Below are 224624 nucleotides of genomic sequence, written 5' to 3'. Positions count from 1 at the left end.
CCACAAGTCACATGGGCAGCAATATTAGAAGCCAAATGCTAGCCTAGGCCCAGTTGCAGGAGAGGACTTGTCCAGCGAAGAAACTTTGGGAGAAAGTCCTGAGGCTTACTCCAATTTAAGCAAATCACCACGTCTAGCAACAGATTTAACATGAAGTGGTGGACCCCACCGCTTAGCATCAAGGGATTCCTAGACTCCATGATGCTTGGTCTCAGACTTTGAGCTTCAATTATCAAGCTGTCAAAGGCAGTTTGAAGCTGGATGGCAAAACGCATTCCTTTTGAACAGATGATCCTGATCCAGTAGATCCCTCGGAGCAACTGTCCAGCGCCCCTTTTGGAATACCACATCTGCCTGGATCAACCTGGAACACTGAAATGCTTTTCATTCCAAACATGCGAGACAAACAAGGGAAGGAAGTACTGAAAGTCACAGGAGCATCCTACCAGAGGACCACTGCACCTGAGCCAAACCTGCCTAGACTTTAGTTTGACCTCAGGGGTTCCGTAGTCAACCTCTGAAGTTGCCTACCTGGTACACACCCCCAGGAATAGCTCTAGGGGTAGAAATCAATCTCAGAGGTTTAGGCACTGCTTTCAGATGCAGTCTGCCTGCCAAGATGTATACATGGAATGCTCATGCCTGACAAGGCTGGAGCCTGACTTTTTGCCAAGGATACCAATCTAGCCTTTTGCTACTGCAAAACTCTGAATCCACCACAAAATTGAAGTACACCACCTTTATGACATAATCCACTCACTTTTGGGAGGCAGGCTCCAGACACGCACAGCTCTTCTGAGGAACAAAGCTCTGCCTGCACTGCTATATATGGGGCTAGTTAGCACCCAATTTTTCACCCCAAAAGATCCACAGAAGGGGCTAACTTCCTTATCAGAGCATTTACCGTCCCAAGGTCAGGAGGTCAGGAACTGCGCTTACAGGAGAGGCTGAACCTGACCGGAAAACCACCAAAGGTTGCAGGTAAAGGTTTCTTCTCCTCACACTGGCTGTGAGTTCCATGAGGACAAAAAAGGAAAATGGGTTATTGTGCGGGTGTTAACTTTTTATAGCTATGCACTGGTCCTGTGGGCGGAAGCAGGCAGGGCTACTATCATATGTATGCTGCCATGGAGGTACCAGGAAAAAGTTTTGCCTTTAGTTCTACTTTAAACATGCTAAGTCATATACTATATCAATCATTTAAGCGACTGTAAGGAGATTATTTTGTTTTTTTGTTTTTTTTTTATTTCAAAAACAAACATGTCATACTTACCTGCCCTGTGTATTGGTTTTGCACAAAGCAGCCCCAATCCTCCAATTCTGCTGTCTCTTGCTGGTGCTCCTGGCTCTCCCTTCTGAGTGCCCTCATAGTAAGCCATTTGCTATGGGGTAAATTGTGCGGGCTCGCTGCCGAGCAGGCTGCTGTGTCTATGGACACAGCACAGCTTGGCCCTGCCCTCTGAACCAGTGAGGAGTAAGAGAGAGAGCAGTGGATGATGCTCTCGGGCACAGCTCTGGATCGAGATTGGCCTCAGGTAAGTATTTAGGGTGGGCTGGGGGGGAGCAGAACTTAGAATGCTTTTACCCTAATGCAACAGCTGTTGATCTCTTGATTGATCTGGATTTCACAGGCTGCAGGTTTGATTGTTCTCCCCTGCCTTCTAGAGGCCTCTAGAACTTAGGGGGTGGGCAAGTCAAACAGGAAGCACAAATATTTAATGTACTGCAGACAATCTCTGGAGAGATGGGTCAAGTGGGTGGCTGAGGGACACATAAACAGCTTTAGAACAGCAGGGTCTTCCTTTCAAAGGGATTCCACTAGTCAGTGTTGCTAACCTACCAGATTTAAATTTACTGACACAACACCCAAAATTTTCTGGCACAGCCACGTTTTTATTGGCATTTCCAAAAGTTACAAAATGGCAGTTTTAAGTGCAAATTTGAGTATTTCGGCTACAAACATACAATATTCAATTAGCAATATGATTTAAGGTAGATAATAAGGCAAAAAAACATATTTCTTATTTTATTTTCGATAAAATATGTAAGTAGCTCAGGGACAGGAGACAGGAGGGCAAGAATTTAGAATGGGCGCACACACACATAAAAGTGACTCTCACAGTGACATGTGACAGCAGTGTGCAGCAGAACAGATGATGATGACATCTCACTGACACATGTCCCCTCCTGAGTCGCAGTAACAGTCTCTCTCCAAGCCAAGTGGTCCCTCCAGTCCACTCCAGTCTAAACAGCACTGAAGGTCCAGGTCCCAGCCTGCCTTGCTCCCATACTGCAGACACGAGACTCTGCTTGGCTCCATTGCACCATAACATCACACGACATGCTCAGGCACCGCCTCCTCCAGAGCCGCCCGATCACACTGTAGCAGGCACTCGGATGGTCTCAGCCGGCTCCGGACCAAGCCAAGCGTCACAGCCATATTCTTTACTGACAACCCTTTACTTTTACTGGCAGGAGACAATTGCCTGTTTACTGGCTGCCAGTAAAAATACTGACGGTTGGCAACACTGCCACTTGTCTGGGGGTGGCTACCCATCCTCTACAGAAGGTTCTACTGATTTAAGCTGCTGTTCATCAGGGTCCCAGCCATGGCAGAGCCCAGGGACCTGCACCTGAAGTTGTTTCTCATACCTCAAGACTTCACCTAACAAATCCAGTCTGCAAAGCCTCACTGAAAGGCATCTGGAGGAAGCTGCTCCCTGGCCTTTTCAGCATTTACAAGATCCTGGTCACTGTGTAGTATCGGGATATCTGAGCCAAGCAGTTCTTCTATGGGGTCTCTACCTCTGGTCTTTCCTTAGTCTCTTGAGATGGGATTGTATACTGCAGTTTAGCTGAAGACATTTCTGAAGAGTATAATACAGAGAAACGTGTCCTCTTATTGAACTTTGCAAATATGGAGTATCCCATACCCTGCAACCTTTCTTATCATTCAAGTTTCTTTCAATGAATCCTAGGAGGGAGCGCCAGTGGGGGACTGCCAGAAGAACGGAAGATTGTATATTATCAAAAGTTTACTCACTGTTTAATAATATCACAAAAAGAAAGTGTGGATGACACCAGTGTAAACACTGTTTACTTTTTACATGGACTCTATGTCTATTTCAGAGGTTGCAGAAGGAAAATGGAGAGGATCAGTTCCTGTATATACCACCCCTGCTGTGCCCTCCTGTCCGAGTATAAAACAGAATGTAACAGGGGGGCTGCATGGAACTGAGCGTGGGTGGGGTAGCGATTGTGACCCATGATGCTACACCAGTGGTTCCAGTGGTTGAGGGTGTGTGATAAAAACACGTCCCCAAACTGCAAATGTAAACAAGCCCTTACTGTCCTGAGCCCCCTATAAGGCTGTTTTCACATTGAAGCGCTGAGGTTTACTTGCACTGCAGGTGCAGCACACTGCACCTGATGCTTTCCTATGCTTTGTCATAGAGTTTCAGGAGTTTTGGTGCACCAGAAAGTGCACCAAACCCGCTGGATAAAATAGAAGTCTTTGGCTCAGTGCAGCTAACCCGCAGGAGCGTTGCACTGCAGGTAAACCATAACGCATCAGTAATGCATGAGTGTGAAAGCAGCCTAATAGTTGTTAACCCTTTTATAGGTGCTAATACAGTATATGCCCTTTGCTATTATGCCCAGTGTATGTGTTGTTTATTACACTGACCAGTAGACCTCTTCTTTTCCTCTTGCAGCTGCTGTTGGCATCACTATCCAGACTGCTAGAAGAGATAAGAGGCAAAGAGGGGTTAGTTTCACTCTGCCTGGGACAGGAGCCGGGCACTACAGAGGAATCCAGCTTATGCAGCTCTTGTACTCTCCGCACTGCACTCTGATGCTCTGGGATGGCATGTCAGCAAGTCCGAATTACGACTGGTGGATTGCTGACCCCAGGCATGCACTTCCTTGGTCTGTTTTTATTTATTACAGGTACTTACATAGCTCTGTCAATTTACACAGCACTTTTACACATATAGATTGTACATTCACATACCGTAAGTCCCTGACCTCAAGGAGCTTACAATCTAAGGCATAGCTCCCAACTTTCCCTGATTTCGAGAGACTGTCCCTGATTTGGAACAATGTCCCTCTGTCCCTCTTTCCTCCTCATTTGTCCCTCATTTTGGTCTGATGTATATAGTTGTATATAAAATGCACTTTTTTCTTTCAAAAAGTGTTTCCCAGTGCTAAACCTTTTATCAAAATTCTAAATTGCTGCATTTGTAAATTTTAAAACCCAGTATAAAGGAATAGTAGTGGTTGAAAAGTCCTTGTGGATTTAGTTAACTTTTTTTTTTGGTTAATTCTCCTTTTAAGAGGGTTTGGCAGGGGGCGTGTCCTATGCCTACATACGTTTGGTAGTAAGTGTCCCTCATTCCCATCTCAAAATGTTGGGAGGTATGTCTAAGGTCCCTAACTCACATTCATATATACTAGGGCCAGTTTAGACAGGAACCAATTAATCTAATAGCATTTCAGAGAAAACCCACCCAGACACATGCAAATTCCAGGCAGGTAGTGCTGTGGTTGGGATTGAGGTTGCAGGCCACATCAGACGGCTCTGAGAGCCATCTGATGGACAGGGGGACAGAGGAGGAAACTACCATGTCCACAGCCTCTAACCATGTCCTGTCCACATTATCTGAAAGATGGGTTTCAAATGTTTTGACTGGGGTGCAGTTTCACTGCTTGCCATAGGCGCCATTTTCACTAGATACGCCTCTGTATATCCCTCAACCCAGTAGGGTGATAGCAGATTTATGAACTGTAGAGATTCTCTTAATAGGCCCGGCCCACCCTTATTATGATTTTTCTTTTAGTGTATATCATTCTCTGCTGTCTTTGGCAGATTTACGGGAAGGATCAGGGTCTTTTAAAGGAGATTCATGGAGGCATGGCCCACTAATTCTTTATATATCCCTTAACCTAAAAAAAAAACTCACCTATAAGTGCAAAATCTGAGGAGCTGAATTTAAAATTGGCTGCACACTGGTACATTTACTTGTTGCATATGGCTGTGACGGGAGTCACTTTGGGTGGGGGGGCTTGTGGAACCCAGCTTACCTTGGAGAGCACTGGAACCTCCTTGTCCAGCTCCCCCAGTCCCTCCTATGTGTAATTCACCCTGTGTCTATTAGGGGCACAGGGTGACCGAGAACTAGGGATATAAGTTCGACTGGAACATCGGGTGTTAGCCCGTTCACCGAAGAGCGAACATTATGGGGTGTTGGCGGCAAATTTAAGCGCTGCAGAATGTCCCATAATGAACTGCGAGAACGCAGTGCATTGCTGTATGATGACTGGCCAAAGCATGCACCTGACCTGCATGCTTTAGCCAATCACAGCGCCCTGTGCTAAGAGAGCCATAATTGGCCAAAGGTGGCCGTGTGTAGTGTTGTTGGTGTGGACAGAGAGATAGCTTGATTTAGATTAAGCAGGCAGGTCATTCAGTTAGTGGCAGTGTATTTGATATATATAGATATACTGTATATATATATATATATATATATATACAGTATATACAGTATACTCTGCATTTAGCATAGACTATATATTCAGTGTTTACTCTATATTCAGTCAGTGCATTAAATAAATAAATATATATATATATATATATATTGTGGCAGAGCGTTGCCCTGCCAGGGTCTAGAATAGAGTTGCCACCTCATCCCTTTAAACCCGAACACCTTTGAATTACACAGATTCTGAGGCTAATTAAATGCAGATAAGGCACCAAGTGAGTTTAATTACCACCTTAATCAGCCACAGAACCTGTGTAATTCATATGTGTTCGGGTTTAAAGGGATGAGGTGGCAACCATAGTCTAGAAGGAGGAGAATTCTCAACCGGACGGGTTGATGGGCTCCAGGGAGCTTGTAACGTCAAGAGGAAACTGGCCTTTCAGTTTCCTCAGTGTTTTGCAAAGTCCACTTTTGGACCTGGAGCCTGAGAGATCCGGGTGGGATGAAATTCCTAGTCCTGGGTCCTGATATTGAGAACAGCCAGCATACTAATTGGTCAGGTGTGTGCTGGACTTTTATGCCTCATTTCCACTGAGTGGATCGGTTCGGGTCGGTACAGTTTGGAAGGCCTAGAATGGTCCAGCCTATTCAGATGAGCGTTTCCACTGCAAGTCGGACCGCCAAGGGCCATACGTGGGTTTAGAAAAAATGCCTAGCATGCCGTCACAAGTCCACCAATCAGTGGAATGTATCGTAGCTCCGCCCTAACCGAACCGTACCATTTTCTATGGCCCCACATTTGAAGCAGGACCCAAAATGGTGCGGTTCGGTTGTATGGGCCGCTTTCATAATGGAAACACTCAAAATAGCGTACCGTACCAAACCGATCCGCTCAGTGGAAACAAGGCTAGTAACAACCTGACCATGGTTCTGGGCTCCACCCCGGCAGATAGGAAGTCTGAGTTCCAGGAGTCAGGAGGGCTCCACGTGGGAGCCAGTGCAGCAAGCGGCTGCTAGCTATATGCACCAAGGTGGTTGGTGAAACAGTCTGTACGAGACAGACAAGGGCCTGGAGTGTAAGGCCAGAGCAGCAGTGCTGCAAGTAAGAGCCAACTAGGCTGAATGTCATTTTGCTGATGGAAAAAGGAATGCTGAAACCCCCTGCGAGGGAAACCTATGTTTGTTTGCTGAACTTGCTTTTAATAAAAATGGGCAAACAAAGCCCTTAAAAAGAAGAACAAGCGAGTGGCAGTGTCCTTAAAGCTCTACATTTGACGCTAGTCTTTTACACGTGGTGGAGAAGTGCTTTGGGCACAATCTGAGATCCCTACAATCAAGTAAGTTCATCTGTTATATGAACTGTGTTTTGATGCATGAGATTGCATAATCTATGTGTGCAGGTGAGGAGAACCTGCAAGAGAAAGGTAACTAGCCTTAAAGAGAGTGCTCCAATGTGTTGCTGAACTATGCAAAGTTATTCTGGAGTGACTGTGAGTATGGGGCGGTCAAAGCTCCTAAAAGAAGCAAAGATGGCTATGATGATAGATAGAGCTCTGTGGCTAGAGGGGTTGTTACCACCTATACGAGCCCCATATATGCCTGAACAGAGTTTGCCAAGGAGAAGGAGGGCTGGTGTTGTCTCTAGCAACACTGGTGCAATGAGTGCACAGGTGACTGCAAGTATGGAGAGTCCACCAATGTCCGCAGTGGATTGGTGCAAGCGGCATCTGGCAGCACTGAACCAAGTTAAAGAGGAGAGCAACCCAAACCTTAGTGTAAGGAGAGAGCGGCTGGATGCTCATACCTGGGAGAGGGGTGTTGTTGCCTCTGGAAACGCTGGTGCAAGTAGGCCAGCTATTAAGGTGCAGAGGCCTAAGCTTGAAAGCAGATGCAGTGTGGGAAGCACTAACAAGACATGGAACCAAGTGCACTGTTTGCGGTGCAGTGAGTGGGGCATGCAGTCTCCAAGTGCCCTTTGTTCCAGGCTCCAGTGCAAAGTTACCAAGCAAGGCAAAGGTCTGCATCTGTGTTTGAGAAGCCTGCTCTGAGTGCCAGGAGTGAGCAACAGGCTTACCAGAAGTTTGAAAGGAGTGCAGTTGCCCAAAGCAACCCCTATGATTTCAGGTCAGAGGACTGCAAGACATAGATATTGCCTATAGAGGATCGTGGCAAGTTTAAAGTGACACCGCTTCATAGAAAGAGAAGTCTACGGGTTTGGGAGAGCCAGCAAAGTGCAGCTGGGAGAGCACCATTTCCGTTGGCAACTAGAGAAAATGTGCCAATGGGAATGAGGAGCTACAAGGAAGAGGTGGCCCACCATCCTCATGGAGATGCCAGTGAGATTCTGCATGTTGGTAGAGTGCCATCTCCCTTAGCAACAGGAGAAAGTCGCCAAGTACCATGCCAGGAATGTGGTCAACTGGGGCATGGGATCTTTTCTTGTCCCAGCTTGTGGAATACGGCTGCTGATATTGTTGATGGGCTTAACTCTTCGCCTGCAAGCCCAGATTCCTGTGTTAAAATGTTTGCAGTCAACCCTGGCAACAGAGAGGAAATTCCTGTTGTGCCGGCTGTAGTTTCATCCCATGGCCACCAGAGGGAGTCGGCCAGTAGAAGGGCAGTACAAGAAAGTCAAGGGTACCCAAATGAACATGGCAAGACCCGTTATTCGGATGGGTAAGACTGTTGCTGTTGAAGTCATGGGAAAGACTGACTGAAGTGACACACTGAAGTGGAAGTGACCCCAGAGGGGAGATTCACTGCTGGTGCAGAAAAGGACTTGTTTTACTGCAGTGCCCTGTCCAGTGGGGAGGTAAGTGTTAAAATTAAATGTGATGATGTGAAACTTACTGAGGAGTATGATCATAGTGGTATTAAGTCAACTAATGCTGATAATGTGATGCTTAATGATGTAGGGGTGATCGCTAAGCAGGATGGGCTATACCCCTTAGTAACAGTATATAAGGCTGCAGAGGTGTCCCTAGAAACCTCAAAGGAGTTCTGTGTGTTGGAGCCAGAGGTTGCCCGGGACAACTGTGGTGCCACTCTGATGGATAAGAGGGTACTTGACCTTGGTGATAATGCGTCAAATGGTAAAACTAAAATGTCTGAAATTAATTGTGGTGATAATGGGTTACTGCGGTTTGTCACTGCTGACAGAAAAAGTCTTCATGAGTTTAATGAAGCGCCACCCAAGCAAGGTGGTGAAGTTATGGTATTGCAGCCTGCTGTGTTTAAAAATGTTTTGCCACAGGTTAGTTTAAACAAAAGTGATATGTGTAATGTGCCTGCTGTGGAGCCACTCTGTCCTGTGTCTCCTTTGGCAGTTGGAGCAATACTGCATAGTACCTCTGATGGGAGCATAGAGAAAATAGACTGGGACAGATGGGCAACAAGTCTGTTGGCTTTATTGAAAGAAGTCTCAGTGTGTAACAATGGAGCGGACACCATTTCTGCTATGCTAAATGGAGGGACTGCAGAGCAGCTTCTGGACCAGGGCTCACTTGCTGCTGTTGCAGAGGATATTCCTCAGCAGATGCAAGGGCCAAGAGAGGTTAGGCACATAGCAGAGGTTGTGTCCACAGGCCATAAAGGAGTTATTGGTGTGGTATACCAAACTAATGTTATCCATAGAGAAGACCAGGAACAGATCATTGACACTGAGCCTGAGAGTTTTGTGGTGACTCCCGCACCTAGCTGCGCTCTAGGAGAGCACCAGGTTATTGTATTGGATACCTCCAGTGAGGAGGTAGCTCATTTAAGAAGTGCCGCCTCTAAGGCATCAGTAAATGAGTCTTTCCACATCCCTAGTGACATGAAGGACCCCAGGAAGGTCTTAGATGTGGAATCACACTGCCTTTGTATGACATATATGCTGAGAGAAACATTAGAATGCTGGAGTGTACAGCCGGTGTATATCCTGCCATCCTCTGCCTTTGGAGAACTTGTACCATAGGGCATGCATAAATGGAGCTAGATGTTACAGGCTGTACAATGCAGAGATTGCCAAAGTTGGATGCATTTAATGCAATTATTGTTAATGTGGAAAGTTGTCTCACAGTGTGCTGGATTGCTTCATACGGAGGTTGTGTATGAGAGGCACTCTGAGGTACTGTTGGACAGGACAGAAGTCTGGGCGGAAGTGCCAGAGGGCACAAGTATATGTCATGTGGTTGGGGGTCATCAACCCAAAGCTGAAAATGGATGATGATGATCAGGTATTAGGACAATTGCTGGAAGAGGATCATGTGGTAGTGGAGTTGAGGGTTAGTGATGTTGCCATGGTAGACAACAACTCCACTTGTGCGATTCTCATCCAGACACTGCCTTGCAGAACACTGGTGAGATGAGTTCTGATAAATGTGGTGATATTTCACACAATGAGGAAAAGTGCAACACACTGGTAAATGTTTCGGTTACCATGGGTAACAACAAAAATAAGGGTAGACCTGATGGTCAAGGTGATATGGTTGCTGTTAATCTTAAAAAATACAGGAAGATGAATGATAGTATGACAGACACAGAAGAGGGAATAGGTTCAGTAGAAATAGGCCCCATACAGGTTCAGCAGTTTAATTCTGGGAAAGATTTCCAAAGGTCCAGGAACCTACCAAGTTGCAAGTAAAGAGAAAATGATTAGGAAAAATGTCAAAGACCTTAGTAAGTCCCCTAGTGTTAAAATGCTTAAAGGTGTGGCCCCAAAGAAAATGAGCAGATGGCGTTTTTGGATGCGCACCCGTAAAAAGGAACAGGGGTATATTTTTAGTACCCAAGTCAGTGTAGCAGGGGGACACGGTGAAAGTCACCTGATAAGACTGGGTGTGGCCCTTGTGGGTGATAGCTGGCACAGAGGTGCCAATTTGAAGAAGTTTGGCTGGTGTGTTACGCCCCCTCCGGGGTGGAAAGGGGGGGGGGGGGGATATGTGGCAGAGCGTTGCCCTGCCAGGGTCTAGAAGGAGGTTGTGACTAAGAATTCTCAACCGGACGGGTTGAGGGGCTCCAGGGAGCTTGTAACATAAAGAGGAAACTGGCCTTTCAGTTTCCTCAGTGTTTTGCAAAGTCCATTTTGGGACCTGGAGCTCAGGGATTTCTGAGAGATCCGGGTGGGATGAAATCCCTAGTCCTGGGTCCTAATTTTGAGAACAGACAGCATACTAATTGGTCAGGTGTGTGCTGGACTTTTAGTAACAACCTGACCATGGTTCTGGGCTCCACCCCGGCAGATAGGAAGTCTGAGTACCAGGAGTCAGGAGGGCGCTACGTGGGAGCCAGTGCAGCAAGAGGCTGCTAGCTATATGCACCAAGGTGGTTGATGAAACAGTCTGTACGAGACAGACAAGGGCCTGGAGTGTAAGGCCAGAGCAGCAGTGCTGCAAGTAAGAGCCAACTAGGCTGAATGTCATTTTGTTGATGGAAAAAGGAATGCTGAAACCCCTACGAGGGAAACCTATGTTTGTTTGACTTGCTTTTAATAAAAATGGGCAAACAACATTTGACGCTAGTCTTTTACACGTGGTGGAGAAGTGCTTTGGGCACAATCTGAGATCCCTACAATCAAGTAAGTTCATCTGTTATATGAACTGTGTTTTGATGCATGAGACTGCATAATCTATGTGTGCAGGTGAGGAGAACCTGCAAGAGAAAGGTAACTAGCCGTAAAAGAGACAGTGCTCCAATGTGTTGCTGAACTATGCAAAGTTATTCTGGAGTGACTGTGAGTATGGGGCGGTCAAAGCTCCTAAAAGAAGCAAAGATGGCTGAGATGATAGATAGAGCTCTATCTATATAAATAGTCGGTTAGGGACTGCATACTCCTCCCTGGATTCCCAGTTAAAGTCTGCCTTTTCTATGGCGGGTGCCCTTACTCAGCCTGCAGTCGCTGCAACAGGCGTCTGCCAATCCCTAAAGGACCAATTTAAACAGGCCCTTAGAAGGCTTCCTGTACAACAAGCTTGGGATTTGGAGGAAATACCAAAGGCATTATGCTTTGCCGCAGATGCCATTAAAGATTTTATTCATCTGTACTTTTGCCAATAGACCCCCTTATAGAATCCCTACCGCAACAGGTAACCCCAATAAGGGTAGTAAGTTAAATGAGATATTTAGGTGTTAATATTACAAGAGACCCTGGGCAGTACATAACGGGAAATGTAGTCCCACTTATGATAAAATTAAAACAGAAAAGTTGAGTGTGGGGCCGCCAATTAGGATGGTATGGATGCCACAAATTTTATATGTAATACATAACTCTCCAGTATGGATTCCAAAACACTGGTTCAAGAAATCAGACAGTGTGTTCAGAGAGTTAATTTGGAAAAAAGGGGCGTCAAGGATTCGCTTGCAGGTGCTGCGGTGGCCGAGGGAGGCGGGGGGCTTAACATTGCCAGATCCATGGAGCTATTTTCTTGAGGCACAAATGCAGCATATGAGAGGTAGTAATATGCCAGAACAAAGGGGAGTAGGAAGTAATATATTGAGGAACGACATTAAGCACGATACGATAGTAGAGGTGGTTGAAGTGAATTCCTTAAGTTCTAGTTGTCCGTCAGTTCAGTTAATGGTTAGAAGTTGGGATACCATCAAGACCGTGTTGGGTTACGCCAGATTCTCTGAGTTCTCTCCGATATGGGACAATAAAAATCTAAAAGAGCTTAATGTGATGGGGAAAATAGAAGAATGGGACAGGAGGGGCATTCATTGCTTGGTACAATTATACAGGGCAGGTAGGTTGAAGTCGTTTCAGGAGATAAGGGAGGAGTATGCAGTCCCTAACCGACTATTTTATAGTTATCTGCAAGTCAGGCATGCCCTAGAGGCACAATTTAGTGGGAAGGAGCCAGAGTGGTGTGAAATGCCCTTGCTTAGGAAACTGGTAAATACTAGAACTACTAAAGGATTGATTTCTGATATGTATGGGAGTATAAGTATGGTGGGCCAGGAAGGAGTGGTAGAATCTAAAAATAGGATTAAATGGGAGAGGGATGTTGGTCCAATAACAGAGGAACAATGGAAATTATGTTCTGGCATTAGGGCCCAGGGCCTCTCTCTCTCCCTCAGTGTGTATCCCATCTGTATTTGATATATAGGTCATACTACACGCCATTGAAATTGCATATGTTTGGAAAGAGGCCCGACGCCGAATGTCATAGGTGTGGGGACAGGAGAGGTGATTTAATACACATGTTCTGGCAATGCCCCAAGCTTTATAGGTATTGGAAAGGCATAATTGATAAAATAAACCTTGTGTTTGGGGCATCGCTAGGCATGGAGGCCAGGAGGTGTCTTATGGGTCTGATGGAGAAGAAGGGCATGTTAAAAGATACACAGACTGCAATAATCAGATGCTTGTTCCGGGGGCGTGACCGGAAGCCGACCTGAATGGACGTGTGAGCCTTTAGCTCCCTCTCAGCCCACAGCTACCAGGCCTAAACAGGGGACTTTTTTACGCCTGTATATGGGTGGATCGCGGAGAACCCGATCTACTAAAGCCCGGGGATCATCTCAGCCTCCGCCCGGCACTTCGGCGACACTCAGAGGCTACTTCTCACCTCCTTCCATGCCGGCCGGCGGGATGGACAAAATGGTGCCGGCGGATACCTCCGCCTCCTCCACGAGGGCTCCACCATCAGGATACCAGGCCCTGATCCATCCACAGGAATCCCCCACAATGGACTGGATGTCACCCGGCCCGCAGGCCGCAACGAAGGGCACAGTGAGTCTCTCACCCCACCTTGTGTCCCAGGAGACGCTGCTCCAGGGGACACAGACCGCCACACTAGGCCTCACTGGAGCCTCCTGCACACAGTGCACGGGCGCCTTCCCCTGGATGCTGCGGACGGCTTCCAACCCGGGAGTCTCAGCAGTGGCACCCAGCTCCCCCACCTCCTCAGAGGACTCGGAGGAATTTCCCCCCCTGCCAGCCCCCTTTACACGCAGGACTCGGAGATTACTCCCACCGGCCTTCAAAGGCAAGGCACGCCACAACAGGCCTACAACCAGGCCCCAGCTTCTCCTAAGGAACAAAGACAACCTCGCTTGGGGGGTCCAGGCTTAACGGGGGGATCAGGATTGTGTCACCACCTATGCTCAGGCTGCTGGCCCCCCGAGTACCACAGATGCTTGGAATTGCAAAGGCAGCCCCAGACCTTGGGGGAGAACACCATTTGGGGCTTTCAGCTGAAGCGTGCAGCCCAGGCCCAGCCAGAGACATTCCTGCAACATCAACAAACACCTGCCTCTCAATATGCTCCACGCCAGGTGACACCAGACTCTCATATCCAATCTCATCTTTCATGGCATGACTACCTTCAGGCCATTCCGACCAAAGAGGATTTCAAACAACTAATTGAGGACGTTAAGTCTACCTGCCGAGCCGAAATACAGGTACTTCAAGTTAACTTTAAACACTTAGATGACAGGGTGGAGATGGTGGAGGAAGAAATTCAAGAAACCAAATTAGCAGTACATCGCACCCAACTGCAGGGTGCAGATCATCGCATGCTTTTGAGGGATATGCAACGCCACCTAGAGGATTTGGACAATAGGGGGCGCAGGAACAACATACGAATCAGAGGTTTACCCAAATCAGAAGGTCCAGAAGACCTACATGACACCCTGCAAACCCTATTTAATAGCCCCTTGGGAGATCCCCCAAATACACCCATAGAAATAGACAGAGCTCATCGTGCCCTACGTCCCAAGGGACCGCTTCCTAAACCACGGGATGTTATCTGCAAGGTCAACTCATATCCGCTAAAAGAGGATATCATGAGAAAAGCCCGATCCACTAGGAAAGTGGTCTTTGCCAATACCCAAATCCAGCTTTACCCAGATCTATCATGGATCACAAACAATAAGGATTTATTCCTGCGCTACCTTGGAAAAAATGGTATACGTGGACAGCTGCAGACACCGAATGGGATCAAACAGGGCCCATAGGCAGTGTAAGGCTTAAAGGAATGGGTGCTGCGCGAATCCAAAAAATGAGAAAATGTGATAGCTTATAAAAATGTAAATCAAATAAATGAGGTATACGGGTAATGCGCTTGTATGCACAGTGTCCTGTGATGAATTCCAACAGTGTACAGTGTATCGATAGCTAACCTATATCAAATTAACCTTATGTGAAAACTGTGACAGCACAGTGTGTGTAGGGAGCCAGCCTCATACACACATAATATCGTTGTGACATGTGCAAAGTAAAGCTTAAAGTGCTAATGTGCCCCTGTGCAATCCACAATAAAATATAATCATAAATATGTGTACAACGGACATTCGTATTGTAACAAGAGATAGGACAAAAAACATATAATAAATCTACCACATGTATATATGATACCTAAATAACATGTGTAGCACAATAAATAAGTAAAAAGTGCAAAACAAGCAAGATAAATATTTTAGAAAAAGTGCAAAACACGCATCTGTGCAAATAAATGTGTACCATGTATCTATAAGCCACAAAAAAACGAGATAAAATATATTAGAAATTGTACAACAAACGCATCAGTGCAAATGAATGTGTGGCATATATTCATAAACCACAAATGAAAATGCCATAAAAAGTGACCACAAATATTGTCGTGTAAAGTCCAGACACAGTCCAAAACACATCCAACATATGTGCCAGTGACAGCTCTAACGTGCAATATATAGTGATCCTTTGGATGTGCAATAAATAACCAGTGGGGTGCCGAAAGAGAGAGAGAGTGTGTATCCTCTTCGTGCTTGAACACACACACAGGTGGGTAATGGCCCCTTACCTTGCGGCAATGGGACAACCGCATAGAAAACAAATGGAGATGGTCTCTCTTTGGGGTCCCTGGACCGGAGCCGGTGGTCCCTGTGCTTTAGTCCCTCAGTATCAGCATCAATAACAGCAGAGCATAAGGAAGAACAGAAGGGTACCAGATAGTGTAGTATTTTGAACAAATCGATGTCTTTATTAAGTTTAAAAGCATGTACTCACATGAAGTAAATACACATCCTGTATATCTCCTACGAGCGGCGAGCTCGTCAATCCGAATCTCTGTCAGTGCCTATCCCGTCCCTACGCGTGACGTCACCCAATCACGTGACTTCATCAGGGGATACTAGGGGAGGCACATTCATGTCCTTAAATAGTGTTTAACATTGTGGTGAATGAGCGGCCATTTTCTCGTGGCCCAATGTGTTATTATGGCAGCCATGTCTCGAGAGATCAGTCTCCGGCCGTGTGCGCGGCCATTTTGTTGGTTGAGAGGCACATCATTAGTGCCATAGACATCAGTGGTAGATAAGCGCCCATTTTCCTGTGGCCTGATGCGATGTTTATGGCGGCCATGTCTCGGATGATCGTATGTGCGGCTGTTAACCTAGTTGAAAGGCACATTGATAGTGCCATATGCTGTAGTATATGTATGTACGCAAGAACGGGAACAAATTATGAAGGCTACTAAATACAAATAGTGCTCTTATAAAAGAACCTTAAAATGACAGCTAAACAAGCTATGCCAGAGTGACTATAAGCACTAATGTGAGAAAGAAAACTTACACTGGCAGCTCAACATAGCACTCTACAGGGGTAACGTAAAAAAGTGACTCACATATATTTAAATTAAACCTAATTAATAACACTGTATCTTTGATGGGACCTTTTTAATACAAAAAATTTCCACAGGGCTCTGTCAGTATTTAGCTCTGGCATAGCTTGTTTAGCTGTCATTTTAAGGTTCTTTTATAAGAGCACTATTTGTATTTAGTAGCCTTCATAATTTGTTCCCGTTCTTGCGTACATACATATTTGTTTTCTATGCGGTTGTCCCATTGCCGCAAGGTAAGGGGCCATTACCCACCTGTGTGTGTGTTCAAGCACGAAGAGAATACACACTCTCTCTCTCTTTCGGCACCCCACTGGTTATTTATTGCACAACCAAAGGATCACTATATATTGCACGTTAGAGCTGTCACTGGCACATATGTTGGATGTGTTTTGGACTGTGTCTGGACTTTACACGACAATATTTGTGGTCACTTTTTATGGCATTTTCATTTGTGGTTTATGAATATATGCCACACATTCATTTGCACTGATGCGTTTGTTGCACAATTTCTAATATATTTTATCTCGTTTTTTTGTGGCTTATAGATACATGGTACACATTTATTTGCACAGATGCGTGTTTTGCACTTTTTCTAAAATATTTATCTTGCTTGTTTTGCACTTTTTACTTATTTATTGTGCTACACATGTTATTTAGGTATCATATATACATGTGGTAGATTTATTATATGTTTTTTGTCCTATCTCTTGTCCGTTGTACACATATTTATGATTATATTTTATTGTGGATTGCACAGGGGCACATTAGCACTTTAAGCTTTACTTTGCACATGTCACAACGATATTATGTGTGTATGAGGCTGGCTCCCTACACACACTGTGCTGTCACAGTTTTCACATAAGGTTAATTTGATATAGGTTAGCTATCAATACACTGTACACTGTTGGAATTCATCACAGGACACTGTGCATACAAGCGCATCACCCGTATACCTCATTTATTTGATTTACATTTTTATAAGCTATCACATTTTCTCATTTTTTGGATTAGCGCAGCACCCATTCCTTTAAGTCTTTCATGGATCACGTTGCAGAAACGCAGGCTCCTACAACCTCTTCTCCTTCTTCTGCAGGAAAAAGACATTGCCTATCGATGGGGTTTCCCCTTTAGTCTGACGGCCAGGAAAGACGGACAATCAGCTGTACTGCAATACCCTGAAGACCTGGAGGCTTTTTGTGACACACTGGGGCTCTCTGTCCCCCGGCTCCAGGATTGGGACCTGCTGGCCACTCCACCCCCTCCCCCCTCGATCTGGCAGAGGGTTCCTCCGACTAAAGGATCTCGGGGTCAAAGTTCGCCTCAAAAATCTGCCAAGTCTAAAAAGGACTGTAGAGATCAAGTTCCCTGTACTTGACTCTCTCAGCCGCAATAAGAGCTTCCCTAAAGCTGCTTACCCTGGTTCACCCATTACCAAATGTTTCAAATTCCCCTAGGCCTCCATACTGTTTTTTCTGTTTCCTGCAAAATTTATTGGGCGCTTCTGATCGAAGAACTGAGAGTGGTTGCTCTTCTGCTCACTGGACCCCCCTGTGGTTTACTCCCTAGAGTTCCTTCACAGTTTAACTTCCTTACGTCCCCCCGGCCTGTTGTTTTCACTTTGGACCGGTGGGACCTATTGGAACTCAGTTAACTCTGCGTCTTGCAGAATATGCAGAATTTATATGCAATGTTTATTATGCACATTGTTAATCTGTCTTTATCTTTTTTCTCTATTCTCATTTCTCCTTCCCTTATCCCTCCTTCAGCTCATTTCAGGACCCTGTCAACCTCCTACGCAGCCCCTCAGCTCTCGGCAACCTCCACACCTTGGCGACCTTGGCCTCGGGCAGCTGGATCAGATAAGTATCTTTTTTCTTGCACATACCCATCACTATGGCTAAGGTAATGTCATTGAATGTCCACGGATTAAACTCCAATAGGAAGAGACATCTGGCGCTTAATAAGTGTAGGCACTCGGGAGCAGATATTATTCTGCTTCAGGAGACTCACTTTTTAACAAAGGGGACTCCTTTGCGTTCGCCTCCAGGCGATACTCCCAAATTTCTCAGGCGTTTAACCCTTGTAAACGCGCAGGAGTGGCCATCCTTTTCAAACAGGGTTCACCCTTTCAATGCTCGGAATCTTATATTGACCCGCGAGGTCATTATATCATATTACGTGGTCAATGGCAGTCACTATATGCAACCTCTATGCCCCAAATACCCATCAGGTCAACTACCTTACTAAAGTATTCGCACGTCTATTCCAATCACCACCAATTCTGATAGTTGGAGGAGACTTTAATTTGTCCCACTCATCGGTACATGACAGCCACACGGTAGATCCCCGGAATTCACAGGACAGAACAGCCAGAGAATCGAAACTCTTTAGACAGATCACTAGACGGTATGCCCTGTTTGACTCTTGGCGAGCCTTTCACCCCGGGGACAGACAATACACGTTTTACTCCGCACCCCATCGCACGCATTCCTGAATTGACTATCTCTTTGTAAATAGTGCTGCATTGTGGGTAGTTACCGACACGCGGATACACCCGATCTCCTGGTCGGATCATGCCCCCATTTTCATGACACTGAACTTGGGCGCTTTAAACCATAGGCCTTGCCACTGGAAACTCAATACTTTTCTCCTACAGCACCCTCCTTCCAAAATGGAGCTAGACTCGACATTGCAGTACTATTTTATCGAGAATACAACCCCAGAGGTTTCTCCTTCCGTCCTTTGGGAAGCCATAAGGCTGTCCTCCGGGGCCAGTGTATTGCACTAGCCTCGGCCATGAAGAAAGATGCGATGGCTGTTAAGGTGCGGACCGAGCGAGAGCTTAAGGTGTTGGAACGGAATCTACAGATTTCTCCATCGACACAGCTTCTTAAAAAAATTGTATGCCTACGCACAACTCTTAAAGACTTGGCTATTGGCAAAGTGGAAAAAGCGTTACGGAGATTGAAACAGCTTTATTATGACAAGGGTAATAAGGCTCACTCTCTCTTGGCTCGCAAATTAACTGAACGCTCAAACGCAACAACTCCCTATCGAATAAAAAAACACGGAGGGCGACCTAATTTCCCATCCCCATGATATAACTCAAGTCTTCGCGGAACTCTATACCAAGTTATATAATAACTCTGAGATCCCTCGTGACTCTACCTCCCCCGAACTTAATGACAGATTGACCCAGTATCTGGAACGAAGCGGGATTCCCCGACTTCAGGTCTCGGACCTCCTTTCACTTAATGCAGACATATCTGAGGAGGAAATTACCTCTACTGTTAAGTCCCTGCCCACCCGTAAATCCCCAGGCCCTGATGGACTCCCATATGAATATTATAAAACTTTCCTCCCTATCCTTCTACCACACTTGTGTAAATTATTTAATGCTTTTCTCCAACAAACACCCATACCCTCTGACATGCAGAGGTCCTTCCTCACAATAATCCCAAAGCCAGATAAGGACTCTGCCCTTTGCGCTAGTTATAGGCCGATAGCACTCCTGAATTCCGATCTAAACATTTTTACAAAACTCCTCTCTATACGACTGAATGCGATATTGCCATCCCTGCTACATAAAGATCAGGTAGGCTTTGTTCCCCTACGCCAAGCGGGAGATAACACGAGACGGGTCATTAATTTGATAGATGTGGCGAACAGGGAGGGTCAAGAGTCCCTGGTTTTGGGATTGGATGCAGAAAAGGCATTTGATCGCCTTGGCTGGCCCTTCCTGTTCACCACGTTGAAGCACATGGGCTTTCGGGGGGCCTTTCTAAGGGCTATCCAACACTTGTACACTAACCCTACATCCCAGGTTAAGACCCCTTTTGCTATGTCCTCTACCTTTTCGATAGCAAACGGTACACGCCAGGGATGCCCGCTCTCTCCGTTATTGTTTGCATTGTGTGTAGAGCCCCTGGCGGCGTCCATTCGCGAAAATCCGAACATAAGGGGGGTTTTGGTTCGAGGGCGGGAGTTTAAATTGGCCTTATTCACGGATGATATCATACTTACCCTTACTCAACCTCGGATATCACTGCCGAATCTAAATGCTGAACTGAACACTTACAAATCCCTTTCCGGATACAAAATTAACGCATCCAAATCAGAAGCACTGCCAATTAACATTCCGGATGCAGAAGTGCAACATTTACAGCAATGTTTTCCCTACCACTGGAAGACTTCAGCCTTGAAATATTTAGGGGTCCAAATTACCCAGTCTTATGCATCCTTATATCAAGCAAACTTCCCACCCCTTTTCCGCCACATAAGAGACCTTATACAAAAATGGAAAACCCATCATATTTCCCTTTTGGGCAGAGTGGCGTCTGTAAAGATGACCATTCTCCCCAAACTTTTGTACCTGTTCCAGACACTGCCCATTCCAGTACCATATGGACAACTGCGGAAGCTCCAGGCAGATCTGGTGCGATTTGTCTGGAACTACAAGAGACACAGAATACCCCGATCAGTACTGGTTGCGTCCCGGACAGATGGTGGGCTGGCATTCCCTGACCTGGTGAAATATTACCAAGCATCTCAACTGCGGGCTATTACCTCCTGGTTTCCCCAATGGGCATATAATAAATGGGTGGAAATTGAGAAGATATGGCTAGCTCCTATACATCCAAACAGTCTGCTATGGAGTGTGAGTGCGAAGGTGGACCCGGAGAGACTCCTGGGGTCAATGACCCTACTTAGGTCGCTCTGGAGAAGACTGTCTCATGCCCATGGGCTCAGCTCAGAGCAGTCACTTCTCACCTCCTTTCTTTATAACCTTGACCTGCCTGCTGGTTTGACACGCCAGATGTCTCTCCCCTGGGCAACACGGAATCTGTTTCATTTGGGCCACTTGGTGGATCCCAGGACACGTAGAATGCTATAGTTTGCCCAGTTACAGACAAAACATGACTTGCCTGGCCAGGTGTTTTATGGATATCTGCAGATACGTCACTATGCCCAGTCTATTGCCCCGAACCTCCAATTTTCAGCGCCATCCCCCTTTGAGAGCATAGTCTTGGAGGGTACAGAACGCCGAGGCTTGATATCTGATATTTATCGGTTGCTTAACTCTCATTCCATTACCACCCACGGCAAACATGCGTACATGCTCAGCTGGGAAAAAGTCCTGGGGGAGGTGATCCCAGAGGGGACGTGGCGGGCGATCTGGTCTCAGGCGGCAAAGAGCTCTTACTGTACCCTCTATAAGGAGAACGCATATAAAATTCTCTATTTTTTGGTACCTGACACCGGACGTTCTTCATGTCATATATCCCTCATGCTCGGATCGGCGGTGCTGGCGCTGTGGGAGAGAAAAAAGACACTCTCTACCATATATACTGGAGTTGCCCCAAGATTGTCCCTTTTTGGACGGAGACTCAACTATTGCTGTCCCGCTTACTGGGTGTGCAAGTCCCCATGACACCAAAACTGTTTCTGCTAGGGGTATCTCCCTTACGGATTTCTAAGTCCTCTAAAAAACTGCTAAGACACATTTTAACGGCTGCTCGATGCCTGGTTGCCCTACACTGGAAAAGACGTCCCCCCCCCCCACCCTCCCAGGAGGACCTTTATACCAGAATAAAAGATGTAGAACTAATGGAAAAAATGACAGCTAGACTACAAGACAGGCTAGAAGCACATAATAAGGTCTGGGAGGAATGGCATAGCCATGAGGATCCGCCTTGAGCTGAGGGTCGAACCCCCTCCCCTATCCCTCATACCTTCCTTTCCTACCCTCTCTCTAGTCCTATTTTTCTCTGCAATCTCTGCACCATGTTTCTTATCCTTTTTCACTCTTTTCTTTCTGCATTTTACTAGCTATATAATAACGTGTAGTAGATGTTGTTTGAGAATTCATAATTTAAGCATTCGACCAGATATGATGGCATGTCACTTACAATGCTATGCTCTGATACAATGTACTCATAGGCTGAACTGTGACTGTTATGTCGACTTTTGTACACTCCAATACGCAAGCTATGTCTATCTTTTGCTTTATAATCAAAACAAAATAAAAATGTTATTTGAAAAAAAAAAAAAGATGCTTTTTCCAAGGAAAGAAACTAATCGCTCGGAGGTGGCAGGCAAAAGATCCCCCCGACGGTTGTAGAATGGACGAAAGAGGTTAATGATGTGATTGGGAAGGAGAAATTTATCTATGGGAAGAGGGGGTAATATGAAGAAATATGATAATATATGGAAGCTATGGCTGGTATCGGAACACCCCAATTAAAAGCATGATGGATATGAAGGCAGGAGGGAGTGAATGAAGGAAGAAAGGAGGCTGTATGTAGGTTGGAAGTGAGGTGAGAATGGGTGGAAGGGAAGGGGGGGGGAGTAAAAAAAAGAAAAGTGGTTGGTCTTATTTATTTATGCCTTTTGTCCTTTTTTATAAATTATGTAAAAATTGTTATGGTGGGGGGGAGGACTTCTACAGTTTTCAGACGTCTGGAAAGAGGAAATTTAGGACAGATAGGTCATCTCCACAGTAACGCTGGAATTTCAGGACTTTCTACTGTCTTGCTTCCTGAGGTCAAGTGTTCCCAAAGATCCAGAGAAAAGACGATCTCTGTTTCAGGCACTAGACCGATTAATATCACAAAGGGTGATCATACAGATCCCCACAAAAGAGCAAGGTCTGGGGTTTTATTCAAATCTTTTCATGGTACCAATACCAAATGGAGACGTCAGACCCATTCTAGATCTAAGAAATCCATATCAGTTCCTGAAGATCCGCTCCTTTCGCATGTCCCTATATTTCCCGCTCAACAAAAGTTTCTGCGGTTTGAGTTAGAACAGCAGCATTTCCAGTTTGTAGCCCTGCCCTTCGGGCTAGCCACAGCACCCCGGGTGTTCACCAAAGTGCTGGCCCCACCTCTAGCCAGGTTAAGGGCACAGGGCATAACAGTCATAGCGTACCTAGATGATCTATTGCTAATAGATCAGTCGTGGCTCGTTTGGAGCAAAGCGTACGCACTACAACCAACTATCTGAAAAGTATCTAAAATCTTTTCATGGTACCAAAACCAAATGGAGACGTCAGGCCCATTCTAGATCTAAGAAATCCAAATCAGTTCCTGAAGATCCGCTCCTTTCGCATGGAGACGATCAGGTCAGTAGTTTCTATCCTTCTAGGAGGAGAACTTCTGGCATCAATCAACATCAGGGATGCATATCTGCATGCCCCTATATTTCCTGCTCATCAAAAGTTTCTGCGGTTCGAGTTAGAACAGCAGCATTTCCAGTTTGTAGCCCTGCCCTTCGGGCTAGCCACAGCACCCCGGGTGTTCACCAAAGTGCTGGCCCCACCTCTAGCCAGGTTAGGGGCACAGGGCATAACAGTCATAGCGTACCTAGACGATCTATTGCTAATAGATCAGTCAGTGGCTCGTTTGGAGCAAAGCGTACATACTACAACCAACTATCTGAAAAGTTTGGGTTAGATTCTCAACCTAGAGAAATCTTCCTTAATACCGCTAAAAAGGCTGGAGTACTTGGGTCTGATCATAGACACAGTCCAGGAAAAGGTGTTCTTGCCTCAGGCAAAGATCAACTCTATAAGAGCTGATGCGGATGGTCAGGTCAAATGGCGATCCCTCCATTCACCTTTGCATGAGGTTGCTAAGAACCATGGTGGCTTCATTCGAAGCAGTTCCCTATGCCCAGTTTCATTCAAGACTGTTACAAAACAGTATCCTGTCTGCTTGGAACAAAACAATTCAAGCTTTAGACTTGCCAAAGCAGCTGTCCCCAAGAGTGTCCCAAAGCCTCACTTGGTGGTTACTAACCCAGAATCTGCTGAAATTAAAATCCTTCAGACCGGTCATCTGGAAAGTGGTAACGACGGATGCCAGCCTTTCAGGCTGGGGAGCAGTACTAGAAAAGACAATTGTCCAGGGACAGTGGTCAAGAACCGAAAAAAACCTTGCCCATCAATATCCTAGAGATTCGGGCAATACATCTGGCTCTAAAGGCCTGGACTTTCAGGTTACGGGATTGTCCTGTCAGGATTCAATCCAACAATGCCACAGCTGTGGTCTATATCAATCACCAAGGGGGCACCAAAAGTGTCTCAGCGCAGAGAGAGGTGAACCATATTCTAACTTAGGTAGAAAGGAATGTTCTGTGCCTTTCGGCAGTCTTCGTTCTGGGAGTAGAGAATTGGCAGGCGGACTACTTTAGTTGCCAGCAGTTATTCCCAGGGGAATGGTCTCTTCACCCCGACATATTTCGGGCTGTTTGCCAAAGATGGGGGACTCCGGACATAGATCTTCTAGTGTCCAGGTTCAACAAGAAGTTAGTCAACTTTGTGGCCAGAACAAGGGTTCCATTCACATGTGGAACAGATGCGTTGGTGAACCCATGGGATCAGTTCTCACTGATCTATGCAATCCCCCCTATTCAGTTGCTGCCACGACTTCTTTGAAAGAAAACCTGTAATTCTGGTGGCACCAGCATGGCCCAGAAGGTCATGATATGCAGAAATCGTAAAGATGGCAGTGGAGTGCCCATGGTCCCTCCCACTACGGCCAGATCTGCTCTCACAGGGACCGATCCTTCCTTATGGTCTCTAAATTTAACGACTTGGCTATTGAAACCTACATTCTGAAGAAACGTGGGCTTTCCGGGTCAGTTATCTCTACCCTGATTAATGCAAGGAAGCCTGCTTCCAAAACTATATATTATAGAGTCTGGAGGGCTTATGTTTCCTGGTGTGAATCCAAGGGTTGGCACCCTCATATATATATCGTAGGCAAAATTCTTGCCTTTCTACAAATAGGGGTAGAAATGAAATTTACCTTGAGTACTAATAAAGGCCAAAGTCTCAGCTTTATTGGTCTTATTTCAAAGACCACTTGCTACTCATTCTTTAGTCCGGGGTTTTATACAAGGGGTAACCGCCCGTCAAACCTCCCTTGAACCCTTGGGACTTGAACTTTAGTTTTGTCTGTGTTACAAAAACAGCCATTTGAACCAGTACAACAGATTCCCTTAGTCCTTTTGACAACTAAGTTGGTATTTTTGGTTGCTATATCCTCAGCAAGGAGGGTTTCGGAATTGGCTGCTCTTTCTTGTAAAGAGCCATATTTAATTTGTTATGAGGACAGAGTGGTGTTACACCCTCGTAGAGACTGTTTGCCAAAAGTGGTTTCAGGTTTTTTTCACCAGAACCAAGATATTGTCCTGCAATCGTTTTTTCTAAAACCATGTTCCAGGTAAGAAAAGACACTACAAATCTATTTAAAGACAACTGCTCAAATTCGTAAGACTGATGTCTTATTTAATCTGCCAGAGGGTCCTAAGAAAGGACAGGCAGCGTCGAAATCCACTGTCGCTAAGTGGATTCGGCAAGTGATAATTCAAACTTATGATTTAAGGGGTAAGAGTCCCCCTTTTCAAGTTAAGGCGCACTCTACCAGGGCGGTTAGTGCTTCTTGGGCAGTGCGCCGCCAGGCCTCCATGGCTCAGATATGTAAGGCCGCAACTTGGTCTTCAGTGCATACATTCACAAAAGTTTATCAGGTGGATGTAAGGAGGTATGAGGATATCGCCTTCGGGCGCAGTGTGCTGCAGGCAGCAGTATAGATCCTATATTCTGGGGGGACCCTCAGCATGAATGTTCCTAAAAAAAAATTTTTTTTAAAATTTGGAAAATTTTACTCACCTCTAAATGGCTGTTGCTAGGGGGTCCCTGGTAGTCTGCCTCCTTCAGTGCCTGGGCTGGTGACATCACTTCCCCTCAGCGCAGGAAGGGCTCAGCTCTGCCCCCTTCCCTCTTGTCAATCATCTGGGACACATTACAGGACCCAGATGACTGAGCAGCCAATCACGGCGCGCGGCGCAGCTCGCGCATGCGCAGTGGGTGCCCGGCTCTGAAGCCACAGCCGGCGCCCACAGCTGCAATGCCGGCACCGCCGAATGGAGGGGGAGACGAGCGGAGCTTCTATCCCCCGCATCACTGGACTGTGGTACAGGTAAGTGTTTGATTATTAAAAGTCAGCAGCTGCAGTATTTGTAGCTGCTGACTTTTAATTTTGTTTTTAAAATGGGAACTCCTCTTTAAGCAGAGAACAGTACTGACCTTGAAATGCCTTCATCAACTTTTATTTTCAGGTCACCATCTGCTTGGTGGACTGAGATATTGGCTCAGAAATGACAGACCTGTAAATCCTACCTCCTGCATGGGATTTACATGGGAGTACAAAATAGTTTTACACACAAAACCTCTCACCTTCTGAGCTACCTGAAGTTAAAATGTATGGTCTGATGAAGTCTTCAATGAGGGAGGGGAGATTGAGGTAATGTTTCCTTCTATAATATTGTGCCTCTTAGCAGGGGCGTAACTAGAAATAGCAGGGCCCCATAGCAAAATGTTGTATGGGGCCCCCCTGCAAACAGCCCCCCCCACAGCTGCCCTAGTGTCAATGCAGCGTGACCTGTGCCACATAGGGCGTGACCTGTGCCCAATGCAGCGTGACCTGTGCCCAATACAGCGTGACCTGTGCCCAATACAGCGTGACCTGTGCCCCATACAGCGTGACCTGTGCCCCATACAGCGTGACCTGTGCCCCATACAGCCTGGTCAGCCTGTGCCCCATACAGCCCCACCTATGCAGAGGAAGAGGCAAGCCACCCGGATCAGCAGAGAGCGGGATTGCCCGCTGTAATAGCTTTCATTTGAATTTCCTGTCTTCCCGGGGCTCATCGTCACATAGCCCCACCTCTTGGCCCGATGCCTTTGATGACGTCACATGTCCCGCATTGGATCAGCATTCTGTCTATCAAAGGCACCGGGCCAAAAGGTGGAGCTATGTAACGTGAGCCCCGGGAACACTGGAAGTTCTAATGAAAGCTCTTACATCGGGCAATTCAGCTCTCTGCTGATACGGACATCTCGCCTCTTCCTTTCCTCTCTCTTCCCCTGGCTGGGAGACTGTGCCGGCAGTGCTCTTATCCTCACTGGGCCCCACTCGGCTGCGGGCCCCATAGCGCCCGCATGGGTCGCTATGGTGGTAGTTACGCCCCTGCCTCTTAGCCTAGGCACAATCTGGTAGAGTGTAGGGCTGTTTTTAATGTGTTTTTTTTTTTTTAAGCAAGTTTAGCAGAGTGTTACAACACTGTTTTTAATGTTTAAATAATAAAGGTACAGTGTATTTTAATATGGTTGCTGTATATGGTCATATGTCAGAGATTTGTGTATATATATATATGTCAGGCAGTATTGTATAATTACTGGTAGACAATCTTTAAACAGGTGGCTTTGGTGTTCTTTAAAAGTAATATACCCAAGGGAACGATGCTCCATATCTTTTGGGATTGTTCCAAACTTAGGCCCTTTTGGCAGGCAGTGATCGATAACACCTGACCAATGTTGACCTCGACGGGAACCCTGCCACCTGCCTGTTGCATCTCTCAAACCATCCTATTAAGAAATATAAGGCTTCACTCATTATTCAGCTACTGAATGTGGCCAATGCTTGCATCCCCCTGTGCTGGAGATCTGAGAATCCGCCCTCACAATCCTTGTGGTTTTCCAAAGTGATTGAACTTAGGGACATGGAGGACCTCACAGCTACTTTGCACAACTGGGAGGAGACCTTCCGTGTCACCTAGAGATCGTGGCAATACTTTGTGTACATGGATGCTTATCTTCAAGAGGTCTCGCAACCTGACGGATCTCCTGGACTTAGACCTCTTCCCTGGGCGAGAGGCTATATCTTTCTCTTTTTAAAACCTGTTCTCCTTCTGTACAAAGGACGTCTGGATCCACTACTTGTAACCTTCTTGACAACCTTCTATTTTTCCCACTCCCCCTCCATTCTACTTTCCACCCCATTTTACCTGACTCAGTTTGAGGCGCTATTTTTTAATACAAATATGTGAATATCCTGATATGCATTAGCTCAATCTCTCCGCCTTCATTCTGGGTCCAATTGGCCACCGGGAGGCACGCTTCCCAGTACAAATGTATCATTTTAATGAAATGAAGTTGCATAGCTTCAAGCACACAAATCTATGTTACTGGTTTCTCTTACTACTACTCTGCCAAACAGGTTGTGTACATTACGACCATTTTCATATTCAATTTGCTCTATTTGACTATTTATATTATGTTATGTTAGGCCGGTCAGCATGTGTTCTTAACAGAGTTTGCATTGTTATCTGACTGTGCTGCGTTTCTTCATTTCTCCTTTGTTTAACTGTGAATTTCAACTTATGGAAAATAAAGGAATTGCAAAAAAAAGTAATATATCCAGAATCAGGGCTGCTGAGAAGCCAGTACAACTGGCCCTGTTGTACCAGGCCCCGGCCAGCAGGGGGGCCCGGGCAATCTAAACAGAGAATGAAAGGATGCTGAGTAATAATAATAAAAAAAAATAAAAAAAAATTCTCCAACAAGCACCGCCCGGTTTCCTCTGTATAGATGTTCTTGTGGGAGGGACTATTTCTTGTAATTTGGGCGCATGTAACTTCTGCAGCCGCTCCGCATATCAGTGCTGGCTCAAGTCCCAGCCTGCATTTGGCCTTCCCTGACAGAGTGATTTATCTCCCTCCGCTCATTGCGCTCTGCTCTCTTCCAAACTCGGCCTGAGTCTGGAGAAGAAGCAGTGAGTTGAACAGTGGCGGTGGCAGCGGCAGAGGAAGCAACTCAGCTGAGCTGACAATTGAGAGAGGGGTAGAGAAGGAAGCGCCACCTGAGTGTAATATTAACAAATGATGTTTAATGACACCAGGTAAAAACACACTTACAGGATAAAAACATATAAAAGGCTCATCTGTATAGGTATGTGGTCCTCGGTGTTCCCTCTGATCCTGTGGTGGTGATGCTGCAGGGATGCTGAGCTGCAGAAGGTGGATTACCAGCCGGGAGCTCCTTCTGTGGCCATCAGGAAGAGACTAGGAGCCGGCGTGGAGTGCATGTGGAGCGTGCATGACGTCACAGGTCGTCCGTCTGCTTCCGGGTTCAGTATCCAGGGGAGGGATCGTCCAGGGAGGAGGGCTAGCAGGGAGGTTGAGAGAAGGCTACGCGCTCGGAGCCACTGCTCCTTCAATAGGCCTCCGAGAACGTAGCCTTCTCTCAACCTCCCTGCTAGCCCTCCTCCCTGGACGATCCCTCCCCTGGATACCGAACCCGGAAGCAGACGGATGACCTGTGACGTCATGCACGCTCCACGCCGGCCCCTAGTCTCTTCCTGATGGCCACAGAAGGAGCTCCCAGCTGGTAATCCACCTTCTGCAGCCCAGCATCCCTGCAGCGTCACCACCACAGGATCAGAGGGAACACCGAGGACCACATACCTATACAGATGAGCCTTTTATATGTTTTTATCCTGTAAGTGTGTTTTTACCTGGTGTCATTAAACATCATTTGTTAATACTACAATCAGGTGGCGCTTCCTTCTCTACCCCTCTCTCATCCATCACAGAGCCAGCTCTCTGAGGACAGCAGCCGCCTAGCCTACCAGCCTACTTTAACCATTACATTACCGGTTACCACTTAACCCTTGAACTTCCAGCCTGTCCCCTATGGACTAAGTTGCTCAGCCCTTTATATCTCCTGTTATATATGGACTTGAGTGTTTGCGCTTACAGTTACCAATACTCTGAGCTGACAATTGAAATTGCGACTCCAGGCAGCAGCAGGATCAGAGAGGAAGAGGGCGGATGGTGGGGCTAACACAGGTAAGTGCTTGCTTGGGGCTAATTCAAGAGATTTACTAGATGATGATGATGATTGATTACACACTGTATCTGTCTGCAACATCTACACATTATGGCATTGGCAGCATGAGTGGCACTGTCTCTGCAGGCAGCACATGCATTATGGGCCATAACGCATGTGCTGCCTGCAGAGACAGTGCCACCCATGCTGCCAATGCCATAACGCATGTGCTGCCTGCAGTGACCGTGCCACCCATGCCATAATGCATGTGCTGCCTGCAGTGACAGTGCCACCCATGCTGCCAATGCCATAACGCATGTGCTGCTCTCAGACAGTGCCACCCATGCTGCTAATGCCATAACGACATTGGCAGCATGGGTGGCACTGTCTCTGCAAGCAAACACATGCGTTATGGCATTGGCAGCATAGGTGGCACTCTTGTCTCTGCTGTTATGGAATTGGCATGAATGGCACTGTCTGCAGCACATTATGGCACTGGCATGTCCCACTGTCAAGTCGTTGTTTGCCACCTACTACTAGCAAAAATAAATAAAAAATACATCCCATAGTTTGTGGATGCTATAACTATTTCACAAACTAATCAATATACGCTTTGTGGGATTTTTTTTTTACCAAAAATGTCGCAGAATACATATTGGCCTAAATTGATGAAGAAATCCGATTTTTTTTTTTTTTTTGCATATGTTTTATAGCAGAAAGTAAAAAATATTGATTGTTTTTTTTTTTTTTTTTTTTTTTCAAAATCGTTTTTATTTTTCTGTTTAAAGTGCAAAAAGTAAAAACAGCAGAGGTTACCAAATTACACCAAAAGAAAGCTCAATTTGTGGGGAAAAAAATGATATAAATGTTATTTTAAGGCCGGGGTCTGGGGAGGGGCCAGGGGTGGGACCAGGGGTGGGGCTGAAGGAGGGATCGGGGCGGGGCCAGGAGTGGGGCTGAAGGTGGCCCCGTCAGGTAGGCTGTACAGGGCCCCATGATTTCTATCAGCGGCCCTGCTCAGAATGTGAACTGTATTCCATAACATATGCACACAGTCAGTCCTCAACTAAAGTTAGGGTAGCAGTGAGACTCTCCAGCTTTTTTTTTTTTTGGCTGGACCACCGCCTTCATTTCTCTGATTCAGCAGATGGGTAAACACAGTTTATGTGCAGTGAATTTGTTTAGTCAAGGGCAGAATGTTGTAAGCACTGAACAAGCAAACATGTAATTTCATTAACTGCCAGGTTATTGAAAGGGCTGAAATTGCCATCTCTATCTGAATGTGACCTTCACAGCCCAATGCAGCAATAGTTGAGTCAACAATCAGAGTACATGAAAAATTACAATAAAAGATTGTGTATATATTGCAAAAGGCCAAACATTTGTGAACCTCTGACCAGCACACCTACTAATTAGACAATGTGTGCACACCCCTCCAAATTGCAGAGAACAGAATTTTGAAGGTATCCCCATTGCTCCAGAATTCAGCCTAGGTACACATTGAAGGCGGGCTTGAAATCGCGCACGTTTTCAACACGGCAATGCAGTCAGACTTTGGGGGCGATTTGACAGACATCTGTGCGGGTTCATGCACAGATGTCTAGGCAAATTGCACCCCGAAGTCGCAAAAGTAGTACAGGAACTACTTTTGGGAATCTGTGCCATTGCCAGTGTTCTGTCGAAGTGCCCGCTATCGAGAAGTGCCTAGGATGAACAGCACATGCGCCGTACGGAACAGCACAATGATTTTACGATCAGCTGTTGTGACGGCGCCTGCGCACAATAGCCGACAGAAGATTTTCTTCTGTCAGATTGTGCCCTGCTCTCCCATGTCGAGTTAATGTCGGCGAGGGGCTGTTTTCTACATTTTGTGGGTGGATTTATAAATGATGGGCAGTTGGGGGCAGCATTTTTTAAAGATGGCCAGTGCTGCAAAACAAAACTTTTTATGCTAAATTCGCCCTGCAAACCCGCTCATCAGTTGGCTAAACACGCTCTGCAAGCGTCCAGAAAGAATAGCATAAAAAGTTTTGTTTTGCAGCACTGCCTATCATTTATAAATCCACCCACAACATGTAGAAATCTGCCACTCGCCATGGGAGCGCGGGGCACGATCTGACAGAAAAAAGGTTTTTTGTCGGCTATTGCGCGCAAGCGCCGTCTCAACAGCTGATCGTAAAATCAGCTGTTGTGCTTTTCCGCAAGGCACATGTGCCGTTCATCCCGGGCACTTCTCGATAGCAGGCACTTCTTGACACAACACCAGCAACAGCCGCCAATTTGGCATGCAATTTGACAACTATGCACTTCCAGCCTTGTGACAACCAATTTGCGACAGCCCTTTCCAGTTTTAGTGTGACTGCACCCCAAGGCATGTAAACAATAACATGGTTTGATGTGGTGGAGCCTAAACTTGAATTCTAGGCATGGCAATTTTACGAAGATACATTGGTCCAGCTTGGATCATTGTAAATATGTATGTACTATAACTGTGGAATCCCCCTGGAAGCTGGAAATCACTGTAGAAGACACTGCTACCACAGCGATTGCCCCTAGTTCCCCAGTCCTGTGCCAAGCGGCTGTGCTTCTGTAAATTGATCAAAAAGGGAATCACCTGTTTGGCCTGGGCACCATTCAGAGAAAACTTTTCTTTTTACACCGCGTGGACAAAGTGGAGAGTGTGGCATCACTGCCCCGCCTCTCCAGCTTATCCAATCTTTTCTATGCCCTCTAGACCTTAACAAGTAGTTTATCCTTGCAGTGTGGGTACAGCCCAGCTGCAGGGGAGAAATTTTACATTTCCTGGAATTGGGATTTAAAAGTATGTGCTGCCACCACAAAGTGACATCATTGGTTGCCAGCAAAGAATGTTGTTATATTACTATGACCTTTTCATGTTTAAGAAGCATCATAGTCAGGATAGCTAATATCAGACTTTTTACTTCCCCCATTTGCTGCATGGACCCAAGAGGACTAGCATGTTTCAATACAACAACCTCCCCAGCCGATGACTGCGGTCAGGACAAGGGAAATGCAGAACAAATTGAGCTTGATTCGAACCAGTGGGGACGCAGGTATACCCATCTAGTGTCTGGAGAAGTCAGGCCAGAATTTTCATGAAAGAAATGCAGCCAAAGAGCCATACCTCTAACATGGAAACAAGGCTAAGCGACTCAACTATACAATGAAATCATAGGAACTGGAGTTCAGAAAAATAGCAGCAGGTGCTTCAGACAGATGAGTCAAAATGTAAAATTATTGGTTGTAGTAGGAGGCAGTTTGTTCCCCAAAGGGCTGGAGAGCCATATAATAATCAGTGTCTGCTAGCTATAGTGAAGAATGGTGTGGGTTCCTTGCAAATTCTGCAAATTGACTTGTTTAAGATCAACGGTGTTCTCAGGTCTGAGAAATACAAGCAGATACTTAGCCATCACGCCATACCATCAGGGCGGCGTGGAATTGGCCCCAAATGTATTCTGAAAGAGGACAGCAACCCCAAAATACAGCCAATATCATTAGGAAACATTTTTAACAAGGAGTATTGGAAGCGATGGTTTAGCCCCTGATCTCAACATCGAGTCGGTCTGGGATCACATGGAGACAGAAGGATTTGAGGCATCCTACATCCACAGAAGATCTGTGGTTGGTGGTTCTCCAAGATGTTTGGAACAACCTACCAGCGTTTCTTCAAAAACTGTCTGCAAGTGTTCCTAGAAGAATTGATGCTGTTTTGTAGGCAAAGGTTGGTCACACCAATTATTGATTTGATCTGGGATTTCTCTTCTGTTAATTTAAGGGGTTGTAAACCATCTGTTTTTTTTGTTTTTTTTTGTTTTTTTTTTTAAATAACAAATACTTACCTCCACTGTGCAGTTCATTTTGCACAGAGTGGCCCCGATGCTCATCTTCTGGGGTCCCCCAACGGCGCTTGCGGCTCCTCCTGCATTGGGAAACCCCCTAGGAGAAGCGCTCTGCCTGGGGGTTAACGTGTGGGCGTGCTCCCGAGTTCAGCATTTGCGCCCTGCCCCCAGTCATTGGATTAGATTGACAGCAGCGGGAGCCAATGGCTGCGCTGCTGTTAATCTAATCAAGAGCCGAGACGCCGACCAGAGATGGTGTGCGCATCTCCGGCGTGAGAACGAACAGATTCAGGTGAGTAAAATGGGGGGGCTTGTCAGTGACAGAAGTTTTTTCACATAGGATGCATTAACCACTTCAGCCCTGGAGGATTTGGCAGCTCAATGACCGGAGGACTTTTTACAATTTGGCACTGCGCTGCTTTAACTGGTAATTGCGCGCGATATTTGCGTCCTTTTTTTCCCACAAATAGAGCTTTCTTTTGATGGTATTTGATTGCCTCTGCGATTTTTATTTTTTGCGATATAAATGGAAAAAGACCGAAAATTAAAAAAAAAATTATATTTCTCTAGTCATCTTCCAGGACGGCACACCTGAGACATGAGAGGCTCCTCCCTACAAGAAACACAATCAGTCGACAGCTGTTTTAAGTCCCCACCCTTCCCCTTGATCCTCTGTTTTTGATTGTGTTTCTCCCTACACAGCGAAACCGTGTTTTTTTCCAAATGACCCGAAGCCTGGGGCTGGTGGTCTCCCCCTGGGAGCCAGATCACAAGCTCAGGAAGCCTCTGGGTCCGGTAGGATATTCTTGTCCTTCCTGGGGGGTCTCCCTATCTTTTCCTCAGGGGGAGCAGCGATTGGAAGAGCTCCCCTGAGAGCTGAAGGACCCTGGGTACAGTGGTGTACCCACAACCTCAGGGGCCATTATCCTGCCTTACCCCTTACCTGTCCGTTCAGATGGGGTGCTAGCCATTGGTTCTTTCCAGGGGGGAGCGCATCCCCCGACTTCTGTTAGCTCGGGAGGGCGCCGCACGTCAAGCAACTGCGTCATTTTTGGACTTCAGGAAAATGGTGGCGTTCTTACCCAGGAGGGAAGGCTGAGAGTCAGCAGGAGCCCACATCCTCCTTTCGCTAGGCAAGGAGGCGCCAGTTCACTACGGTGGACGTCTGCCTCAACCACCTCGGATGGGAATGAGGAATGTAAGGCATTGCTCCCCCGTGTATATACTGACTGGTACAGTGCAGGACACAGCCTAACCTTGCAGCTCCCTATGGGGACAGAAGTTGCGGGGGGAGGCACTTTGGCGGCTATCCTCCTTGCATGTGGACCATAAGGATGGAAAAGCAAGCCCGGTGGCTGTGGCAAAAGGGGAAGACAACGGTGAGTACTTTCCTTTGCCTTGGGAATTTAGCAATCCCCAATTCCAGCCAGATGGTTTCTGGGCATTTGAGATAATCTCCCCTGGGGTCTGGATTCAAATAGCCCAGAAGCTTCTGCTAAAAACACCAGCCGCAGCTCCCTCTTACATCAGAGACGCTGTATGGTGGACAAGTGGTGCAGAGGAGCGAGTGTGCCTAAACCACCTCAGATGGGAAAGAGGTAGGTAAGGCATTGCCCCCCCCCCCTTCCCCGTGTATATACTGACTGGTGCAGTGCAGGACCTGGGGTCTGGATACAAATAGCCCAGAAGCTACTGCTAAAACCACCAGCCACAGCTCCCTCTTACATCAGAGACACTGTGGTTATCGCAACAGTAGGTTGTCAGCCTCTCCCTACATGCCCAGTTGTCGTACATTAGTAGGGGTGACTATAGCGAAGAGGGGGGACCTGGTAGATACAAAGAGTTCCTTACAGGCCAGTTATACAACTGAACAAGTTATTAATTGTGCAGTGTTAGGAGGATTCAGGAGTAAGCTCCCCTGGTCAGCAGGTGCACTAGGTTACCTGCCCTATTAGCCCAGCTGCTAGGAATCTGAAGTTGCTCCAAGATGCTTAAAAGCTGACCTAACTTTCAACGATGTGGCAGGGACCAAGCTTCTGTGTGGCACAGTAAGGGTTCCCTTGTGACAGATCCTCCTTTTGGTTGTTGCTTGCTATGGGTAACTTTTCATAAGCTCTAACCTCCCACTCCACCTTTACACTGTGGTTATATTATAGTGCAGGAGGTAAGAAAAACCTTTTTGTTGGTTTGGGCTACAGTCCACTCAGTGACAGATCTAAAGGCGATTTACCATAAATCGCTTCCAACATCCTTTGATTGAGGATTTTCTGTGCAAGCCTATGCAAGAGCTACATGATTGCTTGTTTAAGGCCTGCAGGTAGCTATTTACCTCCAGGCCAAATTGGTGACCACCTCTTCTAGAGGCTGTCTTAATTGGTCTCTAGGGCTGGGCTCATTAAAGTGGATGTAAACCCGAATTTTTTTTTTTTGTTGATGTCATAATGTAGAATATAAGATTTCCTATAATTTGAGCCCAGTCTTGCCACAAAGTTAATTCAGCTCTGAGCAATCCTCTTTTATTGTTCAGTGAGATAAAACTTGACAAACAGAGAAAAACTTTGTCAAATCCTCCCCCTTGCTGTGAGTGACAGGTAAATTACATATCTCGTGCACTAGCCTTAGGGTCCTTTCACACGGGACGGATCCGTGATGATCCGCCCCGTGAACATCCGCTTGGTTAGCGGGGATCACTGCGTTGATCCCCGCTGAGCCGGCGGATGACAGGGCGGTCCCTTCAGACTGTGCAGGGACTGCCCTGTCAGATCTCCGCTCTCCCCTATGGGGGGGATCGGATGAACATGGACCATCTGTCCGTGTTCATCCGATCCGCTCTGCAGACGGATAGAAAAATAGGATTTTCCTCTGTCTGCAGAATCGGACCATAGTGGGGATGGATGATATCGGGTGTCAGCGGATATTCATCCACTGACACCCGCTTTCCCATAGGGATGCATGTATGTCCGTATTTCATCCGAAAACGGATGGATGAAATACAGACATACTGTCCGCACGTGTGAAAGGGGCCTAAGACATGCATTATTTTTTAATTCCCACCCCCACTCCTTTCTTCAGCAGCTCTGCAAGGATTGGCTGTTCCACACCTCAGCATGATTTAGCATGCTGAAGTCATGTGGTTACTTTCTTATCTTTTCACTGGATGTTAGAGATCATAGCAGAAGTTCAGTGTTAGAAATACACAGGAGAAAATGCATATTGACAAGGGGAGTGTAGAGGTGGGCGGGGAGTCTACTGACATCACGACTCCACCCACCGAGCTCCAGACAACAGACCCACCCACAGAATATGCAGTTTTTCGGGTCTAATAACAGACAGAGGGGAGTCATTTGACAGGTAAAGATACATGCAGGAGGCATGTATATCCTTATAGATAACCCCTATGGCAGTAGTTTAGAAAGGATCACATTGGGTTTACATCCACTTTAAGACTTTAGTTGCTGATTTGCCCCACCTGTGTATGAGCTGGCTAGTGTTTGCTCATTCTCAGGGAACGGAGGTAAGGTAGGACAACAGCTACTATAGTAAGGTGTCCAACCATTTTAGGATTTGTTCCTTCACTGGTAGTGAAGAGTTAGTATCTACAGTCCAGGCTATGCCTATGAAATAATTTGCCCCTGTTTGGTTATTTCATAAAGGGATACACCATGACTACTTCTTGGCATGCACACCAGTAGACCTCAGTAGTAAAGGTTTGTCCTTTCTGGGATGTTTTGTGGCACAGCAGAAATACACATTGAGATTTGTGACATCTCTGCTCATAAGGGGTATATTGCTGTACATCAGAAATGCACTGTACTGAAGCTTGTTTGGTGTCCTTTATATACTAAAGGTACTGCTTTATTTGGCTACAGATCACAAAAATACAACAGTGAAGGTGGCCTGTACTTTCTGGCTTTGTGCCGCATGGCAGAAATGCACATCATTGAGTATTGTGACATCTCTGCTCATAATTGTTATATTGCTGCACATCAGACATACACAAGATTGAGGTCTGTCTGTCAGGAAAGTACTTACCGAGGCCGAGATGCCGAGAGCGGTTCACCCTTGCGACTAAGCGCAGTCCGCCCCCTGGAGGTGAAACAGGGAGTGGATGGCACAAAGAGGCACAGGCTATCCAGCAGGCAGGTGAAGACTGGAGTGGTAGTCTTGGCAGGGATGAGCAGCTGTGCAGAGACTGGCAGATGAGATGGCACACTGGAGTAAGGTAACCAGAAAGTCCAGAACCAGGCTGAGGGTCAAACACAGAAGAACTGGATATTCAAACACAGGCTGACGTATGGTGTCTGGGAGACACAAGGCAAGTCCAGGTCACAGGCTGAGGCTCAAGGGCATGGAGACAGTAGGCAGGTCCGGGTCACAGGCAGAGGGTCAAACACAGGAGAGAAGCAGAATCCGTTAAACAGGCCGAGGGTCAGGTCGAGGAGAAGAACAGCAGTGTCAAGATCAATCCGGGTCACAGCAGGCAATCAGGTATAACAAACAGGATCAAGGAACAACAGGAAGCTGAAGAGGAACCAGCAATTTGTCTGAGTACCAGAGCCATTTATATAGGCCAACTTAAGGGTCACGTTGGGCGTGCGCCAGCGCCGGGCCGCGAATGCGCCGTAGCGCCGTTCCGCTGCACATGCGCGCAGGAACATGGCCAAGATGCCTGGAGGAATTATTCTCCTGACAGTCTGTGGGTTTTTGTGTCCTGTAGTACTGCCTTATTGGTTGCTTATCAGAAAGGCAGCAGTTAAGATTGATGGTCCTGATTTGTTAGGCTACATAGCAGAAATACAAATTGAACCTGTGCCAGGGGTAGTACATATACTGCCTTTGGTAATCGGTGCAGCACCGCAAAGTGGCGTCGTACCGATTCAGACGATGCTATTAACGGCAATGGCTGCCGATTTTAGGCATGCGATTTGACATGTTGAGTCGCATGCCAAATCACTTCAGTATGGATGTGCTATCTCTATTCAGAATTGTTATATTGTTGCACATCAGACATATACAAGATTGAGGTCTGTCTGTGAGGTTTTGTGTTTTACATATATACTGCCTTTATTGGCTGCATATCAGAAAGGACACAGCAGTGAAGGTTGCTTGTCCTTTTCTGATTTGTTTTTTCTGATCAGCAGGGAGACACATTGAGGATGGTGGCATCTCTGCTCAGTTTTAGTATATTGCTACATATCAGACATACAAAGATTGAAGATTGTTTGTTGGTGTCCTGTATGTCCTATATTTACTGCCTTATCGGCTGCATATCAGAAAGGCACGGCAGTGAGCGGCGTCTTTTCTGTTTCTCATTGTTCTACCTTGCTGCTTCTAATGCCGCGTACACACGATCGGACTTTACGGCATACTTGGTCCGGCGTACCGGATTTCGTCGGACAATTCAATCGTGTGTGGGCTCCAGCGGACTTTGTTTTATCAAAAGTTTGACGGACTTAGAATCTGACGGACTCGAGTCCGGTCGAAAAGTCCACTCGCCTATATGCTAGTCCGACAGACAAATACCGACGCTAGGGCAGCTATTGGCTACTGGCTATGAACTTCCTTGTTTTAGTCCAGTCGTACGTCATCACGTACGAATCCGTCGGACTTTGGTTGATCGTGTAGGCAAGTCCGTTCATTCGAAAAGTCTGTCGTAAAGTCCGTCAAAAAGTCAGCCGGGCAAAGTATGCCGTAAAGTCCGGTCGTGTGTACGCGGCATTAGGGATACACAGCAGGGAATTGTTGGCTGCACTCCTCCAGGGAGACACAGCATTATGGACCCCTCGCTTGTTCGACCTGAAAATTGCAAGTTTTTTCCCTGCGACCTGTTGAGGTCTGTGGATCCAGAAAGCAGGGACTGCTTGGAGGTGCTGCGACCTGGAGTCGCACAGATACGAATGGTACCCATTGGAAGCCATAGTGTATGACTTTTCTCTTGCGTTTTGCAGTCCGGGGTTGCAGGTTGGGTCGCACGGGTGTGAGAGCCCTAAGCTTATCTGTCCCTTCTGGTTGAGGCTTTGCTACACAACAGGAATACACATCATGGAATTATTGCCTTACTTTGCACACCAGAAAGATCGCAGCTGTGAAGGTTGTCTGCTTTTTTCTGTTGCTGCACAGCAGAAATACTCAACATTTAAGCTTGTTGGTGCTTTCCGTTTCATATTGCCTTACCTTACTGCACTTCAGAAAAAGACAATGCTGCAACTTGCCTGTGTCCTTTCTCAGTGTTGGTTCTGACTGCACTACAGAACTGCATAAAAGAAAAGATTGTCTTGTGTTCCATATTATTTTACCCTGTGGCACAGCAGAAATGCACAACATGGGGGTTGGTGTTTTTGTTTAGTTTTTTCCGTGTTCATATTGATCTTATAACTGTATTTGGTGGTTCGTGAAAAATACGCAACATAGAAGTTTGGGTCTGTCTTATATTTATGGCCCTGTTTTGCTGTACATCAGTAAAACACCACAGTAAAGGGTGTTCCCGTCCTTTCTGTATTTTATATCAGTTATGATCTAGCTAGCTGCACTTCAGAAACACGCAGCATTTAAGGTTTGCTTGTGTCTTAATGTTTTTACATATTGGCCGCACATCAGAAAACTAGACTGCGAGGACTGTTTGTCTACATTGAGGTTCAGATTTGGGTCTCTTCCCATATTTGATATGTTGGTTTAGCTAGCCACACTCAGATACACAACATTATTGTCTATGCTATATGCAAAGGAGAAAATCCGGACAGCCGCACTCCAGGAAGAAGTAATCCAAGTTTCTTTATTTTAAAATCAGGAGCACATCAGATACAGGACATCATGGACAGAGTGTACAGATCATAGGCTGACGCGTTTCGCACTTGTCCAAGTGCTTACTAATAGCTGACTCATTTATTATTGTCTATGCTTTTGTCTTTTCTGTCTAAATCTATTGTGCTGTGCCCACAATCTATGACCTTTTTATTTGTGATATTAATAATGCATTTATCACCTTTTGTATTTCAGCCCTCTTTTCCGTGGAGTGGCCAGGAGTTCTAGCTGCAGACGTTACATGTCAGAAAGCCTCAGCCCCTTACATTCAGGGATGCCAGAACCATTTCCTAGGGTTGAAGCCCAGTAGGGTTATAGGACATTGGAGGAAAGCGATAGAGAATCACCCTGTTTCGTAAGAACTTGGGAAGTTCTGTTCAGAGGAGTATTATGGCCTGAAGATGAAGTATAAAGATGTATACCTGACTGAATAGGTTACGGCTCGGTGCATGGCCTTCATTTCGCCCTTCTAGCAAAACTAGATGTAGTAATATGAGTGTTCTGAAAATATATCAAACGAATACATAAGTGGCTCAAATATGTGAAAAATTCCAAAATGTGTGAAAAATTCCAAAAGTAGTGTTCAAAAAGGAATAAAAAGTTACAAAAATGCAACAGAATAAATTCAACTAAAAAAGGTTACAATGTGTAAGAAAATGCAAAAATCTTTAAAATCTTCATAATCAGATAGGAGAACACAAGACATGTTGACTGTTGTTCAAATTGTAGAAACATTCCTTCAGCGTGCTCTCAGAACTCTTACCTCAGGGGCATAGATAAATGCCTTAGTCCATTACATGGACAATCGCCTCGATTTCAGGGCCCAAAAACAGTCAGGATAGGAGATGGGTGATGGATGGAATAAGTATGTGTCACCTCCAGTCAGATGTCCGGATCCACATGGAAAAAAAAAAAAAGTAGCCTCCAATAGTGCATTACCCCAAATAACAACGTTTATTGAATAAAAAATGTGCTTACATAAAAGTAATGGAGGATATGCCAAAAAAAGACTAAAAGCCTGCGTTTTCCGCCACCTCATGCGTCACTTCCGGTCCGCGGTAACAACTTCTGGTTCACAGTAAACTACTTCCGGTTACGTTTTTGCATCCTTCCGTCCTACGCATTGTCACACCCTCGTGACTTCCTCAGGGAACCGGATTGGTTGGAAAAACCATCCATTTATATCCAATAGGCAGGAAGTGACAAAACCGCCATTTTGTTGGAGACCAAAGGTTGGATTAAACACTACCAAGAGTGGCCATTTCCATTCTTATAATTAATGGAAAATATATAAAAAAACAGAGAACTTTTAATAAAATAAAAATAAGTTACTTGGATAGAATACTGAAAATAAGGGTATTTCAAGTAAAAAAGTGTGGCTTCCTTATATCAGTTAAAGCGGAGTTCCACACAAAAATGGAACTTCCGCTTTTCGGAACCCTCCCCCCCTCCGGTGTCACATTTGGCACCTTTCAGGGGGGAAGGGGGTGCAGATACCTGTCTAAGACAGGTATTTGCACCCACTCCCGGCATAGACTCCCATGGGAGTCTATGCCTCTTCCCGTCCCCACCGCGTTGTCTGCTGGGAACACACAGCTCCCAGGAGAGAGCGGGGACCACTAGGGACGCGCAGCGCGACTCGCGCATGCGCAGTAGGGAACCGGGAAGTGAAGCTGCAACGCTTCACTTCCTGATTCCCTCACCTAGGATGGCGGCGGCAGCTGCCGAGAACCGAGCGGGTTCTCGGCGTCCCCTGCCGACATCGCTGGACCCTGGGACAGGTAAGTGGCCATGTATTAAAAGTCAGCAGCTGCAGTATTTGTAGCTGCTGGCTTTTAATATTTTTTTTTTTTGGCGGTGTGGGTGAACCCCGCTTTAACAAAACCATTCCAAACAATGCCATCTTGTGGTCATTTGAAGGAATTGATTCTAAAAAATAAAAATAAAATAAGATGGTAGATCTTCTAATTGAATTCAGGCCATCTTGTGGAAATTTAGAGGAATGACTTCCAAGGAATACTACATATTCAAACCAATAGATCAAAATCTATATAAAATATAGAGACAATATAAATATTCTATAAATGAAAAAAGATGTATATGCCGATACTTCTAAAAAACCGTCGCAGCCCAATCGAAGTGTGTAAACATACGAATAACAATAAACATTAAAAATAAAAAGTAATGCACACCGGAAATCAAATATGAGGTTCACAATAATAAGTTAACAGTCACTTATAAAACAGTTCAAGTCAAAATCGATGTTTAACCCATCAGGTGCCAGTGTTTTCATTTTATATGCCTGGTTATGCCAAAAATAATTATTTTTAAGAGAAAACTCAATGCATTTTATAAGGAACTTCCTCTGCATGCATTTTAGATTACTATACCTTCTCAAAACCCACTTTGTGGCTTTGCATGCTTGGTGATGTTTAATAATTGTGTACAGGGATGAAACATCCGCTGTTGCTAATAAAGTTCTTCCTTCTAGGACTGGTGGTAATTCCAATAACTGTAAAACATACTTAGTATCCTTAAGATAGGATGTGGTAAGTTGTATAGCAGGTTGAATAAAATTATCAATATACTGACCCATTCTTGATGTCAATGAGTTAATCCCATCGACAATGGGTCTCCCTGGTGGATTTTCTCTGTCTTTATGAATTTTGGGAATGGTGTAGATCACTGGTATTCTACATGAATCTGGAACAAGATATCTGGCTTCCTTGGTGTTCAATATGTCTTTCTTCACTCCTAAGTGTACAATCTGCTCTAGTGCTTTTTTACATTGCATTGTTGGGTTTCCCAATAACTTTATATATGTGGTGGAATCTTGAAGTTGACGTTTGATTTTCTTCTTGATATTTTTCTTTAGTTTGAAGCATGATTCCACCACCTTTGTCCGCTGGTCTGATTACTAAGTCTTTCCTAGCAACCAGGGACAGTATACCTTTTCTGATGTGTATAGGGTCATTGACTTTCTTGATCTTCAATTCATCCAGATCTTGCAGTACAAGGTTCTTAAAAACCTCAATATGTTGATTATCGTGAACCTGAGGGTTGAAAAGAGATCTATTCCGTAAATTACTATGTTCCACCATGCTTTGATGCGGTGGTAGGACAGTGCCCCTAGATTTAGGGTTACTCAAAATTGCCTTCTTGATGTTAATTTTCCTTACATATTTGCGTATTCCGATGTAGGTATCGAATTTGTTTAATTTTTTTGTTGGGGCATATTTCAAGCCCTTGTCCAATACAGCAAATTCTTCCATACTCAGTTTGTCCGCTCAAATTAAAAATGCCTTTACCAACTATTCTCCCTTTTTTCTTTTTGAGTCTCTTTCCCGCTCTACATCCCCTCTTCGTTCTGGTGATCTTCTTGGTTTTTCTTCCTGTTGTCGTCTCTTTGGCGAATGTGGTGCTGCCTATGGGAGTCTACTTGGGGAGTGGTATGTTTGATCTTGTCTCCGTCTCGGAGACTGCTCCTTCCGACCACGGTCTAAAAAATCAGACCTAGTTCTCTCTTGTTCATAGTATCTTTGGCGACAGGCCCGGACTGGCCATAGGGCACACCGGGCTCTCGCCCGGTTGGCCCGCGGCCGCATGTCCTGGTATGGCCAAAGCAGCTGGGCCCGCGCTGCTTACCTGGCCTCTCCCCGGCCGGCTAGTTCAGTTCCGCCGTTGGGCCAGGGGGGGGCGGAAACTACACGTCAGGTGATCTGTGTGAGCATGACGAGGGAGGGGATCTGGAGGATACACCAGAACTTAACGAAGGTAACGCTCCCTGTGCGCCTGGATAGGAGGAGCGGCGGGACGGCTGCATAGAAGAATCAATCTCTGTATTTTACTCCTGCAGCCTCTTAAAGCCAACTTATCCTCCTCCCTCTCTCCCACATTCAAAGGCTGCAGGAGGAAGATGGAGAGATTGATTCTTCTAAATCCTCCCATCCAGCTACTTTCTGCTGCCCCATCTGTGCTCTCAGGTGCCCCCATGTACTCGCCACCACCCCCCCAGTGCTCTCTGACCCCCCATGTGCTCTCCTAGTGCTTTTAGGCTCCCCACCTCCCTGTGCTTTTTTGTCCCCTGTGCTCTCAGGCTCCCCCTGTGGTCTCCAGGCCCCCTAGTGCTCTCCAGCCCCCCTGTGCTTTCAGGCTCTTCGCCCCCTGTGCTCTTCAGCACCCCCCCCATGCTCTCAGCCCCCCCACCCTGTGCTCTCAGACTCCCCCTGTGCTCTCCAGCCCCATGCTCTCAGGCTCCTCCTGTGCTCTCCAGGCCCCCCAGTGCTCTCCCCCCCTGTGCTTTCAGGCTCTTCGCCCCCCCCGTGCTCTCCAGCCCCCCATGCTCTCAGGCTCCCCCTGTGCTCTCAGCCCCCCCGCCCTATGCTCTCAGACTCCCCTCTGTGCTCTCCAGCCCCCAGTGCTCTCAGCTCCCCCCACGCTCTCAGGCTGCCCCCTAGTGCTCTCAGGCCCCCCACCCTGTGCACTCAGACTTCCCCCCCAGTGCTCTCAGGCCCCCCACCATGCACTCTCCACCCTCCAGTGCTCTCCCCCCTGTGCTTTCAGGCTCTCCACCTCTCTGTGCCTTTTTTCCCCCGTGCTCTCCAGCCCCCCAGTGCTCTCAGGCTCCCCCTGTGGTCTCCAGGCCCCCTAGTGCTATCCAGCCCCCCTGTGCTTTCAGGCTCTTCGCCCCCTGTGCTCTCCAGCACCCCCATGCTCTCAGTCCCCCCGCCCTGTGCTCTCAGGGCCCCCCACAGTGCTCTCAGGCTCCCCCATGCTCTCAGGCTCCCCCTGTGCTCTCCAAGCCCCCTAGTGCACTCCAACCCCCCTGTGCTTTCAGGCTCTTCGCCCCCCTGTGCTCTCCAGCCCCCCATGCTCTCGGGCTCCCCATGTGCTCTCAGCCCCCCAGTGCTCTCAGCTCCCCTATGCTCTCAGGCTGCCCCCTAGTGCTATCAGGCCCCCCGCCCTGTGCACTCAGACTTTCCCCCAGTGCACTTAGGCCCCCATGTACTCTCCACCCCACCCGTGCTCTCAGAACCTCCCTATGCGCTCTCCACCCCCCCAGTGCTCTCCCCCTGTGCTCTCAGGCTCCCCACCTCCCTGTGCTTCCCCCCCCCCCGTGCTCTCCAGCCCCCCAGTGCTCTCAGGCTCCCCCTGTGCTCTCCAGCCGCCTAGTGCTCTCAGGCCCTCCTGCCCTGCGCTCTCAGGCTCCCCCTGTGCTCTTCAGCCCCCCAGTGCTCTCAGCTCCCCCATGTGCTCTCAACTCCCCCTGTGCTCTCTGACCCTCCATGCACTGTGAACCCCCCCAGTACTCTCTCCCCCTGTTCTCTCCAGCCCCCTTCCTGTGCTTTCAGGCTCCCCACCTAGCCATGCCTTTCACGCCCCCCCCCCGTGCTCTCCACTCTCCCCCCATGCTCTCAGAATCCCCCTGTGCTCTCCAGCCCCCTAGTACTCTGACCCCCCACCCTGTGTTCTCAAGCTCCCCTCCTGTGCTCTCCAGCCCCCCAGTGCTCTCAGGCTCCCCCCCTAGTGCTCTTAGGCCCTCCGCCCTGTGCTCTCAAACTCCCCCTGTTCTCTTCAGCCCCCCAGTGCTCTGAGATCCCCCATGCTCTCAGCTCCCCCATGTGCTCTCCACCCCCCAGTGCTCTCTGACCCTCCCTGTGCTCTCAGACCTCCCCCCATGCGCTCTTCACCCCCCAAGTGCTCTCCCACCTGTGCTCTCCAGCCCCCCTATGCTCTCCACCCCCCGTGCTCACCAGCCCCCCCCCCCCCAAGTGCCTTTTACTCCCCCATGTTCTCCAGACCCCCCATGCTCTCTAATGTCCCCTTGTGCTCTCCGCCCCCCCCCCCCCCCCCCCACCACCACCAATTGCTCTACGACCCCCTCTTTCACGGTCCCCCTTGCCTCCATTAGGATGGCGATTGGGGAAGGGGACGGTAAATAAGCTATGGGCTGCTCAGTCTAAAATGCCCGGGCCTATTTTTTCTACCTGTCCGGGGCTAGTTGGCGATAAGAGTTTGATTCTTTGTGGTTTCTTAGTGGTTCAAACCTATTGTATGTAGGTATTGGACTCCTCTCCCATCTTTCTTATTGATTATAATGAGGCTACCCTCTATAGTCTCTGTAGTAGCCTTCATTATAAGGTCTTTCTTGTTGAGGTCTTTGATTATAGCCTTCATTAAAATATGGTTTCTTGAATGTTTTTTTGAAAGGTCTCTTTCTTGTATTCCTAGGAGTCTGATGCCAGTTGTTATAGTGCCCCTGGTACTCTTGATTTGGTCTGGGTGTATGATACACTTCTCTCTTATATCCACTCTGTGGTGGAGGTTGTTGAGACGTACCCGCCCCAGGTTCCTGTATTCTTACTTCCCACTCTGGTGTAGAATAAGCTGAGGGTAGCACTGGTTCTTCCAGTTTACTTTGCCATTTAAAGACCTGATCAGCCTTGTAGTCCGAGATATCTCTTTGGTACTTCTTCATCTTCCTTTGTTGTACCTCAATCTTTGGCCATGAGATCCTTACTCATTTGATTGGCTAATCTACTAAATTCAGTGGATTCCTTATGGGATTCTAGTTTCAGTTTCATCTCTTCTATCTGCTGGTCTATATATTGCATTTTCCTCTGTTCTCTTTTCAGAAGAAAACCTAGGCACTTTAAACTTTTGCTATTAAAAACTCATACCATTCATCAGTAGATTCCGTATCCATAAGGCCATCATTGGGAGGTAATTCCCATCTCAATCTCCTGAGTACAATATTTTCTCTAAGGTAACGTTCAAAGGTGTTGGTGTCCCACCATAGACTAACTTTTTTCTCCATAGTATGTCCCAGTTTACGCACCAAAATTTCTAGATCACTATTAGTTTTGGTATGGGTGGAAAATATTTCATCTAGATTAACCTTTCTGTGTTCTATAAAAGTAAAAACTTCCATAATGGCTGCAAGGGTGATATAGTGATGAGTGAATGACAAATTTTCGTGAAGGAACCTCTGCGCTATTACAGTGAACTAAAAATAAATAAGTGCGGAAATGCTGCCAAATTTAACAGTGATCACAAATCACCTAATAACAGTATAGTGAATATAAAGAATTATATGTGATCTTGCGCATGACCTCGATAACTAAAATTACTAAACCAAAAATATACAACCAAATAAACTGATATATAAAAGGTGATAGTAAGGGGTATGCAATATACCCTGTGCTACTAAAACCAACAGGCTAGTATGTGCTGCTAGAACCAACAGGCTGGTATAAAGCTTCCCACCATTGACAAATTAGTGCAATGAAAATATATCAAACTAATACATGAGTGGCTCAAATATGTGAAAAATTCCAAAGTAGTGTTCAAAAAGGAATAAAAAGTTCCTAAAATGCTACAGAATAAATAACAAAGTTCAACTAAAAAAGGTTACAGTGTGTAAAAAAATTCAAAAATCTTTAAAATCTTCATAATCAGATAGAAGAACACAAGACATGTTGACTGTTGTTCAAATGGTAGAAACATTCCTTCAGCGTGCTCTCAGAACTCTTACCTCAGGGGCATAGATAAATGCCTTAGTCCATTACATGGACAATCGCCTCGATTTCAGGGCCCAAAAACAGTCAGGATAGGAGATGGGTGATGGATGGAATAAGTATGTGTCACCTCCAGTCCGATGTCCGGATCCACATGAAAAAAAAGTAGCCTCCAATAGTGCATTTCGCCTCCTCATACGTCACTTCCGGTCCGCGGTAACAATTTCCAGTTCACGGTAAACGACTTCCTGTTACGTTTTTTGCGTCCTTCTGTCCTACTCGTTAAGTCACACTCTCGTGACTTTCTCAGAGAACCGGATTGGTTGGAAAAACCATCCATTTATATCCAATAGGCAGTGTCATGGACGTACTGCGCATGGCTCTGCAACTGGCTGCGGGTGCATGGGTCCATTGGGATCTGTTCCAGTCCATAGGCATTCAGCAGTAAATAGACATGCGCCAGTGCGCATGCGCACATCGCGGACACGCGCACAGTAACACAGCTTTGGCGCCCAGTGATCCTTAAAAGGGGCCTCATCCTTGCTGTCTGATCTGCAGCTCATCCTGTACCCGATCCTGAACCTGCATCTGCTCCAGTGCTACCCGACTTCTCCTGACCTCGCTGCTGTCTCCAGTCCTGACCCCTTGGCTTGCCTTTGACCTGTTCTGTGTTCCTGTTTGTTTGATCTCCTGTTGCCGATCCTGCCTGGACTTTGACCATTCTCTGCCTGCTGATTTTGTCTGATTGATCTGCTGCTGTGACCTGGCTTGTCTGACCCTGCTCCTGCCTGCAGCCCTGCATCTGTGTGCATCTGCCTACAAGTCCTGCATCTGTGTGCATCTGCCTACAAGTCCTGCATCAGTGTGCATCTGCCTACAAGTCCTGCATCAGTGTGCATCTGCCTACAAGTCCTGCATCAGTGTGCATCTGCCTTCAAGTCCTGCATCTGTGCACACCTGCCTGCTACTTCTCAGTGTTCCTGCATCCGCAGCAATCAAGCCTGTTCCTGTCTCCGCCAAGCGGACTCCATCTTTAGTCAAGCGGAACCTGCAGGCTCTCCTACCCCGTTGTGCTCCGAGGGTCACTGTTTCCACTCCAGTGATCCCGGAACCAGAGCCGTACGAGAGGTCTCCCTCTGCACGTCAGGCTCACCTCCAAGGTACGTGACAGTCAGGAAGTGACAAAACCGCCATTTTGTTGGAGACCATAGGTTGGATTAAAAACTACCAAGAGCGGCCATTTCCATTCTTATAATTAATGGAAAATAGATAAAAAACAGGGGACTTTAGAAAGAATAAAAATAAGTTACTTGGATATAATACTGAAAATAAGGGTATTTCAAGTAAAAAAGCGTGGCTTCCTTATATCCGTTAACAAAAACATTCCAAACAATGCCATCTTGTAGTCATTTGAAGGAATTGATTCTAAAAAATAAAAAGAAAATAAGATGGTAGATCTTTTAATTGAATTCAGGCCATCTTGTGGAAATTTAGAGGAATGACTTCCAAGGAATACTACATATTCAAATCAATGGATAAAAATCTATATAAAATATATAGACAATATAAATATAGATATTCTATAACTGAAAAAAAGATGTATATGCCGATACTTCTATAAAACCGTTGCAGCCCAATCGAAGTGTGTAAACATACGAATAATAATAAAAATAAAAAATAAAAACAAAAATAAAAAGTAATGCACACCAGAAATCAAATATGAGGTTCACAATAATAAGCTAATAGTCACTTATAAAACAGTTCAAGTCAAAATCAATGTTTAACCCATCAGGTGCCAGTATTTTCATTTTATAAATCCATTTAGATTCTTTTTGACTAATAATTCTGACTTTATGGTCACCTCTCCATGATTTATTATATCTCTCTATACCCCAAAAAGTCAGTTCTGCTGGATCATTTTTATGTACTGCAGCAAAATGTCTTGATACACTGTGTTTAGCAAACCCTTTAATTATGTTTTGGACATGTTCTTTAATTCTAACTTTCAAAGCCCTTTTGGTTCTCCCTACATACTGCAATTTGCACGAACATTGTAGAACATAAACTACCCCCTCTGTGTGGCAGCTAGGGATGAGCTTCGAGTTCGAGTCGAACTCATGTTCGACTCGAACATTGGCTGTTCGCAAGTTCGCCGAACAGCGAACAATTTGGGGTGTTCGCGGCAAATTCGAATGTCGCGGAACACCCTTTAAAAGTCTATGGGAGAAATCAAAAGTGCTAATTTTAAGGGCTTATATGCAAGTTATTGTCATAAAAAGTGTTTGGGGACCTGGGTCCTGCCCCAGGGGACATGGATCAATGCAAAAAAAAGTTTTAAAAACGGCCGTTTTTTCAGGAGCAGTGATTTTAATAATGCTTAAAGTCAAACAATAAAAGTGTAATATCCCTTTAAATTTCGTAGCTGGGGGGGTGTCTATAGTATGCCTGTAAAGGGGCGCACGTTTCCTGTGTTTAGAACAGTCTGACAGCAAAATGACATTTCGAAAGAAAAAACCCATTTAAAACTCGCGGCTATTGCATTGCCGCTCCGACAATACACATAGAAGTTCATTGATAAAAACGGCATGGGAATTCCCCACAGGGGAACCCCGAACCAAAATTAAAAAAAAAAAAAATGACGTGGGGGTCCCCCTAAATTCTATACCAGGCCCTTCAGGTCTGGTATGGATATTAAGGGGAACCCCGACCAAATTTTTTTTTAAAAATGACGTGGGGGTCCCCCTAAATTCCATACCAGACCCTTCAGGTCTGGTATGGATTTTAAGGGGAACCCCGCGCCAAAAAAAAAACAAAAATAAAACGGCGTGGGGTCCCCCCAAAAATCCATACCAGACCCTTATCCGAGCACGCAACCTGGCAGGCCGCAGGAAAAGAGGGGGGACGAGAGTGCGGCCCCCCCTGAACCGTACCAGGCCACATGCCCTCAACATTGGGAGGGTGCTTTGGGGTAGCCCCCCAAAACACCTTGTCCCCATGTTGATGAGGACAAGGGCCTCATCCCCACAACCCTGGCCGGTGGTTGTGGGGGTCTGCGGGCGGGGGGCTTATCAGAATCTTGAAGCCCCCTTTAACAAGGGGACCCCCAGATCCCGCCCCCCCCCCCCCCCCCCCCGTGTGAAATGGTAAGGGGGTACTTACCCCTACCATTTCACTAAAAAACTGTCAAAAATGTTAAAAATGACAAGAGACAGTTTGACAATTCCTTTATTTAAATGCTTCTTCTTTCTTCTATCTTCCTTCATGTTCTTCTGGCTCTTCTAGTTTTAAATGGGTTTTTTCCTTCGAAATGTCATTTTGCTGTCAGACTGTTCTAAACACAGGAAACATGCGCCCCTTTACAGGCATACTATAGACATCCCCCAGCTACGAAATTTAAAGGGATATTACACTTTTATTGTTTGACTTTAAGCATTATTAAAATCACTGCTCCTGAAAAAACGGCCGTTTTTAAAACTTTTTTTGCATTGATCCAGGTCCCCACTTTTTATGACAATAACTTGCATATAAGCCTTTAAAATTAGCACTTTTGGTTATTCATGTTTGTGTCCCATAGACTTTAATGGTGTTCGAACAAACTTTTTTCCTGTTCGCATGTTCTGGTGCAAACCGAACAGGGGGGTGTTCGGCTCATCCCTAGTGGCAGCTAATAAAATCCTTTGCAGCATTTCCGCACTTATTTTCAGTTCACTGTAATAGCGCAGAGGTTCCTTCACGAAAATCTATGTCATTCACTCATCACTATATCACTTTTGCAGCCATTATGGAAGTTTTTACTTTTATGGAACACAAAGGTTAATCTAGATGAAATATTTTCCACCCATACCAAAACTAATAGTGATCTAGAAAGTTTGTGTAAACTGGGACATACTATGGAGAAAAAAGTTAGTCTATGGTGGGACACCAACACCTTTGAACGTTACCTTAGAGAAAATATTGTACCCAGGAGATTGAGATGGGAATTACCTCCCAATGATGGCCTTATGGCTAAGGAATCTATTGATGAATGGTATGAGTTTTTTAATAGCAAAAGTTTAGAGTCCTTGGTTTTCTTCTGAAAAGAAAACAGAGGAAAATGCAATATATAGACCAGCAGATAGAGGAGCTGAAACTGAAACTAGAATCCCATAAGGAATCCACTGAATTTAGTAGATTAGCCAATCAAATGAGTAAGGATCTCATGGCCAAAGATTTAGAGGTACAACAAAGGAAGATGAAGAAGTACCAAAGAGATATCTCGGACTACAAGGCTGATCAGGTCTTTAAATGGCAAAGTAAACTGGAAGAACCAGTGCTACCCTTAGCTTATTCTACACCAGAGCAGGAAGTAAGAATACAGCAACCTGTGGCGGGTACGTCTCAACAACCAAGAGAGAAGTGTATCATACACCCAGACCAAATCAAGAGTACCAGGGGCACTATAACAACTGGCATCAGACTCCTAGGAATACAAGAAAGAGACCTTTCAAAAAAAATTCAAGAAACCATATTTTAATAAAGGCTATATTTAAAGACCTCAACAAGAAAGACCTTATAATGAAGGCTACTACAGAGACTATAGAGGGCAGCCTCATTATAATCAACAAGAAAGGTGGGAGAGGAGTCCGATACCTACAAACAATAGGTTTGAACCACTAAGAAACCACACAGAATCAAACTCTTATTATCGCCAACCATACTATGAACAAGAGAGACCTAGGTCTGATTTTTTTTAGTACGTGGTCGGAGGGAGCAGTCTCCGAGTCGGAGACAAGATCAAACATACCACTCTCCAAGAAGACTCCCACAGGAAGCACCACATTCCCCAAAGAGACGACAACAGGAAGAAAAACCAAGAAGATCACCAGAACGAAGAGGGGATGTAGAACGGGAAAGACTCAAAAAGAAAGCGAGAATAGTTGGTAAAGGCATTTTTAATTTGAGCAGACAAACTTTAAGTATGGAAGAATTAGCTGTATTGGACAAGGGCTTGAAATATGCCCCCAAAAAAATTTAAACAAATTTTTCCTACATCGGAATACGCAAATATGTAAGGAAAATTAACATCAAGAAGACAATTTTGAGTAACCCTAAATCTAGGGGCACTGTCCTACTACCGCATCAAAGCATGGTGGAACATAGTAATTTACGGAATAGATCTCTTTTCAACCCTCAGGTTCACGATAATCAACATATTGAGGTTTTTAAGAACCTTTTACTGCAAGATCTGGATGAATTAAAGATCAAGAAAGTCAATGACCCTATACACATCAAAAAAGGTATACGGTCCCTGGTTGTTAGGAAAGACTTAGTAATCAGACCAGCGGACAAAGGTGGTGGAATCATGCTTCAAACTAAAGAAAAATATCAAGAAGAAAATCAAACGTCAACTTCAAGATTCCACCACATATATAAAGTTATTGGGAAACCCAACAATGCAATGTAAAAAAGCACTAGAGCAGATTGTACACTTAGGAGTGAAGAAAGACATATTGAACACCAAGGAAGCCAGATATCTTGTTCCAGATTCATGTAGAATACCAGTGATCTACACCATTCCCAAAATTCATAAAGAGAGAAAATCCACCAGGGAGACCCATTGTCAATGGGATTAACTCATTGACATCAAGAATGGGTCAGTATATTGATAATTTTATTCAACCTGCCATACAACTTACCACATCCCATCTTAAGGATACTAAGTATGTTTTACAGTTATTGGAATTACCACCAGTCCTAGAAGGGAGAACTTTATTAGCAACAGCGGATGTTTCATCCCTGTACACAATTATTAAGCATCACCAAGCATGCGAAGCCACGAAGTGGGTTTTGAGAAAGTATAGTAATCTAAAATGCATGCAGAGGAAGTTCCTTATAAAATGCATTGAGTTTTCTCTTAAAAATTATTTTTGGCATGACCAGGCATACTATAAGCAGGCTACAGAAATTGCTATAGAAACTAAATTTGCCCCGAGTGTTGCCAATGCTTTTATAGCTCAATGGGAGGAAGAGGCGGTTTATAAGAATCTACCCTGTGAATTAGGACTATACAAAAGGTTCATTGATGATATAATAATAGTATGGAATGGAAGCAAAGAATCACTGGAACAATTCTTATGTAAATTGAACCAAAATGATAGGAACATCATACTTGGAAAATTGAAGAGAAAGATATACAATTTCTGGACCTAGAGATAAGCATTAAAGCTGATAGACTCATCACAAAGACACATTTTAAAGATGTAGCAAGAAATAGCTACTTACCAATTACAAGTTGCCACTACAAACCCTGGTTGTTCAATATCCCGAAAGGCCAGCTATTAAGAATCAGGCAGAATTGCACGAAAGACTCGTATTATAGAACACAGGCTGACTTTATTGGCAAGAGATTCATGAGCAAGGGGTACACTCAACAATTTGTAGACAAACAAATTGAATCAGTATGATCTATGGATAGACCGCAAATGATATATGGGGAGAAGAAAGTACAATCCCTCCCAGAAGTACCAGCTCTAGTGCTTGATTACAATGTTCAATATATAGATATAGAATATTCAATAAACATTGGCACATTCTAAAAGGAGACAGACATCTACAAAGCATTTTACCTGATAAACCGGCCATTATATACAAAACGGGCAACCACACTACGCGATTTAATTGTGAAAAATGTAGTGGACCCTCCCTTAAAAAATCAATTTTCATTTTTTAGTGGAAAAGGTTTTCTTCCTTACAAATATTGCTTTGCTTGCCAGCATTCAAAAAGATTCCAAGGAAAAAAGAATTTCAAGCTACCAGTACAGTCAGGTAATGTATATCCTATTAAGGATTTAATTAGCTGCCACACAGAGGGGGTAGTTTATGTTCTACAATGTTCGTGCAAATTGCAGTATGTAGGGAGAACCAAAAAGGCTTTGAAAGTTAGAATTAAAGAACATGTCCAAAACATAATTAAAGGGTTCCCTAACCACAGTGTATCGAGACATTTTGCTGCAGTACATAAAAATGATCCAGCAGAACTGACTTTTTGGGGTATAGAGAGATAATAAATTATGGAGAGGTGACCATAAAGTCAGAATTATTAGTCAAAAAGAATCTAAATGGATTTATAAAATGAAAACACTGGCACCTGATTGGTTAAACATCGATTTTGACTTGAACTGTTCTATAAGTGACTATTAGCTTATTATTGTGAACCTCATATTTGATTTCCGGTGTGCATTATTTTTTATTTTTATTTTTTATTTTTATTGTTATTCGTATGTTTACACACTTTGATTGGGCTGCAACGGTTTTATAGAAGTATTGGCATATACATCTTTTTTCATTTATAGAATATTTATATTGTCTATATATTTTATATAGATTTTTATCCATTGGCTTGAATATGTAGTATTCCTTGGAAGTCATTCCTCTAAATTACCACAAGATGGCCTGAATTCAATTAGAAGATCTACCATCTTATTTTCTTTGTATTTTTTAGAATCAATTCCTTCAAATGACAAGATAGCATTGTTTGGAATGTTTTTGTTAACGGATATAAGGAAGCCACGCTTTTTTACTTGAAATACCCTTATTTTTAGTATTATATCCAAGTAACTTATTTTTATTTTATTAAAAGTCCCTTGTTTTTTTATCTATTTTCCATTACTTATAGTTTTTAATCCAACCTTTAGTCTCCAACAAAATGTCGGTTTTGTCACCTCCTGCCTATTGCATATAAATGGATGGTTGTTCCAACCAATCTGGTACCCTGAGGAAGTCACGAGGGTGTGACGTAGGACGGAAGGACGCAAAAAACGTAACCGGAAGTCGTTTACCATGAACCGGAGGTTGTTACTGTGGACCGGACAAATGAGGTGGCAGAAAACGCAGTTTTTTGGTCTTTGTTTGGCATATCCTCCATTACTTTTATGTAAGCACATGTTTTATTCAATAAACGTTATTTGGGGTAATGCACTATTGGAGGCTACTTTTTTTTTCATGTGGATCCGGACATCGGACTGGAGGTGACACATACTTATTCCATCCATCATCCATCTCCTATCCTGACTGTTTTTGGGCCCTGAAATCGAGGCGATTGTCCATGTAATGGACTAAGGCATTTATCTATGCCCCTGAGGTAAGAGTTCTGAGAGCAAGCTGAAGGAGTGTTTCTACCATTTGAACAACAGTTAACATGTCTTGTGTTCTTCTATTCGAACTTTTTATTCCTTTTTGAACACTACTTTGGAATTATTCACACATTTTGGATTTTTTTTTTCATATTTGAGCCACTCATGTATTAGTTTGATATATTTTCATTGCACTAATTTGTCAATGGTGGGAAGCTTTATACCAGCCTGTTGGTTCTAGCAGCACATACTAGCCTGTGGGTTTTAGTAGCACAGGGTATATTGTATACCCTTACTATCACCTTTTATATATCATTTTATTTGGTTGTATATTTTTGGTTTAGTCATTTTAGTTATCAAGGTCAAGCGCAAGATCACATATAATTCTTTATATTCACTATACTGTTATTAGGTGATTTGTGATCACTGTTAGAATTTCCGCACTTATTTATTTTTAGTTCACTGTAATAGCGCAGAGGTTCCTTCACGAAAATATGAGTGTTCTACTCCTGCTATGGACTTTAATCTCCTGCAGTAGGCTCTCAGGCGTAAGCCATAGATTGGGCATGCCTTAAACCCAGGGATCAAGCTTCTGTTAATCTATTACCCTTAAGTAGGCTTCCCTTTAGTCTTTGCTGACGTAAAGATAAAAATGAACAAAAAAAGGTTGTCTTTCAGGGGGCCCCCCCCCTTTTTTGCAGTTTTATTTCCTCTTATTGATCAATGCAGTGTCCTTGTCTTACAACACAGGTCTCTGATTAATCTTTTTAGTGGTTCAAAGTAGCACCTACAGGCACAATAGGCCATGGTTGTTAGATGTGCGAGAAAGCAACATTGCTAACCTACAAGTTTAACATGTTTTCTGATTTCATCTTTTATGGCCCACTCCACCTAGATCCTGCATCCGAAGCAGAGAAGGCAGGGACATTGGTGGAGTAGACCTGCAGATCAGCTGCATGATCCAGCTAAGATACCTTCCTCAAGCATATGGAGTGGAGGTAAAGCTCACTGCAGAACCGAGGTTCACCAAGAGGGTCTTGCTGTGGTCCCACCCTAAGGTAGGCCTGAGGTACTTGCTTATCCTCTCAGGTCTGCTGTCCTGGAAGATGACTAGAGAAAAGTACCAGGTACTTACTGGTAACTGCCTTTCTAGGAAATCTTCCAGGATGGCAGGCCTACTTCCCACCCATTGAAGGAGGGAAAATTGTAGAACACTACAAAGTGAGTGTCTCTATGAGGAATGATTTCCCTTGTGAACCAGGTTCAGGAGTTACTTCTCTACAAATTGAGGATCCAGGGGGAAGGGTGGGGACTTAAAACAGCTGTCGATTGGGGGGGGGCGTGGCCAGGATCGGCATGTGAGCGGCTGCAACTCACAGAGCTCCCGTAAGTCACCCTGATAATTACCCTGTTCCCGGCTCGGAATCACCGATCAAACGACACCGGAGCCTCTTGGGACCTCACTGCTCCCCACGGAATGCTCGGATAGGCCATGGTTACCTAGGGAAAATGAAAAGATGACATGCAGCCCCCAGAGATCAAAAATGGCACCGCCGCGAGCCTCCAACAGCGCGTGGTGCAGAGAATCCGAGGGGATTTGTGAGTAAATCCACCAAACACACTGGCGGGGACCCCCCAAGGACATGAGATACTATGCCGAAAAGCTGTCTGGCACACTGGTGATCACAGAACCGACAGGGGGGGGAGGGGGGGGCGGGGAGAACCAGAGGGGGAAGGCACAGAGCAGGAGGGAGACATGCTGAGAGATGCAGACACGGAACCCCTGGAGGCTCAGGCAGAGGAGATGACGGAGGACAGTGGGGGAGAGGATATTGAACAGCCGACCCTAGCAATGATCCTAAAAGCAGTCAATAAATGTACAGCCTCAGTCAATACATTGCAGGAACGATTTGGAGGGCTTAAAGAGGAAGTGTCCCTGATAAGACAGAATCTGCAAAAAATCAGAGAGAGGACCACTGCAACTGAAAGCAGGATAAGTGACATACAGTGGGGCAAAAAGTATTTAGTCAGCCACCAATTGTGCAAGTTCTCCCACTTAAAAAAGAGGAGAGAGGCCTGTAATTGTCATCATAGGTATACCTGAACTATGAGAGACAGAATGTGGAAACAAATCCAGACAATCACATTGTCTGATTTTTGAAAGAATTTATTTGCAAATTATGGTGGAAAATAAGTATTTGGTCACCTACAAACAAGCAAGATTTCTGGCTCTCACAGACCTGTATCTTCTTCTTTAAGAGGCTCCTCTGTCCTCCACTCATTACCTGTACTAATGGCACCTATTTGAACTTGTTATCAGTATAAATGACACCTGTCTACAACCTCAAACAATCACACTCCAAACTCCACTATGGTGAAGACCAAAGAGCTGTCGGACACCAGAAACAAAATTGTAGACCTGCACCAGGGTGGGAAAACTGAATCTGCAATAGGCAAGCAGCTTGTTGTGAATAAATCAACTGTGGGAGCAATAATTAGAAAATGGAAGACATACAAGACCACTGATAATCTCCCTCGATCTGGGGCTCCACGCAAGATCTCACCCCGTGGGGTCAAAAAGATCACATGAACGGTGAGCAAAAATCCCAGAACCACACAGGGGGACCTAGTGAATGACCTGCAGAGAGCTGGGACCAACGTAACAAAGGCTACCATCAGTAGCCAGGGACTCAGATCCTGCAGTGCCAGACGTGTCCCCCTGCTTAAGCCAGTATATGTCCGGGCCCGTCTGAGGTTTGCTAGAGAGCATTTGGATGATCCAGAAGAGGATTGGGAGAAGGTCATATGGTCAGATGAAACCAAAGTAGAACTGTTTGGTAGAAACACAACACGTCATGTTTGGAGGAGAGAGAATGCTGAGCTGCAACCAAAGAACACCATACCTACTGTGAAGCATGGGGGTGGCAACATCATACTTTGGGGCTGTTTCTCTGCAAAGGGAACAGGATGACTGATCCATGTACATGAAAGAAAGAAAGAATGGGGCCATGTATCGTGAGATTTTGAGTGCAAACCTCCTCCCATCAGCAAGGGCATTGAAGATGAAACGTGACTGGGTCTTTCAGCATGACAATGATCCCAAATACACGGCCCGGGCAACGAAGGAGTGGCTTCGTAAGAAGCATTTCAAGGTCCTGGAGTGGCCTAGCCAGTCTCCAGATCTCAACCCCATATAAAATCTTTGGAGGGTGTGAAAGTCCGTGTTGCCCAGCGACAGCCCCAAAACATCACTGCTCTAGAGGAGATCTGCATGGAGGAATGGGCCAACATACCAGCAACAGTGTGTGACAACCTTGTGAAGACTTACAGAAAACATTTGAGCTCTCTCATTGCCAACAAAGGATATATAACAAAGTATTGAGATGAACTTTTGATATTGACCAAATACTTATTTTCCACCATAATTTGAAAATAAATACAAAAATCTGACAATGTGATTGTTTGGATTTGTTTCCACATTTTGTCTCTCATAGTTGAGGTATACCTATTATGACAATTACAGGCCTCTCTTATCTTTTTAAGTGGGAGAACTTGCACAATTGGTGGCTGACTAAATACTTTTTTGCCCCACTGTAGAGATTGTAAAAATAGATTGAGGAGAAACAACGTCCACATAGTGGGCCTGCCCGAAAAAACGGAGGGCAGGGATCCCACGGAGTTTGTGGAAAGATGGCTGCTGGAAGTCTTTGGGAAGGATTCCTTTACTACCTTGTATGCGGTGGAGAGAGCACACAGGGTCCCCACGAGACCCCTACCACCTGGGCACCCTCCACGCACCATTCTGGCGTGCATGCTGCATTACAGAGAGAGAGAATACTGCATCTGGACAGGGGGAAGCAGAACAAAAGGTTCAATGGAGCACGTATCTCTTTCTACCCTGACTTTTCCTCTGATGTTCAGAAACGTAGAGCCTGCTTCATGGATGTGGAAAGAAGGCTGCAGAGATTGCAGGCCCCCTATGCAATGTTTTACCTGCTGTCCTATTTACAATTTGACTGTTCCTAGTTTAATAACCAGTTACAACCAGCTTGACGCATGGGTCTATGTAATTACCTGGGCCTGGCAAGGTAGGCCTGTGACACTAATACATGTACTGACCCACTGGTATACACGCACTAAGTTTGGAGTGCCGTTGCTGTTCAAGTTTGTTTGGAATTACTTTTTTTGAGCGGTACGGAGAATTCAACCTAACAAATACGAGACACTTTGGGCCTCTAATCGCATGCTCGGAACCAGACTGGTGCTCTGCTGGTGGGACTGGGGAGGGAGGGAAGGTCTCCTGATATGCTGCATCCTAAGGCATAATGAATATCCTGGTGTTCTTACTTCATATGTGGGATGATGACTACATTACCTGTGGTGTCCTGGAACGTTAGCAGGGTGGGTGAACCCCTTAAGAGGGCCACGGTATCTGCGCCATGCGCAAATATCTCCCTGCTATTTGTGCTCTGCACGAGACACACCTCACGCCTGACGTCTATCTTGCCTGAATTACAGGTGGGTAGGTAAAATTTATCACTCCACTCACACCTAGTTTTCTCGAGGGGTGAGTGTCTTGATACATGGGTCATTTGACTACCAGAAACTTGACTGTGTAGTAGTTGTGGAAGGGAGATATGTCATTCTGTACTGCCGTTTGTTTTCCATTAAGTGTGTATTTGCTTTTGTGTATATCCCACCTCCATATAATCATCAGGTGTTGAAGTTGGTACTGGAGTACCAGTTGGGACACCCAGATGTGCCAATGTATATCATGGGCGACTTCAAAAGCTACCTAGACCCCTTGTTAGACAAACCTCCTCCAGCGGGGCAGGGGAGGGGAGTATAAACGCACAGCTTTGAAAAAACTGGTGGATGAGGTGGGCTGGTATGATCCATTGAGGAGTAAAAACCCTGGAGTAAAGCAATTCTCCTGCTTTTCTAAGACTCACCTATCTTTAATCCGCATTGAACTGTGCCTCTGTTCTGACACTGCTGTCCGATCAGTGTCAGAGATCAAGTATGCTCTCAGGGGGCTCTCAGACCATTCCCCGCTGGTTCTAGAGCTAGAGGTGTGCCTCCCTACGACACTGGCCAGAGCCCCATGGAAGCTGAATGCCTTTTAGACACCCCAAGCTATCTGCTGAGAGGCATGTTGAGTATTTTGCAGACCTCACTTTTTGTCACAAAGTTTTGAAAATTGTTTTTTTTTTTTCCCAAAACACATTTTCCTTTTCTTTCTTCGTTTTCAAAAATAAATGAGATCTGCAAAATACTCACCATGCCTCTAAGTAAATACCTTGGGGTGTCTACTTTCCAAAATATTGTCATTTTGGGGGATTTTGTGCTATCTGGACATTTCAGGGCCTCTGTAACCGATAGGTAGTGAGGAGTAAAATCACACAATTTTAAGCCTTTAGAAAGCCTGTAGGCAGTGATTGGTTTTCGGGGTCCTGTACACGGCTAGGCTCCAAAAAAATTTCAATTTTCCCACAACTTGTGGCAAAATATAAAATATTCCATGGACTCAACATGCCCCTCATCAAATAGCTTGGGGTGTCTTCTTTCTAAAAAGGGGTCATTTAGGGGGGTTTTGAACTGTCCTGGCATTTTATGCAGAACATTTAGAAGCTTATGTCACACATCACCCACTCTTCTAACCACTTGAAGACAAAGCCCTTTGACACTTTGTTTACATGAAAAAAAAAATTTTTTTTTGCAAGAAAATTTGAACCCCCAAACATTATATATTCATTTAAAGCAAAGGCCCTACAGATTAAAATGGTGGGTGTTGCATTTTTTATTTTTTCACAACGCAATTTTTTTTGAAAAAAAAAAAACAAAAAAAAAACAAAAACAACACTTTTTAAAATTTTAATGCACTAAAAAACAAACTATTGCCCAAATGTTTGATGAAATAAAAAAGATGATCTTATGCCGAGTACATGGATACCAAACATGACATGCTTTAAAAATTGCGCACAAAATGTGCAGCAGCGACAAACTACATACATTTTTAAAAGCCTTTACAGGTTTCCATTTTACAGAGGAGGTCTACTGCTAAAATTACTGCCCTCGATCTGACCTTCGCAGTGATACCTCACATGCATGGTGTAATTGCTGTTTACATAAGACACCAGACCGACGCTTGCGTTCGTAGTAGTAGGGGTGCTTTTTTTTTTTTTTTTTTTTTTTTTTTTAATTATTTATTTTGCTTTTTTATTATATTTTTAAACTGTTCCTTTTCTTTTTTTTTAATCATTTTTTTATTATCTCAGGGAATGTAAATATCCCCTAAGATAGCAATAGGTAGTGACAGGTACTCTTTAAAAAAAAAAAATTGGGGCCTATTAGACCCTAGATCTCTCCTCTGCCCTCAAAGCATCTGACCACACCAAGATTGTAAACACCCCTTGTAATAGAAAAAAAAAAAAAAAACCCAGCATGACAGGACCTCTTAAATATGAGATCTGTGGTCAAAAAGACCCAATTTACACTAAAATGCAATAAGAAAAAAAAAAAATTCTCCTTTAAGAGCATTGGGCGGAAATGACGTTTGACATCCCTTCTGCCCTCCAATGCTAAGGAGCCGAGCGGGGGCCATCTTCCCCTCATTCAGCAGCCAGGCAGTGAGAGGAATGGACGCAATAGTCTCCACCGCTGACGGCTCCGGTAAGCAGCGAGACGACCAGAGCGCAGTGGCAGGGGCACCTCGCCCGCCACCGATAAAAGTGATATTGCGGTTAATCCACTTTTATATCTTAAAGAGAAATGCACGCCGTTCCCGGAAATACAGGGGTTATGGCAGACAGCTGCTGCCATAACAATGGTATTTAGCATCAAAATACCGACGTACAGGTACAGCAGTTTGCATGAAGTGGTTAATACACAAGCAAATAAATATAAAATTTACATGGCAAATAACCTAATCTTATCAGGACTGCATCAAACAGTAGTCACAAGGACAGCTGCCCCAGACCCACCAAAACTAAATTAGGGATTTAAGGGCAGTACACGGGTCAAATGTTGGGCAGCATTGGCCGGTTCAATAGAAAACAGCCGACATTAGGCCCATGTGTATGGCAGCTGGTCCCACAGAAGCCAGCCATTTGTTAGAATACAATAGCTCAGCGGAGAAGATTGTTGTACAAACTTCAGATCGTTAGTACAGGATCTTCTCCCGAGCTCTTCCAGCTACAGGAAAAGAGAAAACAAAGGACACCATTACATTATCAATACCATCTTTTATTGTAAAGTATCCAACCACAGCAAGTTGATTGATAAAAAGTAAACATGATGTGGTCTTGGTGTATCTTGTACAATGAAAACACAATAAATTATTTTACCAAAGAATAAATCACAAACAGCATGTGGTCATATCAAATAGATCTATGTAACTAGAAGTTTAAAAAAAAAAAAAAACAGTTTTCAACAATGTGCATGCAGGAATATGGCAATATTTTACTAAATACTCTTATTAGCCATAAGTGTAACAACATACACAAATATATTTTTATTTGCAGTAACCACCAATAACTCACAGTATTTAGGTAGTAAAAATACAGCAAAATTACTCCCAAGAACAACAATGTAAAGGACAGACTAAGGTGCCATCCAAACATATCTGGAGCCATTACATTACGTTCTAGATTCTAGTAGCATTTCCTGCACCCAAAGTGTATTTTATTTTGGGTGAACTAAGGCAGGATTTTTTTCTCTTATGAATATATTTCAGGGCTGTACCAATACCAACTGGTTGTGCCAGGCCTGATTCAAAATGTATCGTTCAACAATTAAATTTGTCAACTCAAAAAGAGCAGTCGGTTCTGGGTGGAGCATGTAGTTAACAAAAATATGTACTGAGAGAAATAAGGAGATTGATACTGAAGACCTCCTAAATAGACCTGCTGCTTGTCCGCCTCGGACTCCAGTAAATTGAGGAGCTGACCAGAAACAAGGAGAGCGCTTAGGAACTCAGGGGAAGGTCAGAACACCTGATCTGCATGCTTGCTCTGGGTCAGTTAGTATTGTAGCCCGAATGAGCCAGGCAACTAACCATTTCAAAAAGATGAAGTCAAAAATGCCAGCCCAGGTATTGTCGCAATACAAGTTTTCTTTAAATGTATTACAAAATTATGTAACAGCTTGACTTCTGCATGCAAGACGACATAATATACTTCAAATGTGTATTCAGTCATTTACCAGGTGTTTCTCTTTAAGGGCCCAGTCACACTTGTCTGTTTGATGCAGCAAAACTTTCATCTTTGCTGCAAATAAAATGCATGTCAAGTAGAAAGCACACTTAGGCATTTAAAAAGGCAGAAAAAAAAAAAAAAACCCAAAAAATAAAAACACACACCACACACTAGATGCACCTAAACGCTGGGCGCATTTAGCGCTTGAGTGTCATTCATTCCAATGGCCAGAATAAATACATTTCCAAATTCTTGACGCACCTGAACAAGCCTAAACGCGCTTGCAGATCGCAATTTTAGCCTAGGTTTACATTGATGCGATTTTACATGTCAAATCGGCGGCTATCGCCGGCAATGTCGCCATCTTTGCGGCACCGAATCGATTCCCAAAAGTAGTTTCCGTACTACTTTTGACGACTTCGAGGTGCGATTTCAATAGACATCTGTGCAGAAACCCACACAGAGGTCTCTGAAATCGCCCCCGAAGTCGGACTGACATGCGGGTATGAAATCGTTCGAGTTCAGCTGAACTTACACAATTACAATCCCACTGTTATTGTGAACCTGGGCTTAAGCACGGTGCTTACACTGCTTTCGTACCCCGGAGCAAATAAGTTTAGGGGAGAAAAAAAAAAAAAAAAACCCATCCTGTGTTCATGAGGCGTGAGGCCTCATGCACACTGCAACTCTTGCCGTCGTTCTCTTGGCAAGAGAAAGCAGCATTAAAAATATGCCTAAAGCCACGTTTCATACGAGTCATGCATTCTGGCATTGATTTGTTTTAATGGCCAAAAATAATGCTTGCAAGTGAAATGAATGAATTCTCATGCACTACACACTTGGCTCCTAAGCACATTTAGACGTGTTAGGTGTTTTTTTTGTGGCAAAATGCTCCTCTCCTGAATGTACTGGCCCTGGGTTTTCTTTTTCTGCCTCTAAATACCATGTGTGCATGGACGCAGGCCAACACAGAGGCGTTTAGAGGCAAAAGGCCCTTAAAACCGTTGTTTTTGACACCTAGTGTGCATGAGGCCCTAAAGTGGAGATTTAGATTTTCAAAAGCTCATTGGTGATGGATTCTCTTTAAGCTGATAACGCATTCAGAAGTATATGTTGCTGATTTGCAGTGACTGGATGCAGATGTGATAGACATATAGTAGAGTCACACATACACAGATTACTCTAACCATCAGTAGTGCTTTCTCTTACCAACCAAGGATTTAAAGTTTTAGGCTCCAGAGACGTCCAAGCCAGTGCAGTCAAAATTTCTGGCTTATTTCCCCCTCTCTGGAAGTACAGGTGCATATATATATATATATATATATATATATATATATATATATATCTATCTATCTATCTATCTATCTCACACACAAAAAGGTGTACATTCACATCTATGGACAGTTGGAGGCAGCACATGGGCTTCTCAGGTGGGGAAATATGCCGCAATTTAGACAAGGGTTTAGATGCTTATATGGAAGAAGCCCGATGTTTTTAAAAAAAAAAAAAATACCACTGATTTTGTAACCAAGAGTACTGTATTTCCTATTGTTCTGTCCGATACCAATGATTATTAGATTACTGCAGAATAATGTTAAACATTTATAGTAAAGCAGTCTTTTATTACCCTACTTGACAAGAGATCCCATATGGTACAGAATATTTTAAAATAAAAACTTTGACATTAACTTCCTCTCAAACTGACTGGTCAGTGCTCTAGTTGTTTGCTAAACAAGCTGAATTGTATTATTCTAATAAAACTATAATCTGCCACTAGTAGTAATCACACGAATATGCATGCTGGGACATCACTGTGCAAGGTCATGATCTTTTGGGAGGTCAGATACGTGTGGGCATGTCTATGGCCAGATTAAGGCCATCTATTCATATAATACAGCCAGGATCCTGCACTGTATCCAAGTGTTTTTTTTTTTTTTTTTTTTTTAAATGTTGGCCCTTCAGAAGTTGGGGGCTCTGTGCCATTACACAAAAGACAGTCTGCAAGCAGGAGTCCACTTTAGATTACAGTAGAACATACAGCTAATAAACTTTAAAAGGTATAGAACTATTCAGACATTATACAATTGTTTTCCCACAGATTTACCCTGTGATCACTATGAATCGAAACTACTTTGTGTACAACTGTACACGATAGAGATCTAGGTTATGGCAAAATTATAGCGATCATATGCAACAAAATTAAAAGTAGATCTTTTACTGACAAAGGAAGTGCCTTACTAAAAAGCAAAGGAAACCCTATACACATTATGTAAAATGGTAGTTATAAACCATTATCCATATCAAAATATGAGACAGTAATACTGATTACACAAGGCATTGATATCATAAATCTGCCCAATACATTTTGGTCTATTTCATCAATCTAGTCGCCACAATGAACACAAATATTAGTGAAAACCATCACTACAAAAAAAAAAAAAAAAAAAAAAAAAAAAAAAAAAGGGAAGAAGGATACACCAAATGCCTGTAAAAGAACATGTTTGAGGAGATATAATATCCTAGCAGTCTGAGCCAAATCTGCATTCATTTAGGATCTGTGTCATAGGGCTTTAGTTAGATTCAGACAGGTTTTGCATTCCCATACAAGTCTTTGGGGATACAAATCTGCTTGGAAAAGTGCATCAGTCAATGAATTCTGAAAGATCTCAAACATTCACACCCAAAAGCCCATTAACACAGGTCCTAAAGAGCTACAGGCACTAGATCATCCATGTGTCCTTTAGGGACATTGCAGAGAGAAGAGAACAGAGTGCCCCCAGCAGGTGAAGCAGGTAATCAACCCCCCCTCCCCCTACACACCCAGAAGATACCTGTGGCGCCCAAAGAAAAAAGGTTTTACTCACAACCCACTAGAGAAAGTTAGGCATTAAACATGATCCCTTTACAGACTATTCTTAGACATAGTATAGGCACCAGCAGTTTTACATTTCCTAGCACAAAAGAATAGGATAAAAGGTCTTAAAATAATAAAAAAGCATCACATGAGATTTAAAAAACAAAACAAAAAAAAACAAAAAAAAAACAAACACACACAAAAATTTGGCCAATGACTTTTTTGCAGAAACAAAATTACATTGTACACACATACATACATATAAAATGGTCACATCTTTCATTACTATTTGAATACTACAACAATTTTGCCTTATCTGCTGTATGCTAAACAATATTCATATATTACTAATACTGGGCAATAAGCCAGATTTATAATTACGCAAAAGTAGTAAAAAAAAAAAAAAAAAAAAAAAAAAAAAAAAAACCATAATCACCACTTCATAATCTATGATTTCCAAAACGCAGGTATTAAAAACAGAGGAATACACACACACACACACACACATTCCACTAGACTGTAGGGAGCATGTGTAACAGAAAACCGAATTCAAAAGTACAATAAACACAGTGAAGGTTCACAATCTTGCAGAATCAGTGCATTACTCTTTACAGCTGGAGTATTAACATCAAATATGACTTTAGATCATAAAAAAAAAAAAAAAAAAAAAAAAACAACCACACAACACAAACACATCTTCACTTCAAAAGCATTAAAATACGAAATATGGCTGTACTGTTTAACTCGGGGAACAGCAAAACAGCATAGTGAAAAGGCAGCAACGGAAGCAGCTATACAGCACCTTACTGATGTGCTGCAGGATAGAAATTAAAGGAATATGTTCAGAATCCACACCATTGAACTTGCAAGTTTGTAAAGATGCTTCCAGAATGCATTTGTATTGTGTCAGGCATGTGGAGACGTTAAAGCCGTATTAACCCAAAACATAATATATTGCAGCTTACCAGTAAGATGTGGTGACTGCATTCATTTTTTTAGTTTTTTTCCCCTTTTTTACCTGGTGATCTGGCCAGTAACACACCATCTGTATTAGAGTGCCTTTACCCTGAGTAAAGAAGTGAAAGACTCCTTTGGACAGCAACATTGTTAGTCTGGGGGTAAGGGAAGATTTAGATGTACTGGCAGATTTAGATACAATAACAAATTGAAGCCAAACAACTCTTTAAAGGCAGTTACAGCAACATTTTTGTTTCTTTTGGGATAAAGGGTGTACATCATGGGTGCTCAATCTGTGTTGCTCAATGGTTTACATAAATAAAAGCTCATAATTATAGGCACCCCTGTCAGTGGTAAATGGTTTCTCTTAACCCTCGAACTGCTTCATCCGACAGACCTGCAGGATCACCAGGTATACACAAAAAAAAAAAAAAAAAAAAAAAACACCACACACAACACACACACTAATGCAGCCATCACATCTAAAAAGGATTGGTAAACTGCAATATGTTTGCTTTTAGGTTTAATATGACCTTAAAAAGGGAGAGCACTATTTTTTTGGCCCATGCCTAAATTTAATTTTTCTTAACTAAAAATAGTCATTTTAAGCAAGCTAAATAAAGTCTACAACCAAAATATCTTTGCCATGGACAACTACAGCAGGCACATGCAGAGGATTTTTAGCAGCGTGATTAAGCTACTAATAAGCTCACGACTGATTACACAGACCGTCTATTTAGGATCGAGCTGTGCAGATTAGAGTGCTGTGTGCTCACGGGCGATGATTACTATCAAAAATCATCTGTGTACCCCGTAAGTTTAGCTGTCCTAAGCTAGTTTACCCATACCATATATTCGCCAATAAAAACACACACATAAATACCTATTCCAGTGTTTGGATAAATTCCCTCTACATACTCTCCATGTAGAAACACATCAAATATAACACAATGTATTATCACCTATAGAGAACAAACTTGACTTTTCAGAACTATATTTTACCTTTTAAAGAAACAGCAGAACACAACAAAATAAATCCCATCACTACCAAATTCTTAGGTACTAGCATACCAATATTTTTGTACAGGTTAGTGAAGAAAACAAAACGTTTTTAAATTTTCTAAGTATCTGGAATCACACTGAAAGCAGCATCAACACTATAAAATGGTTTGTAATGACTACATATCCATATTATCTTTTTTATTGTATTCAAAAACAGCAAAAAACTAAAACTACAAAGGAATGCTTACTGTCCAGTAACTAAGATATTTTCACATGGGTTTGCACCTAACCATATACATAAGACAGCAAAGCTCACTAAAGGCACTAACAGTAAAGTATGGCCTATGTAAGTAATACAGCACACTTAGAAAGGTATTACAGAGGTCTATTCTACCCATCTCCAAATTTAAGCCTGAAGAGCAGCTTTTCCACCTTCAATACATGAACTATTAGATGATAACTCACTCCAGTGGGACGAAAAAAATTCACATTTGTTACAGTAAAGACTTACTACTTCTGCACTATAGATGCTATAGAATATTTACTAATAACACCACAAAAACTAGAAGCAATATTCATTTCCCTGAGCTTACTGAAGAGAATGCACTCACTAACCACACACTTTGGACCTCTGGATAAATGTTTTAGCAACCAAATGTTCCCATTTCTAGCACAATACCTAGGAATAAAAGGAAATATCTGTCTGGTTGATATGAACAACTAGGCAAACTAAGAGTATAACTGAAAAGGTAAAACTTTTTTTTTTAAAGTTTTAGATCGAATGAAGAGGAATTACAAACACCTGTCCACATTTTTATTGTGGTCTGCGTCCTCGTTAGGGAGATTCACACTCTCCATTTGTCCCCTTTACCATTATAGTGGAAAGCAAAGCAAAAGGAAACCCCAGGTTTTGAGTGGTCTATGGAACAGGAAGTTAAGGGAATCTATGGAACCCAGATGGCAAAAAAAAAACCAACAGGGGTTAAAAACCTCCCTTACTCTAACCATGAAATGAAAAACAAAAAACAAAGTCTTTTGTAAAAGGACAAATAGCTGAAACAATGTTGTGTTACATGGGACCTAAAAGGAATTGCTGCGCCTCATGAATAATCCAGCTGCAATTTAGGTGGTGGGAACCCCTCCATGAAATAAAAGAAGTGTAGGGTATGGGAAAAAAAATAGAAATAAATAAAAACTACACAACATACATACCTAGGTGGATGCAGTATCTGTCCCCCGCTGCCTCTACACAGAGCTAAGTGATCAAAGACCACTGATTGCTTAGTTCTCAGTCTTCAGTGACCAGAGAGCCGGTGACTGTTAGTCACCGGCTCTCTGCTCTTCCAGCACTGACTGGATCACTGGGCTGTGGAGGGGGAGGAAGCGGTTGGGCTCAGGATCTCTCCAGAGGCTGAATACAGCTCTCAGGAGTGCAGAACAAAGTGCACTCCTGTGATCCCCAGGAGAAGCAGGGCCAATAGAGCTTTGGCCCAATTTCTCCTTTAAAGTGGATGTAAACCCAATGTCATCCTTTCTAAACTACTGCCACAGGGGTTATCTATAAGGATATACATGCCTCCTGCATGCATCTTCACCTGTCAAATGTCTCCCCTCTGTCTGTTATGAGAGCTGAAAAACTGCAGATTCTGTGGGTGGGTCTGTTGTCTGGAGCTTGGTGGGTGGAGTCGTGATATCAGACTCCCCGCCCACCTCTACACTCCCCTTGTCAATATGCATTTTCTCCTGTGCATTTGTTACACTGAACTTCTGCTATGATCTCTAACATCCAGTGAAAAGACAGGAAAGTAACCACATGACTTCAGCATGCCAAATCATGGTGAGGTGTAGAACAGCCAATCTTTGCAGAGCTGCTGAAGAAAGGAGATGGGGGTAGGAATTAAAAATAATGCATGTCTTAGACTAGTACACAAGATATGTAAATCACCTGTCACTCACAGCAAGGGGGAGGATTTGACAGTTTCTCAGTTTGTCAAGTTTTATCTCACTGAACAATAAGAGGATTGCTCAGAGCTGGATTAACTTTGTGGCAAGACTGGGCTCAAATGATAGGAAAACTTATACTCTAGATTATGACATAAAAAAAATATTATAATATTCGGGTTTACATCCACTTTAAGGACACAGAAAACATCACAGCAATGCAAGTTTATTTTACACCCATACATAAAATGGTTATTGACAAAAATAATGAATGTTGTGCTTTTCTTTACTCTAACAGAGGTGTAGCAAGATTACATTTTCACCAGAGTGGATTATTGTCCAAATTACATTAGGTTGACTTTCACTTCCTGCCTTTGGGATGAAACAGAAATCTACTTAAAAAGGAGAGTTTCCCCATCTAGTCAGATGTTCCTGATATTGGTGTCATCATTGGAAGAATTCCTCACTTTTTACTCTTATATCAACTCTAAAATGTAGCATTTCTCCTTCCTTTCTGTCTCAGGGACGATGGTCACCAGAATAAACAGTAGGCCAACCCTACTCAGTGGGGACACAGGCCACAATTAAAAAAACTTGGCAGAGGGTCCAATTCCGGGGTAGGCAACCTGGGGCCCTCCAGCTGTTGCGAAGCTACATTTCCCATGAAGCATTGCAAAGCTGGCAGTTACAATTTCTCCCAGAGGCATGATGGGACTTGTAGTTCTGTAACAGCTGGAGGGCCCCAGGTTACCTACCCCGGTCTAATTAGTTTGTACTCAATCCAAACCTAAAAGAAAAAAAAAGGTTTTGCCTTTTACACACGACCACAGGCTTATGCTTACCAGTACAGTGGATCTTTCCCACCTAATAACCACTACACCTGATAGAAAACCATTTCCACCCTGGTTCCAAATCAACGACTCAAAAGTCATGACAGCCAGAGAACTACCATCTTCAGAAGAATAAATGTAAAAAGGCAGCCTTTGTATCTTTCATAACAGGTCTCTTTCCATGAACCTTGCCTTCATTAACAAAATTAAACTGTAGACTCACAAATGCCCTGTACAAAACAGTATATACAGTATGCTCATGAAGTGTTCTCCGTGTTATTTAAAACATCTGTTTAGACTGCCCTTAAAAATCTCTACTAAACATACAGAACTTTGACAAGTGGGATACACCTTTACAGCAGGGAAAAAAAAAAAAAGATTAAAAAAAAAAAACCCGCCACAAGATTTAATTTGGTAACTGCAGCAAGGCTAGATTAATGCTGTACACATGTTTACTCATAGCATGCAAGTTTTTTTATTTTTGCTTTACAAAAGATTGTATATATTAATTCAGACTGTAGAATGGGAACTCTAAACCCCGTGGCTTTGGTAATTTAGAGATTAGGTAGATAGGTTAGAAGCTGGTCTTAGAAGCAATACACTGTATTGTATACCCCTCTACACAACTATAAAGAAAAACCTTGTAATGTTACTTAATATTTGTACAAAATGGCTTTTTATTGACAGCAGTGTTCTAATGCAGTTGCTAAGCAACTCTTATAATCCATACAGAGTAGCAGTAATCGTGATCTTCAGACTTTATCCACAGCATTAGTCAGCTAAAACTACATAGAACTGTAAGTCAATGGCACAAGCAGCTTTTATCTGGAAGCCACCACACATTTCCACAAGCTCTATAAACCAAACTCGTGAAAAAAATACATTTAAAAGTGGTACCTACAAAAATCTTTCATGTGCAAAAAAATAAAAAAAATCTTTCCATGACATGCATGTTAGACTGAATAGGGGAGATTTACTAAACCTGGTGCAGCTGTGCATAGTAACCAATTGCACTTCAGCTTGTTTAGTAAAACTGGCCATACAACTATGTAGTACAAGGACCTGCCTGATTACATACAAAATTTAAATTGTTTAGGTTTGACCTCATATTATATGGTTTTGATAAATCTAAAAAGGAAAGTTGAAGAAAATGGTACAATGTATGGCCAGACTCAAACCTCATACACACGGTACGAAAATCAGAAGGGTATTGTTGTTTGACAGGCTGTTGTCCGAAGTGCTTACTGTTAGTACGCTCCCTTCAACAATTGTTTTCCAATTTTCGGCCCACAAATGTTGGATGACAGGCTAGTAAATTTTTGTCAAACGACAGCTCCACGTCAGATTTTCAGATTGTCAGTACACAAATCCATCACAAAAAGTCGAAAGTACAAAATACGCATTCTCAGAATCAATGCTCACCAAACAAGAAATTGGCGGAAGGGGCCCGAAGCTTGGAGCTCAAGAGCTGAAATTACTCGTAGCAAGTCACTACGTTCGTGTTTGTGGAGCGACAATTTGTGTAACGTTAGCATGCAAGACAAGATCCCAGCACATGCCCTTTTGACAAAAATCAGATGCTCGGTTAACACTTGTACCTTGTGTACGAGTCTTTAGGCTTTGATAACAAGTCTGGGTTCACACTGAAGGCAGGTTTGAAATAGTGTGAGTTCAGCTGAACTTGCACTATTTCAATCCCGCTTTATAGTCTGACTTGGGGAGCGATTTTAGAGACATCTGTGTGAGTTCCTGCACAGATGTCTAATGAAAATCGCCCCCAAAATAAATAAAAGTAGTACAGGAACTACTTTTGCGAATCAGTGCGGCGCCGCACCGATTCGGACAATGCCGTTGATAGGTGGCAATTTGATATGTCAAATCAGTCCGATGTGAATGGGGGCTTAAACCTATAAAGCTGAATGGTTATTATGTACAGCTGCACCAGCTTTAGTAAATCTCCCTCACTGTCTGGATTTATGGGGGAGACAGTGGGTGTATTCCGATACCCAGGAGGACCATCTTGGTGAGAAGGAATTGGAGCGCACAAGTTGGCTAGGAAAATCCAGATTTTACTTAGCTGGTTTACAGGATCAATTAAATCCATCCTCTGGCTCTCTACCATCTCACTGTTGCCTAGCCTTAGTCTTCAGTTGGGTTACAGGGAGGCTGAAAAGTCACACTGAATACTGAACAGACCTCACCTCCTCATGTCAACTAGGGGGAAGGTGGCAGTGACAAAACACAAACTTCCAAAAGTTAAGGAAAAGCAGTAAGACCCTACGGGGCCTTGCTATGAACATCCATGCATAGTAACGAATAAGCTTCCATCTTCAGCTTGTTCAGTTAGGTTAGAAGCCGATTGGTTTCACATATGTTCCAGAGTCTGGCTGCCCCGACTGATAACTTCCCCTCTATAAGGAAGCCCATAGATGAGTCTTTGTTCAACCAGGGAGTTAGGGGGGGAAAAAAAAAAAAAAAAAAAAAAAAAAAAAAAAAGAAAAAAAGAAGGACTCTATTCCTCCATCCACACGCTCTAGGTGGATGGAGGAATTTCTCACCAAAGCCATCGTATTATGGTGGGGAGACTTCAGCAGGGAGTAAAACCTCCCTGCCCATACATGGAATGCAATTTAGCAACAGTGTTGAACCAGCCAAATTTGAATCCATATATGGCCAGCTTAACACTTTTCTTTTTTTTTACCTCCCGGGGCGCTATGAATTCGAACATCTCCTTTTTAGTTCTATAAAAGAGAAGGTCTCTTAAGCCATCTAACAGAAAGCTGAAGAGGATGGTTGAACAAAATTCCACTGCTTAAGATTATGGCTTGGAGTGATCAAGCAGACTATCCACTTAGTATGTTCAGCAGGTGGCATCATTGCTTTGCTTAAGCAACACAATCAATACTATATCTTAACATGCATTATTCCTGCAGAAAATAGGGCAGGGTGTGATCACTTTTTAGATGGAGTATTGGGAACAAAGGACTCACATCAACTAAAGAGTGATTTCAATTATTACCAGATTGAGTACTACCAGTTCCTATAGCATACCACCTTTGCTATCTATGCAGTGCTACATGTCTGTATGGAATGGCAGGTCAACATATACTGTTAAACTGCTTCCTTTAAGGGCTCATTCACTCAGTCCCAAGCAACGTGCAGAAGCAGTTGTTTACTTTTTTTTTTTCTACCGCTGAAGTGCATGCAAACAGCTTATACAAAGTGAGTAGGTATACATCGGTTGTACAGACTTATCTGCACAGTTGAGTTTGACAGGTACGCAGGGACAAGTGCACAGACCTGGACGCAGAGTCTGTGCACCCAGGTCCGTACACCTGTCCATGCATTACTGTCAACCTTTGCTGTGTGGGCAAGTCCATGCTGCCAATATGTATGCATACACTTTATATGGTCTGCTTGCATGCAGTTCAGCATTAGAAAAAAAATAATAAAAATAAAAAACACACAGTAAACAAATGGCTCTGCAGGCTGCATGGTGCTGAGTGCCCATGTGAATGATCCCTTAAAAGTACCTTCTAGAAGCGTTCTTTGAATGGGACTTTAATCTTTCTTCACAAGGTTTGCAAAAATACTTTGGGTAGTCATGGAAGGAAAGAAAAATTCAAAATACATTAGTGTACTTACATAAAACATTAAAAACATCTAATTTATTGCTGCTCATCAAACCCTGAGAAAGATTTAAGCAGCAACAAGTGTTGGTAACATTCAGCTGCTATTTTAACCAATTTCAAATTTATAAAACTAAAACAATTCACCACTATATCCTAAACCAGTATATTAAAAAGGAACAAATACACAGCATAATCCTTTCATAAAAAAATAACAATATTTCTACAAAGTGTGGCACAAACAACTAGAGTGGCTACAGCACAGAATTGTCTGTACATGAGATTTATGCATACACTAAATATGCACTCAATAAAAAGGGCCACAGCACTGTGCAGAAAGCACTTAGCACAAGCGGGAATCCAATAATTTATAAAAACACAACAGCAAACACCTAATTATTTTAAAAATATTATACCAAACATGTATATATCTAAAACTCGAGATTACAGAAATCAGACATATAGATACTGACAGCAGGTTAAAGATACTCTTTAGGCAGTGAGCTGCTTTGACTGATGCACATAATATTCACTTTATTTTTTTTAATTATCACTTTTAGGGAAATCCCATCCCAGCTGGGTTCAAATAGCCCAATTTTGGTACTTAAAGTATTGTAAAACTCTTTAGAACTACTAAAAAAAAAAAAAAACGGAGGAGTTTTAGGCAAGAGGTACAAAATATGTTTCTCATAATCGGTTGTTATAAATGCAATGTGTGATGATCTTCTATCTTTATCTAAGATTGTTGTATTGCAAAAGATTTCTCCAACCAAGTGGAAGAATATTCTAGCATTTAATATAGTTAGAACGGACTGTGAAGGAAGTTTTTATAATGACACACTGAAGTAGCTGTATATTTAAAAAGGCATCTTGCCTAATGCCCATCCATACACAAAAATAGATATGGCTGTCATTGCACACAGGTCTTCATTTTTCAATGTATGAAATGTAACAGCTTGTATTGCCTCTAGCAGCCAATCAGATTCAAATGATTTGTTCCCGAGGACAACACGGGCGCCTTTTTGCAGAATATGCAATAAATGAGGGTGACAGATTTGTAAGTATGGCAAGTGGTTTAAGTATATTAAATCATGATTTGTATGCAGGGCGGGGCAGAGATAGAGGATAATCATCTACATCACTTTGGCTTGATTAGAAGTTATTCAAAAGTGGTTGACAATTTCAATCAGAGATAGATTTGCCAATATTAAAATCATTTAATGCCAAATGCAGCCAACACGGATATATAAATGCTGTATAAAATGGACTGCATAGTCCTCAGCATTCTTATGTTTTGTGACTCCAGGGCTAGTATTGCAGACCACTGATATGTGTCTCTATTTCTTCCTAATTGGCTTAACAGGAGGCATCCCATTGCACGGCACCCAATGCCCATGAATGAGCTGCTGCGCCTGCGTTACCCACAGAAAAAGGCACATGCACCCTTTTCAAAAAAATGCGGCCCGCATGAAAATCGCATGGTCATTTTGACCATGTGATTTCCCTGCTGTTCCTGCACTAGCACCATGATTTTACATGCATGAGGGTCGATGTGTTTGGCTGTGGGTGCGGGAATCGCAGCGATTCCCGCACCCATAGGCCTGAACCTATCCTTCAGCTAGACAATGTAATAATTTGTTTATTCCAGCTTACACTATGGTAAACCCTTTGCAGAACCGCAACACCATCATTTGCCTTTTTACTCCCTGCAGCAGTCAGGGGAAACTACTGGTAATATCTCACCTTTGGAATCTTGTAGAGTTGATCAAACACCATTAATTAAAATTGAATTTAGGCTCAACACACTTCATTCCCCATATTACATAACATAGCGGATGAAGTGTGTTGCGCCTGATTATATTTTTTATTTACAGGGGATTGAAGGATTGTACTTGTGGAAGGCTCCCACTTTATGGATTATATATGATTTATAGACTTGGTAGGATATTGTAAAGTATTTTTTATATAATCTTGTAGAGTTACAAAAAAGTTCAACAAATGCTACTTGGCGAGTCGCTGACCTGGAACAAACATGTTAAGATGTCTAGTCAAGGGATACGCACACGCTTCTGGATTGGTGACTCAAAGTCAAAAAGATTAGGGTGACACTTCAAAAAACAAGTCAGCAATGACAGGCCCCAAAAATGTATATCCTAGCAGGTTCCATTTACAATTCAATTTTGGCTGGCCTTATAGCATTCAAGAAACCCTACATTATGCCTTACTTACAGTACCAGCAAGGAGCTACAATATTGTGCGGTGTAGCAAAATGTAATGTTAAGAAATGTGCAATTTACATGGTTAATGGATGCCTGTACTAAAAGTACAGTTATCCTTTATCAACTTCAATCTGCTAGGTACAACAGCATATGTACTGTATCAACATGTGTGTTGTACCAAGTAAAACAAATGTCTTTAGTTTCTTTCAATTTTCTGGTTAGGGCCTCATTCACATGGGCGCTGTGACCCATACAGTGTGCATTTTGTTTATGTGGCTGGAGCCCATGTAACTATGAGCAGGCAACCCATGTAACGCAACATGTATGCAGCAGCTGTACGGACACTGACACTTGTCCCAATTTGACAGGTGTGTATGGGCATGTGAGCGGTTAAAGAATGCAGACAGTGGTTACAGCATGAACAAATGGCCACAGCGCCCATGTCATTGAGGGCTTTTAAGTGTATGTAAATTGCATGTTCACATGCATTTATGCAAAACTAATGTTAACTAATTTACAGGCATGTAAATGCACATAAACTGAAGATCATGTAAACCAAAATAGGAAAACAAAAAATCCTACTTCTATTGTGCTTGCAGCTCATGTGATCAGGTTTGTCTGAGTGACCTTACACATGTTACCTGTTTGGGTGAGAACACAATGAGCCAAATATCGCTACCTCAGGACAAATAAGACTTACAAAAAAAGTCAGAACAAAACAAACTGTAAGGATTATGAAAATCTTAGTAAACTTTCAGCACTAAGAACCTGTAATACTAACTTGTTTTTGTTTGTTTTATTTAAAGCTAAACCAAATGGTTTTTTAAAAAATATGGGCACCGAGGTTGTCACATGGCCAATCAAGTTTACATTACGCATTTTTCTTTGCAAGAAATTACTTCAAAGAATTTGTTTCTAAACAGGAGTGGTTTATGTGCTAAAAGGAGCTGGTGTAGGCTGAGGAACTCATGGAGATCATTGGTCGTTGGCTCTATCCAGACTTTCTATGACCCTTCCAAGACGGATATTCAACAACCTTATTTGGTTGTCCAAGTGATCAATTTTTTCTTCCAGGTTGTTATTACTGTTCCTTCTCCAATAAAGGCCGACAGGTCCAGTCATGAAATAGATGGCCACAACAAAACAAAGAGGCAACATGGCATGCTCTGGTTCTCCTTCATATTTCTGCAGGATATACACACAGGACAGTCCAAAAAGGGAGACTCGAACCAGCCAGAAGAATCGTCCAAATATCACATGCAGGATGTAGAAGAAAAATCCCAGGAACAGAGAGGCAAACCAGTAAGCCAGAAGAACAGCCACCACCAGCATAAGTGCCCTGGTGGGGTTACTGGCCACCATTGTTGGGCTAAAGTAGTGGGCAAAGTGGGATGCTGGAAAACAATATAAAATAAGTGTTAGGTTACATTTTAAATACTACATACAGAGTAGACGACTAGAAATCATTGAAGCTTACATGCCCAGACCAGATTTAGTAGCTTCAGTATACATTGGGTAACTTGACAATAACTATATGACTAATTTGCCTACTTAAAGGCCAAGTTCAACTTTAGTAATATGCAGTGCCGGTACAAGGGGTGGGCAGATAGGGCACTTATCCTGAGCGCAGTGTTTATTTGTGTGAAAAGGGGGTGCTGGGAGCATCAGATGATTCTCCTGCCTGGCAGACTGAAGTGGCTGTTATTCTTCTCCTCCTCTGTTCTAGCCACTTCAACTATGTTAACTGCATGTCTTGCTCTCCTTCCCAGTGTTTAAGATAAGTTACTTTACTTCTCTGATCATTTCACCTCCTTCATTCCCCATCCCTCTGTCTGCTCATTTCTCCCAGTACAATCCTGCAATTAGACTCTCCTTACACCAATCTTCCTGCCCATCTCCTCATTCACCTTATCTCTTCTGTTTTTCTTATGATCTCTGCTCTCCCCACAGCAAACCTCACCACAGCCTCGGAATCTCAGCGCTGGATATGCTACAGGCACCCTTTCCATTACAGCTTACCTTTTAGCTTTTTCTATTCTGGAACTACCCTGTGACCATCATTCACCTTGCACATTCTCTGCAGCCCAGCCATTTACTCTGCTCTTTATTAACACTGCAGTGGCTCATTCACTCTACTGCAGTAAAATGGCTTATTTTCACACTGGAAAAGCCAGTCACTGCAATGGCATATATAGAATACAATTGTTTATTTGGACCCAATTTCCACTGCAATGCAGCCCAGAGGCGATATATGTAATGACAGATCATGTGACACTTAGATTGCACACAGGTGGACATCATTTCACTAATTATGTGACTTCTGAAGGTAATTGGTTGCACCAGAGCTTTTTATGGTCTTCATAACAAAGGGGGTGAATACATACGCACATGCCAATCATCAGTTTTTTTATTTCTGAAAAATAGTTATATATATATTTTTCTAATTTTACTTCACCAACTTACACTATTGTGTTCTGATCCATCACATATAATTCTGATTAATAAAAACATTGAACAAAAGGCTGTAATGTAACAAAATAGGTAAAAAGCCAAGGGGGGTGAATACCTTTGCAAGGCACTGTACTTAAGACTTGGTGAAAGCTTTTCAAATGTTTTATAAAAGCTTGTTGTATACTGTGCTCTCTTAAAGGCTCAAATCCAATTGTACATGTTCTTCAGATGCCCATACAGTAACCAATCTATACTATCAATTGGAATCTTACTTGATACTACTACTTACATCAAGGAATTCACTCACAGGCAATTTTAAGCACTTCGGACCCTTTGAAAGTGCCCATGAAGTAGATTCACCCTCTCCATTTATCTTTGTGACTGATCGCAGAGAGTAAAAGTGAAAGAAAATACCAGATGATCTGTCCCAGGAATAGGAGTAGTGCCCCCCCAATGGGGGCACTCTGACATCTTGGCATGGGAAGGCTTCGTTTTAAGGCACGTTTAACATAATGTGCTAGTATGTGATGCATACTAGCACATTGTGGCTTTACCTTGCGGGGCAAAAAAAATACATAAAAATAAATAAAAATTTTAAAAAAAGTCCAGCGGTTTACAACTGCTTTAAACCTTCAGGCTGGTATGATGAAGCACCATTGTAAATACAACAAAGAATTTCCTTTAAATGTACAAAACCACAAATTAAAAAATTACATCCTGGGACAGGGATTTCCCTTATTGTGGAGGGACTTGCTCTCACTTCCTGCTATGGGACAGATAGCAAAGGGAAATCTAGCCAATGGGACACATGTGGCAAAGAGCCATGAATTCAGATGTCTTGCCTCCCAGCTCTGCACAGAAAGATGGATGGTAAGCTGCAAATGACCCGAGCAAGCACCTAGCATGCGAAATGCACAAGGGTTGCTTACTTTAATGCCTGATTGTTAGCGCATCTTATTCATTTTAATAAACCTCTGACCATGCAAGCAAGTCCCATTGACCTGTTTGTTCTGGATGTTTTTCAGGCTGTGGATTTCTACAGGAGCTTATTTACCAAAGCAGGTGAGAGTCTTCATATAATAACTTGACTGAATATTCACTTCAATTATCAAATCATTTGAAAATTCACATGCACATGATTAGATAATTGAAGTGAATATTCACACTTTTTTGTGCGAGAAGTCTAAAATATTTTAGCAGTTTAGCCCAAATGAGTTCCATGCAAAGACTGGACTACAGGTAGGCTGAAAAAAAAAAAAAAAAGTGCTTGAACACACCCTTTCCTGATAAGGTCAACTATGCCGTTTCTACAGCGGTAGATTTACTTTTAGGCAGCGGTAATAGAATGCTTTCAGTCCACCAAGGCAGGACAAAATGTTGCAATAATATCTGACACCTCTTATCTACAGTATGATGTTAATGATGCTTACAGGCATGCTTCACATAACTCACCATCAATTCCCAGTACATCAAGCAAGTCTGTCCATATTCTCCATAACGTGTCCACCAAAACATCTACTCCATACACAAATCTCTCCGTTAGTCGCGAAAAGAACTATTAGAAGAAAAGAAAGTAGTTAGTAGCTTGACCAAGGCATAAAAGATCTAATGACCCATGAGTGTATGGCCCATAACTGATGTAAGGCTGAATTTGTGTTCAGGAACCATATCATTTGATCTATGCAACAATTAAAGTATCATGCTCCTCATATTGCTAAATCAGGATGGTCAGATTTAAAGGCGTTGTAAAGACAAAAGGTTTTTTATCTTAATGCATTCTATGCATTAAGATAAAAAAAAAAAAAACCTGTGTGCAGCAGCCTCCCCAGCAACCCCCTAATCATATACCTGAGCCCCTTCTCTCTGCAGAAATGTCCACGATTGTCTTAGCTGTCCAAAGCACACCTCCCGATTGGCTGAGATACAGCAGCTGTGCCATTTGCTCCTGCAGTTGTCAATCAAAATCAGTCAGCCAATCAGGGGAGAGAGGGGAAGGGTCGGGGCTCCGTGTCTGAATGGATACATGGAGCTCTGACTCGGCTTGGGTGACCCTGTAGCAAGCTGCTGGCTGAAGGGGCACTCACCAGAGGGAGGGGCCAGGAGAGCAGAAGAGGGACCCGAGAAGAGGAGGATCTGGGCTTACCTCCTCTGTGCAAATCCACTGCACAGAGGTGGTAAGTAGAATTTTTTTTTTTTTTTTTTCTTTTTTAAATAACAAAGAGACTTTACAATCACTTTAATGTCCTTAGTCTAGGCACGGGTTCACTTTAAAGTATAATTCCAATCAAAACCTAAGGGTAAACCTCCTCCCAACCCCAATGCTAAGACTATTCTATCTACCCTAGAATATATTATATTATTATTAATAAAATTACTATACATGCCTTTTCTGAAGCTGCTCTTGTCACATGACCAGAGCTGGCTTCAGTGTAGAGGAGGGACAGACAACAGCTGCCCCATAGTAAGCCTATGGGTGATGCCATAGCCCAGGCTCTGCAGCCGTTGTTACTGCCTCTCCTCTATAATGAAGCCAATGCTGGTACCTGATCATGTGACCAGACCAGAGGGGATTCAGAAGTATAGGCGTCTTTTCTTTTACAAGGTAGATAATATATTTTTAGAATGGGGTGGGAGTAAGTTTAGGCTTAGTTAGGGTAGGACTGGAATTCCACTTTAAATTTTTTACCTATTCCTAACAAGCAGCAAAACATTAGCCATCACTGACCTTTCTAGCTGCACAACAGTGACTAAAGCCAGTTTCTTAAAAGTACCTGATGTTGGACTGGTGAGCTGCCAAGTTTCTGTTTCTATTGAAAATTAAGGGGATTGGAGCTGTGATTTTAGTGCCTGTTATAAGGAAATTCATCTTCAAACTTCATAACACCTGCAGCTACAGATATGTGCAAATGCCCAAGTAACAATTTAGCCTGACCGTCTAGTTAGAAACATATGGGCTTCACTGATATGGTGGTATCAGCACAGGCTCCACAAGGATAGCTTTGGGAGTGAGGTGCAGCTGCAGTATTACACCATCATGTGCAATATTTCCAACGCCTTTTGGGCAATGCCAAACTGTGTCAATATTTCTGAAGGCTAAAGGTCATGATATTACAGACTTATTATGACCTATATGTGCCAGGAATTGGAGTTGAAAGCCTGGTCAAAATGATCCGTGAACAAAAACTTAATGCAATATATTTTTTACTTTAAAGTGGGAGTAAACTTCAATCTCTGACTTTTAAACTATAGGTAGTGTAAATATCTCCTAAACATGCACCATTTAGGAGATATTTACTATACATGCAGCCAGTGACATCATGTGCTCTGAAGAAACGGCCAAAGGTGTCATTTGCTGAAGTTAGATGATCTGAATTCTGGGAACATTGGGTGGTGAGAGATCTTCCTATATTTGTTTATTACTCTGGGAAACTGATTGGGTGGATCTGCCACATAGCGCAATCACACAGATACAGGTTTATTTTCTTTACAAGATGTAAAAGGTAATGATCACCGTTTCCTTAAAGTGGATTGTAAACCCGATTGATGAAATCTGAGCTGGGCTGGGCTGAGCTTTTCAAATCCCTATGTCCTGTAGCTGTCTCAGTTCTTCTATTATCAGCCTGATAACTCCTGACAAGTTCTCCATCACATATGATAAAAGCAGCCAGAGTTTTGTGTTGGGGAGGATGCTATAAATAGATTAGCTGAGCCCTGACAATTTAACAAACAGAGCTCCAAGTCTCTACCTATAAGGAGATGTGTGCCTTTCCTCCAATCAGCTGTCTTGGCTGTATGCCCAGGCTTCACTGCAGTGTTAACCAGGAAGAGAAAATCTCCTAAACACAAAGTGCACTTGTTAAACAGTATACAGTGGGGATCGAAAGTTTGGGCACCCCAGGTAAAAATGTGTATTAACCACTTGACGACCGCCTCACGCCAATTTACGTCGGCAAGGTGGCACGGACAGGCAAGGTGACAGGACAGATTTGCCTTCCGCGGGTGGGGGGTCCGATCGGACCCCCCCCCGGTGCCCGAGGCGGTCGTCTTTTGTCCAGCGGCGATCAGAGGTGAGGGGGAGGCCATCCGTTCGTGGCCCCCCCTCGCGATCGCCGCCGGCCAATCACATCATTCCTTTGCTGCTGTATGCTAAACAGCAGCAAAGGAAATGATGTCATCTCTCCTCGGCTCGGTAATTTCCGTTCCGGCCCGAGGAGAGAAGACAGGTATGTGAGTGCACAACACACACACACACACACACACACACACACACACAATAGAACATGCCAGGCACACTAAACACCCCGATCCCCCCGCAATCACCCCCCCCCCCCCCCCGTCACAAACTGACACCAGCAGTTTTTTTGTTTTTTTCTGATTACTGCATTGGTGTCAGTTTGTGACAGTTACAGTGTTAGGACAGTTAGTATTACCCCCCTGTAGGTCTAGGATACTCCCCTAACCCCCCCTAATAAAGTTTTAACCCCTTGATCACCCCGTCACCAGTGTCGCTAAGCGATCATTTTTCTGATCGCTGTATTAGTGTCGCTGGTGACACTAGTTAGGGACCTAAATATTTAGGTTCGCCGTCAGCGTTTTATAGCGACAGGGACCCCCATATACTACCGAATAAATGTTTTAACCCCTTGATGGCCCCATAGTTAACCCTTTCACCACTGATCACCGTATAACTGTTACGGGTGGTTAGTTTGTTTATTTTTTATAGTGTCAGGGCACCCGCCGTTTATTACCGAATAAAGGTTTAGCCCCCTGATCGCCCGGCGGTGATATGCGTCGCCCCAGGCAGCGTCAGATTAGCGCCAGTACCGCTAACACCCACGCACGCAGCATACGCCTCCCTTAGTGGTATAGTATCTAATCGGATCAATATCTGATCCGATCAGATCTATACTAGCGTCCCCAGCAGTTTAGGGTTCCCAAAAACACAGTGTTAGCGGGATCAGCCCAGATACCTGCTAGCACCTGCGTTTTGCCCCTCCGCCCGGCCCAGCCCAGCCCACCCAAGTGCAGTATCGATCGATCACTGACACTTACAAAACACTAAATGCATAACTGCAGTGTTCGCAGAGTCAGGCCTGATCCCTGCGATCGCTAACAGTTTTTTTGGTAGTATTTTGGCGAACTGACAAGCACCAGCCCCAAGCAGCGTCAGATTAGCGCCAGTACCGCTAACACCCACGCACGCACCGTACACCTCCCTTAGTGGTATAGTATCTGAACGGATCAATATCTGATCCGATCAGATCTATACTGGCGTCCCCAGCAGTTTAGGGTTCCCAAAAACACAGTGTTAGCGGGATCAGCCCAGATACCTGCTAGCACCTGCATTTTGCCCCTCCGCCCAGCCCAGCCCACCCAAGTGCAGTATCGATCGATCACTGTCACTTACAAAACACTTAACGCATAACTGCAGCATTCGCAGAGTCAGGCCTGATCCCTGCGATTGCTAACAGTTTTTTTGGTAGCTTTTTATTGAACTGGCAAGCGCCAGCGGCCTAGTACACCCCGGTCGTAGTCAAACCAGCACTGCAGTAACACTTGGTGACGTGGCGAGTCCCATAAGTGCAGTTCAAGCTGGTGAGGTGGCAAGCACAAGTAGTGTCCCGCTGCCACCAAGAAGAAGACAAACACAGGCCCGTCGTGCCCATAGTGCCCTTCCTGCTGCATTCGCCAATCCTAATTGGGAACCCACCACTTCTGCAGCGCCCGTACTTCCCCCATTCACATCCCCAACCAAATGCAGTCGGCTGCATGAGAGGCATTTTCTTTATGTCCTCCCGAGTACCCCTACCCAACGAACCCCCCCAAAAAAGATGTCGTGTCTGCAGCAAGCGCGGATATAGGCGTGACACCCGCTATTATTGTCCCTCCTGTCCTGACAATCCTGGTCTTTGCATTGGTGAATGTTTTGAACGCTACCATTCATTAGTTGAGTATTAGCGTAGGGTACAGCATTGCACAGACTAGGCACACTTTCACAGGGTCTCCCAAGATGCCATCACATTTTGAGAGACCCAAACCTGGAACCGGTTACCGTTATAAAAGTTAGTTACAAAAAAAGTGTAAAATAAAAAAAATAGTTGTCGTTTTATTGTTCTCTCTCTCTCTATTCTCTCTCTTGTTCTGCTCTTTTTTTACTGTATTCTATTCTGCAATGTTTTATTGTTATTATGTTTTATCATGTTTGCTTTTCAGGTATGCAATTTTTTATACTTTACCGTTTACTGTGCTTTATTGTTAACCATTTTTTTGTCTTCAGGTACGCCATTCACGACTTTGAATGGTTATACCAGAATGATGCCTGCAGGTTTAGGTATCATCTTGGTATCATTCTTTTCAGCCAGCGGTCGGCTTTTATGTAAAAGCAATCCTAGTGGCTAATTAGCCTCTAGACTGCTTTTACAAGCCGTGGGAGGGAAAGCCCCACCCCCCCCCACCGTCTTCCGTGTTTTTCTCTGGCTCTCCTGTCTCAACAGGGAACCTGAGAATGCAGCCGGTGATTCAGCCAGCTGACCATAGAGCTGATCAGAGACCAGAGTGGCTCCAAACATCTCTATGGCCTAAGAAACCGGAAGCTACGAGCATTTTGTGACTTAGATTTCGCCGGATGTAAATAGCGCCATTGGGAAATTGGGGAAGCATTTTATCACACCGATCTTGGTGTCATCAGATGCTTTGAGGGCAGAGGAGAGATCTAGGGTCTAATAGACCCCAATTTTTTCAAAAAAGAGTACCTGTCACTACCTATTGCAATCATAGGGGATATTTACATTCCCCGAGATAACAATAAAAATGATAAAAAAAAAAAAAAAAAAATGAAAGGAACAGTTTAAAAATAAGATAAAAAAGCAAAAAAAAATAAGAAAAAAAAAAAAAAAAAAAAAAAAAAAAGCACTCGTCGCCCCCTGCTCTCGCGCTAAGGCGAACGCAAGCGGCGGTCTGTCGTCAAACGTAAACAGCAATTGCACCATGCATGTGAGGTATCGCCGCGAAGGTCAGATCGAGGGCAGTAATTTTTGCAGTAGACCTCCTCTGTAAATCTAAAGTGGTAACCTGTAAAGGCTTTTAAAGGCTTTTAATAATGTATTTATTTTGTTGCCACTGCACGTTTATGCGCAATTTTAAAGCATGTCATGTTTGGTATCCATGTACTCGGCCTAAGATCATCTTTTTTATTTCATCAAACATTTGGGCAATATAGTGTGTTTTAGTGCATTAAAATTTTAAAAAGTGTGTTTTTTCCCCAAAAAATGCGTTTGAAAAATCGCTGCGCAAATACTGTGTGAAAAAAAAAAATGAAACACCCACCATTTTAATCTGTAGGGCATTTGCTTTAAAAAAATATATAATGTTTGGGGGTTCAAAGTAATTTTTTTGCAAAAAAAAACAACTTTTTCATGTAAACAATGAGTGTCAGAAAGGGCTTTGTCTTCAAGTGGTTAGAAGAGTTGGTGATGTGTGACATAAGCTTCTAAATGTTGTGCATAAAATGCCAGGACAGTTCAAAACCCCCCCAAATGACCCCATTTTGGAAAGTAGACACCCCAAGCTATTTGCTGAGAGGCATGTCGAGTCCATGGAATATTTTATATTGCGACACAAGTTGCGGGAAGACAAATTTTTTTTTGCACAAAGTTGTCACTAAATGATATATTGCTCAAACATGCCATGGGAATATGTGAAATTACACCCCAAAATACATTCTGCTGCTTCTCCTGAGTACGGGGATACCACATGTGTGAGACTTTTTGGGAGCCTAGCCGCGTACGGGACCCCGAAAACCAAGCACCGCCTTCAGGCTTTCTAAGGGCGTGAATTTTTGATTTCACTCTTCACTGCCTATCACAGTTTCGGAGGCCATGGAAAGCCCAGGTGGCACAAAACCCCCCCAAATGACCCCATTTTGGAAAGTAGACACCCAAAGCTATTTGCTGAGAGGTATGGTGAGTATTTTGCAGACCTCACTTTTTGTCACAAAGTTTTGAAAATTGAAAAAAGAAAAAAAAAAAAGTTTTTTCTTGTCTTTCTTCATTTTCAAAAACAAATGAGAGCTGCAAAATACTCACCATGCCTCTCAGCAAATAGCTTGGGGTGTCTACTTTCCAAAATGGGGTCATTTGGGGGGGTTTGTGCCACCTGGGCATTCCATGGCCTCCGAAACTGTGATAGGCAGTGAAGAGTGAAATCAAAAATTTACACCCTTAGAAATCCTGAAGGCGGTGCTTGGTTTTCAGGGCCCCGTACGCGGCTAAGCTCCCAAAAAGTCCCACACATGTGGTATCCCCGTACTCAGGAGAAGCAGCTGAATGTATTTTGGGGTGCAATTCCACATAGGCCCATGGCCTGTGTGAGCAATATATCATTTAGTGACAACTTTTTGTAAATATTTTTTTTTTTTTTTGTCATTATTCAATCACTTGGGACAAAAAAAATAAATATTCAATGGGTTCAACATGCCTCTCAGCAATTTCCTTGGGGTGTCTACTTTCCAAAATGGGGTCATTTGGGGGGTTTTGTACTGCCCTGCCATTTTAGCACCTCAAGAAATGACATAGGCAGTCATAAACTAAAAGCTGTGTAAATTACAGAAAATGTACCCTAGTTTGTAGACGCTATAACTTTTGCGCAAACCAATAAATATATGCTTACTGACATTTTTTTTACCAAAGACATGTGGCCGAATACATTTTGGCCTAAATGTATGACTAAAATTTAGTTTATTGGATTTTTTTTATAACAAAAATTAGAAAATATCATTTTTTTTCAAAATTTTCGGTCTTTTTCCGTTTATAGCGCAAAAAATAAAAACTGCAGAGGTGATCAAATACCATCAAAAGAAAGCTCTATTTGTGGGAAGAAAAGGACGCAAATTTCGTTTGGGTACAGCATTGCATGACCGCGCAATTAGCAGTTAAAGCGACGCAGTGCCAAATTGGAAAAAGACCTCTGGTCCTTAGGCAGCATAATGGTCCGGGGCTCAAGTGGTTAATGTGCATAACATGGCCAAGGAAAGATGGAAAAATCTCCAAATGGCATCAGATTAGACATTCTTATAATATGTCAAAAAAAAGGTTAGATTTTATTTCCATCATTTACAATTTCAAAATGACAGAAAACAAAAAATGGCGTCTGCAAAAGTTTGGGCACCCTGCAGAATTTATAGCATGCACTGCCCCCTTTGCAAAGCTGAGACCTGCCAATGCCATGGATTGTTCTCAATCATCGTCTGGGAAGACCAGGTGATGTCAATCTCAAAGGTTTTAAATGGCCAGACTCATCTGACCTTGCCCCAACAATCAGCATCATGGGTTCTTCTAAGCAGTTGTCTAGAAAACTGAAACTGAAAATAGTTGACGCTCACAAAGCTGGAGAAGGCTATAAGAAGATAGCAAAGCGTTTTCAGATGTCAATATCCTCTGTTCGGAACGTAATTAAGAAATGGCAGTCATCAGGAACAGTGGAAGTTAAAGCAAGATCTGGAAGACCAAAAAAAATATCAGACAGAACAGCTCGCAGGATTGTGAGAAAAGCAATTCAAAACCCACGTTTGACTGCACGATCCCTCCAGAAATATCTGGCAGACACTGGAGTTGTGGTACACTATGCCACTATAATGAGATACTTGTACAAATATGGTCTTCATGGAAGAGTCATCAGAAGAAAACCTCTTCTACGTCCTCACCACAAAAATCAGCGTTTGAACTTTGCAAATGAACATATAGACAAGCCTGAGGCATTTTGGAAACAAGTTCTGTGGACCGATGAGGTTAAAATAGAACTTTTTGGCCGGAATGAGCAAAGGTACGTTTGGAGAAGAAAGGGCACAGAATTTAATGAAAAGAACCTCTGTCCAACTGTTAAGCATGGGGGGGGGGATCAATCATGCTTTGGGGGTTGTATTGCAGCCAGTGGCACAGGGAACATTTCACGAGTAGAAGGAAAAATGGATTCAATAAAATTTCAGCAAATTTTGGATGGTAACTTGATGCCATCTGTGAAAAAGCTGAAGTTAAAAGAGAGGATGGCTTCTACAAATGGATAATGATCCTAAACACACCTCAAAATCCATGGGGGATTACATCAAGAGGCGTAAACTGAAGGTTTTGCCATGGCCTTCACAATCTCCTGACCTCAACATTATTGAAAATCTATGGATAGACCTTAAAAGAGCAGTGCGTGACAGACAGCCCAGAAATCTCTTCCTTGGCTTCGTTATGCACATTAATACACATTTTTACCTGGGGTGCCCAAACTTTCGATCCCCACTGTATAAAGATATACATGTAAAACTTATGTAGGGAGATTTGTTTAATCTCTGTGTATCATCTTAGTCTGTTCACTCCACTGGGTATATGTGAGGGTTTACATCCACTTTAAGAGAAATTCTCAGACATGTCTGAATATCTGTGTGTGCGTCTGACAAAAAAAAAAAAAAAAAAAAAAAAAAAAAAAAAAAAAAGATTTTTTTTGGCAGCAAATGCCAGTATTGGCAGCGTCCGACTCTGTGCGATGCTGTATTTTCGGTGCTGTACCAATTTCCAAAAGTAGTCCCTGTACTACGTTTGGCGATTTTGACATCTGTGCAGAAACCCACACATAGGTCTCTGAAATCGACCCCGAAGTCGGAACTGACATGTGGGAACAAAATCGTGCAAGTTCAGCTGAGCTTGCACAATTTCATTCCCGCTATCAGTGTGAACCTGGGCTTATTGATGTAAAATTTGGTCAGCTTGGATGAGATTAAGAAATTTCTGCATATTTTTGCCACTTTTCTCCTTCTGACCACAAGAGGGAAAGATTTATAACTGAAACGCCAAGCTGATTTTTCTGTAACAAAAAAACACACACACACTACAATATATGTGAGTCAGCAGAAAATGAAAAGAATTTAGAAGGTACAGATTGAAATAAGAAAAATGTACACATCTCCAGTTACACCGCTGCATAACTGTTACAAAAGTATGTTCTTTTAATCAGCACATAAAAAGAGCAGAGTAAACAAGAGATGTCCATTGAATGGTGTGATGTGTTTAGGTGAAGTGGCAAGGTCCAGGTCTAGGGGGGGTCATCTGTAGGACTGAAGAAAAGAGAAGATGACCAAGAGCTAGAATACAGAAAGGAAATTGGTGAAAGCAGGAGGCAAGGGGAAGTACAGGAGGAAGGAAGAAGGTACTTTCACTTGGGGGTGGAGATAACATTGCAGGACTGCAATAGAAGAAATAAAAATTAAGCAAGTGTCACTATCTGAGGTATGTCTAAAGGCAAGAGTATTTCTGTTTATGAATTCAGGCACTTCATGGATCCCCATATGATAGATAAAAAGGGCAGTCTTCAGGGACAAATTATTGTCCCTGACTTGTTGCTAAATCTTAGAGATAGAGGACCAAAAAAGGTTGATGAGCCTACAAGACCACCAGATATACAACACGGCCCCCACCGCTAGCATTGGTAAGAGACAGAGGGGTTGATTTACTAAAACTGGAGAACACTTGTTCAGTTAAAGCTGAACTCCATCTTTGGATACACTTTAGGCCCCTTTAACACGGACGCCTCTGTTAAGCGGAATCCACTTACTCAGCGACGGGATCTCTCTGCTGATCCCCACTGAGCAGGCAGATGACAGGTCCGTGTCCACTCCGCTATACAGAACCGGCAAGGACACAGTCCCACTCTCGTCTATGGGGCAATCAGATGGCAACAGTCCGCCTGTCTGCTTCCATCTGATCCATCAGACGGCTGGGGAATAAGTCTGTGATAGACAGGATCAGATGGGATGGCAGCGTGAGCCACCAGACATGTTTCTGCTGTCATCTGCAGCTCCACATAAGTGACTGGAGGTCCGATCAGATCCGCCTGAAAAACAGACAGGTGGGCCTGATCAGACAGCCCATGTGAAAGGGAGCTTACATAGTTCATCTGGGCCAGCCCAAACGAACTATGTCCCTTGTTAAACATGTGAGGCCACTGGATGTCCAGTATAAAATTTATATAGTTCAGGCCACATACAGCGAATCGCACTGTGTTAGAGCCGTGACTTCCAGTCTCATACTCAAAACACTATCACAGTAGCGCTGAGTCAGAGAGGTGGGCTGATGATGTCACAATATCTGACTCAGCCAATCAGAAGGAGCTTTGTATTCATTTTTAGAACACATTGCTTTCTCTGAATGGCCGAGCACCGATTAGATAGACTATTACTGTATGTAGCCTCAGCTACATACAATTTGAACCACACATCCAGCGGCCTCACATGTTTGAGGGACATAGTTTGTTTGGGCCAAGCTGGCTTTAGCCCCTCCCAAACTCTACAAAGCTATAGGCTCCTGGATCTTACTGAGATTATATTAAGATTCAGAGAAAGCGAAAAGTTTTTCTCTAAACTAAGTGTAGGCAAGCACCCAGTGCATAGATCAAATATTTTTATGCCTAGAACTACAGTTAGAAAAGAAAGAAATATTTGGATTATCGCAGCAAGTCTCATTGGTCTGGCCTGTATTGTTTATTTGCAATTGAAAGACAGACAAAAAACAAAAAAAAAAAAAAAAAAAAAAGTATTTGAAAACTTGATTTGACCCAAATCTATTAAATATCCCTTTAAATGGAGTAAAAAGACAGAGAATTAAATAGTTAATACTTAAGTAACATTTTCGGCCAGAACTTACCTTATTGCTATATGCAACTCTGGCCGATTTTCCCAGAAGTCTGCACTAAGATACAAGTAAGATTTTGAGCATCCCCTGCAACAAAAATGTAATCTCTGGCAAAATACTCCCGGAGGGAGATAACGTCTAAAAAGAATGTAGACCCTTGCCAAAACTCCTAAACTCAACGCCATAAAATCCTGTGTGTCAATGTACACAGTCTTTTACCAGCGTTTTGGAGCTGCTGCTATTAGGGGAGCTTCAACCTCCCTGAATGAGGAAGAATCTCATTCAGGATAGGAACATAGGATAGGAATGAATCAGGGCCAAATTTTTGCCTGAATTCGGGCCCTGAAATGGAGCCAAAGATGCACAAGACTCCTGTGCAAGCCGCTCCGCAGCTGCAATGGACATTTGTGAACCAGCTCCATAGAGCGTTGATCAAAATCTCCTATCATGCACTAGTGTGAACCCAGTCTTAGGAGTTGACCCCCCAGGTCACCTGTGCTCTCCAGCAGTCTCCTGCAGTACATCCCCAGTCTATCTTCTGTAGCGAGTCTTCCAACCATCCCTGTTGCCGGCTCCACAGTCTGCGATTGTATCTTCTAGGGGGGTCTGAAAGTCTGTCAGTCTTCTGTCATATATGTATTACATGTGGTCACTTGAAGCTGTCAAGGGCCACAGTTGAGGCCTTCCACACTTTGCAGGTTTACATCCACTGGGTTAGGGCCTGTTCACACCATGAATAGCACAGGAACGCAATTGTGTGACTCACGTATGATCCGGGTGCAGTATGATTTCTGGATAATAGCACTGGACCAAAATGATTTTGGGCCAAAAGTACTGCATGAACTACTTTACAAAACTCAAAGCAACCAGATCACATGGTACACCCCTACCATGTGATCGGGTGCCTGTGTTCTGTTGGATAGTGCCCGCAATCGGGAAGTGCCCGGGATGTACTGCGCATGCGCCGTACGGAACAGCACAACAGCTGATTTTACTGCCAGATTGTACCTGCCGATGCGTGTTCATGTCGGTGAGGAGCGGATTTGTACATGTTAGGTGCAGATTTTTAAAAGATGGGCACGCCCCACAAGGGTCCATGGAAAATAGCAGAATAAAACTTGCATTGCAGCATTGCCCATCATATAAAAATCCGCTCCCGACATGTACAAATCCGCCCCTCACCAACGTGAACATGCCTCACCAGTGCCAGGCACAATCTGACAGGAAAACTTCTTCCGATGACTATTGTGCGCAGGCGCCATCTCAACAGCTGATCGCAAAATCAGCTGTTCCGTACATCCCGGGCACTATCCGATAGAACACCGGCGTTTGTGACCTGTGTTTGGGGTGTCATTAAGTTAACACGCTTGATGAGGTCAACACTTACACCTGCTGCAGATCACTGGTGCCGTGCGTTTAGAACACGGCGCAGGAAACACGGGCATCGCTTTCCTGCACCACATTCCAGAGTGAACTGCCACAGATAGAAGCTTTTGTAGGTTTTGGTGGAAAACACAATCCCAAGACGCTGGCTTTTTCTGTCAAGAATATATATATATATATATTACACACTATAATAAAAGGCTGATCTGTGGTGAGATAAAGCAGAGTATGTATGGAAGTTGCTCTAGATTGCATGGTGATTACAGCATGCACATCTCCTGTGTTACAATGTATTGCATGAAGGAGATGAGAGGAAGGAGGAAGGCCACCATAGTGATACATTGTGTTGGATTTGGGTTATATAGAGGGATGGGGATGATGGAGCCATGTGCGGAGCCCCCCCCCCTCTCCTCCTCCCGCTCCCATCCACCCACCTTCTGCACCGCTCTGACGTTCTCCTCCCCGAACACACTGCTCATGGTCTGGTAGAAGCCGGTGGCCGCCTTGCGGAAGGAGTTGTTCTGCTTGTCGTGTCCCCGGTGGTTCCGGGTGGCCTGAGCGCTGAGAGCACCGGATAGGAGCAGCATGAGGGTGAGGAGACAGGGTAGGCGAGCCATGTTCACCGACACAAGACGTCTTCCAGTCTGTATGAGGCTCCTCCTCCGTCACCGGAAGACCCGCCCCTTTTCTCCTCCTACACCGTCATATTGGGCTCCATAGCCATTCCCTCATCGCCTTACATAATCCCCTCATTGTGTGTATCACCAACCGTCACACCTCAGTATATGGAAGCATTTCTCCTTGGCCTCATTCACAGAGGTGTATTACAGCAGGGTCACCATCAGGGGGTACAGGCAACACACTTGTAAGGGGCCTGAACATCTCAACGGGCCCGCTGTACAGCAGCTTAAGGAATGAAACTGTTATGCCCCATACACACGATCGGAATTTCCGACAGAAAAATCTTAGATGGTTTTTCTGACGGAATTCCGCTCAAGCTTGGCTTGCATACACACGGTCACACAAAAGTTCTCTGAACTTTCACCCGTCAAGAACGCGGTGACCAGGGGCGGATCCAGAGCCTAGTCTCGGGAGGGGCAAAAAACAAAAATATGGTTTTTTGGGGGCAATTTGTCGGGAAACGGCTGGTGTTGGCGCTTCAGTCATCCCGGCACCATGGTTGATATGGTGTCAGGATGATTGAAGCGCATTTTTTCTATTATTATATTGTTTTAAAAAATAAAATAGTTCAACTCACCATAATGCAGAATCAGTGGGAGCCCTGAGCGTGTCACTTGTCACCGTCGCCTGCCACCAGATGCAGATTGTCACTTGCCACATCACCTGCCACACGTTGAGGATTGTCACTTGCCACGTCACCTGTCACCAGATGCAGATTGTCACTTGCCACGTCACCTGTCACCAGATGCGGATTGTCACTTGCCATGTTGCCTGTCACCAGATGCGGATTGTCACTTGCCACGTCGCCTGTCACCAGCTGCAGATTGTGACTTGCCAAGTCACCTGCCACACTTTTCGGATTGTCACTTGCCACACGTGGTGGATTGTCACTTGCCACTTCATGGATTGTCACTTGCCACGTCACCTGCCACACGTTGTGGATTGTCACTTGCCACGTCACCTGCCAGCGGTTACAGATTGTCACTTGCTACGTCACGGATTGTCACTTGCCACGTCGCCTAACACATGTTGCGGATTGTCACTTGCTGGGTCACTTTCCTGTGTCCCAGAGTCAGGCAGCAGATTATCAGTCAGGCAGCAGAGAGATGATGTCATCTCTCTGCTTCCCGCAGCTGCCTGCACAGTGAGGGCAGAACTGTAGTGCAGGGATTCAGGGTGGGCGCCAGGCAGTGAGAGATGTCATCTCTCTGCTCCCCCGCCCACAGCTCCCTCATTGGCCAGCCGTCTGTTCACCCACGAGCCGCCCAGCTGTTCGCCTGCTCTCCCTCCTACCGAGCCGCCTGACAGCCTGTGGAGCCGCCCGCTCTCTAACCTGCAGAGCCGCCCCGGAAGCCGCCCGCTCTGTCACTTGTGGAGCCATCCGCAGAGCCGCCCGGGAAGCCGCCCGCTCTCTAACACGCGGAGCCGCCCGGGAAGCCGCCCGCTCTGTCACCTGTGGAGCCATCCGCAGAGCCGCCCGGGAAGCCTCCCGCTCTCTAACATGCGGAGCCGCCCGGGAAGCCGCCCGCTCTGTCACCTGTGGAGCCATCCGCAGAGCAGCTCGGGAAGCCGCCCACTCTCTCACCTGCATTCTCCGGGGGGGGGGGGGGGCAATTGCCACCCCCTGGATCCACCCCTGGCGGTGACGTACAACACTACGACGAGCCGAGAAAATGAAGTTCAGTGCTTCTGAGCATGTGTTGAATTGTTTCCGAACATGCGTAGGAATTTTTTTGCGTCGGAATTGCTACAGACAATCAGAATTTCCGACAGGGACTTTTTCCATCCGAAAAATAGAGAAGCTGCTCTCAATCTTTTGCTGGCAGAAATTCCGCCAGCAAAAGTCCGATGGAGCATACACACAGTCGGAATTTCTGATCGAAAGCTCACATCGGACTTTTGCTGGCGGAATTTCCGATCGTGTGTATGGGGCATTAGACTTAGCACAGCAGGCAGCCGCTGGCCGCGCGGCACCCGCAGTGGAGAATAACTACATACACAAGAAGCCGCCTACATACACAAGAACTAGGTTACTAGTGTTGTAAATAGGCGGGGCAGGGTGGGACTTGGGGGGGTGTGGTCAGTCTTGTCAGTGGTGGGAGTGGACACAGCCCTCTCATCCCCACCCAATATCATCCTCAAAATCATCCTCATCCATTTTCACATTGTAACTCTCAGTGGCGGCCTGTCCATTAGCGGCCCCAAGCCCCTTATCCATGCGTCCGGCCTTCTAATCTACATGCAGGGTGCCTGGCACCCTGTGCAGGCTCCATGCCCAGGGATGCCAGATGAGGTCGTCGGCAGGTGAGGATCGATGTCCGTGTGGATTGATGGGATGTCCAAGGTGTCACAGGGGCGTTCGGCGTGAGCACCTCTCTTCCGCAGCCACAGGAGAAGCTGACAGCACTCTGTATGGAAGGGCCTGAGGATCAGACTTGGCAGCTGGTGGGTCAGTCTCTCGGTCCTACGCCGTGCGTCTCCCCCCTCCTCAGCCAATGGGATCACTTCTCCTTCTGGCCAATCCTGAAAGAGCACTGCATCCGAAGCCCACCCAGGTGTGGGACAATAGCAAATTAATATTCACTATTGTAACGCCGATTCTCCTCCCAGCCAATCAGGAAGTGGGTCATGAAACACATTTCCCGATTGGCCAAAAGGAGAAGCGATCCCATTGGCCGAGGAGGGGGGAGACGCACGGCGTAGGACCGAGAGACTGACCCACCAGCCGCCAAGTGCAATCCTCAGGCCCTTCCATGCAGAGTGCTGTCAGCTTCTCCTGTGGCTGCGGAAGAGAGGTGCTCACGCCGAACGCCCCTGTGACACCTTGGACACCCCATCAATCCACACGGACATCGATCCTCACCTGCTGACGACCTCATCTGGCATCCCTGGGCATGGAGCCTGCACAGGGTGCCAGGCACCCTGCATGTAGATTAGAGGGCCAGACGCATGGATAAGGGGCTTGGGGCCGCTAATGGACGGGCCGCCACTGAGAATTACAATGTTAAAATGGATGAGGATGATTTTGAGGATGATATTGGGTGGGGATGAGAGGGCTGTGTCCACTCCCACCACTGACAAGACTGACCACACCCCGCCAAGTCCTACCCCGCCCCGCCCTGCCTAATTACAACACTAGTAACCTAGTTCTTGTGTATGTAGGCGGCTTCTTGTGTATGTAGTTATTCTCCATTGCGGGTGCCGCGTGGCCAGTGGCTGCCTGCTGTGCTAAGTCTAATGCCCCATACATATGATCGGAAATTCCGCCAGCAAAAGTCCGATGTGAGCTTTCGATCGGAAATTCTTCTATATTTTTCGGACGGAAACAGTTCCTATCGGAAATTCCGATTGTCTGTAGCAATTCCGACGCACAAAATTCCTACGCATGCTCGGAAACAATTCAACACATGCTCGGAAGCATTGAACTTCATTTTCTCGGCTTGTCGTAGTGTTGCACGTCACCGCGTTCCTGGCGGTTGAAAGTTCAGAGACTTTTGTGTATGCAAGGCAAACTTGAGCGGAATTGAGGTCTATGGAGTACAACTCGCATGGAAGTTGGACCAAAGTGGTGCAGGGACTACTTTGAAGTCGGCACGACTTAAAGTCGTGCCAATATGAATGGTAGTCATTGAAAATCATGGAGAATGACTTGTCATACGATTTTGCAGTACAAAATTGTGGGACAAGTCGTATAAGTGTGAAAGGGGACTTACCCTGGAATTCCACTTTAACCGCTTCAGCCCCAGAAGATTTGGCTGCTCAATGACCAGGTCATTTTTTGTGATTCTGCACTGCGTCGCTTTAACTGACAATTGCGCTGCTGTGCGACGTTGTACCCAAACAAAATTGACGTTCTTTTTTTCCCACAAATAGAGCTATGGTGGTATTTGATCACCTCTGCAGTTTTTATTTTTTGCGCTATAAACAAAAGAAGAGTGACAATTTTTTAAAAAAACACAATATCTTTTACTTTTAGCTATAATAAATATCCCACATTTTTTATCAAAAAAACAAATTTTTTCCTCAGTTTAGGCCGATATGTATTCTTCTACATATTTTTGGTTTGTGCAAAAGTTATAGTGTCTACAAAGTAGGGGATAGATTTATGGCATTTTTATTATTTTTTTTTTTTTTTACTAGTAATGGCGTCGATCTGTGATTTTTATCGGGACTGCAACATTATGGTGAAAATATCGGACCCTCAAGGGGTTAACTGTGTTTCCTATCTGTATTTCTAACTGTGGGGGGATGGGACTATTTAGGAGGAGAGAGAGATCGGTGTTCATACTTAGTATGAACACACGATCTGTGTCCTCTCCCCTGAAAGAACCGGGATCTGTATGTTTACACACACAGATCCCGGTTCTCGCTCTGTCACGAGCGATCATCGCGCCCGACAGGCACTCGCATCGTGGTTGGGCAAATGCTGTGGGCGCGCGCCCGTAGTGGCCAAAAGGCGAAGCCCAGCCGTACCGTTCTGCCGCAGTTTAACTGCAGCGACTGGTCGGCAAGCGGTTAAAGTGTCAGCTTGCCCATTGCAAATGTTTCAAGGGGCCTGACAAGGGAAGTATGTCCACCTAGGAGCACCAGCCCAACATAGGTTTGTTTTTTTACTCCAGATCTTTTTGCCAGTTCCTGTGTATAAACATGCCTATGTATTGTGAAATCCCTAATGTTTAAAGTGGAATATCACTATAATGTAATCCCTGTGACGCTCTCCACCTTGTCTAATCAAAGAATGCTTTCCACTCATGCAAAGCATTCTCTGAAAGGCATCCATGCCAAGCGGCTGACCTCCTGTGTTCACAGTGCAGCAGGCCAGTTGCTCAGCATAGGAGTTGGAATCAAGTGGAGATCACTGGAGTAGTGGTGTTTACTTCCGTGATTTTCAGCTTCCAGGGGCATTGGCCTTGAATGGTAAATGCATAGTTACATCGGTCCAAGCTGGATCAATGTAACTATGTATAATACAGCTATACCTGCAATTCTTCTTTTAAAATACATCTGCAGTGCCAAGTGCTGTAAAACAATATATAATAGACAATAAGACAAGACGTGGCACTTACTAATGGGTTACCTTCAAAACAAATACAGCATATTCTGGATGCAATATTTATTAATCATAAATCATAATCACAATCTCTCCTCAGCCCCAGGATCTGTATGATGATAGACAAGCAGCATATCCCCAAAATGTCCCAGATTCTGCAGGACTGTCCCGGGTTTTAAAAGAAGTCCCAGGGTCCCTCAGATCTCAGTGAAATCCCACACTCCGCTGCCTGTTACATCCAGGTCCAGGAGGTAGAGGCACTGACGGCTTCCAGTGCAATGCTGCAAAGAGAACAAGTGGAGCAAGAGCCCTTTCTGCCTTTGTATTGCTGGGCTGCGAAAGTAGAGGAGAGAGCCAGACTCTTCTGCTCTGCTGTACATCATCCCTGCTCCAGACACAGCCTTCTCCCTTCCTACTAGTCTGCTGCAGTTCCTACCTTGTCCTGTGGGTGGAGAGACTGAGCTGGCTGCTAGGGGACAAAGCTCTGAGCTTTTGCAGCCATGTAGTTCAGGTGAGCTTCGTGGTCTGAGGTGCCCAGCAGCAGCAAGGTAAGAGCTGTGACAAGTCCCTTTGTTTACGAACAGTGCTGTGTCTCTCCTCTCCTAACCCTGCAAAACATCTCTCCCGTCACCCTGCAGAGCTGGGAGAAGGGAATGATGTGTGATGTTCTGCAGGGCTGGGAGAGGTCTGACAGGTGTGATGTTCTGCAGGGCTGGGAGAGGGTTGACATGTGTGATGTTCTTCAGGGCTAGGAAAGGGGAGGCAGGTGTGATGTTCTGCAGGGCTGGGAGGGGGTGACAGGAATGATGATCTACAGCCTGGGAGCAGGTGACAGAAGTGATGTTCTGCAGGGCTATGAACGGAGGACAGGAGTGATGTTCTGCAGGGCTGAGCGCAGGGGACAGGAATGATGTTCTACAGGGCTTGGAGTGTGGTGACAGGAGTGATGTTCTGCAGGAATGGGAGAGTGACAAGTTCCTTTGTTTACAAACAGTACTGTGTCTCTCCTCTCCTAGCCCTGCAAAACATCTCTCCCGTCACCCTGCAGAGCTGGGAGAAGGGAATGAGGTGTGATATTCTGCAGGGCTGGGAGGGTGGGGTGACAGGAGTGATGTTTTGCAGGAATGGGAGAGTGACAAGTCCCTTTGTTTACGAACCGTGCTGTGTCTTTCCTAGCCCTGAAAAACATCTCTCCCATCACCCTGCAGAGCTGGGAGAAGAGAATGAGGTGTGATGTTCTGCAGGGCTGGGAGAGGGTTGACAGGTGTGATGTTCTGCAGGGCTAGGAGGGGGTGACAGGAGTGATGAACTGCAGGTCTGGGAGTGGGTGACATAAGTGATGTTCTGCAGGGCTGGGAGAGGGTTAACAGGTATGATGTTCTGCAGGGCTGGGAGCGGGTGACAGAACTGATGTTCTGCAGGGCTAGGAGCAGGTGGCAGAAGTTATGTTCTGCAGGGCTGGGAGCAGGGGACAGGAGTGATGTTCTGCAGGGCTGGGAGCAGGAGACAGGAGTGATGTTCTGCAGGACTGGGAGCAGGGGACAGGAGTGATGTTCTGCAGGACTGGGAGCAGGGGACAGGAGTGATGTTCTGCAGGACTGGGAGCAGGGGACAGGAGTGATGTTCTGCAGGACTGGGAGCAGGGGACAGGAGTGATGTTCTGCAGGACTGGGAGCAGGGGACAGGAGTGATGTTCTGCCGGGCTGGGAGCAGGGGACAGGAGTGATGTTCTGCCGTGCTGGGAGCAGGGGACAGGAGTGATGTTCTGCCGGGCTGGGAGCAGGGGACAGGAGTGATGTTTTACAGGGCTGGGAGCAGGGGACAGGAGTGATGTTCTGCAGGGCTGGGAGCAGGGGACAGGAGTGATGTTCTGCAGGGCTGGGAGCAGGGGACAGGAGTGATGTTCTGCAGGGCTGGGAGCAGGGGACAGGAGTGATGTTCTGCAGGGCTGGGAGCAGGGGACAGGAGTGATGTTCTGCAGGGCTGGGAGCAGGGGACAGGAGTGATGATGTGTAGGAATAAGAGAGGGGTGACAGGTCACAATGCCCCCCTATCACCCCCCGATGTATGCAGAGGGTAAAGTGTATAAGGGCATTGTTTACACACATGGGGCAATATGTACTGGTGAGAAGGGGGACAGTGTGTGGGGGGGACTGGGTGGGGGATCTCTACAGAAGAGAGCAGTCAGTGAATTTAATTTGTGTTAAATCTCAGGTTTCTTTCATTGTTTCTAATTAGAATCTATTACATCACGCCTAATATTCAATTAAATCCAACCACACCACTTTTCAGTGCAGTGCACTACGCTTGTTAGTGTGTCTCTAAAGCCTAGAGCAGTGGTCATCAACCCTGTCCACAGGGCCCACTAACAGACCAGGTTTGCAAGATAACTGAAATACATCACAGGTGATATCATTTGCTGCTCAGTGATTGCAGTATTCTAGTCTGCATCTCCCCAAGGTAATACATAAAACCTGGCCTGTTAGTGGGTCCTGAGGACAGGGTTGATGACCACTGGCCTAGAGCACATGGGTGGCATTGATTGGTCGGTTCAATAAAAACTGATAGAAACATTCTGCCCGTGTGTACAGCAGCTGGTCCAAAAGAAGCTGGTCGTGTGGCCTGCTTGTGGGAAGAGTCATGACCGAAAAAGGTCTGCTAATCGGCGCTCTCAGCTGTGGCACTGACCGGAGTGTTCTGGAGGAGGGGCGCATCCCCCTGTCAGAACACAACAGCACAGCAGGGGAGATCACAGTACTAACATCAGATAGTTAGTACAGCGGTTCCAACCTGAGCTGTCAGTTTTTCAACCCAGCGGGTTGAACGAAAAAATAAAAACTAGTGATGTGTGTACAAGGTGTGTGTCTCTCATTCTCAGGTTGTAAAGTTGGCATGTATGAAGCAGGGCCTGAGTTCTGCCATCGCCTAAGATGAAGGACTATGAGGGAAAGCACACATCATTCTGATATTAGTAAACACACTTCATCTGATTGCAGCTTTCCATTTACCGACAAGCTCAGGAGATCCAGTGACAAGCCAACTATGTCATACAATTCAATGAATATAACATTGCCTTCTGCCCCCTTATATACCCTGCATATTTCAACTTCCTGATGACTTTCGTATCAAAACACAAGTCCTGATTGGTTAGGATTCCTCCCTTTGCTGTTGTCCTATTACAGGGGGTTTCTTCTATCACTCCCCTCTCCATTGGCTCCATGCAGACTGGCAGAGGTTGTTCTACTCCTACCAGCAGATCTTTGTGTTCCTGAGACCCAGTACCCCCCACTACTACCTCCTCTAATACACACCTACACCCCTCCCTATCATTGTGCTGCCCGCCCCCCAAAACAAAACCTACACCCCACAAGCACCGTGCACAGCACACTTGCTGCTCTATAGCGTAGCGCTGCCATCACATTGTACGTCACTTCCGCTTCCGGTGTAGCGGAAGCAGCATGTGTCTTCCCTGCACATACATACACACGTTGGGGATTGTGGTGAATGATCGATAGAGGTAACAGTAAGTGTCGCTTCTTCTTGTGGTATGACCGTGCTGAGCTGTACATGTACACACTGCCAGTACCATGACAAATGACACCGAACATGCTGGAACACAGCCTCTGCTGGCTGGGGCTCACACTACTGTATAGTACATGTCAATGGCAACCCTCATACAGGGATGCCATATGATGTTGATCTATGTAGGTAGCATTAGCTTGCATAGATTAAGTGTACTCTTTCTAGTTTTTGGATAGAGCAGTGAGGGATTAGAACCTCCTTCAGCTTTTTGTTGCTGTGTCCCCGCCGGGTAGATTTGCCCTCTCTTGTTCTGGTGACTACAAACTCCGGAACAAAGTGAGAGACAGTCCCATGTTTGGATTTGTCACCAGATCAGGGGTAGAATGGAACTCTTCCCTTGCGGACCCATGTTTTAGGGATTTACATCACTTCTCACTAACATGTGCAGGAAAATCCTTTAAATCAGACACGGATGGTGAAATATCTTCACTGGGATTTAACCATTTCCTAAATAGGAAAAAAAGTACCGTACTTTCATTGTAAAGTACAGAACATCAGGCAGATGCTGGGTTATAGGGTGCTATGTGTAGGGTCTATGAACATCCAGCCTGTGTCCTGTACTCCAAGGTATGACAGTTAGCCTTAGTTCATACTAGAACATGGCGTGGGAAACCCGTGATCTGTGCGTGTTTCCTTAATCAAATTCAAAATGCACTGCCCTGACGATCTGCAGCAGGTGTCAGTGCAATAGTTACTACACCCCAAATGCAGTGGGGTTGCCTGTGTTCTATCGATATGTGCCCTCTGTCGAACAAAAGTGCCCACGCATGCGCAGGACGGAGCCGCACTCCAGCTGATTTGGCGATCAGCTGGAGTGACGTGACCATGGCGCATGTGCACATCAGAGGAGGCATTTTTCTATGGGAGAGAGAATGTCATGGACATTATTAAAAGCTATTCACAGAGTGGAGGGACACCGTAGTTCTCATATTGTTCCTCGCTGGGGCGGGGTTTCAGTCTGCTCAAGGTCGCCTTTTATCAGTGTTGCACGGCTGCTTTAGTTTCTTGGTCAGTGCCTGTTGCCTGTGTCTAAAGGCGAGTTGCAACACAGACAAAACCCGCCCTGCAGCAGCAAGGCATAATGTAACAACTATGATGTCCCCCTCCGCTCTGTAAATAGCTTTCAATTGTGTCCGTGAAATTCCATGGTCCCGTCACTCCAGGTGATCGGGAAATCAGCTGGAGTGCGGCTCCGCCCTGCGCATGCGTGGGCACTTTTCGACGGAGGGCACATATTGATAGAACACCTGCACCAAATCACATGGTACAAAATTGTGATCTTAAAAGTAGTGTATGGATTTCTTTGGTACAATGAGGAGTGATGTGAAAAATGAATAGGCTCAAATCGCACTGAACTGAATCGTATGTGAGTGCAAAGTGCATTCCTGTGTGATTCATAGTGAAAACATAGCCTTAAAGTGGTTGTAAACCCTCACATATTCCCAGTGAGGTGACTGGCCTCAGGTGATACATAGAGATGAAACAAATCCGCCTACATAAGTTGTATCTGTCTATCTGCAGTCTTCCCTCCTCTACATCTGTTTCAAAGTGCTGAATTATAAAGCTTCTCTGAAAATTCTGAAAAAATGGAGCAGAGAGCTGAAGTTACACACTGCAGACCTCCGTGAGGAGAACTCTGAGCGCTGATTGGAGGAAAGAGACTCGCCCCCTTCACACAGGAACAGAGCCGAGGCTGTCAAACAGCTGGAGATCCCTCCCCTGTCACCTTTTTTCTCTTGGTGTCAGGAAAACTTGTCAGTAGTGATTCATGCTGATAGCAGAGGAACGAAGCAGCAGACAGAAATGACACTTAGTGCTCTTAATTGAGACAAGTACACACTATAAAGAGATATGCTTTGTCCATATTTCATGTCTGAGGTTTACAACCATTTTAAAGCAGAACAAATTCAACAATGTAACAGTTTCTGAAAACTTACATCTATAGCATGCCATGAATGGTAACTGCTACAGTTACTAGTGGGCTTATGCTAGCGCTCAGTTGAACTGTCAAGCCATCAAATAGCTGGTGTCATAGCTGATTACATGTGCAGCACCATGGCAGACCAAACAGATGGCAGCATCCCTCACTATAGAGAATAGAAGGGTTTAGTTACACTTTAAGGCCCCTTTCACACTGGGGCGGCGTCGGCGGTAAAGCGCCACTATTGTTAGCGGCGCTCTACCGTCGGTATTCGGCCACTAGTGGGGGTGGTTTTACCCCCCGCTAGCGGCTGAGAAAGGAATAAAACCACCGCAAAGCGCCTCTGCAAAGGTGCTTTGCCGGCGGTATAGCCGCACTGCCCCATTGATTTCAATGGGCGGGAGCGGTATACACACTGCTCCTTCACCGTTCCAAAGATGCTGCTAGCAGGACTTTTTTTTACCATCCTGCTTCCGCACCGCACACTGAAGACAAAGCAGCGGCACTTTCAGGTCAGTTTGCAGGTGATATTTTTAGCGCAATAGGCCTGCAAACCGCCCCAGTGTGAAAGGGCTCTAAAGGATCACCTTTTACTATAAAATAATAAATGCACATTTTTTTTGCAGGTAAAAAAAAATGTGCATGTACTTTTTTTTTGTTTCTGAAGCCTCTAAAGCATTGCATCAGTGCAGCGAACATCAGCAGATCACTGGTGGTTCCATGCAGGACTCCTGCAGATCTGTCAGTGTATCTGTGTCTATACATTGTACAGGCAAGCAGATACAATCTGACAGGAAGAATCAATGAACTACCACAGCGCTGTGGTAGTTAATCAAAATCTAAAAGCCGACAGCAGCAAAGGTTGTCGGGAATTGTAGTTTTTCATTCACAGAGGACTGTGAAAATATTTTTTTCTAAATTGTGACAGCTAGCAGAGGGAGAAGTTTCCCTACTAGCTTTCGCAAAAGGGGGGGGGGGGGGGGGGTTGCAGTTCGTTACATGTTACACCCTGAATATGGGTGTAATATGTTACAAAAGAAGAACTTAAAGTGTTTGTAAAGGGTTTTTTTTTTTTTTTTTTTTAATAAAATAACAAACATGTCATACTTACCTGCTTTTGTGCAAGGGTTTTGCACAGAGCAGCCCCGATTCTCCTCTTCTGGGGCGCCTTGCTGGTGCTTCTGGCCCCTCCCCTTCATCGGGTGCCCCGATGGAAAGCCACTTTCCAAGGGGAAACCGTGCAGGCTCGCTCCTGAGTCCCGCTGGTGCGTCCATTGACACAGACAGTGGGACACAGCCCATGCCCCCATGTCACAGTATTTGATTGACAGCAGCGGGAGCCAATGGCTCCTGCTGCTATAAACCTTTCCAACGAGGAGAGATAGAGGCTGCATAGACTGCAATAAGGTGAAAAACCACTTTAAGCCAAAATTTATTTTTTTATCTTTACAGTTACCTTAAAGGATAAGTTCACGTTTGGGAATATGTTACATGCTCCACCCATTTTTAGGGTGGAACATGTTCCCAACGCTGCAGCTGCTGCCTGATTTTTCGTTTTTTTTTTTCTTTTCTCCTGCACAACAATGGAAATCACATTATTCCCTATGTTTTCCTTATCCCTGTTCATGTCACTGCAACATGGTGCAGTGCGATTTTTGAAAAAGTGCAGGTGCTTCTTTTGATCCATAGACTTCAATGGGAGAGCATGGATAGCTCGCATAAAATGCATGCACAGTGCTCAGCATAAATAAGAACACCCCAACAGATTTGTCAGATAGCCTTTACTTCTCTTCAGAATCATCATTTTCTATGGGACACTATACTACAAAATACTCCCACAAATGTGGGCCATTGATTGCAACCAAGATTTGTTAATTTGCACACACAAAGTATTTTTCCTAACAAATTAATTCAAGACCACGTTGCAAAAATGAATACACCCCAATGAATGTCTTAGGCGCAAAGCTACATTTTAGACAACAAAATCCTAATTAACAAAAATAAAATTACATGTGAGTGTAAATATTCATTAAACAGGTGTCCAGCAGACAGTTGATTATAAAAGGGCGTTACTTAAACCCCTTCCCATTTCATGCTGTCAGCCATGGCACCACATGGAAGAGAAATATCACAAGGCCCGAGAAAGAAAATAGTTTCTTTACACAAGAAAAGTGAAGGCTACAAGAAGATTAGCAAAGCTTTAATTATTAGTCAGAATACTGTAGCAAAAGTGATCCAAAAATATAACTAAGATGGAAAACTGCAGCCATCTCTGAGATGTCCAGGCTATCCACGGAAGTTAACACTTCGACAGGAGCGTCTTCTGATGAGAAGGGTTGAAGAAAATTACCATGCAAGTTCACTGTAGTTAGCTAAAAAGTAGCATGCCAAACTCAGGTGATTGTTTCCCATGACACGATATATAAGCCTGCCTAGAATTTGCCAGGGCCCATGCTGAACAAGAAGACTACTGGGACTCAGTACTCTGGATTGAAGAAACCAAAATAAATGTTTTTGGAACTGATGGCTTCAAAACTTGTGTTGCAAAGATGAGGAGTACAAAGAAAAATGCAAGGTGCCTACAGTGAAACATGGTGGTGGCAGTGTCCTTCTGTTAGGCTGCATGGGTGTTGCTGGTGTTGGGGAGCTGCATCTCATTGATGGTATCATGAACTCATAGATGTACTGCTCTATATTGAAAGAGAAGGTGCTACCATCACTCTGTGCCCTTGGTCGTCGTGCCCTTTTTCCATCATGACAATGATCCAAAACACACATCTAAGGCCATTGTTGCATTTCTGAAGAACAGGGTGAAAGTGATTCAGTGGCCAAGTATGTCTCCTGATCTGAAGCCAATCGAACACCTATGGGGAATTCTGAAGAGACAAATTGAGCATCACTCTCCATCCAACATCCAGGCTCTAAAAGAGGTAGTATGGAAAAAGATAGATGTTGTAAAATATGTCAACTTGTTCATTCCATGCCTAGAAGACTTTGTGTTGTCCTTACAAATCATGGAGGTCATTCAAACTACTAGATGTAGTATTTTTTTTTTTTGTGGGTGTATTCATTTTTTCATCAATTAATTTGAGTAAAACAGAAGATTTTGTGATCTAAGTTATATTATTACCTTACTTTCTTGTAATGAGCTAAACAAATGTTTTATAAAAGTCAGTTTTGTCAAAATTTTTGAAATTGTTCTTGTGTTCCTCGAGATATTGATTAAAATCTTACTTTTCAAAAGGGGTGTACTCATTCATGCTGAGCACTGTACATGCATTTTAGTGCATTTTGAACTGAGTTTTGTGTATAAAATTCAGTCTGGTCCTGCTACAAAAAAAAATGCATGAAAATGCATCAAAACGTGTAAAAACACACTACACAAATGCACTGAAAACAAATGATTATGCAACAGAACTGCTCGCTCCTATCCTTACAGCAAAGGAAACTACCATCTTAGTCTCGGATCTGCCTTTGCCATGATGCTACACGTGTGATCCGTGATGACCCCAGCCATTTGATGCCTTGACAGTTGAGAACACAAGCAACTGTGACCGTTCTTATTCACGGCATTCTTTGAATGTAGGTGTTTTGGTAAACTGTTAAATTGATGGGTTTAGTTCCACTTAAAGAAGAAGTAAACTTCCTCTGCTGACATTTACCTATAGGTAAGCCTATAAATAAGGCTTACCTATAGGTAGTAAAAAATATCTCCTAAATGTGTACCATTTAGCAGATATTTACATTACATGCAGCCAGTGACATCACTGGTGCATGCGCTCTGAAGGAACAGCCACGGGTGCCGCTCCTTCCGAGTCCCGTGCCATGAAAAAAAACAGGACATGCACTACTCCCTTTTTTTTATTTTTTTTTTTTTTCAGCACTGCGTGTCGTGATGCAGTACACTGCACCACAACCCACTGTGGTAAATGGGCATGAAATGTCACTTTGTTGTTTTCAATAGAGTTGAGAAAAAAAACAAACCATGCCATGCAACATTTAATAAGAGTAAGTCAAGCACAAAACAGTTGTCAAAGAATTGCTCTGATATAAGTGTAGAAAAATGAGGTAGATTTAGACACGGAGGACATGGGGGGGGGGGACTACTCAAATAGTGTAAGGGAGAAGCAACCATGACAGTATGGCATGTGTCCAGCTTTAAATAGCCAGGAAGGGGAAGGATCATGACTGTATCTATTTTATCAGATGTAAAAATGAGCCATCACAATTGAGGAAGTTACTGTTTAACTCTGGGGTGACCTTGTTGGAATATGTAAAGTGGTAGTAAAGTTTGTCCCCAAAAAAGTAAAAATGGGCCCCCTGCAGTATTACACCATAATGTGCTAGTATGCACCACATACTAGCATATTACAGCAGACTTACCTGTTAGAGCCCTCCAGTTCTGTGTTGTCACCGCTTCCACCTTCCCCCAGGCTTCCTTCTGGGGTCTGTCTTTTTGGGCGCAATGATGTCACTCACCATGGCACTCAGCAGGTTTTGTAAATGTTATCTGCGCTGTGCATGTGCAGCTCAGATCACCACAGACAGGCAGGGAGAAACATTTATGACAGAAGAGACCAGTAGGTGTCATTGATGCGACATTTTGGTTGTCTTTTTATCTTTACCTATAACCTTTTAATCCTTATTTAACCATGTAGCCTCTGGAAAATCATGTTAAGGACTACAAAAATATGGTTATTTGCAGGGCTCTCATCATGGGTAAAATGAGAAAGAAGCATAACTGGAAGGCGAGGCAACAAGTAAAGTCCACAGAAGATAACCCCTCAGATCCCAAGCAACAAGTGCAAGTGGAGATAGAAGGTGAGACCCCTGTGTAAGGTATAACATAAAAATGCTTTAGTTAGAAATGTTCTCTTATGTGGTTATCTATTTTAGGAGCTGAGCAGATAAAAGGACTGGATAAGAGCAATGCACTAGTGTTACCTTCCAAAAAAGGAAAAAAGAAAACAATTCATGAGAATGTTTCTACAAAAAAGCCTTTAGGTCGAAAACAGAAGAAGGCACTGCAGAAGGTTCTGGAGCAGAAAGAAAAGAAGAGTCAGGTTAGTGTATTCGGAAGTATGTGCTGTCACTTAGAACAGAACTATAGGCAAGTAGTTGTTACATATATGGGGGAGATTAACAAAAATTGGTGCACACGGAATCTGGTGCAGCTGTGCATAGAATTCAGCTTCTAACTTCAGCTTGTTCAATTAAGCTTTGACAATACAACCAGGAAGTTGATTGGTTAGTATGCACAGTTGCACTAGATTCTGTGTGCACCAATTTTAGTAATGTCCCCCATATATGTGTGTTGGATAAGATTTTATAATTCTGTTCAACAAGTCTTGAGAATGGGGCCTCTGGAACACAGAACACCTCCAGAGCTCACCCCTAGCCCACTCATTGGTCAGTAATGGAGTAGTAGGACATGCATAAGTCATCACTTTGATCTTTGATCCCTGTAAGCACGTGCAGGGTCTTCTTGAAACTATTTCCTTCACTAATTGGAGCAGTATGGGCACTCCCTATCTGCTACCGGAACAAAATCAGGTTAGGCTGAGTGCTTCTCAACCATTCACAAGAGGCCTTGTATGGTATCATTGAATATAAGGCTGAAGCTACATACAGTTTATATGGTACTGACAGTAGTCACAGCAATTAGTAAAGGCAGTAATTGGCTTTAGCCACAGCAATTAGTAAAGGCAGTAATTGGTTTGGGCAAGTTTGGCCCAAACAGACTATTTGAAGTTAAAATAAACATATAGTTGGTCTATAATAGAGCAGGATTCTCTGGCTAACAAAGGTAATACCAAGCCATTGTAACTTAAGCTGATCTTATTCAAACAGCCAGTGTCAAATGGATAGAATAACATAGCTGTAAAGTGTTAATCTGTAGTGCCAAGTAGAACAGAACTTAGAGGAGGTCTTCCCCCCCCAGCAAAAAATTAAGTCAGCAGCTACACATACTGTAGCTGCTGACTTTTAATATTAGGATACTTACCTGTCCTGGAATCCAGCGATGTCGGCACCCAGCCAAATTTTCCATTGGCTCTTGGGCGGTGCTGCCGCCATTTGTAGTAAGAGAACCTGGCAGCCTTGCGGCTTCACAGCCGGTTCCCTACTGTGCATGCGCAAAGCGTGCGGCGCTTTCTGAATGGTCCGGCGGCAGGGGAAGGAGGGCGGGGGGAGTGAACTTCTAAGTGATCGCTCAGCGGAGAGATCTCCCAGAAGTGGGGACAGGTACCTGTCAAAAACAGATACCCGCTCCCCCCCCGAAAGGTGCCAAATGTGGCACGGGGGGGGGGAGTCAGATAAGTGGGTGTAATTTTTTTAAAGACAAATTCCAGGTTTGTATATTATATACATAGTTCTATATACCATAACTGGACGATGCTCCTGGAAACTGGAGATCACAGAAGTGGACACCGTTACTTCAGTGATTTCCACATTTCTGGGACTCGTGCTGAGGGCACTTGGCAGGGGTGCTATTCATAGAATGGTTTGCAATTTTTTAATAAATTCAAAGAGTTTTCTGATTGAGGTGGGGCAGTGACTGGGTGGCGCCTGTGCCAAATGGCCCGGCCTATTGTATTCAGAATGCAGCAGGCCAGCCACTCGGCACAGGTCCTGGAAACAAGTGGAGATTAATGGAGTAGTGGTGTCTATTGCAGTGATTTCCAGCTTCCAAGGGCATTGACCTGGTATGGTATATGCAGTTAGTCCCAGCTTGGACAAGTGTAACTGTCTAAAGTATCAGTACCTGGAATTTGTTTTTAAAGATACTTTACTAACTGTTTAACCACTTACGGACCGCCTGCCGTCTTTATACGTCAGTACTTTGAAGAGGAATATTATTTTTATGGCAGCAGCTAGCTACCATAACCCTGGTATCCTCTTCTTTAGCGGGCGGTCTGCGTTCAGATAAAAGTGGTCTCTGCGGCGGATTCGCCACAAGATCACTTGTATCGGCGGCGGGAGAGGCACCCCCGCCGCGCTCCGGTACCCTCTGCCACTTACTGGGGCCATCGATCGGGTCCTTCTCCCTGTTAGGTATGGAGACGAGTGAGGGGAAGATGGCCCCCACCCGTCTCCATATCATTGCAGGGTGGATGCAATGTCAAAACGTCACTTTCGCCCATAGCTCTTAAAGAGACTTTTTTCTTTTATTGCATTTTAGTGTAAATATGTGATCTGAGGTCTTTTTGACCCCAGATGTCATATTTAAGAGGCCCTGTCATGCTTTTTTCTATTAAGGGATGTTTACATTCCTTGTAATAGGAATAAAAGTGACACTTTTTATTTTACACTGTTCTTTAAAAAAAAAAAAGGTGAAATAAATAAGAAAAAAATAAATAATATATATATAATATTTTTTTTTTTTTTTTAAAAGCGCCCCGTCCCGCCGAGCTTGCGTACAGAAGCGAACGCATACGTGAGCAGTACTTGCATATGAAAATGGTATTCAAACCACACGTGAGGTATTGCCGCTATTGTTAGAGCGAGAGCAATAATTCTAGCCCTAGACCTCCTCTGTAAAGCTGTCCATACACCTATAGATTATCTGCAGATTTTCTATGGTTAGATAGAAAATGTGCAACAGATCTCTCCATGTTCGCTAAACTGTGTGGATGGAGGAATCTCCCACTTTTTCCATCTAACCATAGAAAATCTGTAGATAATCTATAGGTGTATGGCCAGCCTTACTCAAAACATGCAACCTGTAGAATTTTTTTAAATGTGGCCTATGGAGATTTTTAAGGGTAAAAGTTTGCTGCCCTTTCCTCAAGTGGGCGCAATTTTTAAGCGTGACATGTTAGGTATCAATTTACTCAGCATATCATTATCTTTCACAATCCAAAAAAATTGGGCTAACTTCACTGTCTTATTTTTTCATTCAAAAAATTTTCAAAAAAAAAGTGCGCTTGTAAGACCGCTGCGCAAATACGGTGTGACAAAATATTGCAACGACCGCCATTTTATTCTCCAGGGTGTTAGAAAAAAGAAATGTTTGGGGGTTCTAAGTAATTTTCTAGCAAAAAAAATGGAAAATTGTATCATACTTACCGTAATTTTCCTTTCCTGACGCCAATCCATGGCAGCATACTAGTGATAGGCTCCGCCTTTCTCCCCTCCCTCAGGACCAATGAAATAGCATAAATTAAAGGCCAGTTAGGCCCCGCCCCATTCTTCGTAATTAGCTAGATACCGAAACGCACAAGGGTGAGTCCATATGCTGCCATGGATTGGCGTCAGGAAAGGAAAATTACGGTAAGTATGATACAATTTTCCGTTTTCCTGACGCCACCATGACAGCATACTAGTGATACATATCCTAGCTGACAGGGTGGGTTCTACTTGACAAACCAAAATAATTATTTTATATATTTTCAAATGGGACAGAAGACTGAACAGTCATTCCTCTGAAGCCCACTGATGACAAGGCACCCAGATCTATTCTGTAAAGGTTGGAAAGGTATGCTGGAAAAAGCATGCCACTTTCCTATAGAATGATTTCATAGATGCTTTCAACTGGGCCGCCTATGAGGCCTCGACCCCTCTCGAAGAGGATGCATCCTGTCACTGAAGGAGGCTCACGACCCATTTCCCATCTGCACAACCAATCTTGCTAAAGTCCAGGAGGCAACCTCTCTTGCCTGATGAATTCCATCTGGAACAGTGAAAGACTTATCATATGGACTGAAAAGAGCAATTGTGGACAGAAACTTCTTTAAAGCTCTGGGAATGACCAATTTGTGTGGTTTTCTTGCTTGAACGTCTGGAAAGTTTGGCAATGGACAGATGATTGATAGATGGAGGGCTGTCGCTACCTCTGATATAAGCTGAACTACAGGATGCAGATCTACTCCTGTAACAAAAGCAATATGCTTTTCTGAAGCTCTAAGGGCTTGAAACTCAAACCGACTTCTGTTTGACGATTTGCGCTAAATACTGGTTAGTAAGCGATGTCTTAAACCGAACACTGCCCTGTTGGAGTAAACAGTTGAAATAAACCCCAACAGCCTTGAAAGATTTTAATTGTGAAAGATTCTCTCTCGCGGTTGACAAAACCTCCTGACTGTCTTCAAAATTTTGCAAACTTAAGGGCCTTTGGCCAAATTAAACCTGGTTCTTGCTGACACCTGCAACCTCAAGAGTATAGGTTAAGGTTCATGTCTAATCTGACCTACAAGAAGACCAGAACAGCTGCCACCAGAGGCGCAGTAACAATAATATCTTGCCATGTGTGAAGGGGAATAGACTTCTGTATTCTGAAGTAGATAGCCAGGAAGCACTAAGACTCCTATGGTCAGAATGGAGGGGTGGTCGTGACTACCATGCTCATTCTTGACAGCTTCCAGAGGAATTTCATTACGAGAGAAGTTGGGGAAACATATACAGTAGGCTTGATTGCAGTTTCATGGAGAAACTCAGCTTCTATTCTCTGCTTTGGGGAGCAGAAACCGAGTCAGACCTCTTCTTAAATTGGCATTTGCTGTGAGAAGCAAAGAAGCCTGTCTGTGGTAGGCCACCTGTGGACAAGCCTCTCCCTCATGCTCTGGCAAGCTTGCATGGTGGACAGTATGTCCGTGTATCCCAGTCCCCTAGGTAGTAAATTGCTTCCGGAATTTGCTGGTGATCTTCCTATTGCCGCGAGATCCTCCCTGGAGCTGAAAACACGCAATTGCTGTCCTGTTGCTCAACCGCAAGATGACTGGTCACCCTTGAGTCTGTGTAGCAAGGTCAAAGTGATAAAAAAGGCCGCCTGACCTTCCGGCGCTTTCGAGACTACCTTCCTTAGCTAGCAAACTCCGCTTGCCTTGACCGACAGACCCTCGCAGTGCGCCTTTCAGGCTGTCTTGCCAATATGATTCATCACATTGATCCAGTCAGACGGTTCGTGACATCCTCAAAGTCTTTCCATCACCGCGGACCGCTATACATACTGCGTGACACTGACCATAGCTGCGCCGGATCCTGTTTCCTCTGTTGTAGTTGAAACTAGCAACGGTGCCCATGTACCCAAGGTATAATCGGTATGATTAACAACATTACGGCCAGGAGGCTGAGACACCTAGAAGTCCTCCAGGAAGTAGAGGAATCTGATCTCGGGATTCTCCTTATGACCGTCACCGTCCTTTTCTGATGGAAGCAAAACAGAGGAACCAGTAGAGCCCCCACAGGCACTTTAACTGTTGGAAAACAAAAGTTGGCATTTTTTTTTTTTTTTTTTTTATGTAGAAAGGAATGACGCCCAGGTATTGGCGAATTTGGAGACCCTGTTCTCCAAGAGGAACTTACATGGCACTGAAACCTCTGAATATTCTTAGAGATATTCATAGGCTAAAAGGTAGGCTGATAAAACAGAGATGTGTCCAACCAATCAACAAATTTACTTACTTTGGAATAAAAAAGAAAAGAAAACATTTTCGGGTTGTGAGGCTAAGAATCCTGGCGATCTAGCGAAAGCCTCCAGCCATCTGCTGCAAGCGAATGCTTCTCTCCAACCCCCGCAACCTACAAACGGGTGGGTAGGAAACCTACAATCTCTCCTGTGAGATGGGACAGGACAGCTCCCCTCTGAGTCTGAAGTGTCTGTAAGTATTGTAACCGCCGTGGTTGCGGTGGATCTGGCAGCTCCGAGGGGGAGAAAAAGGTCCGGAGAAGGAACAGTGAAGAATCCACCGAAGTGACCATGAGTGCCTATCCTCCAAGGATCTGCAAAATCCACTGTCCAGTAACCCATGCCCACTGGAACTTACCGTAAAAGTCTGGGCGTGCGCCCGGTAAAAAGGGTTTTGTGGGTACCTGCGGTACACCCAAAAATTTTCATTTATGGACCTTATGAAAGGTTGCCCCTAGAGGAGCGGAACCTAGCAGGAGAAACATATTTCTCCCTTTATTTTTTATTATTTATTTTTAGTTTTATATAATATTTTTTTTTACTTTCCTGCTTTCTGTTATGGGAGAAGAACAGACCCTCCTCCTGTCACTTCCGACATGGCTGTCTCTGGTTTCATATCAAACAGAGTTCTTGCACTATAAAGTGACTATTCCAATTTTGTTTCTAGGAAGCCAAACACAGCCCTAAGGATTTCCTCTCCAACCTTATCCTGGGAGCAGAAACCCAAAGTACCCGTCACCAAGGTAAGGGCCTCTGTTGAGTGGCAGGCCCTTCCCAGCCGCCACCCTATTGGACAACAGCCTGTCCCACTGTAGGCATGGATTTCAGCGATGCTATATCCGCCTTGAATTAAACCAGTTTCCTAATGGAAAAGTGATTGCTCATTGAAAGGGTAAATATGACTTTGTCTTTTAACCCATGTAATGGCCTGCATGACTGCCTGGATGCACAGTTCTCCAAAGAAAAACTGACACCAAGTAGCTCCAGATCTTCCTCTGGTGCAAGGGAGCTAAAATCATTTGCAGGCTGCGCCCCCTCATCAGGAGTACTGAGAGGATGAGTGATCTATGAGGCAGATTGTTCTGCTAGTGGCTAGACCCGCAACAAGGGGGCTGACTAGCTAGAGTAATTACAGTGGGTTTAAAAAGTTTTGTGCCACCTTATAAGTAATAAGGACATTCGTTATTATTGTCAGCTGCAAACTTCAACCAGGCCGACTTCACTCACCAGCCTCCTGGGCATAGGCACTGCGCCACAGGTCCTGCAGGACTCTTGTTGGGGTGCTGGGTCTGGGAAAGAAGAGCTAAGACGTTTTCCTTGGAACCTCTCTCCTGAGTGGGAGCGGCATCCGAGCTATGCTTCTTTGAACAACGTCCGCCCTTCTATGGCCTCTGGCTCTGGCCTTTGAGAGCGTGGGCGCGTAGAGCTAAAGCAAATCAAAGCAATCCGCATGAGAGGGCACTCTTTTTTTCCTGTAAACTTACCGATACGGCGGTCCCCACCTAAGTGTTGAGGGTCTTTTGTATGGATGGTGACTGATACTCGAACCATGGAGAAATGGGACGACCAGCTGAGAGACGGACAGCCACAGAAAGACCGAGAAGAGGAAAAATAGATAAGGCAACAGCGACTTCGCTTCTCCCTCTAATAATGTATATCTAAATATACACACACATCTACACACTCTCTCCTTTCCCCTTTTTTTTTTTTTTTTTTTTTTTTTCTAAAACAATATGCATGCATATATAAATACATGCACATACTGCTCCATATAACACCCCCCACACACATACATACCAACCAACATAAGAACACACACATATACATACTGCAGAGGGTAAGCCTGGGGGAGGGTTAAGAAGGGGTTAATCGAAGAGGGCAGGTATTTCCCCTTCAGACCTGCTAATTGTGAGCTGGGCTGAAAGTCTCAGAGAGGAGCTGTTTGAGAAGGAATGAGAGACACAGGAGTATGCTGTGTGTGAAAATGTCCATTGCTGGATGGTGTGCTGGGTGAGCTTACCACATAAAGACTGTAGCTCTGATTGGAGCCGTGAACTGTTACCTATAAGCCTGTGAGCTGCTGAACTGTACCTGTGTGCACAACCGTGAGACAAGACAAGTCTGTCTTATCTTATGTTTAATTTGCCATTTTGCTGAATAAATCCACTTTTGTTTTAATGGGCTGTCTCTGAGCCAGCTGTCCACCCCTCTGATCCCCTACAATACACACACACACACACACACACATATATCTATACATACATATCTATCTATCTATCTATCTATCTATACACACACACATACACACACACACACACACACACACACACACACACACACACACACACACCCCCCAAACCTATACATACACAACCTACAAATGTACCCAGAACAGTGCCACTGCAGGAGAAAAAGAACAGGAGGTACAGAAAGTGAGAAAATGACAGGAGACAAACAAAGGCAAAGGTAAGAAGGATGCAAAGCTGGCCTCCCCAAACCCAACAAGCGTTGCAGACACCAACCTGAAAGGCAGATTTCATTCCTAAAGAGGAAAAACTGCTCAGCTCCATTGAGACCCACAGAAGGAGCTCCCAAGCTACTCTGGCACTTTTAGCAGCCTGATACTGGGACTTCGCACTGGGAGAGGCTTAACCCAGCCGGAAGCTGCCTGGAGGCAGAGGGAGGAACAGTACTGCTTACTCTTCACTGGTGCGTGGAGGTATGAGGACAAAAAGAAGAATGGGGCGGGGCCTAACTGGCCTTTAATTTATGCTATTTCATTGGTCCTGAGGGAGGGGAGAAAGGCGGAGCCTATCACTAGTATGCTGCCATGGTGGCGTCAGGAAAACCTGTTTTAACTTGTAAACACCAAATCTCAGAAAGAGGCTCGGTCTTTAAATGGTTAATTTTGAGGGCTGTTTCTGTTTTTGCCCCATTCTGTAAGTGATACCTTTTTAATTGTAACAATATGCTACCAGAGCCAGGAGCTCCTGTTCATTATCTTTTTATTTTTTCTGTAGAGAGCAGATATTCTCAGTAAGCTGAGTGAAGTGCAAGCTTCAGAGAAAGAGTTAAGTCTGCTGTATACAACCTCTAAATTGGGCACAGGTGATCGACTTTTCGCTGCCAAACGGTAAGCTGTTTGATATGCTTCTTTTTGTGGTAATGCTATTGATCAAATGATTTTTTGTTGCACACTAATCATAGTTGTGAATTAATAGAGATTCTGTTTTTTTAAAGTCGTGTGTGATTTGCCGGCGAACTTTTATATATTGCCACCCTTGTCATCTTTATTTTGGTTTTCTGTAGGTGTAGGAATTTGCAGTGCAGCCTGCAGAAAAAAAAGTCATGAGATTCTGGTCTGCCCATGAAGTTAGAGGTAGAGAGTGGGTACATTTGTCCTGTGTGAACAGTTTTGTTCGCTTTCTGATGCATTTTTAATGATGGAAGCAACATGGCAGAGCAGCAGGGAGGGCTGGGATGGTGCTCAGAACTATTCCCGCATTTTTTTTTTCTTCACAGTAATTCAGAGAAGAATTGGAGCTATGTAGAGCCTTCCATCTACATACTCCCTCTTTTCCATCTAGATCTGTTACTACTAGAAAATGTGCACTCCATGCTGTTATGTCCTTAGAGCGGAGCTCCAGGAAAAAATGAAAAGTCAGCAGCTACAAATACTGTAGGATACTTGCCTGTCCACTAATCCAGCGGTGTCTTCACCCAAGCTGATTTTTGAATTGGCTCTCTGGTGCTGCCGCCGCCATCTCGGGAAAGGGAAACCAGCAGTGAAGCCTTGCAGCTTGACAGCCAGTTCCCTGCTGTGTATGTGTGAATGGCCCGAAGGAGGGGGCCAAACTTCCGGATGAGTCCAGCCGAAAGTGGGAGCGTGTACCTGGTTTTGTAAGGTGCCAAATGTAGCAGCGGAGGGGAGCAGGAGGCAAATAAACAGAGCTTCCCCTTTTGGGTGGAGCTCCGCTTTAAATGTTTATACAGAGCGCAAAACATTTTGCAATGGTTGTAATGCTATGTCCAAAGCAGAAAACTATTTTGGTTTAGTACAGGCTGCTGCTTAGTTCTTAAAGTGTAGCTGTAATTATAAATATCTGTTTCCCCTTCACTCTCTATTACATGTACATCTAATAAAGAAAATTCTGAGACAGACATTGACACAATCTACTGACTTTAACTTTTTGACGTGATGTTTCAGTATATTTTTTAAACATGGAGGCAGCAGGTTGTGCACATGTAGTATGGTTCTATAAGCTATAGCGAGAAACGAAAACACCCTGTCTGACTTGTACTCAGCAGCTGAACACTCAGGGATTCATTCACATCATCGGATCCAGACACCCGATGAAAAAGAATAAGTTGGAACAATGCCATATTTCTGGTATGATGTTAGTTTTATTTTGTTTTAATTAGTTGTATATTCAGTAATAGTGAAGTTCTATAAAATGTCTGATATCATTGTAAGCTCATATATGTTAAAAAAAAAGCAGTAGCTTGGCTTTTAAATGCCCCAGGCAATGGTGAGCATTTTACATTGTCATGTAGGACATTCTTCCATGAATTTTATAGGTCCTTAGATGATACTGATGGTCCATCTCAGGGATACATAAGCAGCATCAGTGGAGCCAATAAGAAGCGCAGACGACGACGGTCTGAGGAAGAGGCTGATGAAGAGTCTGATAATGTTGAGCACACCGACAGCTCTGAGGAGGATGACACTGTAAAGGATAAACTGGAAAATTATGCGGATAATGCAAACTCCAGAGTGCAGCCTGTAGCTATAACTCCTCAGCAAAACTGTCATCTAGAAGACAAGCCTCTTCCTGCTAAAAGGCAACCAACAGCAACTCCATCATCAAAACCAGCAATTTTTATCCCTGTGGACAGGACTCCTGAAATTCAGGTTTGTTTAGTTCTTTTTGATATTTCATGGTGTCCTTCCTTAAGGCACATACAGTACGTAGTGCTTTATGTGGCTTGAATGGAATCTACCACAGTACAGAAAATGTAGCAATTGGTATAATTACTAATGAGATGCATAGACTAGACAAAGCTTTGTCTCATCCTCTTGGTCTACCTAGAACCAAATCTGGGCATCTATGCCTTATCTCATTGCACATACTTGGAAATGAGATAGTTAAAGCAAATGTAAACCCTCACCTTGTAAAACAACCCATTCAGTTTAAAATAGAAATGAAAGGCAAACCATTTATGTATAGATATAAAAAAAAGCTGCATAAGATCTGGGGGAGGAGACACAGCAGCACACTGATCTTCCCAGTGAAAGACTACGTGTGTGTGTGTGTGTGTGGTGGGGGGGGGGGTTGTCCGGACAAGTCTGATCATTGGAGGAGAGCAGGCTGAGTTCCCAGCATAGCTAGAGAACTGCCCACGCTGTGCTCTCATGCCTAGTATGATCAGTTTTTAATAGTAAAGCAGAGGAACATTAGGTCCATCTTTTGTGTGGGTTTTCACACAAAGAAAGCAATACAAAGAGAACAGGATACTTTTTCGTGTAAGTAAATGGTACAGTAGGCACATATAAGGAATATGAATTGTTGGGGTAACATATTCTTTAATTATGTCAAGGGTGCCTTAGCAGCCTGTACTTGCTCCAGCAGGGTCCCTCCATCCATTCAACTTGTTCAGCGATGCCGCCTTTCAAAGGCACTCCAGGCCCCAGTTACATGCGTGCCTTCTTGCATACAATGCAAGATTCATAGTCCTTAACTGAACGTGAAGACGCCGAGGGATACCCATAGCCTTAAACTTTGGGCAGAGGAGAACAGTCCTTGAGCACAGAATAAGGTGGGTAATGCACCTTATCCATGCATCCTTAGACTAAACAAGCATTTAAGCAGTATTAAACCCAACAGCAAACATTTATTATATTACAGCTTAACAATTCTTAGATGTGTTGGCTGCATTAGTTTTTCTTTTTTTAGTCTGTTTCCACAGGATGGACGATACAGCATACAGAGTTGCGTTGTATGGGAGGCAGGAACCCACAATGTTCTCACATACTGTCCTTTTTGTCCTTTTACTTTTTACAGCTTACCAGTTCTTAGATGTGGTGGCTGAATTCGTTTTCTTTTTAGGCTTTTACCCTTTATTTGCACCTGGTGACCTAGCCAAGAAGTCTGTTGTTTTTGAACAGAAGAAGCTGTCCTGCAGATGTAGCAGTTAAAAGGGTTAGAACAAACCATTTACCACTGACAGGGTTGCTTGCAATAACCAGCTTTTATTCATTTATGTAAACCTTTATCACAAAAGGAAAAAACTGTAACTGCTTTTAAAGTGCGAGCTGGAGTTTGGCTTCAGTTGGTTAATGTAACTAAATCTGCTAGTACACCTAACACTACCTTCGCCCCAAGACTGACAATGCAGCTGTACAGATGTGTCTTTGTTGCTCCTTTATCCAGAGTGCAGATTTTCTAAGGCCTCATTTATGTGGGCCAATTACGTCTGTGCCCCATGCAGGGCCATGTTATACTGGCAATAGGTAACAGTAACAGCAAAACGTAACAAAAAGTAACAGTAAAAGCCTAAAAAAGAAAACTAATGCAGCCACCATTTTGAGGACTGGTGAGCTGCAATATTTGGTTTTGGATTTAATACTGCTTTAATCCCTGCAGGAGGGGGAGGTCAACTGCAAAGGTAGATTTGGTCTAATTCCCAGCTTTAATAAAAGTTAAGAAAAATCTGGAGAAATGTATTTATTTTTTATTCCAATAACCTTTTTGGGGATTGTCTCCGTCAAGTTCCTCTACTCTTTTTTTTTTTTTTTTATTTGACTTCTAGAGAAGTGTACTGTGAAAACCCAGTCTGAAACAAAAGTAATGCATTGGTTCTTTAAATCATATAATGAATAATCAAATTAATCCTAAACTGAATTAATCTATAAACTCAAAGTGCAAAAATGTGCAAAAAAAACCCTACAAATTAAGCAATATATAAACCACAAAAGCAAGGCATTATGCAACAAAATCCAAAGACATGCTGGTAGGTTAATTGGCTTCTGTCCAAAATTGGCCCTAGTATATGAATGTGAGTTGTGGACCTTGGATTGTGGACTCCTTGAGGGTACGGACCTATGTGAGTGTGCGATGTATGTGTGGAGCGCTAGGTAAATTGATGGCTCAATATGAGTACCTTAAATAATATAGTAGTTGAGCATCTTAATGGGACACAATGTACAGGGATAGGTACAATTGTAGTAGCGCTCCCACACTCACTCAGGTTGAACTGGATGGACTGGTGTCTTTATTCAACCTTACTATTTATGTGACTATGTAAATCAAGCAATAAATAAATTAAAAATATACAAATTCAGTTGATGTCAGTAATTAAAAAAAGATCATAAAGAGTCTCTTAATTTAAAAAGGTCCTTATATAAATACTGGTGATACCGGTGCTCAGTACTGAGAAGACTCTTTAAAAAGTGCTAACGTGCTCCTTCAAAATAAGATGGCCGCTTACCAATCCATGTTGATCCTGAATTACAGGGATTAAAAGAGCATGAAATTCATCTCTAGGTGAGAAGCTCCCATACAAAACCAAATTGTGACAATATGCTTCCTCAGTAGAATGCGATGGACTTTTTGAAAACTGGCTCTTATATCATCATAAGTTCGCTCTCCATAAGCTCACATATGGAAGATAAGCACAGAAAAACTCATAGTGCAGTAAAGCCAGATTTACTTTTATTAAAAACAAGAATTTCACTTACAATTAGGCAGTATATCAACAGCATCAAAATTAAAACACGCTAGCCGTGGCATCTGTCCTGTCGGCACGTGATGATCTCACACACACACACTCCGTCCGACGCATTTCCCCAAAAATGGCGTCCTCTGGGATTGGAGGGTTGTCCAATGCAAACCATTCAATACTGCAAACCCTGTAGTGTTCTGCTTTATCAACACTAAAGAGTTTTAGCAGGCCTTAATCGTGAAGTAATTTTTTCAGGTTATTTTGGCATAATTCAGACTTTCTTTCCCAATATAGGAGGCCAGGTTAAAACTTCCTATTCTAGCAGAGGAACAAGTTATTATGGAAGCCATAAAAGAAAACCCTGTTGTAGTTCTGTGTGGAGAGACTGGCAGTGGAAAGACGACTCAGGTGCCACAATTTCTATACGAAGCTGGATATGGAAGGTGGGTTTTCTTATTTTTAAATGAACAAATTATAATAATTTTTTACCTGTGTTGACTGAAATGACAGTTTCTGTTCCACTGCATGGAGGATGGAACATACAAGGTTGAACTGTATGGGAGGCAGGAACCCACAATGTGGTCAGACTGTGACCTCCAGCGGGGATTCTCTTGAAAGTCAGATATTTTTTGTCCTTTTTTAAAATGATACTTAAAGATTCTTATTTCACAAACTACGTTTTAGTGAATTTGCATTGTTTGGTATAATGGTGCTGAAATTCAATTTCTCTGAAAATTTATTGGGGAACCAAGAAGACCACTGAGGGAATCCACTCTGCCCTTAGGAGGATGGATACACTTCTGCTTTGTATGTTCTTTCATCAGCAATCTACAACACAGGAAACCAAGGGTCCACTTTTAGCTCAGTGTTCTTTAGAAGTAGGATGTCTTGGGGTTTGCTGTCCAATAAATTATATCTATACAGCACAAGCCTTTGTGAAGTGCCAGAAAAAAACAAAACATAAAAGCCATTAGACTGCAGTGCTTTTCAGTTCAGTATAAAAAAAAAATAAGTAGACCTGGCACCATTTCAGATTTGCACTTATGGCTTTAGCATCAGATTTGTTCAGTGTACTCCCAGTATCAGTTATTCCTTTCTTGTTCAGCTAGTTACTGCAATCCTGGTATGTGTAAGTACAGTGATTATTACTATGCAACTATTCAGCTGTATGGAGCTTTTTTTTGTTTTGTTTTGTTTTTACTGACTTTTAATTATTTTTCTGCTTTATAGTAACCATGACATAATTGGTGTTACTGAACCACGACGTGTAGCAGCAGTGACCATGTCACAGAGAGTGGCACTAGAAATGAACTTGCCTCAAAGGTTAGTATAATATAATGAAATAGTCTTGGTTGATAAAATAGTAGTGAAGTACTGATACTATAGGTCAGGGGTCTCCAAACGTTCTAAACAAAGGGCCAGTTTGCTATCCTTTAGACTTTAAAGGGGCCTGACTGTGGCCAGTGGGAGTAGAAAATGTCCTGGCATCAGTAACAATACCCCATCATTGTTGTGTATGGGAGGAATGGTGTCCCATTGTTCGTGTCAGTCGGAGGAAAGGTGTCCCACTGTCAGTGCTACGAATTATGCCCCACTGTTAATTTCTTTGCGAGGGGGCCGGATAAAGGCAAGCAAAGGGCTCTTTTCCAGTCGTGGCACCCTCTTAAAGTATGCTAAATCTAAGGGCACCCTAGTGTAAAATGACAAAAACATAAGGCCCTTCCTCATGTCAGCATCCCCCTTTATACGTGAGAGTTCTTCATCCATCCCCCTCCCCAATCCAGAGCAAACCGCGTCCTGTGCTTGCTACACCCCAGGGTGTCGCTTCGCCCTGTTTGAGAAATACTGCTGTAAAGTGCACCATAAAAATCCGAATGCTTGGCCTGGCAGACCAACGACCATATATTTTAAAAAGATCTACCACTTCAGCCCCTGAAGATTTGGCTGCTCAATGACCAGAGCAGTTTTTGCGATACGGCACTGCATCGCTTTAAATGACAATTGCGAGGTCGTGTGACATTGCACCCAAACAAAATTGACGTCCTTTTTTTTCCCACAAATAGAGCTTTCTTTTGGTGGTATTTGATCACCTCTGCGGTTTTTATTTTTTGCGCTATAAACAAAAAAAGAGCGACAATTTTGAAAAAAACACAATACTCTGTACTTTTGGTATAATAAATATCCCTATCCCCATTTTTTTTTTTTTCTCAGTTTAGGCTGATATGTATTCTTCTACATATTTTTGGTAATAAAAATCGCAATAAGCGTATATTGATTGGTTTGCCCAAAAGTTATAGCATCTACAAAATAGGGGATAGATTTATGGCATTTTTTTATTTTTTATTTTTTTTTACTAGTAATGGTGGCGATCTGCGATTTTTATCGTGACTGCAACATTATGGCGGACACTTTTGACACATTTTTGGGATGATTGACAATTATACAGCGATCAGTGCTATAAAAATTCATTGATTACTGTATAAATGTCACTGGCAGGGAAGGGGTTAACACTAGGGGGCGATCAAGGGGTTAACTGTGTTCCCTAACTGTAGGGGGAGCTGACTCACTATAGGAGATGGCAGATCGTGGTTCCTAGCTATTAGGAACTCACGATCTGCATCTCCTCTCAGAACAGAACAGGGATTTGTGTGTTTATATATATATATATATATATATATATATATATATATATATATATATACACACACACACACACACACACACACACACACACACACACACACACACACACACACACACACACGTGTCCCTGTTCTGCCTCTCGTGCCCGCGGTCATCGTGACCGTTGGCCACGTGCATCAGCACCCCCGCAGTGCAGGAGCCGACTTATAGCTATGACTCGCGGGAACGCGCCGACCTGCTGCCGTATAATGATGGCGGCTGGTCATCAAGGGGTTAAAACCAGAAATATGCTATGCAGTGTACCTTTTGGGAAGTTAATGCTTTACCCAATTGCCTAGAGCTCCTTATTGGTCAGTCAGGCTATCACAATGATGGGCCATTGATGAGGCATCAGAATGCTCTGACATCTGAGCTTTAATTAGCATTTGCATTATAGAGTGCCTCAGATTTTGGGGTTTCTGGATCCATCTCGATTGAAGAATAACAAATATAGTAGTACCAAGAGGTGATGTGCATCATTTAGGGACATATTCATAAGACTGCATAATCCTTTTTTATATTTTATTTCACTTTAGCTGCTGTTGTCCAGTCGTCACTGTACTCATAAAACATATTTGCAATTCCAACTACATTTAAATGTGGCTGCTCTTCTTCTCTCTGAACAGTTCAGTGGTTGTTTACCTTTATGCTTTGACCTGAAAGCACACCTTCACCCTCTCTTTTCCATGTCTTTTGTCATGGTTATGCAATAGAGGTTGTTTGTCAGCTTACCTGTTTCCATGTGTTCATCTCCTAAGACCAGCTGTCTCTCACCTGACTGCTTTTATTAACTCTCCTCTAGCATGGCTCCACCCCAGCTCCTATCAGAGAACTCTATATTAACCTCTGCACTGCAGGTCAGCCCTGCTGATCAACCTTTGTGTGTTTGGCTTCCTGTTCCTGCCTGCCGTGTGCTCTACGTTTGTTTCTGTTACCGTCCTTGGCGTGTTCTATACTATTTCTGTCTGCTCGTGACCCTGACCTTTTGGCGTGTCCCCGACTATCCCTGTTTGCCTGTGACCCTGAACCTTGACGTGTACTCTGTTGTCCTTGTCTGCTTGTGGCCCTGACCTTGCCTTATTCCTTACTATCCTTATTCTTCTGTTGCCTACTGTGGGTGTGAGCTGGGGGACCCTGGGGGTCGTGACCTGGAGCCAGTTGCAGCCCAGTCCATCCTCACCATCAGTGGCTCTGGTGAAAACCTGCTGGCTCTTAGACTCCGCGCCCCAGGGAATCCTACGCTCTAACCTCGGTGGGATCCGTGTTGGTGTTCCAGCGACCCTGCCTTCCTTATACCCGGACTCCCATCCGCAGCAGTCAGCCATAGGGTCCACTGCCTTGCGGTACACTCCTGATCCCAACGGTGTGCATCTGTCACCTAGCCTCAAGGTGACCTGACAGTTTGATAAGCCATGGACCCGGCTGACGTGTCGCTTCCTGCAACCGATCCATTGCAGGGCATAGTTCGCAGACTCGAGGCCCAGGAATCTAATCAGACTCAGGTGATGCAATTCCTTAAGGATCTGGCTTCCCACTTCGAGCAGCTCCAGGCCTCCTTGGGAAACCCGAACCTGCAGCCTCAAGTACAATCAGCAGCTGCACCTATCGCACCAGTCGCAGCTACACGTTCATATTCACTGCCAGCTCCGTCCCGTTTTTCTGGGGACTCCAAGGCCTGCAGGGGCTTCCTCGGCCAATGCACCATTCATTTTGAGCTCCAGCCTCAAAACTTTCTGTCTTATCGGGCTAAGGTAGCCTATATCATTTCCCTCCTCTCTGGTGAAGCTTTAGCTTGGGCTACCCCCCTGTGGGAGAAGAATGACCCGGTGGTTTCCAGCCTGCCCGACTTCTTGAAGCTGTTTCGTAATATCTTCGAGGAGCCAGCTCGGGTTTCTTCAGCGGCTAGTGCCCTTTTACGCCTTCGCCAAGAATCTTGTTCAGTGGGACAATATGTGCTTCAGTTCCGTATTTTCACAGCTGAATTGAGCTGGAACAATGAGGCCCTGGTCGCAACCTTTTTACATGGCCTCTCTGACCGAGTGAAGGACGAATTAGCAGGAAGAGCCATCCCCGCCAGTCTGGATGATGTAATCTCCTTGTGCAATCAGATTGACATTCGTTTCCAGGAGAGGTCCCTAGAAAAAAGACGCCAGCGCCCTCTAGGTCCTAGTCAGCCAGAACTCTTCCCCCGTCACTCTGTGGAGCATCCTCTGCCTGCTGAACCTATGCAGCTGGGCCGGACTAGACTAACCCCCGAAGAACGTGCTAGACGCAGAACTCTAGGCTTGTGTCTTTATTGTGGGGGCAAGGGTCATTTTCATGACTCCTGCTCGCTGCGTCCGGGAAATGCTCAGGGTCTAATACGTTTGGAAGGTGGAGTATTGGACCCAGAAACATCACCTTCTCGTCTTCTTCTTCCGGTGTTCCATATAGGCTCTTCTCCCCAATCGGTCTTAGCATATCTGGACTCCGGGGGTGCTGGCAATTTTATGGACTGGAGAACTGCTACTTCTATGAAGCTTACCCTTTCTCCCCTCGCTACACCACTGGTAGTTTCGGCAATTGATGACACTGTGCTCCCAGGGGGTCCTATACGTTTCCAGAAGCTACCTATTAGGATGTCGGTAGGGATACTCCACCAAGAGTGGATTTCCTTCCTCATTCTACCCAAGGCCTCTACCCCCATTGTATTGGGCCTTCCTTGGCTACAGCTCCACTCTCCACATGTGGACTGGGTCTCTGGGCAGATCCTGGCTTGGGGTCCTTCGTGTTTCTCGTCCTGTGTTCTCAAGGTGGTCCCCAAGGAGAGACTTTCCATTGCTACAACATCCGTATCTTCTGATCTTCCTGCGGCATACAGCGATTACCGGGATGTGTTCTGTAAGAAGTCTGCTGAGGTGCTTCCTCCCCACAGATCTTTCGACTGTGCCATTGACCTTGTCCCTGGAGCAACTCTGCCCAGGGGTCGTACCTACCCTCTGTCCATTCCCGAGACCCAGGCCATGTCTGAGTATGTCGCCGAGAATCTGGAGAGAGGTTTCATCTGGAAATCCTCCTCGCCTGCAGGAGCAGGGTTCTTTTTCGTTGCTAAAAAGGATGGTACCCTCAGACCCTGCATCGACTATCGAGGGTTAAACGCAGTGACCATCAAAAACCGATACCCCTTACCTCTAATATCTGAGCTATTCGACAGGTTGAAGGGGGCTTCCATTTTCACCAAGTTGGATCTCAGAGGTGCATACAATCTCATTAGAATACGGGAAGGTGACGAATGGAAGACTGTGTTTAACACTAGGGACGGGCATTACGAATACCTGGTTATGCCTTTTGGTTTGTGTAATGCTCCAGCTGTGTTCCAGAACTTTGTCAATGAAATCTTCAGGGATCTACTGTACCAGTTTGTTGTCATCTATCTGGATGACATTCTCATCTTTTCCGAAAATCTGCTTGCTCACAGAAACCATGTCCGCACCGTTCTTCAACGCCTTAGAGAGAATAATCTCTATGCCAAACTGGAGAAAGAATGTCCTGAGGTCCTATTTCTGGGATGTTTTGTTTCTAGTTTGGGTCTTCGCATGGATCCCGGGAAGGTCTCGGCCATTACCAACTGGCCCCTTCCTGCTAGCCTCAAGGCCACACAGCGCTTTCTTGGCTTCACAAATTATTATAGGCAGTTCATAAGGAATTACTCTTCCATTGCCGCGCCTATTATCGCTTTAACCAAGAAGGGTGCGAATGTCAAAGACTGGCCTCCCGAGGCTGTCTCTGCGTTTCACGATCTGAAACAGGCCTTTGTTTCTGGACCTCTCTTGAGGAGACCAAATCCTGGGGATCCATTTTTTATTGAAGTAGACGCTTCTTCGATGGGGGTGGGAGCTGTGCTTCTTCAGTTCTTTGAGAAGAGACGTCAACCATGTGCGTTCTTCTCCAAAAAATTTTCTCAGGCAGAGAGAAATTATGCCATTGGTGATCGGGAACTTCTCGCAATTAAATTGGCGTTGGAAGAGTGGTGTCATCTCTTGGAGGGTTCCCCTCACTCCATTACGATCTTTACTGATCACAAGAATCTACAATACCTACAGAATGCTAAACGTCTGAACCCCAGACAGGCCAGGTGGAGTCTCTTCTTTTCCCGTTTCAAATTCACGATTACGTACAAACCTGGTTCCTGCAACGGTCGGGCTGATGCGCTCTCTAGGTCATTTGACACTTTGGATGAGGAGTCCACCCCTGATCCTGAGCCGATCATTCCGACCTCATGCATTGTTGCCCATTCCACCACCCTGGAATCAAAAATTCCTCCTGACAAGACCTTTGTTCCCACGGAGCTAAGAGCTAAGATCCTTCGTTGGGGACATGATTCCAAGGTGGCAGGTCATGCTGGGTTCCTCCGATCCTTCCTGCTCATCAGTCGTCTCTACTGGTGGCCTAACCTCCGCTCGGATGTTAGAGTAGGTTAAGGTTTGTCATGTTTGTGCTCAGTCTAAATCTTCCACACTAGCCCCTGCTGGTCTTCTCATGCCCTTGCCCATTCCTAAGGAGCCCTGGTCTCACATCGCCATGGATTTTATCACGATCTTCCACTGTCGGAGAATAATACAGCCATTTGGGTGGTAATCGATCGGTTCTCCGAGATGGCTCATTTTGTTCCTCTTCCTGGTCTCCCTTCTGCCTCTACCTTGGTTCCCATTTTCGTACGAGATATTTTCCGCCTTCATGGTGTTCCTTCCCATGTCGTTTCGTTCAGTTTACGTCCCGTTTTTGGAGAGCCTTTTGCAAATCCCTCAACATTACTTTGGATTTTACCTCTTCTTACCATCACCAATCCAATGGCCAGACTGAGAGGGTTAATCAGGAGTTGGAGGTCTTTCTCCGTACCTTGGTCTCTGCTCATCACGATGATTGGGCATCACTACTTCCGTGGGCAGAGTTCTCCCACAACAATCATGTCAACGTCAGTTCTCAGAAAACACCCTTTATCACTGTTTATGGAAGACATCCTCAACTCCCTCTTCCTATGACTTGTTCTTCCGACATTCCAGCCTTGGCTACTGTTCAGGAATCATTCAATTCCATGTGGGCTGACATTCATGATTCCCTCCAGAAAGCTGCCAACAAATTCAAGAGTTTTGCTGACCGTCACAGGCGTAAGCCGCATTCTCTTCAGCCAGGAGACAAAGTCTGGCTCTCCACCAGGAACATCAAACTCCGGGTTCCTTCTCTCAAATTTGCCCCAAGATTCATTGGTCCGTACACCATAACTTCTAAACTGAATCCGGTTTGTTTCAAGCTCCAGATTCCCAAAAGCCTCAAAATCTCTAACTCCTTCCATGTTGCCCTTCTGAAGCCTTTAGTCCTCAATAAGTTCCCTCGTCCTCTCTCTACTGCAGCGCCGGTCTCTGAGGATAATCAGGAGTACGAGGTTAGCCAAATTTTTGGTTCCAGACTCTGTAGAGGCATTCTATAGTACCTCGTGCATTGGAAGGGGTTTGGTCCTGAGGAGAGGTCGTGGATCAAGGCTTCTGAGGTCTTTGCACCTCGTCTGTTGAGGAAGTTTCATTTGAAGTTCCCCTCTAAACCTGGTCCCAGGCGGGGAAGGGGGAGGCCTCGTAAGAGGGGGGGTACTGTCATGGTTATGCAATAAAGTTGTTTGTCAGCTTACCTGTTTCCATGTTTTCATCTCCTAAGACCAGCTGTCTCTCACCTGACTGCTTTTATTAACTCTCCTCTAGCATGGCTCCAACCCAGCTCCTATCAGAGAACTCTATATTAACCTCTGCACTGCAGGTCAGCCCTGCTGATCAACCTTTGTGTGTTTGGCTTCCTGTTCCTGCCAGCCGTGTGCTCTACGTTTTGTTTCTGTTACCGACCTTGGCGTGTTCTATACTATTCCTGTCTGCTCGTGACCCTGACCTTTTGGCGTGTCCCCGAATATCCCTGTTTGCCTGTGACCCTGAACCTTGGCGTGTACTCTGTTGTCCTTGTCTGCTTGTGGCCCTGACCTTGGCTTAATCCTTACTGTCCTTATCCTTCTGTTGCCTACTGTGGGTGTGAGCTGGGGGACCCTGGGGGTCGCGACCTGGAGCCAGTTGCAGCCCAGTCCATCCTCACCATCAGAGGCTCTGGTGAAAACCTGCTGGCTCTTAGACTCTGCGCCCCAGGGAATCCTACGCTCTAACCTCGGTGGGATCCGTGTTGGTGTTCCAGGGACCCTGCCTTCCTTATTATTATTATTATTATTATTATTATTATTCAGGATTTATATAGCGCCGACAGTTTACGCAGCGCTTTACAACATGAGGGCAGACAGTACAAGTACAATACAATTCAATACAGGAGGAATCAGAGGGCCCTGCTCGTTAGAGCTTACAATCTAGGAGGGAGGGTCAAGTTATACAAAAGGGTAATAGCTGTGGGGGATGAGCTAATGGAGAAAATAGTGCAGTTGTTAGATGGAGGCAGGATAGGCTTCTCTGAATAGGAAAGTTTTCAGGGATCGCCTAAAAGTGGATAAATTTGGAGACAGTCTGACAGATTGGGGTAGGGAGTTCCAGAGGATAGGCGAGGCTCGGGAGAAGTCCTGGAGGCGGATATGGGAGGAGGTGATGAGGGAGCTAGAGAGCAGGAGGTCTTGGGAGGAACGGAGATGGCGATTAGGTTGGTATTTTGAGACTAGGTTAGTGATGTAGCTGGGGGCACAGTTGTGGATGGCTTTGTAACTTATTGCTAGTATTTTGAATTTAATTCGTTGGGCGAGTGGTAGCCAATGGAGGGATTGGCAGAGAGGGGTAGCAGACACTAAGCGGTTTGTAAGGTGGATGAGTCTGGCAGCAGCATTCATGATGGACTGAAGGGGGGATAGTCTATTTAAAGGTAAGCCAATGAGGAGTGAGTTGCAGTAGTCAAGGCGAGAGATAACCAGGGAGTGAATCAGGAGCTTTGTGGTTTCACTGGTTAGAAAGGGACGTAGTTTAGAGATGTTGCGGAGGTTGAGGCGGCAAGCTTTGGAAAGTGATTGGATGTGGGGCCGAAAGGAGAGTTCAGAATCTAAGAACACCTAGCACCCTGACATGTGGGGATGGGTGGATGGTTTTGCCATTGCTCTTGACAGAGAAGTCCGGGGAAGAGGCATGTGGGGGAGGAAATATTATAAGCTCGGTTTTGGACAAGTTGAGTTTGAGGAAGTGGTGTGACATCCATACAGATATGTTGGTTAGTAAGTTAGTGATTCGTGAGGAGACTGATGGGGAGAGTTGAGGGGTGGAGAGATAGATTTGTGTGTCATCAGCATAGAAATGATATTGAAAGCCGTGAGAGGCTATCAACTGACCCAGGGAAAAGGTGTAGATTGAAAATAAAAGAGGTCCAAGAACGGAACCTTGGGGGACCCCAACAGAGAAGGGAAGAGGAGTGGAGGAAGTAGAATTGTAAGTGACACTGAAGGTGCGTTGGGATAGGTAGGATGAGAGCCACTGAAGAGCACAGTCACGGAGAGCGAGGGAGTAAAGTTTTTTGAGGATGGAGAGGGTGGTCAACCGTGTCAAAGGCAGCTGAAAGATCCAGAAGTAGGAGTACAGAATAGTGTCCGTTGGTTTTTGCAGTTAGTAGGTCATTTGTGAGTTTTAAAAGAGCAGTTTCTGTGCAGTGTTGAGGGCGAAATCCAGATTGAAGGGGATCAAGAAGGTTGTTTTTAATGAGGTAGTCACTCAGTTGGTTGTAAACCAGGCGTTCAAGGAGTTTAGAGGAAAAGGGGAGCAAGGAGATAGGGCGTAGGTTGTTAGGATTGGTGGGGTCCAAGGACGGCTTTTTAAGTATGGGGGTGACCAGTGCATGTTTTAGAGCATTGAGGAAGATGCCAGAGGTGAGGGAGAGGTTGAAGATGTGGGTTAGAGAGTGTAGGATGGGGTCAGAGGGTGACCGTAGCATTTGAGAGGGAATCGGGTCCAGGGGACAGGTGGTCGACAGAAAGGAGTTTAGCAACTTCGTCTGTAGTAGCAGATTTGAATAGGGGGAGTGTCAGTTGTACCTGCTGACATGGGGTCTTAGCTGGGGGAGACACCTGTAGAGCGGAGATTTCATCGCGGATTGTATCAATCTTGTTTTTGAAGTGATTAGCGATTTCCTGGGCAGTGAGTAAGTCAGTGGGTGGAGGCGGTGGAGGACAAAGTAGAGAGTTGAAGGTAGAGAAGAGTTTACGGGGATTGGATGAGAAGGTGTTAATAAGCGTTGTAAAATAGGTTTGCTTGGCAGTGTGGAGGAAAGAATAGTATTTTTGGAGGGCAGATTTGTATTGGTTGAAGTCTTTGAGAGACTTAGTCTTGTGCCACAGACGCTCAAGAGCACGACTACGTTTTTTGAGAATTTTAGTGTCATCTGTTTGCCAGGGTTGTAGGGGTCGAGGCCTGATTCTGCGTGTAGTGAGGGGAGCAAGCTTGTCCAGGGTGGAGGACAGAGATTTATTGTAGATTGACGTGGCTTGGTTGGGGCAGGACAGGGGAGAGATTTTGTCATAGAGGTGGTAAGTAGCAGAATAGAGGAGAGAGGAGTTGAAGTTGTGAAAGTTTCTACGGGTGGTTAGGCGATTGGAGGGAAAGGTGGTGGAAGACAGGGGGAGAGAGAAACTAATAAGGTGATGGTCGGAGAGAGGAAAAGGATTGTTTGAGAAGTTGCATGGAGTGCATAGGTAGGAGAATACAAGGTCAAGCGTCTTGCCATCAGAGTGAGTAGAAGCCTGTACCCATTGCTTCAGGTCAAATGAAGAGGTTAGACTAAGAAGTTTAGAAGTAGCAGGAGTGTTTGTATTAGCAGGGATATTGAAATCCCCAAGAAGGATTGTGGGAATATCCGAAGAGAGAAAGTAGGGTAGCCAGGCAGAAAACTCATCAAGGAAAGTTGATAATGGTCCAGGGGGCCTGTAGATCACAGCAATTCTTAGGGAAGTAGGAGAGAATAGACGTATACAGTGGGCTTCGAATGATGAGAGGGAGAAAGATGGAGGAGGGTGAATAACCTGGAAGGTGCTCTGGGGGGATAGGAGGAATCCCACTCCACCTCCCTTGCGTCCATTAGGCCTAGGGGAGTAAGTCCAGTGAAGGCCACCCTGGGAGAGGGAAGCAGGAGAAGGGGTGTCATATTCGTGGAGCAAGGTTTCGGTGAGAGCAAGTAGATTAAAGGAATTAGTGACGAGGTCATGAACAGCAGTGAGTTTGTTGCAGAGCGGGCATTCCAGAGGGTGCAGGAGAGAGGGAGGCTGGTGTTGGGAAGAAGAGGAATGGAGACTAAATTGTGTAGATTGCGACTACTGCCAGAGGGTGTAGGGTGATGGTGATGGGTGTGTTGGGCACAGTTAAATAAGGGGGGCCCAGGGTTTGGGGAAATATCTCCAGCGATTAGGAGAAGCAGAAGAGTGAGGGAGGTAGTATGAGAATGTGGTTTGTATGAGGGGACATGCTTCAGTATCCTGGGGGGTTTGTTAGCAAGTGGGCTTAGAGTTAGAAAGAGGTGATGAGTGCAATAATAGGGGGAGGGGAGAAGTGAGGGTGATATGTACAGATTGGGGGGTGGAGCAGAGGGATGAAGAAAAGAGAGCTTGAGGAGAGAGGCAGCAATTGTGAAAAGGAGGAGAGGTAAAGAGAGCATGTTTTAGAGAGGAAGATGATAAAATTTGGAAATGGGGTCACCTGCAGTCTGTTATAGTTTGCTTTGTGCAAATCGCTGAAGTGCAAGAGCAGAAGTGCCACTTATTTAAAGAACCCACTTCTTTGGAAGAACTCCCTGTATGTGCTCCCCCGTAAAGAAGGCCTTGTTTTTATACTGTGTGTTGGGTGTGGGTTGAATCTGGCAATGAATCAATTAGGAGGGGATATTAGGAACACAGCTAGCAGGGCATAACTTTCACACCACAATCAAACTGCAAGGGGACTAAAAGGCCAAAATTGTAAAGATAAGGAAATCCATAATTTAGGTAAGGCTTAATGGCTAAATAAACATTGAACTAATGTGAGCAGGGCTACAGATGGAGTTGAAACAGTGGTGACAAACAGATTTACCAAATATGCATTTGTGCAGTCAGTCAATATATTCAGTTTGAAGGTATGTGGAGGTATAAACGCAGGTTTACCAAATATGCATTTGTGCAGTCAGTCAATATATTCAGTTTGAAGGTATGTGGAGGTATAAACGCAGGTTTACCAAATATGCATTTGTGCAGTCGGTCAATATATTCAGTTTGAAGGTATGTGGAGGTATAAACGCAGGTTTACCAAATATGCATTTGTGCAGTCAGTCAATATATTCAGTTTGAAGGTATGTGGAGGTATAAACGCAGGTTTACCAAATATGCATTTGTGCAGTCAGTCTGTATATTCAGTTTGAAGGTATGTGGAGGTATAAATGCAGGTTTACCAAAAAATGCATTTGTGCAGTCAGTCAATATATTCAGTTTGAAGGTATGTGGAGGTATAAACGCAGGTTTACCTGTGAAGAGAGAAGATGATGTTCAGATGGATGGGGCAAAAGCAGAAGTGCCACTTATTTAAAGAACCCACTTCTTTGGAAGAACCCCCTGTATGTGCAGCCCCCTGTATTCCTTATACCCGGACTCCCATCCGCAGCAGTCAGCCGTAGGGTCCACTGCCTTGCGGTACACTCCTGATCCCAACGGTGTGCATCTGTCACCTAGCCTCAAGGTGACCTGACATCTTCATTGTATGTGTCTTGGCATATGCATCCACACTACCTTTTTCCTACCCCCCCCCCTCAACCTTTTCAGCTGTTGTATGGATATCTACTAAATAAAATCTAATCAAAACATATGCAGCGCTTCGCTATCCACAAATACCCCTATACCCTATCTATAATCCATCTATATCCACAAATTGCAAGAGTCAGGGGTGTGTAATGTGCACAGTCAAGGGAAGAGGGTGTGGTCTGTATCTCCCCCCCCCCAAAAAAAAAAAGTCCTATTCTCTCTCTCCAACATTGCCCTCCGAGCACAAATCATCCCTACCTGACCTTAAATCCCTCCTTTTAGCACAAGATGTAGCTCAAATCTTTGTTACCTTCCCAGGGCATTGTGTACCTCCGTACAATTCCTTCCTCCCTCCTAAACTTACAGACTTCAGACACAGCACAACAGAGTGCCGGGAGGTGTTTTTGCTCCCCTCCATGTGTTGTCACGTGACATGTCAGAGCCAAAGAGGTACCTATAGGCAGCTTCCATTGCCTCTGAAGTGTATGAGATGCTGGCTGTTGCAGTGGGGTGCAATCACTGCTTCAGGGACACCCTGCAGAAGGACAAGGACAAGGACACCCTGCAGAAAATGAAATGCCCTTGATCATGGCCAAAATAAATATGCAGCTTTTTAGCTCGGAGACACTTGAGAAACTTTGGAAATGTTTTTACACATGTATTAACAACATTTTTTTTCTTTTAAAGTGTGATCTCTTATCAAATCCGGTATGAAGGGAATGTCTCTTCTGAGACCAAAATAAAGTTTATGACAGACGGTGTCCTGCTGAAAGAAATCCAAAAGGTGAGTTTCTCAGTACCATGTATCTACTGTTATATATTTTTTCTAGACTAGACAGATCACAGAAGTCACATGGCTAATGCACCCTCCAGAAAAGTATGATGGTATTTTTACATTTTACATTTTTATTTTTTTGTCTTTGCAGCCAATAGTGAGAAGCTCCCACTATATGTTTGTTTCCATTCACACAGCATGCCTGAAAATTATTTAAAAAAATCTTACCTGTCTAGTTACTTTAGAGCAGTTTTTTACATAGGACTGTATAGGCGACTTGAATTGTCAGCACAGTACGAAAGGTTAGTTATGGCAAACCTAATTCCACCTTATCACATAGAAGGGGAAAACTATGTAAGATTTTACAGATTATTTCAGAAAATAAAAGATAAGCAGAAATTTTTAAAATATTTTTAGTTATGCTATTTACTGTAAATGTCTAACAAATATATAAAGTAGGTGTTAATCCAATGTGGCCGCAAAAGTGGATATAAACCTTGAAGACAGTCTCCAGTCCAAAGATTTGTTTCCTTTGCATTAATGTGGTTGTAAACGTCAGACATGAAATACGATCAAAGCACACCCCTCTATAGTGTGTACTTGTCTCAATTTAAAGCACTAAGTGTCATTTTTGTCTGCTGCTTTGTTCCTCTATCAGCATGAATCGCTTCTGGCAATGTTTCCTGACACCTAGAGAATAAGGATGGGCTCAGGCTTGTTCGCACACTCTACGTGCAGAGCCCGCCAGGAAGTCGGCACGGCTCTGTGCTAATCACAGGCAGCGAGTGAGACATTTCCCGATCTCTGCAGCCGCACATCGGGAAAATGTCTCACTGCCTGTGATTAGCGCAGCGCAGTGCCGACATCCTGGCGGGCTCTGCACGTAGAGTGTGCGAACACGCCTGAGCCTATCCTTACTAGAGTATAATGGTGACAGGGAAGGGAGCTCCAGCTGATTGACAGCCTCAGCTCCTGTTCCTGCGTGCTGTGTGGAGGGGGGGGGTGTCCCTGCCCTCCAATCGGCTCTCAGACTTCTCCTCACTGAGCTTTGCAGAGTGTAATTTCAGTTCTCCATCCCCTTTTTTTCTGAACTCTAAGAAACTTATAAATTCTGAACTTTGAATAGATATGGAGAAGAGAAGACTGTAGACAGGTACAACTTATGTAGGAGGATTTGTTTAATCTGTTTGTATCACCTGAAGACAGTCTGTTCGCTGGGTTAATGTAAGGGTTTACAATCACGTTAAGGTTTTTGAGATTATTGCCAATTTGGGTGAATATAGTGCTTACTGGAGTTCTTCTTTGAATGATCAGTTCACTTTAAAAAAAATATAGATACACATATATTTGATGGGGGAAAAAAAGGTGCAAATAATGGTTTTTCAAAACATTGCAACCGCGATCAGTAGTTTGTGGGTGCAATGCCAGGCTCCTGCAGACTTTCTCCACCACACTGTCCATATCAAGGTATTGACTTCAGTTGTGGAGGAACTCCCAATGGATTACATATGTGGTTACCAACAAACTTGTGTTCTCTTGAAAACTAAAAGTTTGTCTGCCGCAATGGAATATGGGACTTGTAGTTAATTCTTTCACAGACCTTTGTGAATGAATCACGTGGCATTGCTGCACAAATATCAAAACTGACATTGAAGGAGAAAAAAAAAAAACACATGCTGTCACGGTTTGGGTTACGGGTGCAAAAGGTGAAGTTAGGCTTTAAGATTGCTGTAAATTGGACTTGCTGGTTCTTGCATATCGTAATTAAAATGTATGAAAGAAAAAGCTGACTCCAAGCTTTATACGTATGTATGCTTTTAAGTCTGCAGCATGGATTCAAAATTAGGTGTAATATACAGAAGCCTGCTTTATGATGTACAGTATCTCACAAAAGTGAGTACACCCCTCACATTTTTGTAAATATTTTATTATATCTTTTCATGTGACAGCACTGAAGAAATGACACTTTGCTACAATGTAAAGTAGTGAGTGTACAGCTTGTATAACAGTGTAAATTTGTTGTCCCCTCAAAATAACTCAACACACAGCCATTAATGTCTAAACCCCTGGCAACAAAAGTGAGTACACCCCTAGGTGAAAATGTCCAATTTGGGCCCAAAGTGTCAATATTTTGTGTGGCCACCATTATTTTCCATTACTGCCTTAACCCTCTTGGGCATGGAGTTCACCAGAGCTTCACAGGTTGCCACTGGAGTCCTCTTCCACTCCTCCATGACGACATCACGGAGCTGGTGGATGTTAGAGACCTTGCGCTCCTCCACCTTCCATTTGAGGATGCCCCACAGATGCTTAATAGGGTTTAGGTTTGGAGATATGCTTGGCCAGTCCATCACCTTTACCCTCAGCTTCTTTAGCAAGACAGTGTTCATCTTAGAGGTGTGTTTGGGGTCCTTATGTTGGAATACTGCTCTGCGGCCCAGTATCCGGGACAGGATCATGCTTCAGTATGTCACAGTACATGTTGGCATTCATGGTTCCTGTAGCTCTGTACTGTAGCTCCCCATTGCCGGCAGCACTCACATACAATGTACTTTACATCGTAGCAAAGTGTCATTTCTTCAGTGTTGTCACATGAAAAGATAAATAAAATTTAAAATTTTTTAATCGTACATCACGGGGCACAGAGCCATAGTAATTACCATGTGGGTTATAATCCACCTTTAGGTGCTGGACACTGGCACACCCTAAACAGGAAGTTGCCTCCCTATATAACCCCTCCCATACCATTTTTCGCCAGTGTCTAAGGTGTTGGTCACGAGTGAAGATGTGCTGTGCTGAGCTTCACTGGAGCAATCCTTGCTGGGGCTACCTATGCAGCCAGATCCATTCAAAGTGTCTTTTTTGGGCCAAATTGAATGGTACCCGGGCCTCGTGTCCGAAGAAACAAGGTCTTTGCTTGTAAATGCCTCTCTTTTAAAGAGCTGGACCCCGGGATCTAGTACTTTGGTATTTTAAGCCATAAACTTTTACTGGCGGGGTGCTATTACAGGTCCAGGATTGTGGGTTCTTTGAGGGTCCCCGGTTCCTGAAGGTTTGTTAACGGAACCCACCATGAAGGGTGAAGATTGGGTCTGTTGGTTTTACCACAGAAAACCCTGCAGCGGGAAAGGTAAGTGGAGTTTTTCTAAGGAATTTTTAAATTTTCTTATGAAATGTCTCCTTTAAAAAAGTAAATGTTGTCATGCCTAAGTGTCACCACTGGGGGCTGTATGGAGCATGTACCTTCTCATGCTTTCCTCAGAGATCACGCTGTGTCACAGAAGCAGCAGGCTTTTTTTCCTCCGGCTAGCAGGCAGACCTCCGGTAAGTTTGGGGGGGGGGTTGCTTCCATCAGACACCCCCCCACCTGGGCTTTAATCTCCCCCTCTTCACGAGGCTGAACATTAAGGGAGAGCTAAAAAAAAAAAAAAAATCAGCGATGCCGTTTTCTTTCACCGCCCATACACGGCAGCGGCTTTCAGGTCTCCTCCACGCCATCCCTCCCTCACACACATGCCGATCCCGTTGGATCGGAGGCCTGCACTCGCGCGGGAAAACTCTTTTTTGAAAGATAAAGGAGGGGGGTGAGATGCGACGGAGGGGGCGGGGCTTAACGGGTCATTGGCATCCTTCAACGCGGGAGTGGGTTTTAAAAAAAAAAAAAAAACTCCATTTGTGCTGGCTGCAAAAATTTTTGGAGGGACACAAGAGCAAAGAGGGACATGAAAGAGGTTGGTGACACAGATATTTTCTATTTGACACATTTACTATTTGCATCAGGCTGAGCATTAATAGCAGCGGCAGTGGCTGACTATTGCTCAAGCAGTGGATGCGATTTCTTCTGGTAGTACCTCTGCTTTGTGCATCAGGCTAAGGTCATAAGGGGGGATTGAAACACCCCCAAAAAAGAGCTAAAAGGGTCTCCCTCAAGCTCTGGAAAGCCTACTCATCTCTACAAATGTCATCCTCCCCTGAGAGGGGGTGGCTAGTCAGAGTGAGCATCGGGGCCATGAAATGTTTGCAATTGTTTTCAACTCAGCAGCCCCTGTTTATGTTGTTATTAGGAAGATCTTTTTTCCTCAGCCAGGATAGGATTGAAAAAAAAAAAAAAAGGTTAGCGGCTTTAATCGCATCCCAGTGTGGGACTAAATTTGACAGGTTCTCTTCCATTACCCAACTGAGGAACTAGGGACAGGAGAAGATGAATTCCCTCAGGGGACCATGGTGAGGCTGATGACTCCTCTTCTGAGGTGTCAAATGCGGGGGGATCAGCTTTCACAATCTGTAAAATTGATGGTGCAATTTCTTGCTGAATAGTCCGCTCCACATTTATGTACCCTTAACTGAGTGTTTGGGTTCGCTAAAGCCTCCTCAATTTGTGCATTCCTTTTCCTGTCCATTCATTGCTGGAAAAGTTTTTTTGTATCTGAGTGAATCGCCCAGATAAGCATTTTATTCCCTCCTAAAAAGTTTTCACACTTTAAGCTATGGTGGAAAAAATTCACTAAGTAGGGTATACCAGCAAATAACGCTGCTATATCCTCTGTGAATAGGAGTTTGACTCAAATGCTTAGGGATCCAACGGATAAAAAGTTGGAATTCCTATTTAAAAAAAAAAAAAAAAACACTTTTTTCTCTGGCAGATTGAGAGCCTGCGCTGACAGTAATTGGTTAATCGTTGAGAGACCAGTTTAAACAGGTGTTCAAGGTTATCCTACTCAGCGGGCACAGAATCTGGCAGCTTTATGTTTGCAATAGTTGCTATGAGAGATTCTATCCTTCAGGCCTTGCGCCCTTCGCTAAGCGCCATGCAAGAAGCTCCTGGCTAGACTTCCTTTTTGCGGTGAAACGGCTATTTGGGGATGTTTTGGATAATACATCCAAAGAAATTCTAGTGGAAAAAGTACCCCTTTTGCCATTTAAGAAAAAGAGTAAATGTATTTTCGTTTTAAAGCTCCTTCTCCTGTGCCAGGGGCATCAGCCTCCAGGTAGTCACGACTGCTTCCGCCGTCAGGTTGAAAAGGTAATCCTCAGAGTTAACCCAAGGGACAAAAGAGATCTTGGGAGAGGAAACCTACAAGATACTGAAGTATTCTTATGAAGAGGCGCCCCCGCCCGCTCGAATAGGGGGAGTTCTACTGCAGTTCTCAAGGATCTGGCAGGAAGAGTGTCGAGACGAATGGGGGACTTCCTCAATAGCTCCAAGGTACAATCTGGAGTTCTAAGAGTTCCAGTCTCCTCGTTTTCTCAGATCAAACGTTCCTAAGGATCCAGAGAAAAAGAAGTCTTTTTCACGGTGCCAAATCTGAATGGACATTCTGGATCTCAAAAATCTAAATTCAATTCCTGAATATAACCACTCTTTTTTTGCATGGAGTCAATCCAATCAGTTATCTCCATCCTACAAGGAGGAGAACGTCTGGCGTCAATCGACATAAAAAAGGCATACTTCCATATGCCTATTTCCTTGCTCACTAGTAATATCTACTTTTCAAGGTGGAAAATATTAATTTTCAGTGTGTAGCTCTGCTTTTCAGTCGAGCTACTGCACCTTGAGTGTTTACAAAGGTTTTGGCCCCTTCTAGCCAGATTAAGGGCCCAAGGTATAACTATTATGGTTTACCTAGACGATCTGTTCTTTATAGACCAGTCGATAACCCGCTTAGACCAAAGTATAGTCACCACATTCAACTACCTAGAATAGCTAGGTCGGATTCTCAACCTAGAATAAATCTTTTGGTATAAAGAGAGAGGGGGGGGGGGTGCCGCGCTATCCAAAGGGGTCTCAGCTTATAGGTGTTGATAATAGTTCCTAGTATTCATAGGTCACGAAGTTTTAAATAATCATAAACGTAAAACAATCGTAAAAAATCGCATGAATTGGAGTTGAGATTATGCGTAGATATAATGACTCAAAAGTAGATGTGTTGATCCAACAAGGGATATAAATATAAACACTGATGCATATGTTGATAAAAAAGTGAAAAAATATATATATAGATAAAAACCCAATTTCTGCATGTGTTACAGTACAATATATCCAAAGTGCTCGTGCTCTTGTGTCTTAAATAAGAAGATCAAACTTATACATATGCTAAAGTGCAAAAAATGGGGCAATAAAATAAACAGATCATATATCAAGTGAAACAAACAAAAATCAAGTGAAACAAACAAGAAAGGAGATATGGTCGCCTGATCCTCGTGTTGCGACCAGTGCGACAGTGCAAGTATAGTGTGGATGGTCAACGTGAGTAGATAAACCCACTCTAATTGTTAGTGTCCAAAATAAATTGATAATTCAAGTGTCCAAAAGAATGAATAGTGTTCAAAAACCAGTGCTCAAACACAATAATCAAATGACAGTGGGGTGTTGCTATGCAGATCAGACACTCTATGTCCTCTTCATGCAGCATGCACTAGTGTAGGTAATGGCCCCTTACCTAGCGGTGCTAGGTCAACCGCATATAAGTTGTTAACTCCCGGAGTCCTGGGTCTCTCCTGCGTCTCTGCGTCCGGACTTGCTGACTCAACAGGATCCTATTGGGGGCTGGGATATGTCTAGTAGTGGTCCTAACTGGGGTCCTAGGACAGTGCGGCTCCTAGCTCCTCCTCCACATCATGTCTCCAGTGTATGTAAAATATAGGACAAGGTACCCAGATAGTGAAGTATGTTTCTTTAGGGTCACTTTATTCACATATGCAATATACAGAGTACTCACATTAGCAGTTATTTTCATACAGCATGGTATCCTACGAGCAGCGAGCTCGCAATGTATTCAGCAAAGAAGGTAAAACGAAACAAGCCTATTCCGTCCCTACGCGTGGAGGAGGAGCTAGGAGCCGCACTGTCCTAGGACCCCAGTTAGGACCACTACTAGACATATCCCAGCCCCCAATAGGATCCTGTTGAGTCACCAAGTCCGGACGCAGAGACGCAGGAGAGACCCAGGACTCCGGGAGTTAACAACTTATATGCGGTTGACCTAGCACCGCTAGGTAAGGGGCCATTACCTACACTAGTGCATGCTGCATGAAGAGGACATAGAGTGTCTGATCTGCATAGCAACACCCCACTGTCATTTGATTATTGTGTTTGAGCACTGGTTTTTGAACACTATTCATTCTTTTGGACACTTGAATTATCAATTTATTTTGGACACTAACAATTAGAGTGGGTTTATCTACTCACGTTGACCATCCACACTATACTTGCACTGTCGCACTGGTCGCAACACGAGGATCAGGCGACCATATCTCCTTTCTTGTTTGTTTCACTTGATTTTTGTTTGTTTCACTTGATATATGATCTGTTTATTTTATTGCCCCATTTTTTGCACTTTAGCATATGTATAAGTTTGATCTTCTTATTTAAGACACAAGAGCACGAGCACTTTGGATATATTGTACTGTAACACATGCAGAAATTGGGTTTTTATCTATATATATATTTTTTCACTTTTTTATCAACATGCATCAGTGTTTATATTTATATCCCTTGTTGGATCAACACATCTACTTTTGAGTCATTATATCTACACATAATCTCAACTCCAATTCATGCGATTTTTTACGATTGTTTTACGTTTATGATTATTTAAAACTTCGTGACCTATGAATACTAGGAACTATTATCAACACCTATAAGCTGAGACCCCTTTGGATAGCGCGGCACCCCCCCCTCTCTCTTTATACCATTAGATTTGGGTTTGTGTCTGAGCCCTTGTTTTCGGTGCATGCAGCTGCCCAGTGATAGAGGTTGCATACAGGTTCAAAAGTCGATTATACGACTATATAACATTTTTTCCAATCTGGTAGCGCAGGAATAATCCCCGTTTTTACTGATAGAATAAATCTTTACAACCATGAAGAAGGAAAAAATACTTGGGTCTGATCATAGATACACCCAGAAAAGGGTATTCTTGCCCCAGGCAAAGATCAGCACCATATAGGGATGAGCTTCGAGTTCGAGTCACAACCACCGGCCAAGGGTTGTGGGGATGAGGCCCTTGTCCCCATCAACATGGGGACAAGGTGTTTTGGGGGGCTACCCCAAAGCACCCTCCCAATGTTGAAGGCATGTGGCCTGGTACGGTTCAAGAGGGGGGGCCCCCTTTTCCTGCGGCATGGATTTTTGGGGGACCCCACGCCATTTTTTTTTTAATTTTGGCGCGGGGTTCCCCTTAAAATCCATACCAGACCTGAAGGGTCTGGTATAGATTTTGAGGGGGACCCCACGCCATTTTTTAAAAAAAATTTGGCCGGGGTTCCCCATAATATCCATACCAGACCTGAAGGACCTGGTATGGAATTTAGGGGGACCCCCCACGTTATTTTTTTTTTTTTTAATTTTGGTTCGGGGTTCCCCTGTGGGAAATTCCCATGCCGTTTTTATCAATTAAATTTTATGTGTATTGTCGGACAATTCATTAATAGCCGCGAGTAGTTTTAAATGACTTTTTTTTTCCTTTGAAATGTCATTTTGCTGTTAGACTGTTCTAAACACGGGAAACATGCGCCCCTTTACAGGCATACTATAGACACCCCCCCAGGTACGAAATTTAAAGGGATATTACACTTTTATTGTTTCACTTTAAGCATTATTAAAATCACTGCTCCCGAAAAAAACGGCCGTTTTTTAAAACTTTTTTTTGCATTGATCCATGTCCCCTGGGGCAGGACCCGGGTCCCCAAACCCTTTTTATGACAATAACTTGCATATAAGCCTTTAAAAGTAGCACTTTTGATTATTCATGTTCGTGTCCCATAGACTTTAACGGTGTTCGCATGTTCGAACAAATTTTTTGCCTGTTCGCAAGTTCTGGTGCGAACCGAACAGGGGGGTGTTCGGCTCATCCCTAGCACCATAAAGGAACTGATTCAGGTGGTCGAAACAAGATGAATTCTTCTATTCAGCTTTGTATGTGGTTGTTGGGAAAGATGGTGGCTTCGTTCAAGGCCGTTCCTTATGCTCAGTTTCATTCAAGACTGCTGCAAAACAGTATCCTATCGGCTTGGAACAAAGAGTTCAAGCTCTAGATTCCCAATGTGTCTGATTCCAAAGCCTACGGCCACATCACCCTGAAAGCGCCCGATCTCGTCGGATCTTGGAGGCTAAGCAGGGTTAGGCCTGGTTAGTGCCTGGATGGGAGACCGCCTGGAAATACCAGGTGCTGTAGGCTGGGTGCGCCGGAGCCTCAGTTTATGGTTGATAACCAAAAATCTGCAAAGGGGAAAATCCTTCATTTACCTGGAAAATGGTAACAACATATGCCAACTTTTTTTTTGGGTTGGGGAGCAGTTCTGGAAGAGGCAACTGTCCAAGAGAAGTGGCCCAGATCAGAAAGGGTCTTGCCCATTAATATTCTAGAAATTCAGGCAGAGCACTTAGTCCTGAGGGCCTGAACGTTCAGTTTACAGAATTGTCCTGCCAGGATTCAATCCGACAATGCCACCACAGCAATGGGCTATATTAATCACCAAGGGGGCCCAGAGAAAGGTGAATAATTTCCTATCTTGGGCAGAAAATAATGTACTTTTGCCTATCGGCAGTCTTCATTCTAGGAATAAAAAAATTGGCAGGCGGACTACTTCAGTCGCCAACAGATGTTCCCGGGAGAATGGTTCACCCCGATATCTTCCTGTCAATGTGTCAAAAATGGGGGATCCCAGACGTAGATCTGTTTGCGTCCAGGTTCAACAAAGAAATAGACAACTTTTGTGTCAAGAACAAAGGATCCACTAGCATGCGGAACAGATGCCTTGCTATTCCAGTGGAATCGGTTCTCACTGATTTTTGCACTCCCTCCTATTCTGCCTGCGTCCACGACTTCTTCGTAGGATCAAGCAGGAAGTGAAGTCGGTGATTCTTGGGGCCCAGGCAATCTTGGTATGCATAGATCATAAAGATGGCAGTAGGGGACCCATGGACCCTACCGCCACGGCCAGACCTTCTCTTGCAAGGTCCGGTATTCCATCCTACTTTACAAACGCTAAATTTAACGGTTTGGCTATTGAGACCCACACTCTGAAGAAGCGTAGGCTGTCAGGTTCAGTGGTTTCTACCTTGGTTAATGCAAGGGAGCCGGCCTTCATAATTATATATTATGGAGTCTGGGAAGCATATGTCTCCTGGTGTGAAACCAGGGGTTGCACCCCAGGAAATAGGTCAAAGGTAGAATCCTTGACTTTCTGCAGATGGGGTGAGAAATAAAGCTGGCCTTGAGTGCTTTCTAAGGACAGGTTTCGGCCTTATCGGTATTATTTCCATGACCACTTGCTTCGCATTCTTTGGTTCGTAACTTTATTCAGGGGGTAACGTGGCTTAATCTCTGGTTAGGTCACCCCTGATCCCTTGGGAATTGATTTTAGTTTTGTCGGCATTACAAAACAGCCTTTTTTTGGGCCGATACGACATATTCCCTTGGTCCTTTTTGACAAGGAAACAATTTTTTCTGGTAACCATATCTGCTGTAAGAAGGGTATCAGAATTGGCTGCTCTTTCTTGTAAAGAGCCATGTTATTATTGTTTTCAAGGATAAGGTAGTATTGTGTCCTCATCCTAACTTTTTACTGAAGGTAGTATCAGGTTTTTATCTAAACCAGGATATTGTTCTACCTTCATTTTTTTCCAGAACCCTGTTCAATGGAAGAAAAATCACTACATTCTCTCGATGTGGTGAGAGCAGTCAAAGTCTACTTAAAGGGGACTGCTCAGATTCGGAAAACGGATGTTTTGTTCGTGTTGCCTGAAGGTCCTAAAAGAGGACAAGCAGCAGTGAAATCTACTATTTCTAAATGGATTCGACAAGTAATCGTTCAAGCTTATGGTTTAAAGAGGAAGTTTCTACCCTCTCAAATCAAAGCGCACTCCTCTAGGGCTGTTAGTGCTTTGTGGGCAGTGCATCACCAAGCCTCCATGGCTCAAATCTGCAAGGCTGCAACTTGGTCTTCAATCCATACATTTACCAGATTCTATCAGGTGAATGTACAAAGGCATGAGAATATCGCCTTTGGGCGCATTGTACTGCAGGCAGCAGTATTAGTCCTCTGATCTCATGGTGCCCTGCTTTTGTTGTGTCTCCCTCCCCTCAGTTGACAAAGCGCTCATGTGCGAAACGCGTCGTCAAGGCAACCCCATGACAGTGGCCCCAGCTAGAGCCATTTCACAGTGAGCCTTGATCGATCCATCCATTCATCCATCTTTTCTGTGATACCGCCCCATCAACCAGCAGTAGTTTTTCCTCAGCATCATTATTTTCACCACTCCTTCCTGGTCTGGCGACTTCCGATCCAGTTTTCCGGGTTGCTCCATTTTTCATTTTTTATTTTTATTTTTTAACCTTTATTTTTCAGTTTTTTATTTTTATTGATTTATTGATTTCACGTTTTTCTGATGAACCCCAGGCCGTGTAGGCAGATGAGAGCTCCATCAGCTTGCCGGCAGCATCATTTCCCCCTTGACTAGCCTCCGAGTTTCAGTACAGATTCTGGTGCAGTGTCACCATTTTTCACTGAGGAGCTTTTACCCCTGTGGAGACACCATCCGGCAGAGCAGCGATTGGCTGTCCATCCGCTGACATCCCAGCGGCTCCCCCGTGCAGACGTCATCTCTCACCGCCACGGAGCTCCAGCGAGGCTGCTCTCCTCACGGCGGAGCTTTGTCACCATCCACGCTGCGGTCATCTCACAGCCTGTTGGAGCCGGCGAGCCTTCCTGAACGATGCCAGCCTCTCCAACGAATGGGGTAGCTGTGAGTGTTTTCCTCTTGCTGTGAGTACTCTGCTTTGCCCCCACCACTTCACCCACTGCCTCCTGCTGTGAGCACTGTGTTCCACCCGGCCATTTCACCCATTATCTCCTGCTGGGGCAGTTTTTTGGTATGGATCTCCTGTGATGGTCTCCTGTTGTTCCAAGGCTGACTGTATCCCATTTCAAGTGCTCTTCATATGTTGAAACTTAGAGTAATACTTATTAACTTTTTTATTATTGTGAGATTGTGGTTTTCAATACTGTGTTACTGTGTTTTTTCTGTAACAGTGCTTTTTAACTTAGTTTTTTTAATCGGTAGTCATTACTGTCACTTTATAATTATTTATTACTGGTTTATTAAATTACTCAATTTTTATGACTGTTGCAGGTTGCTTTCAATACACCCTGAGCGCTGGGCTGCATTTGTTTTGTTTTTTTTATGATCTGTATTTACCAGCTACGGTTGGTCCGGCTGCACGGGTGGTCCCTGATTGTTTTCTCCCTCTACTCTTTTGTACAAGTTATTCGATATATATAGTTATATATTACATGTCCTGTTTGGAGCTCTCTGGGTAGTCTATCATTGGCGCTGGGTTATTGCTGTGTGTGCTCCCCTCAGTTGGCATCGCTCTGGGACATCCCACATGGTAATTACTATGGCTCTGTGTCCCGTGATGTATGATTAAAGAAAATAAGATTTTTATAACAGCTTACCTGTAAAATCCTTTTCTTTTGAAGTGCATCATGGGACACAGAGGTCCCGCCCCCTTTCTAGTATACACGTGTATTGCTTTGCTACAAAACTGAGATACTCCCAGTATGGGAGGGGTTATATAGGGAGGCAACTTCCTGTTTAGGGTGTGCCAGTGTCCAGCACCTGAAGGTGGACTATAACCCACATGGTAATTACTATGGCTCTGTGTCCCGTGATGTACTTCAAAAGAAAAGGATTTTACAGGTAAGCTGTTATAAAAATCCTATTAACAAAAATGTAAGGGGTGTACTCACTTTTGTGAGATACTGTATGTTCAGCCAAATGTTTTTTTTTTTCTTCCTTTTTAAATGAGAGTAGGGGAAAGAGAGAACTCTCGTCAGCTTTTTGTGTTTGTTTTTTTTTCCTTAATTTCCTTGTCTGGTGAAACAGTTGTCACTGTGACTGTTGGGGAACATTTCTCAGAGCCCTGAATAGCAGTAAAAACCCAACAGGGGGTTTCCTTCCCCAAAATATATAAATTTAAGAAACATGTTTGACTATTTCAGCTCTGGAAGGTTTACCCCCTTCATGACCTGGCCAATTTTTGTGATATGGCACTATGTTACTTTAACTGACACTTGCGTTAAAATTGATGTCCTTTTTTTCCCATAGATAGAGCTTTCCTTTGGTGGTATTTGATCACCTCTGCGTTTTTCATTTTTTGCACTATATACAAAAAAAACGACAATTTTGAAAAAAAAACAAAACAATATTTTTTACTTTCTGCTATAAAACATTCCCAATAAAAAAACTGTAAAAAATCTAATTTTTTCATCAGTTTAGGCCAATATGTATTCTGCTACATGTTTTTGGTAAAAGAAAATCCCAATATGTGTATATTGATTGGTTTGCGCAAAATTTATAGTGTCTACAAACTATGGTATATTTTTACTTATTTATTTTATTTTTTACTAGTAATGACGTCGATCAGCGACTTATATTGCGAGGATATTGCGGCAGAAAAATCGGATACCTAAACTGACACTTTTGACACTTTTTGGGGACCAGTGACACTAATTCAGTGATCAGTGCAAAATATGCACGGTTACTGTACTAATGACACTGGCAGGGAAGGGGTTAACATCAGGGACGATCAAAGGGTTAACTTTGTTCCCTGGGAGTGATTACTAACTGTGTGGGGGCTGCTTTGACTGGGGGAATAGAAAGATATGTGTTCCTGCTTTGTAGGAACACAGGATCACCACTTTCCCCACTCACAGAACAGCGCTCTGCCTTGTTTACATAGGCAGACCGCCATTCTGCCTTTCTCCTGAACGATCGGCGGGTGCTTGCGGACATCCCGTCCGCCGGACCCGCTGATTGGCTCCCTGTGTCCAATCACAGCAGGGGCCGGTCCCCAGAGGCACGCGCGCACTCCAGACCATGAAGTGTCTGGTCATGTACTAGGTACAGAGCAGCCGCCCTGCTGCAGTATATGTGCGTGGGGCAGTCGCTAAGCAGGATATACACTGTAACTTGGTCTTGTATACTATGCACAAATAGGAACTCCCATCACAGTTCAAATTGAATTATACTTGGCCAAGAAAGACATTTTGTATAACTATAGTTCTTATACCCATGGGTTTACTTTCATAATATTTCAACTGTTCTCTTCTGTGAAAATAAAGAAAGAAAGATTGGGACTTTATATGAGGCCATGACTATGCCAGTACATGTACCTCCATCCCTGATACGGATTAAAAGAGGAGAGGGGTTTTGGGACTTTATTTGAAGCACATAACTAAATTAAACAAACCAATAATTGTAAAATAGTAGATGTTTATTATTTCATTGGGCATACATAATGTAAAACAGTAGAAAATATATATAATAGGTCAGAGTAGATATCATCTAAACAATTCATAAATATATACACAATTGTTCCAACATGATGCATTGTAATGGACCTTGGGTATGCAGACCCAAAAATGAAACTTGGTAACATATAAAAATGATAATAATGATGGAAATGGTTCGTTATAATAAAATATTTAATAGAGCTAAGATATTGCATATGGAAGTATCTATAATAAAGTAAAAATGCCAAAATAGTATGATGGTAAATAAAAAGGGGAAGTAGAAAACAAGGAGAGAGGGGGAACAGATCCCAAACACACTTACCTAACTGTAGTATATTGATAAAATTGTTAATAATATCAATGACTGGAGGCACTATAGGAGACGTCATACTATTTTGGCATAGGTTTCACATGACAATGAATAATTGACTTCAATGGTAGAGTATTAACTGGTAAAACCACCAGGGTGGTTTCGTAACCTGCCTACTGTTACACTGATGATTTATTTGGAAATAGTCTAGCTTTGTATAGAAAAATGTTATTTATTCTAGAAAGGAGAGTAAATTTATAGTAATAGAGATGAAGAGTAAAGAGAAGGAAAGAAAAATAAAATAAAAAAGAAGTAAATACTGGTAGTTCGCTTTTTCTATTTATAAAAAGTTTATCTCTGTGTGAAAGTTGTGTAAGAATCTGAATATTTAAAAATAATCCACGGTTGCCATATTTTATTGGGATTGTCTATATTCCCTTGCGTTGTTTCCCTGATCTCTTCCATTCCTTTAATGAGGTGTATTTCTTCCAGCCATTCTTTAATTGTAGGGGCGGTGGTGCTTCTCCAGTGTCTTGGTATCACTATTTTGGCTGATGTGATTAAGAATCTGATCAGAGTTTTTATACTTAGAGTACAATTGGTGATATTTGAGGCAGCAAGCTATCTCCTCTTTTAATATGTTCTCTCCTGTGGATCCCACTTGAATGGGTAAAAGTCCAGCAGGTTTTCTTGGACTCTGCTTCCTGATGAGCAGCTGAGTCTGCCTGCCCTCTATATGACATCCCCAACAATGCAAAGCATACACATCACGCTTTACATCTTGGTGAACTGAGCTTTTGGCAAATGGCAGCATTGCCCATAAATACAGCTTTTGTATGTTCATTGCATCTCTTTGTTCAGTATTTTAATGTGTATAATAGCTGTGACTGTAATTGCTGTTAACCAAAAGTACCCACATATACTGTATTTATCGGCGTATAACCTGCACATTCATTTTAACCACTTGCCGACCGCTGCATGCCGATATGTCGGCACAATAGCAGCGGTGGGCAAATGGGCATACTTGTATGTCCCCTTTAATTGGCGCAGCTAGCGCGCGCGCTGCGTACAGCATGACCGTGCCCGCAGGACCATCGGACTTGATGTCCGCCGGTGTCCCGGCGATCGTGTCACGGAGCCGCAGAACGGGGAGATGCCTATGTAACCCAGGCATTTCCCCGTTCTGCCTAGTGACATGACAGAGATCACTGCTCCCTGGGAGTGGTGATCGCTGTCATGTGAGTGGTAGCCCATCCCCCCACAGTTAGAATCGCTCCCCTAGTGTTTAACGCCTTCCCTGCCAGTGTCATTTACACAGTAATCGGTGCATGTTTATAGCACTGATCGCTGAATAAATGACAATGGTCCCAAAATAGTGTCAAATGTGTCCGCCATAATGTCGCAGTCACGATAAAAATCGCAGATCGCCGCCATTGCTAATAAAAAAAAATAATAATAAAAATGCCATAAAACTATCCCGCATTTTGTAGACGCTATAACTTTTGCGCAAACCAATCAATATACGCTTATTGCGTTTTTTGGGGTTTTTTTTACCAAAAATATGTAGAAGAATACATAGCCTAAACTGAGGAAAAAATTTGTTTTTTTTATTTATATGTATTATAGCAAAAAGTAAAAAATATTGCTTTTTTTTTTTCTTCAAAATTGACGCTCTTTTTTTGTTTATAGCGCAAAAAATAAAAAACACAGAGGTAATCAAATACCACCAAAAGAAAGCTCTATTTGTGGGGAAAAAAAAGACGTCAATTTTGTTTTGGTGCAATGTCGCAGTTGTCAGTTAAAGCAACGCAGTGCCGAATCACAAAAAGTGCTCTGATCAGGAAGGGGGTGAAGCGGTTGAGAGGGAAGTTTTAGGAAAAAAACTTAAATTTTAAATAAGGAACTTTGAAGCAAAATAAGGGTCAGTGCCCATCTGCAGTCTCACCGTTGCCTCAGTGCAGCCTAATCAGTGCCCATCAGCAGCCTCACCATTGCCATCAATGGAGCAGCCTCACCATTGCCATCAATGGAGCAGCCTCCCCATTGCCATCAATAAGGGAAGCCTCCCCATTGCCATCAATAAGGGAAGCCTCCCCATTGCCATCAATAAGGGAAGCCTCCCCATTGCCATCAATAAGGGAAGCCTCCCCATTGCCATCAATAAGGGAAGCCTCCCCATTGCCATCAATAAGGGAAGCCTCCCCATTGCCAGCAATAAGGGAAGCCTCCCCATTGCCAGCAATAAGGGAAGCCTCCCCATTGCCAGCAATAAGGGAAGCCTCCCCATTGCCAGCAATAAGGGAAGCCTCCCCATTGCCAGCAATAAGGGAAGCCTCCCCATTGCCAGCAATAAGGGAAGCCTCCCCATTGCCAGCAATAGGGGAGGCCTCCCCATTGCCAGCAATAGGGGAGGCCTCCCCATTGCCAGCAATAAGGGAAGCCTCCCCATTGCCAGCAATAGGGGAAGCCTCCCCATTGCCAGCAATAAGGGAAGCCTCCCCATTGCCAGCAATAAGGGAAGCCTCCCCATTGCCAGCAATAAGGGAAGCCTCCCCATTGCCAGCAATAGGGGAAGCCTCCCCATTGCCAGCAATAAGGGAAGCCTCCCCATTGCCAGCAATAGGGGAAGCCTCCCCATTGCCAGCAATAGGGGAAGCCTCCCCATTGCCAGCAATAGGGGAAGCCTCCCCATTGCCAGCAATAGGGGAAGCCTCCCCATTGCCAGCAATAGGGGAAGCCTCCCCATTGCCAGCAATAGGGGGAGCCTCCCCATTGCCAGCAATAGGGGGAGCCTCCCCATTGCCAGCAATAGGGGGAGCCTCCCCATTGCCAGCAATAGGGGGAGCCTCCCCATTGCCAGCAATAGGGGGAGCCTCCCCATTGCCAGCAATAAGGGGAGCCTCCCCATTGCCAGCAATAAGGGGAGCCTCCCCATTGCCAGCAATAAGGGGAGCCTCCCCATTGCCAGCAATAAGGGAAGCCTCCCCATTGCCAGCAATAAGGGGAGCCTCCCCATTGCCAGCAATAAGGGAAGCCTCCCCATTGCCAGCAATAAGGGAAGCCTCCCCATTGCCAGCAATAAGGGAAGCCTCCCCATTGCCAGCAATAAGGGAAGCCTCCCCATTGCCAGCAATAAGGGAAGCCTCCCCATTGCCAGCAATAAGGGAAGCCTCCCCATTGCCAGCAATAAGGGAAGCCTCCCCATTGCCAGCAATAAGGGAAGCCTCCCCATTGCCAGCAATGGGGGTAAAATCTTCTGGGGTGAAGAGGTTAAGAGGGAAGTTTCAGGAAAAAAACTTGAATTTTAAATAAGGAACTTTGAAGCAAAATAAGGGTCAGTGCCCATCTGCAGCCTTACCATTGCCTCAATGCAGCCTGATCAATGCCCATCTACGACCTCTCCATTGCCATCGGTGCAGCAGCCTCACTATTGCCATCGGTGCAGCAGCCTCACTATTGCCATCAATGGAGCAGCCTCACTATTGCCATCGGTGCAGCCTGATCGATGCCCATCTTCAGCCTAGAGGGGACAGGGAGGGAGGGGCGGGATGAGTGCCGACAGATTATATACAGTGAAAATCCCCTATGATAGACAGAACCAGTGGTCCAGCGGCGGCCCAGGAGATGGAACTTCCTATTACAGAGGCCGCCAAGTAAACAGGAGATTTTCACTGTATGTAATCTGACGGTGCTCATCCCGCCCCCCTCCCTGTCCCCTCCGAGGTAACTAAAATTTAAGTATTGGTGTATAACACGCACACGCTATTTGCACCCGATTTTCAGGGTGAAAAAGTGCGTGTTATGCGCCAAAAAATACAGTATATACACTCTTGACAGTCCTAAAACAAACCTTTACAAATAGGGCTGCCTCTTTTTGATTTTATGTTGCCATGCCCTCAGGGCCTTTTCCCCAAGGTCTTGCAGTTTACTCAAGTGCTCCCTGCACTGGTGAGGAGGCACTGGCTATGTCACTTTGAAAAACTTTGAAAAGGCTGAAGTATAAAAATAGATATGTACGTTTTCTGAAATAAGGTACATTTTACATATGACTATAAAGTGTTTAATGTTCAGCATGTTTAGTTTTATGTGGATGTCTTTTTCAGGTGGGAGTTACTTTTAAATCCTTTTTTTTTTTTTTTTTTTTTTTTTTTTATATATATATAGATTACAGTCTACCAGTATTTATCTTAGATTGTGAATATTTAAGCCATTGTTTTTGTTCTGTTTCAGGATTTCCTGTTACACAAGTACAAAGTGATAATAATTGATGAAGCTCACGAAAGGAGTGTGTACACTGATATTTTAATCGGCCTCTTATCGCGCATTGTTCCTCTTCGGACAAAGGTTAATTTTGGTTCTATCTTGCTTTCTCCTTTTACCGTAAAGAGTAAGAACAATCCAATCTTGTGTATTATCAGAATTACCTTAGGAAGTTGGAAGCAGCCTTTTTATTATTAGAAGACAGGCTACTATAGGGTGACTATTAGGGGTTGGTTTACTAAAACTGGAGAGTGCAAAATCAAGTGCAGCTCTGTATAGAAACCAACCAATTTTTTTTTTGGTCAAACCTTAATTGAACAAGGTGACATTGGAAGCTGATTGGCTACCATGCACAGCTGCACCAGTTTTTGCACACTCCAGTTTTAGAAAATCAACCCCTTTGTGTTCTGTATTGAAGGTGCAGTCTGATCAAGCAGGATGATTTTGCATTTAAAATCACTCTGGTGCAGAAAAATGTAGACCCATTGTCAACCCAGCCAGTCATGCCTCAACTGCTCCCCCCTTTAGCTGGAAAGGCAGCGGCCGGGGATGTACACATGCCACGATGCTTTGCTTCACGGCTGCAGCAGGAATCATACCCCCTATCATGTTTGGTGAGCACTAGCGCCCGGCAAACGTAACCTATTCAAATAGGGGCACACTACAACTGTGCGCCATGCATGCAATTGCGGCATGGTAGTCCATCATTTAGGGGGTTAAAATAGGAGGCGATATAATAACTCCTCCCTGCCTGTGAAATTCTCTCTGAACAGCATTCCAAACGCAAGATGCTTTTCAGGAAAGCACAAGTATAAACAAGGCCATAGTGTGTCTGTGCTGCCACATCATCCCTTTTAATCCAGGACACACATTATTTACATAGGTTCTGTGGCTGATTAAGGTGGTAATTAAACTCGGTGCCTTATCTGCATTAAATCGGCCTCAGAACCTGTGTAATTAATATGTGTCCTGATTTAAAGGGATGATGTGGCAGCCCTAGTCTGCGCCCTCAAGGAATACAGCCAAGTTTGATTTTTTTCCTATCCTACTTGTGCACCTGCTGCTAGTAGCTGCTGGTATCTTTATCTGCAGAATGACCCTGAATCTGGTTTTGTAAAAATGCAGGTGTGTGTTTGTAGTCTCATCTACACCCACTGGAGCATGAGAGGGTGAGCCAGTGAACCACAGAATCATATGAAAAATGCTGCACACCCAGAAGCTCTCTAATTCTGGCTGCACTTTCTTTTTAAAATGCAAATCAAAGGAGACCTTGGTCCTACTTAAAGTCTATGTAACAATGAACTTCTCTTATTTGCTTCCTTTTGATCTGTTAAATATACAATTGAAAATATGTTATATTTTCCATACATGCAAAAGAACCGCATTGATCCTGTCAGAAATCAAGTGCTGTCCTGTGCATTCTACAATGTTATCAGGAGTATGTTAGGACTACGCAAAAGGAAGGGAATACTCTGTAGTCCTTACACACTTCTTGTCTTAGTTTGACAATGCTACTCCTCTGTCAATAAAGAGTGAGTGTTGTCACTTTAGGACGGAAGTGTGATCCTGCCAGTGTGTTACTGGCAGGATCACCAGGTGGAAATAAAGAGAAAGAAGGAAACTAATTTGGCCTCATTTCTAAGAACTGGTGGGCAACAATATATTACATTTTTGGATAGATCCACTGAACTGTCTAACTTTAACACAACTTCAATGTTTACTTGTAATATAGCAATAAATGTTCTTTGTTACCTTAAACATCTGTTTAAAGGCAGCAGTCATTTTCTAATTGATATATTTTGTTTCTTAACAGAAAGGGAGCCCTTTAAAATTAGTTATTATGTCTGCTACCCTGCGCATTGAGGATTTCACAGAAAACAAGAGACTTTTCCCAGTGCCCCCTCCAGTAATTAAAGTGAGTGAGCTCTTTCTCTGTTCCTTTACATCATCAGGTGCTTTTATCTCACAGGGAAAGTTTTTTTCTAATTTTGGAAAAACTGTGTGTGTGCCTGTTCTTTACTGTGGAGCATAGAAAATTCATGTACATTGCTGTATTTTACTTGGGTCTTGGGATAAAATTCTGGTAGTTTCCACCTCATTCATGGATGGTCAGATATTTTCCCTCATTCTCAGGAAATATCATGTATGGTCACCCTTAGCAAGCAGCTCTTTAACCTCTTTACGCCTAATGCCGCGTACACACGAGCGGACTTTACGGCAGACTTTGCCTTGCGGACGGGATTTCGTCTGACAATTCGATCGTGTGTGGGCTCCAGCGGACTTTGTTTTCTCAAAAGTTGGATAGACTTAGATTTGAAACATGTTTCAAATCTATCTGACGGACTCGAGTCCGGTCGAAAAGTCCGCTCGTCTGTATGCTAGTTCGACGGGCAAAAAGCCATGCTAGGGCAGCTATTGGCTACTGGCTATGAACCTCCTTATTTTAGTCCGGTCGTACGTCATCACGTACGAATTCGACGGACTTTGGTTGATTGTGTGTAGGCATGTCCGTTCATTCAGAAAGTCCGTCGTAAAGTCCGCCGGGCAAAGTCTGCCGTAAAGTCCGCTCGTGTGTACGCGGCATAAGGGTAAAACAAGTCTTAATGCCTAAGCACACTTTTGCAACTTTGACATGTGTTAGAAAAACTGTACATATCATCACAACTACTTTGTGCATCCAGGTGGATTATACCTTGGTTTTTTTCAGGACAAATTGGGCTTTCATTTGGTAGTAAATGGTTATGGATATCAACTGATTTTTTTTTTTTATTTTTTTTTTTTTAATCAAAGGAAAACTGGGCCAAAATAGTGAATTTTTTTTTTTTATTGTAGCTGTACATTTCTTGTTACTACCATAACCTACTATCAAAGGTCAACCCAAAATAAGTTCTCCTCCTCCTATCTCAGTGATACCACATATGTATATGTTATTTGTTGTTTGTACTCTGTAGTACAGCCCAGAAACAATAGTGTGCATTTTGTTTTTGTTTTGTCCTACCTAAAACACACTGAACCTAATAAAATAAATCCTGCCCAGAATATACTGACCTTTGAACCCTTACTTGACCCTAACACTAACCCTGGCACTGAACTAGATCAAACCTTGATCTAGGTATTTTTTTTTTTTTTTTTTTTTTCTATTCTTTTATTTTTACACACACTTTTTTCTCTCTGCAAGGAGAGAGAAAGATACATTTTATCTTTCCTCTCCATTCACAAAGAGAGTGAGAAACACAGGGTTAGGCTTCACAGTGACTGATCACTGTGTTAGCCAATCAGAGGCTACCACAGTAACCAGGTGGCCCGGGAGTCCCGGGTCTCGATCGTTCGTACAGGCCCCAGGGCTCTCGGTGAGACCCTGGTCTCTGTGCTGGGCGTGCGCTCCCAGCACAAAGAGAGATACGCATATATATGTGACCCAACAGAAAAAAGGCCAGCGCATTGGGACCACATATATGTGTTATGTTGGCGTCAGTGGGTTAAAATGATTCTTGCTAATAGTACCAAGTTATGTTTAATATGGAAATAGCTGGATCACAATTTGCTTTTCATTTCATATTGAAGGGTGTTTCCTCCTTAATCCTCTAAATCCTATTATAGTTTCTAGCCACCCCTTTGCAGTCATGCAGGGATTTACTACATTCTTAACATTTTCCAAGGAATAATAGCAGCACAGAGTTTGTCATTATTTGTGTGCAGACGGTCATGTTATATTGTCACCACTTAGCAATGTCCAGCATGAAGTACATACAGATGTTTTGTGTGATGGGTAAAATTCACATTGTAAAAAGCAAATAAATTCAAACATGCTGTCTTTCTTGCCAACATTACAAAGCTCAGATATACTTCTGTTGCATTGTTGCAGTTGGTTGTTCTCTCGTGTTGCAGTGGTGGCTCACGTATTCCTTGTCACTTCCGGTTTCGGCACTTCCGGTTTTCGTTCAGCCAGATGGCATCTCGGGTTGGGCTGCAGCAGGTTCATTTTGTTTCTCCAGGCACTCACGCCTGCGGTTTATGCGGGTGGGAGTCTCGGGGGAGCTGCCTGCCTTTTCACGCACAGGCCAGGTGACTGGTTCGTTCAATTGGGCAGCGCCCAGCCCCGGCCACCAGAGCCTGGTCCTCCACCCTCAGTAATTTTTTTTTTTTTTCTCTTGTCGTGTTCTCCCACTGCGGAGCGCTGCTTCATCATCCGATTCCCCTTCATCCCTCCCGTCATTCCCGGACAGTGTACCGCCGGGTCAGAGCATAGAGGGGGCAGAGCCACTCAGTCTGAAGACCGGCCGTATGTCCGAGGAGCTTGTCCAGGCAATGGGATGGATGAGGGTAGTGTGGGTTGGGCTCATAGGATTGGTTTAGGCATGGCTGAGGGGGCGGGTTAGTCACAGTTCTTTCTGACTGGAGTGCTGATTTCTGCTCACCAGTCAGAAGTGTGGGCTGAGCGTGTCTGTGGGCATGTATAGTCTCGGAATATGCAGCATGGCATATGTGGAACTACATTTCCCGTCATCCTCCTTGATACATGACGTCACGGTTCATGACCCCGGCTCTGCCAGTTCGGCCGGTCCGCCTGAATGGCTGAGCTGGGTACTGGCACTGGGTGTTAGGAGCATGGATGAAGGAATCCCCTGCTGGGGGTACTGCATGCTGGCACCCAGTGCAGTTGGGGTTTAGACAGCTTTCTTGCACCTAGCACACTGGTTTCGACTGCGGGTTTGTCAGGTGAGTGGGTGCCCACATTGCCCGTTTGTGTATGCGATTTTTTTCGTTTCTCATGCGATTTTATGTTTCTCATGCAATGTCACATTTCTCATGTGATTTTATGTTTCTCATGTGATTTTACGTTTCTCATGCAATGTCACGTTTCTCATGCGATTTTACGTTTCTCATACAATGTCACGTTTCTCATGCAATTTATGTTTCTCATACAATGTCACGTTTCTCATGTGATTCTATGTTTCTCATGCAATGTTATGTTTCTCATGCAATGTTATGTTTGTCTTGTGATTTTGCGTTTCTCTTGCGATTTTACGTTTCTCTTGCGATTTTACGTTTCTCGTGCGATTCTACGTTTTCAATACAAAGTCACGTTTCTCATGCAATTTTACGTTTCTTATGCGACTTTACATTTCTCGTGCGACTTTACATTTCTCGTGCGACTTTACATTGCTTATGTGACTTTACATTTCTTATGCGACGTTATGTTTCTCTTGCGATTTTACGTTTCTCTTGCGATTTTACGTTTCTTTTGCGATTTTACGTTTCTCTTGCGATGTTACGTTTCTCTTGGGATGTTACGCTTCTCATGCAATTTTTTATATTTCTAGTGCAACTTTCATTTCTAGGCCTACGCATGTTTCCCATGTGACGCACGTTTTCCCCGTATCATTCACGTTTTTCCCGGGTTTCCACGTATCTCGCGTTGCTCTTACAGTTTACGTGCTCGTGCAACTACATTTCTCATGCAGCCTCGGTTCTCATGCTGCTCACGCTACTCATGGTTTGTACGCAGTCTGCTCGCGGTTTGTACGAAGTTTATGTTCCTCGCCCAGTTGTGTGTTTTTTTCATTCAGTTCATGGTTGTTATTTTCATCATTTTGCTGGGTATCATTCATATGTTTTTATAATTTTTAGTTATATTTTCACGGCATTATCCACTGCAGTTACCTGTCTCGTTTCAGGTTTGCACGGATTGAGTTGGTCGTTTTTAATTGGCTTGTGCAGTGGCAAGTCTCCTCATCTGTGTTACATACATTACATCTTGGTTCTGTTCAATAAGTTATCACTTGCCTGACATGTTTTCAGGCTCATTGTGACCACATCACAAGTTCATACGTCATGACATCTTACTACTCGTTTCATTTGCCTGACACGTCTTCAGGTTGTATAGGCCTGAGTTTACGTTTTAATTTGCTTGATGTGCCTCAGGTAACTCGGCTTGGCTAGTTTCTTGAGACTGGTACGTTTTCAGTCCGGCACAACGTACGTTTCTTTTCATTTCATTCATGAGTCAGGTTCATCTTCACCTTAGGTCTCTCGGCAACACTCCACTGCAAGGTTACCTATCACATTATGGGTGCCAAAGGATTGAGTTATCATTTCTAATTGGCTTGTACAGTGGCAAGTCTCCTCATCCGTTCGCTCATGACCACGTCACAAGCTCATACGTCATGACATCTCACTACTAGCATCACTTGCCTGATACGTCTTCAGGTTGCATAGGACTGAGTTTACGTTTTTAATTTGCCTGATGTGCCTCAGGTAACTCAGCTTGGCTAGTTTCTTCAGACTGGTACTGTGACAGACATAGCCGGGAAAGAGACTTTTGGAAGGGACTGTATGCTAGCCTCTTGACGATCGATTGGGGGCCCTTGCATTTGGGGGAACGGTGCTCTTTGTGAGCTGTATGCCTGGGGACTCTTGAGGTGGTATTACTGTGGATTCGGGTCCTGGTCCCCCAGGACACACAGACTCTGGGGATCCTGGATTTGCCATATTGGAATAGTGGCTGATTCATAATGCTGGGACAGATACTGTTAGGAGATGCTGATGTAAATTCCAACACCTGTCTGTCTATTGTGTGAGGAAGAGTCTATGTTGATTGTGATAATGTTGATTGGATTTTCTGAACTACAAGACGGCCAGTCTGGCCTAACGGTCATGTCTGAGTCATCTAGGCTGTCTAAAGGGATTAGTTAAATAGCTCATGTTAATTAGGTTAATTAGGTTACAGCTGTATTGTTAGAGTAATATGAGCAGGAGGTCTGCACCTCCACTTTGAGTGTATAAAAGCCTGTATTTTGTCAATAAAGATAGATTCCTGTTTGAACTTACATACAGCCTGCCTGGTGTTTGTTCTGAGCTACACAACTGGGTTAGAACGGCACATAGCTGAAGTTCTAATCCCAGAGCATTGGATGACCGAACTATCAGACGTTGCAATCTGATTCAATAGCTGCAGAGGAGTGTCGGGAGAGTGAAACCGAGCGAGCAAGGGGCTCGTTACAGGTAGGTACATTCCTTTCATTATCATTTCATACACAAGTCAGGTTCATATCTACATGTTGGATCACGGCAACGCTCCTCAGCAGGGTTACTTATTACATTCTTGGGTTCCAAAGGTTTGAGACAGTCGTTTTAATTGGCTGGTATAGTGGCAAGTCTCCTCATCCGTTTCTCACATATCTTGTCACAAGTGCATACGTCATCACATCACACTTCTTATGTCTCTTGCCTGACACGTCTTCAGGTTGCATAGGCCTGAGTTACATTTTTAATCTGCCTCACATGCCTCAGGTATCTCGACCTTGCTATTTTCTGGAGACTGTCATATTTTCAGTCCTGCATAACAATTACTTTGTCATTTATTCTCGGTCACCTTTATTTCAGTAGCGGTAAGGGAAGCAGGAGTTTTCCCTTTTCTTGAAGTAGGTGGGGATTCATTTGGTTAACTCTTGTTTATGACAATGTTAGTTCTCGTTTGCATAGGTCAACTCACTGGCAGCAGATTTTGAAGACTTTGCCTCCATCCATCCGGCTCCGGTTAGGGGTTCTATACATGGCAGCACGGTTTCCTTGTAAACTCCGGGTTCAGCCCTCACTCAGGCATTGGTATAGGCTCAGGTGGTGGGGTCTGTCATTTTTCTACTAAATTTTCTTTTGGGTCCTTAAGCAGCCATTGGCCATTAGATACTTCCACACTGGCATTCAGTTGGATACTCTCCCATGCAGTATGTTGTCAGGTAGTCATCCACTGTGTGAGTGATTTCCTGCTCATCATACTTTTCCAACAGGGTCCCGCTGTTCTACGGGAACTAACGTCTCTTCCTCTGTGCCCACGTCCCTCGGACGGCAAGGGGAGATGGTTTGTCCACGCAAACACCAGCCCATCAGTCTACCTCAGGTGGTTTCAAACAGTTTCAGGTCTTTACTCTTTGTTGTATGTAGGCTGATCTGACTGCCCTTTCAGTTCCATTTTTCATTCACTATAGGTTCATTAGTAAGGAAGTGTTTACAGCAGCAGATGTTCTGTCCCATTTTAGTTACCTGTTTTTCCAGCAGGTCCCAGCCATGTACCCTTGTGCTACAACGTCCTGGCTTTCATGCTACAATTGAAGCTTGGTCAACAAGTCGTTGTCAGTTTAAGCCTAGGAAGGCTGGTTACACGGCCTGGGATTCCTTCCAGGTTTTTCCGTCTCAGTGTCCTAGGTTCTATTTGTTACAAACATTCAGTATCTACTTGCGTTCATTGCCTTCTTGCCACTCTCAGCTCAAGCTTTCCACAAGCTAGCGCCCGGTCACAGTCCTAGACCGACTCATGGTGGCATCAGCGGAAGTACCCAGGGACGGGCCACTTTGCTTGTCCCTGGTGCTCCCTTCTTCACTAGCGCAGTGCATAAAACATCGCCATACCCTGCTGCCATACCTAGGTTTGGCCATTCTTTTTGGATAAGTGCCGTTTCTGCTGCTTCTCTCCTAGGGGTTCGTGTTTCACGTTGTGGAGTAGTTAGGTAGGCATCCATCTCCGGTTATGTCCCAGATCCACTTGTGGAGATGTCATGGGCTTTCATGCGGTTTGGCTGCTCAATGTCACATACGTTTTCTTTTCATCAATCTTTTGCTAGCTCGTACTACTGTTTTTTATTTTTGCCACCTTTTAGGCATACTCACCATGTGACTTTCGGCACACCCCAGGTCACTTTTCCCGTTTCCACTCAGATCTTTCCAATACGATTACGTGAGACTCTGAGTACAAATGGAAGGCTGACCTGCTGATTTTGTAGGAGGAGTCGGGATGTATTTAAACCCGCCCTCCTTCCTCTTTGCCTGTCGACGGTGTCTCTCGTGTCCCACCCAACCTTCCCCTTTTTCTGGCTATCGCTTCTCTTTTACTTCTATTTGGGTATGCCCCCTTTTAGGCATACTGACCATGTGACTTTCGGCACACCCCAGATCACTTTTCCAGTTTCCACCCAGATCTTTCCAATACAATTACATGAGACTATGAGTACAAAGCTAGCAAAATGCTCTTGTGCATTAAAAAGGGCAAACATTCCAGAGATAAATCAGGAAATGTACCCCTTTGCAAAACACAGGATCTCAGCTATGAGGATCAAATACATAGATTACATTTATTCACTATGAAGAGTAGGCACTTAGCCATTTTCAACCCTTAGGGCATACCTGTACATCCTTGGGTGGAAATGGTTATACCAGGATCATAGCTGCAGGGAGTCGGGACTGCCGCAAGCTGTCAGCTTGACTGAGCACAGAGAAGAAGGAACATCTTTTTTTCACTCTCATCTGTGATTAATAATCCCAGAAGTGACAAGGATTTGATCACTTCCGGTTTTGGTTGTTTTATTGGCCGTTACCAGCCAGGCAAGCATTTAATCTGCTTGGTTTTATTGGATTCTTGGGGGGGGGGGGGGGGGGGCGCATAGGAGGGATCAGAGGTCTTATAAACCTAAATGCTCAATAATTAGTACCTGTCACTGCCCCAGCTGTTCTTCATCTTTTTATAATCGCATAAAAGTTGAATACATTTTTTTTTTTTTTTTTTTTAAGTGTAAAAATAAAATGAAAATAAAATAAATAAAAATGAAAATGCCCACATGCTCATGCGCTAATGTTACATGCATGTAGGTCCCGGAAGCATACGTAAACCACACATGTGAGTTATTGCCGCCAACATTAGAGTGAGAGCAACAATTTTAACACCAGAGCTCAAGTTTAGCTTTAAACTGGTAACCTGTAAGGACTTTTGAATTGTTGCTCCTGGAGATTTTTGGGTACCGTAGTTTGTCGTCATTCCAAATTTTAAAGTGATTGTAAAGTCTCGTTTTTTTTTTTTTTTTTCCTATAAAAATAACAAACATTCTACTTGCTTGCTCTGTTGCAGTGGATTTGCACAGAGCAGCCTGGATCCTCCTCTTCTCAGGTCCCTCTTCTGTGCTTCTGGCCCCTCCCTCCTGTTCAGTGCCCCCACAGCAAGCAGCTTTCTATGGGGGAAGCCGAGCCGAGCCACAGCTCCCTGTGTCCATTCAGACACGGAGCCCCGGCCTCGCCCCCTCTCACCCCTAAACGGCTAGCTGATTTTGACAGCATTGGGAGCCAATGGCACTGCTGCTGTGTCTCAGCCAATCGGGAAGTAGAATCTCGAGGAGATGAGCCACTCGTGGACATCACTGGACAGAGAGGGACCTCAGGTAATTATTAGGGGGGCTGAGGGGCGCTGCTGCACACAGAAGGCTTTTTATCTTAATGCATAGAATGCATTAGGATAAAAAAAAAACTGCCTTTAGAACCCCTTTAAATATTAACACATTTGGTATTGATTTACCCGCCACAGCATATTTTATATTTTACCAAAAAGTTGGGTATTCTATTATATAAATGGCTGTGCAAATATCGTGCATCATAAAAAAACTTCAACAACCAGCATTTTATTCTCAAAGTAATTATCTAACAAACCCCCCCCCCCCCCCTATAAACTATGTAATGCTGGTGACCAGTCTCTTGCCCTCTGCCTGCCTTTTTTGGGAACGGCTTTCAGCGTTCAGTTCTTCTCTAAAAGGATGCGTGCAAGGTTGTTCAGGCACCTAGTATCTAATTTTATTCATGCAGTCTATTTGCTATGGTTTAGGAAATGTATGGGGAAATTAAAGAACTTCCATTCCCCAAGGAAAAGTCTGTTCAGACGGTAAGAAGCATGCATTTAGAGCCTGCAACATTGCATGTCAACTGTTTTTTTTTTTTTTCTTTTTATATATTTTAGGTGGATGCCAGGCAGTTTCCAGTCACTGTCCACTTCAATAAGCGTACCCCATTAGATGACTATACAGGGGAGTGTTTTAGAAAGATCTGCAAGATACACAGGATGCTTCCTCCAGGTAGATATTTTAAGTTTGTATGAGAGTTCATAAGATATTAAAATGCAAAATGGTTGAGGCTTCTGGCAAACTAGTACAGGAGTATGTGACTTTAGAAGTAGTTGATATATATATTACAAAACGGCAGCGTCAAAGATACATTTTAATGTCAAATTATGTTCTCCTTTTAGGGGGCATATTGGTGTTTCTCACAGGACAAGCAGAAGTGCATTCCCTTTGTAGACGGCTGAGAAGAATGTTTCCGTATAGAGGAAAAAAACAGGCTCAAGGTGAGATTTGCATAACAGCAAAATTATTATTTCTTAATTGTAAAGTACAACAGCGGTCCCCAACCTTTTTGACACCGGGGAGAGGCTGCATAGAAGAAAAATGTGCAGGGGCGGGTGGGTTTTTTGCGGGCAAATTGTCAGGGCAATGGCTCATGTTAGCAAGTCAATCATCACAGTACCATGGTTGATTTGGTGTCAGGATGATTGAAGCACATTATTTCTATCATTACTTTGTAATATAAAGTGAAATAGTTCAACTCGCCGTAATGCAGAATCGGTGGGAGTCCTGAGCATGTCACTTGCCACTGTCGCCTGCCACCAGATGCAGATTGTCACTTACCACGTCGCGTGCCACTAAGTGCGGATTGTCACTTGCCACAACGCCTGCCACCAGATGTGGATTGTCATTTGCCACGTCGCCTGCCACCAGATGCGGATTCTCACTTGCCACATGGCCTGCCACCAGATGCGGATTCTCACTTGCCACGTCACCTGTCGCAGATGTGCGGATTGGTCCATTTAGCACAGAGGCAGGCCTCGGTGCAGTGGTGGTATCTGAGTGAGGGCAGATCAGCAGTGATGCAGGGCAGGCAGTAAGAAATTATGTAATCTCTCTGCTCGCCTGCCGCCGCTCCTCTGACAGTGCAGTCTTTGCGGCCCAGCTGCAAACAGGCGGCGGCGGCCCGGGGGTTGGGGACCCCCACAGGACACGGGGCTAGTATTCCTGGACTATTGGATATATGCTGCTACCTTCAGGTGATTGGACACTGTCAAAAACCTTTTGTCTTGCACTACCCAGCAGTTTCTGGATAGGTTACCCTTGGTGTATACCTGGGGTCCCCTTTTGTAATGTTTGCTACAGGCACTAGATTCTACGTTTTAATTTGTATGTGTATTTTCTTTAACAAAACATGAGAATGTTAAACAGGATAGAGATAGGTAATGCAAAATACTGTCCTTAGAAATAGAATATGCTCATGAAGTCAGCTAGCAGGTGTGTCACAAGATGTTTATTGTATTGAGCTCATGCACAAGGATATTAAAAATGCAACGCTTAGATGTATACTTCATACTTTTGTTGTTTTGTACAGAGCTGAACACAGCTGATGGCCAATGCGTCCTTGCACACACCGAAGTTATGAGCAATATTGCTTCTGCCTGTGTTGCGGTTTCCTATCACACCCTGTTTTGTGGACAACCTTTTTTTACCAGACAGGAGGTGAAAGAATCTCTACAACAGGCCTCTGATTGGACAAAAACATAACACGAGCTCTAATCCTTTCCTACCTTATCCAAAACCTAAAAAAAAATGTTTTGGTTATAGTAACGTTTTAAGAAAAAATGTTGTATATAAAGTGTTTGCTTGCTGTTCATCTAGCTTTAAATTTTCTGTTGTAGCCATAGAAAATGATGATGATGACTCCTCAGAAACTGTAAAAAAGCGCAAGAAGTCCATACCCAGGAAAAACGTAGTAAGTGTCCAAGTTCAAACTATTGTTTTCAGAACAAAACTCCATGTAATGGTGGTTATAACTATAAGAATATATAAAAAATCATTAAAGAACATACCTTGTCTTTGTTTTTAGACTTTGCCTAAAATAAACTTGGACAATTATTCAGCTTTGCCACTGGATGAAGGAGATGAAGACCGGGAAGCTGGAGGGGACGGTGATGATGAAGAAGGGGAGGGATCAGATTCTGATCTGGATTTAGGAGATGGAGGATCTGAGGAAGGTCTGATCACATCCTATTACCCACTCATACAAACATTATATTCTGAATCAATGGCTCAAATCAGAAGTTCTGGTTTTACATGCTGCATAATAGTACCTGGTCACTGATTTGTATATAAGCCACCAAGTCTTCAGGACAACCAGGAAACTATTGTTTTTAAAAGGAGGTCAGCAATTGCCAAACTGCGTATTTCTCCTGTGACGGGTGTCTATTAGCAGTATGACAGAGGACTGGAGTAATTTGTTTGATATTTCCTAGCTATCAGATATCTTATCTTTGTATGTCAGCTGCTGCCATATATGCAAGTATTCACATCAGGTATACATAATTTGCGGCAATGAAGATTTTTACATTCAGCCAGTCAGCATTTTATTGAACGTAAAATACCCGTCTATAACCTGTTCATGACCTCACTATAGTCAAATAATGGCTACAGCATGGTCGCGCTTTGCCGGGAGGCCGTCATATGACGTCCTCCCATGCTTGCGCTGCCTGTGCGACCCATGCGGCATGCATCGCCAGTGATCTGTGATCACAGATCGTGGTAAAGAGCCAATCACGGCGGCTCTTTACCACGTCCAGTCACAGCTAACCACAATGTAAACAGTATTCGCCAGTTATCAGAAATCCTCTCCTCACACACAGTGCGTGAGGAGAGGAGAGCTGATAACCGGCAAATCCACACAGGGGACATCTACACTTATAATCAGGGCACTGATCATCGGTGTCCTGATTATTAGTGCAACCCCAACAGTGCCACCTATCAATGCCAATCCGTGCAGCCTCATCAGCGCACATCAGTGAAGGAGAAAAATTACTTATTTACTAAATTGTATGATAGAAACTAAGAAAACCTTCTTCTTTTTTTTTTTTTCCGTTTAGCAAAAAATAAAAACCCCAGTGATGATTAAGTACCACCAAATAAAAGCTCTATCTGTCTCCAAAAAAATGATAAAAATTTCATTTGGGTTTAGTGCTGCATGACCGCGCAATTGTCATTCAAAGCGTGACAACGCTGAATGCTGAAAATTGGCCTGGACAGGAAGGGGGTGAAAGTGCCCAGTAGGCAAGTGGTTAACGTGTATGTTCTTATTTTTCCAGATGAAAAAGCAGACTCTTCCCTCCCACTCTATGTGCTGCCATTATACTCGCTGTTGGCTCCTGAAAGACAGGCCCAGGTATTTTGTTCCTTTTTTTTTTTCCTTACAATTTCCATAGTTAGCAGGTGGGCGGCAATAATATTGTTAAAGCTCAAGGCAAAGACAAACAAGTCTTAAGCTGCATTTTTGGAGTTGATGCCTAAAGTGAACCTGTGCTCTATCTATGGACTTAAAAATATTAGGGCTCATTTACACTTGCTTCGGCTTCAATACACATTAAAGCGCCTACCGCTTCAACATACTTTTATGATATGTTTTTGATGCTTTGATTAAAGTGGTTGTAAAGGTTCATTTTTTTATTTCTTTTTAGTGGCCCCGATCCTGCTGTTCTGGGGTCCCACGGCTCCTCCCCGCAATAGATAACCCCCTCGGGAAGCTCTCTCCCGAGGGGGTTACCTTGCGGGCACGCTCCCATCTCATACACTCTGCGTCCATAGACACAGAGTGTATGTCTCGGTCCCGCCCCCGGCGGCCGTGTCATTTGGGTTTGATTGACAGCAGCTCAAGCCAATGGCTGCGCTGCTATCAATCTATCCAATGAAGAGCCGAGAAGACCGGGCCTGAAATCCAGCGAGTTCTCAACGCAGGACTTTCAAGGGATCAGGTAAGTAAACGGGGGGCTCGTGGGCCAGTAAGCATCGGGTGTTTTTTCACCTTAATGCATCTGATGCATTAAGGTGAAAAAACTGGAACCTTTACAACCCCTTTTTTAAGCTTTAGTGATGTTTCAATGATGCTTCGGTGATGCTCTTTTGAAGCTTTGTTGAAGCTTGGCAGGTGCACTGTGTGTATGTAGATATCTAATACCTGCAATTTCTTTAAAACAAAGCGAAGATAAAGCTGCATTAAAGCTTCTCAAAAGCTTTAGGTGCTCCAATCGAGCTTTGCCATAGACTTCTATGGAGGCTTTGAAGCACCACTAAAGCTACATGGGGTATAATTTTTGAAGCGAAGCCAAAGCTAAGCAAACACAAGGTGTAAACAGGACTGTAAGTTAACCATTTTATTTAGTGACAGGAGCTTTGAATGGCGTTCAGAGAGCTTTAACAAAGCGTGTCCAAAGCCATGTTTTGAAGCAAGTGTAAACTAGCCCTTAATGTAGTTTACCAAGAAGTAAAATAACTTTGATCCAAGCTCTCCCATATCTCTCTAGCTGGTTTTATTGTTATTGCAAGTAGTGCATTCCAAAATCGCAACTAAGATTCTAAAGTTAGCTTTTAGGGCCAGTTCACACTGGGAACATGATCTGCATTCCTAGGCAGTTGAGGGCCGTGCGATTTGAGCCCATTAATTTTGGATGGGTTGAATAACACCAGACTGCAGCAAAAGTAGTGCATGCACTACTTTAAAAACACAGAGCAACCAGATCACATAGTACTTCTGTATTTCTGCACTGCATTTGCAACGTCATTAACTTAACTTTGACATCTGCTGCAGATCGTAACTGCGGTGCAGGAAATGCGCACGGAGCGTTGATTTCCAGCACTGCATTCTGGGGCTTCAAAGCGCACCGCAGTTACGATCTGCAGCGGGTGTTAATGTTAAGTTAATGATGTTGCAGACGCAGCGCAGAAGTACCATGTGATCTGCCTGCTCTGTAAAAATAGGTAGGGATAGCCCGGGCCGCCACACACCTCTCTTCCTATTTTTGCAGTATGCTTTGCGTCTGGATGGGCCTTTCCTCAGCCTGCATATTCACTAGCCAGCAACATCAAACCCATTATACCTTGACAGTCTGAGCGGGGGGACCCTTAAGCATTTACCCAGTAGCTCTTTGTTTTTAAAGTAGTGCATGTGATGTTGCTGTGGTCCGTTGTCATTCAAAATGAATTTTTTTTTTTTTTTTTTTTTTAGCAAAGACTGCTGTTTGTTTACATTCATGTCTGGCAGGCAGCCAAGATCAATTCTCATAGAAAAAAAAAGATTTTTCTGCTTCTGTTCTGAACATTGAAAATTATTCTCTCAAAAATGTCTATAGATACAGAGGTGAATGAGGTCTTGTTTTAAAGTTCACGTTACAGTGCCCCTTTGCCTGGACTGTGGGCATGAAATATCTTCATCTTCTTAACAAACAGTTAAAGTGCTTTAAAATAAGCTTTCACTGACCTGTGGAGCTAATTATGCTGTGAAGTAATTCCTCTTCAAAGATCACAACATAGACTTTAAAGTCAAATTTCAGTTGATTGTAAATCAGCAGTGACAATTCTGATAATTACATCCCCTGTACCATTTTTTCATCCCTTTGTAGTGCAATTAGGCACAGCCTACATTGAGAGTGGCAAACTCTGCTTTGAATTCAGATGCAGTGCAGCAGTGTTGCCACACCATCAAGGGAAGCTGTGTAGGTGAACTTCTCTTGCAGGCTCAGTGGGTATATTTAGGACCATTTTTGGGTTGTAGGGGGGTGTTCAAATGCAGATGCACTTAGAATCTAGTGCTGCAGCACATGTTTTTGAATGGGAGACCATAGTTGTACTTTTATGCACATTGTATGGACACAGGAGGATTTTTCTATTAAGTACATTGCAATGTGCCAGTGTGTGCATAGCAGCCCTTGTCCAGAAACACGTTATGCCCTGTACACACAATCGGACATTGAACGGACGTTCGAACAAGAAAATCCTAGGATTTTTTCCGACGGATGTTGGCTCAAACTTGTCTTGCATACACACGGTCGCACAAAGTTGTCGGAAAATCCGATCGTTCTAAACGCAGTGACGTAAAACACGTACGTTGGGACTATAAACGGGGCAGCAGCCAATAGCTTTCGTCTCTTAATTTATTCTGAGCATGCGTGGCACTTTGTGCGTCGGATTTGTGTACACACGATCGGAATTTAAATGATCGGATTTTGTTGTCGGAAAATTTTATAGCCTGCTCTCGAACTTTGTGTGTCGGAAATTCCGACAGAAAAAGTCAGATGGAGCCCACACACAATCAGAATTTCCGACAACACAATCCGATCGCACTTTTTCCGTCGGAAAATCCAACCGTATGTACAGGGCAATGCTGTAGATGGTATCCATTCACCATATGTAACTTGTCAGACACCAGGTACTTATGAAGGTGTTAGTTATATGCCTTTAATGACTTTATGGGTGCACAGATAATTAATCTCTGATATTGCCTGAAATCCTAATGTTTTCAGGCTCCTGCTGTCTGCCTAGATGGCATCAGGGGGAGGGGGCAGGAGCAGGAAGCAGCACAGACAGGAACTGACACTTCCAGGTTTTCTCAAATACCTACTTATGTTTCGTGGGTTACAACATGAGGGAAAAAAAAACTTAAAAAAAAAAAAAAAAATGGGGAAACATACGTGTGCTAATTATTCTGTACTGCTGCAAGGTTTTCAGTTAAATTTGAGATCTGATGGCAAGGCCTGTTTAACTCAAAAATGTGTAACTGATTGGCAAAACTCTCTTAGGTATTCCGCCCACCACCCAGTGGCACAAGATTATGTGTTGTGGCCACCAATGTGGCAGAAACTTCTCTCACTATCCCTGGGATAAAGTATGTGATTGACTGTGGTAAAGTGAAGAAGAGATTTTATGACAAAGTGACTGGTGTATCCTCTTTCCGTGTTGAATGGACATCGCAAGCCTCAGCTGATCAAAGAGCTGGAAGAGCAGGACGTACAGAACCTGGTCACTGCTACAGGTTTGTGCTGTTTTTTTTTTTTTTTTTTTTTTTTTTACACTATTAATCGATAATTAAGAATTTACAGCCTGAATCTCTAGGACTACAGCAGTCATTCCCAACCAATGACTCGGGAGACGCATGTTACTCTCAGCTACATTTGATATTGCAATAACTGCTGCATTCAATACTAAGCACAATGATAGCCTGGTTTACACAAACACATGATTTTATCAAATAAAATTGTCTGTTTTTGTTACATTATTGCTAGCAAAGTTGTTTCTATGTTACTTTTTTTGTTAACCCTTATTGGGAGACACAGCAGACTTCTGGAGTATAAGACTTCATGCACACGAGACGCTGGTGCAAACTCTGCTGAACACATGTTTTTAAAAGCTGAAACCGGGGTTTAGAAACGCCGGTTTTGCCGCATTTGCATGCCGCGTTTAGCGGCGTTTTACCGCGTTTGCGTATAGAAGCGTCTGCAGAGCAGAGAATGACATTTTGAGACCCATCTTTGGGGCCCCGTATCTCAGGGCCACTTGGTGCTAGGAACCCCAAATTTGGTGTGCTAACACAGTGGAACTAACACTAAAACATTCTTAGCACTAAGTGGCCCCGAGATACGGGGGCCCCAAAGTCGGGTCGCAAAATGTCATTCTCTGCTGCATTAAAGTGCTTGACTTTTGGCGACCCGACTTTGGGGCCCCATATCTCGGGGCCACTTGGTGCTACAAACCCCAAATTTGGAAATGTTGTAGTGCCAGTTCCACTGTGCTTGCACACTAAATTCCTAGCACCAAGTGGCCCCAAGATATGTGGCCCCAAAGTCAGGTCGCAGCAGAAGAGTGCTTGACATTTTGTGACCCGACTTTGGGGCCCAGTATCTCAGGGCCACTTGGCTAGGAACCCCAAATTTAGATATGTTGTGCCCGTTCCACTGTGTTTGCACACCAAATTTGGGGTTCCTAGCACCAAGTGGCCCCAAGATATGGGGCCCCAAAGTCAGGTCGCAAAATGTCATTCTCTGCTGCAGTTTACCATCATATTTCTGTGTTTTCTGGTCCAAAAAATAGGGTTTCTTGAAAAACACTTATAAACGCGGTAACGGCGTTTAGCCACATTTGGCATTTGAAACATGGAAAACTTTTGCGTCTAAACCCATTTTTTTGCTTCTGGAAAAACGAGGTTAAACACAACTGCCTAAAAACACAAAAAAAGACTGTGTACATAGACACATAGGATAACATTGAATGAGTTCAGGGGCAGTTCAAAAAAGTGTCCAACTGCCTCAACGCGCGTTTAACAGCGTCTCGTGTGCATGAGGCCTAAGCCCTAACCCATATGATAAGAAGTAGGCAGAAATTGCTCCTGGAAAGCATGCAGTATTTTCTTGATATTTTTTCAACCCAGAGATACATTGCTTTAAATGCTCTGCATCCTTGGGCATGTCTGCTCCTCTATGAAAGTTCTCGTTATTCTGATTCAGACACAGTTAGCAACATGTAATGCTGCTTTCTACCCCCCAGAGGCAAGCTTCCTTTATTTTCTTTTTCTACTGGCAGAAAAGGAACCCTCTACCTCTTTAGCCAACTTTGTTCGGTTTTGGTGCATATTTGAGAGAGGACTTGTCACTTCTTGCTGCCATAGATCTCTGCTGATAACCAAGAGACTGCAGGGGGAGCATTGTTTCTGGACTGTGATTATCAGCATTTCTGGGTGAACAATGGAATGGAGGGAGGCGAGGTAGTTTCCAACATGTAACTCTTCTCCCATGCATGGGCTGTTTTAACCAATCAACTTTCAGGCTGGGTGGACAACATTCTGTGTTCTCTCTGCATGTCCAGGTAAGTACATAGTGGACCTCACTCATACTTCTCCAGGAAAAAAGTTCCCTCTGTTAGAGGTCGACCGATATATCGGACGATTTTTGGCATTGTTTAATCGGCATCGGCCGATTGTGCTGATAAAAAAGGCCGATTTAAAAAACTACTTCTGTAATAGAAGTCAGTGCAAGTTGCCTGAAGGCTTCCTGTGTCTCTCCTATCTGGGCAGCCTGCCAAGTCTGAGAAAAGAAGCAAAGAGATACAATGTTTATACTTATCACCTGACTGAACTCTGTGTGTAGGAGTTCTCAGTTTAACCATTTAAAGACTAAATCTTTTCTGACACTTATTGCTTACAAGTAAAAATCTTGTATTTTCTGCTAGAAAATCACTTAGAACCCCCAAACATTATATATATATATATATATATATATATATATATATATATATATATATATATATATATATATATATATATATATATATAATTTTTTTAGCAGAGACCCTAGGGAATAAAGTGGCGGTTTTTGCAATATTTTATGTCACACGGTATTTGCGCAGTGGTCTTTCAAACCCAATTTTTTGGGGAAAAAAATTACACTTTAATAAATTTAAAAAAAAAACTAAACAGTAAAGTTAGACCATTTTTTTTCGTCCAAAAGTTTTGATTACCTGTTTTTGTGTATTTAATATTTAAGATATCGTTTTTTTTTTATCTAAATAATACAGACAAGTGAACTGATTGGAGGTTTGTTTCGTTTAACGTTTAAATGTAAGACATTTTCTGTATCACTTATTACTTAAGGCCGCTTTCACACTGGAGCGGGCAGGCGTTGATGGTAAAACGCTGCTAGTTTTAGCGGCGCTTTACTGTCATTTTATCGGTGCTATTCGGCCGCTAGCAGGGCACTTATAACCCAGAAGTGTTTCGGCAGCAGTGCCCATTCATTTCAATGGGCAAGAGTGGTGGAGGAACGTTATACACCGCTCCAAAGATGCTGCTTACAGGACTTTTTTTTAACATCCTACCAGCACATCACCTCAGTGTGAAAGCACTCGGGCTTTCAAACAGACTGCAGGGGAGCTGTTTTGCAGGCACTTTACAGGCGCAATTTTTAGCCCAGAAGTGCCTGAAAAATGCCCCAGTGTGCTAACTGTTAGATTTTATGAGATGAAGGGGAAAAAAAAAAAAAACGGCCTAACATAACAGCCCAAAAAAATCGGCATCATATATCGGCCCCAGTGATTTCTAAATATCGGCCAGAGAGAAACCTATATCGGTCGACCTCTACTAGCCTCTGTGCATTTCTACAGTCTGTGTATGCCAGGCAGATTTTTGGTATTCACCAGTTCGCGTCTCCTGCATTTCAAAGGCCTGGAAAAATGTCTTTTTCCACCGATTACAAGGTTGAAATCGCCTCCTACACTCACCACAATTTCTTCACCACAAATCTTCATCATCTTCAGTGCCTTTTCATACTTTCCAAAGCCTTGCATGATCTTGCCAGAGGGTAATTGGCCCTACTATACTTGACCTCCAGTGTCTCAACTACTACGTGTGTCACTGTCAGCATTTTCTTCACTTTTCCATAGGGTACTAACACTTTAAGCACGCAGAGTCTTCTCAAAGATAATCCTGTTCTCTGGGGATCCCTCTGATTCCTTTTTTAGATGATTTTCTCATCAAGGTGTAGACCTATCAGGAGGCCTTGCCCAGACTTTGAAGTCTTTTTGAACATCTTGAAGAGGTTTGAATGGATCACAGACTTCCAGAAATGCTCCCTGAATCCTTCTCGCGCCCCTGGAATTACCCCGTTTTTGTTTTTTTAGACACCTTAGCAAGAGTTGCATGCAACCTGTCATGATGTTTGCCCCTGTATGCAAGTTCCTGGCCTGATGATATCCTTCTAGACTCTTTGTCCAGTATCATGGCCAACCTCTTTAGAGGGTTGTTCTCACCTAGTGGAACAAGGCAACTTTCTTCCTTTTTAATAGCGGCTCTATTCTCCCTTGGTGTCTTAGTTGATCTTTCCTCCCTCTCGAGTGAAAGATTTTTCCTCGGTTTTGCAGGAGCCTTGTGCTATCTCCCATCCTTTTAATTGTTTTGCTCTTATGCTAAGGAGGCAGCCTTTCTCACATTTAATGTGCTACAGGCTTTCAGGGCTTCTGTTGACTTTACAACCTCATTCCATAGACTGGGTACTCTGTTATTCTCAAAGCTCCCCAAGAGTTTCTCTACATTTAAGGATACTAGGGGTGGAATCACTGGACCGACACTTGGGCTTAGAGGTCGACCGATATATCGGCCGATAGGCATCAGCAGATTGTGCTGATAAAAAAGGCCGATATCAGTGGACTTGCAAATGACTTCTGTAATAAAAGTCAATACAAGTTGCCTGAAATCTTCTGTGGAGAGACTTCTCTCCTCCCCTGGGCAGCCTGCCAAATCTGATAAAAAAGAACCTGAAGAGATACAATGTTCACACTTATGAATGGACTAAATTCTGTGTGTAGAAGCTCTGTTTAACCATTTAAAGACTAAATCTTTTCTGACATTTGTTGCTTACAAGTAAAAATCCTGTATTTTCTGCTAGAAAATCACTTAGAACCCCCAAACATTATATATATCTATATATAGATATATATATCTATATCTATATATATCTATATCTATATCTATATATATATATTAGCAGAGACCCTAGGGAATAAAATAGCGGTTGTTGCAATATTTTATGTCACGCGGTATTTGCGCAGCAGTCTTTCAAACGCAATATTTTTTGAAAAAATACATTAATAAATTTAAAAAAAAACTAAGCAGTAAAGTTAGCACATTTTTTTTCATCCAAAAGTTTTGATTACCTGTTTTTGTGTATTTAATATTTAAGATATAGGTTTTTTTTATTTTTTTTTATCTAAATTCTACATACAAGTGAACTGATTGGAGGTTTGTTTTGTTTAATAAATGTTTAAATGTAAAAAATTTTCTGTATCACTTAAGGTTGCTTTCACACTGGAGCGGGCATGCGTTGACGGTAAAACGCTGCTAGTTTTAGCGGCGCTTTACCGTCCTTTTAGTGTCGCTATTCGGCTGCTAGTGGGGTGCTTATAACCCAGCTAGCAGCCGAGGAAGGGGCTAAATGTGCAAAGTGTTTTGGCAGAGGCGCTTCGGCAGCGGTGCGCATTTTTTTTTCAATGGGCAGGAGTGGTGGTATACACCACTCCAAAGATGCTGCTTGCAGGACTTTTTTTTTTAACAACTTGCCAGCGCATCGCCTCAGTGTGAAAGCACTTGGGATATCACACTGAGACTGCAGGGGAGCCGTTTTACAGGCACTTAGCCCAAAAGCGCCTTAAAAACACCCCAGTGTGAAAGGGGTCTAACTGTTAGATTTTATGAGATGAAGGGAAAAAAAAAGAAAAAAAAAAATCGGCCTAATATATCGGCCCAAAAAAATCGGCATCACATATCGGCCACCGCGATTTCTAAATATCGGCATCAGCATCGGCCAGAGAAAAATCCATATCGATCGACCTCTACTTGGGCTTATAATATTAGGAGGTCAAGTTGCTTGTTTTTCATGTCAATGCTCATTCAAGTTGAGTAGTTGGTCAATCCCGATCCTTTAATCAATAAATGTCAACTTCCCAAGTGTACAAGTCTGCCTAACTGGTCATCGTTTACCAAGTTTATTATACCAACACATGGCTTTGGCTGATGTCAGTATGGCTGCAATGTAATATAGGTGGTTGTGTGATTTCCCCCTAGCCAGACTGCAGTCTGCAGAATCCTTTTTTTTTTTTTTTTTTAATGCTCTTGTTTAGTTTTCTGATATTATCTAAACCAGTTGTATTATACTAATACACCCTTCACTTATGATGTTATCTGTGTAGTGGTTGTGATCACCTCTGTCACAGTGTGGATTGACAGAGGTGTTCATGTGTCTGTATACTGTGTATTGCTTAGAATCCATGTTCTTGTTATCCCGCTTAATTATGTCTTTGCTTCCTATCTACAGGTTATATTCATCAGCTGTCTTTGGTGATTTTGAACAATTTTCTCAACCTGAGATGACTAGGCGTCCCGTTGAAGATCTAGTTCTTCAAATGAAAGATTTGAATATTGAAAAGGTAAAATGGGGGGAAAAAAAACAGCAATTTGTTTAAATGAAAATCGGGTCATCTTTCATCAAAATGGACTTTAACTAGCAAATTACAATGCTGTTCAATATGGTTGGATGGATCCCAAAAGTACTGTTAAAGGGCCTGTAACTTCAGTCTCTTTGAAATAATTTAGTCTTAAAAAATATATATAAATAATAACAATACTGAAATGCCTATTTCTTTTTCAGGTAGTGAATTTCCCATTCCCTACACCTCCCTCTTCCGATGCCCTGATTGCAGCAGAAGAATTGCTAATCTCTTTGGGAGCATTGCAGGAGCCTCCAAAAACTGGCAGGTATGCTTACAGTCTTGCTTCTGGAAATGAGCAGACTACAATATTGACAGACTTAAAGTGTTATGAATCCCACAACAGTAAAATCAGTTTATATATGCAGTAAAGCATGCTTTGTTATACTCACCGTGGAACCTAAGTGGTTAATCCTCTGCATTGTGTATTAAGGCTGCGTGATCCTGTCTTCTCTGATCCTCCCCTTCTTCAACTGACTCCAATCCATTTCCTGATAGAACAGAGCATTAGGGGACAGGCTGCACATGCTCAGTTTGGTGTGTCTTGCTAGAGTGTTTTTTTCTTTTCTTTTTTTGAGAACGTGCATGTGATCAACACAGGGCCTATTAGCATTGTCCATACAGAGGGTCAGGGGTCCTGCAGTCTTATAAGTTAGGGAAAAACTCCTTTTACTAGCTTTACCCAGACACTGAGACAAGTCACAAGACTGCTCTAACGGCTGATGAGAAAAGGTATTTAGCAGTTTATATTTACTAAAATAATTGCATTTCCATGTTCTGTGTACTGTGGGAGACCAGATATAGTGAATGTAGGGTCCTGGGTTTAGTAACACTTTAACGCAGAGCTTTTGTTTTTCTTGGTTTGTAATAATGTGGGTTAGGGTTCATGCACACTGCAACTGCAGCTCAAAAAAAGCTCATTTTCCCTCACCTCAGCTAATTTTTCCTACTTTTTTGGACGTTTTCAAGCTATTTTGAGCTTTTTTGCACTTGTTAATGCTTTTCCGAATTTGAGTTTCCAGCCTGTAGGAGCAGCTTCTTTGAGATGCAGTGTGCATGGAGTACTTGAGGTGGAACTTTTTCGAACAAACAAAGCTTTAGCAACCCACCACAAAGCTACCTTTTGAAACAAGTACATTTTCTAACTAGACACACCTATTCATATTGCTGCTGTCTTATTGTTTACTGGCAGTTAAGAAGGGCAAATCATCTGTTTCAATTAATTTAAAGGAACTTGTCCACATCAAATTGTAATTTCTGTAGGCAATAATCTCACAGATAAAAAGTACTTCTGTCCCAGTTATTGCCTAAATATATTAAAATCTCTGTTGCAAGGAAGAACTTAAAAATCATTCAGGAAAATGTGCATTTTTCCAAGAAAACCCATTTAAGTTATCAGGTTAGAGGTTCTGGAGCATGCATTTGAACCATGCTTTAAATGTCCTATCTATTACACTGACTTTGATTAGTGCATTTCATCAGCAAGTAAAGCAATAATGAACACTAGGCTGCTTGCATGCTCTAAACTACAATAATTGCTTTCATACCTTCTCTATATTATGGGTTTTAATATGTAAGTTTTCTTTTTATTATTGCAGATTAAATTATCTACAGAAGGCTAAACTAAGCAGTCCAATCACTCCCTTAGGAAAGACCATGGCATCATTTCCAGTAGCTCCACGCTATGCTAAAATGCTTGCGCTGGGAAAACAGCATGACTGCTTACCGTACGTTATTACTATAGTGGCAGCTATGACTGTGAGAGAATTGTTTGAAGAGCTGGACAGGTGGGTGAGCAACAACTTGACAATATTGTACTGTTTTAATAAGCTCATACCTCTTTATTGGTGTGTGGCAAGTTTGTTGTTTGTAGTCAAAATCCAACATAATTGGATAATAACAATACATTATTCTTTGAACCATTATATTCCGAAAGGCCCAATTTTTTGTGATGATGATGTATATCTGTTCTCATAATAAATGTTGCAGAACGTATGGTCCCAGACCAAACCTGACCATCCAATAGTCCTTATGTGGAAATCTTAATTATACAATCAAACATTTATTACAGGATGCACCCATCACACTGGCATCCTGAAGCATTATAGGTTTTGTAGAGAGAGAGTACGATAGAAGCTGCTTCCTTCAAGTTTTCTTTACTTCATTTTTATATGGTCTATTTACAGAGCATGCAGGGAAGGTGGATGAGTCCGTGCTCCTAAATTACTGTGCTCCTACTGGCTAGAAGTACAAATCTTTTTCCTATGTAATATTTTATATATGCCTGAATAAAAAAATTATTTCAAGTTTTCTTAGTCCTGAGTATAATACAGAAAATAGAAAAAAGCACTGTGTATTCCTTTTAACAACAATTGAGATAATTTATTGGCCAAAGATGTGGATTACAATTTCTTTCAATCATTCTACTGAGTTACATTGTAAAAAGGAGCAGTGATACAGAATCTCTATGTAGCATTGCAAAGCTGGAAGCAGAGCCTGCACATGCATTGAGTAAAAATGGGTGCTCCTTTGTACCTAATATAACTACATTTATTTTTAACACTTAAGTGATTGCAAGGGCTCAATTTTTTACCTTAAAATAAAAAAGTGGTTCATACTGATTTGCTCTGTGCAAACATATTGCACAGAGGGCCCCTTGTCACCTCTTTTGGGGTCCCCTGCCTGCGTGGTCTGCTCCACCTGTTCTGCATGTGCCACCATAGCAAGCCGCTTGCTCTGGGGGCACATGTGCGAGCGCGCTCCCAAGCTGGGCTATGGCGTTTATAGTCACACAGTGCGGCTCGGCTTTGCTCCTGTCTCACTGGATTTGATTGACAGCAGCAGTAGGAGCCTACGGTTCCTGCTGCTCTCAATCTGTCTTGTGAGACCAGTATAAACTCAAACAAGTATTAGGGGGGGGGCAGCTAGTGGAAATGTTTTTACCTTAATACAGGAAAAGCATTTAGGTAAAAAACCTTTTGACATTAGAATCACTTTACCACACATAAATAAAATAAGATAAGATGCACATTAAGCTCATCTCTTTAAAAAATGTATTTTGAAAAAATGTTCCTTTTTAACCACTTGCTTGCTGGGCACTTATACCCCCTTCCTGACCAGGCCAATTTTCAGCTTTCAGCGCTCTCACACTTTAAATGACAATTGCGTGGTCATGCAACACTATACCTATATGACATTTTTATAATTTTTTTCACACAAATAGAGCTTGCTTTTGGTGGTATTTAATTACTTCAATACAGGGCACTTGCACTCCCTTCCTGTCCAGGCCATTTTTCAGTTTTCAACGCTGTCACACTTTGAATGACAATTGCGTGGTCATGCTACACTGTAACCATGTGAAATTTTTATCATTTTCTTCACAAAAATAAAGCTTTCTTTTGGTGGTATTTTAACCGCTTCTGGGTTTTTTATTTTTTTCTTAGTTTCTGTCAGTAAATTTTGTAAATAAGTAATTTTTCTCCTTCACTGATGTGCGCTGATGAGGCGGCACTGATGAGGTGGAACGAATATGCCGTACTGCTGGGCACGGATAGGAGGTACTGCTGGGCACGGATAGGCGGCACTGCTGGGCACGGATAGGCGGCACTGCTGGACACGGATAGGCGGCACTGCTGGGTATTGATGGGCAGTAGTGATAGCCAGCACTGACTGGCATCACTAATGGGTACTGATTGCTTGCACTGGTGGGTACTCACTGCTGGCACTGGTGGGCACACTGCTTTATTGTAATGAGGGCACTGATTATCAGTGCCCTGATTACATGCCTAGATGTCCTCTGTGAGGAGATGCCGCTGATGGGCTCTCCCCTCCTCACACTCTGTCACTGTGAGGTGAGGAGAGCCAATTACCGGCATCTTCGTGTTTACATGTGACCGGCTGTGATTGGACACAGCCGATCACATGGTTAAAGAGCTTTACAGAGATCGGGGTCACGCCGTGTCCTACCAACACGGCACGTGCAAGAGCGGCCATTCTGGGCACCGTCATATGACATCCACCCAGAACGAGAGCCGCACCACCCCACCGTCGTCAGTTTTTTTTTTTTTTTGTTTTTTTTTGCTAAACGAACAAAAAAATTTTGAACTTGGTGGCACTGATAAAGCTGCGCTGATGGGTGGCACTCATGGGGCGGCAGGGAGATGTGGCACTGAATGGCAGCATGGAGATGTGGCACTGAATGGCGGCACTGATAGGCGCTGGTAAGCAGCACTGATAGGCAGCACTGATAAGTGACACTGGTCACTGGTTGGCAGCACTGATTAGCAGTACTTATGGGCACTGATAGATGGCACTGGTGGGCACTGATTAGCAGCACTAGTGGGCACTAAGGGGACTGATGTCCCTCTAACACAAGCTGGTTAACGGCTTTCTTCTTTTCTTCACGCTGACAGCGTGAGGGGAAAAAAAAGGCACCAACCGGCTTCTGTTTACTTCCGTGAACAGCTGTCATTGGCTGACAGCTGATCACGTGGTAAAGGGCCGCTGTGTTTGGCCCTTTACACCCCGATCTGTGATCAGCCGAGTCCTAAGGACTCGGACCTAAGGACTCGGCGATCACAGAGCGGACATCCATGGACCAACCCCGACATTTTAAGCCCTTGCTGTAGCCGTCTTTCGGCTATACCGTGGGCGCCAAGTGGTTAAAAAATAAGGTGTTGTTCTTACTAATCTGTGAAGGGGAGGGATTAATGATAGGCACATAGCATGTATGTATGCTGATAATGTACGCTAAGTCTAGGCCTATAGATGCACATGCTCTTGATGCACTATGTAGCCAGGAATGTCACGGTCTTTTCCTTGTTCAACTTCACTACTCTTTTATTGACATTTACTGCTTCTGTGTGTACCTCCCTTCACATTGGACAAAGGTGATGAATGTGAGTTGGGGCAGGTTCACTCCACAAAAACGCATTTCAGATCCATTCCGGATGCATTTCAGAGTCTTTTTGTTTTCTGGGTTTTTTTTTTTCACTGCACTAGGGTCCAGTGCATTTTTGATGCATTCCAGTGCAATCCGGTGCAGTATGTTCTACTTTTTTTTTCTGGACCTTTAAAAACCCTGGAACTGACGACACTGGTGTGAACTATGCCATTGGTAACCATATAACCTACTTTCCATGCATTTTTGGTGCAGAAAAAAAATGCACTGGACTGCATGTGGTGTGAAACTGGCCCTTAGTCCAGTGAGTGGGCAGTACACAGGGAAGTGAGCCAGGGAAAAACGTGTCGCCTTTCAGGCTGTGCAGTGTTGCAGATGTGAGTATATTCAAAAGACCGCCTGTCTGGAATTCCAAAACCCTTGGTGCTTTGTATAGAGTTCTGCCTTAAGGTTTTGCATTAGTCTATTGAACCTCACATTTTGGCTTTTGGTCTTTTTTCTTTTTTTTTTTTCACAATTCAAGCATGATGATTTTAATTTTTGTATAAATGTGTCATATTACCCAACATAGTGCCTTTTCTTACATTCACAAAGCTTTTTGTAGTTTGTCTGGTGTGCGCTCAAAGCTTGTTTTATGTAGTTTTCTTATTAAAAATAAAAAAAATTGTCTTAATCAACTTTTGTAGGAAAACTACGGGACAGAAAGCCACATATACTGTCTCTAAATTCTGTAATTCTATAAATTCTGTAAGATCTCTATAGAGTTCTAAAAAAGTTTTTACATTTGTACTACCGGTATGTGTTTTATTAGTAAATGTGAAAAGCATGGAAGCTGATTTGACCAAGTGGGATACAGCATTGCAAGGGTTAGAGTGGCTGACTTTCTTTTTAGGCTGTGCATGCATTAGAGGGAAAAAACTTGCCTTGTAGTTTTAACATTTGTATATTTGTAATGTCATAATTACGTGTTGTTTTTCTTTAGACCAGCGATTAGTGATGAAGAGAAAGAGACACTGAAATCCAAGAAGGCTCGAGTATTACAGATGCAGAAGATATGGGCAGGGCAGGGCCCCGCTCAAAAGCTTGGTGACTTGATGGTTATGTTAGGTGGGTATTACAGATGTCCTGTTTTTTGGAGGGCAGTTGTCTTGGCATGATGGGTGGTGAGATAAGAGGGATGACAGGCTTTGTGACTGCTTTTTATCAGCTTCTCCACCCCTCTCAATCCCGGGTCCAGTTTAGCACTCCAAGTTCTCCAAGTAAAAACATGTCCCAATAGTCTGCAAAATGCAGTGTCTGCAGAGTGAAAAATATAAGCGATTGGTTGGTTGTTTTTAGTCTTAAAGCACTCCCAAGCAAGTTCACCTTCACAGTGATTCTATAAAGGTGACAATGAACCCCAGTGTTATTTCACATTTAAAGGACTGGAGCTCACCTTTTTGTATGAACCTCAACATGTAAGATTCTGTGAGCAATTTTATTGAGCAGAGAGTTGTGGGAAAGCGTACATTGGTCTGAATAGGATCAGCCTAAAACGGGGGGGGTTGGGATTGGCCAGGAGTGGAGCGACGTGGGTAAGGGAGTTACAGGGGAAGAAGAGCAGACACGCGAGTCGAGAAAGTGATTGGATTTGGTATGTGGTGTTGTGCATTAGAGGGGGGTGAATCAACTGAGATCCTCACACTACTTTTGTTAATTTAATTGTTCAGTAGAGCAGAATAGATGGAGAGTAGGAAAGTAAAGAGGAGGAGAAATCACTACTGGAAGCAGAAACTCCTACTGGCAAATTTAAACTCTTATTTAGGCATTGTCCTTAATAGAAAGCTAAACTGTGCTGAGAAAACAAAACCTGTACGGATATATGAAATTTTAAGATCTTCTAATTATTGAGCAAATAAACAACATTTTGTCTTTTATTTGGTTTAATGTGATGATTTAATAGTGGAATCATGCTGTATCTTTCAAATTTTACAAATAATAATGTGTCTCATTTTAAACTCAGGTGCAGTAGGTGCTTGTGAATACTCAGGCTTGACTCCCAAATTCTGTGAACGTAATGGCCTCAGGTTTAAAGCCATGATGGAGATAAGACGTTTAAGAGGACAACTTACCACTGCTGGTAAGCTGCACACAAATTCACTGAAGATAAAATTGTAATCCGTGTGTCATAAGAGTTCATAGCATCTTCTTTTTTCGCTAGTGAATTCACTGTGCCCTGATGTCACCATATTCCTTGATTCTAAGATGCCACCACCTACAGAAAGCCAAGTGAACTATTTGAGGCAGATTGTGATGTCCGGCTTAGGGGATCACATTGCAAGGCGGATTCGTCCTGAAGAACTTCTCAATGAGAAGTGGAAAAATGCTTATAAGGTAGGCAAATTGTGTTACTCATAACTGTATTCTGTCCATGTCTGTGCGATAATTTCTTTTTATGTTATGTACATGCCAATCCCATTAACGATTTAGTATTTGTGCTAGATTAAAGGGGTTGTAAAGGTTCGTGTTTTTTCACCTTAATGCATCCTTACCTGAACCCTCAAACTTGTCCCACGGGGACATGCCGTCTCTCTGCTAGAAGGTTCTCGGCTGCTGATTGGATAGATTGATAGCAGCGCAGCCATTGGCTCCCACTGCTGTCAATCAAATCCAATGACGCGGCCTCCAGGGGGGGGGGGGGCGAGCTCTGCATTCGGCGTTTATGGACGCTGAATGCTGGATTCAGGAGCGTGCCCGCAAGGAAGCGCTCTACCCAGGGGGTTATCTGATGTGGGAAGGAGCCGAGAGAGCCGCCGAGAGACCCCAGAAGACGAGGATCGGGGCCACTCTGTGTAAAACGAGCTGCACAGTGGAGGTAAGTATGATATGTTTGTTATTTTAAAAAAAAAAAAAAAAATTAACCTTTAGTTCACTTTAACCTGAACTTAGAAATTTATAGGAGAGTCATGTGTTTTCCTCATATGTATTTTGGGAATTGATTTTCCAAGTACATATGAGGACAACAAAGTTAATGACTTTAAACCTCTTCAGACCTGCGTTATAGCCAAAAGACAACTACAGTGCGGCTCTCTTGTTCTGGGAGGGCGTTCATGGACAGAAAGACATCGCACGCACACACACACACACGTTGATTGTGTACTTTGAGCACTGCCTCAATCCTGAAAGGGTATACACTCATCCTAAGCTTTTTGCTGAAATGTGTCCTATGGAATAGGAATTTAAAAAGAAATGGGCTTTTCCATTAGTGGATTCTGCCATCTCAGTTCTCAATCCCGCTTAACTGTATTAAACCCAAAAGCAAATATGTAATATATTGCAGCCGACCAGTCCTTAGATATAGCTAGTGATTACTGTCCTGTCCATCTGCTGGCTGCAGGACAGAACCTGCAAGGGCAATAAAGGCCTTTAAGATGGCTTCCAGGTGCTTTTCAACAGAATCCTTTAAAAAAAAAAAAAAAAAAAAACTAAAAGAAGGGGAGTTGGGTTTTTAAATGAGAAGCATGGATACATGCGCCTCCATTCCTGTATTTATGTAAAAGAATGAGGCATTTATGTAGAGGCTAGAGAGTAGTCAATATTTAGAAAACCATGGATGACAAAACACCTCATAAAGGGTACATACATATAAAATCAAAACATCATAAAAACATGCTGCAAAACCATGTGACATATCAAAAGGAATAACATAGCATGGAATGGTATAAAAAGCTGGTCTCAATATCACTGACAAATGATGTAGTAAATTCTTGAATGTAATGAAGTAGAAAGGCTTGTGAAGCCATCCGTGTGAGCATGATGCATCTAATGTACTTTCATCACATTTCGTTGGGTGATAACTCTTCAGGGGCAGATGCAACCGTACTCTACAAAAAGAGAGGACATAAGTAACCAAGGATCTAATACACGTCTAAAAGGTGGAAAAAATGTAATGAATAAAAGGGATGAACATATTGTCCCTTAAAGTACTCACATGTACTGTGTATATAAGGCTAGAGGACACAACCAGGAGAGTGAGTGGAATCCCAGAGAAACCATGTCCAAATAATGGTGGAGGTGGTCTCCACTTCTGTGGATATAAGTAAATCATATGTAATGTAAATATGTGGTCTATCATTTTTATTTATTTATTTTTTTTATTTTTTTTTTCACTTTCATTTTTATGGCGTTTTGATTTCATATGTATGTACCCTTTATGAGATGTTTTGTCAACCATGGTATAGTAAACATACGTTTTCTAAATATTGACTACTCTCTGGCCTCCACATATATGCCTCATTTAAAGTCCCAACCTCCTTCTTTTACTTAAAAAAAAAAAAATAAGGCCATTTTATTCAATACACCTTGCTAGTACCAGGTTGGGACCCCCCTTTGCCTTCAGAGCTGCCTTAATTCTGTGACATAGATTCAACAAGATGTTGGAAACACTCCTCAGGGATTTTGGTCTATATTGACATGATAGCATCACACAGTTGCTGCAGATTTGTCAGCTGCACATCCATGATGCGAATTCTCCCGTTCTACCACATCCCAAAGGTGCTCTATTGGATTGAGATCTGGTGACTGTGGAAACCATTGGAGTACAGTGATTTTACACTGCAATGTCTATCTGCTAGACTGTTACCAGACAAAACAAATGAACAAAGACCAGGAACATTTAAGGACTCCCTCTTTTAGAACAAGTTCAGCCAATGCCCTTAGTATTATTGTTTTGTGTTGACACTCTTGAGAATATAGTTCGCCAAGTCTCTAGAATGCCATCTTATCTCTCTACCAATGCTTAGGATTTTGTAATTAAAAACTGAACCTGCTGTAAAAAGCATTTCCTACACAAGCCTTTTGACATTGAACACCTATTTTGGTCATCCCTTGATAAAATCATTACGGAAGTCACTGGTGGAAAGGTATCAAAATAGTAGTATAGGTGAGCCCACACAGTCCTGGCAGCTCTGCCACGAAAACTTGGGAAGTGTCAAAACTATAGCTAAAAAAGAACAAGCGAAGAAAACTGGATAGTGCAGGTAAAACAATGTATTAACAAAAAATAAAAAAACAGGGAATTGCACTTACAAAAGCTGAGAGTTGTCATCACGGAGCAAGCTTTACAGCTTGGATCACTGTATGTGGACTTGACTCGCTCGCTGTGTAAAAGTGTCATCCAGGGAATAGGAAAGGTACTGACAGCCTGGGTGAACCTGGGAATGAACAACCCACATTGCAAGGATGGAACACCTGAAACGGCTGTATTGCATCCTCCATGCGACAGTCACAACTCGCGGACACCTTACAGATGTGTTTCGAAACTCTGCCTCTTCCTGCAAGTGTTCAACACTGATGAACAGAGCAGCAAACACAGCAAAATTTAAAAAAAGAAAATACTTACAGGGTATCTCCACTTTCATGGGGAAAAGCAAATGAAGAAAAAATAATATAGCTTATACAATTGCGACACTAATCATATTGTAATTGAATGTTCTTAAAAATTACCTTTCCAATCTGCAGCTGCTGTAATTTTCTATAAATGAAGTGCAATATGGCTACCTTGTAATTGTTCTGTACACAGAATGTGTACTGACCACTCCCCAGAAACATCATTTCCTGCTTGTGTGATTGGCTCACCAATTTTGACCAGAAGTCCGCCTAAGATACAAGTCAGACTTTAGGCATCCCCTGCAACAAAAATGTAATTTTTGGTGAGATACAATAGCTACACGTCTAAAGGGATGCAGGCCCAGCAGATTTCCTCATTAGTACTGTGCAGGTGCACAGCTGATAGATAATTATGAAACCACTCCCATTAGACCCACTCAACACAAAGGAACACACAGGGATTTCTTCAAAATAGCAAAAGGTAGGACTCTGCAACAAAGGTTGTTTATAATCCTTGCAATGTACATAGATCACCTAGAGGGGGATCTTTTTTCTCAACAAAAGTGGAGTTATGCTTTAATCACAAAACTACTATGTTTCAATCAAAATACTATAATCCAGAAACTCCCCCAATATATAAAGTTAAATGGGGTGCCAAAAAAGGTAATTAATTGGACTACTCATAAATTCCTCTCCAAGTTGAATCCTAAAGAGTACTGATGTAGGATTACAATAAGGCAATATAATGATCTTTCTGGAATGCTAATCCGAGGACAATCTCAAAAGAACCAAAGGCCTGGTAAATGATTACCTAGCATGGGAAATATTTAATATATATAAATTCTGGGGTGGAAGTGAGATAGACATTAATGATTAATCCAAATAGGAGTTCATTTATATAGGTACCTACAAAAGGCACACATGGCTTTTGGATCTTGCAACATGGACCCAAGAGGGTTAAACCATCTGCATGCTATCACATGCGCATGAATCATTGAAAATGCCCTCTCCAAAAAGAATATTTTGATAGCAGAATATTATTAAAAAATCATAATCTTTATGAAATCTTAAACAGTTTTCAGTTTTGTTTATTCCTTAACAGTCTTGCCTAATTACATTTCCAGACTCCTCTGCTTGAAGATCCAGTGTTTACCCATCCAAACTCTTCCCTGTTCAAGCAGCTTCCCGATTTTGTAGTTTACCAGGAAATTTTTGAAACAACAAAGATGTACATGAAAGGTGAGGTATGATTTAGCTATTCATTGTTTCTTTGTCTTAGATGTATAAATAAAATATGATGAAAAGGGTGCAGCCATCTAATTGCAGTGTATCTATAAAACAATAATCTTAATATACTAAGGACTATTTTGGTTGTTTTCTTACTATTTTTGGTACCTTTAGGCTTCATTCATATGGAGACACAGACCCATACCTCAGTGCAGAGAGTTATGTTTATGTGCCCAGGGAATTGCAGGTGTCAGTCTGTCAAAATCAATAACACACTGAAAAATGCGGTGATTGTATGGATCTTTAGGCACATGCCACTGTTTATGTCCATACAAGGATGGACACACATCACCAGATGCAGATAATCTGTGACCAGAGCTGTGGTGTCTGTTCCTGAGCTGGAAGTTGAAATTTGCACCTTTTCCCTGAAAGATGTTAGCTGTATTTGATGTTCTTCACCAATAACGTTTCAATATGACCTTTTAAGTGATATGAACTTTTGTACTAGGTGCTTCTCAATGCTCACCCCAGAGTGTATCACTTACTGAATGCTCTTTTTATCATGATCAGAAAGGTAGCAACCTAGGAAAAAGAGCAAGGTCCACATACACTATACCGTCATCACAGATTAGCTCCTTTTGAAGGAGGACCAACTCCATTGTATATCCATGAGAACCAAGCCTCACTTCTATCAGTCCGACTATCGATATCACACACACAATATACAGTGTACATCAAACTGCTTCCAGATTCAACATGAGTTTTCATAGAAATCTTTTGATTCCTTTGGCTATAATTCTTAGTTTGTATTCCTTTGCTGAAACTGCATGTTTCAGAGACCTTTCTAATGCCTTTTGCCATTATTGCAGGAGTTTCATCCATAGAGTCTGAGTGGATTCCTGCTCTGCTTCCACAATACTGTCACTTTGCAGACCCTCTGGAAGACCCTCCACCATTCTATTGTGCTGAAACGGGAAGAATAAAATGTCACAGAACCAGTACTTTCTGTATGTATATTGTGAAATACTTGCTCAACTTTACTTGCCAACATATTTTCACACCTATGTGCTCACTTTACATTTTGTAAATGCACACTTGCTGTAATGCTACTGACATTGGAGCTGATGAAATTCAAAGCGACAAGAGTTCATGCACTGCCATCTGGCTTTTAATGTCTGGTCAGAAATAACATGTTAGGGGATTTTGCAGCTGTTTGCACTATGCCCCCCTATAGATGTAACATTTTATCTTCCAAAGGTGCTGTCCTAGAGTTATGAGCCCCATACATGCCCTTACCAATGGACCCATGCTTACACAATACTAACTTTATAAAAGTTAATAGATTTTTTGAATATAATATTTAATGGGTGACTTGCAGTATACTGTATAGGTCAAATGTCATTCTCTTGTGGAGCTAAATTATGAGAATTCTTTTTAATTTTGACTTTGGTGCTTCATGTTTGCTTCTCATGATCTTAACACCTAACCATTAGGATGTTAACTTTGATAATTGTAAAAATTTTTAGTTAAGATCACCTTTCCAGATGGTATGTTCTAATCTCTGCTCTCTCCCATAGATCGAGTTGGATGGCAGCTGCCTGCTGTGATTGTTGATTATCCGTGTGGTCTAGAACGTTACAAATATTTTGCCAAGTTTTTGTTGGAAGGAAAGGTATGAATAGAAATTAACATAGCTGTACAAAAAGGCAGAATTGGAGTGAAACAAGAATATATTTTTATTTGGATGCAAAAAAAAAAAAGACTTCTGTCTTATCCGTTCCTCTGTGGATATTTATTACTATCACACTTACAATTGGGCTCTGGCACAAGTGTTGCACACACATACAGCAAAGTAGATCTCAGGTTTTGTTTGGCTATCTATACAAATATACACACATTATACAAAACCTCATTATTTCTGTACTATGTTGAGGACATTGTATGGAAATGTGAAATTGTTCTTCCACAGTACCCAATCCTTCATATAAAACACAAATCACAACTTTGCAAACCAGTCATTGCATCTTTTACTGGCTTAGGTACAGCTTGAGACATTTTTAGTTAGGTATTTAATTCTGTCCTATTGGGGACCCGTTTGGTATTGTAACTGTTTTCTGTATTGTATGTCTGAGCTTGGCTTGTCAAGTGACCTTGATAGCTGTCATGTACCTGTGTGTAGGCAGAAATGACAAGGGGGCTTCCCTTGCAGTTCTGGTCCAAACACACCTGTACAAGGTACAAGGCTCAGGGCAGTACTGGTGCTGGAGTCCTCAACAGTAGATAGTGGCCTATAGAGATGGTCTTCAGAGACCATAACCGATTCAGCAGAAGGACATCTCATGATCACCCATGGAAGGAGCTGTGGTAGGTGACCTGTGAACTTGTGCTGTAAAAGTGCAAGGTGGAACCCAGAAGGTAGATCTGGAAGGCAGGGTAGCCAGGACTTTAATGCAGGTAGGTGGGAGAGATGGGATATGGAAGCTGATCTGGAGTCCTACATGTTAGGCAACTGGAAGAGAAGACATAGTCAAGAGCCAGGCCAGGGTCATACACAGGTAGGCAGCCAGTAACAGAGGCAGGGCCTGGAAATAAGCCAGGGGTATGCACAGGTAATTAGCAACAACAGAAGCAGGGTCTGGAGACAAGCTGGGGTCATACACAGGAGAAAGGTCAAACAGCATGCAAAGGTTACGTTTAGGAGAGAGTCAAGAAGATATCCAGGGACAAGCCGAGTTAGCAACAGGTAGTCAGGCAGCAGCAAAAAAAAGGAAATGCATGAACAAAGGCCACATGTAGCTAAAGATCATCAATGATCAGTCACTATTCGTTACCTCTAATAGAGCGCTTGGCACCAGTTCTGAAATTGGGCATTAATGAATGTGCGCTGGCGTGCGCAGAGGCGCCGACTTGTGTCCCTACTCAGGTTCCTGGAAGGGATTCCTTGTCTACGTGCTGGTGCATGCGCACTTCTAGTAATGTTCTGATAGCTTTGCTACTGCTGGTATAGCTACTATCAGTAAAGCCATGCAAAAAAAGGTCTGGGGAGAAAACTTAGACAAAAAGTGATACAGTGGTCTTCCTGGGGGTTGTGTATGGGGCTAATAACTATAAAATAATATGATAATAAAAAATGTAATTGCCGTAAAGCCTAAAAGATGGACAGGGCTGTTTTTGGATAAGAGCACTTTGGAGTAAGTGTCTGAATTTAATCAAACTGATCTCCAAGCAGATATAAAAGACAGAAACAAATGCAGTTTTGTATTCATTAATACACCATTAACCCTTTTGCTGCTTTTACATATTATTACGGCGGCAGTGCCAGCATGTAAATAAACTCTCAGCTGCTCTAGCAGCCAGGATTTTGTTTTAAATTTTCTTCTCCCAGCTATTGATTTATAAAGTGACTCAGGCAGCTGTTTGGAAGATACTGCTTCTGTTTATTGATTTTAAAGTATAACTAAAGGCAATTTTTTTTTTTTTTTAGTTTTAGATAGAGTGGAGAGGAATTAGAATGCTTGTCAGTATTTATTGCTGTCTGTGCCCCTGTTAAGGAGATGTACCCTCTCTATTTGTCCTGTTTACCGTTATCATTAAAGTGAAAGTAAAAGAAAATCCTAAAGTTTGGGTTGTCCCCAGAAAAGTAATAGAGGGTAAATCTTCCATTGAGGACACTGGTTCTGGTGAGCTGGGGGTTCCCAAGAAATTCCCTTAATATGCACGGATTTCCTCTCACTTCCTGTTTGGCTATGGGACAGGAAGTGAAGGGAAATCTCCACAATTTGACAGAAACTACAAGAAAAAAAAATTCTGACAGATTGTAACCCTCCCTTACTCTATCAAATATGAAAAAAATAGTTTTGCCCATAATTCTACTTTACAAGTTCAGTTGGAAGTTGCACTTCCAAGTTCAGAGCTGTCAAGCCAGGAAAACAGATTGAGCAAAGTTTCTGCTCTATATGATTAGGGAGAGTACAGTTTGATGTAAGGAGTCAAATAGACCAATAGGCTTGTTGGCCCCCTTGAAATCACATTGAAGTTAGAAAAAAAAAATCAAAGTTTTATAAAATATATCAAATTTATCAAAATTTGAAAAACCCCCTGCAACCCTGTACACACTGCAATGAACTATAAAGACTTAAAGCATCACCAATGAGCAATTTTGGGTGCTGTAGATCTTTGCTATTTTATGGGTGCACAAAAAAATGAGGTTTGTTATATTTGGTATCTATTTACTTGACATTATATTTAAACAGAAAAACTATGGACTATATTGTGTTTGTGTGCATTAAAATTAATTTGTATTTTTTTACTGAAAATATAGTAGATTTGGTAAACTGTTGCGCTACCATTGCCTGATATAAAAAAAATTGCATATAATGTAATCAGAAGAAATGGGCCTTTAGTTATGGCGTTTTGAGGAAAAACGTAACATATATTTCCATTAAAAAGTTTTAAAATTTTAAATGTACAATAAATTATGAAATCCCTCTAAAAAGAGACTGTTAAACTGTGTGTTATGGAGATTGTATGTCCAATAGTTTATCGAAAAGTTTATGGATATAATACACAGAATATATACATAAAATATTGTCCCAGTACAAATGTATTATATGCTTCATTACATACAATATAGTAATCCATTTGTGAACAGGTATAACAAAAAGTTCCCATGAAAGTGCACATATTTTTATAAAACGTAATCATCCTGACCATAGTATACATTATCATACTGTAAGCATTATTACAAAAACTGAGTTTAGCAAAAGCCAGTTCTGGTATGTCCCCCTATCTCTGCATTAGGGACTGTTTTTAACCACTTTGCATCCATGCCAGTGCTCTCTCTTCGCTCCTGCATGTAAAAATCTACTTTTTTTTTTTTGGGAAAATGGTGGCAAACAATGGTGCTTAAAATTCTCCATAGGCGACCCTTTAAACGCCTTTACAGGTTACCAGTTTAGAGTTACAGTGGTGCTAGAATTATTGCTCTCGCCCTGACATTCGCGACAATACCTCATGTGTGGTGTGATCACCTTTTACATATGCGCGTGAAGTAATGTATGCATTTGTGTGTAAGCATGGGGGTGCTTTAAAAAACATTTTTTTATTTATTTTATATAAAACTTTTTTTTTTTTTTTTTACACTTTTTGTTTTTGGAGGATTAACTTTATTGCTATCACAATGGATGAACAACATCCCTTGTGACAGCATTGGCTGTGACAGGTCCTCTATTAGACCCCAAATCTCTTCTTTGGCCTCCAGTGCAGTCAATCAGACACAGATCAGTCTGATCGGCTGCTTTCCTGGACGCTAACGGCCAGGTAAACAAAGAGGCGGAACTGGAAGTGACGAACTGCTCGCCCCCGGTTTCCAGGGTCACACAGAGAGAAGAACAATGTCAGTGTTTCTCTGTCTGTTCCGTGCAGCCATCACTGCCGGTCACATTACTCCCGGGCTCTACTATCCTGTCGTGGGTGTAGGCATCATCCCGGTATAAGCACTTTAACCTAAGGACATGGACTTCCTACGGGTGGGAAGTAGTTAAGTAAACAGAGGAAACAGGTAAACCTCAAAAGAATCCACTAAACAGTAAATAGTGGGGTGCCTGTGGGGATCTATTAGAACAGAGAGCAGAGAACACAGGGTTAGGGCAGCAGCAAGTCAGGGGGGCCAGCAAATAGTAAAGGATAGTCCAAGTGCCTAAAAGTGCATCCAAACCTCATGCTGATGACCGAACTTGGAGATGGTATCTAAGAGAGAGACATTAAAAAGGCTCCCCTTAATCTATTTCCCAGCAAGATCTGCTTTATTGCTGCACAACAGCAGGCAGGTTTTTAGTGTACACTCCAGCATAAACAACATATTCCAGGAGAGTGAACGCACAATGAAATCACTCAGCGTCATACCCAATGGTGCATACGCTGGCCATCCAGGACACTGGCATGTCATGATACATTATTCATGTTAATATAGTGCCAAGACCACAGGCATGCCATGCACATTGGTGGACCTAAGAGATAGGTGAAATAAAAATAGTTGCAATTACCATATTTCTTTCTCGAACATCACAGGACACAGAGCCACAGTAATTACTGATGGGTTATATAGGTATCACTGGTGATTGGACACTGGCACACCCTATCAGGAAGTTCAACCCCCTATATAATCCCTCCCCCTTGCAGGGATACCTCAGTTTTTACGTCAGTGTCTTAGGTGATGGACGTGTAAAGATGTCCTGTGCTGAGCTCCAAAGGGAATATCCTAAGATCCTATACTGGGGCAAGCCAGGCAAACCGGATCCATTCAAAGTGTCTTTTCATGGCCGAATTGAATGGTACCCGGGCCTCGTGTCCGAAGAAACGAGGTTTTACCCGTAATGCTTCTCTTTTTAGAGAGCTGGACCCCGCAGATCAGAAAATGGCTTTAAATTTCCTAATTTCTGGCGAGGTGCTTTACGGTCCCAGAACTGTTGGATCCCCCTACTGATGGGGGCCCCAGTCTCTGACGGTTTTTTCAAACGGAGCCCACCGTGAGAGGTGAAGATTGGGTCTGTGTAAACAGCACCCTGCGGCTGGATAAGGAGATTCCACAGAATTTTTGAGTTCTAGTGGCTTTTCTCCTTTAAGGTAAATGCATGCTATGCCTATTGTGACCACCGGGGGCTGCCAAGAGCACAAACCTACACATGCTGACTCTGTCTCAGGTGTTGTAATCGCTGTTTATGTCCCAGCGTATCAAGCAGGCTGCAAACAGGTAAGGTGGAAAGGGGGATTTCTCATGTTTGAATGTTCCCCCCCCCCAGGCTAGAGAGGGGCCACAGGGGTCTAGAAAGTGGTTATACCACCCGGGCTCTGCGGCCTAATGGCCACCATCTCTCAAGATAGCCGTTCAGGCAGATCTTGTTACCAAAAAAAAATTATGCTCAGGTTGATTCAACACAGCAGGAGGGTTAGTGGACTACACATAGATAGTGGGTGGTAATTGTGCGGTTCAATCTTTGGTTTTGGGAGAGAGAACCAAGGAGTCTTTTTTTATTTCACCACTAGAGGGCTCTAACATTATTGAACCAATATAGAGACACTCTAAACAATTTCACAGAGATCCACTAAGTGCACAATATTTTTCTAATATTTTTCAGATAGTGCATAAGTTGCACGTTTTTTTGATTTGTAGAGGAACTCACTAATACACTTACACTTTAGATATATTGTTAGATAATTTTAGAAGTGATGGGGGGAAATTTAGGGTGAAAACCCACTTAGGATTTTGATTGGGCACTGTATGGGTTGCACTGATTGATTATTTAATATAGTATATCAGGATGTACGTCTAAATTTAATGCCTCTGGATGATTTTTCATAATAGCTAGTGGGGGATGTTCTAATATTATGATGCACATTTAGTATTTACCATGATCTTGGGAATAATGCTGTGAGCGTCCTGTGTGATCTTTACTTGCAATTCAGTATATTTGTCTTAGATAGCTACATTTATTCTGACAGTCTTTGGGAGATTTTGCAATAAAAATGCCCTCTGAAGAATGCGATCAGCCCAGCGCTGCTGCGTTGAGGATTGCGGGGACACCTGGGAACGTGTAGGGTGATTTGCATATTACAACGTCGATAGACGTGAGGGGTATAAGAATGGGAGGTGCCGTACCGTACAGCCAATCCCATGAGGAAGTCAAGTGTGACGAAACATGTCGGGGCGTGGCTGTACGGCATCCATCACTAACAGACAGTAAGGGACGGGACGGGGCGGCACATCTCCGTATACCGGCGGGATCCTTTGAGGACGATAGAGGAGCTGCGGCTCGGACTCGCGGAATAGCAGGAGACCCACATCTATAGAACGCCATTGAGAGGGGTGAGAACCTATCCAACCCGTTTCTTTGGGGTCCGCCGTGACCCTCTTTTCACAGTGGTGCTGGGCGGTTCACAGAGGAGGATTGATTTGGAAGTTGCTGTGCAGTGTCATTTGGCTTGATTCAAGATTTTCTTTGTGAGTTTAATGTTTGAAGATTTTAAGTTTAATAAATTTTATATGCTTTACGGTATCACACTATGTTGAGTCTTTCTATACATTGAGGTGACACTGGAATTATAAGGAGTTCGGAAGTTCATATCCCCAGCTGACCTGCTACATATCCATGCTTTTTTGCCAAAACACGAGAGTGTGAGGCATTTTGAGTCGGTGAGTTTTGCATTCAAGGGGAGTGGAGGCACTGACACTAAGTGAAGTGGTGGACGTTTTCCAGCTTATCACCTTTCCTGCACGGTGTCCTGTCTATGGACTTCATATGGACTATACTGCCTGATTTCATTTTTGATTTATTTGCCAATTGATATTACTGGGTGTATGATACACTTTAATATACACTGTTAGGTTCTTTTGATATTCACTGGTTTACTGTATACTGAAAATTGTTTACATAGATTACCACATGCAATAACTTTTATATTTTTATTTTATTTTAATTTTTTTTTATTATTTTGGGTATAGATAGATGCACTAGAATCCTGTTTTGGATGGTGATCACTGTCATTTAGCGCCGCTTATATTGCTTCACAGGGGTCGCCTTGGGCTCTTGGAATCAATAGGAAGTTTTTTGCACTGATTATTTAATAAGTGGCAGCTTTGGTTTTATCTTATTTTATTTCATTTATGAGTTCATTTCACACAGGTGCTTCATACACAGTGTCAGTTTACACTTTTCATAGGGGGTCACACCCCTTCATCTGGCATCGAGCGCAGTGGTGAGAACTCAAGAAGGGCGCGTTGGGTCGAGTTTTCAATTTTTGACAGATCTTGTTACCAGCCTCCCTCCCCTCTCCCCCCCCCATCCCCAGCCTTTCTCCGGAAGCATGACAGGAGAGTCGGCAGCGCGGGAAGCGCTCGTTTTTTTTCAAAACTCGAGGGGGGGCGGTAGAGGAGGGGGCGGGACGTCAGCACAGGTGCTTAGACTCCCACTCAGGCCAGCTGCAGGCTATTAGAAGCACTCTGTACAGGTGCACACAGCCTTCTGAGAGACACAGAGCTGACGGTCGCATGTAAGGTGGGACACAGGCATTCTCCTAGGCAGCATTTACTGAAGTAACACCAGACTGAGCATTGGGTAGCAAGGCTTTTAGCCAGACTACATCGCTCAGCGGGCAGTGTTCATTTGTATACCTCACACCTTGTTGCTTTGCACTATGGGTAGAAGAGGTTCAAGCACCCCAGGAACCAGAGACACTAGGGGATCTCGTTCAGGTTCTGAGGGCCCCCTGTCGGCAGCATCCTCCCCCCCTAAAGATGGGCCAGGGACGGCTAGCCAGGGAGAGCCATCGGGGTCAGGGGCTACACCTGCTTCTGGCACTTCAGCCCCTGTATATATTACACAAGAGGTTTTTTCCTCAACCATTAATGGTCTAGAGGAAAGATTAATGGCCGTGATTACGTCTTCACTCAGTGGAAGAAAACGCACTAGGCTTTCCTCTGTTCCCCAAGACCCTCAGACAGAGGAGCTCTGGGATAAAGGAGATGAATCCCTTTCAGAGGATCGGGATGGGATGGATGATTCCTCTTCGGAGGATTCAGGTGGAGAGGGACCCTCTGCGACTTCCCAAGAGGAGAAAGTCTTAGTGCAGATCCTCACTGGATTGGTCCGCTCCACATTTAAGTTGCCCATACCTGAAACTGCTAAAGAATCCTCTTCTGCTTTGGGGTCACTGAAACCTTTCCAAGCAGCACATGCTTTTCCTGTTCATACTTTACTTGAAAAGCTTATTTATTCTGAGTGGGATCACCCAGACAAACGTTTTTTTCCGCCGAGAAAGTTTTCAACACTTTATCCGATGGAAGAAAAGTTTATTAAAATGTGGGGAATACCGGCTATTGATGCCGCCATTTCCTCCGTAAATAATAGCCTGACTTGTCCTGTAGACAATGCTCAGATGCTCAGGGATCCTGTAGATAAAAGGATGGAATCCCTATTGAAGGATGTTTTCTCCTTAGCAGGATCAGTGGCCCAACCTGCAGTAGCAGCGATTGGAGTCTGTCAATACTTAAGAGACCATGTTAAGCAGGTCATCAAAGTATTACCTGAACAGCAGGCCCAGGGGTTTGCTAACCTTCCAGTGGCCTTATGCTTTGTGGTTGACGCCATTAGAGATTGTGCAAACCTCCCGTCTTTCACTGGGGTTGGTGCATATACGTAGAATCCTATGGTTGAAAAATTGGTCAGCCGAAGCACCATGTAAGAAGCTACTGGCTGGGTTTCCATTTCGTGGTGCAAGGTTGTTTGGAGAGGACTTGGATAACTATATCAAGAGAATCTCTTGTGGGAAAAGCACTCACTTACCTGTCAAGAAGAAGAGTAAGCGTCCCTCTTTCAAACGGACTCTTTCCCCAGCGCCGGGGGCTTCCGCCTCCAGGCAGTCTCGACGGCCGCCTCCATCGGGGTCCAGAGACAAGAGTCAACCCCAGGGACAAAAGAAGTCCTGGGGAAAGAAGCCTACTAGGCAAAACACTAAGACCTCTGCATGAGGGGGCGCCCCCGCTCACTCGAGTGGGGGGAAGACTGCGACAGTTCTCAGAGCTCTGGCACGAGGACTTCCAGGACAGATGGGTAGTCTCCACGGTAACCTTAGGGTACAAGCTGGAGTTTCAGGAATTTCCTTCTCCTCGGTTCCTCAGATCAAATGTTCCCAGAGACCCAGAGAATAAGCAGTCGCTCCTTCTAGCGTTAGAGCGACTTTTGTCGCAGGAGGTCATTATGATAGTTCCCGCAAAGGACCAGGGATTGGGCTTCTATTCCAACCTTTTTACGGTCCAAAAGCCAAATGGGGATGTCAGGCCCATTTTGGACTTAAGGGATCTGAACCGATTCCTAAGGATTCAATCCTTCCGCATGGAATCAATTCGAACAGTAGTTCCCACCCTGCAGGGAGGAGAATTTCTGGCATCAATAGACATCAGAGATGCATATCTGCATGTGCCCATTTTTCCTGCTCATCAGAAGTTTCTGCGCTTCGAGGTAGGAGGGCGCCATTTCTAGTTTGTGGCTCTGCCTTTTGGGATAGCCACTGCACCTCGAGTGTTCACAAAGATCTTGGCTCCTCCTCTGGCCAGATTAAGGGCTCAGGGTATAGCTGTCATAGCATACCTAGACGACCTGCTCTTGATAGACCGGTCGGTAGCCTCTTTGAATGGAAACTTGAGGACCACGGTCAGGTATCTAGAACACCTGGGTTGGATCCTCAACTTAGAAAAGTCTTTCCTAAAACCAGTAAGAAGACTGGAGTATTTAGGTCTGATTATAGATACAAGCCAGGAGAAAATATTTCTACCCCAGGCAAAGATCACTGCTTTGAGAGAGCTGATTCTGACAGTAAGGACCAAGAAGGGTCCCTCAGTCCGCCTTTGTATGAGGCTACTAGGGAAGATGGTGTCTTCATTCGAAGCAGTTCCCTATGCTCAGTTTCACTCAAGAATGCTGCAACACAGTATTCTGTCGACCTGGAACAAGAAGGTTCAGGCATTAGACTTTCCGATGCACCCGTCGCTTGCGGTGCGTCAGAGCCTCAATTGGTGGCTCATACCCGAAAACCTGCAGAAGGGGAAATCCTTTCTACCGGTTACCTGGACGGTGGTAACAACAGATGCCAGTCTGTCAGGTTGGGGAGCAGTTCTGGAACAGGCTGCGGTCCAAGGGGTATGGTCCAAGACAGAGAGGACCTTACCCATCAACATTCTGGAGATCCGGGCGATACATCTAGCTCTAAAAGCCTGGACTATCAGGCTACAGGGTTGTCCGGTCAGGATCCAGTCCGACAATACCACAGCAGTGGCTTATGTCAATCATCAGGGAGGCACCCGGAGCCGAGCTGCTCAAAAAGAGGTGAACCAGATCTTAGTCTGGGCAGAGATGCATGTGCCATGCATATCGGCAGTTTTCATCCCGGGAATAGAGAATTGGCAGGCGGACTATCTAAGTCGCCAGCAGTTACTTCCAGGGGAATGGTCTCTGCATCCCAACGTCTTTTGGGCCATATGCCAAAGATGGGGGGGTTCCAGATGTAGATCTCTTTGCATCCCGATTCAACAAAAAGATAGACAGATTTGTGGCAAGGACAAAAGATCCTCTTGCATGCGGGACGGATGCGTTGGTGATTCCGTGGCATCGGTTCTCACTGATTTACGCATTCCCGCCTATTCTGCTACTACCACGACTCCTTCGCAGGATCAGGCAGGAAAGGAAGTCGGTACTTCTGGTGGCCCCCGCTTGGCCCAGAAGGACTTGGTATGCAGAAATAGTAAGGATGACGGTGGGTTCCCCGTGGACCCTACCGGTACGCCCAGACCTGTTATCTCAAGGTCCAGTGTTCCATCCTGCCTTACAAACGCTAAATTTGACGGTTTCGCTATTGAGACCCACGTTCTGAAGAGTCGTGGGCTCTCAGGTCCTGTCATATCTACCTTGATTAATGCAAGGAAGCCAGCTTCCAGGATGATTTATCATAGAGTCTGGAAGGCTTATATAACCTGGTGTGAATCCAGAGGTTGGCATCCCAGGAAATATGTCATAGGTAGAATCCTTGATTTTCTACAGATGGGATTAGAGATGAAGCTGGCCTTGAGTACCATCAAGGGCCAGGTTTCTGCTTTATCAGTATTTCAGCGGCCACTTGCTTCGCATTCTTTGGTCCGAAACTTTATGCAGGGGGTGATGCGTCTTAATCCTCCGGTTAAAGCGCCCCTAAACCCCTGGGACTTGAATTTGGTCCTGGCTGTGTTACAGAAACAGCCTTTTGAACCAATAAGTCAGATTCCTTTGGTCTTGTTGACAAGGAAATTTATTTTTCTGGTGGCCATCTCTTCTGCTAGAAGAGTATCAGAATTAGCAGCTCTTTCCTGTAAGGAGCCTTATTTGATTATACACAAGGATAGAGTGGTACTAGGCCCTCATCCTAGTTTTTTACCGAAGGTGGTTTCTGATTTTCATTTAAACCAAGACATTGTTCTACCTTCCTTTTTTCCAGATCCCTGTTCTCCGGAAGAGAGATCTCTACATTCGTTGGATGTAGTAAGAGCAGTTAAGGCCTATCTAGGGGCAACTACTCAGATCCGCAAGACGGATGTTTTGTTTGTGCTGCCAGAGGGTCCCAATAGAGGACAGGCAGCGTCAAAAGCTACCATTTCTAAATGGATTCGACAGTTGATCATTCAAGCTTACGGTTTGAAACAGAAGATTCCTCCGTTTCAGATCAGGGCACATTCCACAAGGGATATTGGTGCTTCTTGGGCAGTGCATCACCGGGCCTCTATGGCTCAAATCTGCAAGGCCGCAACCTGGTCTTCACTCCATACATTCACCAGATTCTATCAGGTGGATGTGAGAAGGCATGAGGATATCGCCTTTGGGCGTAGTGTGCTGCAGGCAGCGGTACAGGGTCCTCAGGTCTGATTGCACCCTACTTGGTCGTGGTTCCCCCCCCTCAGGTAGCATTGCTCTGGGACATCCCATCAGTAATTACTGTGGCTCTGTGTCCCGTGATGTTCGAGAAAGAAAATAGGATTTTTTAAAACAGCTTACCTGTAAAATCCTTTTCTTTCGAAGGACATCACGGGACACAGAGGTCCCGCCCCTCTTCTAATACACTATATTGCTTGGCTACAAAACTGAGGTATCCCTGCAAGGGGGAGGGATTATATAGGGGGTTGAACTTCCTGATAGGGTGTGCCAGTGTCCAATCACCAGTGATACCTATATAACCCATCAGTAATTACTGTGGCTCTGTGTCCCGTGATGTCCTTCGAAAGAAAAGGATTTTACAGGTAAGCTGTTTTAAAAAATCCTATTTTTTTTCTACAGGGCCTTTGCTTTCATAAAATATATAATGTTTTAGGAGTTTTGGGTAACCTTAAAAAAAATTGCACATATTAAAAGCACCCATTTTTTAAGTGCATGTAGTGTAAGTACCTACATTTGACTTAATATCAACCGACTGCTGTCCCAGTACAGCAAAGCTCAGAGTGGAAAAGGAAGAAGCCGCATAAGAAGCCAATCGTTTCCTGTACCAAAAATAAGCATGCTGATTGGAGGAGAAAGCAAAGTGACAAAAACGGGTCATAGCTTTGTTGCTTTTAAGGGTTACTAAACCCCCCCCCTTTTTTTTTTGTGTTTTTTTGTTTTTTTTGTTTTTTTTGTTTTTTTAAATGACAAACATATCATACTTGCTTCCACTTGCTTGTGCAGTTTGTTTTGCACAGAGTGGCCCCAATCCTCATCTTCTGGGGTCCCCCAACGGTGCTCACGGCTCCTCCCACATCGGGAAACCCCCTAGAAGCGCTCTCCTTGGTGAGGGTCCCCGTGCGGGCGCGCTCGCGAATCCAGCATTTGCGTCCATAGACACAGAATGCCGGAATCGGCCCCACCCTCCGGCGCCTGTGTCATTGGATTTGATTGACAGCAGCAGGAGCCAATCGCTGCTATCAATCTATCCGATCAAGAGCCGAGACAACGTGCAGAGAGGTTGAGCGCGTCTCCATTGTGGCAATTGCGAGGCTCAGGTGAGTAAAACTGGGGGGCTGGTCAATGACAGAAGTTTTTTCACCTTAATGCATAGGATGCATTAAGGTGAAAAAAATACGAGGGTTTACAACCCCTTTAACTGGCTGTTTAGAAGTTAGGGGTGGGTCCATGACAGCCTGGGCTCAGAGGAAGTGGGTTGAATTCTGCTGGTCATATTGTGACCCTGAAAATTAAGGACATCTAATGGAGAAAAAGTACTGCGGGGGGGGGGGGGCAGCTTCAGATTGAAAGTAAATTTTGCAGTAAAAATTTATTTTTTTCTTTTAATGGGCTGTTCATGTTTTATGCTTGGAGTCCTGCTTTAACTACTGTATTGACAGCACTTGTAATATAGGAAAGGAATATTTGCAAACTCAGAATAGCCTAATGTACATGTATAGAGGCATCAGAGAATGCTCCCTGGGAAAGCTATGCAAATAACCCTTTTCCCAAAGAAGAAAGTACATTTGAGGATTGGGAGTTTTACATAGCAGGCCTTTGCTGGACCAGAACACCTATTCTTGGGCCGAACTGTTTGGGCCTCTGGGCCACAAGCACAGAATCATTGACTCTGGTCAGCATGCAGAGTGAAGGAATACATTGTGCAGGAGGGAAACATAAATATGTAAATTTACGTTGGTATATGGGATGTGTTCTGACATTGTAAAAAAAAAAAAGTGTGCTCTGTAAACACTAACTGCCATATTTTTTTTATAGGTGATAACAAAATTGGGCTCCTACACCAGTATTCTCTTGTCAAGCCCCACGACCATGCTTAAATCATGGGCCAAGTAAGTAAAATTTACTCTCAGATAACCACACATGTCATTATTCTTTTTTACAGCTTGTAATAGATATTATCTTGGTATGAAGTTGTACTGGCCAAAAGCTTGGTAGTAGACACCCAAAGGCCATATCACAAATGATTTTCTAATAGTGATATACGACGTGCTACAGAATTACTCTCCTTAGTGTTTTGATGATAGGAGACCTGATTTCATGGGCAATAGGTGGTCTGAATCGCAGCAATTTATAGCTCAATTGCTGAGTAATTTCTCTTTTATGCATTAAAGGGCACAACTTGAGGATAATTAAGCAACATAGGGTCATACTGCTGCCTACAGGAAAAATGGACACTAGGCACATAGATAACTGAAGGACAACTCCCTTGGTGCTTTAACCACTGCTCAGTTTTGCTTAGTGTCATTAACAGAATGGATGCCTCCTTCCTTTCTGCTATATTGTCGACAGCTACTGGTAGATTTAGGCCCAGTTTTGCTTAGCCTACAAGCGCAGGTTTTCTAAGTTCCTTAGGTACAGTAGAGTTCTATGCTCTTTGTAATGGCCCTGAAATCAGCAATGACCACCAGTCTGTATTCCAGTTTACTTTGGATTCTGCTATTCAGGTAAAGCCAGTATTTCTGGGGATTTTGTGCAGATTTATTGTAACCAGAGCTACATCTGTCCCTGTTTCTGAAGACTCACTGTTAATGGCTACCAGGCTATGCTTGGTCAAGGAAAGGTTTCCCTTTTTTGCATTTGGGCTCTGTTTGTAACTTCCTTCAGAAGCAACTGTAACTGACTGGCCTGTATGGTGAGGGGAATTTATTAGTGGGAATGCTTTAGCAGTCCCACTATTGTTATTCGTTTTTATTAATGGGACTGCTTTAGCAGTCCCACTATTGTTGTTCGATTTTATTTAATTAGTGGGACTGCTTTAGCAGTCCCACTATTGTTGTTCGTTTTTTTATTAGTGGGACTGCTTTAGCAGTCCCACTATTGTTGTTCGATTTTATTTATTTTTATTATTTAGTGGGAATGCTTTAGCAGTCCCACTATTGTTGTTAGATTTTATTTATTTTTATTTCTTTATTATTCCGTACGTTTTTTGGCTCTGCGTAACTTCTGCATACTTTTAGCTATTAAAACCATTCAACTATTAAAATGTTCATCTCTTTCAGCTGATGGGACTTTTTCAACTTTTTTTTTCTGCTATTTATACTTTTTAAAATATTAAGCTTTTATCACTTTTTTTTAACATTGAAGTCAATGGGAGCATGCTTCAGATCCTTAAAATCTTCTTCCGCTCTCAAAAGTTTCAGCTCCTTCATACTTTCACCTACAGACGCCAAACAAACTTTAAAATGTTCACAAAATATTCAGCTATCTGGCTATATCTTTTCAGTTTGATATCTTTTACAGTTTTTGTGAAAAAGCTTTTTGTTTAGAGGTCATTTCAGGAAATTTTAGCCATTAATCAGAGTGTACTGTGCTGCTTTTGTTGCCATGGTTACCAAAGCTTCTGTTATACACAGGGGGGAGGTGGCTGGAGCATCTCAGCTCTGACTACAGAGCCCGGGGGAGGGGATAGACACACCATGTACTGATTTATAATAGAGGAATATGATTGGGCAGTTTTGATTGGGCAGTTTTGATTGGGCAGTTTTGATTGGGCAGTTTTGATTGGGCAGTTTTGATGGGGCAGTTTTGATGGGGCAGTTTTGATGGTGGCAATATAATGGGGCAGTTCTGATGGTGGCAATATGATGGGGCAGTTTTGATGGTGGCAATATGGTGGGGGAAGTTTTGATGGGGCAATTCTGATGGGGCAGTTTTGATGGTGGCAAAATGATGGGCAGTTTTGATGGGGCAATTCTGATGGGGCAGTTTTGATGGTGGCAATATGATGGGGCAGATTTGATGGTGGCAATATGATGGAGCAGTTTTGATGGGACAATTCTGATGGGGCAGTTTTGATGGTGGCAATATGATGGGGCAGTTTTGATGGGGACAATTTTAATAGAGCAGTTTTAAAGGTGGCAATTTGATGGGGGTAGTTTTGATGGGGCAATATGATGGGGGCAGTTTTGGTGGCAATATGATGGGGTAGTTTTGATGGGGACAATTTTGATGGGGCAATTTTGATTGGGGCCGTTTTAGCTATTCAGCATTCCCATGCTTTTTCTAGTTTTTAATTTTATTATTCCGTACGTTTTTTGGCTCTGCATAACTTCTGCATACTTTCAGCTATTAAAACTATTCAACTATTAAAATGTTTATCTCTTTCAGCTGGTGATGGGACTTTTTCAACTTTTTTTCTACTATTTATACTTTTTAAAATATTAGGCTTTTTAACACTTTTTTTTAACATTGAAGTCAATGAGAGCATGCTTCAGATCCTTAAAATCTTCTTCCGCTCCCAAAAGTTTCAGCTCCTTCATACTTTCACCTATAGACGCCAAACAAACTTTAAAATGTTCACTGGCTATATCTTTTCAGTTTGATATCTTTTACAGTTTTTGTGAAAAAGCTGTTTGTTTAGTGGTCATTTCAGGAAATTTTATCCATTAAACACAGTGTACTGTGCTGCTTTGTTGCCATAGTTACCAAAGCTTCTGTTATGCACAGTGATGGGCGGTGGGGGAGGTGGCTGGAGCATCTCAGCTCTGATTACAGAGCCCAGGGGAGGGGACAGACACACCATGCACTGATTTATAATAGAGGAATATGATGGGGCAGTTTTGATGGTGGCAATATGATGGGGCAGTTTTGATGGGGACAATTTTGATGGTGGCAATATGATGGGGGCAGTTTTGATGGTGGCAATGTGATGGGGCCAGTTTTAACAGGGCAGTTTTGATGGGGACAATTTTGATGGGGCAATTCTGACGGGGCAGCTTTGATGGCAGTATGATGGGGGCCGTTTTAGCAATTCAGCATTCCCACGCATTTTCCCCAGGAAATGCATTTTCTAGTTAGTGGGACTGCTTTAGCAGTCCCACTATTGTTATTCGTTTTTATTAGTGGGACTGCTTTAGCAGTCCCACTATTGTTATTCGGTTTTATTTATTTTTATCTATTTTATTATTCCGTACGTTTTTTGGCTCTGCGTAACTTCTGCATACTTTCAGCTATTAAAACCATTCAACTATTAAAATGTTTGTCTCTTTCAGCTGATGGGACTTTTTCAACTTTTTTTCTACTATTTATACTTTTTAAAATATTAAGCTTTTTAACACTTTTTTTTAACATTGAAGTCAATGAGAGCATGCTTCAGATCCTTAAAATCTTCTTCCGCTCCCAAAAGTTTCAGCTCCTTCATACTTTCACCTATAGACGCTAAACAAACTTTAAAATGTTCACAACATATTCAGCTATCTGGCTATATCTTTTCAGTTTGATATCTTTTACAGTTTTTGTGAAAAAGCTGTTTGTTTAGTGGTCATTCCAGGAAATTTTAGCCATTAAACAGAGTGTACTGTGTTGGCTTTGTTGCCATGGTTACCAAAGCTTCTGTTATACACAAGGGGGGAGGTGGCTGGAGCATCTCAGCTCTGATTACAGAGCCCCGGGGAGGGGACAGACACACCATGTACTGATTTATAATAGGAATATGATGGGGCAGTTTTGATGGTGGCAATATGATGGAGCAGTTTTGATGGGACAATTCTGATGGGGCAGTTTTGATGGGACAATTCTGATGGGGCAGTTTTAATGGTGGCAATTCTGATGGGGCAGTTTTGATGGTGGCAATTCTGATGGGGCAGTTTTGATAGGGCAATTCTGATGGGGCAGTTTTGATAGGGCAATTCTGATGGGGCAGTTTTGATGGTGCAGTTTTGATGGGGCAATTCTGATGGGGCAGTTTTGATGGTGGCAATATGATGGGGCAGTTTTGATGGTGGCAATATGATAGGGCAGTTTTGATGGGGTAATTCTGATGGGGCAGTTTTGATGGTGGCAATATGATGGGGCAGTTTTGATGGGGAAATTCTGATGGGGCAGTTTTGATGGCAATATGATGGGGGCAGTTTTGATGGTGGAAATATGATGGGGCCGTTTTGATGAGGCAATTCTAATGGGGCAGTTTTGGGGCAATTCTGATGGGGCAGTTTTGATGGTGGAAATATGATGGGGCAGTTTTGATGGGGCAGTTTTGATGGTGGCAATATGATGGGGCAGTTTTGATGGGGACAATTTTAATGGAGCAGTTTTAAAGGTGTCAGTTTTGATGGGGTTAGTTTTGGAGGTGTCAATATAATGGGAAAGTTTTGATGGGGCAATTCTGATGGGGCAGTTTTGATGGTGGCAATATTATGGGGCAGTTTTGATGGGGCAATTCTGATGGTGGCAATATGATGGGGAAGTTTTGATGGGGCAGTATTGATGGGGACAATTTTGATGGGGCAATTTTGATGGTGGCAATATGATGGGGCAGTTTTGATGGGGCCAATATGATGGGGCAGTTTTAATGGCATTTTGATGGGGGCCATTTTAGCAATTCAGCTATTCAGCATTCCCACGCATTTTCCCCAGGAAATGCATTTTCTAGTTATTATTTATTATTAATTTTATTCCGTACGTTTTTTGGCTCTGCGTAACTTCTGCATACTTTTAGCTATTAAAACCATTCAACTATTAAAATGTTCATCTCTTTCAGCTGATGGGACTTTTTCAACTTTTTTTTCTGCTATTTATACTTTTTAAAATATTAAGCTTTTTAACACTTTTTTTTAACATTGAAGTCCAATGGGAGCATGCTTCAGATCCTTAAAATCTTCTTTCGCTCCCAAAAGTTTCAGCTCCTTCATACTTTCACCTAAAGACACCAAACAAACTTTAAAATGTTCACAAACTATTCAGCTATCTGGCTATATCTTTTCAGTTTGATATCTTTTACAGTTTTTGTGAAAAAGCTGTTTAGTGGTCATTTCAGGAAATTTTAGCCATTAAACAGAGTGTACTGTGCTGCTCTTGTTGCCATGGTTACCAAAGCTTCTGTTATACACAGGGGGGAGGTGGCTGGAGCATCTCAGCTCTGATTACAGAGCCCGGGGGAGGGGACAGACACACCATGTGCTGATTTAAAATTGTTGAATATGATGGGGCAGTTTTGATGGTGGCAATATGATGGGGTAATTCTGATGGGGTAATTCTGTTGAGGTAATTTTGATGGGGGCAATTTTGATGGGGACAGTTTTGATGGTGGCAATATGATGGGGCAGTTTTGATGGTGGCAATATGGCGGGGCAGTTTTGATGGTGGCAATATGGCGGGGCAGTTTTGATGGTGGCAATATGGCGGGGCAGTTTTGATGGTGGCAATATGGCGGGGCAGTTTTGATGGTGGCAATATGGCGGGGCAGTTTTGATGGTGGCAATATGGCGGGGCAGTTTTGATGGTGGCAATATGGCGGGGCAGTTTTGATGGTGGCAATATGGCGGGGCAGTTTTGATGGTGGCAATATGGCGGGGCAGTTTTGATGGGACAATTCTGATGGGGCAGTTTTGATGGGACAATTCTGATGGGGCAGTTTTGATGGCAATATGATGGGGGCCGTTTTAGCAATTCAGCTATTCAGCATTCCCACGCATTTTCCCCAGGAAATGCATTTTCTAGTTTATCTATTTTCTTTTAAGTAGGAATTCTTTATGCCTTTACAGGCTTGTATTCTAGGCAGTGCATTTATTGTGCTTAAATTTATCCTTGTAAACCCCTCATTTTTCTCTCCCTTGAGCTATACATTTCAGTAATTTTTAGGGCAGCCTGTTGCTGTACTCTAACGGCCATCCTTTTGTCTCGGCCTGGATCTGCTGAGCACTTCAGTGAATGTGTGCAAACATCAGCTGCCAGCCTCTTTCTTTTATCTGGTTCCACTCCACTGATGCTGTCATAAAAGATAACTCTTTCTCTGGGAGTGAGGTGCCCTCTGGACACTGCTGACTATATAGAAGTCTCTACCACTGTGTGGACAGCAGTATTTTCCTGCAGGTACAGTGGGGAAAATAATGATTTGATCCCCTGCAGATTTTGTAAGTTTGCCCACTTACAAAGAACTAAGGGGTCTTTAATTTTTATTATAGATGTATTTTAAATGAAAGAGACAGAATATGAATCAAAAATCCAGAAAAACACATGATACAAATGTTATAAATTGAGTTGCAGTTCAGTGAGTAAAATAAGTATTTGATCCACAAGCAAAACATGATTTAGTACTTGGTGGAGAAACCCTTGTTGACAATCACAGAGGTAAGACATTTCTTGTAGTTGGTGTCCAGGTTTGCACACATCTCAGGAGGGATTTTGGTCCACACTTCTTTACAGGTCTTCTCAAAATCCTTAAGCTTTCTTGGCTGTCGCATGGCAGCTCGAAGTTTCAGCTCCCTCCATAAATTTTTTTATAGGATTATAGGACTCGCTAGGCCACTCCATGACCTCAAAGTGGAGCTCCAGTCCCGTCCCGTCCCTGCCCAACCCCCCCACCCCCCCAAATTACTGCAGCTCCTGACTTTTACTACTAAGTACATACCTGTCCAAGGATTCCACTGTGTCCATTCTTGCATCGGCTCTCATGTGCTGGCGCCGCCATCTTGGGTAAGGGAAACCAGCAGTGAAGCCTCATTCACAAGCTCCTACTGTGTAGTTCTGGGCTGATCCATCACTTTTCTCATGATCATCCTTACCCCATGAGGCGAAATCTTGCATGGAGCTCCAGGCCGAGGGCGATTGATGGTTATTTTGTATTTCTTCCATTTGCCAATAAGAGTCATCTTCTTCTCACCAAGCTTCTTGCTGATGGTCTTGTAGCCCATTCCAGCCTTGTGCAGTCTACAATCTTGTCCTTGACTCCTTTGACAGCTCTTTGGTCTTGGCCATGTTGGCGAGGTTGGAACGGAAGAAAGAGATTCTGTGGACAGGTGTCTTTTTATACACAAAATGAGTTGCCATTAGAAACACCTTCTTAAATTGACAGGACTAATCTCTGTAGCCAGTCTGTGGGAGCCAGAATTAGTGTTGGTTGGCAGGGGATCAAATACTTTTTTTACTCACTGAACTGCAACTCAATTTATAACATTTGTATTGTGTGCTTTTTCTGGATTTTTGGTTTCTGCAGGGGATCAAATAATTATTTTCCCCAACTGTATGTTTAATCAATTCTGTCCTCCCAAATCCCCAACCTTCCCGTGCACATGCACCAGGGAGGCGCATACAGTGGCATCCTGAGCAACCCAGCTCCGAAGTGCAGATGTCGAGGGGAGCTGCAAATATGTGATGCCAACAGGAGGGCAGGAGAAGCTCTTTAACAGAAAAAGAACACATCTTAGCAAAGATGATGGTTTCTTCTTAAAACAAAAAACAAAGCGCTGGCATCAAGATGCATGCAGGTACCAAGTGCTAGATTCTGTCCACTGGATCCTAAGCATTAGTCCGTGTCCCAAGTCCCCTGCACTGGAAGCAGTAGTAATTCATTCCACTTTAAAATATGATGATTTCACAGTTCCTTTTCCTAACAGGTTATCTGGGCTTGGATCTCAAAGTCCCAAACATTTCAACAAGGTGTTTCTCCATCATCCTTATTGGATATATTTTTGCTCTTTCTTGTTGCTTAAGGACCCCACTGACAAGCATCTGGAAGCCATTTCTCTTTTAATTTACTTCTTGGTTGGCTCTGTTCTCATCTTCGCATTTATTTCCGACACTTTGGCTCACTGGTCTTAATCGCTGAGCAGGGATATGGCAGCTGCAGGGTTTTTCTGTTTAGACCTTCAGGGCAATCTGACTTAAGTACTGGTAGACAGAGCAACAGTATATGACTGTTATGACTATCCTTTGTTGGAGGTTAGGGAAGAACGCATGGGTATGTGAGGTAGTATCCAAAAATAGTGTGCCCCAGTTGTCTTCCAGGACAGCCTGTAGGACATAGAGCTCCTTCTACCAGGGCAGGAAATACATTGCCAGGTTAAAAGGAGGTCCAAAAGGCTCTTTTCTCAGTTTAGTGTTTACTCCATTCAGAGGAGACATGTTGCTTTCGGAATATAGTGAGAAGAGTCTAGTCTCTAGACCAGGGGTAGGCATCCTTTTGAGAGGTGGAGATCTACCTGAACAACATGAAAGAGATCAAATATCCCTGGGGTTTTGCCACTGAATGTAACTAGCAAGGCCTAACTAAATTGTGAGGAAAAATATAATGACCTTAAAAATGGACAGTGTCAGTTGAACAGTGGATGGTATTTTATTATTTTACAATTCTATTTTTTATTATTCTTTTATTTTTTTTAAGCAGCCCTATTGGGAGGTCTTTGGTGAAATGGCAGGGATCTAAATAGACCCCTGATGTCTTACTTTTGAGATCGAGAAAGGAGATTGCGGACAAAGTCCTCAACCTCCATCTCTTCAGCATCAGCTGCACAGAATGAATAAACAGTAATAGCTCTGTACAGTTTTGCCAAGACAGACACTTTAAGGTAAGGTAGCTACCAAACTTCATTTTTATTTCACTAAGTTTGTGATGAGTGTAATTTATTTAAGCTTTGTTCGTCAGTGGGTTGCTGTAGTGCACCAGACCATTAAAAGAATTGTTGCCACTAACCTTATGGGCTGAGAAAACCATCTTTTACTCATTCTAAATTTTCTATGTCTTACTTCACTTAATACAACTTGAGAGTACAAGCATCACCTGGCTCCCGTCCTTTTTTCGATCATCCCCCACCTGCAGCTTTTCCTTTTCAGCCACACAATGCTGGTTTATGCATGGGTCTTGTCCTACAACCTTCCAAAGAGGCCATATAAATACCACTAGATAGTAAATACTAAAAATGAATTTTGTGTAATTTGATTAGTCTGCCTGGTTTTTGTATAGTTACTGTTTCCTGATAGCATTAGCAGTTCACTGAACTTGTCTGTTTTATAAAAGCGCATAATTGGTCAACGGTTATCCTTTTATGGGTGAAAAGTACACCCTTGTATTAATGATCATAGTTTTTCTTTCTATACGGGTTAAAATACATTTTAAAAACATATTTTTTTATTTTGGTTTGGCATAAAGGACCTTTGCCTGTGGTGTTTAAAGTTAGCCAATCCCTGACTGCTGTGTGAAGGGCTAGCTACTCCCAGACTGCCGTGTGAAGGGCTAGCTACTCCCAGACTGTAGTGTGAAGAGCTAGCTACCCTGTAACTGCAGAGTGAAGAGCTAGCAACCCTGTGACTGCAGTGTTGAGGGCTAACTACAACCTGACTGTTGTGTGAAGGGCTATGCTTTACTTAAGCACTAAGATCCTGCAGGTAATGCATATATCAGATTTGTTTTTGGTTTTTTAAGGAATTTTATCAAAAGAAAATATAGAGGTGAGCCAATTGCATAAATATGGTGTGTGCTCGTGCTTGCAATGCAGACCATATTCTTTAAAATAACATTTCATTTTAATTCCCTATAGACTACAACCTAGAACAGAAGTGTTACTAAAAGCTTTGGTTTCGGAGAAGGCAGATAACCTCTCTTCACTACTGGCCGCTTGGAAAAAGGACCCAAAATGTAAGTAAATGGTGCTATACATTTGTATTTTGAAATGTGTGTGTCTTCTAAGAATAAAATAGAATATATATTCCCGCGCTACTATACAGTATAGCTGTTTAACTGCTGCAAACACAGAAAGGGTCAGTCCATAACCACAAAGTAAACAAAATATATAATGGATGGTGTTGCGCAGTTATTAAAGGTAAATAATCAAACCAAATAAATAAAACAAAATTACTGAATGCCAACTAGACGATATATATTGAAAGATGTCCAAACAGTGAAAAAGTCATTGCAGTGCTGAAGATAGCAGTTTACACGTGATAAATTATGCAAAATAAATAACTGAATAAACAGTCTTATGCAGTGAAAAAATCAGGTGCTGGATTCCCTCTCCCACTGAGTGCAGGTATAACATATAAAGTGACTTGTCCTCTTTTGTGCAAACACATTGTGCAAATAAATGCAAAGTGACTTGTCCTCTTCTGTGCAACACATCTCAGTGTAAGATGGCCTCTTACCTTACGGCTGTAAGGTAACAGCGTATATACTGTATATAATAATGGAGATCAGTAGTGTTCGCAGTGCTGGCTCCTTTTATCCTGATAACACGCTCACAGTGTAATGGCATGTATCTGCTTCTTTGGGGCTGGTGTTGGCAATGGTATTTCTCTCCCAGTGAGTATATACACACACAATATAAAGGAAGAAGAAGGGGGGATTCTGGATAGTGTAGTATTTAGATCCAATATTTTATTGTTAAAAAACAGCTAAAGTACTCGCATCTCTATACATGTTAAAATCAATACACCACGAGCGGCGAGCTTGTACGCTGACATCACTTCCGGTTCCTGTCTGTCCCAACATTTATTGTCACGGTTACGTGACTTCATCAGGGGGAAAAGACTGGCACTGGAGGTGTCTTTAAATAGGTTAAGCATTTAGCTAATTGAGCGGCCATTTTCTTGTAGCTCAATGTTAAGGAAGTGATGTAGTGGCCATGTTTGAGTGGATTCTCCTACATAACAAGTATCGTGGCCATTTTCTGATGGTGTGTCTTCTACTATACATAGCCTACTTAAAAAAAATAATATTAAAAATCTGCTTGCTTTCTCACCCACAGATTTGCTGCATGCCTTTTGTCAGTGGATTCCTGAAGCCGTACATGGAGACTTATTTAAAGTTTGGCCACCAGTCACCTCCTCTGATTGAGCTCTGCTCTTAAGCTGTCCATAGAATGAATACTGACAATACTTGTTGAAGAACCTTTGCCTAGAAGTGCCTTAAATACTCAGTATTTAGTCAAGATCACATTGCCCACACTGTATCATATTCTGTTCACCAACATACTTTTTTAATGGATATCATACATTGTTACAATGTAACTAAGTTCTTATTGGTTTTTGTGAAATTTCTGTATTATAATCTGCACATGGCCATCAAGGCCCCATTGTGATGGAGTACATACTGTAACATATGTACATACTGAATTGAAATTAAACATTTATAACTAAGTATATTTTCTATATTTGTGTGGATGCAAACCAGACTATATTTGGTTAATATGTGTGTGACATAATAGTGTATCTTTACTAAAGGCAAATATACTGTGCACTTGCTCCAGAGCTTAGTAAATAAGGTAAAACTTCACTTTGCAAGTATACTCAATCACATTCAAGGAAAATAAAAAACAGCATTTTTGTTTGTACATGATTGGACGATCGAAACCAGCAGAACTTCCCCTCATTTCAAATCTTCCCCTCAGATCTAGAGCAAATGCACTTGCAGTGCACAGTGTTTTTGCTTCAATGTGTGGTTCAGCAGGTATCTGCCTTCTGCATCTGTCACAATGTCTCAGGCAGATTACAAATTTTATTCACCCATCCTTCTCCAGAGCTTAAAAATGTCCTGCCTCTTCTCATACTCCCAATACTCAACTGGAACTAACTTTTGTTACAACTGTCAAAGCTAGCCCATGAATGGGCGGAACTATTGCATGTTAGCTACATGTTAAAACTGAATAAAAATGATTGAAACTAAAAAATACACACAGAAATGCACCTAAATATCGACCAGTATTAGCCTTAAAAAAACAGTTTTTCTCTGGCAAACATGTAAGTGTAGTTCATGTGAATTGTATTGCAAAGGGGGTTCTCTCTCAATGGAGTATAGACCCCGCCCTCCCCCTTTTTTAAGGGCCAGAGAAGTTCTCTAGGGAGTAGCAAACAACTTGTGTGCCTCCCAGATAACTTTTTCCTGCATTTAGATTGTCCTGCTTTAAGGGCTCATTCAAACGGCAGATTAGCGTTGTCCTCTGTTGCATTTGCATCCATCTTGGAGCTGTGTGCAGGCAGCCCATAGAAGTGGATGCACACACACTACCGGCACGGACAAAATCATGGTCATGGTTTGACATGCGGACAGGAGCCGGGTGCATGGATGCAGAGGCTCTGTGTATGGTACATACAGGTACATGATTTTGTTTTCTAATGGCCTGGGAGTCCATACACTCTGTCCTCAGTGCAGATCAGTATGCTGACCCTGATAGAATCACAGGCTCAGCATTACTGGGCTCCTGCCAAGCCAATGTGCTTGATTATCTGCAGTGAAGGGCAGGGGAGACATTGGGGGGGTCTGTGACGGGAGGGCCCGTGGAACTCAGAATACATCTTATGTCTAAGTCACCCTGTGCTATCCTGGCACAGGGTGAGTGAGAAAATATATCTTGGACTACTTAAAATGGGACAGTAATATTTGTCCACAATATCTCCCAGGATGTATGTAGAGACTATTATTGGTTTGGTTGATTCTGAACTCAACCTGTTAATTGAATGAGCTGATCACATTGTCCTCTATACAATGTAGGAGACGGGACGACTCCTATTGGAGCTGCTGCTATTGTGAGAAGGTGTCCGGTGATAATTAACTCAGTCTGGGCAATAGGTCATGTCTCAGTCACCTAGGCTGTATAAAGGATTAGTTAATTAGCTCATGTTAATTAGGTTACAGTTGTATTGTTAGAGGAGGTTCCAACGGCATATAAAGTCTTGTAATTTTGATTCTAAATAAAGTGAGTTCATGTTAGCAACAAGCAAGTGTCGCCTTGTTTTGTGCTCAGAGAGGTTGGAATATGTGACAGGGTCTAATAGACCCCCGCTGCTATCACATACAGGGCTTGTTAGCCACCTTGTGATATTGTGATAGCAACACAGCTAAATTGAATAAAAATTCAAAATGTTTAAAAAAAATGAATAGTAATCCCATCGCCCTGCACACAACCACAAATGCGCACATGTATGTAAACTGTAATTGCTCTGGAGCATACCCCAAGAGCTTGCAGGTTGCAGGCAGGGGGGGGGGGGCACCTATCAGAGTGGAGAGGGTTGGTATTTGCTCCCTGAGGCTGGGTTTACATCTAAGCCGCATGCATCTCCATTCATCATTTCAAGTCCGATTTCAGCCTGAATTTTTGGCTGAATTCGGACCTGAAACGGACCAAAAGATGCACAGGACTCCTGTACAATTCGCACCAGAGCCAGTGCAGCAATGTGTGAACTGGCTCCATAGAAAAAAATAAAACGGGAAGGGGATCACCGCTCCAGGTGGAAATGTGGATATAGAACTCTCCTTGGAACTGGAACACCAGGTGCCGGCTAAGCATATAGCAACATGAGGCAAAAAGAAAGTTCTGGACAGTCGCACTCCAGAAAATAGCCTTTATTTGTAAAAAGTTCAGCAGATACAAGCCGCAGCAAAAAATGGGACAAACGAACTGACGCGTTTCATACTTAACAGTGCTTAGTTGTAGCTTATGACTAAGCACCGTTAAGTGTGAAACGCGTCAGCTCATTCCCATTTTTTTGCTGTGGCTTGTATCTGTTGGACTTTTTACAAATAAAGGCTATATTCCGGAGTGCGGCTGTCCAGAACTTCCTTTTTGCCACAGAAAAATAAAACAGTCTTGAATTAGGAGCAAGGTGGTGGTGGTGGAGGAGGATAAGCAGATTTTTGCTTTTCAGGTGAATTTCTTTATCTGCAAACTGCTGTTAATTAATTTTGAATTTGTCACAGCCATAGTGATACATTGTGTAAGTGGTGCAAATAAGAACTACCTTAAGAACATGTTGAAACTGTTGCAAGGCTTTTATGAATTACTCACAGGATTTTCCAACTTACCCTTTACCGTCAAAGATGTGTCGCAAAAGCTTTAGTGAATTGCCCCCATTATGTTTTATTGTACAAGATGATGTTAGAGAGCTGCAACCAGCTCAGTGATGGTAAGGAGATGCTTTAGGTGACCAGATGTATAGTGAGCAGGAAGCCCTCTGGAAGCGAACAGTACAGTTGCCCATACAGTAGAGATGGATTGAAATTCAGGTGGTTCAGCATGTGGGTGGGGCAAGGAATGTGGTACCCGGAGAATGCACACAGAGTCCAAGGAACGTGCACTTAGAGCAGGGGTCTCAAACTGGCAGCCCTCCAGGTGTTGCGAAACTACTCTGTCTGCGGGAGTCATGCTTGTAACTGTCAGCCTTGCAATGCCTCATGGGACTTGTAGTTTCGCAACAGCTGGAGGGCCGCCAGTTGAAGACCCGTGACTTAGATAGTCTTGCATAGGATTCCCGAAAACAACTTGTGGCATCCAGCAGTATCTGACAGAGGAGGTAACTAGAAGTCGGTCTGGCAACAGGACACCTGGATCTCTCTGCATGACTGCTGCCCAACAACACTACCTGTGCAGGGAGGTTGAACTGCACCTGCCCACAAGCAGGAACCAGATACATTTTTTTGGGATCAGGTAATTTTTATTGAAGGTTTTCCATTTTCAGATACAGAAAAATACAGTAACATTGACCAAATAGTCAAAGAATAACAAAAGACTGAAACAAATTGAACATAAAATAATATAAAAGAAGATATTGTGCATTCTAGTATTATTACAAGACATACCTCAGTATAACAAACGTTAAGCGAAAGTGCACATAAATCCCTTACCAAGGAGCTAACGCATTTACACCTGCCCAACCACAGAATTACAATTATGAAAATATTTAACCCAAGTACACCTGGCAGAAGAAGCACACCTGCCCCTTAATCATCATTTGATGGTAATAAAGTATGTGTCGACTCAGTAGAGGACACCCATAAAGACCACGTTTTCTGAAATATTTTCAGAGCAGACCAGCCAACATGGCCGCTATGCATTCCAATAGGTTTCCTAATCGGACAGAACATGAAGTCAGCAGCGGACATCCTCTTACACCCAGGCAAGCAGGCAGAAGGTGGAGATGCCCATCTTGGTACATCCCACACTGCTCAGTGGCAAACTGATTATATACTGAAATAGACTGTTTCACTCTGTCGCGATGAAATAGTCTATTTCAGTATATAAGGTGAGTTTCCTGCTAAAATAAGTGTGAAATTTAAGACTTGCCTGGGTGTAAGAAGATGTCTGCTGCCACCATCGTGTTTTGTCACATTAGGAAACATATTGAAACGCATAGCGGCCATGCTGGAATGCACAGTGCATGCGCAATAAGCAATTTTGTTCGCAGTGTCACTTCCCTTGCAATTTCTCATGGGTAGCAGTATTCTGATAGAACACCGGTACAAAGGGGGGGCCACTAGGTGATTTTTTTTTTTTTCGGAGTTCAATCCTGATATAATGGTTTTATACATATTTTCACAAGTTATGTATCTTTGTGCCATGTCACACTAGCCAAACACTTGCTGGCGGGAACTCACCTGAGACAGAATTACTAGTCAGTGGCATATTTAGAGGGGTGCTGTGGTTGCCTGACACCATGCAACAGCACCCACAGAGAGTTGGCATCTGCTCCTTCCCTGATAGTGGCATTTCAGAGCCACAGTAAAGCTCCTTCCCCACTTTGGTCATATGGCACAGCAGAGGAGAAGACTAACCCTAGCTCTGAACTGCTGCTGCATTTGGTCTGGTGAGGGATCTGTACTGGGAGGATGGAGGTGTGTGTGACTGTACTGAGAGGAAGGGATGTCTGTATGGGGGAAGAGTCTGTACTGAGGGTCTGTGCCGGGGGAAATATTATTTGTGCTGGGGGGCGGAGGGGTGGCATCTGTACTGAGGAGCTGTGCTGGGGGAGGGGGAGTCTGTACTGAAGGGATGTGCTGGGGGGGGGGGAGTCTGTACTGAGGGGCTGTGCTGGGGGGGAGTCTGTACTGAGGGGCTGTGCTGGGGGGGGAGTCTGTACTGAGGGGCTGTGCTGGGGGGGGAGTCTGTACTGAGGGGCTGTGCTGGGGGGGGAGTCTGTACTGAGGGGCTGTGCTGGGGGGGAGTCTGTACTGAGGGGCTGTGCTGGGGGGGGAGTCTGTACTGAGGGGCTGTGCTGGGGGGGGGGAGTCTGTACTGAGGGGCTGTGCTGGGGGGGGAGTCTGTACTGAGGGGCTGTGCTGGGGGGGAGTCTGTACTGAGGGGCTGTGCTGGGGGGGAGTCTGTACTGAGGGGCTGTGCTGGGGGGGGAGTCTGTACTGAGGGGCTGTGCTGGGGGGGAGTCTGTACTGAGGGGCTGTGCTGGGGGGGGGAGTCTGTACTGAGGGGCTGTGCTGGGGGGGGTCTGTACTGAGGGGCTGTGCTGGGGGGGGAGTCTGTACTGAGGGGCTGTGCTGGGGGGGGAGTCTTTACTGAGGGGCTGTGCTGGGGGGGAGTCTTTACTGAGGGGCTGTGCTGGGGGGGGGAGTCTGTACTGAGGGGCTGTGCTGGGGGGGGAGTCTGTACTGAGGGGCTGTGCTGGGGGGGTCTCTACTGAGGGGCTGTGCTGGGGGGGAGTCTGTACTGAGGGGCTGTGCTGGGGGGGGAGTCTGTACTGAGGGGCTGTGCTCGGGGGGTCTGTACTGAGGGGCTGTGCTGGGGGGGAGTCTGTACTGAGGGGCTGTGCTGGGGGGGTCTCTACTGAGGGGCTGTGCTGGGGGGGTCTGTACTGAGGGGCTGTGCTGGGGGGGGTCTGTACTGAGGGGCTGTGCTGGGGGGGGGGAGGGGCTGTACTGAGGGGCTGTGCTGGGGAAATCCATCTGTGCTGGGGGAGTCTGTACTGAGGGGCTGTGCTGGGGAAATCCATCTGTGTCTGTGCTGGGGGGGGGGTCTGTACTGAGGGGCTGTGCTGGGGGGGGTCTGTACTGAGGGGCTGTGCTGGGGGGGGGGTCTGTACTGAGGGGCTGTGCTGGGGGGGGTCTGTACTGAGGGGCTGTGCTGGGGGGGAGTCTGTACTGAGGGGCTGTGCTGGGGGGGGGGGGGGCTGTACTGAGGGGCTGTGCTGGGGAAATCCATCTGTGCTGGGGGGAGTCTGTACTGAGGGGCTGTGCTGGGGAAATCCATCTGTGTCTGTGCTGGGGGGGGGGGGGGTCTGTACTGAGGGGCTGTGCTGGGGGGGGTCTGTACTGAGGGGCTGTGCTGGGGGGGGGGTCTGTACTGAGGGGCTGTGCTGGGGGGGGGTCTGTACTGAGGGGCTGTGCTGGGGGGGGTCTGTACTGAGGGCTGTGCTGGGGGGGAGTCTTTACTGAGGGGCTGTGCTGGGGGGGAGTCTTTACTGAGGGGCTGTGCTGGGGGGGAGTCTGTACTGAGGGGCTGTGCTGGGGGGGTCTCTACTGAGGGGCTGTGCTGGGGGGGAGTCTGTACTGAGGGGCTGTGCTGGGGGGGGAGTCTGTACTGAGGGGCTGTGCTGGGGGGGTCTGTACTGAGGGGCTGTGCTGGGGGGGAGTCTGTACTGAGGGGCTGTGCTGGGGGGGGTCTCTACTGAGGGCTGTGCTGGGGGGGTCTGTACTGAGGGGCTGTGCTGGGGGGGGTCTGTACTGAGGGGCTGTGCTGGGGGGGGGGAGGGGCTGTACTGAGGGGCTGTGCTGGGGAAATCCATCTGTGCTGGGGGAGTCTGTACTGAGGGGCTGTGCTGGGGAAATCCATCTGTGTCTGTGCTGGAGGGGGGGTCTGTACTGAGGGGCTGTGCTGGGGGGGGTCTGT

General features: G+C 43.8%; 2 protein-coding genes and 1 pseudogene across 3 annotated transcripts; 2 read left to right on the top strand and 1 right to left on the bottom strand.

Annotated features, from left to right (window-relative positions):
- Nucleotides 1-62190: 62190 nt before the first annotated feature.
- Nucleotides 62191-94835, bottom strand: BRI3BP (BRI3 binding protein). The gene is made up of 3 exons (XM_073627902.1): nt 94588-94835; nt 81555-81657; nt 62191-79045 (listed from the first exon to the last, which is right to left on the bottom strand). The coding sequence occupies exons 1-3, from the start codon at nt 94768-94770 to the stop codon at nt 78627-78629; spliced, it is 705 nt and encodes a 234-aa protein (XP_073484003.1). The 5' UTR covers nt 94771-94835; the 3' UTR covers nt 62191-78626.
- Nucleotides 94836-103287: 8452 nt separating this feature from the next.
- DHX37 (DEAH-box helicase 37) lies at nt 103288-218151 on the top strand. Of its 2 annotated transcripts, none has more exons than XM_073627880.1 (28): nt 103288-103407; nt 110093-110208; nt 110284-110450; nt 118813-118925; nt 120371-120704; nt 123809-123957; nt 124745-124837; nt 137634-137730; nt 156563-156676; nt 158406-158507; nt 167367-167481; nt 167652-167750; nt 169149-169222; nt 169337-169484; nt 170586-170662; nt 174069-174301; nt 180126-180237; nt 180459-180565; nt 181896-182084; nt 186180-186304; nt 187200-187316; nt 187398-187570; nt 191689-191803; nt 192661-192798; nt 193369-193463; nt 207061-207134; nt 216558-216655; nt 217761-218151. In XM_073627880.1, exons 2-28 carry the CDS (start codon nt 110103-110105, stop codon nt 217847-217849), a joined length of 3453 nt encoding a protein of 1150 aa, XP_073483981.1. In that variant the 5' UTR covers nt 103288-103407; nt 110093-110102; the 3' UTR covers nt 217850-218151. The 2 variants fall into 2 exon arrangements, with proteins under 2 accessions (XP_073483981.1, XP_073483990.1); XM_073627889.1 differs by having other exon boundaries at nt 103306-103401.
- On the top strand, nt 146782-146900 carry LOC141125136 (5S ribosomal RNA; annotated as a pseudogene).
- Nucleotides 218152-224624: the final 6473 nt, after the last annotated feature.

The sequence above is a fragment of the Aquarana catesbeiana genome, linkage group LG01 (genome assembly GCF_042186555.1).
Source record: "Aquarana catesbeiana isolate 2022-GZ linkage group LG01, ASM4218655v1, whole genome shotgun sequence".
In the NCBI taxonomy this organism is placed as follows: Eukaryota; Metazoa; Chordata; class Amphibia; order Anura; family Ranidae; genus Aquarana; species Aquarana catesbeiana.
This window is presented reverse-complemented; position numbering and strand designations above follow the sequence as displayed.

Coding starts and splice junctions, on each gene's coding strand:
- BRI3BP (XM_073627902.1), bottom strand. CDS start 94,770: ATGGCTCGCCTACCCTGTCTCCTCACCCTCATGCTGCTCCTATCCGGT. Junction 81,658..94,587: donor ACGTCAGAGCGGTGCAGAAG/GTGGGTGGATGG, acceptor TTCTTCTAATAG/TTCTTTTCGCGACTAACGGA. Junction 79,046..81,554: donor TGATGTACTGGGAATTGATG/GTGAGTTATGTG, acceptor ATTGTTTTCCAG/CATCCCACTTTGCCCACTAC.
- DHX37 (XM_073627880.1), top strand. CDS start 110,103: ATGGGTAAAATGAGAAAGAAGCATAACTGGAAGGCGAGGCAACAAGTA. Junction 180,566..181,895: donor GAGCCTCCAAAAACTGGCAG/GTATGCTTACAG, acceptor TTATTATTGCAG/ATTAAATTATCTACAGAAGG. Junction 193,464..207,060: donor AGTTTTTGTTGGAAGGAAAG/GTATGAATAGAA, acceptor TTTTTTTTATAG/GTGATAACAAAATTGGGCTC.